This window comes from Drosophila sulfurigaster, chromosome 3 (genome assembly GCF_023558435.1).
Source record: "Drosophila sulfurigaster albostrigata strain 15112-1811.04 chromosome 3, ASM2355843v2, whole genome shotgun sequence".
In the NCBI taxonomy this organism is placed as follows: domain Eukaryota; kingdom Metazoa; phylum Arthropoda; class Insecta; order Diptera; family Drosophilidae; genus Drosophila; species Drosophila sulfurigaster.
Window position 1 is genome coordinate 4,507,467 of NC_084883.1, and position 236,629 is coordinate 4,744,095.

Sequence of the window (236,629 nt, forward strand, 5' to 3'; positions counted from 1 at the left end):
AAAAGTTGTTTGGGACAGCGGAACATGATTGGGGTGCAATTGTTTGCGGGTTGCATGACATGTTGCATTCTTAAAACAAAATAAATGCATAATGTGAATTAAACTCACATTAAATCATACACAGCTCACTAAACGACAATTTAAATCACTAATATATTGCAAATATTGTGCGATACAATTAACAATTAATTCTAAAACTATGTCATCAGTTGCTACTTTAAATTGTCGAAAATGAAGTTTAACAATTTGTGAAATTAGACACATAATGAATTTAAAATAGTAATCGATTGATATATTTATTATGCCGCAAATCATTATGTCACGTGGTCGAAGATCCTGAGTTCGAACTCTAGTATAAAAAAAAATTAAGCACTATAATTGTATTGTATTGTATTGTATTAAAAATAAATAAAAGCACACAATCTAATTTTACTTCTTTTATTTTAAACAATAGAAATTGTTTATTTAAGACTTTGGCTTTTTAGTTAAATTTTGAGATTATTCCATTCTTGAATCAAGATTATAATCTTGAATTTCAAGATTGATTTGTAAATTTTTGATCTTGATTTAAGAATAAACCTTGTTGGTTTAATTTTGTCATCAAACAATATTGATTCAAGACTTTATTTTTGATTTTAGCACTTTTTTTCTTTCTGTGTATAAGTCTCCTTCAGACTCATGCCTAATGCAAATTAAATTGTTGGATGGGGCTGAAAAACAGAATATTGCACACAGACATAAGCAATCTGCTCGGAATGGTAAATTCTTTTAAACGAATATTACTATTATATTGTTATTTTTATATTTCGTTCAAATAAAGAAAACGTTATTTCCGTTTAATATTTGCTTGTTGAAATTCCTCTGCATTCCATATACTTTTATTATAGGTATTTCCCTCCGGCAGATATGAACTTTTTGTTAGTGAAACTCATTAGGTTTTATTTATTGTGCTGATTTTTGTTCAATTCATTGTTGAAACTTGCCATTTCACCGATAGCGAAACATTTGCCTGTTTAACAAACTAATTCCGAAGCATTCCCCTGGCTGCGTTGCCCGTTGCCTGACATTATTCGTCCTGGCTATTGTCACTCGCAAATTATGCAAGGACTATTCAGTAGACAAAGCAAAGCAGACGTGCTATAACTTCACTTCCTTGCCAGGAGGCTGGCAACTTTTGCATTTGGTCTCGCCATTGCCATTGCCGACGCCTTTGTATTTTATTCAATTTGCTTTTGGCGCAAAAATGAAAAAACAGCGAATAAAAAAAAAGAGGCGAAAAGGAAAATTGTGTTTTCCATAAATTTGCTGGCACTTCAATCTTTGCTTTCCCTGCCTTTGTCCCAGTTTCTCGTACTTCACACCGCGTCACTTGTAAAATTTTGCATTCCGTTCGCATTTTTTTGCTTCGGGTTTTCTCTACGTTTATTATTTTTTGCAGTGCCAAGTTTTTTTGCGGCTTCATTGTCAGCTCTTCTACGTTGTCCTCCCCTCCTAGTCACTAACCGAATCTTTTCTATTCTCTTTTTTTTATATTTTTAATAATGCATAATTCGTTTTATAACTAGGTCCCTTTATCTGCACATAGCACAATATTACAATTTATGCACAATATATAAGAATTTTTAATCAAAATGAAAACAATGGAGCGCTATTGTTACAAGGCTATTATAAAATACTTTGCTCAGTTGCCTTCATTTTTTTGTTGGTATCTTCTTCTCAATTGGAATTCTGTTCATTTTCTAAAGTGCTCGTCGAGAAGCAAACTTGTTGTGGCTGCTTCTGCTGCTGTTGCTGGACATCTATTGTCTAAGCGTGCATAAATATATTCTAATATTAGATTGCTGGGAAGTATGCGAGGCAGAGATTTTCACTTTCAAAATAAATTAATAGTAAATATGGTATAAAGAGTGAAAGTAAAACAAGTTCAAAATTGTATTTTAAGTAATATTATACATTTTTTTAATTTTTTGGAACTTTATATTTATCACATACCAGTTGACCCGGTAAACTCGGTTTCGCCTTAAAGGTAATAGTTCGAAATAATTAATTTTATTCTTAGAAAAAAAGGAAGTACATTATTCATTTATTACTTAACGTTATTACTTAACGTTGTCTTGAACGTTTTAGAAATAAGTGGCAAATATGAAACAATCCAACATTTGTTGATAAAGAATCCCATTCTTTTCACTTTTGTTGTGACATCTGATGATCGAGGCCGATACAACGGATAACCATCGGGATTAATGGCGCCACACGGTCCATAAATCATATTTGTAATAACAACATCATGTAGGACTGGATTGGCTTCATGATCAGGAATCTCGGCACATAATATATTCCATTTGATCAGGTTGAATTCTTTCCAAATAAGAATATGTGCGTGCAGCATTCGATTGAATACATCTACCATCGAGTATCTCCAAAGTCGCGTTGTTTAACAATGAAATTCATCACGGCCCTAATTTTCTGTGATGTCATGTCTATCACTTGATGTTTGTCCGGGAAGCAGCAATTGAATAATTTCTATCTATTTTGGATTACACATAAAAGTAATAAATAAATCTGGCTGACGGTAATGGCGAACATTTGTTATCGCATCTTGGACTACCAACTCACGTCACCGGCAAAATAGTTAATCAAGCAATATTAGCTGCATTTCCTTCAGTACTTACTGCATCACGTAAATGGATATATTCCTCCGAACGAAGTTTGCCTTGGTTCAACCTAGTGAAAGTTAAACGTTCCCATTTCTATTTTGACATACATTTCGTTGCAATACTGCTAAAACATTCGACGAAACCGCAACAAATAGTTGTCAGCATTTTGACGAATCATCAAACGAACTTATTCAATTAACATTCTTTGTAGTTTCTTCACCTGAAATTAAAACAGTAGATTTAATAATTCACATGTGAATTTTATGCGTAATTAATTACCGGTTACAGGTTATTTTAACATGAATAAAATAAATTATGATATTGATACTAACCATTCAATAGATTTATCATTTTGATATTAAAATAATATCCATCTTCTCCTTGCAAAAAATTTGAATTTATCATTTTGATATAAAAATAATATCTAGCTTCTCCTTGCCAAAACATCAGCGGGAATTGTAAGGCTTCATATGATCGATGTGTTTCAGATACTTTTTGCAGTTGCCCAATATCTCGACGTGTAATCACAATATCACGTGTTTCTAATTGTTCGCAAACAATCACAATGGCAACTTCATCTATTGTTGAAGCGTTATATGTGCGTTCATGTGTTCCAGATGGTCATTTATCTGCTTTGATGACAACTGTCTAGTCATCATTTCGCATACGCTCTAAAGCACTCATAAACAACCTGACAAACGCATGATGTTCATGAACCAGTTGCTGCAAGTCTTGAAGAATTGCTCGTTTCATTCCTGCATTGATCTCTCCACGTCGGTCAAGTTGTTCTTCCATGTTGCCCATGAAATATATTTGTAAAAATTTATGCTGCGCATTTTCGAGTCGTATTAAAGATCTAATTTGATGATGAATACGTATCTTTGTATCTTGTATCTATAAAATGAAAGTCAGTCAGTATTAACTGAGTTATACACACTTTTTTCGGTATTAATAAATACCTTAAAAGTTAGATCAAATCATCGCTCGTTGATAATATCTGCTCCAAATGACGACATTTGGAAACAACCATTATATTTTTGATTGTTTGCAAGAAAGCGGCGTTATTCTGGTGTATCGCCACAAAGAAACGTATACAATGGCTCAGGTGGTGGGGTCAACAACGGCAATTTCACTTTACCACTAAGGCAGCATAATCTTGGCGTTTCTCCGGGAAACTTTAATGCAGCACTTTAGATGCAAACAACCTCTACTTGCCCAATACAAAAGCTGCAATCAGTGATGCAATCGTATCGAAACGCTGTTCGATTCAAATCTGCGCTTGATAAATTTCTTGTTCTGCGCCGCAAATTATGCATTTTCAGCATCCACCGCCTAGACGATCTAGCCATGTCCGTCTATTTGTCTGTCTGTCTATCTGTCTGTCCGTTTGTACGTATGAACACCTAGATCTCAGAGACTATAAGAGATAGAGCTATAATTTGACAGCATTTGTTATATTTGCACGCAGATCAAGTTTGTTTCAAAATTTTGCCACGCCCACTTCCGCCCCCGTAAATCGCCAAAAATCTAATACCAATAAGCTAGAGTCGAGTTTTGGCATATACAATACTAAATATAGTCTTTGTGATTCCTGAAAATTTAGTTGCGATCAGATAAAAATTGTCGAAGTTATTAAAGAAATAATCGGGTGACGGGTATCTCACAGTCGAGCACACTCGAATGTAGCTTTTTCCATGTTATTCTTCTGTTCTTGCAGTTCTTCGTATCCCTCTTTCATTACGTTGGGAAAGATTTGATCGTCTTGGTCGCGGCATTAGTTATTAAAATTCCTAAACTATATAACACGTCAGTTTGGCTTGGTTCAACCTAATGAAAGTTAAACGTTCCGTTTCTATTTTGACATACATGTCGACGCAATACTGTCGAAACAATCGAAACAATCAGCTCTGTAAGACGATTTTAAGCACCCCTGTTTTAATAGTTATCTACGTAAGACGATTTTGGTAGGTATGTTAAGAAAAGCAGGGGTTGTCTTATAAGATGGTACGGTGCCACACCCTGGTCTATACCCACCCAACCATGATCATAAATATTTTGTTATGACCCAAAACTGTCCCACAACTCCCTTTTAATTCAATGTAGAACTTCATTGTAAAGTGCAACGACTCAAATTCGACATAAGTATTTAGTAATTGTAGAAAATAAAAACAAAACCATTTGTTAATAATAATAAGAATTATAAATGTTTTATTATTTCAATTTTTTTTCATAATATATACAATATATTCATTTTTTTATTAACTTCTAATAATCAACAACAATAAAAAATAAGAAGAAGAGAATGCAAAAAAAAAAAATAATAATTAATAAAAAACTTTGGCACCTATTCTTTTATGCGCACTACTAGAAAAAAACAATATGCGTGGTTCTTTTATATATTATATGTCTAGGTGTATCTACATTTTATTTTTTTATTTTATTTTTTTATTTTATTTATTTGTAACAAAGAAGTTTTTTTGAAATATATATTTTTTTTAACATTTTGTGTATTATTTATTATTTTTTATATTTTTTAATCATGTTTTAACCACCGTGCTGTAACGAAACGCATTAATAACAATAAAATATGTCGAGGTACAAATTAAATTACAAAAAATATTGGATTGACCCAAAAGTTAGGGTATCATCCCACAGTTCATATGCTGTTTGAGAAGGTGGACAAAAATACAGTACAAGCAAAACTGTGGGCAGCTGCTGCGTGGCCGAACAGGCATACATGTACATATGTATGTATATATGTAAATACATACATACGAATCTTTCTGTTATCAGAACTTCTTTTATTCGGACGACTCGGACTGATTATCACTTACCAGAACAGAACTCCACAACGAAGGCCTTCACAATGTTGTTGCTGTTGGTTGATGATGATGATGATGATGATGGTGTTTTGTTGCTTTCAGTTTATATAGTATACCTTAGGGGTACATATAAATTTCGTTTTGTTTGACGCACACACTTTATTGTAATTATTATCGTTTTGCAGCACAGTGTTGTTTTGTGGTTGGTTATTGTTTTATAATATTTTTTTATTATTTTCAATATTTATTTCATTATTTATTAACAAAAATGTTTCGAGTTGGACATACCCTTTAAGGCCTAGGGCACAATGGGAAACAGGAACAAGTAAGAAAGCTATAGTCGAGTGTACTCGACTGTGAGATACCCGCTACCCATTTTGAAAAAAAAGAAATATATTGTGCGGTATTTTTATCAAAATATACCGAATATACTGTAAAAAAAAGCTAAAAATATACCAAATAGTATATTTAGTATATTGATATAATACCGCATTCAAAATATACCATAGACGGGTCAATATACCAGATTGTCAGCCAAAGCAACTAAGACACCTAGTAAGTAGGCGTTTTTGCCCATACAAAAGTATTTCTTTAATAACTTCGACAATTTTTATCTGATTGCAACCAAATTTTCAGGAATCATAACTACTATAGTAATTATTGTATATACCAAAATTCAACTCTAGCTTTAAAATTAGGCTTGTTATTCGAATTTTTTTATTTGCGGGGGTGGAAGTGGGCGTGGCAAAAATTTAAAAACAAACTTGATCTGCGTGCAAACATAACAAATGCTGTCGAAAAAAGAATTATAGCTCTATCTCTTATAGTCTCTGAGATCTAGGTGTTCATACGGACAGACGGACAGACGAAAAGACACACAGACGGACAGACGGACATGGCTATATCATCTCGGCTGTTGACGCTGATCAAGAATATATATACTTTATAGGGTCGGAGATGCCTCCTTCTACCTGTTACATACATTTCCTGCCGGCACAAAGTTATAATACCCTTCTACCCTATGGGTAGCGGGTATAAAAAGCAAAGAAAAAAATGATAGCGCAAAAAAAGAAATGTGCCGAATCACAATTTGATATTTTCAAGAGTCTTCTTATAAATATACGCCTCGACTACTTTTTTTAATATCATCTCGTAACAATGCTAATTGAACACCTCTTTTTAAATGTGGAGACTCCTTCAGCAAGGACAATTTCTTTAATAGTCTGAATCAGTCTAAATCATATTCACTCCAAATAACACTTTGTAAGGGGAACAACCTATGGATTGATGAAAGGAAGGACGCAAGGTGGATGAGATACTTGGCAACTACATATCATATATTCCATTCGGTTTGATCAGACTTAAGATAAGCTCCAATAGCGGGAAGTAATGATCGATTCACTCGCTCAGCTGCGAATATTACGCAGTAAAAACATCTCGAATACCAAACTTGGCCACAAATACTTAAAATTTGTTTGTTTTAAATTGCGATGCATTATCTTATACTATAATTTCAGGAACTTCAAATTCGGCAAATATCCTTTGTGACAAAAACTCAGTTAATAATGACGTAGGGAACTTTTTTAATGGACATAGCGAATGGTATCGACTAAAATGGTAAAGAAAGATTAATATCCCAATATGTCCTTTGCGACTTCGTGGGTAAGGACCCAATATATCTATATAAAGCTTTTGGAATGGTCGACTAGAGACACTTTGCCCTCCCATAGGCGGACGTAGTGTCATACTTAGGGTTTTAGCTTACATACACATATCACATTGCCTAATCTAGGCTTTAATGTCTTTCGATAAACCAGGCCAAAATAAATTACGACGCACTCTTTCAATCGTCTTGAGCATTGTACCATGTGAAGAGCTTAGACTATCATGTGCTTGAGAAATCACAGCTTTCCGCAATCTTTCCGGTACCCAAAGCCTCCAACAATGAGAATCTTGTCTCTCCTGTTGATGGCTCCGTTCGTATATACTCGAATTTGATTCAACTTCAAACATAAGATTCAACTTTCAATTTCAGATCTAGATATTCAGGCTCAAGAAACGCTGATGATTTCAATTCCCACAAGTCCCACAAGCTCTAAACTATCTATAACACCTTCACCTATCATATAAAGGCCTGTAATCTAAAAATCCAACGAGCTAGTCGACCAGATACATTCTGCTGTCTCATGAGACAGACGTATGCGGTAATTGTAGCGATAATCAGTTAGTACGCACCATCTATTCATCTTATGGTAATGATGAAAATGAAGCATATTCTCATGATGACCTGCGACTCTTTTCAACAAGATGAGGATCCAAAGCACACAGTGGAGAATGTTAAGGAATGGATTGAAAAGCAAAATTTTTAATTAATGAAGTTGCGGAGGCCTGAGCGGAGGTCTTGGTAGTAGGTCATAGCATATCATATTCATAACTATGAAGCCCTTTTGTTTTTAAGTGCAAGTATTGATAATTCCAAACCTCGTAAGCTGGCATAAGGGTTAAAATTTTAATAAAACGAAAATTAGTTATAACTTAAACGTTGATGGAATTATGAGTGTTCAGTCATCAGAAATTTTAACAACTATTTGGTGTGATTTTGATGCAGATGAAATTGAAAAAGCTCAAAAACTAGTAGACAATCGTTTACCATTACAAGTAAATAGTATAAGCTCAAAAATGTATACTTATCGGAGCTACAGTCCGTTAAGTGATAATTATACAACATTGAGTCCCATAATAAAACAATGTTGAACCAGAGGATGACGTAACATCAACATACGATTGTGATGCAGAGGATCTCTTAGCATTAATGGATGATGTAGAGGATCTCTTAGCACCACCAGATGATGAAGCAGAGGCTGATGACGTTATCATATCGTCAACAGATGATGAAGCAGGCGATCCATAACGAAAATGTAATAAATGATGAATAATAAAATAAAGAAAAAGTTGAAACATACATTTATAAATTTGGCACTTGAACTTGTATTATGTATAGTTTTTTATTTAGATATAATGTATATATATTTTAAGTTATATAGTATTTATGTAATTCATGACCAATATTAATATTATTATTGTTATCATAAATTCTATTATGTAGGATATAATCTAAAGCACATTTAATAAAAAGATGATATATAAAAAATAAATTCATTTGAATTAATATTGAGAGAAAAAGGTAGTTTGTAATTGGGATGTATTTAGGTAATATTGGAGTTCTTATTAGATCGGGGTAGTTTTCCATCATCTCATTGGTGTTATTGTTCTTTGTAGTTGGTGTTACATCATCTGTTCTCTCTATCGTTGTTGTTGATGTTAATGTTGTTGTTAATGTTGTTGTTGTTGTTTAACAACGTATTCTAGGTTATAATTTTTTCTTCCTTATATATTGTCAAGCTACTAGCTTGATAAAAATACACACAAACAATAAAATATACATATAAATTTCATATTTTTAAAATGTTGTTTTTTTTAACTTGTGTGGTTTGTCTTTAACTTGCGGTTGTGAATATCTACAAAGCTGTAAGTGAACTATTCAATTGAATTCGCGCAAACATATAATGGATTGAATGGGTTGAATCATCATCTACTCCGTATTTTGTTGTTTCATTTTGATTAAAAGTTATATTAAAATTTTCAATATTTTCGAGACGCATATGAATATTTAAAAGTTTTTCTTTATCCTTAGTTGTTAGAACATTTAAATATTTTTTAATAAAATTAATAATTTTTGATGCAAGTGTTATCTTTTTGTTTTTATTTATTAGTCAATATCCATATGCAAAACTTGAATATAATCATTGATGTCAGACGTTCCAATGTTTTCTCTTGACTGAACTAATTGTTGGGCGTGTGCTCTGTTTTCATTAAAGTCTCGTTCATATATATAACTTTTCTGTTTTTTTGGATTAGGTTCATTATAATGAGAGCATATGATTCTCAATTTTTTATTTGCATAATCACACTAATAAGTGCATCGAATATCAACATCACTTTTTTAATTTAAAACATCTGTGAATCTCATGAGGTGATTCAATTATACCACCAATATTGTGTTCTTTTCTAATTAAATGTTGTCGAAAATTTTCAACGGCATCATCGACCGTTGGAAAAGAATCTGACATTCTTTCATACGTATATCGGTTAATTCGATTATTATTATTTTGTTGTATACCACTTTCAATATTTATATATTCAGTATTAAGTTCAAAAATTAATTAAATTAATTACTTTGATTGTAAATGTTTCGTTTAGAATGAGATTAAATTTGGAGTATTTAATATTAGTTTTATATACACAAATAATAACGCATTTATTTTCTTCTTTTTTTTTTGTATAATATATATGATAATATATATTATATTATTATTCTTTCTTCTTCTGCGTTTGTTTAACAACTGATTTCACAAACTCTATATTAAAATTATTGTGGGTGTTTGCTCTCTCTGATATTAAATTATCGCCAGTGTTTCCTCTCACTTTCAAGTGATAGTCATTTGATAAGTTTGTGTGTAGTTGTTGATGTCTTTGTTGAGAATGATTTGTTGGAGAGTGTGAGGATCTTTTTCCACAATTTTTCTCTCAATCTCTCCATTTGCCATTAACCGTTCAATTACCGCAGTCTCAAAATATTCCATACAATTAATGTTTATCGTTTTATTCTCATAATTGCTTGTATATACACAACGAACTGTTATAGTTGTAGATTTATATTTTAGATTAAAGTGTATGTAAAATGGTCCCGTTGCATTCAATATTCCACCGATATTTCTCTCTTTTTCTATAAGATTTGTTTGAAACAATTTGATTGCCTCATCCACCATCATCGTCATCATCATTATTGTTGTTAACAGAAGGACTTGTTGTTGTTGTTGAAGTTTATGTTGTTGATGTTGTTATATTTGGTTGATGTTTAAATTTCAATCAATTCAATTTTAGGAGTTTGTTGTTTTATAAACTCAAACGAAAAGTTGACTTTTATCAAATCATTGTTTGATAATGTAATGTTAAACTCTATACTTTTTTTTATTTGTATTGATATTATGATTATTAATGTTCAATGGATTACAGTTTCCATAATTGAATAACAAAATAAACGAAAAGATTGTTTGCAGCATTTCGTTTTTTTTATTTTTTCCTGTTTGTTATAGTGTCTCAGTTGAGGTCTCATTTACTACAACTATTGATGATTGAAAATATTGTCTCTTTTATAATATTTTTCGAACCACGTTTGTCAATGGTAATAAGTAGGGAGAATATGAGGCTTTTGGTGCACTTTTTCTGCTCAAGGTCATGACTCAGCAAAAAAAAAGCAGCCCCTCAAACCATGACTAATTTGATATCAGTTCAAGGTCATTACGCCGGTCAATATCATGAGTAATACTATGGTAATACTACATTTAAATGAGTAATATAGTACTATAGTAATACTACTTTTAATCAGCTCACTTTCTCTCTTTGTAGGCTGTTGTGGAGGGGTGGGTGGAGGGTTGGGCGTAGGTCTGGACTTGACCGGAGGCCTGAGCGGAGGTCTGGATCTGAGCGGAGGTAAGTTTCTCCATATTATTTTTTTTTTTTTGTTAGAGGGTTCTATTCTTGTTTTTGCATATTTTTCTCTTACGGCCCTCAACTTTACATTTATTAAGTTTTCATAATAATCATTTCTACACTTTCTACATACTCGATATTCATATCGACAATTATATTTATTTTCATACATATCCCTTGCATGCAATGGAGTACACAAATGAGTCCTATCTACAGGTATAATCCGTGGTGGTTTGTTCGTTGGAACAACCATTTTGCGACCCTTCACCATTCATTTCCACGTCTTCGTGGTCCATAACAACATATTGTGAATTTTGGTAAAAGTAATAGTCGTCCATTATATTCACTGTTTGATTTCACTTTTACTTTTTCAACTGTCAAATGTCAACTGTTTAACTAAACTTTTTGCCCTGACTTCTACAACTGAATGTGGTGTAGTATTTATAAGCCGCAAACAAGCAGTATTATGGAGCTTTATCACTCTAACAGAACGCTAGCCTCTGTTCGGGATCGTCGTCGTCGTTGTATGCATATATATTCCATATAAGCTTACATCCAATTTAAAAACAATAATGGAAAACATTTTGAACGAACTCAACTCTACGGTGCTCTCTTATCCAAGAACCATTTTGAGCGTTCGAGACATAGCCTATGATGTGGATATCGCTATCAACACCGCCGAGTTGAAGAGGACCGTTTATGGAGTTCGCATGATGTTAACTTGCGACACCAACATAATTTTCCTGCCAGAACGCTATAGTCGTTTGACCAGTTCAACTATCGCGGAGCTTCAAACTGGAAGATATAATTTCCGAAAAAAAATAATGATAGTGATGGTAATTGTGTATCTTTCAATCGTTCAATTGAATTTAAATAGCTATAGGGAAATACACCCTTACGTTTTATTAAATTAAATTCTTCAGTTATTTGGAAAAATGATTTAATAGTGCATAAATTTGAATCTGTTAAATAACTTGCTAAGTTATCTAGACTTGATGGCATAAATCTAAATGAATCCAAAAATCGAAGTTCTATAATTTCATTTTTTCCTATAGCAATTTTCTTAGATATAGATATATAAAATTCTTTGTTTAACGGTATTATATTAATTTCACCTTCAACATTTGATAATTCTTTAACAAATAAATGGCAATCGTACGCTGAGAGATTATGAAAAAAAATATTGGGAAAAATTTTGGTAATTTAAAATTTATATTACATTCATTATGTGCAGCACCTCTATATTCTCCTGTTAAATGGCAATGATCTACAACTTTATCATTTTCACTGAGTAAATTTCCACATATATGGCAATTTTGTTCTAAATTAAAGGAATTTAATTGCTCAATTGTCTCATCGTTATCACACATTGTTGAATGCAATGTATTCATTTTAGTTTGGTGTGATTTAAGTTCAATTTTACAATTGTCTTCACTTTCTTTAATTAAAACGTAGTTGCAAAATAGTTCAACATTAAATTTTATATTAACATGTTTTTGCAATGCATCTTTTAATAATTGTTTCACCTGTTCATCAATTGATTGAAAAAATAATGTAATGTTTAAACTACTTTTGCTCATATTTTGAATTATATATGTTTCAATTCGATTATACACTTTTCACACATCTTAAGTTAGCTACACGCTAGATAATTGTTTATGCAAGTTTGTACGTAAATGATGTGACCAGTTAACATTCGCAACATTTTGTTCACATACATCGCAGTATCGTGCTTCGCTAGATGTTGTGTTGACTGTATTATGTTTCATTCTTAAGGATGGATTGAGCTGAAAACTTTTCCCACAATATTCACAAATAAATAAGTAAATTTTTTTGTAGTTTTTTTAGTTTTTTTATTAGCTTTCTTGTTGAACCGACGAAAAATGAAATGTATAATGTGTTCCGATTTTTATTTTACGGAAATTATATCTTCCAGTTTGAAGCTCCGCGATAGTTGAACTGGTCAAACGACTATAGCGTTCTGGCAGGAAAATTATGTTGGTGTCGCAAGTTAACATCATGCGAACTCCATAAACGGTCCTCTTCAACTCGGCGGTGTTGATAGCGATATCCACATCATAGGCTATGTCTCGAACGCTCAAAATGGTTCTTGGATAAGAGAGCACCGTAGAGTTGAGTTCGTCCAAAACGTTTTCCATTATTGTTTTTTTTTAAATTGGATGTAAGTATATGGAAATCTTACTTGTTAGTGAGCTTTTAATGAGTTCTCCCTCATCTTTTATAGCAAAATTCTTGTAAATAATGTTCTTTGTTTGCAGTTGATAAAAGTTGTTATATATTTTATTTATATATATATAATGAGCGTAGGGATGCACTTAATTTCCGGGGGCTTATATAACGATCATGGGATTGTTTTCCGTTTTTCCCTCTCTTATCGAACAAAGAAGACGTTTGAACGATCCCCGAACAGAGGCTAGCGTTCTGTTAGAGTGATAAACTCCATACTAATGCTTATAAATACTGCATCACATTCAGTTGTAGAAGCCATTGCAAAAAGTTTTGTCAAACAGTTGCCCCATAATACTGCTTGCTTGCGGCTTATAAATACTATACTACATTCAGTTGTAGAAGCCAGAACAAAAAAAAAGTTTAGTCAAACAGTTGACATTTGACAGTTGAAAAAGTAAAAGTGAAATCAAACAGTGAATATAATGGACGACTATTACTTTTACCAAAATTCCCAATATGTTGTTCTTGATGATGATAATGATGATGTAGAAATGAATGCTGACGGATCTCAAAATGGTTGTTCTAACGAACAACCACCACCACCACCACAACAACCGCAAAATGGGAGTGAACAACTGTCACCACCACCACCACAACCATCAGCACAACAACAACAACCACCACCAACGTCACGTGAGAATGAAGAACAACAACAACCACCAACACCACGTGGGAATGATCAACCACTAACATTGCAACAACCATTAGCACCACAACAACAAAATGCTAAATCCTTTCAACTTGATCAACCTGAGGCTAAAAATGGTTAATAATATCATCGATGTATTAGAAAAATTGATGATTGTTATTATTGTAAATATCAAATCAATGATAATTACTGCCATTTTTTTTGTAATAGTTGTAAAAAAAAAATTAAAAGAGAGGGGTGGATTTTACCTCTAGCTAGTAATGAATTCTGTACTCCATTGCATGCAAATAAATATAATTGTCAATATGAATATCGAGTATGTAGAAAGTGTAGAGGTGATTATTATGAAACCATAATAAATTTAAAGTTAAGGGACATAAGAGAAAAATACCCAAAAACAACAATAGAACCCTTAAAAAAAAAAAATATGAAGAAACTTAACAATTTTTTTTTTTCTTCTCTTGGTTAGTGCGTCTTCCAGATCTCCCGAAGCTGTGAAATCATCGGGGGTCCCTTGTAGCACACATACATACATATACATATATATAATATTGTAATACTACACAAATACATAAAAAATATTGTTATACTACACATGAGATATTAATATTTAGATATTTTAAATATGTATATGTATTTGTGAGTATGATACAATTATACTAGGCACTAATCAGCGAGAATTAGTGCTTTTGTCACTGTGGCTTCGTTTTCCAAACGCAAGAAGCTCTTGTGTTTGGAATCGAACCCACACTATCCAGACCTCCGCTCAGGCCTCCACCCAGACCTCCGCTCAGATCCAGACCTCCGCTCAGGCCTCCGGTCAAATCCAGACCTAAAAAAATGTTGACTATCTGATGGTAAAATTATATAGAGTAGAGCTAATGAATAAGATTATAGATAACTGGACATTCAAAAACTTTTAGAATATCCTGCAATGTGTTTGTGTATGAACAAACAACAACAATATCTCCATGAACAACAACGATAGAGAGAACAGATGATGTAACACCAAATACAAAGAAAAATAACCCCAATGAAATGATGGAAAACTACCCCGATCTAATAAGAACCCCAATACTACCTAAATACATAGCAATTACCTTTTTCTCTCAATGTTAATTCGAATGAATTTATTTTTTATATAACATCTTTTTTTTAAATGTGCTCTAGATTATATCCTACATAATAGAATTTATGATAACAATAATAATATTAGTATTGGTCATGAATTACATAAATACTATATAACTGAAAATATATATAAATTATATACATTATATCTAAATAAAAAACTATACAAAATACAAGTTTAAGGGTCGAATGATTTAAATACTCTTAGTTGAACATTAAAAGCGCTAGAGAAATGTTGTCTTTGGATTGTTTAATGGAAAGAATGAACGGAATACTTCCTGATGTCGAAGTAAATCCTGACTGCTGCTGGGAAGGAATGTTTCGACCGGAAAAACTCAACACAAAAAATCATCAAATCATCGATGAAGTTGACTATCTGATGGTAAAATTATATAGAGTATTGCTAATGAATAAGATTATAGATTACTGGACATTCAATAATGAAACTTTTACAATATCCTGCAATGTGTTTGTGTATGAACAAACCAGTAACTAAATTTAATTTTAATGCAAGCAAAGATGGCCTGACTGCTTATAAATTAGATATCATTAAAATACCATGTGATTAAATAAACAAATTTATAAATGTATGTTTCAACTTTTTCTTTATTTTACTATTCATCATTTATTCATCTGCATCAAAATCACACCAAATAGTTGTTGAAATTTTTGATGACTGAACACTCATAATTCCATCAACGTTTAAGCCATAACTAATTTTCGTTTTGTTAAAATTTTAACCGTTATTAGAATGCCAGCTTATGAAAACAGGAAAAAATGGTCACATCACTTACGCACAAACTTAGATAAACAATTATCTAGCGTGCAAATAAATGCTAACTTAAGATGTGTACAAAGTGTATTTAATAATCGTATTGAAACGTATCTAATTCAAAATCTGAATAAAAATAGTTTAAATATTACATTATTTTTTCAATCAATCGATGAAGAAGTAAAAATATTATTAAAAGACGCATTACAAAAACATACTAATATAAATTTTAATTTCAAACTATTTTTCAATTATGTTTTAATTAAAGAAAGTGAAGGTAATTGTAAAATTGACTTTAAATCACATTAAATGAAAATGAATACTTTGCATTCAACAATGTACGATAACGATGATATAAAAAAGGAAGTGAGTGAATTTCAAGAACGAGACAGCGGTTGGTCATTAAATGAAATAATGCATTTGGAAGTAAATATAAATAAATATCAACCTCTAAGCGGTACAAATTACATTTGTTAACCGAAGCAAATATTCAAGAAAAAAGCGTGTGTCAATGTGAAACATAATGACGTTCACAAAGAAAGACTTTCTCTATAGTATCTCATAGTACCAGTTATAGTGAATTGAATCCTATCACAAACGTGTTATAAATTTTAATTTCAAATTAATAACACATCCAAACAACAGCAAATAATGAAAGAATCAATCGGAAGAAGGTAATTAAGTAAAAAAAAAATAAATTAGATTAAAGTAAATTTATTTTTTGAACTTAATCCTGAATATATAAATATTGAAAGTAGTGTACAACAAAATAATAATAATCGAATTAACCGATATACGTATGAAAGAATGTCAGATTCTTTTCCAACGGTCGATGATGCCGTTGAAAATTTTCGACAACATTTAATTAGAAAAGAACACAATAATGGTGGTATAATTGAATCACCTCATGAGATTCACAGATATTTTAAATTAAAATACTTGACAAGTGATGTTGATATTCAATGTACTTATCAGAGTGATTATGCAAATTAAAAATTAAGAATCATATGCTCTCATTATAATGAACCTGATCCAAAAAAACAGAAAAGTTATTTATATGAACGAGACTTTAATAAATACAGAGCACACGCCCAACAATTAGTTCAGTCAAGAGAAAACATTGGAACGTCTGACATCAATGATTATATTCAAGTTTTGCATATGGATATTGACTAATAAATAAATAAATAAAAACAAAAAAATAACACTTGCATCAAAAATTATTAATTTTATTCAAAAATATTTAAATATTCTAACACCTGAGGATAAAGAAAAACTTTTATATATTCATATGCGTCTCGAAAATATTGAAAATTTAAATATAACTTTTAATCAAAATGAAACAATAAAAGACGAAGTAGAAAAGATAAAGAAAAGAATAAAGAAAAACTTTTAAATATTCATATGCCAGTAGAACATATTGAAAATTTAAATATAGCTTTTAATCAAAATGAAACATTAAAAAACGAAGTATGTAGATTATTGTATACAACAACAACAACAAAAATTGCTTTACGAACATGTGGCATTACAAATTATGACTTCTTATCACATTTTGTAAGAATTTATATATATATGAACACAAAGCTTTAAAATAAAACTTATTTTATTTCCGATTCAACTCCAACGCCATCTATATAATTACTGTACTCATATAGTAGTCTTATGTACATATTATATATACTTTGATAAAAAATAAAGAGGGTGCTTTTAGTATAGTATCAGCCATTTATAGCTATAATATCAGCTATAGCTATAAGCTATTCACAACCACAAATCAAAGAAAACAAATTTGAAAGCCATGAGAATTATATTTTTTTTGTTTGTCTTTATCAAGCTAATAGCTTGACTATTTACACAAATAAGAGGTAAACTATTGTTCTTCATCACTTGTAATTTTATCAAACCAAGAAAACAAAGTTGATGAAATTTCTGACAACTGAACATTCATAGCTCACCACTTCCCATTTTCTATATATTTCTATCTACGACTCTTCGTTGTCCAAAACGCTTGATGATGAAAAGGATTGTTTACAATATTTACAACTTCACGAACTACAAAAGACCTGCCGTAAAAGAAAAAATGACTTTCATTAACTACTTCGATGTAGATGACAATGGAACAACCAGTGCATTCGTTAAAGAAATATAATCAAAATAATAATTGTGACCCTCGTAGCATTTGTTATCGCATTGAGAGTGGCACAAGAGAAGCATTAAAAATATAATGCAACATTATCACAATTTAAATGAGAGAATGACTAACAACAGAAAAAAACAGTAACAGTGTCTATATATTTTGCTGTAATAAAACAACAATAATAGAAAAACACTTCCAGATAAGCTTCGAAATTCGCCTACACTTTCCGCTTTTGCGATTGTGGTTTTTCTAGTTCCAGTTTGCGGTTAATCAAATTATGTTGCATTAATTCGAAAACTTAAAACTTAAAGGTTCCCTTTTGATTCTAAGAAAAAACAAATACATGAGTCAATCCTCTTGTCCATAATCTTAACCTGACTGAATTAATCAGACTCGAATCTGCAAATATGTCTCGATCTGAATAATTACATTATCTAATCAACTAAAAAAAAAAGAAAAATACATGCACACTGTTGAATCCGGATAAAATTAAGAAATGAAGGGGTTGTCTTATAAGATGGTACGGTGCCACACCCTGGTCTATACTAACCCAACCATTATCAAAAATAAAATTGGTTTTTATTATTACCCATTACAATTCTGTTTTCTTCGGTAAGTTTGTTTGAACTATATTCAATATATGAATTTTTTTATTAACTTCTAATAATCAACAACAACAAAAAATAAGAAGAAGAGAATACAAAAAAATAATAACAATTAATAAAAAACTTTGGCACCTATTCTTTTATGCGCACTACCAGAAAAAAACAATATGCATGGTTCTTTTACATATGTCAAGGTGTATCTACATTTTATTTTATTATTTTATTTATTTATTTTATTTTTTTTTAACAAAAAAGTGTTTTTTAAATATATATATATTTTTTAATACTTTGTGTATTATTTATTATATTTTATATTTTTTAATCAAGTTTTAACCACTGTGCTGTAACAAAACGCAATAATAACAAAAAAATATGGCGAAGTACAAATTAAATTACAAAAAGTATAAGAATGACCCAAAAGTTTGGGTATCATCCCACAGTTCATATGCTGTTTGAGAAGGTGGACAAAAATACAGTACAAGCAAAACTGTGAGCAGCTGCTGCGTGGCCGAACAGGCATACATATATGAATGTATGTACATATGTATGTATATATGTAAATACATACATACGAATCTTTCTGTTATCAGAACTTCTTTTATTCGGACGACTCAGAGTTATCACTTACCAGAACAGAACTCCATAACGAAGGCCTTCACAATGTTGTTGCTGTTGGTTGATGATGATGATGATGATGGTGTTTTGTTGCTTTCAGTTTATATACCTTAGGGGTACATATAAATTTCGTTTTGTTTGACGCACAGTGTTATTTTGCAGCACAGTGTTATTTTGTTTCACTATTTATTTCACTATTTATTTAATTATTTATTAGCAATAATGTTTCCAGTTGGACATACCCTTTAAGAAAGCAAAGAAAAAAAATGATAGCGCAAAAAAAAATAAGTGCCAAATCACAATTTGATATTTTCAAGTATCTTCTTATAAATATACGTCCACTAAAATTATTTTATATTTATCTTTAAATTTTATTTAAAAAAAATGTTTTTCCTAAATTGTTTTTTTTTTTGGCTTTTACTACTTCACTGTTGCGCCTGTACACTACACAACGATTGTATGACCTTTTATTGTTAACTTATTATTTTTTTTTGTGGTCATAATGTATTTTAGACAGTTTTTTAGACACTACACTGGTACACACTGGAGAAGATGAGGCTGCTGCGATGAAGAGGAGACGGCGGAAAGATGGGCGTGGCTCGGCACAGTGGTACAAAAGTGCTTAGGCCAGAGATGCACTGCAATCCAATGGTGTCGCCTTCATGGTTCTTGTTCTGCAGGCAACAGACTCAGAGATGCCAGTCCACGACACGAAATAGTCTGCCTCCGCTGGCCAAAATATGACGGATTCGTGGAATCAAAATCCACTACAAGAGTTAGGATTCTATCCGTCTATTCGTATTATTTTTGTATGACTAATGACGGCTTAGACGAATTTTTATAAGCTACATACAGAGAAAAAATTCGACAAAATAATATAAAAATTTGATTATCTCACAGATTCGAAAAAATAATATAAAAATTTGATTATCTCACAGAAATAATTACCTTTTATCAAGCTTATCAAGCGGAACGAGCTGTGTTAATTATTTTGCTCAATAGCAAAAAGCACCAATGGATGGATGCAATAGTTGTTGGCAGATTATATTTTCTGCAGATGTGTGTTTTCTTCACACATCATCATGCAGAATTTCGGCCACCCAGATGTCAACCGTCTCGGATCGTAGTTCAATTAGAAATGAATGAGAGCTGTCGTTGCCCAAGCGACAAAGGCAAAGCTCGTCTCATACGATCGTGCGATCGTTCGCTCGATAGACTCGCTAAACTCACCACGGAGGGGGAAATTGCATTTGCAGAGGTGCATGTCCCTTTATCGTGCACTGGTTTGTGTCTACGCTAACTTTGAGCGGTAAAGTTCAAATCCCAAGGGCTTAAGAGATTTTACGAAAGTTGGTGTCATTTGCGATCATTTCATAAGTAATATAAACCCAAATTGTTTAATGGTTTTACTTTTACACATAAAAAAAGCATTTCAAATCAAGATTTTGTCCCAACCAACTAAGAATTTTAGTCTAACAAGCAGTGTTGCCAGAGTCGCTTTTTTCCCGTCAAAACTGGCTTTTTTCAAATGCCATTTGCTTGAAAAAATTGCAAACAGCGGGTAGCGGGAATTCTGGCTTTTTTTTTACTTAAATGCTTTTTTTAGATTTTTTTTTTTCTATTTGCCCAAAATTATGGAACAATATTTACTATAGCTGTTCTGTCGATGCTTGCCATCATTTTTAGTGACAAATCGATTGTATAGTGTTGTAAAGCAATCTTAAAGAACACGCCAATTTAAGAATTGGCGATAAGTCGTAGCGTCTCTAAAGACAAAAGTGAATTGATCTTCAGTTCACTGTGTTTTGATTGTTTTAAACAAAATGTCAAAAGACTTTAAACAAAAATATCGGGACGACACGGGTGACAGTTACTGCAAATCTACAATCACCGCAAAACTCTCTGATTTGCGCGCCCATGCTTTGACCAAAAAGCATAAAAGTCCTAGGAGCGGGTTTATGCAAACAAACCAAATAAATTTTGTAGCTTTGACGGTCAAGACAATGGAGCAAGAAGCAGTGCTATGTCTTTTTGTGGCCGAGCATACATTGTTGGCTCATTTGGATCATTTAGGAAACCTAGTCGTTAAATACTTTGAACCGACAGCGCTATTCGTTTTTCTACTCGTTGTTTTCTACTTAAAATGAAAATACATTTTATTCTAAATCATGCATTTACAGTTATGGTTTGCGCAGACTTGAGAAATGCTGCTATAGATATAACCTTCCTAATAAATTCCTAAAAATGATGGGAACTGGATGAACATATGACAATAAAAATGAGGAGAATCAGGATAGTTTTAATAAAATTCTCCAAATATTGTACAGCTGCTGTACAAATTCTATACATATGCTTCAATATAACTGATTTCTTGCGCTCACCTTGTGACTATCAGAAAAATATAGAGAATCCAATTAATTGAAAAATCAGCTTTTTGTACAGCTTTTTTTTTCTAATTTTTCAGCTTTTTTGCATCGTTTTTCCCGTCAAAAACAGCTTTTTTTCTCAACAAACTTTGGCAACACTGCTACAAGTAAGAAAGCTACAGTCGAGTGTGGTCGACTGTGAGATACCCGCTACCCACTTTGAATCAAAGCAAAATATAGCGGTATTATTCTCAAAATATACCGAAAATACTAAAAATATACATAAAAATAAAAGTACAATACACTAGATTGTCAGCCAAAGCAACTAAGACATCTAGTAAGTGGGCGTTTTGCCTATACAAAAGTATTTATTTAATAACTTCGACAGGAATCACAATTACTATAGTTAGTATTGTATATACCAACAAATAACAAATAAATAACAAATGCTGTCGAAAATTATAGCTCTATCTCTTATAGTATCTGAGATCCAGTGTTTCATACGGACAGACGGACAGATAGACAGACGGACATGGCTAGATCCTCTCGGCTGTTGACGCTGATCAAGAATATATGTACTTTATAGGGTAGGAGATGCCTCCTTCTACTTGTTACATACATTTCCTGGCGGCACAAAGTTATAATACCCTTATACCCTATGGGTAGCGGGTATAAAAAGTGCATCAAGAACATAAAAATCTTAAAGTTTTTAATTTCTACAACATTGGAAATCATCATAATGTTCTTGATTTTAGAAAAAAAAAAATTTTTATTTTTGAATACTTTACTTTTTATGATGCATAAGTTGGATAATAATACTTACAATTATTAAAAGCATATGTTTTGAAAAAATCTTTGTACTTTTAACAACTACATTAAACTATAAAAATAATCCCTTTTTTTCTCTGTGAATAGCTTCAATTGACTATTTTATTTCTTGCTCTTTTCCAGTTGATAAGGAAAATGTTTCTCCCCCCAGCGTGAGGCCCACTTAAAAATTCATTGGTTGGAGGGGGATGTGGAGGAGACTGGGTATATGGCACTCGTAAAATTCCCAAGTGAGACATAATAATAAAGCAACAAAGACAATTCAGCTCGTAAAAATACAAATAAATGTTATAAATGTTGCCATAAAATTACAACAAAAGTGGCAACGCTACGCTCTTCTTCTTCTTCGTATTTTTCGTAACTGATTGATACACACAGACATCTGCGTGTGAGTGTGCTTTTGAGTATAGGTGTGTGTTTGTGTGTGTGTGTATCGCGGTGTCGCCTTGCGTGCCAAAAACAATGTAACATTTTCAGCCACACACATATACACAAGTGTATATACAGCATGCGTGTGTGAAGTGACATGCAATGAGGGCGAGAGCATACGTATGTGGATGAGGGGGGGGAATGGCGTAAAGGGGGAGGGGAGATGAGAGGACGAGTCAGTGACGAGTGACGCCGAAAAAGAGGCAAACACACAGGAAACAAATGACAAAAAAATATGTTACAAAGTGTCGCACATGACAGGAGCCACACTCACTCACGCACACTAACACTTTGGCACACCGCATCACACACACACTCACTTACACATACAAGAGCAGATAGTGAAGCATCTACAGCAAGCAGCAGCTCTTCATGTGCTCGCTGGCAACCAACTTCACAATGTTCGCTGCGAGCGTTGTGCCATTTTACTTTGTCGTTGGCTTTGGCTTTGGCTCGACTCTCAGTCCCTCAGTCCCTGTGTGCGTAAAGGAGACAGGTAACTGTGTGAAAGAGAGACAAAGAGAGAAGTAGTGAGGCTCCCACCTCTACAAAGGAGGTGGTGGCCCTTTTGTGTCATCGTCGCATTCGTGTCAAATTTATTTTTGTATTTTAGTGTAATTTTGTTGATTACAGCGTTGTTGCCTTTGTTTGCCGCTGCTTTTGTGTGTGGCAGCATGTGTGTTTGTGTGTGTGTGTGTCTGTGTGTGTTGTTGAATGTGCAATTTATTTGGAGTGATCCTAAATTATATACGAGCACGTCTACATACAGACATAACACACACACACACACACATACATATGTGAGTAAATTACATTGAAAGTGATTCGCGAATAAAATCGGTAAAGGCAGGAAATCCTTTTAATGTAATTAAGTTTTTTTTTTTGTACGACTTGTGAAAATGTCTCTGAAATTATGTATATTAAATAAATAGCTAACTAATTAAATCAAGAGTATACATTATGTTAATGGCAGCAAATATAACAATTTATTAACTATACAGCCATTTATTTATAACATTGATATATCATTAAAAAAAAACATGTATTAAAATACATCAAATTAAAATACTAAAAAAAAAACATCAAATGCTAAATTTGGTATATCGGTATACATTACATTTTTACTATACCATAGAATAAAAAATATGCCAACTTGTCACATTTTCTAGAGGCATACAATTATAACACCCGTCTATCTTATGGGTAGATGGTGTAAAAAGTGAAAGCAAAAATAAATATGTAATGCAGTGGATTATTTGTTATGCGAGTTTCAGGTGGCTATGTTGGATCCAAGTTCTGGTAGAATGAAGCCGCCATTTGAGAACTAAGGCTTTGTGTGGCTTCTTATGCGTTGCTTGGTCTGGTCACTCTTCTTGCTCTCTCTCACTCTCTTTATTTAAGTATGGCGTGAAACAGGCACGTGTGCTCAATAAAAGAAAAGTAATAATTATGAGCAACAAATCGCTGCATCCACCAAAAATAAATAACTTAACCGGCTTTCTTGAGGATGACACTGGTTTTACAACAAGTATATAAACGATAAGCACAATAAATAAATAAAGCAAATTACATCAATAATTTTAGATAAACAAATAACAAGAATAGTACAAAAAATTATTAGATACAAAAATTAAATTAATTATAATTATATATATAATATTATAGTAAGATGAATATGAAAAATTAATAAATAATTTAGCGAATGCATTTCTTAGTAATGAAACTTCTGCTTTTACTAATAGTTTTTGTGCAATATAGAAAATCCAAACATAGGAAAAAATGCTTCAGAATAAGTAATTTAGGACTCTTGGAAAAACTCTCGTTAAATAACTTTATGTTTTCATTAAGAAGAAATTAAATCGAAGTAAAATAATAATTGTACTCTTTAATTTAATTTGTTTAGTAAAAGGTTTCTGAGTGTCATTGTTTCATTATTTTTTATTTGTTTAAATAACAAATTAAATTCAAGTCAAATAATAATTCTACTTCTATGAAGAACAAGTAAAATAATAATTGTACTTTTTACTTCTCTAATTTAATTTGTTCGGCTCAACATTTTCTACTTCATAATAAATATCAGAAATGTTTATTGTATGAACTCATTGCTTCCATTAAATGATTTTATGCTTCTCGACGAATAAATTAAATACAAGAAGTATGTATGCGTTTTGATTCTCTAATTTAATTTGTTTAGTTAATCAGTTGTATATAATAAATAACTTAAAGCTGACAGAGTTTAATTCATCACTAACCTTAGGCTACATTGCATTGTTTCCCATCAAGCGCGCTCACGTAATGATGTCATTTTGAGCCCAGAAAAGGTAAAACTAATTTAACTTGACGTTAAAGCTAACAAGGAGAACCCACGCACAAATACACACGCACTACAAATACACACACACACACACAGTACAGCACGATGCGGAATACTGACTGCGCTACAAAGTATGCAACGCTTTTTGTTCCTGCCCCTTGGCCGCCATTTTACGGCCACATTATTACTTTTTATGGGAGATGGGAATGGGAACGAACCCAACGTCGACGCTTCCTGCTATCGCCATGTTTTGCGCTTGTTAATGTAAAAAATGCTGCAGCAACTCGCTGTTGTTTGTTGTTGTTTCAGCAGTGGCCAACATCGCCTTCGATGCCTCGTTTCGCGTCGCAGAACTCGGCACCAAACCGTCTAATGAAATCTAATAAATTAAAGAGATTTATAAAAGCGTTGCCGTTGGCTTACTTGCCTCATTCCCTCTTATCCCCCCCTCGCTGACTTATTCCCTTCGCCTACTTCCAGGACACTACGCCAGCGGCTTAATTCCGGGACGCATAACTTATTATGGCCATGTAGCTGTGTAAAACAGTGGCCCAATCATTGGCTTTCATTCAAGGCACATCAGCAGGCCGTAAATTCCAACAAGTGAATCAAGGAGGCGAGGGGGGAGACAAAGGAAATGGAAATATCTTTAAACTTTTGTCGTTAGTTGTCACACTCTTTTGTGTGAACGTCTTTGTTTTGGAGATCAAAGATGCCCGATAAGATTGCGACAAACAATGGAGTCGAGCTGTGATGCTTGAGTAAGCTCTCAACTCAAACCCAATCTGTAATCTCTGAAACTGAAACTTAAATAAAACGTAGCCAGGCACAAATAGCAGGCGCTAACTTTAATCAATTAAAAAACGCTATGTGAATATTTTCAGAATGGAATTTAATTGAACATTTTTGCTAGTAACTGTATAAAACTTAATTGCTTTTCAATATGCGCTTAGATTGAAAAAATAAAGTGACCGAAAAAGGTCTGATATTCAAAAACAAAATATGATAACCAAAGTGGTCATAAATATCGAAGCAAATGGAAACAAATAACAAACAGAAGCACGTGCTTACAGTTTTAAAGGAACTGTGAAAATTTAATCAACCCCACAACAGGAAGAAGCAGCACAGGCAACAACAACAACAACAACAACGACGAAGGGAAAGTGCTGGCTGGCTGGCTGGGTGGCTGGCAGTGTAAATCTTTTAAGCAAGTATGCTATAAATCTTATCCACATATAAGGTGCAAAATTGTAAGCATACTGAAAATACTTCTCATACTTCTCTTACGCACTCGGTTAGGGTAATGTTTTTAAAATGATTTATGTGCCCGGAAAGCGGGAGGAAGAAGCTTGGGCATGTGTGAAGTGAAGACTTGAATGCATGATACTGAACAAGAGAAAGAGAGAGAGAGTGAGTGAGAAGAGTACGGCACCTTCAAGTGCTCGGCCAGCCATGCAATTACATATATCAGGCGAGCCTTTGAGCACAGTGCCCGAGCGACGACAAGGACACGGAGTCTGGTCGGTAAGTGGAAACTGTTTCCAGCCACCCGCTGAGCTGGCTATACCCTCTACTCAAAGCACCATCTTAGATAGGGTATCTTGGCACACAAAGGTACTTAAAAGCATGAGGAAAGTAACCCTTAACATTAGAGATGCGAGTCAGCTTATCTATCTACCGAACTCTTTGAATATTTAAACAACTTATTTATATGAGTGGAAGGCAAATCATGAAATGAAAAACATGCGTCGTAAAATGTATTTTTGTTTCATTTAACTCTTCGATCGATCGCACTGCTCTAAACTATTCTTTCTCAAAAGAGTCGAGAGAGCAACAATGAGAGCATAACTAACATCAGACGAGAGTTGTCGGAATGTAGAAGAAAGCTAAAAGTCAATAAGTTTGTGTAGCACTCATTCTACATACTACATAAGCATTGATCTTACTTAGCTAATACAGTGGAAATTAATGAAATTAATAAACGAATCAAATCAAATGTAAACGAAAATGGATAATTGTAGCTTTCATTTTATATAGCATAAATAATAGTAATAGGTTGAAATATCTTAAAAACGTATAAATAATAAATAAATAAATAATAATTTTCTTCAATTTACCTAACATTGCTTATTTAACTTTTCTAACATATTTCTAGCACGTTCAAATAATAAATACTATAATAAAAGTGTTATTCAATTTTCTTCATTTTACTTACAGAACTTTTCCTATCTCTCACCTGTATTTACACCCCAAACTATATATTTTATTGATTTATCACATTGCACAGGGTATCCGGCAGTCAAATACAATCGTTCTTGAGTTATTTTTGTGCATGTCCCAAAAGGCGAATGCATAAATTATGTTAAATTACCCACCCAGATAGCACTCTCACTTCCTCAAGCTACCGCACCTCGATTCCCAATCGCATTCCCCAACATTCAGTGTGTAAAATTGCCCCAATACAGTTAAATGCATTTAACTTTTCACCATAAATACATTCATTTTTCAATAAATATCAAGTTTATTCGTTTGCAATAATAACTTATTTATATTTAGAATTGGGGCATCCAATTCATTCTTAATGTCTCGATGCCCATTTGTTGACCAAATCAAGTTTGTTTGTACGTTTTCAAAAACCATTCACATCTCAGCAGTCACAATGGCTCAGTTGACTTCCTGGTAACACAATGAAAACCAAAGAGGGGCGACCAAAGGATCAAACTTGTTGCCAACTTTGATTTATTAGATCAAACATACTTCAAACAGTTCAAAGCAGTAGCAAAGGTATTGAGTATCGATAGAAGCACCTGCTCGCTGTAATTATTCTGTTCCAGCAACACCGATGACTACCTTTAATATAGTTGATACATGAAATGTGAAACAAGTGAAGCCAGTGGAAGATGTTTCCCCAAAAATAACAAACAACATGAGCAACAAAAGCATCTTTAGTGATTACAAGCCTTTCGAAAGCTTGTTAGCTTTGCTTATCAGATATATTTATGAACCATAATGCATATTATTGTGACGTTCTGATAGGTGATCGACCTAAGCAATCGGTTCTTTTTCATATTCGCTACCAATAGAGTAGAAGGGTGTTATAACTTTGTTTCTACAGGAAATTTATGTAAGAGGCAGAGGGAAGCATATTCGATAGTACGTTGATATACCAAATATAGCATTTGGTATATTTTAGCATTTTTATAGTATATTAATTAAGTACATTTTAAGAATATTACTGCATTCTTTGGCATTTATTAAAAATGGGTAGCCGGTATCTCACAGTAAATCAATTATAATTCCGATAAAGTTTAATGAAGTTTACCTTTATTTCACAATATTACATTATATAAACTTTTCAATTTCCTTCTTGTAGTAATCTTTTACCGTTACCAATTGGGTAGAAGGGTATTATAACTTTGTGCCTCAGTGAAATTTATGTAACAGGAGAAAGGAGGCATCTCGGACCCTTTAAAGTATTATATTCTTGATCAGCCTCAATAACCGATACGATATAGCCATGTCCGTTTGTCTGTCCGTCCGTCTGTGTGAACACCTAGATCTCAGAGACTAAGAGATAAAGACACATTTTTTTCGGCAGTCCTAATTGTGTTTGCACGAAGATCAAATTTGTTTCGAATATTTCAACGCCCACTTCCGCCTCCGCAAATCGACAAAAACCTAAAACCAAGAGTAATTTTGAAGCTAGCGATTTTTAGTACATACAATAACAAATATAGTTGTTATGATTCCTAAAAATTTGGTTGCGATCAGATATAAGCAAAAAAACCAAAAAGCGCCTACTTACTACAGGTATTAGTTGCTTTGCCTGACAATCTGGTATATTTTGCACTCTAAGGTATATTTTGAATGGAGTAATGTATAAAATACCTTTGGTATATTTTTTAAATAACACCACACTACACCAAGTATCTCACAGTCGAACTGTGGCTCTCTTCCTTGTTAAGCTTCAATTTTATAAACTCATAACTCTTATTTGCAGTATTTGCATTATTTTGTTTAAGAAAGCTTTTAACCAAGTTTGTTCCTTACAAAAATGTTACCTTTTCATCAGTAAAAGAGATCAGCATCTAGTTGCAGACATCCTACAAATTTTAAATTTAAAAATCTGAAACTTCCATGGAGTTGAGTCGTTTTAACTAAAAGTATTTTTAACTTCGATCGATGTGCATTTTCTTTGTAGTGTTTTTTCTTTCTTATAATAAAGTAAGTAAATAAATTAAGAGAACCTGGCGAAACTTGTTCATAAAATGTTTGCGAGTCTTTTGCAAGTTTTGCCACAATTTACAGTCTTATGCATTTAAAATGTAATTTGTTGCGAAAAGTGTGAATCAAGTTGTTGGCTATGCATAATTTGCATAAAGTATTTCGTAAACAAGTCGAAAAGGAGATGAGGTAATTAAAAAGTTCACAAAAAAGGATGACATGCCAGCGCAGCATCGTCCACTCTAAATTGAGAACTGAGGGCGGAGGGAAAAGAAAAAAACTTGCCGATTGAGACAAGTCCGAGTAGAATACGGACATAAACTGTTTACAGGCTGGCGCTGCAAATAAATTAAAAAATTGCAACTCGTTGCCAACTTTGTCACCACGAAAAGAAAAATACATAGTAAAACAACAACAACAAAATATTATATGTATACTAGATGCATAAAACATTGGAAAGCTTGGCAACCGCAGACACCAACAAACTGCGGTTAGGTTGTGGCCAGCGACTCTAGAGGATTGAACTCGTTGTGGTTGTTGTTGTTGTTGTTGCTATAACTGTGACTGATGTTGATGCTGGGTCGGGTCGTGGTAATCTTGCTAGTCATTATTGCCGCCACTGGCGACAAGAAGCTGCTGCCCACGAAGCGGAAATTGGAAAAGTTCGTTGCCACCTTTTTTTTGCTTTTTAAAAAAAAAATCAGGTTTGTTTGCATTAAATGCAAGTGGATGTGACTGAGGAGCGGAATTACACACCTGTGAGCTGATCTAGATAGAGTTTATTGGTTTCGCACCTCGATGGCATCAAGATATTCACATGACCGTTCAAAATTGCAACATTACATACTCGTAAAAACTAACTTACATGGGTAAGGGGCTGTCCATATATTACGTAATCACGTTTTCTGCGATTTTTGACGCCCTCCCCCCCTGGTAATCAAAAGTAATCATTTGATGAACACCCTCCCCCCCCTAACAATGATTACGTAATCACAAAAAAAGAAAAATACTTAAAAAAGAAAATCTTTAATATTTATTATTATTGGAAGTTGGCTTGTCAAAATCTCTTTATAACCGCAGGTATCATCTTCGTCTTCGTCGTCTACATAGTCCTCGTCAAGCCATTCGAGGTCTTCACATCCTTCGTATTACTGAATTACTAGGCATTCTCCCTATCGCCGTCCAGCCACACGGTAAAGGCGTTTCTTTGATTTCCAATCGAAGCTTACAGCTACATTAATATGAATTATTGCATTCGGTACATATCGACAGAGTAATCGGCGCTAAACCAATTTTTGAATAAATACTTTTAACAACAAAATTTTTATAAAATGATTACGTAATCATTGTCCAAGACCCCTCCCTCCCCATGTAATCAAACATAATCATTTCCTTAACCCCCCTCCCACCCCCTAAGTGATTACGTAATATACGGACAGTCCCTAAATAGAAAATTTAAAAAATTGCAAATATAGAAATGCAAAAAAAATACCAAGAAAAATAGAAAATCAAAAATGCAAAATTCCAATTGCAAATAGAAATAAGTAGGAAAGCTACAGTCGAGAGTGCTCGACTGCGAGATACCCGGTAGCCATTTCAATAAAAGCAAAATAGTGCGGTATTTTTAAAATATACTAAAATAATATACTGAAAAATTATTAAAATATAGAGCGCAAAATATTACCGAAGTCTATATTATATACATTCAAAATATTCCACAGAGTACAAAATATAGTATTGTAGATTGTCAGCTAAAGAAAATATATATGACCCTTTATTGCCATATAAAATTATTTTTTTAAATAGTTTTTATAATTTTTATCTGAATACAACCTAAAAAGAAGATTCCAAAAGCGAGTAGTATACCAGAACAAGAAATAGAAAATATAGAAAAACAAATGGTTTCTACTTAATAATTTAAAAATATAAACAATTTCAATAAAATTGAAAATATCAAATAAATTCACAATTCAAGCATTAAAATGGTTATAGAATATTTGTACAATTTTGACCTTGATTTAAGAATAAACCTTCTTGGTTCAATTTCGACAACTTATAATCTTAAATCAAGATTTTATTCTTGATTTTAGCAATTGTAAGACATAACTTGGATTAAATAAGTAATACATAAAAAACAGTACCAAAATATATTGTATAACATTTGAATTTATATTTAAACGTGACAAACATGAAATCGAAATAATTATATAAACATAATTTTAATAATATGTAAATACAATTATATACTAAAGAATTACTAAAAGTTTAAGATAATCATTTTCACATTTACAAACTTGATATTAACATCGCTTTTAATAAAATTTCAAACAAATATATAGCACGTTACAGATGCCGCAAAGCGTTAACAGCTGTTATTAACAGCCGGAGATAACAGTGGGAGCTGCCTAACCGATTCGATGTTAACCGCTGCAAGCTTTGCTTGGGACAACTGCTGTTGGGGTAAAGGCAACCGGTTAAACGGATAAACGTTAAGGGGCGAAAGCAGGTGCAATGTTTTGCCTAAAGCGAACTAAAAACAAATGTTGATTGCGCACACAAACCAATTTGAGTAACTTTAATTCACGAATAAAAGCTTTAGCAAACATTGATTGAACTTAACCGCTTTCAGCGATATCGCTTCGCAACCAATCCAGAAGCGCATCCCTGGCGCATTCGACCTCAGCATCGAGACAGACAAGCTCACGAATCTCCGGCAGCCAATTACCAATAATATAACGCTTGGTGCACGGCATCACGCCCAGTTCACGCAGCGCCTTCAGGCAATACAGCTGCAGGCGAGGATTCGAATCGCTGGCCATGCGACGACCCAGATGGCAAGGCAACTCAATGAACTCTCGACTCCGCCACAGGGCACGCTTGCTGTGAAGCCCGTTCAACAGCATCAACACCACATACTCATAGTTATCCACCTTCTCTGACTTCGCAAACATAGAGTTGATCATACGGAGTCCATCAACATTATCAAAGCGACGTTGTCCTTCCTCGCAGCGCAGCAGCAGAGCAAACGCCTTGCAGGCCATATCCCAGAACCTGGCCAAGCGGTTGTGGATACGTGAATGGATCAGCTCGAAGAAGCCCAGTTCTATGCCCCGTTCTGGAGCAACGTCCAGCATGTCACACAGATGATGCCACAGATGAGGCGGATAGAGGGGCTGGCAAGGATCCTGCTTAAAGATCCCAGCCACGGACTCGAAGTTCTCCGGATCCCCCAGCACAATGCCAAGAACTACGGTGAGGTAAATAGAAAATATTAATACGATTAGGAAATTAAAAATATTGAAAAGAAAAAAAGGTAAGACAAGGAAACTTCTAAATGCAAATATAAAATAAAAGAAATACGAAGTGAAAAAATAGTAAAATCTAATATTAAGGAAATATGAATTGGAAAATACTAAAAAAAGCAGATTGCATCAGATGCAAACAAAATATGGAAAAGCATAATGTAAAGAAGACAAATAGCGATAAAAAAATATTATTTAGAAATAAGAAAATTAAAAAATTAAAACCCTTCAGAAAAATTAAAGACAAAAACTCAAATACTCTATCAAAAAACCAAATTGGAAAGAAAAGAAGCAATACAAAATAAAAATTAAAAAATAAATAACAAATAACAGAAAAATAGCCAAAAGCAAATAATAAAATATAAAAAGCAAATACATCAAAATGCATAAAGTGGAAAATACATAAAAAAAAATATTTAGGAAAAAAACGACATGCGACAAGTATCAAAAAGAAAAAGGAAATCAATCCCCCAGCACAATGCCAAGAACTAAAAAATAACAAAATAACAAATGTTACTATCTAAGAAAATAAAGAAAAGGAAATCATTTGGTGTCAACTGTGTTTTCACTTGCCCTTTGGCTTTCCAGTTAAATTACGCAGTATCTCGGCAGCCAAATCCTCCTTTCCAGCTTCCTTGTCCTTAATAATCTTGTAAAATTCAACCATTAGGCACTTGCAATTAGCAATGCGATCGGCGCCATGCAAACAACGAGAGAGAATATCTGAGTATTAAATCATATTAATGTAATTGAAAGAGTTTAAAGAAATTATCTGGCTACTCACTTAAAATCTTCAGATACGTTTCCACCTCTTTGTAATGCTGCGCATGAAACTTTAAGCGCATGCGCATAAACGCATTTTTAACTCTGTAAAAGATTAGAATTGAATTGAATCAAAATGGACAACGTGGAAAGCAACTCACTTTCTAACTATGTCGAACTCTAGAATGGCTCGCTGGGCATGCTGCGGGTTCAGCAGGAACTCCGATAGCGAAACAATTGCACGCCAATGTGTCAAATTCACCCCACTGTCCATTTCCTTCAGTAGCTTGGGCAATGCAAACCAGCCATAAGCCAGCTGAGCACGATCTTCGAAATAGGTTGAGTACTCTGCGCATCGTTTCTTAATACGTTGACAGCCATCGCGCTGCTCCCTAAATTTGTGCCACTCTTAAAAAATAATTCAGTAAATTGCTGTAATTAAAAAAGTTTTGCACGACTTACCTGTGTTTTGTAGGCAATTAATTGAACTCGGTTTCATAACATCTTTGATTTCGTATTGTAGAAAATGATTGCGATATTTCTCCAACTCCTCCCACATTTTAGTAATATAAATACATTGATAACAGTGACTAGACTCTATAAAATATTTATGTTAATGAAATAAAGAATTTCAGCTAATTTTGAATTCGATTTCAACAACCGCCTTCTAGATGGCGCTGTTTCGCTCAGTGTTGCCAGAATGTCGTATGATGATTGTTTACAGTGACAAAATTATACTAAAATAAAGAGGTGAATATAAAAAGATCTAAGCTGTATTAATTTCTTAAATTTGGAATTTTATCTTTCATTGCTATTCCCAACATAATTCGCTGTATTTATTTTTTTTAAATTAGCGATTTGTTTCAAAAATTTCCCCAACCAACCACACAATTTATTGCGGTAGATCTGGTATATTTTTTGCCTGTGAAGAAGTCTTTTTTGAAATCTTACTTGAGGTCACTTTGGTTGCCGTTGTTGCGAGTTTGTTTTTATCCAATCTTTGCCGGGCGGCAGACTCACAGCTCTGCTTTTGACGGACGTTTAAAAATCGACTGAAGTTATTGTGTGCGCGCGCAATTTTTGTTTTCGTCGTTCTTATTTTTGATACTTTATTCATTTCGTGCAAGCCGTCGTACACTACTGCATGCCTGCTGCAGTTATTCGCGAACGTGTGTGTGTGTTGTGCTCAGCTTGTGTGTATGTGTATGTCGCCTACCTACTGCAGCGCAGACAACAAAAGAAATTTTGCCGGTCCACCTTCGTTGCTTCCTTGCCCTTGCCCAATGCCGTTATTCGCACTGCCAAAATAACAAATCGAATTTTTCGCATACTCGTAGAAGATAGAAGAAGTTGAACATTTTACAACTCAACTCTCGCTCAACCACACAATTTTTGGACCAATAAATTCAACACAATGGCCTTAATAAGACTGGCAAGGTAAGTTGTACCCAACGGATCAATGAATATAATTGCATTTGGATAATTATTGTTTACATCATAACATAAGTATGTTAGCCCTATGTAATTGTGCATGGCTGTTAAGCTGGAATGAATGAATGTTATAGAAATCAATAGTCTGAATAAATTGTTCTGCGATTAACTACAGAAATAAATGAATGTACTTAGTATGTGAAATATACATATTGGCAAATACAATTTGCACTTAAGCAGAACAATAGCCCTTACATTTGGCGTCAGGTCTCATGTCTCTCATTATCTCTTAGATCACTTGATTCTTATCAGAATGCAGGGCATATAGTATAAACCACCCACTGTCAAAAGGTGAGAAGCATAACTCAAGCAGTGTAAAGAGCGTAATATTCAAGATGTCGTCGACGTCACTCTCGCTGTTGCCGTCTCTCTTTGCCTTGGTCGTGAAATATTTGCCTTAACATTTGTTGTTATTATTGTTGTTTCTTTTGTTGAAACGCAATTCGCCAGCTACGGTATTCGCAACTAGGTGTTGTTATTGTTGTTCTTATTCTTGTTTACACTTGTGCAATTGGTCATTGCACTCTCTCTCTGCCTTGGCTATGCAGCAGAGACCCTGAGATAACTCAGCTGTAATTCTATTTACATAAAAATGAATTGCAGCAGCATTGTTGTGATTAACAAAGTAGATACAATTTCATCCCGTTACTGTATTGTGCAATATATGTACAACAGCAAAAGCAATAACAATGCTAATGCAATGCGATACAGGCTTTTGATAGCGTCAGAACTTTTATTGCATTATTTTAATTAGATATTCTGAATGACTGTCACAAAGTAATTGCATGGTACTTCTACTTCATATAATACATATGTTAAGAAAATGAGATGTTTGGCTTTATTATACATCAAAAATTCAATCACGCAACTTCGCATGCTTCAAGAAGTGAGTATAACAAGAAATAATTAAGCTGCAGAAATGTTAACACTTAAAGCGCTGTATAACATTTTTGCTTACATGCTGTTAACACGATCTATTCACGTTCCTATTTCAATGTTATGCCACTGTTACGTAGCTGTCAAGTTACATAACGCTGTTGTCTAAAGGGAGTTCATGGAATACGTAAGGATTTACCTTCTGCTCAATTTAGTCTAGTCTTGTTGTTTATTGTTGCCCTATAAATAAATAGCGACACTTCAATTAGTCTCACTTGGAGTTCTGTCAGACCAAAAATAACTCGACATGCCTCCTTCTTTCTACTCTTGTAAAATGCAACTGTAATTGAATGCAATTGGATGCGAACTATGTCTTTGTTTATTTATTTGTTTGTGTTGCGGATGCTGTGTGGAGTCAACTCTCAAGTGCAATCGCTAAAAGCCAACCACTGACAGTTTCAGGGCAATTGAAGCGAAACTGCAAAAGTGCAGTCTGTATCTGTAAAAATATCTGTATCTACATGTAACCATAGCTATAGCTGTAGCTATATAGATGTAAATGTTGATGTAGAAGCATAGTTGAGCTAGTGTTAGTTGTGTGGCCCCAATAAGTCCTAAGGCCTGGTGCGTGCTTTGTTATTTGTTGTTATACCCTAAGCCCAAAGGGGAAAATAAGGAATAACAGTTATTTACTACTTTAGAGATGAAAAAAAAGTGCTCCAACTTTGAAATTATTCAACTAAAAGTATCGAAATTTTCTCCACTTTATAAATATTACTTTATTTTCTGTTTTATTACTGAGTATCTTGTAGTCGAACTCATAAAATAAGAAAAATAATTTATAACAGTTACTTTACTATATTCACATAAAAGAAAGTTGTTCAACTCTGGAAATATTCAAATAAATATATCGAAATACTCCACTGTATAAATATTGCTTTATTTTCCGCTTTATTAGTGAGTATCTTGTAGTCGAACCCATGAAATAAGGTATAACAGTTATTTGCTACCTATGTCAACTATACAGATAAAAGAAACTCTGAACTCTGAAACTAAAAACTAAAAATATTTTAATCTAACTTACTATATTATATAAACATTTTGCTTTATTTTTTATTTTATTACTGAGTATCTAGTAGTCGAATTCAGTTTTCTGTGGTCTGTTGTTATTTGTGCTACAGTTGTGGCCTCAGTTGTGCCTGAATTTATAGAGCGAATGGAAAACTTTTAAGAGTTTTTTGTAACCATTAAAAATGCAACTGGAAGCTGATAACTTTTGCAATCTATATGGCTGCTTAATCTGTGTCGTCTATATACATATCCGCTGTATTATATTCCTATGCATATGTACATATGTATATTCGTATTCATTCAACAAATAGCAACAAAATCGGGGCAAGTGTATTGCTGATTTTTAATTTAATTATGACTGTTTTATTAATTGAAATGCGTAGTATGCTATAAATGGCCTTAGATTCTTAGCGTTTTATTTTTATTACTTTATACTTTTTAAATTTGTTGTTGTTTTTGTCGTTGTTGCCTAAGGCAAACAATGCCTTGGAGCAACTACATTTTCGCCTTTGACAAATGATCATCATTCAAATCTGATAGCCATTGTTATACTCGTATTCAGTCGAAACTGTCAGCGTGTCACGAAAAGTCGCAATTTATTTTAAACAAACACAATAACACAACTTTGGAATTGATGTAAAAGCAATAAAGAAAGCAGCAGCATACAAAAATGGTGCATCTAATAGATCATTGGGAGACTCTAGCAATGCATTTGTGAGTAACTTCAAAAATTAAGCAAGTATATTTAGAATCTAATAGTATATAATAAAAATATACTTCCGTACTTCTTAGTACTTTTAGTATATTTGGTATGTTTCAAGAAATAGGAGACTATAGCAATGCATTTGTGAGTAACTTTAAAAATTGGCAAGATAAGCTGTTTCACCAAAATATATTTCCTACAAATATTTTCTTATATCGAATCTTAAAAAATGCTATATACAAACTTTATTACAATTTGTCATATTTTATACTCTATGGTATATTTCGAATCTAATAGTACATACCAAAAATATCCTTGCGTACTTTTTAATACTTTAGTATATTTGGTATGTTTCAAGAAATAGAAGACTCTAGCAATGCATTTGTGACTGACTTGAAAATTGACAAGCTTTGTAATTATTTAAATTTTCTATAATTTCTTTTATCGAATCTTAAAAAATATCTATATGGAAGATTTATTACAATCTGTCATATTTTATACTCAATGGTATATTTAGAATCTAAGCAGTTTATCGATATACCAAATATTTGTATTTTCGGTATTTGTTTGTTCTTTTAGTATATATTTTGTATAATTTAATAAAAATACTGCATTTATTTATAATCGGTAGCGGGTAGCAGTTTGTTTTTCTTTTCTTTTCTCCCATTCTAAATCGAATATAATATGATTCTTGAAAGTCTCTTAACTAAATTTATAAACAAAAATATTTCATCTAATAGTTTTCACGAGTTTATAAAAGGTGTGAAAATATCCGATTTACATAAATTCTAAATTAAACAAATGAAACTAGTTTGCAAATTAAAGTAAACCAGCTTTCTGAGCGAGAAATTAAATTACAATAAATTGAAAATATTACAAACAGCAAATTATATAAAAGTCGTGAGAGAACAATTCAGTCGAGTAAAGTAGAGACATCATCTGTTTCTGGTTTCGATGGCTTCTTTCTGGTTGCCGTCACAACCAGAAGCGACAACAACTCATCATCATGCTTAAGTATTGCCTAACACATTTCCAACTGCGTCATCAAATAATGATGTTAAAGGACGACATGGACACTTTTGCTGTATTTCGAATTAAAGCGTGAATTGTGAGGCAGTAATTGAATGAATAAACAGAAGAATATGTTTATAATGTACTAAATTAAATAGATGCTCAGAATACAGTTAGTTTTAGGGCCCTCGAAAGTCGTGAGTACAGCAATTAATCATGGAAGAAAAAAAAAATATTTTGAAATCGATTGTTGCGCTTGCAGCGGCTGCTGTTGGCAAATCCGGCTGAAAGCAGTTTTCACCAAACTTATCCAAAGTCAAGAGCACACAGCAAAGAGCACACGGCAAATGGCAAGCGACAGACAGAGCAGGCAATAAATATACATATATAAATGTATGTAGTATATAGAGAACACACAAGTAAAACTTACATATTACATACATTTGGAAGTTGGTGTGAGTGAGAGATGACTGAAGGGTGAAATATGCTTTGTCAGAAAACCAAACACACACACACACACACACACACAACTGCAATCGAATTTATATTAAAAAGCGTGAGAGAGACAGACAATGCGAGAGAGCGAGATAGATACACTTTAGGTTGGCAGTGGAGCGAACAGTCGGCAAGATGCACTAAACATTCAGTCAGTCTGGCTCATGCACGCGCCTCCATTTCGACCGTTGCACGCGGCGTATGCGCAATATGCATATAAAGTAGTTGTATCATTTATAATAATTATATACTAAACAACTTGTCATCTTAGTGTCTCCATAATTTCAGCCTGCAATTGACTAATTTCTATATCAATTGCAATTCCACTTAATACCCAAGGACACGACCATAATCATCCCAATCATCGACGAGGGCAATTAGCCAAAGGCCCCCCAAAGACCAATTGTGATGGAACACGTGCCGTCGCCGTCACCGTCCAGTCACTGATATCAATTGCTCTGACTCGTTGAAAACCGTATCACACATTGCTCCATTTGCATATTCTCGTCTCCACATCGACAGACATTCAAATAGACTTATTGAAAGCCAAAGTTCATTGATTGGTTTAGTCAATTGCGCTCTATTTTTGGGTCTCTGCTTGCGAAATTCTGCTAAACTATAAACCAAACTTAACTGAACAACACATGCGTGCGAGTGTATGCAAATATTTATTGTTTTTTGCCCTGTTTATTTGCGTTGAACGTGTTTTCTGTGTGTTGCCACTAATTAACTAGCTGTAAATTCGCTCGTTTAAGAGTGCAACGATTTTTATGACACTTGCACTTCCCCAATCGCCATACCCTCGTTTCTGTTATACAGAAGGGTGGGTATATTGTGCTAAATAACTCTTTCATGAAATGACTTCTAGCTGATGTTAAGTAGCAGCTCTGTTAAGATTTCTAGCAATGTGCTTCTAGCCTAGAAGCTAGAAGTTCTAGCTAACATAACAGCTGCTTAACAGCTTTCTTTTAACATGTCCCTGTTATCTGATATTCTCAGAGAACGAAGTCATCAGCAGAAGATATATGTACATATACATATTAATAATTATTATTCTTTAATAATAACAATTTCCAATATTTAATACAATAATTTGTATGATACCATAATATCCGTTATTCAGTATTTTTTTTAGCAAAATCGTTGGAGAAACTTTATATACTGTATATATAAATACTTGAATTATATTTCGCGGATTTACATCTTTTTAAAATACATTATTAATTGACTTAAATTATTATCTCAGTATATAATTATTGCCACAACTCATTGTTTTTGTTTAAATCCCAACTTGTTGCAACTTATTGTTTTCTTGAAAAGTGTGACCATATTTTGAACAAAGTTAGTATTTATTTGTACTAAATGAATAAAATAATAAATGAAAAAATGGAATGAATAGGTTTGCCATTCAGTAGAAACTGATTACTGAGGGATCAACACAACATTCTGATTACTGATCAGTATCACCAGCTGAATGTGCCTATTATGCTACTATTTTAAATGTTGGAGTGTTATACCTTAAGTAACAAGTAACAACTTGAGGAACTTAATGCCACCTTCGCTACTATTCAAATCACAGTTGCCATATATTTAACAATGAACTTAGTTCAACTGCACTTTAGGTATCTAGTAGTTCATCAGAAGAAACGTTGTAGAACTATATTGTATATGAAATGCATTAACACGCTTCTGGCTCATCGTTAAACTGTCGACTACTGTGCCAAAGCTTACAAATTGCAACTAATTGTCACTTTTGTATGTGTGTTTTTTTTGTATCCATTTAATTACAGGTTTGTGTCGCATAATTTAGCCGACCACTTAATATTTAATAGCTAAGGGGTGCTTGTCAACAGTATGTAAAACAACAAACCAATTTTGTTGACATGAATTGACTACAAAACTGTTGCAGTTGATTTGGTATATAAATAGAAATTTTCAAATTGTATAGTTATTTGTTTTTAGTCATAATTATGTGCCAAACTTTGTTTAAAGAACTAAACATTGACCTAAATATGTAGGTAATGCAAAAGCAAAGAACCCACAGTTGTTTATCATTGACTGCTCTCGTTTGTCAGCTTTGTTGTTGGGCTAATTGATAGAGGGTTTCTTCTAAATATAGTTGCATTAACCCATTACTGTCACTTAAAATGCAAAATCTCGTCGGCTCACGCAAGGCAGCGCACTCAATTACGGCGCGTATCTTAGAAAGAGAAAGGAAGCGAGTTCATTCATTCAACTTTTGCCCGTTTCAGTTTGGTTGCTGCTTGCCGCCGTCGACTGTCCAGATATTCGTATTGTGCTTCCGCATTTGCAGTGGACATCGTTAGTGCACATCCACCTCCTCTTCCGCCCCTCTCCCCCTTCCCCATTCGCATAGCCACACTGCACGCCAAACGAAAGTGAGAGTATGTCGCTGGCCTGGCATTGTCATCGTTGTTGTTGTTGTCGCTGTCCATTTAATCATTGCAAATTTTATGCAATCTGACTTTTGAGTCTTTCGCTTGTATGCATGTGTGTTGATCTTTTTATAACGCCTTTGTGTTCCACAAATGTATACGAAATCAGTGCAGATCACGGAGACTATGTGCCATTTGCCTGATGAAAGTGCATTGACTCTGGCGGCTGTTGCATCAGTTCTCTAAAATAAACAAATAGAGTCGCTCTTTAAACAATTTCACTTAAGCTATCGGCAATTTGCATTGTTTGCCCTTGCATTATCCATTATAACTGGACCCGCCTCCTAAATGGCATTGCACGCGATTTGCGAGTTATTAAACGGCATGCGAATGCACTTTGATTTTGGTCAACAGAGAAAACCGGAAAAAGCGACACAGCTGGCTCGAAAGTGTGGACCGACAAGTTAAATGCAATGGTTATGTCAGGGTTAGCTGCAGCCAATGACTGCAATTAGTGAAAGTGAATGATAAAGATGTAACGGGTTGAACGTTTTTGGTTTTTATTATATTTCATTATTGATCAAACAGCATGTGCTAGTTTTGAAGTTCCGCGTTCAAATAGCGCGCCTTGAATAGTGTTGGAAAGCGTTTATTACATACACTCACGCTAGTTGTGATTACCGAACGGGCACACTACCACATGCTGTGTATATTGTACACTTTATTTATTTTATTTTTATTCTCCAGACAATAAACATGCTTCATATTTTTAACAATAGAAAAAACTGCATTCAACAAATTGCCCAATTCAACACGAATAATTATTCGTTCGCTGGCACAAGCAAATTGGTATGTTTTTTGGTATTTTCGCAAAAACTTGTATGTTTCTAATTTCAAATGTGGTCACTCTAATTCCTGAACATATCGAATTTTTGTTGCCGCAACTTGCAGTTTTAATTAAAAAATAATTTAAAATGACAACTGCAACAAGTAAATTAATGCTCAAGAGCATGCCCTGCACCATGAGCGAATTCGGAGACTTAATTCAAGAGCTAAGCCTGATTACACCGCGTTCGCTGAACGCGTTCGGTCGCCGCCGCATGTTAATTGAATATGCAGACGCTGCCGAAGCACAGACGGCGCTTGAACAGCTGTTGGGTCTCAGCGATATACTGGACAAACCGTTGCGCGTCTGCCCCTTTGGACCGCGAGATCAAAGTGAATCTGCGTCCAAGCCCCACACAGCAAACAAATGCACCCAAGCCAAGACAGCTTCCAATGCGAAGAACTCGACACCGGCACTACAGCCAGAAATCAACAAGTATGTGCAAAAGTTATATGCCAGCAACAATGAATGTGACTTTTTGCAGCCACCACCGCCATATCTGCGCTATGCCTATCCGCCCATCAATGCCGATATACTCGCTGCAATCAGTGAAGCTCTGATGAGTGAGAAACGCTTTTACACACAAGTGCTGCATCTGATGAATCGCATGAATTTGCCGGCTCCATTTGCTTCTCGAGCTGCTGGTTTGCATTTACGGACAAAGCAAAGCCAAAGCCAAACTGTGGGCACACAAACCGATGTGCTGGCCAGCGAGAGTGAAAGTGAACTGGAAAGCGATGAGGGACAGAAACACCAGCAGCAGCTGCCACACAAGCTGAAGCGCCCAGCTGGCAAGTTGGTGCCAGAACAGTATCGCAAGCGGGCGCGTCAATTGCTGCAACAGGCAGCTAGTCAACCCAGCATACCAACAGCAACTGTAGAACAAATTGCAATACCTAAAGCTAAGATCGAATTAAAGCTGCCCGCTGTCTTGCCCACTGCGAATGAAGAGCTACCCACAGAACGGATGCCGCTCGAGCAACTGGAAACGCTGCCCATTTATAAGAACTACAAGAGTGGCGAGCCTAGCAACAAGTTGTATATCAAGAATCTAGACAAAAGTGTCACGGAGACACAGTTGAGAGCCATCTATGCACGCTATGCCCCAGCCGAGAGTTTGGAGATCAAAGTGATGCAGCAGGGTCGCATGAAGGGACAGGCATTTGTCACATTTCTACTGGCAGAGTCGGCGGTGGTGGTGGCCCAAGCATTGGTCGAGACCAATGGACTGATCTGGCAAGAGAAGCCCATGATTGTTTGCTATGGCAAGCAACAGCAGCAGCAATGAAAGATTGCATAGAAGGTGCGACCTCAAGTCGAATGAAATCGAATTTGTCTTTGTAGTTAATAATTAAACATTGTTTTCCTCTAGAGCGCAGGTGTTATTCCATTGAATTGTTTGTTTATTAATCCAAATGTCTGTAGACTGTAGTCTGTAATTTGAGATCTCAGTAGCTGCTTTGTTGGCATATTGAAATTTCTGCTCTACATCGTAATGTATTTTGTATTCGATTTGTCAGTATTATAACAACAAGTAGCAAGGGCTATACTAGCATATTACCATATATATATATTTTCTACAAAAAAAAAAGATTAAAAAATAAGACAAAAAATAGTAGAAAAAAGTAGAAAAACAACAAAAAAATCTAAAAAAAAACAATACATAATTTGTACATTAGAATAAGAAACATTAAGAAAAAGCTCAAATTTTTTACCATAATTTTGTATATTTGGTTCTGACTCTTTGGCAGACAACTGGGCCTGATTGACACATTGTATGTGGACGGCGCCCAACCTGATCCTGCCAACGAATTGGACGACTTGCACAACGAGGGTGATATAAGCATCAACGGTGCCACCGAAGCCACAGCCACAGCTCCCGTCAAGACAAAGAAATCGCGCAAATCCAAACAGTTGGCAATGCAGCCCTTCACCTATGTGATTGCCGTTGACTTTGAGGCCACGTGTTGGGAGAAACAGGCGCCACCCCAATGGCGTGAAGCCGAGATCATAGGTAAGTCGTGAATTTTCAAAGAGAATTCTTTAAATTTAAAATTAACATTCGTATTTCAATTATAGAATTCCCAGCTGTGCTGGTTAATCTGAAGACGGGCAAAATTGAGGCCGAGTTCCACAAGTATGTGATGCCAATTGAGTCGCCACGCTTGAGCACATACTGCACCGAGCTGACAGGCATAGAGCAAAAGACTGTTGACACTGGCGTCCCACTGCAGACGGCACTGATGATGTTCCACGAGTGGATGCGCAAAGAGTTGCGGGCTCGCAACCTGTTGCTGCCCAAAATGCACAAATCCAATATACTGGGCAACTGTGCATTCGTCACATGGACCGACTGGGACTTTGGCATCTGTCTGCACAAGGAGTGCACTCGCAAACGGATGCGCAAGGCACCGTATTTCAATCAGTGGATCGATGTGCGTGCCGTGTATCGCGAGTGGTACAAGTATCGGCCGTGCAACTTCAGTGATGCCCTTTCCCATGTGGGTTTGTCATTTGAGGGACGCGCACATTCGGGGATCGATGATGCCAAGAATCTGGGTGCGCTTATGTGCAAAATGGTTAGAGATGGAGCACTCTTCTCCATCACCAAGGATCTGACGCCATATCAGCAGCTGAATCCCAACTGTGTATTGTGAGCCAGCTGAGCGAGCGAGCGAGAACTCCCTCCAAAGCGAAAACAAAACAAAAAAAAGAAAATAATAAAATAAAGGCACTTAGTTACTGACTTTTAATAATATTAATTGTACGAATGCGATGCGATGCGATGTGGCTCTATGGGCGATATATCGACGATAAACGATTTCTATTGTTTTCTGTAACAGCAATTGATAAGACTTGAAAATTGAATTGTTTAAAACACCGCTGCCAAAATCTTATTGAAAAACAACGATGGCAAAAGGCGGCATAAGGAACAAGAGGAATATACTACACATAGTTACCATATAAGATATGGCCTTAGAGCATATTTTTCTACCATTCATACTTGATAATTCTAGTTAATAAACATACCAACATATAGACTATTCGAGTACTGCGTACCACTTACATACATAAAATACAATATGGAATATCGTAACTACTATGTTATATAGCGACTTACACAGCCTACCATTTAAATGTTAAGAGCATTACTAATAAAACCGACAATAGGCCTACTAATATCATATTATAAATATGAAAACAAATGTATTTCTTTCTTTTCAATGGAATTTCAGATTTGATTTCTACTCTATAGTTGAGATATTTCTGATAAAGTATGGAAATATTTTACAGTGAATTGCTACTAATTGATAATACCTTTTTGATCTATGTGTGCTGGGTATTATGTCTGCGATACTCAACATTGTTCATATCAGTCTGCAGGGTTCGAACCCGCTGATAAAATGACCAAAAGTAACAGGCGAACAGAATTAAAAGAAGGTCTCAGCAACAGAGCTGCTCAGCCAAATCCTCAAAAATGGTTTGAGTGATAACATAAACACACGAAGGCACTATGGACACATTTATTGTAGCTACCTGAATGATGGAACAGTGCTACAACTACAATAATGTTAGATAATATAATATAACTATTTATATTGCACTTTTTATTTCATTTCTATTACATTATTATACTTTAAAGAATACTTTTAATTTATCCAATATTCAATATTTAATTAAATATTTCAACTGTGAACTCAAATATTTCCACTCAACATAATCACAAAGTCACTCAAAGGACATTTTTATGAACAGCTGCTCATTCTGTTCGCCAGGTAGTTTAATTGTAATTCCAGGTACCAAAAGGTCGCTTCACACAAACAGAACTCTCGTACAAAACCGAAACAGACACACATTTTACTGATATGATTTATGTACTTAGAGTTCTACCTATATTGTGTGTAATATTTGCCTTGAGCGAATTTACAGGAAAATTGGGAAGCGACCCTCATACAAATTGCATGAGTGACAATTTTTGGAAAATGTTATTGCAACGAAATTGTAATACAGTTTTTGAGTCTTTCTCTCATTTATGTTCTCCTGGTACTTTTTGCGATTTTATCAGTCATGATAGCATGCGACATAGTAAATTTTAGGGCGTCATTTCAATTTAATATTTCAAGCTTTTTTTGTATTATGATTTAAAAACTATATTGGAATAACAATGAAAAGGAAGCATAAAAGATCATACAATTGTCTCTACATTGTCAACAAGCTATTATCACATCCTTATCTACAGCTCTGTAATCAGTTGTAAACAGGCGATAACGATTTAATTTACAATATATGCTTAAAATATATGGAAAATGAGTTGAAATAGTTTTTATATACTTCATGAGCTATATAAATATTCTCCCCATATATATTACTGAGTATTTGGAGCTAATATCTCAACTATATTTTTTATCTCTCTATATCTGCTAAAAATATATTGAAAACAAGTGAGAAAGTTACAGTCGAGTGTGCTCGACTGTGAGATACCCGCTACCCATTTTGAATAAAAGCAAAATATTGCGTTATTTTTTCAAAATATACAAAAAAAAACTAAATATACTAAAAATATATCAAACGGTGTACTTATTATATCGATATAGTACCACATTCAAAATATACCATAGACAGCTTATAACAAATGTTGTCGATTATATAGCTCTATCTCTTATAGTCTCTGAGATCCAGTGTTTCATACGGACGGACGGACAGACACACAGCGACACAGACGGACATGGCTAGATCGTCTCGGCTGTTGATGCTGATCAACAATATATGTATATACTTTGTAGGGTCGGAGATGCCTCCTTCTACCTGTTACATACTACATTTCCTGCCGGCACAAAGTTATAATACCCTTCTACCATATGGGTAGCGGGTATAATGAGTTGACATAGTTTTTTATATTCTACTTACACTATATAAATAACTTACCTCATATTTATTTCTAAGTATTTAGAGCTAACTGTATTGTATCTCCTCTCTTTATATAGAGTCATATCGTAATTTTAATATTTTTAGAGTATTTTATTTTAACAGAAACCATGTGACCTACATATATCCGAGTATATGGCTTAAAATTCACAGAATTCAAGGTCTTGTTTTGACTGCCAGTTGGATGACCGCCTTCTCTCCCCGCATCATCCAGTGAGGATCATCTTCGGTCAACCAATCCACAGTACACAGAGGCATCCCCGAGTAGATATCCGATTTGATAACGCGCAGAGCACAAATGCTGGTGGGCATAAAACCGCCTAAGCAATCCCGGAATGGAGTCGTTGAACTGCGATTGATGTCGTCCAGGAGTTTGCGATAATTCAGGTCTCCTTTGAATATGACAAGAGTGCTGAAGCTGAGTTCAACGTACAAACAGGGAGACAGCTGACGCATGGAACTGAAGCCTGTGGGCTTTGTCCAGAAATCGTTGATGCTGCACAGCTCCAAGCGCTGATCCCGCAGAAGAGATCGCATCTTATGGCCAAAGGAGGAAAGTTCGACCAACTTATTGCGCAGGAAGCTGTTCAGCATCCAGTGGAAGTCAGCTGCCGTGACATCGGACACAAACCAGGGAATGGACTTCGCATGGAAGCGCACCTTGTGGGCCAAACCCGTTTCGAGAATATACTCGGCCAGCAGAAGATCCGTAAACAGCTCAAAGGCAGCATTGTCGAAGACGATGTCGATAACAATAGGCTGGCTGGACGTTTGTTTATTCTCTGTGAGTAGATGCCACACATCCATGGACTGATCTATTATCAAATCCTTGTTGTATTCGTCGATCAATTGCAACATTTCATCACTCGGTGGATCGGCTGTGTTCGACAGATCACAACGATTGCCCCAAAGAGATAGTCTCAGCATTAACTGAAAGTTCATCTGGTTAAGTGGCAGTCCACGAGTGGCAATCACAATTTTATTCATTAGATTAGCTAGTCCTTGTGCTGTATTGAACTTAATCGGAGAAAAGTAATCAAAGTTCCTGAGAGTTTCGGCGCGTCTAAAAGCCGCCCAGATGCGTCGATAGAGATAGCATTCGGCAAAAAGCCAAGTCGAGGTGAACCACTGATTCTTCTCGCGATTAGCCAGCCTCTTGATAGCCACATTCCATTCTTTGGCATCGGGCTCCTGGTCGTAGAACAACTTAAACGGACTGTTCTGCAGTATTTCCGTACGCAAGATGTTCAAGCTCCAAATGACACGCCGCAGATCGAAGCGTGCATAATCACCACAGCGCTTCATGATCCATTCCTCATTGTCTCTCATGCTGTGGATCAGCTCGTGGATCATGTGTGGCGAACGAGTGCGAAATGTTTTGTAGGCGTGGCTGTGATAGAACTTGGCACTCAATGGCTCATTCAAAGCTGGATAAAGAACAAGTATGTTTTGCTTTTCCACAAAATCCTCCAGTTGAGTTTTATCGACAGTTTCCAAGGTGGTCCATGAGGATTCATATGTATTGTTGGAACTGAAACTGGTCCCGGACTCTATAGTTCGTATGGCCACCGACATGGTTTCCGCCTCTACAAATCTCAACTCAACTTAAAAATACGTAACTTGTAATTTTGACAGCATTGTCAACTACTTGTAATGTAATTTTTATACCCGCTACCCAAAGGGTAATTTTGAAGCTAGAGTCGCGAATATACATACAAGACAACAACAATGAATATAGTCTGTATGGTTTCGGAAAATTTGGTTGATATAATTTAAGAAATTCTTACTACATAATATGTAGTACATATCTTAGTAGCTTTGGCTGACAATTTGGTATAATTTTTAATCTGTGGTACATTTTTAATGTAGTACTATATCAATATACCAATTAATGCTTATGGTACATTTTATTACTTAGTAAAACCGCACTGTTTTGCTTTAATTTGAAATGGGTAGCGGGTATCTCACAGCCGAGCATGCTCGACTTTCGTACTTGTTGCAATCTAACTAGAAACTAGCAAGAAATATGTAAACAAGAAATCGCTTTAAAAGCTTAACAAGTTTCATTTAATCCAATTGCACTTAACAAGTGATCAAATTTAACAACAGAGAAAACTAGCACAACAATTGATTTATACATAAAATTGCAAACTATTAATTAGTCTAATGTTTTGGTGAATCTCTATTTGCTGGCAAATTGAATGAGTCCGTATTCTCCAGTGAGCATCCACTCCTTGTTCTTGGCAAACAATTGCTGTGACAATCCCTGCGGCAGTCCGCACACCAAATCCGCTTTAATAGTGCGCAAAGTGCAGAGATTCGAGGGCTTAAAACCTGTATTAGGAATGTATATTAATATATCAAGCTGAATTGCAAGATTGTAGCACAAATAAAACTCACCACGCAAGCAGGTATCAAAGGATTCAGTGTCATTCCAGCTGTAGTCTCCCAACAACTTGCGATAGTTTAGATCTCCCTTGAATATAACCAGCTGAGCTTGTGACAAACGATCATAGAGCGGCGCGTTAACCTCCGCCATGCGATAGAACTCATAAGGACTGGTCCAGAAATTCTCCAAGGGCGCTAATTCAAATTTACCCTCATCCGTGAGACGCTTCAGCTTCTTGCCCAGTTCGCTAAGCAGTGGATCGGCTTGATCGGCAAGAAACTGCAGTGTCCAATGGTAGTCATGGCTCATCACATCCGAGATGAACCAAGGAATGGCCTTAACGTTGAAGCGCACCTTCATCGCCAATCCCTTGTCGATGATGTACTCGGCTAATATGAGATCCGTGTACAGTTCATAGCCGGCGTTGTCGCAAATAATCTCGACGATTCCCTCGCCATTGGCACTGTGAAGTGACTGCCAAATGGCATTTGTATTATCCACCAGCAGATTGTCATCTAGCTCTTTGACCAAATCGAGAGCATCTCCCGTGGGCTTGATCTGTTTGCCCGATGTAATCGACAAATCGCATCGATTGCCCCAAAGATTCAACTTCAACAGCTGCTGGAAAGTGGCTGCATTGCTCTCACTGTTTCGTGTGCCTCGTGCTACAGCTAACATGGCATCCAAACTAAGTTGTGCAGCAGTCTGCTTCTGCTTGCTGAAGTAATCATAGCTGGCCAAATATTTCGATGTCAGGAAGATGGAGGAAACTTTGCGATACATGTAGCACTCAGCATAGAGCCAACAAGCTCGGAAGTAGGTGCGTTGCTGTTGCGGTAACTGTTCCAAGAATGCATTCCACACTGCAGTGTCGCTACCTAAGAAATTGTGGATTTAGTAGATGCCGTAACATGTGCTCCACAATCCCCACACACATTACCATTGTCCGTAAAAGGCAACAAATTTCCATTTTGTAGAATATTCAAACGCAGCTCTCGAATTTCATTTACTGTTTGTTCAATATCGCTGGTAACATCCTGCAAAGTGTAATTGATTGATTGATTCAGTTATTATGCAATGCAAGGCGAATGCAAATAACAAACTTACCGCACCGTGTATCGCTAGCAATTCGTCCTTGTCCTTGGCCAAAGAGTTGGCAATTGTTTCCAATGTTGATGGCAGCCGAACGCGAAACGTGTAATACGCAAAGCTCCTGAGAAGTGAATGGGGTCATGTTAGAGGTCAGGCAATCAAATTGCATCAACAGCACACACACATCATATGAATTGTCCGACACACGTGCGTCTGTCTATATCTATATATAGCCAATACTCACTGCTTATATAGGGCCGCTAACAACGTATGCGGAGGCGTCTCGCTATCAATAATTCCATTCTTGACATCGAAATCCGCGTCATCTTGTGTTAAGCTCATGTTCCTTACTATTCCTTGATGACTTCTGGGTTGTGTTATGTTCAATTTTGCACTTGTTGTTTGTTGACAGAGAAGTAAATGCAGCAACAACGGCAGCAACACCAAACGTTCATTCATCTAGTTATGCACGCAATCAGCTTGGCGCGTCAGAGATGCGCGTATGGAAAGTTACTGGCGGCCAGAGTGACCGCAAGCTCAATTTATAAATATACTAATTTTATTTGAACTGCTCACAAGTACCTTAATATTATAACAATTATAAATTTTAATTTCAATATTTTTAACTGATTAAATATCTTTAGCCCTTGTGAATGTTGATGAGTGACAACTGCATTTGAAAATATTAAAACCATGCTATAAAAGTGATATAAAAGTATCGCACAGAAGACAAAATTATTATCTTTATCGATAGCTTTTTAAAATTATCGAAAGCTCATATAACGTACAAATTAAAATGTAATCAAATTAAACAAATTTGTTTATGACATTTGAATTTTCATTTTTATACTAAATTCCATAATTGACCACATCATATGTGCAAGCGCCATTTCAAATAGTAATTAAATTTGTTTATTATCCAGGTCAACCTACTCTAAAATAAACTTTTGAATTCGAAATTAGTTTAACAGATGTTTATTTTTGGTTTGATTTTTGGTGATATTCATGATATTTCGTATATTAATAGCCATATTCACGAGAGCCATCCACATACTGGATGAGGCCATAGCTACAAGAAGACATCCATTGCGGTTCCTGTTTCAACAAATCATCGCAGACGCCCGCTCGAAGGCCACAAATCACCTCAGATTTTATTATGCGCAGAGCACACAAATTACTGGGAATAAAGCCACCTAAGCACGTCTTAATGTCCTGTGAAGATTCCCAGCACACGTCACTCAACAGCTTGCGATAGTTCAAGTCTCCTTTAAATATTATTAGCTTCGAACGCTGCAGATTTGTGTACAATTCTGGCTCTAATGAGCGCATGCTGCAAGGCAAAAAAACATTCATCAAGATTGGTACGACAATTTAAGTGACAAATCGAACAAACCGGTGAAAGGCATTGGACGACGTCCAAAAATATGAAGTGGCTGCCAATTCGAATTTGCCCTCTTTGTAAAATTCCAAGAACTTTTGTCCCAAAAGACTAATAATGTAATCTGCATGATTGCTCAGATACTCCAGGGTGAAGTGAAAGTCGCGTGCTGTCGCATTGGATACGAAGCCAGGATGTGCCTTGACATGAAAACACACCTTATCCGCCATTCCCTTCTCGATGATGTACTCGGCCAAGAGGAAATCGTTAAACAACTCATATCCAGCACTGTCCAGCACAATATCAACTTGATGTCTATCGCTCTTCTTGTTGCACAAACAATTCCAAATATCTGTTGCATTATTCGCGATTATACAATCATCTAAAGTTGTAAAATCCTCGAGCACCTGCATATTGAAGATATGTGCATCATTGTCCTCAAGATCATTGCGATTGCTCCACAGATTATATTTCAACAATTCACTAAACATATCGAGGTTGTTTTCAGTGCGACGTGTGTATTTGGATAGTGAGAGAATTGCATCCTGGCTCCTGGTAAGTGAATGCTCCTTAATTTTGGCAAAGAAGTCAAACTCTTTCAGAAAGATGCTGTTCTCCACGAAGGAGTAGAGTTTGCGGTACATATAGGACTGAGTATGCATCCAGCAGGCCCTGTAAAATGTGCGGCCGTCCTCTGGCAAGTGTGTTATGAAATTATTCCACTGTTCACGATCGGGTTCTAAAAATAATTTATTTAAGTAAGCATAGATCTTTCACCAATTATATTAAAAGCTCACCATCGCCGTTAAATTGCTGAAATGGTTTGTCCGTTTGAAGCTCATACTTCAGTCTCGATATCAAGCCGATGATAATCTTCAGCTCCTCACGGGAGTTCTGTACAAAATTGTTCGGCGCTATAGACCAAAATTAAGGTTAAAATTGTCATAACTGCTTACGAACCTCACCAAATTGTGTGACTAACTCGTTCTTATCCTTTGTTATGGAATCTATTACTTTTGTGAGCACCACCGGCAATTCATTCTGTAGGGTTGAGTAGGCGTAACTGCGTTTATATTGGCCAGACATGAAGGCATTGAGCGGGGTCTGGATGTCGACAATATTGTATTTCGCATCGAAGTCCGTCTTGAACACCTTTGCCAAATTCTGACCATCATTTTTGTTGCCCGTCGCCTGAACTGGAGCAACTGCCGAGGGATTTTCTTCTCCTTCGGGATCCATCTTCTTGTAATATTGTTAATTTTGAATTATTTGTGCATATTAAATCACTAACAAAAGTATCTTAAACACTTCAGCCGCCTACTTTCTATTTAAAGCCATTTAAAGACGGAATAAACTCAATAGATCTTTTTATTTATATACATTACTTCTTTAAGTGGGCGTAATGTGACCAAAGTCGCAGCTGCATAGTGCATGGTATGCTGTTAATGTACAATTTGGGAGTGGAGTATTTAATAAATTCTATTGCTTCTTCTATTGTATAAATAATAATATACTTTTATTTATTTATTTATTTTTTATTTAAGTTAATAATGTATTGCTCGCAGTGGTTTTGAAAATCCACACCATAGTTAAGTATATTACCAACTAGCTCAAAAATAAAATACCAACAGTACTATTAGCATAATTTGGCATTTTTTGGCCTTTTATAAATATACCATGTTTGCAATTTTTTAGCGCATTTTCACTTCCGCGTTCCCTATTCTTCATTGCAGTTTTTACTTGGACATGGAACGCTACGCGAATTCTTTGAAATGTTTATCACGCGTGAATTGATGAATAATTAGCGAAGAAAACACACACCCGAAACAAAAAAAAAACCTATGACGACATAGTGACAAAGTGTAATAGTCAACAACACCGCGACCAATTGTTGACTGTATTGCGCGCGGGGTATGCTGACTCAATCACAACGAACGAGCGACAAAGGCAGCAGCAGCAGTAGAAGTAGAAGATACGACGGTGACGACGGGGATACGACGAGATAAAGTCCAGCAGAGGCTTTTTCGCAAAATTTTTAATATTGCTGTGCCACTCAACAACAACAAGCGAAGCTGACAACAACAGAAGCAACGACAAATGCATACCAATTAAACCGCAACGACACACACACACACACCTTACACGCACACAAATACGAGCACCCGCAGGGCGCAGACAGCACCCAACACCCACACACACACACACACACACGCCCGCAAAACACAAACGCACACACACTCGCGGAATGTCACATTTACCATTGCCGCTGTATGGCTTCGCAGCATTTTTTATGATTTTCTGGTTCGGCACTTGGTGTGTTCATCTGATCGCGATCTGCTATGGCAAATACAAGCTGCACAAGAAGTCATGCAAGCTGCCCACAGAATCATCCCCACTGCCGGGTGTCTCCATACTGAAGCCATTGATGGGCGTGGATCCCAATTTGCAGCATAATCTGGAGACGTTCTTCACCATGGATTATCCACTGTACGAACTGCTCTTTTGCGTCGAGGATAAACATGATCCGGCCATTAAGCTGGTGGAACAGCTGCTGGACAAATACCCGCTGATCGATGCCAATCTCTTTGTGGGCGGCTCCGATGTGGGTGTGAATCCCAAGATCAATAACATACATCCCGGCTATATGGCGGCCAAGTATGATTTTGTCATGATCTCGGACAGTGGCATCAAGATGAAAGACGACACATTGCTCGACATGGTGCAGAATATGTCGGAGCGACATGCTCTAGTTCACCAGATGCCGTTCACCTGCGATCGCGATGGATTTGCGGCCACCTTCGAGAAGGTCTTCTTCGGCACGGTTCAGTCAAGGATTTATCTCTCGGCCGATGCATTGGGCATTAATTGTCACACGGGCATGTCATGTCTACTCCGCAAAGCGGTCATCGATCAACTGGGAGGATTACGCGCTTTTGGCTGCTACTTGGCCGAGGACTTTTTCATTGCCAAACGCGTCACGGAATTGGGCTGGAAGATGCGCATCTCCAATCAGCCGGCACTGCAGAACAGCGGACTCTGTGACATTGGCAGTTTTCAGGTGAGATTCTAATTCGACGCTTCGTTCAAATTGGAGTCAATGGGACAACATAAAGAGGAATACAAATGACTCCAATTTGCGAATCATGTGAACTGTTTAATTGCCAATTCGACTTGCTGTGCAGGAATTTAACCGGTTCCAATTAAAATTGTGCAAATTATGTGGAATGTGCCTGGATGCAAATTAGGAGAATTTTGAGATATAAACGATTAAAATTTGCAAATTATTCCCATTAGTGCGTATAATATTGTAAAGTAAATTTATGAATCATTAATTTCTATTTGCGCAGCTTTCTTCGCTGTATTAGATTAAACAAATATTAGATTTGAGAAGGTTGAGCTACTTTTCGTTGATATTTAGGGCATAGAAATCTAAATCTAAACAAATTCAAGGAATTTCAAGAATCAAAATTCCCCTTTTTATTAGAATTGACGCCCACTTCCGTATTCAATCGGTCTTTTCTAGCAAATTTGCATTAAAATTTGGCAACTATTGAGCAGAACTTTAACCTTGAACTTTAAACAAATCAAGTTTCGGTTCAGTAATGTTTAAAAGAAAGCGTTCTTCTTATTGTATTCCATTTTAGCGTACTTTAACAAATGTGGGATCTGTTAAAAACGAGTTCCTCATTGAATCAGACTTGAGATCACATCAGATATTATGCATTTGCGTTGTTCACAAAAAGGTTTCCAGTTAACTAAAAGTTAACATCATCGCTGAAAAATAAAACAACAATATTATTTTTAGCTAAAGCGGTTAAAGACGTTTTCTTTTCTTTTCTTTTCTTTAAGTTTTTCATAATGAATTTTCTATGTTTTTCTTTGCAGGCTCGCCTCATCCGATGGGCCAAGCTCAGGGTGGCGATGGTGCCGACAACGATACTCCTAGAACCCCTCTCGGAGTGCCTGGTGCTAGGTGCACTGGCTGCCTGCTCGGCATCGCTGCTGTTCGCCTGGGATCCGTTGGTGTTCTACCTGGTGCACATACTCGGCTGGTTCCTCTCCGACTGGCTGCTGCTGTCTATAGTGCAGCACGGTTCGATGCCGTTCCACAAGTTCGAGTTCGTCATCGGCTGGTTCTTCAGGGAGCTAAGTGGACCATATCTCTTCCTGCACGCCCTGTGGAATCCCGCCATTCGCTGGCGTACGCGCACCTTTAAGCTACACTGGGGCGGCATCGCCTACGAGTTGCCGCTGAACAACACACCCGCCTCGGAGTCGCCGCTCATTGCATCACAGCAACAGCAGCAGCAGCCAGCGCCCACGTTGCTGACCGCAACGGCAGCAGCAGCGACGGCGACGTCAACGTCCACAACGACGCTGGCAACCACAACGTGCTCGGGTTCGGGTTCGGGTTCAGGCTTAGGAACGGGGACGGGTACAGGAAGTAGTACGGGAAGTAGTACGGGTGTGGCTACGACGGGAACACTGCCGATGGCCAAGCATCGTTTGCTGGTGTCGTAGCAGCAGCTAAAGCTAGTTACAATTTGTTTGTTATATGCGTAATTTGTACTTTAACTAGTTTCGATTTGTTTCTTGTTTTGTTTTGTTTTTTTTTTTTCTTTCGAGAGAGCGACACAGCCAACTGCGATTTGTACAACAGTATCAGTAACAGTAACTTCATCTTCATCTGCATCAATCAGATGGAAGTCGTAGTAGTATTATTACTAGCTAACATTAACGTAAAAACCCTTTAGTCACTACATAACTTAAGTTAGGTACGTGTAACAATTAAGAGAAAAGAGAATTGGGCGCACAGACAAATGAAAACAAAAACATTAAACATTAACTGTAAACAGTACACAGTACTAAGATTAAGAAGGGGGGCCACCAGACCTTATTTTGATAAATGGCAATTGTACTTGAGCAGCAAAAGAAGAGAATCTTCCGCTCACAGTTGCTGATAGCGAAGGAAGGAAGGAAGGAAGGAAAGAATGGAAGAAAGGAAGAGCGAAATCTAATTGATAAGTTAGTTTGTAGTTAGGTTTGCAACGTAATGTTTGTCCAACATTTGGCCATGCGATTTAGTTAGTAGTAGCAATCATTTTTGTATATTTATCTGCTGAGATTGATGAACGAGTTACTTAGTTAAGCTTTAGTTTTGTTATTGCTATCATATTTTTGAGTTCGAGTTCGAGTTCGACTCGTTTGATGTAATTAAGTTAAGTTAATTTATTATTTGTTAGCCCTACACAGATACATATACTTAGTTTATTTCGTTTGCTGGAATTAACCTTACACACACATACATATATGCATAACATACATATACTATATTCATTTCCTTGCTTATCGCTCTGTAAATAGGCTTCGCTAATCCGCCATCGAATAAACTTAATTTAATTTAAATAATTCAACCGTGAATAATTTGATTTGATTTATTATGTATTACACGCGATACCAACACACACATAATTATTAGAACTCTATATATATATTTTCTGTTGTACTTATCGTAACGAGTACATTTCGATTATCAGTTATTTCTGGATGATAATAGATCGCACGAGCTATTGTTGTGACTCAGCAGCAGTGTTTGGACTTCACATTTTGTTTGTGCTCTGAGTCACACACAATCCCATCGTAATTGTTATCACACAATGGAGAGGCAGATCAAACGAGAGGCGAGAGGCGAGGCACACATTTAATGAGGGTTCAAAAGTCATGTAAATTAATTCAATTATGTTTGTACGACAAGCGCGCACTTTGCTGTTTAAAAATAAACCGCCAGTCAGGAGCTATAATTAAATTACAAACTTACAGATGTGTTTATGAACTATAGAATGCTTCAAATGAAAACTATTACTGAGTACAATAGAAATTTCTGAGCGTGCATTGCTCTGATCTGAGTCAACCTCAGACCTAGTCTCGACCTCACGTCATCGAGAACGGGAGCAAGAGCGAGACCTTATTAGTCTGCGTGGAAAGATGGAGACGGTTCCAGCTTATCTCTTTTTAACACAGTATTAAACATGCTCGGTAAGACAATACGAGTGCATGCATATGTGTTGGTAATTTGCAATCACAAGCACACACACATACATGCATACGTATAGATTAGAGAGAGGCGCTGCCAAGGCGAAAGAGAGTGAGAGGCGAAGAAGCAAGATGGAAACAGATCAGGCGATGACAGATGCAAGCACTCACACAGGCACCCACACAACATATGTATGTATGTGTGATCAACTATGTTAGCTTAGCATAATTTGCTTTGCTTGCAAAACGAACGAAATGAACCGAACAAATACACTTGCATTCTCATATTTCAAAGTAAATTGATAAAAAAAAATATGTGATCACATATACATAAATACATGCATAGCTGTGCATATATATGTATGTGTGCTTACTATCTTTCAACTTGGAACTCTTATCAATGTGCATTAAAATTTCTATTGTCTGATATGCGAGCTGCTAGCAAATCAACTTATTCTACATACAATACATAAACACATTTAAATAGTACACACACACACACATGTGACAAACATATTCTGTATTAATAACAAGCGCAATTATTTATGTGTATTAAGAGGCATGCATAGAACAACTAAAATACAACTGAGGTTTGCTAAACCGTTAACTAAAAAAAACTAGACGAAAAGTCAGTCAAATTATCTACTGATTGTTTTACCTAATCTACAAAAAAAAAGAAAGAGAAATAGAAATAGAAAAGTAATAATCTAAATACCATTAAGTAATAAGTCTGTTTATTTATATATGTATATTTTTAACAAAAAATTAGTTCAATTACATAACATCCAAAACATTCGATAACGCTGAATTGGGTGTGTGTTCAATGTGTATTTTTCGAATTATTTATGTATGCCTTTATCTGACTTGCAAGCGTAAACTATTGCTTTAAACAAAAGTATATAATTTAAGGTATTTGTATCTATATACATAAATATATAATATATACATATATAGTAATCTATTTGTAACTAGGCCTAAAACTAGTCAATAACAACAATAAACAAGATTGCAACTTGAACAACACACGCGCTTAATATTCTAAAGTATTGCCGGAGCGCCATCTAAATGTTTATTTCCTCGTCGACATCACGTATACGCACATTTGTGCACACGAGTTCGCTATACGAGTATTCACGTAATTTCCATTCACGAGTGTCTCTCCAGCAAATAGTTTGCGAATGTTCTTCTATGTATGCAAGTAATTTTTGTATTTTTTGTTTTATATTTATTTATTAGCCTCTCGCTGATAACGCTTATTGTGACTGTGAGTCACTGCGAGTTTTACATTGTGCAGATCCGTCGTCTGTCAACATTCTGCTCAGGGTCTTTCGATTACGGTTCGGTTGGGGGGAGCAGTGATTAATTGTTCAACAATAGAAATTTATGATTTTTGCGTGCAAACAAGAAACAGCTCATTTGCAATTAACAAATGTACTCAAATTATCGACAAGTGCTCTTAAGGGTATTTATTGATGGTTGCCGCGATGTCTGATATGAGCAAAAGGGTACCAAAAGCAGCCATTGTTAATTAGCGAAATCATCATCAGAAGCATACTCAGCATTTTATGTTCACCTTTTGCGTATATTCTTATCCGTTAAATCACATTCTTATCATAAAATATGAATGGGGGACTCTGCTTTGCTTTTGGGCAAACACAAAAAGGGTCGGCGGGCATTAAAATATTATTGTTATTTAAGATAGCGGAAACATAATTCAAATATTTTATCAAAACGTAATCGCATACGAGTGTGCAAAGTCTACGCAGAATCAGAAGTTGGCAACAAATACTATATGCTCACGCACACAAATATACATATATATCTGGTGTATGCAGATAGAAGACTCACATGAATTTTCTCGAGTGGTTCGATTATAAATAGCCTCGCTATCTCGAAGTGCTCAGCGCACAGAGCAAGTAATCAAAGAACAAGCAATAAATTCATTTCTGCTTAAATTGAAGACTTTCGAGCAAAACGAAACTTTATTAATTAATGCCAGACCTAGGGAAAATGTGAAATTTTGAATAATAATAATTATCACGCAGCATTTATCAATTATTGTTTTATTTTATTGCCAGACATCTTATTGCTCTGTTATCAAATGGCAATTAACAATTATTCCATTCGAATTGTCTTAGAATTGGTGCCGTTTAGTATTCAAGTTGAGTTAACAGAAATATTCTTTGTTAATGGTTCCGTGGCGAAGCATTTGAAAAATGGCGCCCTCTTCGGCAGCGCAATCTAGTTCATTTGAACTAGTTATTTATTTTTGGATTTTGTTTTGGGTATTTTTCGTTGGTATATTTTGCAATTTAACTTTCGTTTTCTATGGATCTAACGCTATTTCAGTACAACACAAAGACAAAGTTCAATAAGAAATAATTCAAAGCAAATATAATAGCCTGATTTATTATAAAATCTGAGAGCAAAAACAAAAATCGATTTTTTTGCACAAAGAAATCGATGTTTGCAAATATTTCAAAAATATCGCGATAGTGCCATGGTTGCTTCTCCACCACTAAACAAATTCCAGTAAATCGTAATCAAATCGTTGAAAAAAGGTATTAATTCTCTGTTTAATGCCAGAATATAGTGATTAATCATAGGCAAGATTACATAAAAAGACCTGGTGTAAAAAGCAGTGAAGTTGTGGTGGGAAATGGACGTATGCAAAATGAAAGCTTTGCATTGTTTTGGCTTGTGAAAAATCTATACAGTTTATCAGTCAACGGCACACACACACACACACAGACAAACATGCAAACTCATGTACATGCCTGTGAGCGTAGATGTGTTTGCATGTGTGTGCACCAGCTGGCGGCGATTGGAACGGGGGCGTATGAAAAAATATTTAAATTCTCGGACATTGCAATTGTTTATTCTACATTATTTTTAATGTTTTTGGCTCTTGGTTCTTAACACATCTCATAAGTGTGTTGTTGATGTGCATACACAGATAGTCTACCATAAAACTGGTCAGAAATATATGTTATAATTTATAACTTATAAAACTGTTCTCTGTTTACTTGCAGATGTTTGGTTGGCCGCTGCTGATGAAACGGCGTTGAAGTGAAATTCTGTTCATATTCTAACGACAGGCAAGAGGCAACAGTAGCAACTTGATCCAGAGCATCTGGAATTCAATTAAAGTTTATTGCAAATTGCAAAATGGCCATGTCCAAGGTGATACGAGTGTTGGAGAAATCCATAGCACCATCGCCGCACAGCGTTTTGCTCGAGCATCGCAACAAGACGGACTGCATCCTCTTTGAATCTCATGTCTGTGCACTGCTGACTCAACAGGAAAACGTCATACGCAAGCAGTACACTAAGGTCTGTATTTCTCTCTCTCTCTCTTTTCTTCTTATTTTCTTAAGAAGCTTGGCTATCACATGTTTATGTTTTTTTCGCAATCACGTAACACGATCTGTTAAAGGAATTTGCTGCAAGTGCAATTTGCAATACAAATTAATGGGAAACCTTTTTAGCACACAATGCTCCAATCCAAGTGGATTTTATTAGGCTTTCCAATTAGGTTTAATATCTTCTGCAGAAATCAAGTTACTATTGGGCTTGCAAATTTAATTAGTATAACTTTGTACAAAAGTGAAATCTAGCAGGGAAGTACAATTTGTCAGCAATATCAGTCATATTAATAATATTAATGCATTTGCTCTCTATCTTTCTCAGAAATAAAATTGTATTTTTGTGCTTACATTTAATTTGTAATGCTGTATAAGAAGCGTATAAGAGATAATGCCTTCCGTAATTATTATTGAAGTAAAGTAAAATATAAGAGTAAACCATATCATACTAATATGATTCCTGTTACTGAGCTTAATGAGGTATAAGAGTTTCATTTGGCAATGTAATTGTGTATAAGAGTACATTTTGTAGTTCAAATTCATGAATTTACTAATATATATGAGTTATACGTAGAATAATATAAATAAGCATTTAAGTATAAGAGTTAAATCCAGTTTAAAATAGACGTATAAGAGTATGATTTGCACTGGAACCACTAATTTAGAAGTTTAGAAGAGTTTCAGAAACCACTTATGATAATTGTCGAGAGCAGCATTATGTATTATAATAATCCAAGATCTGATATATAATCAACTTAATACAATAATTTCGTTCCGTTTGCAGGTCTGCGATGCATATGGCTGCTTGGGTGCACTCCAGCTCAATGCCGGAGAAAGCACTGTGCTCTTCCTGGTGCTCGTCACTGGCTGCGTATCGATGGGGAAAATTGGCGATGTGGAAATCTTTCGGATCACCCAAACGACTTTCGTTTCACTGCAGAACGCGGTGCCCAACGAGGATAAGATTAGCGAAGTGCGCAAACTGCTCAACTCCGGTACTTTCTATTTTGCCCACACGAATCCCTCGGCTGCCGGAGCTGGAGCCGCTGCCTCGTCCCAGAACACCAAATTCGATATAACACTGTGTGCACAGCGTCGCTATCAAACTGGAGAGACGGACAATCGGTTCTTCTGGAACCGCATGATGCACATACACTTGATGCGCTTCGGCATCGATTGCCAGTCGTGGTTGCTCCAAACCATGTGCGGTTCCGTTGAGGTGCGCACCGTCTACATTGGCGCCAAGCAGGCCAGGGCCGCAATTATCTCGCGTCTGAGCTGCGAACGCGCTGGCACGCGTTTCAATGTGCGGGGCACCAACGACGAGGGCTATGTGGCCAACTTTGTGGAGACAGAGCAGGTGATCTATGTGGACGGCGATGTGACCAGCTATGTGCAAACTCGCGGCTCGGTGCCGCTCTTCTGGGAACAGCCGGGAGTCCAGGTCGGTTCGCACAAGGTGAAATTATCGCGTGGCTTCGAGACGTCGGCTGCAGCCTTTGATCGGCACATGAGCATGATGCGACAACGCTATGGCTACCAGACCATTGTCAATTTGCTGGGCAGTTCGCTGATTGGCAGCAAGGAGGGCGAGGCGATGCTGAGCAACGAGTTCCAGCGGCATCACGGCATGTCCGCCCACAAGGATGTGCCGCATGTGGTCTTTGACTATCATCAGGAGTGCCGCGGTGGCAACTTCTCGGCGCTGGCCAAGCTTAAGGAGCGCATGGTCGCTTGCGGTGCACACTATGGCATATTTCATGCCATCAACGGTCAGGTGCTTCGCGAGCAGTTTGGCGTTGTGCGCACTAATTGCTTGGACTGCTTGGATCGCACCAATTGTGTGCAGACCTATCTGGGTCTGGACACGCTTAATTTGCAGCTGGAGGCACTGAAGTTGGGTGGCAAGCAGCAGAATGTGTCGCGCTTCGAGGAAATCTTTCGCCAGATGTGGATCAACAATGGCAACGAGGTGAGCAAAATCTATGCCGGCACTGGGGCCATTCAAGGTGGCTCCAAGCTGATGGACGGAGCCCGATCCGCAGCGCGCACTATACAAAACAATCTCCTAGACAACTCGAAGCAGGTGAGTGTGGCAAAGAATGAAGTATTTCATTCAATCATTACTTGAGCTTTCGACTTATTTTTTTGCAGGAAGCCATCGATGTGCTGTTGGTGGGATCTACGCTCAGCTCGGAGCTGGCGGATCGGGCACGCATCCTGCTGCCCTCGAACATGTTGCATGCCCCAACCACAACGCTGCGAGAGCTCTGCAAACGCTACACGGAGTATGTGCGTCCGCGCATGGCACGCGTTGCCGTCGGCACTTACAATGTGAATGGCGGTAAGCATTTCCGCAGCATTGTGTTCAAGGATTCGCTGGCCGATTGGCTGCTCGATTGTCATGCCTTGGCACGCTCCAAGGCGCTGGTGGATGTGAACAATCCATCGGAGCATGCCGAGCATCCGGTGGACATTTACGCCATTGGCTTTGAAGAGATTGTGGATCTGAATGCCTCGAATATCATGGCTGCCAGCACCGACAATGCCAAGCAGTGGGCCGAGGAGCTGCAGAAGACCATATCACGGGACAATGACTATGTGCTGCTCACCTATCAGCAACTGGTGGGCGTCTGTCTCTACATCTACATACGGCCGGAGCATGCGCCCCACATACGCGACGTTGCCATTGATTGTGTGAAGACTGGACTGGGAGGTGCCACTGGCAATAAGGGAGCTTGTGCTATACGCTTTGTGCTGCACGGCAGCTCCATGTGCTTTGTCTGCGCTCACTTTGCTGCCGGTCAGTCTCAGGTGGCGGAGCGCAATGCTGACTATGCGGAAATCACCCGAAAATTGGCCTTTCCCATGGGGCGCACTTTAAAATCGCATGATTGGGTTTTCTGGTGCGGTGACTTCAACTATCGCATTGACATGGACAAGGATGAGCTAAAGGAGTGCGTGCGCAATGGCGAATTGTCGACGGTGCTGGAGTTTGATCAGCTGCGCAAAGAGCAGGAAGCGGGCAACGTCTTCTCCGAGTTTCTCGAGGGTGAAATTTCCTTTGATCCCACTTACAAATACGATTTGTTTAGCGACGACTACGACACGTCGGAGAAGCAACGTGCTCCCGCCTGGACAGATCGTGTGCTCTGGCGGCGTCGCAAGGCACTGGCCGAAAGTGATTTCGGTGGCGCCGCTGCAGCTGCCTGGAATCCTGGAAAACTCATCCATTACGGCCGCTCCGAGCTAAAGCAGAGCGATCATCGTCCAGTTATTGCCATCATTGATGCCGAGATAATGGAGATAGATCAACAACGTAGACGTGCTGTCTTCGATCAGGTTATACGAGATCTTGGGCCACCTGATTCCACCATTGTTGTGCATGTGCACGAGGCCTCGGCGGATGCCGATGCTGATGAGGATGGCCCTACCATCTATGATGAGCATGTGATGTCCGCGCTGATTGCCGAGCTCTCCAAAATGGGCGAGGTGACACTGGTGCGCTATGTGGAGGACACCATGTGGGTGACGTTCCGCAATGGGGAGTCTGCTCTCAATGCTGCCGCCAAACGGAGCACTCAGGTCTGTGGCTTGGAGCTGGTCTTTGAGCTAAAGACACCCGAGTGGCCGCAGCAGGTGGACGGTGAGATTGAACTGTGCACCTCCAATACGATTCCGCTGTGCGCTAATCCTGCAGAGCAGGCCCAGTTGCTTCAGTTGACTCCTGAGGTGCCGCAACGACCCAAACAGCCACCGACAAGACCGGCTCCAGCACGTCCGCCCATGCCCATGTCGCCAAAGAATTCGCCACGTCACTTGCCGCACGCAGGTGTCATCAGCATTGTGCCCAAGCCGGCCAAGCCCCCGATGCCGCCACAGCCTATGATGCAGGCACCACTGCAGCCGGTTCAGGTGGCGCCACCGCGTCCGCCTGCCATGGGCGATACGACACCCTCATCCAAATCGCAATCGCCGACAGAGTTGGGCTCCCCTTTACACGCCACATCGCTCAGCTCGTCGAGCTCATCGTCTGGCAAGGCTTCACCCACGGGCACTGTGCCCTCGGGTCCGCCAACACCGCCACGCCAAATGCAAAGCAAACAGGCGACGCCAATCTCAACGCCCACGCGTCAATCCAAACAGCCATCGCTGGAGCAGGCATCGCCTTCAGACACCGCCTATGAGACGGCCAGCAATATCTACGAGGAGATTCAAGACGATGTGCCTGCACCGCGTCATCCACCACCAGCTGCGCCACCTCCGGTCATTGCTCCCATCGACAGTCCACGTCGTCAGCCACCATTACCCACAGCAGGAGCACCGCCTGCGGTTCCACCATTGGGTCCGCCACCACCGCTGCCCAATCGCCGGGGACCTCCTCCAATACCAAATCGCAGTGGCAATGCGCCGCCACTGCCAACGCGGCCCACAAACAACTAAGCAGGACATGCCAGAAGGGTGAGTTTAATTTAAAAATCCAAAAAAAATATGAAAAAAAAATTTACTTCCCATACCGGGAATCGAACCCGGGCCTTCTGGGTGAAAGCCAGATATCCTAGCCACTAGACCATATGGGAGGCTGGTAGGTGCTTAGCCAAAGCGCATTAACAAATACGCTGGCTGTTTTTGTAGCAAGCACGAAATGTAATGTTTAAAAGAATCAAGTTTTTAATTGGAAGAAACAAATAATTAACGTACTTTTTTCTATTTCTATGTTTTTCATGTCATGGCCGCAGTACGCTGTCTCAACACCTGGTACAAATGGCAGTAGAGTCGACAGAATTACATTCCGAATTGTTGTATTTATCGTTGGAAATCACAAATTAAATATAAACGCATCTATGTTATATTTTGTTGTCAATTGCCAATTGTATAATAGAATATTAATAATATGCATACTAAAAGTGTTTCCAGGCAATAATTGAAACTGTATAACAAAACACGCTTTAGATTTGAATGATAATCTGCTGTTATACACACAGCTACATACACATATACCTGTATAACAGCTGAGAATATGATTACTTAACCAACACTGGCCAGACGTACTCACTAATGCACCAAATAAACTAAGAAGTATTTATGTTATGTTAACCATAGCGAGCAAACTGAACAAAATGATCAACGGAGAAAGTATTAAAATTATATATGTATATGTATGTTTAAAGTTTAAACATTTATAGCCGTACTAGTCAAATTATGAAATAAATCAAGGTGTTACAAATGAAAAGTATTTGAAGAATACGATAAAAACAACTAAATAAAAACAAATACTATTGTAGTTAACAATTGAACCATGACCATGCTCGCAATACTAAATTATCCTCTCTATATGTAATATTGTACTGTAATATCGTTTGTTATCGAACAGAAAGAAAGAGGATGAAACTTCCTTCCAGAGGCGTTAAGTTGAATTAGAATTTAGTTGGATTGAAAGTTGACCTACGTAATCAATATCAAAGAAAATACAAATTGAAAAAACCATATATTTAAATGTTGAAATTGTAAAATATGTTTAATCACCCAATCAATCGGTTACTCGAACAATAAATATGCCTATTACTCAAATAATATTAAATGAAACTTGGAATATTTTTAAGGGAATATTTTATGGAATTATAATTTTAATGATGAAAATCGAATGTTAAGGGTAGCATCTTTGTACTTTTGAAAAATGGCATGTAAAAGATAGTATTGATTGAATTTGGGAAATGCGGTAAACAGCACAGATACATATTGTTTTTTATCAATATTGTCATGTGGATACTATATGTTGTACGTCGATTGTGATGGAAATATAGGAAAGACATGTTCAAATAGTTGAGAGGATGGGAAGGATAACAAATGAGATAAGAATAAAATTTAAAAAAGTGAAAAGAAAAAAAAGTAAAACAAAAAGTTGTTGAACGATGCCAACAACACGCGGTGTTCCCAAGCGGTCCCCCATCTAAGTACTAACCGCGCCCGACGCTGCTTAATTTCGGTGATCGGACGAGAACCGATGTATTCAGCGTGGTATGGTCGTTGGCGAAAGACGCATGCTTAGCGTAGCATTTTGTATTTCAAATGACAAGTATTTTTGCATCTTTATACTATTGAAAAATGGCATGTAAGGGATAGTATTGATTGAATTTGGGAAATGCGATAAACATATTGTTAGAGCTTTCTGTTTTTTATCAATATTGGATTGAGAATGCTGTCATGTGGAATAGTGGAAAAGCAAGACATATGTACTATATGTTGTACGTGGATTGTGATGGAAATATAGGAAAGACATGTTCAAATAGTTGAGAGGATGGCAAGGATAACAAATGAGATAAGAATAAAATTTAAAAAAGTGAAAAGAAAAAAAAGTAAAACAAAAAGTTGTTGAACGATGCCAACAACACGCGGTGTTCCCAAGCGGTCCCCCATCTAAGTACTAACCGCGCCCGACGCTGCTTAATTTCGGTGATCGGACGAGAACCGATGTATTCAGCGTGGTATGGTCGTTGGCGAAAGACGCATGCTTAGCGTAGCATTTTGTATTTCAAATGACAAGTATTTTTGCATCTTTATACTATTGAAAAATGGCATGTAAGGGATAGTATTGATTGAATTTGGGAAATGCGTTAAACATTGTTAGAGCTTTCTGTATTTTATCAATATTGGATTGAGAATGCTGTCATGTGGATTGGTGGAAAAGCAAGGCATATGTACTATATGTTGTACGTGGATTGTGATGGAAATATAGGAAAGACATGTTCAAATAGTTGAGAGGATGGCAAGGATAACAAATGAGATAAGAATAAAATTTAAAAAAGTGAAAAGAAAAAAAAGTAAAACAAAAAGTTGTTGAACGATGCCAACAACACGCGGTGTTCCCAAGCGGTCCCCCATCTAAGTACTAACCGCGCCCGACGCTGCTTAATTTCGGTGATCGGACGAGAACCGATGTATTCAGCGTGGTATGGTCGTTGGCGAAAGACGCATGCTTAGCGTAGCATTTTGTATTTCAAATGACAAGTATTTTTGCATCTTTATACTATTGAAAAATGGCATGTAAGGAATAGTATTGATTGAATTTGAAAAATGCGTTAAACAGCACAGATACATATTGTTTGAGCTGTCTGTATTTTATCAATATAAAATTGAGAATGCTGTCATGTGGATTGGTGGAAAAGCAAGGCATATGTACTATATGTTGTACGTGGATTGTGATGGAAATATAGGAAAGACATGTTCAAATAGTTGAGAGGATGGCAAGGATAACAAATGAGATAAGAATAAAATTTAAAAAAGTGAAAAGAAAAAAAAGTAAAACAAAAAGTTGTTGAACGATGCCAACAACACGCGGTGTTCCCAAGCGGTCCCCCATCTAAGTACTAACCGCGCCCGACGCTGCTTAATTTCGGTGATCGGACGAGAACCGATGTATTCAGCGTGGTATGGTCGTTGGCGAAAGACGCATGCTTAGCGTAGCATTTTGTATTTCAAATGACAAGTATTTTTGCATCTTTATACTATTAAGAAATGCGTTAAACAGCACAGATACATATTGTTAGAGGTGTCTGTATTTCATCAAAATTGAATTGAGAATGCTGTCATGTGGATTGGTGAAAAGCAAGGCATATGTACTATATGTTGTACGTGGATTGTGATGGAAATATAGGAAAGACATGTTCAAATAGTTGAGAGGATGGCAAGGATAACAAATGAGATAAGAATAAAATTTAAAAAAGTGAAAAGAAAAAAAAGTAAAACAAAAAGTTGTTGAACGATGCCAACAACACGCGGTGTTCCCAAGCGGTCCCCCATCTAAGTACTAACCGCGCCCGACGCTGCTTAATTTCGGTGATCGGACGAGAACCGATGTATTCAGCGTGGTATGGTCGTTGGCGAAAGACGCATGCTTAGCGTAGCATTTTGTATTTCAAATGACAAGTATTTTTGCATCTTTATACTATTGAAAAATGGCATGTAAGGAATAGTATTGATTGAATTTGAAAATGCGTTAAACAGCACAGATACATATTGTTTGAGCTGTCTGTATTTTATCAATATAGAATTGAGAATGCTGTCATGTGGATTGGTGGAAAAGCAAGGCATATGTACTATATGTTGTACGTGGATTGTGATGGAAATATAGGAAAGACATGTTCAAATAGTTGAGAGGATGGCAAGGATAACAAATGAGATAAGAATAAAATTTAAAAAAGTTAAAAGAAAAAAGAGTAAAACAAAAAGTTGTTGAACGATGCCAACAACACGCGGTGTTCCCAAGCGGTCCCCCATCTAAGTACTAACCGCGCCCGACGCTGCTTAATTTCGGTGATCGGACGAGAACCGATGTATTCAGCGTGGTATGGTCGTTGGCGAAAGACGCATGCTTAGCGTAGCATTTTGTATTTCAAATGACAAGTATTTTTGCATCTTTATACTATTGAAAAATGACATGTAAGGGATAGTATTGATTGAATTTGGGAAATGCGTTAAACAGCACAGATACATATTGTTTGAGCTGTCTGTATTTTATCAATATAGAATTGAGAATGCTGTCATGTGGATTGGTGGAAAAGCAAGGCATATGTACTATATGTTGTACGTGGATTGTGATGGAAATATAGGAAAGACATGTTCAAATAGTTGAGAGGATGGCAAGGATAACAAATGAGATAAGAATAAAATTTAAAAAAGTGAAAAGAAAAAAAAGTAAAACAAAAGTTGTTGAACGATGCCAACAACACGCGGTGTTCCCAAGCGGTCCCCCATCTAAGTACTAACCGCGCCCGACGCTGCTTAATTTCGGTGATCGGACGAGAACCGATGTATTCAGCGTGGTATGGTCGTTGGCGAAAGACGCATGCTTAGCGTAGCATTTTGTATTTCAAATGACAAGTATTTTTGCATCTTTATACTATTGAAAAATGGCATGTAAGGAATAGTATTGATTGAATTTGAAAAATGCGTTAAACAGCACAGATACATATTGTTTGAGCTGTCTGTATTTTATCAATATAGAATTGAGAATGCTGTCATGTGGATTGGTGGAAAAGCAAGGCATATGTACTATATGTTGTACGTGGATTGTGATGGAAATATAGGAAAGACATGTTCAAATAGTTGAGAGGATGGCAAGGATAATAAATGAGATAAGAATAAAATTTAAAAAAGTGAAAAGAAAAAAAAGTAAAACAAAAAGTTGTTGAACGATGCCAACAACACGCGGTGTTCCCAAGCGGTCCCCCATCTAAGTACTAACCGCGCCCGACGCTGCTTAATTTCGGTGATCGGACGAGAACCGATGTATTCAGCGTGGTATGGTCGTTGGCGAAAGACGCATGCTTAGCGTAGCATTTTGTATTTCAAATGACAAGTATTTTTGCATCTTTATACTATTGAAAAATGGCATGTAAGGGATAGCATTGATTGAATTTGGGAAATGCGTTAAACATTGTTAGAGCTTTCTGTATTTTATCAATATTGGATTGAGAATGCTGTCATGTGGATTGGTGGAAAAGCAAGGCATATGTACTATATGTTGTACGTGGATTGTGATGGAAATATAGGAAAGACATGTTCAAATAGTTGAGAGGATGGCAAGGATAACAAATGAGATAAGAATAAAATTTAAAAAGTGAAAAGAAAAAAGTAAAACAAAAAGTTGTTGAACGATGCCAACAACACGCGGTGTTCCCAAGCGGTCCCCCATCTAAGTACTAACCGCGCCCGACGCTGCTTAATTTCGGTGATCGGACGAGAACCGATGTATTCAGCGTGGTATGGTCGTTGGCGAAAGACGCATGCTTAGCGTAGCATTTTGTATTTCAAATGACAAGTATTTTTGCATCTTTATACTATTGAAAAATGGCATGTAAGGAATAGTATTGATTGAATTTGAAAAATGCGTTAAACAGCACAGATACATATTGTTTGAGCTGTCTGTATTTTATCAATATAGAATTGAGAATGCTGTCATGTGGATTGGTGGAAAAGCAAGGCATATGTACTATATGTTGTACGTGGATTGTGATGGAAATATAGGAAAGACATGTTCAAATAGTTGAGAGGATGGCAAGGATAACAAATGAGATAAGAATAAAATTTAAAAAAGTGAAAAGAAAAAAAGTAAAACAAAAGTTGTTGAACGATGCCAACAACACGCGGTGTTCCCAAGCGGTCCCCCATCTAAGTACTAACCGCGCCCGACGCTGCTTAATTTCGGTGATCGGACGAGAACCGATGTATTCAGCGTGGTATGGTCGTTGGCGAAAGACGCATGCTTAGCGTAGCATTTTGTATTTCAAATGACAAGTATTTTTGCATCTTTATACTATTGAAAAATGGCATGTAAGGGATAGTATTGATTGAATTTGGGAAATGCGTTAAACATTGTTAGAGCTTTCTGTATTTTATCAATATTGGATTGAGAATGCTGTCATGTGGATTGGTGGAAAAGCAAGGCATATGTACTATATGTTGTACGTGGATTGTGATGGAAATATAGGAAAGACATGTTCAAATAGTTGAGAGGATGGCATGGATAACAAATGAGATAAGAATAAAATTTAAAAAAGTGAAAAGAAAAAAAAGTAAAACAAAAAGTTGTTGAACGATGCCAACAACACGCGGTGTTCCCAAGCGGTCCCCCATCTAAGTACTAACCGCGCCCGACGCTGCTTAATTTCGGTGATCGGACGAGAACCGATGTATTCAGCGTGGTATGGTCGTTGGCGAAAGACGCATGCTTAGCGTAGCATTTTGTATTTCAAATGACAAGTATTTTTGCATCTTTATACTATTGAAAAATGACATGTAAGGAATAGTATTGATTGAATTTGGGAAATGCGTTAAACAGCACAGATACATATTGTTTGAGCTGTCTGTATTTTATCAATATAGAATTGAGAATGCTGTCATGTGGATTGGTGGAAAAGCAAGGCATATGTACTATATGTTGTACGTGGATTGTGATGGAAATATAGGAAAGACATGTTCAAATAGTTGAGAGGATGGCAAGGATAACAAATGAGATAAGAATAAAATTTAAAAAAGTGAAAAGAAAAAAAAGTAAAACAAAAAGTTGTTGAACGATGCCAACAACACGCGGTGTTCCCAAGCGGTCCCCCATCTAAGTACTAACCGCGCCCGACGCTGCTTAATTTCGGTGATCGGACGAGAACCGATGTATTCAGCGTGGTATGGTCGTTGGCGAAAGACGCATGCTTAGCGTAGCATTTTGTATTTCAAATGACAAGTATTTTTGCATCTTTATACTATTGAAAAATGGCATGTAAGGAATAGTATTGATTGAATTTGAAAAATGCGTTAAACAGCACAGATACATATTGTTTGAGCTGTCTGTATTTTATCAATATAGAATTGAGAATGCTGTCATGTGGATTGGTGGAAAAGCAAGGCATATGTACTATATGTTGTACGTGGATTGTGATGGAAATATAGGAAAGACATGTTCAAATAGTTGAGAGGATGGCAAGGATAACAAATGAGATAAGAATAAAATTTAAAAAGTGAAAAGAAAAAAGTAAAACAAAAGTTGTTGAACGATGCCAACAACACGCGGTGTTCCCAAGCGGTCCCCCATCTAAGTACTAACCGCGCCCGACGCTGCTTAATTTCGGTGATCGGACGAGAACCGATGTATTCAGCGTGGTATGGTCGTTGGCGAAAGACGCATGCTTAGCGTAGCATTTTATATTTCAAATGACAAGTATTTTTGCATCTTTATACTATTGAAAAATGGCATGTAAGGAATAGTATTGATTGAATTTGGGAAATGCGTTAAACATATTGTTAGAGCTTTCTGTTTTTATCAATATTGGATTGAGAATGCTGTCATGTGGATTGGTGGAAAAGCAAGGCATATGTACTATATGTTGTACGTGGATTGTGATGGAAATATAGGAAAGACATGTTCAAATAGTTGAGAGGATGGCAAGGATAACAAATGAGATAAGAATAAAATTTAAAAAAGTGAAAAGAAAAAAAAGTAAAACAAAAGTTGTTGAACGATGCCAACAACACGCGGTGTTCCCAAGCGGTCCCCCATCTAAGTACTAACCGCGCCCGACGCTGCTTAATTTCGGTGATCGGACGAGAACCGATGTATTCAGCGTGGTATGGTCGTTGGCGAAAGACGCATGCTTAGCGTAGCATTTTATATTTCAAATGACAAGTATTTTTGCATCTTTATACTATTGAAAAATGGCATGTAAGGAATAGTATTGATTGAATTTGGGAAATGCGTTAAACATATTGTTAGAGCTTTCTGTTTTTTATCAATATAGAATTGAGAATGCTGTCATGTGGATTGGTGGAAAAGCAAGGCATATGTACTATATGTTGTACGTGGATTGTGATGGAAATATAGGAAAGACATGTTCAAATAGTTGAGAGGATGGCAAGGATAACAAATGAGATAAGAATAAAATTTAAAAAAGTGAAAAGAAAAAAAAGTAAAACAAAAAGTTGTTGAACGATGCCAACAACACGCGGTGTTCCCAAGCGGTCCCCCATCTAAGTACTAACCGCGCTCGACGCTGCTTAATTTCGGTGATCGGACGAGAACCGATGTATTCAGCGTGGTATGGTCGTTGGCGAAAGACGCATGCTTAGCGTAGCATTTTATATTTCAAATGACAAGTATTTTTGCATCTTTATACTATTGAAAAATGGCATGTAAGGAATAGTATTGATTGAATTTGGGAAATGCGTTAAACATATTGTTAGAGCTTTCTGTTTTTATCAATATTGGATTGAGAATGCTGTCATGTGGATTGGTGGAAAAGCAAGGCATATGTACTATATGTTGTACGTGGATTGTGATGGATATATAGGAAAGACATGTTCAAATAGTTGAGAGGATGGCAAGGATAACAAATGAGATAAGAATAAAATTTAAAAAAGTGAAAAGAAAAAAAAGTAAAACAAAAAGTTGTTGAACGATGCCAACAACACGCGGTGTTCCCAAGCGGTCCCCCATCTAAGTACTAACCGCGCCCGACGCTGCTTAATTTCGGTGATCGGACGAGAACCGATGTATTCAGCGTGGTATGGTCGTTGGCGAAAGACGCATGCTTAGCGTAGCATTTTATATTTCAAATGACAAGTATTTTTGCATCTTTATACTATTGAAAAATGGCATGTAAGGAATAGTATTGATTGAATTTGGGAAATGCGTTAAACATATTGTTAGAGCTTTCTGTTTTTATCAATATTGGATTGAGAATGCTGTCATGTGGATTGGTGGAAAAGCAAGGCATATGTACTATATGTTGTACGTGGATTGTGATGGAAATATAGGAAAGACATGTTCAAATAGTTGAGAGGATGGCAAGGATAACAAATGAGATAAGAATAAAATTTAAAAAAGTGAAAAGAAAAAAAAGTAAAACAAAAAGTTGTTGAACGATGCCAACAACACGCGGTGTTCCCAAGCGGTCCCCCATCTAAGTACTAACCGCGCCCGACGCTGCTTAATTTCGGTGATCGGACGAGAACCGATGTATTCAGCGTGGTATGGTCGTTGGCGAAAGACGCATGCTTAGCGTAGCATTTTGTATTTCAAATGACAAGTATTTTTGCATCTTTATACCATTGAAAAATGGCATGTAAGGAATAGTATTGATTGAATTTGAAAAATGCGTTAAACAGCACAGATACATATTGTTTGAGCTGTCTGTATTTTATCAATATAGAATTGAGAATGCTGTCATGTGGATTGGTGGAAAAGCAAGGCATATGTACTATATGTTGTACGTGGATTGTGATGGAAATATAGGAAAGACATGTTCAAATAGTTGAGAGGATGGCAAGGATAACAAATGAGATAAGAATAAAATTTAAAAAAGTGAAAAGAAAAAAAAGTAAAACAAAAAGTTGTTGAACGATGCCAACACAACACGCGGTGTTCCCAAGCGGTCCCCCATCTAAGTACTAACCGCGCCCGACGCTGCTTAATTTCGGTGATCGGACGAGAACCGATGTATTCAGCGTGGTATGGTCGTTGGCGAAAGACGCATGCTTAGCGTAGCATTTTGTATTTCAAATGACAAGTATTTTTGCATCTTTATACTATTGAAAAATGGCATGTAAGGAATAGTATTGATTGAATTTGAAAAATGCGTTAAACAGCACAGATACATATTGTTTGAGCTGTCTGTATTTTATCAATATAGAATTGAGAATGCTGTCATGTGGATTGGTGGAAAAGCAAGGCATATGTACTATATGTTGTACGTGGATTGTGATGGAAATATAGGAAAGACATGTTCAAATAGTTGAGAGGATGGCAAGGATAACAAATGAGATAAGAATAAAATTTAAAAAGTGAAAAGAAAAAAGTAAAACAAAAAGTTGTTGAACGATGCCAACAACACGCGGTGTTCCCAAGCGGTCCCCCATCTAAGTACTAACCGCGCCCGACGCTGCTTAATTTCGGTGATCGGACGAGAACCGATGTATTCAGCGTGGTATGGTCGTTGGCGAAAGACGCATGCTTAGCGTAGCATTTTGTATTTCAAATGACAAGTATTTTTGCATCTTTATACTATTGAAAAATGGCATGTAAGGAATAGTATTGATTGAATTTGAAAAATGCGTTAAACAGCACAGATACATATTGTTTGAGCTGTCTGTATTTTATCAATATAGAATTGAGAATGCTGTCATGTGGATTGGTGGAAAAGCAAGGCATATGTACTATATGTTGTACGTGGATTGTGATGGAAATATAGGAAAGACATGTTCAAATAGTTGAGAGGATGGCAAGGATAACAAATGAGATAAGAATAAAATTTAAAAAAGTGAAAAGAAAAAAAAGTAAAACAAAAAGTTGTTGAACGATGCCAACAACACGCGGTGTTCCCAAGCGGTCCCCCATCTAAGTACTAACCGCGCCCGACGCTGCTTAATTTCGGTGATCGGACGAGAACCGATGTATTCAGCGTGGTATGGTCGTTGGCGAAAGACGCATGCTTAGCGTAGCATTTTGTATTTCAAATGACAAGTATTTTTGCATCTTTATACTATTGAAAAATGGCATGTAAGGAATAGTATTGATTGAATTTGAAAAATGCGTTAAACAGCACAGATACATATTGTTTGAGCTGTCTGTATTTTATCAATATAGAATTGAGAATGCTGTCATGTGGATTGGTGGAAAAGCAAGGCATATGTACTATATGTTGTACGTGGATTGTGATGGAAATATAGGAAAGACATGTTCAAATAGTTGAGAGGATGGCAAGGATAACAAATGAGATAAGAATAAAATTTAAAAAGTGAAAAGAAAAAAGTAAAACAAAAAGTTGTTGAACGATGCCAACAACACGCGGTGTTCCCAAGCGGTCCCCCATCTAAGTACTAACCGCGCCCGACGCTGCTTAATTTCGGTGATCGGACGAGAACCGATGTATTCAGCGTGGTATGGTCGTTGGCGAAAGACGCATGCTTAGCGTAGCATTTTATATTTCAAATGACAAGTATTTTTGCATCTTTATACTATTGAAAAATGGCATGTAAGGAATAGTATTGATTGAATTTGGGAAATGCGTTAAACATATTGTTAGAGCTTTCTGTTTTTTATCAATATAGAATTGAGAATGCTGTCATGTGGATTGGTGGAAAAGCAAGGCATATGTACTATATGTTGTACGTGGATTGTGATGGAAATATAGGAAAGACATGTTCAAATAGTTGAGAGGATGGCAAGGATAACAAATGAGATAAGAATAAAATTTAAAAAGTGAAAAGAAAAAAGTAAAACAAAAAGTTGTTGAACGATGCCAACAACACGCGGTGTTCCCAAGCGGTCCCCCATCTAAGTACTAACCGCGCCCGACGCTGCTTAATTTCGGTGATCGGACGAGAACCGATGTATTCAGCGTGGTATGGTCGTTGGCGAAAGACGCATGCTTAGCGTAGCATTTTGTATTTCAAATGACAAGTATTTTTGCATCTTTATACTATTGAAAAATGGCATGTAAGGAATAGTATTGATTGAATTTGAAAATGCGTTAAACAGCACAGATACATATTGTTTGAGCTGTCTGTATTTTATCAATATAAATTGAGAATGCTGTCATGTGGATTGGTGGAAAAGCAAGGCATATGTACTATATGTTGTACGTGGATTGTGATGGAAATATAGGAAAGACATGTTCAAATAGTTGAGAGGATGGCAAGGATAACAAATGAGATAAGAATAAAATTTAAAAAAGTGAAAAGAAAAAAAAGTAAAACAAAAAGTTGTTGAACGATGCCAACAACACGCGGTGTTCCCAAGCGGTCCCCCATCTAAGTACTAACCGCGCCCGACGCTGCTTAATTTCGGTGATCGGACGAGAACCGATGTATTCAGCGTGGTATGGTCGTTGGCGAAAGACGCATGCTTAGCGTAGCATTTTATATTTCAAATGACAAGTATTTTTGCATCTTTATACTATTGAAAAATGGCATGTAAGGAATAGTATTGATTGAATTTGGGAAATGCGTTAAACATATTGTTAGAGCTTTCTGTTTTTTATCAATATTGGATTGAGAATGCTGTCATGTGGATTGGTGGAAAAGCAAGGCATATGTACTATATGTTGTACGTGGATTGTGATGGAAATATAGGAAAGACATGTTCAAATAGTTGAGAGGATGGCAAGGATAACAAATGAGATAAGAATAAAATTTAAAAAAGTGAAAAGAAAAAAAAGTAAAACAAAAGTTGTTGAACGATGCCAACAACACGCGGTGTTCCCAAGCGGTCCCCCATCTAAGTACTAACCGCGCCCGACGCTGCTTAATTTCGGTGATCGGACGAGAACCGATGTATTCAGCGTGGTATGGTCGTTGGCGAAAGACGCATGCTTAGCGTAGCATTTTATATTTCAAATGACAAGTATTTTTGCATCTTTATACTATTGAAAAATGGCATGTAAGGAATAGTATTGATTGAATTTGGGAAATGCGTTAAACATATTGTTAGAGCTTTCTGTTTTTATCAATATTGGATTGAGAATGCTGTCATGTGGATTGGTGGAAAAGCAAGGCATATGTACTATATGTTGTACGTGGATTGTGATGGAAATATAGGAAAGACATGTTCAAATAGTTGAGAGGATGGCAAGGATAACAAATGAGATAAGAATAAAATTTAAAAAGTGAAAAGAAAAAAGTAAAACAAAAAGTTGTTGAACGATGCCAACAACACGCGGTGTTCCCAAGCGGTCCCCCATCTAAGTACTAACCGCGCCCGACGCTGCTTAATTTCGGTGATCGGACGAGAACCGATGTATTCAGCGTGGTATGGTCGTTGGCGAAAGACGCATGCTTAGCGTAGCATTTTATATTTCAAATGACAAGTATTTTTGCATCTTTATACTATTGAAAAATGGCATGTAAGGAATAGTATTGATTGAATTTGGGAAATGCGTTAAACATATTGTTAGAGCTTTCTGTTTTTTATCAATATAGAATTGAGAATGCTGTCATGTGGATTGGTGGAAAAGCAAGGCATATGTACTATATGTTGTACGTGGATTGTGATGGAAATATAGGAAAGACATGTTCAAATAGTTGAGAGGATGGCAAGGATAACAAATGAGATAAGAATAAAATTTAAAAAGTGAAAAGAAAAAAGTAAAACAAAAGTTGTTGAACGATGCCAACAACACGCGGTGTTCCCAAGCGGTCCCCCATCTAAGTACTAACCGCGCCCGACGCTGCTTAATTTCGGTGATCGGACGAGAACCGATGTATTCAGCGTGGTATGGTCGTTGGCGAAAGACGCATGCTTAGCGTAGCATTTTGTATTTCAAATGACAAGTATTTTTGCATCTTTATACTATTGAAAAATGGCATGTAAGGAATAGTATTGATTGAATTTGAAAAATGCGTTAAACAGCACAGATACATATTGTTTGAGCTGTCTGTATTTTATCAATAAAGAATTGAGAATGCTGTCATGTGGATTGGTGGAAAAGCAAGGCATATGTACTATATGTTGTACGTGGATTGTGATGGAAATATAGGAAAGACATGTTCAAATAGTTGAGAGGATGGCAAGGATAACAAATGAGATAAGAATAAAATTTAAAAAAGTGAAAAGAAAAAAAAGTAAAACAAAAAGTTGTTGAACGATGCCAACAACACGCGGTGTTCCCAAGCGGTCCCCCATCTAAGTACTAACCGCGCCCGACGCTGCTTAATTTCGGTGATCGGACGAGAACCGATGTATTCAGCGTGGTATGGTCGTTGGCGAAAGACGCATGCTTAGCGTAGCATTTTGTATTTCAAATGACAAGTATTTTTGCATCTTTATACTATTGAAAAATGGCATGTAAGGAATAGTATTGATTGAATTTGAAAAATGCGTTAAACAGCACAGATACATATTGTTTGAGCTGTCTGTATTTTATCAATATAGAATTGAGAATGCTGTCATGTGGATTGGTGGAAAAGCAAGGCATATGTACTATATGTTGTACGTGGATTGTGATGGAAATATAGGAAAGACATGTTCAAATAGTTGAGAGGATGGCAAGGATAACAAATGAGATAAGAATAAAATTTAAAAAGTGAAAAGAAAAAAGTAAAACAAAAAGTTGTTGAACGATGCCAACAACACGCGGTGTTCCCAAGCGGTCCCCCATCTAAGTACTAACCGCGCCCGACGCTGCTTAATTTCGGTGATCGGACGAGAACCGATGTATTCAGCGTGGTATGGTCGTTGGCGAAAGACGCATGCTTAGCGTAGCATTTTGTATTTCAAATGACAAGTATTTTTGCATCTTTATACTATTGAAAAATGGCATGTAAGGAATAGTATTGATTGAATTTGGGAAATGCGTTAAACATATTGTTAGAGCTTTCTGTTTTTATCAATATTGGATTGAGAATGCTGTCATGTGGATTGGTGGAAAAGCAAGGCATATGTACTATATGTTGTACGTGGATTGTGATGGAAATATAGGAAAGACATGTTCAAATAGTTGAGAGGATGGCAAGGATAACAAATGAGATAAGAATAAAATTTAAAAAAGTGAAAAGAAAAAAAAGTAAAACAAAAAGTTGTTGAACGATGCCAACAACACGCGGTGTTCCCAAGCGGTCCCCCATCTAAGTACTAACCGCGCCCGACGCTGCTTAATTTCGGTGATCGGACGAGAACCGATGTATTCAGCGTGGTATGGTCGTTGGCGAAAGACGCATGCTTAGCGTAGCATTTTATATTTCAAATGACAAGTATTTTTGCATCTTTATACTATTGAAAAATGGCATGTAAGGAATAGTATTGATTGAATTTGGGAAATGCGTTAAACATATTGTTAGAGCTTTCTGTTTTTATCAATATTGGATTGAGAATGCTGTCATGTGGATTGGTGGAAAAGCAAGGCATATGTACTATATGTTGTACGTGGATTGTGATGGAAATATAGGAAAGACATGTTCAAATAGTTGAGAGGATGGCAAGGATAACAAATGAGATAAGAATAAAATTTAAAAAAGTGAAAAGAAAAAAAAGTAAAACAAAAAGTTGTTGAACGATGCCAACAACACGCGGTGTTCCCAAGCGGTCCCCCATCTAAGTACTAACCGCGCCCGACGCTGCTTAATTTCGGTGATCGGACGAGAACCGATGTATTCAGCGTGGTATGGTCGTTGGCGAAAGACGCATGCTTAGCGTAGCATTTTGTATTTCAAATGACAAGTATTTTTGCATCTTTATACTATTGAAAAATGGCATGTAAGGAATAGTATTGATTGAATTTGGGAAATGCGTTAAACATATTGTTAGAGCTTTCTGTTTTTTATCAATATAGAATTGAGAATGCTGTCATGTGGATTGGTGGAAAAGCAAGGCATATGTACTATATGTTGTACGTGGATTGTGATGGAAATATAGGAAAGACATGTTCAAATAGTTGAGAGGATGGCAAGGATAACAAATGAGATAAGAATAAAATTTAAAAAAGTGAAAAGAAAAAAGTAAAACAAAAGTTGTTGAACGATGCCAACAACACGCGGTGTTCCCAAGCGGTCCCCATCTAAGTACTAACCGCGCCCGACGCTGCTTAATTTCGGTGATCGGACGAGAACCGATGTATTCAGCGTGGTATGGTCGTTGGCGAAAGACGCATGCTTAGCGTAGCATTTTGTATTTCAAATGACAAGTATTTTTGCATCTTTATACTATTGAAAAATGGCATGTAAGGAATAGTATTGATTGAATTTGGGAAATGCGTTAAACATATTGTTAGAGCTTTCTGTTTTTATCAATATTGGATTGAGAATGCTGTCATGTGGATTGGTGGAAAAGCAAGGCATATGTACTATATGTTGTACGTGGATTGTGATGGAAATATAGGAAAGACATGTTCAAATAGTTGAGAGGATGGCAAGGATAACAAATGAGATAAGAATAAAATTTAAAAAAGTGAAAAGAAAAAAGTAAAACAAAAAGTTGTTGAACGATGCCAACAACACGCGGTGTTCCCAAGCGGTCCCCCATCTAAGTACTAACCGCGCCCGACGCTGCTTAATTTCGGTGATCGGACGAGAACCGATGTATTCAGCGTGGTATGGTCGTTGGCGAAAGACGCATGCTTAGCGTAGCATTTTATATTTCAAATGACAAGTATTTTTGCATCTTTATACTATTGAAAAATGGCATGTAAGGAATAGTATTGATTGAATTTGGGAAATGCGTTAAACATATTGTTAGAGCTTTCTGTTTTTTATCAATATTGGATTGAGAATGCTGTCATGTGGATTGGTGGAAAAGCAAGGCATATGTACTATATGTTGTACGTGGATTGTGATGGAAATATAGGAAAGACATGTTCAAATAGTTGAGAGGATGGCAAGGATAACAAATGAGATAAGAATAAAATTTAAAAAAGTGAAAAGAAAAAAAAGTAAAACAAAAAGTTGTTGAACGATGCCAACAACACGCGGTGTTCCCAAGCGGTCCCCCATCTAAGTACTAACCGCGCCCGACGCTGCTTAATTTCGGTGATCGGACGAGAACCGATGTATTCAGCGTGGTATGGTCGTTGGCGAAAGACGCATGCTTAGCGTAGCATTTTGTATTTCAAATGACAAGTATTTTTGCATCTTTATACTATTGAAAAATGGCATGTAAGGAATAGTATTGATTGAATTTGAAAAATGCGTTAAACAGCACAGATACATATTGTTTGAGCTGTCTGTATTTTATCAATATAGAATTGAGAATGCTGTCATGTGGATTGGTGGAAAAGCAAGGCATATGTACTATATGTTGTACGTGGATTGTGATGGAAATATAGGAAAGACATGTTCAAATAGTTGAGAGGATGGCAAGGATAACAAATGAGATAAGAATAAAATTTAAAAAGTGAAAAGAAAAAAGTAAAACAAAAAGTTGTTGAACGATGCCAACAACACGCGGTGTTCCCAAGCGGTCCCCCATCTAAGTACTAACCGCGCCCGACGCTGCTTAATTTCGGTGATCGGACGAGAACCGATGTATTCAGCGTGGTATGGTCGTTGGCGAAAGACGCATGCTTAGCGTAGCATTTTATATTTCAAATGACAAGTATTTTTGCATCTTTATACTATTGAAAAATGGCATGTAAGGAATAGTATTGATTGAATTTGGGAAATGCGTTAAACATATTGTTAGAGCTTTCTGTTTTTATCAATATTGGATTGAGAATGCTGTCATGTGGATTGGTGGAAAAGCAAGGCATATGTACTATATGTTGTACGTGGATTGTGATGGAAATATAGGAAAGACATGTTCAAATAGTTGAGAGGATGGCAAGGATAACAAATGAGATAAGAATAAAATTTAAAAAAGTGAAAAGAAAAAAGTAAAACAAAAAGTTGTTGAACGATGCCAACAACACGCGGTGTTCCCAAGCGGTCCCCCATCTAAGTACTAACCGCGCCCGACGCTGCTTAATTTCGGTGATCGGACGAGAACCGATGTATTCAGCGTGGTATGGTCGTTGGCGAAAGACGCATGCTTAGCGTAGCATTTTGTATTTCAAATGACAAGTATTTTTGCATCTTTATACTATTGAAAAATGGCATGTAAGGAATAGTATTGATTGAATTTGAAAAATGCGTTAAACAGCACAGATACATATTGTTTGAGCTGTCTGTATTTTATCAATATAGAATTGAGAATGCTGTCATGTGGATTGGTGGAAAAGCAAGGCATATGTACTATATGTTGTACGTGGATTGTGATGGAAATATAGGAAAGACATGTTCAAATAGTTGAGAGGATGGCAAGGATAACAAATGAGATAAGAATAAAATTTAAAAAGTGAAAAGAAAAAAGTAAAACAAAAAGTTGTTGAACGATGCCAACAACACGCGGTGTTCCCAAGCGGTCCCCCATCTAAGTACTAACCGCGCCCGACGCTGCTTAATTTCGGTGATCGGACGAGAACCGATGTATTCAGCGTGGTATGGTCGTTGGCGAAAGACGCATGCTTAGCGTAGCATTTTGTATTTCAAATGACAAGTATTTTTGCATCTTTATACTATTGAAAAATGGCATGTAAGGAATAGTATTGATTGAATTTGAAAAATGCGTTAAACAGCACAGATACATATTGTTTGAGCTGTCTGTATTTTATCAATATAGAATTGAGAATGCTGTCATGTGGATTGGTGGAAAAGCAAGGCATATGTACTATATGTTGTACGTGGATTGTGATGGAAATATAGGAAAGACATGTTCAAATAGTTGAGAGGATGGCAAGGATAACAAATGAGATAAGAATAAAATTTAAAAAAGTGAAAAGAAAAAAAAGTAAAACAAAAAGTTGTTGAACGATGCCAACAACACGCGGTGTTCCCAAGCGGTCCCCCATCTAAGTACTAACCGCGCCCGACGCTGCTTAATTTCGGTGATCGGACGAGAACCGATGTATTCAGCGTGGTATGGTCGTTGGCGAAAGACGCATGCTTAGCGTAGCATTTTATATTTCAAATGACAAGTATTTTTGCATCTTTATACTATTGAAAAATGGCATGTAAGGAATAGTATTGATTGAATTTGGGAAATGCGTTAAACATATTGTTAGAGCTTTCTGTTTTTATCAATATTGGATTGAGAATGCTGTCATGTGGATTGGTGGAAAAGCAAGGCATATGTACTATATGTTGTACGTGGATTGTGATGGAAATATAGGAAAGACATGTTCAAATAGTTGAGAGGATGGCAAGGATAACAAATGAGATAAGAATAAAATTTAAAAAAGTGAAAAGAAAAAAGTAAAACAAAAAGTTGTTGAACGATGCCAACAACACGCGGTGTTCCCAAGCGGTCCCCCATCTAAGTACTAACCGCGCCCGACGCTGCTTAATTTCGGTGATCGGACGAGAACCGATGTATTCAGCGTGGTATGGTCGTTGGCGAAAGACGCATGCTTAGCGTAGCATTTTATATTTCAAATGACAAGTATTTTTGCATCTTTATACTATTGAAAAATGGCATGTAAGGAATAGTATTGATTGAATTTGGGAAATGCGTTAAACATATTGTTAGAGCTTTCTGTTTTTATCAATATTGGATTGAGAATGCTGTCATGTGGATTGGTGGAAAAGCAAGGCATATGTACTATATGTTGTACGTGGATTGTGATGGAAATATAGGAAAGACATGTTCAAATAGTTGAGAGGATGGCAAGGATAACAAATGAGATAAGAATAAAATTTAAAAAAGTGAAAAGAAAAAAAAGTAAAACAAAAAGTTGTTGAACGATGCCAACAACACGCGGTGTTCCCAAGCGGTCCCCCATCTAAGTACTAACCGCGCCCGACGCTGCTTAATTTCGGTGATCGGACGAGAACCGATGTATTCAGCGTGGTATGGTCGTTGGCGAAAGACGCATGCTTAGCGTAGCATTTTGTATTTCAAATGACAAGTATTTTTGCATCTTTATACTATTGAAAAATGGCATGTAAGGAATAGTATTGATTGAATTTGGGAAATGCGTTAAACATATTGTTAGAGCTTTCTGTTTTTATCAATATTGGATTGAGAATGCTGTCATGTGGATTGGTGGAAAAGCAAGGCATATGTACTATATGTTGTACGTGGATTGTGATGGAAATATAGGAAAGACATGTTCAAATAGTTGAGAGGATGGCAAGGATAACAAATGAGATAAGAATAAAATTTAAAAAAGTGAAAAGAAAAAAAAGTAAAACAAAAAGTTGTTGAACGATGCCAACAACACGCGGTGTTCCCAAGCGGTCCCCCATCTAAGTACTAACCGCGCCCGACGCTGCTTAATTTCGGTGATCGGACGAGAACCGATGTATTCAGCGTGGTATGGTCGTTGGCGAAAGACGCATGCTTAGCGTAGCATTTTGTATTTCAAATGACAAGTATTTTTGCATCTTTATACTATTGAAAAATGGCATGTAAGGAATAGTATTGATTGAATTTGAAAAATGCGTTAAACAGCACAGATACATATTGTTTGAGCTGTCTGTATTTTATCAATATAGAATTGAGAATGCTGTCATGTGGATTGGTGGAAAAGCAAGGCATATGTACTATATGTTGTACGTGGATTGTGATGGAAATATAGGAAAGACATGTTCAAATAGTTGAGAGGATGGCAAGGATAACAAATGAGATAAGAATAAAATTTAAAAAAGTGAAAAGAAAAAAAAGTAAAACAAAAAGTTGTTGAACGATGCCAACAACACGCGGTGTTCCCAAGCGGTCCCCCATCTAAGTACTAACCGCGCCCGACGCTGCTTAATTTCGGTGATCGGACGAGAACCGATGTATTCAGCGTGGTATGGTCGTTGGCGAAAGACGCATGCTTAGCGTAGCATTTTGTATTTCAAATGACAAGTATTTTTGCATCTTTATACTATTGAAAAATGGCATGTAAGGAATAGTATTGATTGAATTTGGGAAATGCGTTAAACATATTGTTAGAGCTTTCTGTTTTTTATCAATATAGAATTGAGAATGCTGTCATGTGGATTGGTGGAAAAGCAAGGCATATGTACTATATGTTGTACGTGGATTGTGATGGAAATATAGGAAAGACATGTTCAAATAGTTGAGAGGATGGCAAGGATAACAAATGAGATAAGAATAAAATTTAAAAAAGTGAAAAGAAAAAAGTAAAACAAAAAGTTGTTGAACGATGCCAACAACACGCGGTGTTCCCAAGCGGTCCCCCATCTAAGTACTAACCGCGCCCGACGCTGCTTAATTTCGGTGATCGGACGAGAACCGATGTATTCAGCGTGGTATGGTCGTTGGCGAAAGACGCATGCTTAGCGTAGCATTTTGTATTTCAAATGACAAGTATTTTTGCATCTTTATACTATTGAAAAATGGCATGTAAGGAATAGTATTGATTGAATTTGGGAAATGCGTTAAACATATTGTTAGAGCTTTCTGTTTTTATCAATATTGGATTGAGAATGCTGTCATGTGGATTGGTGGAAAAGCAAGGCATATGTACTATATGTTGTACGTGGATTGTGATGGAAATATAGGAAAGACATGTTCAAATAGTTGAGAGGATGGCAAGGATAACAAATGAGATAAGAATAAAATTTAAAAAAGTGAAAAGAAAAAAAAGTAAAACAAAAGTTGTTGAACGATGCCAACAACACGCGGTGTTCCCAAGCGGTCCCCCATCTAAGTACTAACCGCGCCCGACGCTGCTTAATTTCGGTGATCGGACGAGAACCGATGTATTCAGCGTGGTATGGTCGTTGGCGAAAGACGCATGCTTAGCGTAGCATTTTGTATTTCAAATGACAAGTATTTTTGCATCTTTATACTATTGAAAAATGGCATGTAAGGAATAGTATTGATTGAATTTGGGAAATGCGTTAAACATATTGTTAGAGCTTTCTGTTTTTATCAATATTGGATTGAGAATGCTGTCATGTGGATTGGTGGAAAAGCAAGGCATATGTACTATATGTTGTACGTGGATTGTGATGGAAATATAGGAAAGACATGTTCAAATAGTTGAGAGGATGGCAAGGATAACAAATGAGATAAGAATAAAATTTAAAAAGTGAAAAGAAAAAAGTAAAACAAAAAGTTGTTGAACGATGCCAACAACACGCGGTGTTCCCAAGCGGTCCCCCATCTAAGTACTAACCGCGCCCGACGCTGCTTAATTTCGGTGATCGGACGAGAACCGATGTATTCAGCGTGGTATGGTCGTTGGCGAAAGACGCATGCTTAGCGTAGCATTTTGTATTTCAAATGACAAGTATTTTTGCATCTTTATACTATTGAAAAATGGCATGTAAGGAATAGTATTGATTGAATTTGAAAAATGCGTTAAACAGCACAGATACATATTGTTTGAGCTGTCTGTATTTTATCAATATAGAATTGAGAATGCTGTCATGTGGATTGGTGGAAAAGCAAGGCATATGTACTATATGTTGTACGTGGATTGTGATGGAAATATAGGAAAGACATGTTCAAATAGTTGAGAGGATGGCAAGGATAACAAATGAGATAAGAATAAAATTTAAAAAGTGAAAAGAAAAAAGTAAAACAAAAAGTTGTTGAACGATGCCAACAACACGCGGTGTTCCCAAGCGGTCCCCCATCTAAGTACTAACCGCGCCCGACGCTGCTTAATTTCGGTGATCGGACGAGAACCGATGTATTCAGCGTGGTATGGTCGTTGGCGAAAGACGCATGCTTAGCGTAGCATTTTGTATTTCAAATGACAAGTATTTTTGCATCTTTATACTATTGAAAAATGGCATGTAAGGAATAGTATTGATTGAATTTGGGAAATGCGTTAAACATATTGTTAGAGCTTTCTGTTTTTTATCAATATAGAATTGAGAATGCTGTCATGTGGATTGGTGGAAAAGCAAGGCATATGTACTATATGTTGTACGTGGATTGTGATGGAAATATAGGAAAGACATGTTCAAATAGTTGAGAGGATGGCAAGGATAACAAATGAGATAAGAATAAAATTTAAAAAAGTGAAAAGAAAAAAAAGTAAAACAAAAAGTTGTTGAACGATGCCAACAACACGCGGTGTTCCCAAGCGGTCCCCCATCTAAGTACTAACCGCGCCCGACGCTGCTTAATTTCGGTGATCGGACGAGAACCGATGTATTCAGCGTGGTATGGTCGTTGGCGAAAGACGCATGCTTAGCGTAGCATTTTGTATTTCAAATGACAAGTATTTTTGCATCTTTATACTATTGAAAAATGGCATGTAAGGAATAGTATTGATTGAATTTGGGAAATGCGTTAAACATATTGTTAGAGCTTTCTGTTTTTATCAATATTGGATTGAGAATGCTGTCATGTGGATTGGTGGAAAAGCAAGGCATATGTACTATATGTTGTACGTGGATTGTGATGGAAATATAGGAAAGACATGTTCAAATAGTTGAGAGGATGGCAAGGATAACAAATGAGATAAGAATAAAATTTAAAAAAGTGAAAAGAAAAAAAAGTAAAACAAAAAGTTGTTGAACGATGCCAACAACACGCGGTGTTCCCAAGCGGTCCCCCATCTAAGTACTAACCGCGCCCGACGCTGCTTAATTTCGGTGATCGGACGAGAACCGATGTATTCAGCGTGGTATGGTCGTTGGCGAAAGACGCATGCTTAGCGTAGCATTTTATATTTCAAATGACAAGTATTTTTGCATCTTTATACTATTGAAAAATGGCATGTAAGGAATAGTATTGATTGAATTTGGGAAATGCGTTAAACATATTGTTAGAGCTTTCTGTTTTTATCAATATTGGATTGAGAATGCTGTCATGTGGATTGGTGGAAAAGCAAGGCATATGTACTATATGTTGTACGTGGATTGTGATGGAAATATAGGAAAGACATGTTCAAATAGTTGAGAGGATGGCAAGGATAACAAATGAGATAAGAATAAAATTTAAAAAAGTGAAAAGAAAAAAGTAAAACAAAAAGTTGTTGAACGATGCCAACAACACGCGGTGTTCCCAAGCGGTCCCCCATCTAAGTACTAACCGCGCCCGACGCTGCTTAATTTCGGTGATCGGACGAGAACCGATGTATTCAGCGTGGTATGGTCGTTGGCGAAAGACGCATGCTTAGCGTAGCATTTTGTATTTCAAATGACAAGTATTTTTGCATCTTTATACTATTGAAAAATGGCATGTAAGGAATAGTATTGATTGAATTTGAAAATGCGTTAAACAGCACAGATACATATTGTTTGAGCTGTCTGTATTTTATCAATATAGAATTGAGAATGCTGTCATGTGGATTGGTGGAAAAGCAAGGCATATGTACTATATGTTGTACGTGGATTGTGATGGAAATATAGGAAAGACATGTTCAAATAGTTGAGAGGATGGCAAGGATAACAAATGAGATAAGAATAAAATTTAAAAAAGTGAAAAGAAAAAAGTAAAACAAAAAGTTGTTGAACGATGCCAACAACACGCGGTGTTCCCAAGCGGTCCCCCATCTAAGTACTAACCGCGCCCGACGCTGCTTAATTTCGGTGATCGGACGAGAACCGATGTATTCAGCGTGGTATGGTCGTTGGCGAAAGACGCATGCTTAGCGTAGCATTTTATATTTCAAATGACAAGTATTTTTGCATCTTTATACTATTGAAAAATGGCATGTAAGGAATAGTATTGATTGAATTTGGGAAATGCGTTAAACATATTGTTAGAGCTTTCTGTTTTTATCAATATTGGATTGAGAATGCTGTCATGTGGATTGGTGGAAAAGCAAGGCATATGTACTATATGTTGTACGTGGATTGTGATGGAAATATAGGAAAGACATGTTCAAATAGTTGAGAGGATGGCAAGGATAACAAATGAGATAAGAATAAAATTTAAAAAAGTGAAAAGAAAAAAAGTAAAACAAAAGTTGTTGAACGATGCCAACAACACGCGGTGTTCCCAAGCGGTCCCCCATCTAAGTACTAACCGCGCCCGACGCTGCTTAATTTCGGTGATCGGACGAGAACCGATGTATTCAGCGTGGTATGGTCGTTGGCGAAAGACGCATGCTTAGCGTAGCATTTTGTATTTCAAATGACAAGTATTTTTGCATCTTTATACTATTGAAAAATGGCATGTAAGGAATAGTATTGATTGAATTTGAAAATGCGTTAAACAGCACAGATACATATTGTTTGAGCTGTCTGTATTTTATCAATATAGAATTGAGAATGCTGTCATGTGGATTGGTGGAAAAGCAAGGCATATGTACTATATGTTGTACGTGGATTGTGATGGAAATATAGGAAAGACATGTTCAAATAGTTGAGAGGATGGCAAGGATAACAAATGAGATAAGAATAAAATTTAAAAAGTGAAAAGAAAAAAGTAAAACAAAAAGTTGTTGAACGATGCCAACAACACGCGGTGTTCCCAAGCGGTCCCCCATCTAAGTACTAACCGCGCCCGACGCTGCTTAATTTCGGTGATCGGACGAGAACCGATGTATTCAGCGTGGTATGGTCGTTGGCGAAAGACGCATGCTTAGCGTAGCATTTTGTATTTCAAATGACAAGTATTTTTGCATCTTTATACTATTGAAAAATGGCATGTAAGGAATAGTATTGATTGAATTTGAAAATGCGTTAAACAGCACAGATACATATTGTTTGAGCTGTCTGTATTTTATCAATATAGAATTGAGAATGCTGTCATGTGGATTGGTGGAAAAGCAAGGCATATGTACTATATGTTGTACGTGGATTGTGATGGAAATATAGGAAAGACATGTTCAAATAGTTGAGAGGATGGCAAGGATAACAAATGAGATAAGAATAAAATTTAAAAAAGTGAAAAGAAAAAAAAGTAAAACAAAAGTTGTTGAACGATGCCAACAACACGCGGTGTTCCCAAGCGGTCCCCCATCTAAGTACTAACCGCGCCCGACGCTGCTTAATTTCGGTGATCGGACGAGAACCGATGTATTCAGCGTGGTATGGTCGTTGGCGAAAGACGCATGCTTAGCGTAGCATTTTGTATTTCAAATGACAAGTATTTTTGCATCTTTATACTATTGAAAAATGGCATGTAAGGAATAGTATTGATTGAATTTGGGAAATGCGTTAAACATATTGTTAGAGCTTTCTGTTTTTATCAATATTGGATTGAGAATGCTGTCATGTGGATTGGTGGAAAAGCAAGGCATATGTACTATATGTTGTACGTGGATTGTGATGGAAATATAGGAAAGACATGTTCAAATAGTTGAGAGGATGGCAAGGATAACAAATGAGATAAGAATAAAATTTAAAAAAGTGAAAAGAAAAAAAAGTAAAACAAAAGTTGTTGAACGATGCCAACAACACGCGGTGTTCCCAAGCGGTCCCCCATCTAAGTACTAACCGCGCCCGACGCTGCTTAATTTCGGTGATCGGACGAGAACCGATGTATTCAGCGTGGTATGGTCGTTGGCGAAAGACGCATGCTTAGCGTAGCATTTTATATTTCAAATGACAAGTATTTTTGCATCTTTATACTATTGAAAAATGGCATGTAAGGAATAGTATTGATTGAATTTGGGAAATGCGTTAAACATATTGTTAGAGCTTTCTGTTTTTATCAATATTGGATTGAGAATGCTGTCATGTGGATTGGTGGAAAAGCAAGGCATATGTACTATATGTTGTACGTGGATTGTGATGGAAATATAGGAAAGACATGTTCAAATAGTTGAGAGGATGGCAAGGATAACAAATGAGATAAGAATAAAATTTAAAAAGTGAAAAGAAAAAAGTAAAACAAAAAGTTGTTGAACGATGCCAACAACACGCGGTGTTCCCAAGCGGTCCCCCATCTAAGTACTAACCGCGCCCGACGCTGCTTAATTTCGGTGATCGGACGAGAACCGATGTATTCAGCGTGGTATGGTCGTTGGCGAAAGACGCATGCTTAGCGTAGCATTTTGTATTTCAAATGACAAGTATTTTTGCATCTTTATACTATTGAAAAATGGCATGTAAGGAATAGTATTGATTGAATTTGAAAATGCGTTAAACAGCACAGATACATATTGTTTGAGCTGTCTGTATTTTATCAATATAGAATTGAGAATGCTGTCATGTGGATTGGTGGAAAAGCAAGGCATATGTACTATATGTTGTACGTGGATTGTGATGGAAATATAGGAAAGACATGTTCAAATAGTTGAGAGGATGGCAAGGATAACAAATGAGATAAGAATAAAATTTAAAAAGTGAAAAGAAAAAAGTAAAACAAAAAGTTGTTGAACGATGCCAACAACACGCGGTGTTCCCAAGCGGTCCCCCATCTAAGTACTAACCGCGCCCGACGCTGCTTAATTTCGGTGATCGGACGAGAACCGATGTATTCAGCGTGGTATGGTCGTTGGCGAAAGACGCATGCTTAGCGTAGCATTTTGTATTTCAAATGACAAGTATTTTTGCATCTTTATACTATTGAAAAATGGCATGTAAGGAATAGTATTGATTGAATTTGAAAATGCGTTAAACAGCACAGATACATATTGTTTGAGCTGTCTGTATTTTATCAATATAGAATTGAGAATGCTGTCATGTGGATTGGTGGAAAAGCAAGGCATATGTACTATATGTTGTACGTGGATTGTGATGGAAATATAGGAAAGACATGTTCAAATAGTTGAGAGGATGGCAAGGATAACAAATGAGATAAGAATAAAATTTAAAAAGTGAAAAGAAAAAAGTAAAACAAAAGTTGTTGAACGATGCCAACAACACGCGGTGTTCCCAAGCGGTCCCCCATCTAAGTACTAACCGCGCCCGACGCTGCTTAATTTCGGTGATCGGACGAGAACCGATGTATTCAGCGTGGTATGGTCGTTGGCGAAAGACGCATGCTTAGCGTAGCATTTTGTATTTCAAATGACAAGTATTTTTGCATCTTTATACTATTGAAAAATGGCATGTAAGGAATAGTATTGATTGAATTTGAAAAATGCGTTAAACAGCACAGATACATATTGTTTGAGCTGTCTGTATTTTATCAATATAGAATTGAGAATGCTGTCATGTGGATTGGTGGAAAAGCAAGGCATATGTACTATATGTTGTACGTGGATTGTGATGGAAATATAGGAAAGACATGTTCAAATAGTTGAGAGGATGGCAAGGATAACAAATGAGATAAGAATAAAATTTAAAAAAGTGAAAAGAAAAAAGTAAAACAAAAAGTTGTTGAACGATGCCAACAACACGCGGTGTTCCCAAGCGGTCCCCCATCTAAGTACTAACCGCGCCCGACGCTGCTTAATTTCGGTGATCGGACGAGAACCGATGTATTCAGCGTGGTATGGTCGTTGGCGAAAGACGCATGCTTAGCGTAGCATTTTGTATTTCAAATGACAAGTATTTTTGCATCTTTATACTATTGAAAAATGGCATGTAAGGAATAGTATTGATTGAATTTGAAAATGCGTTAAACAGCACAGATACATATTGTTTGAGCTGTCTGTATTTTATCAATATAGAATTGAGAATGCTGTCATGTGGATTGGTGGAAAAGCAAGGCATATGTACTATATGTTGTACGTGGATTGTGATGGAAATATAGGAAAGACATGTTCAAATAGTTGAGAGGATGGCAAGGATAACAAATGAGATAAGAATAAAATTTAAAAAGTGAAAAGAAAAAAGTAAAACAAAAGTTGTTGAACGATGCCAACAACACGCGGTGTTCCCAAGCGGTCCCCCATCTAAGTACTAACCGCGCCCGACGCTGCTTAATTTCGGTGATCGGACGAGAACCGATGTATTCAGCGTGGTATGGTCGTTGGCGAAAGACGCATGCTTAGCGTAGCATTTTGTATTTCAAATGACAAGTATTTTTGCATCTTTATACTATTGAAAAATGGCATGTAAGGAATAGTATTGATTGAATTTGAAAATGCGTTAAACAGCACAGATACATATTGTTTGAGCTGTCTGTATTTTATCAATATAGAATTGAGAATGCTGTCATGTGGATTGGTGGAAAAGCAAGGCATATGTACTATATGTTGTACGTGGATTGTGATGGAAATATAGGAAAGACATGTTCAAATAGTTGAGAGGATGGCAAGGATAACAAATGAGATAAGAATAAAATTTAAAAAGTGAAAAGAAAAAAGTAAAACAAAAGTTGTTGAACGATGCCAACAACACGCGGTGTTCCCAAGCGGTCCCCCATCTAAGTACTAACCGCGCCCGACGCTGCTTAATTTCGGTGATCGGACGAGAACCGATGTATTCAGCGTGGTATGGTCGTTGGCGAAAGACGCATGCTTAGCGTAGCATTTTGTATTTCAAATGACAAGTATTTTTGCATCTTTATACTATTGAAAAATGGCATGTAAGGAATAGTATTGATTGAATTTGGGAAATGCGTTAAACATATTGTTAGAGCTTTCTGTTTTTATCAATATTGGATTGAGAATGCTGTCATGTGGATTGGTGGAAAAGCAAGGCATATGTACTATATGTTGTACGTGGATTGTGATGGAAATATAGGAAAGACATGTTCAAATAGTTGAGAGGATGGCAAGGATAACAAATGAGATAAGAATAAAATTTAAAAAAGTGAAAAGAAAAAAAAGTAAAACAAAAAGTTGTTGAACGATGCCAACAACACGCGGTGTTCCCAAGCGGTCCCCCATCTAAGTACTAACCGCGCCCGACGCTGCTTAATTTCGGTGATCGGACGAGAACCGATGTATTCAGCGTGGTATGGTCGTTGGCGAAAGACGCATGCTTAGCGTAGCATTTTGTATTTCAAATGACAAGTATTTTTGCATCTTTATACTATTGAAAAATGGCATGTAAGGAATAGTATTGATTGAATTTGAAAATGCGTTAAACAGCACAGATACATATTGTTTGAGCTGTCTGTATTTTATCAATATAGAATTGAGAATGCTGTCATGTGGATTGGTGGAAAAGCAAGGCATATGTACTATATGTTGTACGTGGATTGTGATGGAAATATAGGAAAGACATGTTCAAATAGTTGAGAGGATGGCAAGGATAACAAATGAGATAAGAATAAAATTTAAAAAAGTGAAAAGAAAAAAAGTAAAACAAAAGTTGTTGAACGATGCCAACAACACGCGGTGTTCCCAAGCGGTCCCCCATCTAAGTACTAACCGCGCCCGACGCTGCTTAATTTCGGTGATCGGACGAGAACCGATGTATTCAGCGTGGTATGGTCGTTGGCGAAAGACGCATGCTTAGCGTAGCATTTTGTATTTCAAATGACAAGTATTTTTGCATCTTTATACTATTGAAAAATGGCATGTAAGGAATAGTATTGATTGAATTTGGGAAATGCGTTAAACATATTGTTAGAGCTTTCTGTTTTTATCAATATTGGATTGAGAATGCTGTCATGTGGATTGGTGGAAAAGCAAGGCATATGTACTATATGTTGTACGTGGATTGTGATGGAAATATAGGAAAGACATGTTCAAATAGTTGAGAGGATGGCAAGGATAACAAATGAGATAAGAATAAAATTTAAAAAGTGAAAAGAAAAAAGTAAAACAAAAGTTGTTGAACGATGCCAACAACACGCGGTGTTCCCAAGCGGTCCCCCATCTAAGTACTAACCGCGCCCGACGCTGCTTAATTTCGGTGATCGGACGAGAACCGATGTATTCAGCGTGGTATGGTCGTTGGCGAAAGACGCATGCTTAGCGTAGCATTTTGTATTTCAAATGACAAGTATTTTTGCATCTTTATACTATTGAAAAATGGCATGTAAGGAATAGTATTGATTGAATTTGGGAAATGCGTTAAACATATTGTTAGAGCTTTCTGTTTTTATCAATATTGGATTGAGAATGCTGTCATGTGGATTGGTGGAAAAGCAAGGCATATGTACTATATGTTGTACGTGGATTGTGATGGAAATATAGGAAAGACATGTTCAAATAGTTGAGAGGATGGCAAGGATAACAAATGAGATAAGAATAAAATTTAAAAAGTGAAAAGAAAAAAGTAAAACAAAAGTTGTTGAACGATGCCAACAACACGCGGTGTTCCCAAGCGGTCCCCCATCTAAGTACTAACCGCGCCCGACGCTGCTTAATTTCGGTGATCGGACGAGAACCGATGTATTCAGCGTGGTATGGTCGTTGGCGAAAGACGCATGCTTAGCGTAGCATTTTGTATTTCAAATGACAAGTATTTTTGCATCTTTATACTATTGAAAAATGGCATGTAAGGAATAGTATTGATTGAATTTGAAAATGCGTTAAACAGCACAGATACATATTGTTTGAGCTGTCTGTATTTTATCAATATAGAATTGAGAATGCTGTCATGTGGATTGGTGGAAAAGCAAGGCATATGTACTATATGTTGTACGTGGATTGTGATGGAAATATAGGAAAGACATGTTCAAATAGTTGAGAGGATGGCAAGGATAACAAATGAGATAAGAATAAAATTTAAAAAGTGAAAAGAAAAAAGTAAAACAAAAGTTGTTGAACGATGCCAACAACACGCGGTGTTCCCAAGCGGTCCCCCATCTAAGTACTAACCGCGCCCGACGCTGCTTAATTTCGGTGATCGGACGAGAACCGATGTATTCAGCGTGGTATGGTCGTTGGCGAAAGACGCATGCTTAGCGTAGCATTTTGTATTTCAAATGACAAGTATTTTTGCATCTTTATACTATTGAAAAATGGCATGTAAGGAATAGTATTGATTGAATTTGAAAATGCGTTAAACAGCACAGATACATATTGTTTGAGCTGTCTGTATTTTATCAATATAGAATTGAGAATGCTGTCATGTGGATTGGTGGAAAAGCAAGGCATATGTACTATATGTTGTACGTGGATTGTGATGGAAATATAGGAAAGACATGTTCAAATAGTTGAGAGGATGGCAAGGATAACAAATGAGATAAGAATAAAATTTAAAAAAGTGAAAAGAAAAAAAAGTAAAACAAAAAGTTGTTGAACGATGCCAACAACACGCGGTGTTCCCAAGCGGTCCCCCATCTAAGTACTAACCGCGCCCGACGCTGCTTAATTTCGGTGATCGGACGAGAACCGATGTATTCAGCGTGGTATGGTCGTTGGCGAAAGACGCATGCTTAGCGTAGCATTTTGTATTTCAAATGACAAGTATTTTTGCATCTTTATACTATTGAAAAATGGCATGTAAGGAATAGTATTGATTGAATTTGGGAAATGCGTTAAACATATTGTTAGAGCTTTCTGTTTTTATCAATATTGGATTGAGAATGCTGTCATGTGGATTGGTGGAAAAGCAAGGCATATGTACTATATGTTGTACGTGGATTGTGATGGAAATATAGGAAAGACATGTTCAAATAGTTGAGAGGATGGCAAGGATAACAAATGAGATAAGAATAAAATTTAAAAAGTGAAAAGAAAAAAGTAAAACAAAAGTTGTTGAACGATGCCAACAACACGCGGTGTTCCCAAGCGGTCCCCCATCTAAGTACTAACCGCGCCCGACGCTGCTTAATTTCGGTGATCGGACGAGAACCGATGTATTCAGCGTGGTATGGTCGTTGGCGAAAGACGCATGCTTAGCGTAGCATTTTGTATTTCAAATGACAAGTATTTTTGCATCTTTATACTATTGAAAAATGGCATGTAAGGAATAGTATTGATTGAATTTGAAAATGCGTTAAACAGCACAGATACATATTGTTTGAGCTGTCTGTATTTTATCAATATAGAATTGAGAATGCTGTCATGTGGATTGGTGGAAAAGCAAGGCATATGTACTATATGTTGTACGTGGATTGTGATGGAAATATAGGAAAGACATGTTCAAATAGTTGAGAGGATGGCAAGGATAACAAATGAGATAAGAATAAAATTTAAAAAGTGAAAAGAAAAAAGTAAAACAAAAGTTGTTGAACGATGCCAACAACACGCGGTGTTCCCAAGCGGTCCCCCATCTAAGTACTAACCGCGCCCGACGCTGCTTAATTTCGGTGATCGGACGAGAACCGATGTATTCAGCGTGGTATGGTCGTTGGCGAAAGACGCATGCTTAGCGTAGCATTTTGTATTTCAAATGACAAGTATTTTTGCATCTTTATACTATTGAAAAATGGCATGTAAGGAATAGTATTGATTGAATTTGGGAAATGCGTTAAACATATTGTTAGAGCTTTCTGTTTTTATCAATATTGGATTGAGAATGCTGTCATGTGGATTGGTGGAAAAGCAAGGCATATGTACTATATGTTGTACGTGGATTGTGATGGAAATATAGGAAAGACATGTTCAAATAGTTGAGAGGATGGCAAGGATAACAAATGAGATAAGAATAAAATTTAAAAAGTGAAAAGAAAAAAGTAAAACAAAAGTTGTTGAACGATGCCAACAACACGCGGTGTTCCCAAGCGGTCCCCCATCTAAGTACTAACCGCGCCCGACGCTGCTTAATTTCGGTGATCGGACGAGAACCGATGTATTCAGCGTGGTATGGTCGTTGGCGAAAGACGCATGCTTAGCGTAGCATTTTGTATTTCAAATGACAAGTATTTTTGCATCTTTATACTATTGAAAAATGGCATGTAAGGAATAGTATTGATTGAATTTGAAAATGCGTTAAACAGCACAGATACATATTGTTTGAGCTGTCTGTATTTTATCAATATAGAATTGAGAATGCTGTCATGTGGATTGGTGGAAAAGCAAGGCATATGTACTATATGTTGTACGTGGATTGTGATGGAAATATAGGAAAGACATGTTCAAATAGTTGAGAGGATGGCAAGGATAACAAATGAGATAAGAATAAAATTTAAAAAGTGAAAAGAAAAAAGTAAAACAAAAGTTGTTGAACGATGCCAACAACACGCGGTGTTCCCAAGCGGTCCCCATCTAAGTACTAACCGCGCCCGACGCTGCTTAATTTCGGTGATCGGACGAGAACCGATGTATTCAGCGTGGTATGGTCGTTGGCGAAAGACGCATGCTTAGCGTAGCATTTTGTATTTCAAATGACAAGTATTTTTGCATCTTTATACTATTGAAAAATGGCATGTAAGGAATAGTATTGATTGAATTTGAAAATGCGTTAAACAGCACAGATACATATTGTTTGAGCTGTCTGTATTTTATCAATATAGAATTGAGAATGCTGTCATGTGGATTGGTGGAAAAGCAAGGCATATGTACTATATGTTGTACGTGGATTGTGATGGAAATATAGGAAAGACATGTTCAAATAGTTGAGAGGATGGCAAGGATAACAAATGAGATAAGAATAAAATTTAAAAAGTGAAAAGAAAAAAGTAAAACAAAAGTTGTTGAACGATGCCAACAACACGCGGTGTTCCCAAGCGGTCCCCCATCTAAGTACTAACCGCGCCCGACGCTGCTTAATTTCGGTGATCGGACGAGAACCGATGTATTCAGCGTGGTATGGTCGTTGGCGAAAGACGCATGCTTAGCGTAGCATTTTGTATTTCAAATGACAAGTATTTTTGCATCTTTATACTATTGAAAAATGGCATGTAAGGAATAGTATTGATTGAATTTGAAAATGCGTTAAACAGCACAGATACATATTGTTTGAGCTGTCTGTATTTTATCAATATAGAATTGAGAATGCTGTCATGTGGATTGGTGGAAAAGCAAGGCATATGTACTATATGTTGTACGTGGATTGTGATGGAAATATAGGAAAGACATGTTCAAATAGTTGAGAGGATGGCAAGGATAACAAATGAGATAAGAATAAAATTTAAAAAAGTGAAAAGAAAAAAAAGTAAAACAAAAGTTGTTGAACGATGCCAACAACACGCGGTGTTCCCAAGCGGTCCCCCATCTAAGTACTAACCGCGCCCGACGCTGCTTAATTTCGGTGATCGGACGAGAACCGATGTATTCAGCGTGGTATGGTCGTTGGCGAAAGACGCATGCTTAGCGTAGCATTTTGTATTTCAAATGACAAGTATTTTTGCATCTTTATACTATTGAAAAATGGCATGTAAGGAATAGTATTGATTGAATTTGAAAATGCGTTAAACAGCACAGATACATATTGTTTGAGCTGTCTGTATTTTATCAATATAGAATTGAGAATGCTGTCATGTGGATTGGTGGAAAAGCAAGGCATATGTACTATATGTTGTACGTGGATTGTGATGGAAATATAGGAAAGACATGTTCAAATAGTTGAGAGGATGGCAAGGATAACAAATGAGATAAGAATAAAATTTAAAAAAGTGAAAAGAAAAAAAAGTAAAACAAAAAGTTGTTGAACGATGCCAACAACACGCGGTGTTCCCAAGCGGTCCCCCATCTAAGTACTAACCGCGCCCGACGCTGCTTAATTTCGGTGATCGGACGAGAACCGATGTATTCAGCGTGGTATGGTCGTTGGCGAAAGACGCATGCTTAGCGTAGCATTTTGTATTTCAAATGACAAGTATTTTTGCATCTTTATACTATTGAAAAATGGCATGTAAGGAATAGTATTGATTGAATTTGGGAAATGCGTTAAACATATTGTTAGAGCTTTCTGTTTTTATCAATATTGGATTGAGAATGCTGTCATGTGGATTGGTGGAAAAGCAAGGCATATGTACTATATGTTGTACGTGGATTGTGATGGAAATATAGGAAAGACATGTTCAAATAGTTGAGAGGATGGCAAGGATAACAAATGAGATAAGAATAAAATTTAAAAAAGTGAAAAGAAAAAAAAGTAAAACAAAAGTTGTTGAACGATGCCAACAACACGCGGTGTTCCCAAGCGGTCCCCCATCTAAGTACTAACCGCGCCCGACGCTGCTTAATTTCGGTGATCGGACGAGAACCGATGTATTCAGCGTGGTATGGTCGTTGGCGAAAGACGCATGCTTAGCGTAGCATTTTGTATTTCAAATGACAAGTATTTTTGCATCTTTATACTATTGAAAAATGGCATGTAAGGAATAGTATTGATTGAATTTGGGAAATGCGTTAAACATATTGTTAGAGCTTTCTGTTTTTATCAATATTGGATTGAGAATGCTGTCATGTGGATTGGTGGAAAAGCAAGGCATATGTACTATATGTTGTACGTGGATTGTGATGGAAATATAGGAAAGACATGTTCAAATAGTTGAGAGGATGGCAAGGATAACAAATGAGATAAGAATAAAATTTAAAAAAGTGAAAAGAAAAAAAGTAAAACAAAAGTTGTTGAACGATGCCAACAACACGCGGTGTTCCCAAGCGGTCCCCCATCTAAGTACTAACCGCGCCCGACGCTGCTTAATTTCGGTGATCGGACGAGAACCGATGTATTCAGCGTGGTATGGTCGTTGGCGAAAGACGCATGCTTAGCGTAGCATTTTGTATTTCAAATGACAAGTATTTTTGCATCTTTATACTATTGAAAAATGGCATGTAAGGAATAGTATTGATTGAATTTGAAAAATGCGTTAAACAGCACAGATACATATTGTTTGAGCTGTCTGTATTTTATCAATATAGAATTGAGAATGCTGTCATGTGGATTGGTGGAAAAGCAAGGCATATGTACTATATGTTGTACGTGGATTGTGATGGAAATATAGGAAAGACATGTTCAAATAGTTGAGAGGATGGCAAGGATAACAAATGAGATAAGAATAAAATTTAAAAAGTGAAAAGAAAAAAGTAAAACAAAAAGTTGTTGAACGATGCCAACAACACGCGGTGTTCCCAAGCGGTCCCCCATCTAAGTACTAACCGCGCCCGACGCTGCTTAATTTCGGTGATCGGACGAGAACCGATGTATTCAGCGTGGTATGGTCGTTGGCGAAAGACGCATGCTTAGCGTAGCATTTTGTATTTCAAATGACAAGTATTTTTGCATCTTTATACTATTGAAAAATGGCATGTAAGGAATAGTATTGATTGAATTTGAAAATGCGTTAAACAGCACAGATACATATTGTTTGAGCTGTCTGTATTTTATCAATATAGAATTGAGAATGCTGTCATGTGGATTGGTGGAAAAGCAAGGCATATGTACTATATGTTGTACGTGGATTGTGATGGAAATATAGGAAAGACATGTTCAAATAGTTGAGAGGATGGCAAGGATAACAAATGAGATAAGAATAAAATTTAAAAAGTGAAAAGAAAAAAGTAAAACAAAAGTTGTTGAACGATGCCAACAACACGCGGTGTTCCCAAGCGGTCCCCCATCTAAGTACTAACCGCGCCCGACGCTGCTTAATTTCGGTGATCGGACGAGAACCGATGTATTCAGCGTGGTATGGTCGTTGGCGAAAGACGCATGCTTAGCGTAGCATTTTGTATTTCAAATGACAAGTATTTTTGCATCTTTATACTATTGAAAAATGGCATGTAAGGAATAGTATTGATTGAATTTGGGAAATGCGTTAAACATATTGTTAGAGCTTTCTGTTTTTATCAATATTGGATTGAGAATGCTGTCATGTGGATTGGTGGAAAAGCAAGGCATATGTACTATATGTTGTACGTGGATTGTGATGGAAATATAGGAAAGACATGTTCAAATAGTTGAGAGGATGGCAAGGATAACAAATGAGATAAGAATAAAATTTAAAAAGTGAAAAGAAAAAAGTAAAACAAAAGTTGTTGAACGATGCCAACAACACGCGGTGTTCCCAAGCGGTCCCCCATCTAAGTACTAACCGCGCCCGACGCTGCTTAATTTCGGTGATCGGACGAGAACCGATGTATTCAGCGTGGTATGGTCGTTGGCGAAAGACGCATGCTTAGCGTAGCATTTTATATTTCAAATGACAAGTATTTTTGCATCTTTATACTATTGAAAAATGGCATGTAAGGAATAGTATTGATTGAATTTGGGAAATGCGTTAAACATATTGTTAGAGCTTTCTGTTTTTATCAATATTGGATTGAGAATGCTGTCATGTGGATTGGTGGAAAAGCAAGGCATATGTACTATATGTTGTACGTGGATTGTGATGGAAATATAGGAAAGACATGTTCAAATAGTTGAGAGGATGGCAAGGATAACAAATGAGATAAGAATAAAATTTAAAAAGTGAAAAGAAAAAAGTAAAACAAAAAGTTGTTGAACGATGCCAACAACACGCGGTGTTCCCAAGCGGTCCCCCATCTAAGTACTAACCGCGCCCGACGCTGCTTAATTTCGGTGATCGGACGAGAACCGATGTATTCAGCGTGGTATGGTCGTTGGCGAAAGACGCATGCTTAGCGTAGCATTTTGTATTTCAAATGACAAGTATTTTTGCATCTTTATACTATTGAAAAATGGCATGTAAGGAATAGTATTGATTGAATTTGAAAAATGCGTTAAACAGCACAGATACATATTGTTTGAGCTGTCTGTATTTTATCAATATAGAATTGAGAATGCTGTCATGTGGATTGGTGGAAAAGCAAGGCATATGTACTATATGTTGTACGTGGATTGTGATGGAAATATAGGAAAGACATGTTCAAATAGTTGAGAGGATGGCAAGGATAACAAATGAGATAAGAATAAAATTTAAAAAGTGAAAAGAAAAAAGTAAAACAAAAGTTGTTGAACGATGCCAACAACACGCGGTGTTCCCAAGCGGTCCCCCATCTAAGTACTAACCGCGCCCGACGCTGCTTAATTTCGGTGATCGGACGAGAACCGATGTATTCAGCGTGGTATGGTCGTTGGCGAAAGACGCATGCTTAGCGTAGCATTTTGTATTTCAAATGACAAGTATTTTTGCATCTTTATACTATTGAAAAATGGCATGTAAGGAATAGTATTGATTGAATTTGAAAAATGCGTTAAACAGCACAGATACATATTGTTTGAGCTGTCTGTATTTTATCAATATAGAATTGAGAATGCTGTCATGTGGATTGGTGGAAAAGCAAGGCATATGTACTATATGTTGTACGTGGATTGTGATGGAAATATAGGAAAGACATGTTCAAATAGTTGAGAGGATGGCAAGGATAACAAATGAGATAAGAATAAAATTTAAAAAGTGAAAAGAAAAAAGTAAAACAAAAGTTGTTGAACGATGCCAACAACACGCGGTGTTCCCAAGCGGTCCCCCATCTAAGTACTAACCGCGCCCGACGCTGCTTAATTTCGGTGATCGGACGAGAACCGATGTATTCAGCGTGGTATGGTCGTTGGCGAAAGACGCATGCTTAGCGTAGCATTTTGTATTTCAAATGACAAGTATTTTTGCATCTTTATACTATTGAAAAATGGCATGTAAGGAATAGTATTGATTGAATTTGAAAAATGCGTTAAACAGCACAGATACATATTGTTTGAGCTGTCTGTATTTTATCAATATAGAATTGAGAATGCTGTCATGTGGATTGGTGGAAAAGCAAGGCATATGTACTATATGTTGTACGTGGATTGTGATGGAAATATAGGAAAGACATGTTCAAATAGTTGAGAGGATGGCAAGGATAACAAATGAGATAAGAATAAAATTTAAAAAGTGAAAAGAAAAAAGTAAAACAAAAAGTTGTTGAACGATGCCAACAACACGCGGTGTTCCCAAGCGGTCCCCCATCTAAGTACTAACCGCGCCCGACGCTGCTTAATTTCGGTGATCGGACGAGAACCGATGTATTCAGCGTGGTATGGTCGTTGGCGAAAGACGCATGCTTAGCGTAGCATTTTGTATTTCAAATGACAAGTATTTTTGCATCTTTATACTATTGAAAAATGGCATGTAAGGAATAGTATTGATTGAATTTGAAAAATGCGTTAAACAGCACAGATACATATTGTTTGAGCTGTCTGTATTTTATCAATATAGAATTGAGAATGCTGTCATGTGGATTGGTGGAAAAGCAAGGCATATGTACTATATGTTGTACGTGGATTGTGATGGAAATATAGGAAAGACATGTTCAAATAGTTGAGAGGATGGCAAGGATAACAAATGAGATAAGAATAAAATTTAAAAAAGTGAAAAGAAAAAAAAGTAAAACAAAAAGTTGTTGAACGATGCCAACAACACGCGGTGTTCCCAAGCGGTCCCCCATCTAAGTACTAACCGCGCCCGACGCTGCTTAATTTCGGTGATCGGACGAGAACCGATGTATTCAGCGTGGTATGGTCGTTGGCGAAAGACGCATGCTTAGCGTAGCATTTTGTATTTCAAATGACAAGTATTTTTGCATCTTTATACTATTGAAAAATGGCATGTAAGGAATAGTATTGATTGAATTTGGGAAATGCGTTAAACATATTGTTAGAGCTTTCTGTTTTTATCAATATTGGATTGAGAATGCTGTCATGTGGATTGGTGGAAAAGCAAGGCATATGTACTATATGTTGTACGTGGATTGTGATGGAAATATAGGAAAGACATGTTCAAATAGTTGAGAGGATGGCAAGGATAACAAATGAGATAAGAATAAAATTTAAAAAGTGAAAAGAAAAAAGTAAAACAAAAAGTTGTTGAACGATGCCAACAACACGCGGTGTTCCCAAGCGGTCCCCCATCTAAGTACTAACCGCGCCCGACGCTGCTTAATTTCGGTGATCGGACGAGAACCGATGTATTCAGCGTGGTATGGTCGTTGGCGAAAGACGCATGCTTAGCGTAGCATTTTGTATTTCAAATGACAAGTATTTTTGCATCTTTATACTATTGAAAAATGGCATGTAAGGAATAGTATTGATTGAATTTGGGAAATGCGTTAAACATATTGTTAGAGCTTTCTGTTTTTATCAATATTGGATTGAGAATGCTGTCATGTGGATTGGTGGAAAAGCAAGGCATATGTACTATATGTTGTACGTGGATTGTGATGGAAATATAGGAAAGACATGTTCAAATAGTTGAGAGGATGGCAAGGATAACAAATGAGATAAGAATAAAATTTAAAAAAGTGAAAAGAAAAAAAAGTAAAACAAAAGTTGTTGAACGATGCCAACAACACGCGGTGTTCCCAAGCGGTCCCCCATCTAAGTACTAACCGCGCCCGACGCTGCTTAATTTCGGTGATCGGACGAGAACCGATGTATTCAGCGTGGTATGGTCGTTGGCGAAAGACGCATGCTTAGCGTAGCATTTTGTATTTCAAATGACAAGTATTTTTGCATCTTTATACTATTGAAAAATGGCATGTAAGGAATAGTATTGATTGAATTTGAAAATGCGTTAAACAGCACAGATACATATTGTTTGAGCTGTCTGTATTTTATCAATATAGAATTGAGAATGCTGTCATGTGGATTGGTGGAAAAGCAAGGCATATGTACTATATGTTGTACGTGGATTGTGATGGAAATATAGGAAAGACATGTTCAAATAGTTGAGAGGATGGCAAGGATAACAAATGAGATAAGAATAAAATTTAAAAAAGTGAAAAGAAAAAAAAGTAAAACAAAAAGTTGTTGAACGATGCCAACAACACGCGGTGTTCCCAAGCGGTCCCCCATCTAAGTACTAACCGCGCCCGACGCTGCTTAATTTCGGTGATCGGACGAGAACCGATGTATTCAGCGTGGTATGGTCGTTGGCGAAAGACGCATGCTTAGCGTAGCATTTTATATTTCAAATGACAAGTATTTTTGCATCTTTATACTATTGAAAAATGGCATGTAAGGAATAGTATTGATTGAATTTGGGAAATGCGTTAAACATATTGTTAGAGCTTTCTGTTTTTATCAATATTGGATTGAGAATGCTGTCATGTGGATTGGTGGAAAAGCAAGGCATATGTACTATATGTTGTACGTGGATTGTGATGGAAATATAGGAAAGACATGTTCAAATAGTTGAGAGGATGGCAAGGATAACAAATGAGATAAGAATAAAATTTAAAAAAGTGAAAAGAAAAAAAAGTAAAACAAAAAGTTGTTGAACGATGCCAACAACACGCGGTGTTCCCAAGCGGTCCCCCATCTAAGTACTAACCGCGCCCGACGCTGCTTAATTTCGGTGATCGGACGAGAACCGATGTATTCAGCGTGGTATGGTCGTTGGCGAAAGACGCATGCTTAGCGTAGCATTTTGTATTTCAAATGACAAGTATTTTTGCATCTTTATACTATTGAAAAATGGCATGTAAGGAATAGTATTGATTGAATTTGAAAAATGCGTTAAACAGCACAGATACATATTGTTTGAGCTGTCTGTATTTTATCAATATAGAATTGAGAATGCTGTCATGTGGATTGGTGGAAAAGCAAGGCATATGTACTATATGTTGTACGTGGATTGTGATGGAAATATAGGAAAGACATGTTCAAATAGTTGAGAGGATGGCAAGGATAACAAATGAGATAAGAATAAAATTTAAAAAGTGAAAAGAAAAAAGTAAAACAAAAAGTTGTTGAACGATGCCAACAACACGCGGTGTTCCCAAGCGGTCCCCCATCTAAGTACTAACCGCGCCCGACGCTGCTTAATTTCGGTGATCGGACGAGAACCGATGTATTCAGCGTGGTATGGTCGTTGGCGAAAGACGCATGCTTAGCGTAGCATTTTGTATTTCAAATGACAAGTATTTTTGCATCTTTATACTATTGAAAAATGGCATGTAAGGAATAGTATTGATTGAATTTGGGAAATGCGTTAAACATATTGTTAGAGCTTTCTGTTTTTATCAATATTGGATTGAGAATGCTGTCATGTGGATTGGTGGAAAAGCAAGGCATATGTACTATATGTTGTACGTGGATTGTGATGGAAATATAGGAAAGACATGTTCAAATAGTTGAGAGGATGGCAAGGATAACAAATGAGATAAGAATAAAATTTAAAAAGTGAAAAGAAAAAAGTAAAACAAAAAGTTGTTGAACGATGCCAACAACACGCGGTGTTCCCAAGCGGTCCCCCATCTAAGTACTAACCGCGCCCGACGCTGCTTAATTTCGGTGATCGGACGAGAACCGATGTATTCAGCGTGGTATGGTCGTTGGCGAAAGACGCATGCTTAGCGTAGCATTTTATATTTCAAATGACAAGTATTTTTGCATCTTTATACTATTGAAAAATGGCATGTAAGGAATAGTATTGATTGAATTTGGGAAATGCGTTAAACATATTGTTAGAGCTTTCTGTTTTTATCAATATTGGATTGAGAATGCTGTCATGTGGATTGGTGGAAAAGCAAGGCATATGTACTATATGTTGTACGTGGATTGTGATGGAAATATAGGAAAGACATGTTCAAATAGTTGAGAGGATGGCAAGGATAACAAATGAGATAAGAATAAAATTTAAAAAAGTGAAAAGAAAAAAAAGTAAAACAAAAGTTGTTGAACGATGCCAACAACACGCGGTGTTCCCAAGCGGTCCCCCATCTAAGTACTAACCGCGCCCGACGCTGCTTAATTTCGGTGATCGGACGAGAACCGATGTATTCAGCGTGGTATGGTCGTTGGCGAAAGACGCATGCTTAGCGTAGCATTTTGTATTTCAAATGACAAGTATTTTTGCATCTTTATACTATTGAAAAATGGCATGTAAGGAATAGTATTGATTGAATTTGAAAATGCGTTAAACAGCACAGATACATATTGTTTGAGCTGTCTGTATTTTATCAATATAGAATTGAGAATGCTGTCATGTGGATTGGTGGAAAAGCAAGGCATATGTACTATATGTTGTACGTGGATTGTGATGGAAATATAGGAAAGACATGTTCAAATAGTTGAGAGGATGGCAAGGATAACAAATGAGATAAGAATAAAATTTAAAAAAGTGAAAAGAAAAAAAAGTAAAACAAAAAGTTGTTGAACGATGCCAACAACACGCGGTGTTCCCAAGCGGTCCCCCCATCTAAGTACTAACCGCGCCCGACGCTGCTTAATTTCGGTGATCGGACGAGAACCGATGTATTCAGCGTGGTATGGTCGTTGGCGAAAGACGCATGCTTAGCGTAGCATTTTATATTTCAAATGACAAGTATTTTTGCATCTTTATACTATTGAAAAATGGCATGTAAGGAATAGTATTGATTGAATTTGGGAAATGCGTTAAACATATTGTTAGAGCTTTCTGTTTTTATCAATATTGGATTGAGAATGCTGTCATGTGGATTGGTGGAAAAGCAAGGCATATGTACTATATGTTGTACGTGGATTGTGATGGAAATATAGGAAAGACATGTTCAAATAGTTGAGAGGATGGCAAGGATAACAAATGAGATAAGAATAAAATTTAAAAAGTGAAAAGAAAAAAGTAAAACAAAAAGTTGTTGAACGATGCCAACAACACGCGGTGTTCCCAAGCGGTCCCCCATCTAAGTACTAACCGCGCCCGACGCTGCTTAATTTCGGTGATCGGACGAGAACCGATGTATTCAGCGTGGTATGGTCGTTGGCGAAAGACGCATGCTTAGCGTAGCATTTTATATTTCAAATGACAAGTATTTTTGCATCTTTATACTATTGAAAAATGGCATGTAAGGAATAGTATTGATTGAATTTGGGAAATGCGTTAAACATATTGTTAGAGCTTTCTGTTTTTATCAATATTGGATTGAGAATGCTGTCATGTGGATTGGTGGAAAAGCAAGGCATATGTACTATATGTTGTACGTGGATTGTGATGGAAATATAGGAAAGACATGTTCAAATAGTTGAGAGGATGGCAAGGATAACAAATGAGATAAGAATAAAATTTAAAAAAGTGAAAAGAAAAAAAAGTAAAACAAAAAGTTGTTGAACGATGCCAACAACACGCGGTGTTCCCAAGCGGTCCCCCATCTAAGTACTAACCGCGCCCGACGCTGCTTAATTTCGGTGATCGGACGAGAACCGATGTATTCAGCGTGGTATGGTCGTTGGCGAAAGACGCATGCTTAGCGTAGCATTTTGTATTTCAAATGACAAGTATTTTTGCATCTTTATACTATTGAAAAATGGCATGTAAGGAATAGTATTGATTGAATTTGAAAATGCGTTAAACAGCACAGATACATATTGTTTGAGCTGTCTGTATTTTATCAATATAGAATTGAGAATGCTGTCATGTGGATTGGTGGAAAAGCAAGGCATATGTACTATATGTTGTACGTGGATTGTGATGGAAATATAGGAAAGACATGTTCAAATAGTTGAGAGGATGGCAAGGATAACAAATGAGATAAGAATAAAATTTAAAAAGTGAAAAGAAAAAAGTAAAACAAAAAGTTGTTGAACGATGCCAACAACACGCGGTGTTCCCAAGCGGTCCCCCATCTAAGTACTAACCGCGCCCGACGCTGCTTAATTTCGGTGATCGGACGAGAACCGATGTATTCAGCGTGGTATGGTCGTTGGCGAAAGACGCATGCTTAGCGTAGCATTTTGTATTTCAAATGACAAGTATTTTTGCATCTTTATACTATTGAAAAATGGCATGTAAGGAATAGTATTGATTGAATTTGAAAAATGCGTTAAACAGCACAGATACATATTGTTTGAGCTGTCTGTATTTTATCAATATAGAATTGAGAATGCTGTCATGTGGATTGGTGGAAAAGCAAGGCATATGTACTATATGTTGTACGTGGATTGTGATGGAAATATAGGAAAGACATGTTCAAATAGTTGAGAGGATGGCAAGGATAACAAATGAGATAAGAATAAAATTTAAAAAAGTGAAAAGAAAAAAAAGTAAAACAAAAAGTTGTTGAACGATGCCAACAACACGCGGTGTTCCCAAGCGGTCCCCCATCTAAGTACTAACCGCGCCCGACGCTGCTTAATTTCGGTGATCGGACGAGAACCGATGTATTCAGCGTGGTATGGTCGTTGGCGAAAGACGCATGCTTAGCGTAGCATTTTGTATTTCAAATGACAAGTATTTTTGCATCTTTATACTATTGAAAAATGGCATGTAAGGAATAGTATTGATTGAATTTGGGAAATGCGTTAAACATATTGTTAGAGCTTTCTGTTTTTATCAATATTGGATTGAGAATGCTGTCATGTGGATTGGTGGAAAAGCAAGGCATATGTACTATATGTTGTACGTGGATTGTGATGGAAATATAGGAAAGACATGTTCAAATAGTTGAGAGGATGGCAAGGATAACAAATGAGATAAGAATAAAATTTAAAAAAGTGAAAAGAAAAAAGTAAAACAAAAAGTTGTTGAACGATGCCAACAACACGCGGTGTTCCCAAGCGGTCCCCCATCTAAGTACTAACCGCGCCCGACGCTGCTTAATTTCGGTGATCGGACGAGAACCGATGTATTCAGCGTGGTATGGTCGTTGGCGAAAGACGCATGCTTAGCGTAGCATTTTGTATTTCAAATGACAAGTATTTTTGCATCTTTATACTATTGAAAAATGGCATGTAAGGAATAGTATTGATTGAATTTGGGAAATGCGTTAAACATATTGTTAGAGCTTTCTGTTTTTATCAATATTGGATTGAGAATGCTGTCATGTGGATTGGTGGAAAAGCAAGGCATATGTACTATATGTTGTACGTGGATTGTGATGGAAATATAGGAAAGACATGTTCAAATAGTTGAGAGGATGGCAAGGATAACAAATGAGATAAGAATAAAATTTAAAAAAGTGAAAAGAAAAAAGTAAAACAAAAAGTTGTTGAACGATGCCAACAACACGCGGTGTTCCCAAGCGGTCCCCCATCTAAGTACTAACCGCGCCCGACGCTGCTTAATTTCGGTGATCGGACGAGAACCGATGTATTCAGCGTGGTATGGTCGTTGGCGAAAGACGCATGCTTAGCGTAGCATTTTGTATTTCAAATGACAAGTATTTTTGCATCTTTATACTATTGAAAAATGGCATGTAAGGAATAGTATTGATTGAATTTGAAAAATGCGTTAAACAGCACAGATACATATTGTTTGAGCTGTCTGTATTTTATCAATATAGAATTGAGAATGCTGTCATGTGGATTGGTGGAAAAGCAAGGCATATGTACTATATGTTGTACGTGGATTGTGATGGAAATATAGGAAGGACATGTTCAAATAGTTGAGAGGATGGCAAGGATAACAAATGAGATAAGAATAAAATTTAAAAAGTGAAAAGAAAAAAGTAAAACAAAAAGTTGTTGAACGATGCCAACAACACGCGGTGTTCCCAAGCGGTCCCCCATCTAAGTACTAACCGCGCCCGACGCTGCTTAATTTCGGTGATCGGACGAGAACCGATGTATTCAGCGTGGTATGGTCGTTGGCGAAAGACGCATGCTTAGCGTAGCATTTTATATTTCAAATGACAAGTATTTTTGCATCTTTATACTATTGAAAAATGGCATGTAAGGAATAGTATTGATTGAATTTGGGAAATGCGTTAAACATATTGTTAGAGCTTTCTGTTTTTATCAATATTGGATTGAGAATGCTGTCATGTGGATTGGTGGAAAAGCAAGGCATATGTACTATATGTTGTACGTGGATTGTGATGGAAATATAGGAAAGACATGTTCAAATAGTTGAGAGGATGGCAAGGATAACAAATGAGATAAGAATAAAATTTAAAAAGTGAAAAGAAAAAAGTAAAACAAAAAGTTGTTGAACGATGCCAACAACACGCGGTGTTCCCAAGCGGTCCCCCATCTAAGTACTAACCGCGCCCGACGCTGCTTAATTTCGGTGATCGGACGAGAACCGATGTATTCAGCGTGGTATGGTCGTTGGCGAAAGACGCATGCTTAGCGTAGCATTTTGTATTTCAAATGACAAGTATTTTTGCATCTTTATACTATTGAAAAATGGCATGTAAGGAATAGTATTGATTGAATTTGAAAAATGCGTTAAACAGCACAGATACATATTGTTTGAGCTGTCTGTATTTTATCAATATAGAATTGAGAATGCTGTCATGTGGATTGGTGGAAAAGCAAGGCATATGTACTATATGTTGTACGTGGATTGTGATGGAAATATAGGAAAGACATGTTCAAATAGTTGAGAGGATGGCAAGGATAACAAATGAGATAAGAATAAAATTTAAAAAAGTGAAAAGAAAAAAAAGTAAAACAAAAGTTGTTGAACGATGCCAACAACACGCGGTGTTCCCAAGCGGTCCCCCATCTAAGTACTAACCGCGCCCGACGCTGCTTAATTTCGGTGATCGGACGAGAACCGATGTATTCAGCGTGGTATGGTCGTTGGCGAAAGACGCATGCTTAGCGTAGCATTTTGTATTTCAAATGACAAGTATTTTTGCATCTTTATACTATTGAAAAATGGCATGTAAGGAATAGTATTGATTGAATTTGGGAAATGCGTTAAACATATTGTTAGAGCTTTCTGTTTTTATCAATATTGGATTGAGAATGCTGTCATGTGGATTGGTGGAAAAGCAAGGCATATGTACTATATGTTGTACGTGGATTGTGATGGAAATATAGGAAAGACATGTTCAAATAGTTGAGAGGATGGCAAGGATAACAAATGAGATAAGAATAAAATTTAAAAAAGTGAAAAGAAAAAAAAGTAAAACAAAAAGTTGTTGAACGATGCCAACAACACGCGGTGTTCCCAAGCGGTCCCCCATCTAAGTACTAACCGCGCCCGACGCTGCTTAATTTCGGTGATCGGACGAGAACCGATGTATTCAGCGTGGTATGGTCGTTGGCGAAAGACGCATGCTTAGCGTAGCATTTTATATTTCAAATGACAAGTATTTTTGCATCTTTATACTATTGAAAAATGGCATGTAAGGAATAGTATTAATTGAATTTGGGAAATGCGTTAAACATATTGTTAGAGCTTTCTGTTTTTTATCAATATTGGATTGAGAATGCTGTCATGTGGATTGGTGGAAAAGCAAGGCATATGTACTATATGTTGTACGTGGATTGTGATGGAAATATAGGAAAGACATGTTCAAATAGTTGAGAGGATGGCAAGGATAACAAATGAGATAAGAATAAAATTTAAAAAAGTGAAAAGAAAAAAAAGTAAAACAAAAAGTTGTTGAACGATGCCAACAACACGCGGTGTTCCCAAGCGGTCCCCCATCTAAGTACTAACCGCGCCCGACGCTGCTTAATTTCGGTGATCGGACGAGAACCGATGTATTCAGCGTGGTATGGTCGTTGGCGAAAGACGCATGCTTAGCGTAGCATTTTGTATTTCAAATGACAAATATTTTTGCATCTTTATACTATTGAAAAATGGCATGTAAGGAATAGTATTGATTGAATTTGAAAATGCGTTAAACAGCACAGATACATATTGTTTGAGCTGTCTGTATTTTATCAATATAGAATTGAGAATGCTGTCATGTGGATTGGTGGAAAAGCAAGGCATATGTACTATATGTTGTACGTGGATTGTGATGGAAATATAGGAAAGACATGTTCAAATAGTTGAGAGGATGGCAAGGATAACAAATGAGATAAGAATAAAATTTAAAAAAGTGAAAAGAAAAAAAAGTAAAACAAAAAGTTGTTGAACGATGCCAACAACACGCGGTGTTCCCAAGCGGTCCCCCATCTAAGTACTAACCGCGCCCGACGCTGCTTAATTTCGGTGATCGGACGAGAACCGATGTATTCAGCGTGGTATGGTCGTTGGCGAAAGACGCATGCTTAGCGTAGCATTTTGTATTTCAAATGACAAGTATTTTTGCATCTTTATACTATTGAAAAATGGCATGTAAGGAATAGTATTGATTGAATTTGGGAAATGCGTTAAACATATTGTTAGAGCTTTCTGTTTTTATCAATATTGGATTGAGAATGCTGTCATGTGGATTGGTGGAAAAGCAAGGCATATGTACTATATGTTGTACGTGGATTGTGATGGAAATATAGGAAAGACATGTTCAAATAGTTGAGAGGATGGCAAGGATAACAAATGAGATAAGAATAAAATTTAAAAAAGTGAAAAGAAAAAAAAGTAAAACAAAAAGTTGTTGAACGATGCCCAACAACACGCGGTGGTGTTCCCAAGCGGTCCCCCATCTAAGTACTAACCGCGCCCGACGCTGCTTAATTTCGGTGATCGGACGAGAACCGATGTATTCAGCGTGGTATGGTCGTTGGCGAAAGACGCATGCTTAGCGTAGCATTTTGTATTTCAAATGACAAGTATTTTTGCATCTTTATACTATTGAAAAATGGCATGTAAGGAATAGTATTGATTGAATTTGAAAAATGCGTTAAACAGCACAGATACATATTGTTTGAGCTGTCTGTATTTTATCAATATAGAATTGAGAATGCTGTCATGTGGATTGGTGGAAAAGCAAGGCATATGTACTATATGTTGTACGTGGATTGTGATGGAAATATAGGAAGGACATGTTCAAATAGTTGAGAGGATCGCAAGGATAACAAATGAGATAAGAATAAAATTTAAAAAAGTGAAAAGAAAAAAAAGTAAAACAAAAGTTGTTGAACGATGCCAACAACACGCGGTGTTCCCAAGCGGTCCCCCATCTAAGTACTAACCGCGCCCGACGCTGCTTAATTTCGGTGATCGGACGAGAACCGATGTATTCAGCGTGGTATGGTCGTTGGCGAAAGACGCATGCTTAGCGTAGCATTTTATATTTCAAATGACAAGTATTTTTGCATCTTTATACTATTGAAAAATGGCATGTAAGGAATAGTATTAATTGAATTTGGGAAATGCGTTAAACATATTGTTAGAGCTTTCTGTTTTTTATCAATATTGGATTGAGAATGCTGTCATGTGGATTGGTGGAAAAGCAAGGCATATGTACTATATGTTGTACGTGGATTGTGATGGAAATATAGGAAAGACATGTTCAAATAGTTGAGAGGATGGCAAGGATAACAAATGAGATAAGAATAAAATTTAAAAAAGTGAAAAGAAAAAAAAGTAAAACAAAAGTTGTTGAACGATGCCAACAACACGCGGTGTTCCCAAGCGGTCCCCCATCTAAGTACTAACCGCGCCCGACGCTGCTTAATTTCGGTGATCGGACGAGAACCGATGTATTCAGCGTGGTATGGTCGTTGGCGAAAGACGCATGCTTAGCGTAGCATTTTATATTTCAAATGACAAGTATTTTTGCATCTTTATACTATTGAAAAATGGCATGTAAGGAATAGTATTAATTGAATTTGGGAAATGCGTTAAACATATTGTTAGAGCTTTCTGTTTTTATCAATATTGGATTGAGAATGCTGTCATGTGGATTGGTGGAAAAGCAAGGCATATGTACTATATGTTGTACGTGGATTGTGATGGAAATATAGGAAAGACATGTTCAAATAGTTGAGAGGATGGCAAGGATAACAAATGAGATAAGAATAAAATTTAAAAAAGTGAAAAGAAAAAAAAGTAAAACAAAAAGTTGTTGAACGATGCCAACAACACGCGGTGTTCCCAAGCGGTCCCCCATCTAAGTACTAACCGCGCCCGACGCTGCTTAATTTCGGTGATCGGACGAGAACCGATGTATTCAGCGTGGTATGGTCGTTGGCGAAAGACGCATGCTTAGCGTAGCATTTTGTATTTCAAATGACAAATATTTTTGCATCTTTATACTATTGAAAAATGGCATGTAAGGAATAGTATTGATTGAATTTGAAAAATGCGTTAAACAGCACAGATACATATTGTTTGAGCTGTCTGTATTTTATCAATATAGAATTGAGAATGCTGTCATGTGGATTGGTGGAAAAGCAAGGCATATGTACTATATGTTGTACGTGGATTGTGATGGAAATATAGGAAAGACATGTTCAAATAGTTGAGAGGATGGCAAGGATAACAAATGAGATAAGAATAAAATTTAAAAAAGTGAAAAGAAAAAAAAGTAAAACAAAAAGTTGTTGAACGATGCCAACAACACGCGGTGTTCCCAAGCGGTCCCCCATCTAAGTACTAACCGCGCCCGACGCTGCTTAATTTCGGTGATCGGACGAGAACCGATGTATTCAGCGTGGTATGGTCGTTGGCGAAAGACGCATGCTTAGCGTAGCATTTTGTATTTCAAATGACAAGTATTTTTGCATCTTTATACTATTGAAAAATGGCATGTAAGGAATAGTATTGATTGAATTTGGGAAATGCGTTAAACATATTGTTAGAGCTTTCTGTTTTTATCAATATTGGATTGAGAATGCTGTCATGTGGATTGGTGGAAAAGCAAGGCATATGTACTATATGTTGTACGTGGATTGTGATGGAAATATAGGAAAGACATGTTCAAATAGTTGAGAGGATGGCAAGGATAACAAATGAGATAAGAATAAAATTTAAAAAAGTGAAAAGAAAAAAAAGTAAAACAAAAAGTTGTTGAACGATGCCAACAACACGCGGTGTTCCCAAGCGGTCCCCCATCTAAGTACTAACCGCGCCCGACGCTGCTTAATTTCGGTGATCGGACGAGAACCGATGTATTCAGCGTGGTATGGTCGTTGGCGAAAGACGCATGCTTAGCGTAGCATTTTGTATTTCAAATGACAAGTATTTTTGCATCTTTATACTATTGAAAAATGGCATGTAAGGAATAGTATTGATTGAATTTGGGAAATGCGTTAAACATATTGTTAGAGCTTTCTGTTTTTATCAATATTGGATTGAGAATGCTGTCATGTGGATTGGTGGAAAAGCAAGGCATATGTACTATATGTTGTACGTGGATTGTGATGGAAATATAGGAAAGACATGTTCAAATAGTTGAGAGGATGGCAAGGATAACAAATGAGATAAGAATAAAATTTAAAAAAGTGAAAAGAAAAAAAAGTAAAACAAAAAGTTGTTGAACGATGCCAACAACACGCGGTGTTCCCAAGCGGTCCCCCATCTAAGTACTAACCGCGCCCGACGCTGCTTAATTTCGGTGATCGGACGAGAACCGATGTATTCAGCGTGGTATGGTCGTTGGCGAAAGACGCATGCTTAGCGTAGCATTTTGTATTTCAAATGACAAGTATTTTTGCATCTTTATACTATTGAAAAATGGCATGTAAGGAATAGTATTGATTGAATTTGAAAAATGCGTTAAACAGCACAGATACATATTGTTTGAGCTGTCTGTATTTTATCAATATAGAATTGAGAATGCTGTCATGTGGATTGGTGGAAAAGCAAGGCATATGTACTATATGTTGTACGTGGATTGTGATGGAAATATAGGAAGGACATGTTCAAATAGTTGAGAGGATCGCAAGGATAACAAATGAGATAAGAATAAAATTTAAAAAAGTGAAAAGAAAAAAGTAAAACAAAAGTTGTTGAACGATGCCAACAACACGCGGTGTTCCCAAGCGGTCCCCCATCTAAGTACTAACCGCGCCCGACGCTGCTTAATTTCGGTGATCGGACGAGAACCGATGTATTCAGCGTGGTATGGTCGTTGGCGAAAGACGCATGCTTAGCGTAGCATTTTGTATTTCAAATGACAAGTATTTTTGCATCTTTATACTATTGAAAAATGGCATGTAAGGAATAGTATTAATTGAATTTGGGAAATGCGTTAAACATATTGTTAGAGCTTTCTGTTTTTTATCAATATTGGATTGAGAATGCTGTCATGTGGATTGGTGGAAAAGCAAGGCATATGTACTATATGTTGTACGTGGATTGTGATGGAAATATAGGAAAGACATGTTCAAATAGTTGAGAGGATGGCAAGGATAACAAATGAGATAAGAATAAAATTTAAAAAAGTGAAAAGAAAAAAAAGTAAAACAAAAAGTTGTTGAACGATGCCAACAACACGCGGTGTTCCCAAGCGGTCCCCCATCTAAGTACTAACCGCGCCCGACGCTGCTTAATTTCGGTGATCGGACGAGAACCGATGTATTCAGCGTGGTATGGTCGTTGGCGAAAGACGCATGCTTAGCGTAGCATTTTGTATTTCAAATGACAAGTATTTTTGCATCTTTATACTATTGAAAAATGGCATGTAAGGAATAGTATTGATTGAATTTGAAAATGCGTTAAACAGCACAGATACATATTGTTTGAGCTGTCTGTATTTTATCAATATAGAATTGAGAATGCTGTCATGTGGATTGGTGGAAAAGCAAGGCATATGTACTATATGTTGTACGTGGATTGTGATGGAAATATAGGAAAGACATGTTCAAATAGTTGAGAGGATGGCAAGGAGAACAAATGAGATAAGAATAAAATTTAAAAAAGTGAAAAGAAAAAAAAGTAAAACAAAAAGTTGTTGAACGATGCCAACAACACGCGGTGTTCCCAAGCGGTCCCCCATCTAAGTACTAACCGCGCCCGACGCTGCTTAATTTCGGTGATCGGACGAGAACCGATGTATTCAGCGTGGTATGGTCGTTGGCGAAAGACGCATGCTTAGCGTAGCATTTTGTATTTCAAATGACAAGTATTTTTGCATCTTTATACTATTGAAAAATGGCATGTAAGGAATAGTATTGATTGAATTTGGGAAATGCGTTAAACATATTGTTAGAGCTTTCTGTTTTTTATCAATATTGGATTGAGAATGCTGTCATGTGGATTGGTGGAAAAGCAAGGCATATGTACTATATGTTGTACGTGGATTGTGATGGAAATATAGGAAAGACATGTTCAAATAGTTGAGAGGATGGCAAGGATAACAAATGAGATAAGAATAAAATTTAAAAAAGTGAAAAGAAAAAAAAGTAAAACAAAAAGTTGTTGAACGATGCCAACAACACGCGGTGTTCCCAAGCGGTCCCCCATCTAAGTACTAACCGCGCCCGACGCTGCTTAATTTCGGTGATCGGACGAGAACCGATGTATTCAGCGTGGTATGGTCGTTGGCGAAAGACGCATGCTTAGCGTAGCATTTTGTATTTCAAATGACAAGTATTTTTGCATCTTTATACTATTGAAAAATGGCATGTAAGGAATAGTATTGATTGAATTTGAAAATGCGTTAAACAGCACAGATACATATTGTTTGAGCTGTCTGTATTTTATCAATATAGAATTGAGAATGCTGTCATGTGGATTGGTGGAAAAGCAAGGCATATGTACTATATGTTGTACGTGGATTGTGATGGAAATATAGGAAGGACATGTTCAAATAGTTGAGAGGATCGCAAGGAGAACAAATGAGATAAGAATAAAATTTAAAAAAGTGAAAAGAAAAAAGTAAAACAAAAAGTTGTTGAACGATGCCAACAACACGCGGTGTTCCCAAGCGGTCCCCCATCTAAGTACTAACCGCGCCCGACGCTGCTTAATTTCGGTGATCGGACGAGAACCGATGTATTCAGCGTGGTATGGTCGTTGGCGAAAGACGCATGCTTAGCGTAGCATTTTGTATTTCAAATGACAAGTATTTTTGCATCTTTATACTATTGAAAAATGGCATGTAAGGAATAGTATTGATTGAATTTGGGAAATGCGTTAAACATATTGTTAGAGCTTTCTGTTTTTATCAATATTGGATTGAGAATGCTGTCATGTGGATTGGTGGAAAAGCAAGGCATATGTACTATATGTTGTACGTGGATTGTGATGGAAATATAGGAAAGACATGTTCAAATAGTTGAGAGGATGGCAAGGATAACAAATGAGATAAGAATAAAATTTAAAAAAGTGAAAAGAAAAAAAAGTAAAACAAAAAGTTGTTGAACGATGCCAACAACACGCGGTGTTCCCAAGCGGTCCCCCATCTAAGTACTAACCGCGCCCGACGCTGCTTAATTTCGGTGATCGGACGAGAACCGATGTATTCAGCGTGGTATGGTCGTTGGCGAAAGACGCATGCTTAGCGTAGCATTTTGTATTTCAAATGACAAGTATTTTTGCATCTTTATACTATTGAAAAATGGCATGTAAGGAATAGTATTGATTGAATTTGAAAAATGCGTTAAACAGCACAGATACATATTGTTTGAGCTGTCTGTATTTTATCAATATAGAATTGAGAATGCTGTCATGTGGATTGGTGGAAAAGCAAGGCATATGTACTATATGTTGTACGTGGATTGTGATGGAAATATAGGAAGGACATGTTCAAATAGTTGAGAGGATCGCAAGGATAACAAATGAGATAAGAATAAAATTTAAAAAAGTGAAAAGAAAAAAAAGTAAAACAAAAAGTTGTTGAACGATGCCAACAACACGCGGTGTTCCCAAGCGGTCCCCCATCTAAGTACTAACCGCGCCCGACGCTGCTTAATTTCGGTGATCGGACGAGAACCGATGTATTCAGCGTGGTATGGTCGTTGGCGAAAGACGCATGCTTAGCGTAGCATTTTGTATTTCAAATGACAAGTATTTTTGCATCTTTATACCATTGAAAAATGGCATGTATGGGCAGCATTTTACCCATAAATATTGTCAAGGAAAAAGAATTAAATTTAAAGAAACTTATTTTTGTATTTTTAGGGAACATTGTGAGGATTCATAGTGCTACACCCAGAACACGTAAGCAACTTGACGAAGCGTAAGCGTGACTGAATGGTGGATCAGACACAAAGGCAGTTGGATGGATGCAGGGGTTGGGTCAATGTCTTGGCTGTTGATTTACCTCACGACTTGAAGTGACTAATTGGCAAGTTGTGTGGATACAATAAAAGTATACTGAATGCTCAGAAGTATTATAAATATTTACTATATAGAGATAATCATGAAGTTACATTTCATTTGGCCTGTGACTTGATGGTGGCAAGGTTATCACGTCTCACTTACAACAGTTGTGAGTCAGTCTGAAGAGCACTCCCTCGCTTTCTCTCTCGCTCTCTATCTCTTTTCCTCTGTCTGCGCTATTTGTTTTTGTTTAAGTCGCTAACCCAACGAATCGCTGACCTACGCCCGGCGTCTGCGATTTCCCGGTGTTAAATCTAAGTTAATTGGATTAACACTTTTTTGTGACTGAAGTCGAGTCAAGTCCATAATTATGACATATCTCGTTGTTGTGGTCATTTTGTAATTGAAGCAAATGCTTTTCATAATCAAAATTGCCTTTACTGACCGTATCTGTTGTTGTGCCTTCTCTCTCGATGCTGTCCCATGAGATGTGTTTACGGTCAGACAGACGGGCACTTGCTTTGATTAAAGACGTTGATAGCATGTTCCGTGTGTTCGTAAAACAAATACTGAGAACTATAACTACATATATATGTGTATATTGGTCTGGCACATGCGTTATTAGGGATGCCCTATAAAATCATCCATTTCTTGGTTATTTTCCGAGCTGATAATGTTTATGTCTTCTTCGGACTTTAAGTGGACAACTGGGGAATTTTATAGAAATATTGTTTTCCTATTGCTCAAGATAGTTTGCAAGGCGTTACATATGTACAAATCTTATTTTATTTTCTTGTTTTTCTATGAGGAGTCATGCCTCATTCCTCAACAATTTCCAGCAATGGGTATGCAATGAAATTATAATGGAATGTGCTAGAAAGCAAAATTACTTGCGCTTTTTCAACGTTCTCTCTCTCTCTCTTTCTTTTATGGTGTTGTTTTTGTTGTTGCTGCTGTTGTTGCTGTTGCGCTGCTATAGTGAATATATACTTTTAATTTTTAATAATTAACGTATACATCTCATTGCTGTATAAGATAGATCCAAGCGCACCGTGTACATATTCTTCATTGTATGTATAAATATAAACGTATATAATACGATGCGATAAGCAATGTTTCATAAGAATATTAGCGTGAAGCTCTACAAAAATGCTAAATATGTAGTTGCCTTTGTATTAAACTCTCGTTTCAAGGTCTACAGAAATATATAAATGGGGGGTTTCAAATAAAATAAAATAAAATAAAATACATTTTAAATATATATAAAAGAAGGTATAAGATATTATACCTTACATTATAATATCTATAAGATATTATCACCTAGATTTTGATAATTTCTTTAAAGTATCTTATTGAAGAAAAACCAATTGGATATTTTGGATTCATCTTTTTCCCTAACAATAGCATAATTAAAATAAAAAGTGGTATTTAGAAGTAAGAAAGCTGCAGACGATAAACAAAGGAAATAAACATAAAAAAGACAGTATTATTGTTAAAATATACAAAATAAATATAATAAAATATATACCAAATGCTATAGTTGCTATTTTGATATACCTTTACCTTTAAACAGGCCACAGAGTAGAAAATATACCAGATTATCAAGAAAAACAACTAGAACTAGACTGCTGCAGATATTTGTTACCATATAACATAATTTTCTTAAAACCTTGTTCATCTTATTGCGAAGAATATGTCACAAACAAACTATATATAATGAATTAAGAGCACTTAAGATGTGAAATTTTCCATTTTATGCTCCAGTCGAGTCGCAATTTGGTCTTTGTTCTTAAATCCAGAATTCTTTATTCACTGTCAACTAATAGTTCGGTGCGAGAATTATCAAAGAATTAAAAATAATACAGAAGTTCAAGGCTTTATTTTGCGTACGTTTAATGCATGTTTATAAATATTCTCATTCACATTTAGATTTAATATTATTTGATTACTTTCACTTTGCACCTATTTATTCTCTTTCAGAGTATTTGAAATTATTTTGCCTTGGCTTTTACGAGTATTTCATGTTGTCACACACATTTCCAGATGAGCGCTGATAGCTTGCAAAGTTTTTGTTTGTTTTATATACATACTATATACATTTATTTTTGGGGGTTATGCAATGGTTCAGCTTTAATAATACTTGCAGCTCATCTCACATACACTCAAGGAAAATCTAGCAATTCATTTAAATTGTTTAGTTTTGTTTTTGAGTTTTGATTAAAATGTTTTCTGAATAAAGCCACAAATTTCACAGTTTTCTGAGTGCACTTAATACAAGGTTGTATTCTAGTTGTTAAAGTCAATCGATGTGGCTGAGTTCAAAGTTCCCGCTGCTCCTCCAGGTCACTCGAGTGCTGTCGGGCCATATGATTGTTGAGATTGCCCACACTTTGATAGGACTTTTCACAGTATGTGCAGGCATAGGGCTTCTCCCCCGTGTGGACCAAATGATGCGAACTGAGATGACCCCGCGTGTAAAACGCCTTCTCGCATTTGTCGCACTTAAAGGGTCGTTTGGACATATCCGGGTCATGGCTGCGCATATGAGTGCGCAGATCCGACTTCGTTGGCCACGTCTTAGCGCATATGTTGCACTCAAAGATGCGCGGCTTCGTCTCTCCCGTATGCATCCGGGCGTGTGAGTTCAACTGAGTGCGGAGCACAAACCGGCGATCGCATTGCTCACAGGCAAAGGGACGTTCGGTGGAGTGCAGCGATGTGACATGATAGCGCAGACTGTGACGCGAGGCAAAGCTCTTGGAGCACACTTCGCACGGATAGCGGAGTCCGTTGCCCAGACCATGCACCGAGATCATGTGCAACTTCAGCTGAAAGGTGCGTGTGAACTTCTTCTCGCACTCCGTGCAGGGTCGCAGCGATTTTGGGGTGCGGGAACGTGAGGTTTCTACTCGCGTACGCTTAAGTTTGGAAGCTTGTGGTGGCTCCAATGTCTCCAGTGTTGCGGGCAAATGCAGAGGTGTGTTCAATGTGCCTCTATCGTTGCAATGCAACGAGGAAGTTGGCAATGATGGCTCATAGCTGGGCTCAAAGGCATCGAACAGATCCAGATTACCTGCGTTAAGCTAACGATATTAGTACAAAACATAAACCCGAATCCAGTTCAATCAATCACTTACCAAAATCCACCGGCTCCACATAAGTTAAGATTGGCAACGTTTCGGTCTCGCCCACCTCGCGCTTCAGTAACTCGACCGCATCGTCCAGCGCCTGTTCGTGACGGTCACGGAGAATTCGTTCGGATTCCTCGCAGCTTTGCCGGAACTCAAGAGCATCGCGTAGACGTTGCAGACACGGATCGCATATGACATCGTTGGATTGAATTTTCAGGTTGGGTGCCAGCGACAGCAGATCGACATTGAGTTGATCATTCTCGCTGAAGTTGTGACTGAGCGGCGGCTGCTCCTCCAAGCAGCAGCGGCAGACTATGAATACGGGTTGAGGAAGCAGCGGGAACATTTTAATAATACTTGAGAGGAGCGTCCACTCAGCTGAACCGATGCTGGGCGCCCGAGATGTGAACGTATAATGACAGCCGCTTCTATCAGAGTTACACTGCTTCACTGCTGCTTCTACTGCTGCTGCTGCGACGACGACAACGACGACGACGACGACGACGGCAACAGAGATTTGAATGCCGGCTCAGGGCATAGAGATAGCCCTTGACATAAGCCCGGGTATAGGCAATGGGCCTGGGGTGATGATAACGAGAGCCCGAGAATGTCTGTCAACGTTTGCTAATTTATAGCCGAATACTTACTAATTGATTTCCATTGCAATATATCTGCATTCTCCCCCTTTTATCGCCACGATCTCTTATCACAGCACCCCCAAGTGCAACGCAACTCAACGATTATCTACATCTATAAGTTTGGCACGTTTTCGTCGCTTTAGGTGGTCGGGGGTTTGAGGTCGCCACCTAAGACCTCAGCTCAAATATACTTTTAGTACTTTTAGATTGTGGCCGTCCTTATCTCTCTTATTCTCTCTAGCTATTGTTGATCTTTGGACTAGACGGAATTCCCAGCCGAATCTTGTGGGTGACACAATGTAATTGTTGTATTCAAAATTAACTTTTCGCTGTGAAAAGTCGCCTTAGGGACCAATAAACTACTCCTATTTTACTCTGAAGATACTCAGTTTTTTGAGCTCTATCAGATGCAATTTATTTCGAAGCGATTGCTGCGTAAATTAATGCGCATATAACCAAAATCAAAATACACAGCACTAGGAAATCCCTTGTACTCTGTTATCTTTCGGTGCTGAACTACTAATATTAATAGTTTTGTTTAGTTGAGTGAATACTCTATAATATGAAGTACACTTGTTAATATTCAATGCTGTACAGACAAAAAGAACTTTCTAGAACCAATAATTAAGATCTTAAGTTTGGGAACTTCTGAATTTACAAACTTAAATAATTAATTAAATAATTTCATATTGAAAACTTATGAAAGATGATTTCAATCTTAATTCAACATTGAAAAAATTTTATTTTAAGATTTTCCTTCAAGAAATTATTCTTGAATTTAATATATTTCCAGATTATTTAACACATCTTCAGTCAGTTGATTGCATCTTAATAAGGTATTAAATATTCGACAAGGTTTCAAATATTTGATGAACAATCAAAGTATGCAATACATTTTTAATAAAATATTTACAATTTTCTGAACTGAAAGTGAGACAAAATGACTAATACAACCACATATTTATTAAATTCTTATATTAGCTTCGTTTTATGGCACTTGATGAGCAGTAAGTTAGAAACATATTTATATAAATCTATATAAAACTTACCTTTAATTTATAATTCCACTATTCAGACGTATTTTGCGAAACGCTCAATGAATGCATCAATTGTACTTTGTATAATGGAGACTGTCAAATGGTTAAGACTGGTTGGAGTGTCTTTAAAATGTCTCGTTACGATCAATTTTCGGTTGTTAAGATACCCGAATTTCCTGGCCAATCCGAAGTAGAGTATGTATATGATGAAAATCTGGCCAACTGCGTCTCCGATGGCTATACAATTACTGGTACGTAATCATACATTTCATAATTCCGAATCTCTTTCAGTTCATTGACTTTGTCACAGATAGATTAGAGACATTTGTTTGCTTTTGGTCCCCTTTGTTGGGTTGTCAGGCTGTGGCGAGTAAAGATGTTGTCAACAAGAGACTTATGCATCGTACCGCCTGCAAGATTTGTGCCAGATATTGTAATTGCAGTGTACGCAGTGGAGCCTCGGATGGAATTGATACAATTTGGATTCTAAGATCGACTTGGGTGTGGTTATTATATTATTGCAAGGGGAATCAAGTATTTATTTATTAAAAGACGACTATGAGCTGTGGAGAGTAAGAAAACTACAGTCGAGATAGTCACTACTCAATTTCAATAAAAACAAAACAATACGAACGCGCTACATTCCTTGAAAATACAATATGTCGATATACTACTACTTTCAAAACATACCAACGAGAATAAAATATTTGAGACTGTAAATCAAAGAAATTAAAACCCGATAGCTAAGTTTTTTTTTCAATAAGATTTTATCGGATCGTAGCCAAATGCTCAGGAATCATAAAATTTATAATTATTATTTTTGGTATCAAAAAGCGATTCAATCTTTGAAATTGCGCTTGCTATTCGAAAAAAATATGAGATATACTTAAGAAATACTAAAATATACTAACGGTATATTTTGAGAAAATTTTTTCTTCAATATCTTCGAAGATTTCTATCGGATCATAGCAAAGTATCAGGGATCATAAAGTTTATAATTTCTATTTTTGGTATGAAATTATGCTTGCTATTTGGAAATTGGCTGGCTTCTTGAATTTAGTTTTAGATAGTATTCAAATCTTTAAAGAATCCTTTAATTTAGAATATAAATTAAAAGAGTGTAAATCTTTAAAAAAAATAAATATCTATTTGATTAAAAAACACTTATTATATATCTAAATACTGTTTCAAATTGGGTATTTTTGGCACTGAGTTGTACAAAGTGTTTGTTGTTATTTTTAATTTTCATTCGTTTAGAGTGTCAAATTTAAAAAAAAAGTCAAGTAAATTTCCAAGTTTTATAAAAATTATTGTTGTTTTATTCCTTTTATGATGAACATTTTTACAACTGTATTATTATTTTTACCCGTGTCTGTAAACTCAATTAACAGTAAGCCAGTAAACGCTGGGATAAATTATTTCATATCTCAAAACAAATAACATAATCATAGGAACGAATGGCGAATCGCTCAACTTTTGCCCTGCTTGTGCACAATGGATTATCTCTGATTGCAAGGTGAATAAAAAGAGCGTATCGATTGATAAAGACGAAGATGCGTACAAGCTTCGATATCTTCAGCAGGGTGAAACTGTTGATCCAAAACTAGAGAAATGCTTGGACGACAATCTTAAAGTAGTTGGTAAATATTTGTATTCCTGAAATAATTTGTATTATCTACAATCTATGCACGAATATACTTAGGGGAACTGACGAGCTTTATTTGTATGAAGTCGATGAGGAAAGGATGCTTGGTGGTTGGGAATAAAAAGCAATTCGCTATTCAGAATTCATTAAGTTACGTCTGCAGATATTGCGCCTTTTATTGCGAATGTGAGAAGCTCATTGATAGCAGCAGCATCCTTAACTCCTATTTGAGTGTCTCATGTGTTAGTTGTGTGGTTTTTATTATGTTGTATCACATATTTATTTTTATTAATTGAATTTATTGGAACAAGTGTTTGTTAAAATCTTCTTCCTTTTAACTTCAAGGAATATTTTAGGTACTAAAACACTAAAAATTTTTGTATGTTCTATCACATATATTATTTTTATTATAAGAAGACATACATAAGTTAAAGTTATCGCAACTAAAACATGTTTGTTAAATCTTTTTTCATTATATTAAATTTTTGGGACATTTTTACCAAGACTATAAATGAATTGCATTCGGGAACAAGTCAAAAATATTTATACCCGCTACCCATAGGGTATCTCCGGCATCTCCGACCCTATAAAGTATAAATATTCTTAATGAGCGTCAACAGCCGAGACAATGTAGCCATGTCCGTCTGTCCGTATGAAACACTGAATCTCAGAGAGAATAATTTTTTTTTGACAGTATTTTTTATGTCGAAGTTACTTTGTATGGGCAAAAACGCCTACTTACTGGGGGTCCTAGTTGCTTTGACTGACAATCTGGTATATTGTGCTGTCTATGGTATATCGATATACCAAATATACAATTTGGTATAATTTTAGTCTTTTTTTTGTTATTTCGGTATATTTTGAGGAAATACCGCAATATTTTGCTTTTATTTAAAATGGGTCGCGGGTATCTCACTTATCTCACTTGTTTTTTATACCCGCTACCCATAGGGTAGAAGGGTATTATAACTTTGTGCCAACAGGAAATGTATGTAACAGGTAGAAGGAGGCATCTCCGACCCTATAAAGTATATATATTCTTGATCAGCGTTAACAGCCGAGACGATCTAGCCATGTCCGTCTGTCCGTCTGTGTGTCTGTCCGTCTGTCCGTATGAACACCTAGATCTCAGTGCTATAAGAGATAGAGCTATATTTTTTTTTTCGACAGCATTTGTTATGTTTGCACGCATATCAAGTTTGTTTCAAATTTTTGCCACGCCCACTTCCGCCCCCGCAAATCAAAAAAATCGAGCGCAATTTTAAAGCTAGAGTTACGAATTTTGGTATATATAATAATAATTATAGTAGTTATGATTCCTGAAAATTTGGTTGCGATCAGATAACAATTTTCGAAGTTATTAAAGAAATACTTTTGAATGGGCAAAAACGCCTACTTACTAGGGGTCTGAGTTGCTTTGGCCGACAATCTGGTATATTGAGCCGTCTATGGTATATTTTGAATGCGGTACTATATCGATATACCACATATATCATTTGGTATATTTTTAGTATATTTGCAGTATATTCGGTATATTTTGAGAATTATACCACAAAATATATTGCTTTTGGAATGGGGTAATTGGGAAATGGGAAATTGGGTAGCGGGTATCTCAGTCGAGTACACTCGACTGTAGCTTTCTTACTTGTTTTTTTGTTATTTCGGTATATTTTGACAAAATACCGCAATATTTTGCTTTTATTTAAAATGGGTCGCGGGTAACTCACTTATCTCACTTACTTGTTTTTATTTAAATTGCTAAATAAAATTCATTAAACATATTTTACAGTTTAAGCTAGTTTCAAAATTATTTTATAAATATGTAAACTAATGTCATAAAATATATTTTATGTTTTATCACATATATTATTTAAATTAATTGAAGGCATTATCTAAAATTCACTAATAAAAAGAGTTAAATCCCTCTTCCTCTTAATTTTAAGGAAAGTTTTGCCAAGTTAGTATATAAATTGCAATTGGATCATAGCTTTGCTAATATTTCTAATTTATATTGATAAATAAATTTCATTTAACTTATTTTACAATTTAAGCTACTTAAAAGATTAACCCTCTAAGCCCCAAGAGTGCCTTGAGGCACTCATTTACATTGCGTTACTGTGGAAAGTGGCATTAGAGGGTTAAGGCATTGCATTCAAATATTATGTCACAACAATAAACTCTGGATTTTATATTAATAACCACTATCTCATCAATTAAGTAAATTCCTTTAAAAATATATTTTAGTTGCTTTTTATGTCATTGAAGTAATATGTGAATAAAAATATTGAAAATTTGAGTGGCACATACATTTTTTAATTTTATCCAAATTATGAAATTTTATGGATTATTGTTGAAGTGTTTGCTTCTAATAGCGTACATAAACTGTAAGTATTCATGGGTTATTTTCCTTATCCACATTATAAACATATCCTAAAAAGTGGCGATAAGTCAAAATGTATGCGTTGACTGTAGCTCACACATTGACAAGGACTGTGAAGTCAACAATACAGGAATGGGGTATTTAGCTCAAGCTCCCAGGGATAAGTTACTACTTCAAAAACTTGGAGCCGGTGAGAAACCCGACTCAGACTTGGAAGAGTGCATGAATCCAGGCTATAAATTTACGGGTGAGTTATCACAATTTAATACTTGGAAATAATTTAATATTAGTTGATATTGCGTTTCAGGCGACTTGTCAACTTTCTATTGTTTTTGGTCTCCTACGTTAAAATGCAAGGCAGTTGGAGAGAAGAATTTTTTAAAAGTACCAACATCAAAACAAAAGAAAGCTATAGTATGTCACACATGTGCATCATATTGTGGGTGCAAATATTCCAAAGGATTTTCCCCTCGCACTTTTCGTATGCATGTATTTGCTTGCTTATTGAGTCTACTTCTATTATGTTAAAATTATGAAACGTTATTGACATATATTTTAAATTCCGAAGTACCTCATTTAACAATAATTATAAACTTGAAAGTATTTACAGTATCTGATGATGCTTACTTAATAGGTCTCGTTGGGAGATCTATCGGATCATAATTTTAAAAATAAAGATTATTAATTTGCAAAATGGTCATATTTAACTTTAAAGTATATTTATTTTTTTTATTTTTATTTATTTATTTTTTTTTATATTTTAGCTTGAGCTCCTATTACGCAACGTTATATTAATCGATGATTTTCTAAGTTACATATTTCCTTCGCGTTGTGATGCTTCTTCATTTTAGGTGTTGTGTATCATGTAATAATAACTTATTTGAAGTGTTGACTAATGATTTAAGTGCTGATTGGTGCGGAACTATAACATATGTTAGTGGCTGTGGACGGATAACAAAATAAATATAAAAAGTTAGCAAGCTACAGCCGAGTGTGCTCGACTGTGAGATACCCGCTACCCATTTTGAATAAAAGCAAAATATTTCGGTAATTTTCTTAAATTATAATAAAATAATATACCACACAAATACTAAAAATATGTCATTCGCTATATTATAGAGGGGAAAATATACCAGATTGTCAGCCAAAGCAACTAAGACCTCTATTAAGTAGGCGTTTTTGCCCATACAGAAGTATTTCTTTAATAACGCAACCAAATTTTCAGAAAATTTCAAAGACAGTAGTTATTAATGTATATACCAAAATTTGGGCATTACAATTACGCTTGTTATTCGATTTTCGTCTATTTTCGGGGGTGGAAGAGGGCAAGGCAATCATTTTAAATAAACTTGATCTGCGTGTAAGCAATATAAGTGCTATAATGATATACATTTCTATCTCTTATAGTCTCTGAAATCTAGGTGTTCATGTATTTAATTTGTATTCAAAACATACAAAAAAAGATTTATTGCGCTTAGCGAACTGAACTAAAAAATAATATACTGAAATTATTTCTTTACGAATTCATTCACTCTTGAGAGATCCCTGCTTAAAAGTCGAGGCAACCAAGCACATTGACGGGGGCAATATACACTTTGTCACGTGGTATTTGAACTTGAACTAAAATTTGTGACGATTAACGAAATTATCAAATTTTCTACAGCTAATAATACGGCGCAGCGTCCCGTTGTCCTAGTGACAATAAATGTTAATTGAATAAATTAAATGTTGAGAACACTGAAAGAAAAAAATAGGTTCTTTTATTCGTGCGGTTATTTTAAAAGTTGGTAATTGAGAAGAGTTGATATGGCTATGGAAATGAACAAAAAGTAAACACAACAGATTAGTAAAGGATGCAAAATTAGCATAGCTAGTATTTTTGTTCGTTGGGTTGATTTTGGAGCAGTGTAGAGAGACGATTATGCTGCTGATGTGTGACAATCGCAGTCTCATTCAAAATCCAATCAACGCCTTGTTAATGCTCTGCGATGTTTACCCATGTACCACAGTATATTGTATATATAGAATGTCGTTAAACGCCGCTGATTGCACAGAATTGAATTCAACTATACGATTCGCATCGTATAGCATCGCATCGCATCGCAGAACGAGTACGAGTACGAGATACAGATACAGATACAATTGCAGATACATGTTGTACAGCTACACCTACATCTACACCTACTCAATTGGATGGGCCGTCAATCCTCGGCCGAGTTGAACGTGCTCATCTGACATTCTGAATACGCTATCAACATCTCGCCAAGCCGACCGCTGTCTCTATATAGTCCCATATACATCGTGTGTATGTATTTTCTCTGTTTGAAATAAATTGTATATAATTTTTATTAAAATTTCCGCTTAAACATTTCTCTCTATGTGTTTATTTACGTGTGTGTGTGCTTGTGTCTTCGTGTGTGTGTGGGAGTGTGGGTGTGTGATTTTGAATCGCGTTTGCCTCTTTCTCTAAGCAACTAGAATTTACAGTTTTTAATTTTCTTTAGCACTTTTCTCACACACATCTGTCAAATATTTGCTTTCTAGAACGTGCATTCAATTCCTGACATTTGAAAATTGTTCTATTTTAGGCAATGATCAATGAGGAACTAATCTACTAGGGTACCACAATTTCATGGACCTGGCAACATACTATTAACTCATTTTAATCTTAAGTGGCGTCGCCATTTAAATCAGAATTTTTGTGTCTAAGAATTTTTATACACTTTTTCAATTACAACATTATAAAAAGTAATGTATGACGAAGGTTAAATGGCTTTTGATTGTCCTTTCCCATAAAATTATTAATTCTCTTTCGAGAAGAAGAAGGAATTATTTAAATCTCTATAAATAGAATCTATTAAATGTAAATTAAAATCATTTTCACCTAGCGTAAAACCTCCATTTCCTTTAGAATTTTTAACAATTCCTCCAATTAAACATTTTCAAAACTAACTTAATTGTATCTTGTTTCCGTTCTCTCAAGAAAGTATTTTATAGAACCTAGAAAAATAAAAACCGTTTATTTTCCTATGTAAATAAAGAATAACAATAAATTAATAATTATTTTTTCATCGCCTATAGAATACAATCTTAAAATATTAAAACTTCTTCATCGTGTTACATGTTATGTTTAAACTTTATACAAATTTAAGAATTTTTTTGTTTAGAAATACACTTTTGTAAATTAATATACCGAATTGTTGGTGGTATTTTTGTTTTTCGTATTTTGTTAATGATTAAAAAAGAAATAATAATGTTATTTCAATCAAAATTTAGAGCTCCAGCTGGAGGATTATTTGAATTATTATATGAAGTTTACCCAAAATTTGAGTAAAATTAATCTTAAACAAAAAACGAAAATTAATGGTGTAAGTATAAAAAATTTACAACACTTACATTATATGAATATAATATAAGATATATGTATATAAGTATTGTAAACTTGAAATCGTTCCACTTAAAATGCAGTGTCCTATTTTATGACCGTAAACAAAACTCGATTTGAATATATTATCAAGTAAAGGATTATTTGCATACAAGGAATGCTCAGGTGGTATTCCCTATAGAGAGAGGTGTGCTGGTTCATTCCAGAGAACTGCATACAATAATTATTTATGGTCACTTGGACCCAATTTCGCTTGAAACTCTCAGAAAGGTAAACACAGATATATTCATATAGCACTCACACACACACAGACGCACACATATAAATTCCCACATGACACCGTTAATCTGGAAGAGAGCGCAAGCGCAGCATTTTGCCGCTGAAGAAAGTGGCGAAGTGGCGATTAATGAGCGAAACTGCGACCTTCAGACTCGACTCGAGCAACAATAACAGAAGCAAGATCACCTGTGGATGAAAAACAGGTATAGGAAAATGATATTTCCCAAAAAATTGTAAACCGGCGCAAACCGGTGCGCAAATGCAACAGCTGAGAAGCCAAGAAGAGAGCGAACTTCGGAGTGGCAGAATGAGAGAGAAAGCATTGGTGCAACAGGTGAGCGCATTGAGCGGCAAAGAGAGCAATACCTCAACAGCGAGCACATGTTAAAGTTGTGGAGAGCGGGAGAGCGAGAGAGCGCTCAAAATTCAATGCGTATTTGCTGAGACGGAGACTGCGGCCGCGGCTGCGACTGCGACAGAGGCTGAGGTTGTAAAAGGCTGAGGCACAAAACATCGGCTGCGTTCAGTTAGTCCGCGAGACGGTCTCAAAGCCAACGGTCGCAACAATCGCTCCGTCAACGTCGAGTGTTTCGATTACGAGTCCGCCTTTTTTTAACGGTTATTTTAAGTGCGAAAAGGAAATACATATTTCTATATATAACATACATCTGTTTAAAATGACGGTCAAGGCAGCGCGTGTGCGTGGTGTGCTTTTATAAGGAATATAGTTTCCATCGCATAGATAATAAAAATATATCATACGAATTAAGTGCAATTCAAATTTGATCAGAGAGAATTAAAGGCTGATAGCAAATTTTGCAAACGAAAAACTTTAAATTTTTTTTTTCTGAAAAAAAAAAATATAATCATTGAATATATATTTAATTTTGGATATTAAACGAACGAATTCCGCAACACTATCAAGGTAAGTTTCGCACAATTTTCAAATGCGCAATAATCCTTCATTGAGGGTGTCTCCCATTTAGGGGTGAAATTGTTTACTACGAATCGGAATTTGTTGGCGCAACACATTGTATAGGTCGGAAAATGCGTATGAGAGAAAATTAAGAAAATTACGTCAAATTACTTAAAGTCAAGAGTCAAATTAGAGTTCATTAAGCACTTTTGGCTTAACTCTTTTTTTAGCCAAACTACTTCCCTTAAACTGCTGTAAAGCCAAAGCCAGTCATATTTAATTTTTATTGCATGTACAAATTACTATGTATAATATTTCATAGAACTGTAGACATTAGCTCGAGTCTTGAGTAATTTACAATAATTTTATGCACAATTTAGAGAGCAATTATTGCTAATTTGTTGATTGCATTTTTGGTGCTCATCACTCTAAGATTTGCTGTGAAATAAGTAAAAAAAAAAAACTTGCACCTTGGCAAATAATTAAATGTGTTTGCAGTCAAATGAGTAACTGAAGCTGAAACTAGTTTAATTAAAAACAGAAATACTTTAAATTGTCGTGCAAGTGGAGCAAAGGCAACTCTTTCAGCTCGTTTCACTGGCGACTCAAAATAGTTTGACAGTTAAATGAATGCAATCAAACTGGAGCAGAGATCCAATTACGCACAGAGACAGACAGACAGACTGATGTTTGAATATTGCCAAAGCCAAAGCCAACACCTGAGACTCAAAGCTGAAACAAATTGGCATTAAAAATGAAGCGGAAAAAGTTTTGACACAAATGCAACAATAATAATAACGATACAAGCAGCAGCGGCAACAAGTCCAAATATCAATAGCAAACATTGGCCAATAGGCAAACACATCAACATTTTTCATAAGTTTGCATTTTGAACATACGACCCGCAATGATTACATAAAGTCCAAAAAGCAAATCGACCCCAAACCCAAAACCCAATCAGTTATCGGTCCACACCAATGGACGTCATTAACTGCACACACACACACACATACGCACACACACTCACACACACATATGGCAAAAGTTTTGCTCGACAAAAAAATCATTCATTGTGATCCGGTTTGCTTATTCGACTATGTAATGTGAAAACGTTTGTGACACCCCCCAGTCTGAATGTCCCCTTCCCATCTTCACATGATGAAGACATAACCGACAAAAAGGAGTTGCAAGTTTAGTCAAAGTTAATGAAAGTTCAAGTGAAATTGCCGAAACCGGTTCGATTGGGTCAAGTTTTTAAATCAATTTTTTTTTTCTCAGTTTTTGGGGTAACCAATTATGTTCAAGGCCGAAAGCAATTTTGAAATCGAAATGAGAAAGGCCACGCGTACATTTAGTTAACGTTTAATGTAATTAAACAAGTACAGTTGTGCTGAAAGTCAATGTGAATTACAGGAGAGCATTTGGATAGATAAGTAATTCGAAATTATGAATTTAAGGTGACTATTTTATGATAATATGCTAAAAAAGAACATTTTACAGTAAATACCTATTTATTATATTCTGATCTTGTCATATAAATATTTCCTGAAAATCTTCTTGAAAAATATTACAAAATTTGCAATATAATTAGATTATTATTATATTCAAATATTAACTTTAAAATAATCATTGTTATATGTGTCTGTCGTCGTCTGTAAATTAAAATACAAAATTTAAATAAATTTTTTTTTTAAATTTCTTGTAGACTTTGGAATTTATGGTGAATTTAAAATATGAATGTTTTTGATAATTTTTTAAAATAAAAAACTTATAGATTGTTATTAAAAAAAAAACTTTCAATAGAACACCAAATAAATATTTAAATATTGTTGGGTTTTTTTTTACAAATTTCTTTGGCTTCACTTAAGACTTTTTCTGTGAGCAGCAGCTGTAATTATTTAGCTTATGTCTGCTTTTAGTGGTATGTCAAGCATATTAATCTTCATCTGGGTGGCACCACAAACTATCACTATCGCTAGACACAGCAGCACAGTGGCAAGCAACTTGCACTTTCTTTGGACATGTGGAGCTAATGCTAATTAGACTTATCACATGACTTTTACTCTTTTAAGTTCACTTTCCGTTGAAAATGAGCAATTATGACGGCGTTTTCCAGGCATTTCAGTCATTTCAGCAGCATCGACTTAATAAATCTTCCAATTGACAGACCAATAGAAAAAGCGAGACAGCGACTGATAGAGTGAGAGAGAGAGAGAGAGAGAGGGAGAGGCACGTATTGTATATGTTTACGTACCAGGCGAATGCTAAAAAGCAAAAAGAAAGAAAGAAATAAAGCAAACCGAAAGCCAAGTTGAAGGCAAGGCAAGGCAAGAAACCGCCGAGAAATGTTGTAGAAAAAAAGAAAGTGCAATGCTGAGGTATAAAGCACACTCACACACACACACACATACTCGTGCAAGCATGTGTGTTGTATTGAATACTTTTTTGTTGTGGTATAATAACTGAGAGTTAACGGCACTTCAGAGCGAACTCTGCTTTATGGCTATAAAGATTTTCTGGAACATGAAGCATGGCCACTTTTCCATTCAAATTGCATATCATGCAGCACTTGGCAACACACTTGCCACAGACACTTGAGGGATGCGAACACCTTGAAGACACTTTTGTCATTGCACAAAGTGTCATTTACTTTAGTCTCCCCATCTGGAATTGGAATTGGAACTGGAACTGAAGCTGAAATTGAAACTGGACGCGACTAATTTGCGGCTTTCGTGTTAATAGCTTAAGCAAACAGTATTTGTTGCTATTTGTTCGACACTTTGCTGTGTTGTTAACTTCTATGGCAATTTGTTAAGTTTAGCAAATTATTTGAACGCTTAAAAGTCGCGTGCCGAAAGTTGTTAATTGATTATCGTGACTTTGGGGATGCCTTCTAGTAAAAGTGAATCTTCAGCATTCCAAGCATTTTCTCAGCTGAAACCAGTTTGCAGTAGTTTTACCTGCTTGAGGATGTTTTCAAAAGAAAAATCTGGAAAATGCATCTATGTACATCAACAGGGTTGGAAATCAAAGATCAAAGCAATTAAATAGGAATTTCGACTACCTGCTAAGATCAAAGAAGCATTGAACACAACTGTACAAAAAGAAAATGCCAGATAACGCTTGTTCTCTGGTAATTACTTTTCCCTTTTCTGTTAGCTGACTTCCTTAGCAAGCAAAAACCATTTGAATTTATATTGACAACAATTAATGCATCATTCAGTTTAAGCGCTACAACTTTATTGAAGCCAAACGCTAAAACTCAAGCAATGCCTCAAAAGCTGCCAAATTATTTAGGTAAAGTAATTATTTTGATAAACTATCAGCAATGCAATTACCGGAAATGTTTGCGTTTCTTCTGAAGCACAAAGCTAAAGCGACTGTTAAATAGCCTTTAATCATCTAATCAGATCAACATCAACATCAACATCGACCACTGTTCCACTGACCCAAAGCGCACAAAAGACCTGAAATCGAATGCAAATACAAGAAGAAGAAGCAGACAAAGGGGAAGGAAAGAGGGAAAAAATGCGTCTTATAAAACCGTTTTTAAAACGAGCTCGTAAATTGCTAATTAATGCAAAGTCAACGAAACAAAAAAAAACAAATCAAAAATCGAACAGATAAAAGCTAAATTCAAATTGAAAGCATTTACAAACAGCGAACTACCGCAGTGTGTGTGCATGTGTGTGTGTGTGTGTGACCGAATGTGTATAAACTAGTGTGTGTGACCCAGTTGCAGCCACACTTGAAGTTTGAAGTCGCAGAAAAAGTAGAAAGTGATTTCGGTATTTTTGTTTAGTTTTTTTTTTGTTTTGTGTTTTGGTTATTTTTAAGGACAGAACCCCAAACAAGTGCCGGCTAACGATAAACGATAAACGATGATCGATTGTTGTTTTAAGTGCTGCTCAATGTTAATGCGTCATCAACCTCGAAGCAAACTAATTAAAATTCATTGCGAACAAATGTGTGGCAACAATTGTAAGAAATACGCAAAGGTTGTTTGCCTGTCTTTCTGTCTGTTTGTCTTTTGCCAAAAAAACAAAACAGAAAATCCGCTTTGCGGGGTTGACAATCACAAATCACCAATCACAATAATACAAAAATTAAAACAAAATTTATTTTCTGTTTTTGTCTTTTGAGACAGGCCACGCCCCCAAACGCTAAGGTCAATAAAATGATTGCTCGTGTTCTACTTCAATGACTTGACCCAAATTTAAAGCCACCCACAAGGCAAATGGCAAAGAGTTGTTAGTATTTTTTTCCATGTCTTGTTTTTTTCTTGGTGGTTTATGATGATTTTGTTTTTCGAAATGAATTTTTCGTTTGTGCAAAAAAATATATTTAAATATTAATTAATATAAATTTTCGTAATTTCTTGGTATTTATGCTTTGTGCGTCAGTTTGTCTTCGGGCCACACACAAACACACACACAAAAAAGTGAAAGTTGTTGATTTTATGATTTGGCAAAAGAAAAACTTGTTGAATTCGGTATTTGTGGTTTCGGCGATGCAATCAATTTGCTCGCGCCGCATTTCGTTGCTTTTGTGTATATTAATAAATTACTTATATAAAAATAAATTGATCAAGAAGCAAAAGAAAAAAAGAAAACGAGGCTGCGCATACAAAATAAAGGCGTGCAAAATGCCGAGGATTATGCAATCCATGCAATACGACAACAGATTGATGATGAAAAACAATTTGCAGAAAGTCCCAGCAGCAGCAGCTGAAACAACCTGTATGCAAGTGCTGGTAAAGTCCAGACTTAACTGGATATGCTGTTTAATACAACTTAAACAAGCATTCAGACATGTTTATATTATGCTGTCTGAATGTTGCTCAAGCTGCTTTATAAGCCAGAGCTTTAGGTGCGAATGCAAAATTATTACTAGAAGTAAAAGTGAAAAGTAGCATCGTATTTCAATTCATTGGATTGCCAGAAATGAAATCTGAATGTGTGTTGTACACTTGAACAGTTAACAAGAAACTCAAAATTAGCAAAAACACTCAAGTTGAGTTGTGTCCGAATGTGATCTGCAGTGACCCAAAAAACAGCAACGAAAAAGATATGAAAAAGCGAGAACAGAGATACACCAAATAATACTCTGCAAAATTTACAATTAACTTATACTTTAGTGAAGCTTTGAAATATTGCTGAATGTTTATATTTCTGCTCATTACTTCAGGGTATAATCTGATTATCTGCCATTTGATTTGTTGCCCAAAATAAACGCTTGGTGTGGCAAAAAATTTGAGACATTCTTTCATAGAAATCAATATGCATATGAAAGACAACAAATAGCAGGAAAGGCAAAAGTAACAACAACAATCATAATAATATGACACACACACACATTCACATATTCAGTCATAACAATATAATGCTAAATTGCTACGGCGTTGACCAAAAAGCAACAGCAAAACAAAAGACTTAAGCGACAAACTCTTTTTGGGCAGACGGCAACTTTCTCAGCTATATTTCATTTTTGTTTTTTTTGTTTTATATAGAATTTCTAATGTGTTTCTGAAAAATGTGCGTAAATTTGTTTGTAATTTGCATTTGGCATCGGCTTAGAAATGTTTTTATAGAAGAATTTGCCATTAATCCGAGCTGTCACAGCTGTCTTTTGACCCAGTTAACCAAATGAGAGAAGACCCAGATTTTATGCAGCAGTCACTGTTGATGGTCTCAATATTTAAATGCGAGTATATGTATATAATTTGTTAAATATTTCGATTTGTTAGTTTTCTTGGCACGCAATCATGCTAAGGAGAAGTGCGGGAAATTCTCAAGGTGTTGATTCGGTTCACTTTGCTTTGCTTTTGATGCGAACGTGTGATCGCTGCAAATGGAAAACATAAATTGTATTTATTTTGGTTACAATTTCATAAGCTAACAAATCGCCTTAGTCACAGGCAGCAAACTGAAACAACCTAAAAAGTCTGTTATTTGGACATCTAATGTCATTTGCCGGCTGATTATGAAAACCAAATTTGAAGCTGCGTCTGCGGCTTGCGCCACAATTGTAAGGTTCATTAATGAACTTTGATGCTCCTCAGTAGGGGGGAGGGTAACCAGCTTGTTTTATACATATGTTGTAAAAACGAAATGTATTTTTACATAATAATACAAGTTTCAGATAGCTATTTTTAGTGGTGTGGGATTTGGAAGACGTTAACAACTTTTTTTGCTTTCCGTTCTGAGAAGTGCAATAGAAATGTGCAAAAGTCATGAGTGAAAGTTCCATGATCAAAATTTGAGTGCACTCAAATGAAGAAATGATAAGCATAATTAAAGCAGACAGAGAGAAACTCTATGATAAATTATGAGAAAGAGAAAAATCTGCAATGACAGATCGAAGAGTGTGCCGTCTCTTGACTTAAAATCTCGTCAAAGCTTTTTAGATTGATGCATTAATAGTTTTAAGACGGTTTTTATGACTTGAGAAATGTTAACAGCATTTAATACAGCATTAAAATAATAACAAGTAAGAAAGCTGCAGTCGAGTGTACTCAACTGTGAGATACCCACTACCCATTTTTAATAAAACCAATACAATTCGGTATTATTTTTAAGTAATACCAAATGCATATACCGAAGTAGTACTAAAATACTAAATGTTACATTTGGTATATCGATTACATTTTAAATATACATATGGGCAGCGGGTATAACAATTTTCAATCATTTTTTAATGATACCAAAGAAATATACTAGAAAAATACTAAAATATTCCGAAGAATATATTTGGTATATCGATATACTATTACATTTTCAATGTACATACGCACATGACGTCTCGGCTGTGTACTGGAAAAAATACCAAGGACTATATCGATATACTTAATGTCGATATTACTATATATTTATAATTTATTGGGTCGGAGATTACTCCTTCTGCCTGTTACATACACACATATATCATGCGTAGCGGGTATTAAGAAGTGAACGTTTCGTGCATTTATTAAGACATTTGTTCCCTAATTTCAATAGACGTCAGTCTAAATCTTCTTTGTAAACACACATATATTATGGATAGAATGTGGACTAATAAATTAATAATAGATGTGACGACAGAGAGGTGGAAAATTGGGCTTAGTCATGTAGACACAGCTATTTATCAAGTATGCTTTGTGAGATTGGGAACAACTTCATGCTGTTCGGTGCAACTGCATTCAAATAATTATTTCACGCTGTCAAATTCTACAAACTAGTAACTAGATAAAGCCTCTACAAATTGGTGAAGTAACTGTCAGTCCGTGCCTCTTATTTGCATAACTCTTTACCGCTCGATTCTCCGAATGTTTGCATTATGCCACAAAAGTGACAACTTGGACTTGAGGTGTTTGGCCCTGCTCTGAACTGAGAGTAGACGAGTTTATGCAGATAAAAAATACAAAAAAAAAAAACTCATTTGGCCTTTTTAACACAAACATATGAATATTGCCGGGCAGACTCAACACTCACAACACTGAACACTCGACAACAGCAAAACAATGTGGACTCAACTCAACTGTTGGCAACTTTGTTGCCACAATACTCCTGTTGGTGTTGGGGCGAATGGCTTGTTCATTAAATCACTTTGACATAATGAACCGTTATGCCAACAAAATGTCTCGCTACCAAATATAAAAACAAAACAACAACATCAAAGATCCAGAGTTGAGCCGTAACCTTGACTGAAGCGACTTCCAAAAGCCTTCTCTGTGGACTATGGACGTTCATGTTGTAATTTTGGTTTTTTTTTGTGTGTTACAATTTGGTAAAAGTGCAGTGTCAGTTGTCGTTGAACCCCAGGAAAAAAAATGGAAAGTTGCCCGCATGTAAAATAATGATACAGATGCTTATGCTCGATATACTGTAAACTCATTAAATTAACGTCTATTTGGCGTTTAGCATGCAAATGCCAAGACCAAAAGCAAACAAAACGCGAGCGTCAATACATTTTACAGCTTAATCATTGTTAAACATTTTTAACAGATGCCGATACACTCAGCAGTTTTGAATTAGGCAGCTGCCTTCAGCTGACTTCACAACTTTTTAGTAGCTGGTTTTGCATTTCATCAGCCTAGGACTTAGCTATTGCGTTAAGATAAACACTTTTTGTACCAATATTTTAGAGAAGACTGTACAAACAATAAAAATATACAAATTAAGCTGCACCCAGTCTTAATTACAATTAAAGCTTTATTTAATTGTATATTATAATGTAATTCTTACAAAAATAAATATGAAATGAAATATGACATCGTGCCAGGAATAATAGCTGTTAACAGGCCACTGAACTTTAACAGCTACTCTTAAGTAGCCAGAGGTGAATTTATACTTTAATAATTAACCGAAGAACGTTGCCCTTTGTGTATTAATCGCAAAAGCTTTTACATCTTCTAATTCTAGTGAAAACAAAGTTTAGTAAACTTAGTTTTGAAATTACAAAAATATCGATACAAGTGACAAACGTGATGATTATAGCAGACGGTTAACAGCTTGATGCCCACATTGTCCATTCAATGTACATTCTGTAATTTAGCAGACACTCAGTCACTTAGTGTATTGTTGTTGTTTATGTCTTCCTTCTTATTGTTATTTCGTTTTCATTTTTTGTCATTAGCCTCAGTCTTGTGCAATTATAATGCTAATGTTCTATTCATGTAGAGTACATAAAAGCATTTTGTTTAACAAATTCATAATGCCGAATGCCTATGCCAAATTCTGTGTTTGGCATGAATAATTGCTTAAACAAATGGCGCATCTACAAATAAGTCTTAGTAAGAATAATATTCATGTATCACGTATGTACGTTTAGGTTTCCTATGTGTTTAAATCAGAAAAAGGTGATGCTTTAGAGCTTTAAGTAAATACAAAAGAAATTCGCACAAAGCTTTATCCGAAAGACAAAATTGTTATTTTGAACTTCTTAATATTTCACACAGTACATGCTCTTAAGAGAAGTCTTAATGCGTTCTAAATTAGTTAAAGTACACCAATTATCTAAAATTATGATGACAATTACTTCAGGCTATATTTCATACACGTACATTTGTACTTACACACGTGCCTAGCTAACTATTTAAAATTCTTTGAAAATTAATGTGCCTAGCTAGTTGATGAAACTGTTAATAAAAAGTTAAATTTTCTAAAATTTAATGTTGCAAAAAGTTATTGCCGCCCCCGGGTGGACTCGAACCACCAACCTTTCGGTTAACAGCCGAACGCGCTAACCGATTGCGCCACGGAGGCCATGTTTGTCTCGAGAATTATAACCTTGATGAAACTAAGAACGAAATAGGACAAAACAAAAAATCAAAATTCTAACATGAACTTGGCACCCTCAGTACGAAAATGAAATTTGACACGAAGACACCAACAGCCTCCGTGGCGCAATCGGTTAGCGCGTTCGGCTGTTAACCGAAAGGTTGGTGGTTCGAGTCCACCCGGGGGCGGCAACAGCTTTTTTGTTGTTGATAGTTTTTATTTTCGTATAAAAATAAATTGTAATAATTATTTATTTTATTTAAATAGAATAATTACCTGTCCATACATGTCTACAACATTTTGTGTGTTTAGCTAATAGCACCGAATGATAAATACGCATGCTTTTATTATTACCGCCGTACTTGACTTCTATAATCATGCTAATAGTGCACATTAGCTTATATTTTCGTCGTTATTTATTTTATTGCTGGGTTTTGTTAGTTGAACAAGGGCATTTTTGTTTCTCAAATTCATTCAGACAAAACAACATTCAGAAAACAGCTCTAATGCTGAGTGTTGAGCGTTGAGACAGCGGAGGCTGAAAATGTGTGCGTGTGTTAAGTTGAAGTTGAAGGTGTCGATGAACAAAGCCAAACAGACACGAAACCTCATACTATAGATGTAGGCAATTGTCGACGAGTACTTATTGCCTATAATAATAATAGCACCAATCTACCTTTGCCTTATGTCTTTCACCTTCACTAGACAGCTCACATGTGAATTCGACATGCACGCAGTTTAAAGCAGCACAGATTTAATGTTTTTAGATCTTATGATTAGTTGTTTGTTCGTCAATTACTCTGTTAATTAAGAACGGTTTCCATTAGTTTTTTTATTTAGTGTACTTTATAATAATATCTGGTGTATTCTTTATGTTTTTGCAGATGACTTGCGGCATATCTTGTGTCGATAAGACACTAAATAAATCATTCTACCATCTCGGCATTTGCATCGCCAAACATCCGGGCTATTTTGTCATTATACCTGTGATGATAACTTTGTTGTGTATGACGGGGTAAGTTGATGATTATGAAATGATGTCTTTGAATATGCATATTAAATGCGAATATTTGGCCTCATTTTTGTTAAATTATCTTTTGCAGCTATCAACAATTAAAATATCAAATCGATCCTGAATATCTATTTTCGCCCATTAATGGCGAGGGAAAGGCCGAGCGTGCTGTTGTTGAGCAATATTTTAAGGTGAATTATACGCATCGCTTCAATGTGGGACGCATTACGAGGCCCGGTAAGTCAACAACGTCAGCAAAAGCGACAAACACAAACAAATATACAAATATGTTTATGGCAATAATAACTGCTAGCATTGGGCAAGTGAAATGGCTCGACGACACCCCTTTAGTCATCCAATTAAAAATTGCAAAATATTTTGCAACTCGCCGCATCCGTGACGTCGCAACGTCAGTTCGCCGAAATATATCTAGGTATCGCTAGGAGAAGCAAAACAACAAAAAACAAAAAACCCATTACAAAATTACCTCTGATTTAAACATTTTTCCGCGCTGACTTTGAGTTCAAGACTACCTTAAAATATGCAACGGGGAGATGAAAGTGGGCATCATTTATTATTGAGGTCTTGAACTGAGTAGCGTATATATCTTTACACGCTATTAACTCTGTTTAATGGTTTATTAGCGAGAGGCAGCAACAATGCCTTACAAATAACACTAAATTGCTTTATGATATTGTGACATATAAAACAAAAACTATGGCAACACATATTGATCAAATTACATGAAAATTGTTTAAAATTCAGAAAAAAAAACGAAAAAATATATTTTAATAAATTAAAAAAATTACTTCCCATACCGGGAATCGAACCCGGGCCTTCTGGGTGAAAGCCAGATATCCTAGCCACTAGACCATATGGGAGGCGGTGATTCTATTAGCAAAATATTCAAATATTAGACACAGCTGCTAATCGAGCAAAACTAGTTTAAGATTGTAGACAAAAATAGATAACTGGAAATTATTTTTAGTTGATTATAAATAGTCGAACCATTCGTGTTAAGACTGCAGTAAGCGTGAAAATTTATTGTTAGTGCAAAATTAAAAATTATTGACCCATAAAAATCGCAATATTTTAGCAACAAAAAAGTACGCGCCCACATGAAACTCTTACACACAAATGGAGAAATATTATGTAGTAAGTGTTTGGAATTGGTAAAAGTTTTGTTTTTTGCGAAAATAATTAAATAATGGCACGTAGCAAAAAATAAAAATAAATGTTGCACAAAATTAAAAAACGTGCGCACTATGCACAGTTGAGTGTTCGAAACGAAACGAAACGATTAAAAGTAACCGCAGCAAACTCGTAAAAAATCATCAAAAATAATGAGCACAGTCAAGTTGAACAACTTACTGAATTTACCACACAAATTTTTAAGCTGGACCATAAAAAATAAGAAGAAGAAGAAGAAAACAAGCACACAACTATGTATGCATTGAGAGATATGCGCAAATTAACAAATGATTCTTGCGAAATGAAATTTGCTGGCCTCATTCTGAACGGTGCTGCTGCACTCGATGTGCGAATGTGCATCGAGGCCTTAACTTAACTGCTTAGATGATCAAAGAGCTGGTTGCTTTTTTCTAGAGTTTCAGCTCACCCAACCACACTCATCTAACCACTCATTTATTCATTCAACATTCGAGCTTGATTTATGATATAAGTGCGCTTAAGATGTGCGTGTGTGTGTTTTGTTGTGGCAGCATCATTGAACTTTGTTTTGACAATCGCTAATGCTGAAGATGAACAAGTCGAACAAGTCGAATGGCAATGGCGTTGTCTTCTTGCTGCACACAATAAGCAATTTGTGGTGCATTTTAACTAACTGTATATGGGCATTATCTAGACCGCATTTAGTCGGTTACGACCAGTTGACTGCGCTTCGCTTCGCTTGCACTTTATTCCCAGACACGGAGGCGATTTCAAATGCTTTTCAAACCAAAAAACCGCAACGTCTGTCCGCGCCCGCTTTGTTGCATGTGATGTGTGTTGTGTGGCAAACAAACCTCTAATGCAACTTTCACCCCGTCCAAACGGACTCTGATACATTTTTGTAGTATGTAGCGCAAGAAATTGTTGCTTCATTTTTTTTTCTGCTTTTTTTTTATCGCCTTGGATGTTATATAAATTGATTGGGGCCATAAAATAAACTATTTTTTTTTTGTGCGAATACAATATAATAAATGTATTAAATAAATTGCAAAACGTTAAGGAGTCTCGTTGCATGCTATTCAACTATCACTTTGTCGCTGCTGTCAAATACATCCCATATTGTCTAGTGGTTAGGATATCCGGCTCTCACCCGGAAGGCCCGGGTTCAATTCCCGGTATGGGAAGCACAATTTGTGGAATACTTTTTTGTTTATTTTTAACTTTTTTTTGAAGTTATATGAATTTAGGAAAATTAATTGATCTTAGTTATGCTGATTTATTTTTGAGTTTGACCAGAGATGGCTAGCATATTGATTATGTTCATCGTCTGTACTATGGTAGAACGCAAATGGGTAGACAATGTAATTTTCAATATTGATTGATTGTCTTAAAGAATATTTTTTGATTGACAAAGAATTCTTTTTGTCCAAGCCGCCTTCAGTCCATCAAAATTTGCGCACTTATAATGCCATTTAAATTCACATCACACTTTGATAATCGAAATTTATGAACAGCAAACTGAAACCAATTAAATTGATAAGCAGCTGCCAAAAGCATTTCTGCATTTGAAGTGTAATATTATCAGCAGCACTTTGCTTGATTATCAGAAATCACTTGAAATGTATCTCAAGTGTCTTCATTTGTATCTATTATCGCGACAACGTGCAAAGTATTCTTATGTCAAAACTCTGGTCGGCCTTTACAAGTTCATTCACAAAATGCCAAGGCAACGTGTGGACTGGCACGTTCTGTCCAGATGATCAGCCAAACATTTCTTATAATCAATTGGTATCCAATGTACGTAGATATATTTGTACGCATATCAAAAAAATGTATGTACAGTGGGTCTGGTATGTGGCAAACACTGACGCAAGTTGGATGGAGCTGCATTTGTTATGGCGCATTAAACACACAAACGATTTGTACAATATCAAAGTGGAAGTGAATTATACGGCGAACTAAACGGCGCACACACGAAATAAGTAATAAAATATAAAATAGCAGCAACTTAAATGAAACTCATTCGAATTATTGTCACGTCGCCACATACAATGAAGGCGCTGCTTGCTGGCTTGGCACTCAAGGAGGAGGCCTAGCTAGTGCACACTGGCACCAAATAGGGTCAGCTTTTGATTAAAATTGCGACAAATACAAGTTGAAGACTTAGTCACTAAGTCACTGGACAATAAACTCGTTTATGCATTTCATAATTTCATAAACAAATTATTTAATGAAAGTTTAAATATCTATCGAATTGACAAAGAAATCGAAAACATAAAAATAAACGTTCAATGTACTGTTACCTTGACTCGATTGGGGCAACCTTCACGCATGTGCCTCGAGGCGGCAGTAGGAAGTTAACCGTATCGAAACATAACTCTAATCGATTCAATTCTTCTGTCAACTGCAGGTCGCTTTGGTCGAGTCATTGTCATACCCAAAGATGGCGATGACAATATGCTGCGACGCGAGATCTTTATGGAACTGCGGCAATTGGACAATCTCATACAGAATGCGACGACCACATTCGATGGCGATACATTCACCTACAAGGACAACTGTGCACGCTGGGAGAACGAATGCTTCGAGAATGACATTCTCAACCTGGATGCACTCATGGATGATGTAAGCAAGGCAGACTTCAACTTCAATTACAGCTGAATTAAATTACTTTTTAAAATCTTTTAGATCGAATCCGGTCAGCTGAATCTCACATTTCCCATTATGTTTAATCCCGTGACGTGGGATGCTCACGCTTTTCCTGTGTTCTTTGGAGGAACAAAACTAACCGAGGATAACTATATCATAAGTGTGCCGGCCATACAGTTGGTCTACTTTGTCACAGCCGATAATAAACGACAAGATGCCAAGTAAGTGGAAAGAGCTTATGAACAAGTTTGAAAAGTTTTTAATGTGTGAACTTTCTTCCTTAGGGGCGCTGAATGGGAAGAAACCTTCCTTCGGGTTGTGGGCAAGGCTGAGAACTCAGGCATGTTTAAGCACATTTCGGTTTCATACTTTGCCTCTCGCACTCTCGATCATGAGCTGGAGAAGAATACGAAAACAGTTGTGCCCTATTTCAGTTCCACTTTTCTGTTAATGGGTCTGTTCAGGTAAGTGGCAAAGATCCATGAAACATTTAAACAGCAATTATAATTATTATTGATCTCATTAGCATCATAACCTGCATGATGGGTGATGCGGTCCGCTCGAAACCTTGGCTGGGTCTAATGGGCAATATTTCGGCCATTATGGCCACACTGGCTGCCTTCGGCTTGGCCATGTATTGTGGCATTGAGTTCATTGGCATCAATCTGGCTGCACCTTTTCTCATGATTGGTAAGACATTTGCTGCTTTCGTAGTTGAACTTTACTTAATCTTTGGTATCTTTCTCTTCAACTAGGCATTGGCATCGATGATACGTTTGTCATGTTAGCTGGTTGGCGTCGAACTCCCGCCAAGATGCCAGTTCATGAGCGCATGGCTCACATGATGTCGGAGGCTGCTGTTTCAATCACCATCACATCGGTCACAGATTTCATATCCTTTTTGATTGGCATCATCAGTCCGTTCCGTTCGGTGAAAATCTTCTGCACCTACTCAGTGTTTGCCGTCTGCTTCACGTTCATTTGGCACATCACTTTCTTCGCCGCCTGCATGGCCATCTCGGGCTACAGGGAACGCAAGAATCTCCACGCCATCTTCGGTTGCAAAGTCAAGCCCATGTCTGTGGCTATTAAAGGTGAGTGAGAAATTTAATTCTATTACTTATTAAAATTTAGTCAGAGTTTTTGCCTAGTTTAAAAATCCACTTTTCTTGCTTTCAAATAAAATGAAATTGAATAATTTATATAAAATATATATGCTTCACCATTTAGACAAATAAAATCTAACAATTAAAAAATTTACTAATATGTTAAAGCTCAATGAATGTTTCGTATAGTCTTCATATTACTCAGATACAGTTTAATAAAAAAAAACAACAATTTTTTAGAATTGCTCATTAAATTATGCCCGAAGTTGACAGTACTAATATTCAACAATTTTTTCCCACAGCTTCAGCTTTTTTTTTAGAAGTTGTAAATAAAATCAAATACATTTTTATTACCTTTTGTAAAGAAAATTAGGTAAAAACAAGTAAGAAAGATACAGTCGACTGTGAGATACCCGCTTCCCATTTTCAAGTATACCGAATTAATATACCACATTATTTTGTATATATGTATGTATACTTCTCTCAAAGTATACCGTAAAGTAAACAAATATACCAAATTATTAGCCGAAACAGCTAAGACCCGTATTATATCAAGAATATATATACTTTTTACGATCTATTTCTGCCTGTTACGTATTTTTCCTATAGGCAGAAAGTTATAATACCCTTCTACCCTAAAAGTAGCGGATATACTCAATAAATCTTCGCTTGTTAGTTTAACAAATTAGCTTAAATCTGTTTTTAGAGCCCACTTTGTAATTAAAATAAATAATTCAAAGTCTGTAAAATGATTTAACCAATTAACTGAAGAACCTTTAAAACGGTGTACCTGTCAATCACTCTTAAAGAAGGTGGATGACCACTATTGTTTAACTAGTTGGCTCTTTTGTCTTTTGTCAAGCATAAAATGAAGCAATTTTCAACGATTGAGTGCGCTTTATTGATGACGAAACATGGTTTAAACTTTGGTCGTTGGCCGTTGGATTGGCTCACTTTGGCTATGCTTTTTGCACAGTTTATGACAAGGTCCACTTTGTGGCAGTTGTCTGGCCAGAACAACCGGCTTACGAGACAAGCTTATTAGTTAGTTCAAGTATTAGTATTTTTAATTCACTTAGACGCGCTGTGACCAGCAGCTGCAACATGAACTTGATCATGAGGCAAACGAAACAAAAACTAGACTAGTCGAGAAAGACAGAGAGAGAGAGAGAGAGAGAGAGAGAGAGAGAGAGACGCTGATGAACGGCGATAGCCAACCCAAGAATTGGGGTCATTGGCAACTGGACTAACATACTCACTACTATACTATTATTATATTGATATGTGTGAATTTTTGCAACAACTCATTGCAGAGAAACGCAACTTCCTCTACAAGGCGATCATGGCTGGCGGCATTGATCACAACGATCCGGATAATCCCATCGATAATAAGGATCACATGTTCATGGCCTTCTTCAAAGACAAACTCGCTGCTGTGATTAACAACAAATGGTGCAAGATCTTGATCATTCTGGCCTTTGCAACCTATCTGGCTGGTGCTTGCTATGGCGTCACACAGATCAAGGAGGGATTGGAGCGTCGCAAACTGTCACGCGAGGACTCCTATTCGGTGGAGTTTTTCGATCGTGAAGATGACTATTATCGCGAGTTTCCTTATAGAATGCAGGTGAGTTGACTACTAAGAACAAAAAATTAATATTGAATCGTATTAAATCGTTAAAATTTTAAAGATCGATATCAAAATTCTACATCAGGAATCTTTAAAATCAAGGTTAAATGTTTTTGAAATGCAAGACTGTATTCTTATTTAAAAAAAGTCATACTAAAAAAGTAGAAATTAAATCCAGAAGAAATTCTTATATCAAGATCCAAAATTCCTAATTCTTTCTTATTTTGATGTGATTATTTTGATATTTGAATACATAAAATTTTCAAAGTAAGAGTATTAAATTGTTTTGCTTTTGAAAGGGGATAAAAACAAGAATAAAAATCTTGAATTTGTTTCTTTTTAATAGAAAAATATTTGAAAATAAATAAAAATCTTGAATTTGTTTCTTTTTAATAGAAAAATATTTGAAAATTTTAATTTTATTTCAATAACTTTTTGGATTGAAATTCTTAAATTCTTTTCAAGATAGAAAAGTTCTCTCAAAACCAAGAAAAAAACGTTCCTAATAACGCTATAAATCTCTTGACAGGTTATCATTTCGAGTCCACACAACTACTCGGATCCCTGGGTGCAGGAGCAAATGGAGAACTTGACCAGAACATTGGAGCACACTTCGTATGTCACCTCATCACTGTATACCGAATCCTGGCTACGTTCCTTCCTCTCGTTCATGGATCGCAACAATGACTATCTGAACATAACCATCGATGATGAGCCCTCTTTCATCGAAGCAGTCAAGGAGCATTGGCTCTTCCCTGGCAATCCTTTCTCACTGGACGTGCGTCTAAATGAGGACGAGACACAGATTATCGCCTCGAGATTCCTCATTCAAGCGGTCAATATTACAGACACGAATCACGAGAAGGAAATGGTTCGAGATCTGCGTAAAATCTGCAAAGACTCCCCGTTGAATGCCTCCATCTTCCATCCCTACTTTGTGTTCTTCGATCAGTTTGAATTGGTGCGTCCTGTTTCCCTCCAAGCCATGGTTATTGGTGCCATCATCATGATGATCATTTCGTTCATCTTCATACCCAACATTCTGTGTTCACTTTGGGTCGCCTTCTCGGTCATTTCCATTGAGCTGGGCGTGGCTGGCTACATGGCACTGTGGGATGTCAATCTGGATTCTATTTCGATGATCAACCTGATCATGTGCATTGGCTTCTCGGTGGATTTCACCGCACACATTTGCTACACTTACATGTCCTCCAAGAAGCGCAGTCCTAAGGCGCGAGTCCGCGAAGCACTTCACTCCCTGGGTCTGCCCATTGTGCAGGGCTCCAGCTCCACGATCTTGGGCATCATAGCGCTGCTGTTGGCCCAGAGCTACATCTTCTTGGTGTTCTTCAAGATGGTCTTCCTGGTCATCTTCTTTGGTGCCATGCACGGACTTTTCCTGCTGCCCGTGTTACTGTCGCTCTTCGGTCCCGGCTCGTGGCTGACGTGGACGGGACGTGACGATGGTTCCGATGCGGAAGTGGATGACAGCGTAGATGATGACATGAAGCTGGGCCACGTAATGGAGAAACCCTTCGCGCAATCCTATTACATGCAGTATCCCAGCATGGGTCTGAATGGTCCCTATGCCTATGGCTCCAAGGGTTTCCTCGGAGCACCCTACAAAGCCTACGGTGTGGACGAGAAGGATCAGGGACTAGGCACGTCTGGTGAGGATTCGTCGGAGAGCAGCTCGAGTCGCTCGCAGCGTCGCCAGCAGCTAGCGGCCAATGCCGCAGCGTCCCCCGAAGATGCCACACAGATGCGACGTCGCTATGAGGATGGCTGGCGTCGGTCCAGCTACCAGAACATCTATGGCAATGGCAATGTGAATAACGGAGCACAGTTTCAGGCCCAGCCCGATCTCTATGGCCAGCAGGTGTCGGCCGCCGAGTGGCGCCAGCGCCTCGATGCCCACGAGCAGCAGCATCGCAATAGCAAGCAGCGACGCAATGAGAGCTACGACAACTACGATCGCGACATGCAGCGGGCGCGTCGCAATTCCCACGGCGATGTCATCGATGTGCACACACCGACGCCCACCTCGTCCTTAGACGAGCGCATGCGGCGACAGTATCAGCTAGCGATAAGTGCCTCGGCGGGCAGCGGCGACGACAGCAGCTATCATCATCGCGAGCAGCCCGAGTCGAGTCCAGGCGCCGGGCCACTGGCGAACAGCTCAGCGAAACGCTATCATCGCCGTCGTTCGTCGGAGGACTCGACGCGCTATCATCAACGCTGGCCGGCGAACATCGAAGAGCGTCGTGCCCGGAGAGCACATTCGCCCAGCGCCCAGCGACACTCGCAGGCGCATTCGTACTCAGAGACTGCCGCAATTGCCGCTAGCTTTGCCCGTCGCTCGTCCTCGCATCACAATCTCTATCAGCCGTCAGGTGGCAAGGCGACAACGCATCATCCGCCCACTTATCAGTATGGAGATTACTAACTCGCTGACCACTTGAAGTCATCAACATAACCGGGACAGCTGTCCTGTCAAAATACTAAACAAAAAAAGAGAAAAATGAAAAACAACAATGATTACACTTAAGTATAGTTTAAAACATTTTCTATTTGCCGTGGCGATCATACTCGTAATTTGCTGTGTTTATGCTTATTCTCTTTTTTCTCTTCAAGTGCATTCAAGTCGCCTACAACAGCTTTCGGATCCGTCCAACAGTTTCTTCTCTCAGTTCAGTTTAAGCGATCTGGCAACGCTGCAGCATGTTAAGTTGGCTGCGTCTGACTTAAACTTGTTTATGTTGTTCAGTGCTGTCAATTTAAAGCATTAAAAGAGGACAGATTTGAATTAGTTAAATTATATTATGAAAAAATATATATTCAGAAACGTTTTGTGTATCCAAAAAGGCATTCTTTCTCATCATCTTGGGATTTATAGTATAAATTTCGGCATAAAGAAAAAGTTTCTTCTACGGAAATTTTTAATATTCTATAAAACACAAAGTGATATTATGTTAATTTGGAAAAGGTTTCTTTATGTAATTTCTTAAATTATATAATACAACAAATTCAAATTTGACATTTTTATCGCAATAAATTGGCAACCCTGATGTTGTTGATTCAACAATGATTTCGCAAACTGGCGCCACGGCGTAAACACAGCAATTAACTCAATTGCCTGCACTTTTGCCTTGCCCTCCCCCCATTTAAGAAATTTTTTATATATTTGTTGAGGCAACTAAAGTCACACAGCAATTGGCGAATATTCCATTCAATTATGTTTATACACCGCTCTATTTAAGCTAATTTCATTTCGAATTCTGCCCACTCTTTTCAATGCTGACTAATTCATTCCACATATTTGATCCTATTTATAAAGCAAACTGTTTTCGAGAAGCCTTTAACTCGAATACAATGTATGCATTTCATGAAAAAAAAAGGCACACGCAAGTCACATAACACTTAACTTAAGTTTTCACTGTTAGTTCATATCAATTTCAGTCAGACTTTAATCAGTGTTTATTTAAATTAAATTTAGCTGTAACTGTAACTGTGCGACCTTTCGATGCGGTCCATTCGATGATATTTTGTATAGAGCTAGCAACAAAAATAGCTATAGATTAACTGAATAAATATTTAAACTACTAAATGTCAAGAGCTGCACTAGTATCTAGCCTAATGTGCAGTCTTAGCATTTTTTACACATAAGTTATAAGGGACACAAGTTTGTAGAGTGTTAACGATTTTTGCTATTGAATAAATATTTTATATTTTCCTAGAAACAATGTTCTATTCATTTTTATCTCTACGCTCTCAACTAATTGCTTTTTAAATGACTCTTGATGCGATTTTTATCATCCCCATATAAATAGCGACTAAATGGGAAAGAAAGATTTAATTACCTACCGACTTTCCAGCCAAAATGTTGTTTCGTCTGTTCCTGATTCTCGGACTGCTTCAGATGAGCTATTGTCAGAAACCGAAATATATCACAGTGACTTATACAAAGGTGAGTCATAATATCTCGCAGTTAAGACATAACTTTGCAAATAACTGATTTTATTCCCAGGTTAATTGGTTCAGGGCGCAACTTATTTGCAATCGCTCCAACATGACTTTGGCTTCGGTTCCCAATATTCAGAGTCATTTCAAAGTGATAAGCAGCATAAGTGAGATCGGTATGAAAATATCTTAAATTTATCAAGTTGCTTATAAAAAAAACTCTTATTTTAGCTTATTTATTGGGTCGAGAAAAATTCTGGTTAGGAGGAAATAACCTCGGCGATATAAGCACATGGAATTGGCCAGGTGCAGGATTACCTTTTGGCTACAAGAGGTGGGCAGAAAATGAACCCACATCCGCTTTGACTGGAGAGGAAGCCTGCCTCGTTATGGCTGAGAATAATGAGTGGTACAGCGAAGACTGTAACCATAAATACTTTTTTGTATGCGAATCAAAGTGCGACTCTAATGCAGCTGTGGAACCTATATTTATTTAAATGAACTAAAAATAATTTTGATATATGTAAGAAAACTTACAAGTTTGGAATAATGAAAATTATTAAAAATAACCGAAAGCCTTAAATAAGTTTTTATTTATTTTTAAAATCATTTATATTAATGCATTTACGTCAGTAGACAAAGAACCTAAAATAATATAGTTAAATTTTTGACTTTTTAAATATTTTCGACCTGTCTAATCATTTGCGACGTCATAATTTGTAAATATTTTAAGCAATATTAACAATATTTAATATAATATATCTTAGCAAATTCATTTTTATTTTTCCTATACTTAATTGAATGCCTACATATTATTTTAAAAGTTGTTAATTTCAAAAGGCAAATAACGTTCTTAAAGACCACATTCATAAAATAAAACAATCATGCCATTTACTTCTGATTGCAAATGTCTTTTAATAAGATATAGTTTTAATACGATATATAGTATTCCGTCATCAAAACTATTAGCAATTGATAAGTTTTACCCCATTTGACTAACATGTTGCCGTTGTAAATTGTTTGCAGATGAAATAACGTTCATCCCGACAATAATGATGGTGCCAATAATTAGTTGTGACATTATAGCCAATGCAAAATGGATGGTCTGTAGGTGGGTTTTCAAGGAAATTATTATAGGTAATGCGTTGTCCAGTAGATTGCCAAACATAATGACTAGATCCTAGATTTGTGCCTGAGGTCCAAATTGATTGGAAACTTAAATCAAGACCACTCTTAAGCAAAATTGTTTTTATGTCGTCTTGAATGGTGTCGTTTGGAATATCCAGTAGAGTGTAACCAGCTCCTCTGCAAATGAGCTCAGCCTGAAACCAGCTCACCTAAATCATTAATTAGTTAACGTAAATACATTATAAGCATTTGGAAGTAACTTTCAAATTTACTTTGTCGTATAGTGAGATTCCATAAGAATCGTCATCGATGGTGAAGATGCTTAGAGCGATAGGTAGAGGAGCTTCCTCATCCTGAAGTTCTTCATCCTCAGCCCAGGAGACAGTGCAGAGCAGAAAGAGAATAGTTAACCCTAAATACTTCATTTTGTGAAGAATACAATGAGTTTCATGGCTTTTTATATAGTTGTCCCAAATAAAAGGTAATTTCCAAGGGCATTAATCACTGTCATTTGAAGAAGTGATAAGTATTTTGAAAGTATTATCAAGACAAATAATTTAAACTGAATATAATTAATGTTGGTTAATAAACGGCATGTTCAAATAAATTGACAAAATTATCGAAAAAAATTTCATCTTTCATACATTATTAAGTAAGAAAGCACACTCTACTGTTAGATACCCTCTACACAATTTGAATAAAAACAAAATATCAAGGTATTTTTTTTTAAATATACCAAAAAATATATAGAAAAATGATAAAAAAAAAATATTGCAAATGGTATATAGATATGGTACTACACACAATATATAATTGTATACCAGATTGTTAACCAAAGCAACTAGGACCCCTAGTAAGTAGGCGTTTTTGTCCATCCAAAAGTATTTCTTTACTAACTTCGACAATTTTTATCTGATCGCAACCAAATTTTCAGGAATTAAAATTACTATAGATATTATTGTATTATTGTATATTTTGTAAAATTCGACTCTAGCTTTAAAATAACGCTTGTTATTCGAGTTTTGTCAATTTACGGGGGCGAAAGTGGACGTGGTAAAAATTTGAAACAAACTTGGTCTGCGTGCAAACATCACAAATTCTGTCAAAGAAAAAGTATAGCTCTATCTTTTATAGCCTCTGAGATCTAGGTGTTCATATGGACAGACGGACATATGGAGTTGGCTGGATCGTCTCGAATGTTGACGCTGATCAAGAATATATATTCTTTATAGGGACGGAGATGCCTCCTTATGCCTGTTAGATACATTTCCTGGCGGCACAAGGTTATAATACCTTTCTACCCTATGGGTATCGGGTATACAAATGGTATTTTGCTTTGATTCTGGTCTCAAGAATTTCGGTGTCGAGTATTAAAGTATTCTTCTATTTTGGTTAACAAAATCCCGGTAAAAAGTAAAAAAGTAAAAATTTGGTTGCGATCAGATGAAAATTTGAGAAGTTATTTAAGAAATAATTTAATATGGCTATAACGACTGTGTCAAATCATTTATTGTAATGCCAAATATAGTCTTTGATATATTTTAGTTTTTTTTTTTTTTGGTATTTGGTATATTTATAGAGTAATACCACGCCGTTTGCTTTTATTGTTGGTGGATAACGGGTACCCCAAAGTCGAGCACACTCGAATGTAGCAATTGCAATTCAGATTTTAAAATGTTAGTTGTGCTTTAAATTCATATTTATTTTATTTGCAATCAGAAAATTCATTTTGTATTCGTAAACTAAATATTCATATTTTAGGCACACTCGCAAATGAAATAACGTTTGGCAGTGCAAAGTTCGGCGGTCCAACGACCGCTGAGTGTGTTATAAGCCATGCAACGATCTTCAGCATAAACATTCTGATCCTGGAAATTGCGGTAGGTGAAAAATCTTCCAGTTGAATACCAGCTCCACACGGCATGATTTGCCAAATTGGATCCTGAAGTCCAGACTGGCTCGTTCATTTGATACTGAAGACCAGATTTAATAATAGTGTTATACAGCAGTCTCTGCTTGCTTAAACTTCCAATGGAGACTAAGGAGAAGTCTCTCGCAGCACAGGCTGCGGTCGCCTCAAACCAATTGAGCTGAGATTAATAATGAATATATTATTACGGACTACTTATTCTATTTTTAATTGATGCTCACCTTTCTAGTGATTGATAGTACAAATGGATCTTCAACGTAGAAAAACGATACTGGCCATGGCTGTGAATGATCGATGAATTCAGTCCCGGAAATCTCGTCTTCATCGTCAATCTCATCTTCATCGTCAATCTCATCTCCATCAACCTCATCTGATGGGTCCTCAGGATCATCTGCCAATGCGACAGCCCAGAGCAAATAAAGTAGACCGAGAACTATTAATTTCATTTTGTAAGAATAGTGAGGAATAAAAACCCCTTTTTATACCGTAATCCAAAGCTACAACTTTTGCTAATCGACTGGTAAATCCATCATTGTCATTCAATTTGGTTTACATTTAACTAAATGACAATATTTTTTAGATGATTATTGTCTTTACTTAACATTTTTATACCCGCTACCCATAGGTTAGAGGGGTATTTTAACGTTGTGCTGTCAAGAATTGTATGTTACTGACAGAAGGAGGCATTAATGATACTATAAAGTATATATTCTTGATCAGCGTCAACAGCCGAGACGATAAAGGCATGCCCGTCTGTCTGCCTGTCCGTCTGTCCGTGTGGATATCGAGATCTCAGAGACTATGAAAGATAGAGATATAATTTTTACCATTTTTTTAATGTAGTACTATGTCAATATACCAAATACAACCTTTGGTATATTTTCAGAATTTTTGGGTATACCAATTTAGTATATATTTTAAAATGAATACTGCACTATTTTGTTTTTATTCAAAATGAGTAGTGGATATTTCACAGTCGAGCACACTAGACTGTAGCTTTCTTACTTGTACCCATAGAGTAGAAGGCTTGGCTCCAACAGTAAACAACTTCTGAAAATTATGAGTTCTACCCTATAAAGTCTGGATTCAACGACGTTTTAAATTAATACTTTATAGAATTTGTATTATCCTTTCCTTTTCATTCATTTTGTTTGATGCAATTCGAAAGAACGTGAAAAGTAACTAAACAACAGAATATCAAATTAAACTCATTGCAATGCAATGATTTCTTAAATAGTATATAAGAGAAGAATATAAAAAAAGCAACATTCCATTGTAAGAACGGGGCTCCGAAATTGGTTTTCAAATACAGCCATAAGCCCGTGACAATGCGTGAGTTTAGAAGAATGTAACAACACATTACTACATTAAAAATAAAAATTCAAGGATATCCCAAAGAAAAAGTGTAGGATTCGGTGTTCAATTGAGCATATTGTATAAATATATGAATATGGTGCTAAATGTACTAATTGAAAAAATAAAATATATATTTACACATTTGATAAGCAAAAACAAAATGTATTTTGTCAAGTTCATGAATATAATAAATAATATAAATGTTGTTCTTGCATTTAGAAACAGTAAAAAACTTCAAAATAAAAAACTTAAGTCTTACCTAAGTAACTTAGTAACGTTAGTAACCTTAAGTTTATATCATCTGAAAATATGAAGACTTGAATTAAATTAATCATATAGTATTAAAACAAAATATTTAACTTCTGATTGCAAATATGAAGTTTTAATGTGATATATAGTATAATATTCCGTCAGATAAATGTTACTCCATTTGTGTTATTTAACTAATCAACATGTTGCCTTTGTAAATAGTTTGCAGATGAAATAACGTTCATCCCGACAATAATAATGGTTCCAATAGCCAGTTGCGATATTATAGCCAATGCAAAATGGATGGTCTGTAGGTGGGTTTACAAGAAACTCATTATAGGTAATGCGTTGTCCAGTAGATTGCCAAACATAATGACCCCACGATCCTAGATTTGTCCCTGAGGTCCAAAGTGAGTCGTCGGAATATGAACTTAAATCAAGACCACTCCCAAGCAAAAGTGTTTTAATGCTGTCTTGATCGGTGTCGGTTGGAATATCCGCTAGAGTGTAACCAGCTCCTCTGCAAATGAGCTCAGCCTGAAACCAGCTCACCTAAATAAAAAATTAGTTAACGTAAATACATTTTAAGCATTTGGAAGTAACTTTCAAATTTACTTTGTCGTATAGAGAGATTCCATAAGTAGTGTCTTCGATGGTGAAGATGTCTAGAGCTATAGGCAAAGGAGCTTCCTCATCCTGAAGCTCTTCATCCTCAGCCCAGGACACAGTGCAGAGCAGAAAGAGAATAGTAAACCCTAAATACTTCATTTTGTGAAGAATACAATGAGTGCATTCGGCTTTTATATAGTTGTCACAAATTAAGGCTAATTCTCAGGTACATTTATCAATGTCATTCAAAGATTTAGAAAGAATTCCTAATGCCCAACTAAAAGTTTATCATCAATCATGTAACCTAAAGGCTTTTAAATGCAAATATATTTAAAAATATATCTTCATCATGCATTTTACATTTAGAGGAACACTTTCAATGCGAAATTTAATGTTTCTTATATACCTTTAAGTGTTTGAACGCATTTTGTGTAATTTCTTACAAAGGACAATTAGAAATTTTTTTTTATTTCGAACAAAACAATAAAAGAAAGAAAAAATATTTTCTCTGCTAAAATATAATGATTGGGCATGAGTTTTGTTAATCCACTTAATATTAATCGTTATATATTCAAAATCAAGTAAAAAAGTTACAGTCGAGAGGAAGATACCCTCTATACATTTTGAATAAAAGTATTATTCTTAAGCCATAAATAAATAATATACCGCAAAAATACTAAAAATGTGCCAAATCGTATAATTTTATATTGATTTGTACTACATATAAGAAATACTATACTATAGAGTGCAAAATTTAACGGACTTTCAGGCAAAGCAACTAAGACCCGTAGATAATACTGCCCGCAGATCAAATTTGTTTCAAAATTTTGCCACGCCCCCTTCTCCCAATAAATTGACAAAATATACCAGACCCTACTATAACATCTAATCTAACTAAAAATATTTGTAAATTTTGAAAAATGTAGAAAAAGGATCTAAAAATAATGCCATCTTCAACTTTATTTGCAATCAGAAAGTTTTATTATATTTTTCGATACCAACACCAAATGAATATATTATATGTATTATTTTCAAAACATTATGCACATTCGCAAATGAAGTAACGCTTGGAGCTGCAAATTTCAGGTGTCCAACGACCATTGATCGCATTATAAGCCAAGCAACGATAATCACTTTCCACATATTGATTCCGGAAATTGCGATAGGTCAAAGGATAACCGGTTGAATACCAACTCCAGACGGCACCGTTTGCCAAATTCGAGCCCGAAGTCCAAACAGGTTCGTACATCTGATTTTGGATACCCGATCCAGCGATAGTTTTGTACAGTGCTTGTTGTTTGGTTAAACTTTCAATCGAGACCAAGGTAAAGCCTCTTGCAGCACATGCTGCGGTGGCTTCAAACCAATTGAGCTGAAAATAGTAGAAAATACATTTGGAATAACTTATTTTATTTATAACTAATTCTCACCTTTTTTAGTGATTGATAATACATAGGGATCACTAAGATAGAGAAAGGGGGTTGATATCGACAATGGATCTGAATCATTGTTGGCACCAAAAATATCAAATTCTTCGTCCACGTATTCAAAGGGCTCAAGAGCCCAGGCCACCGCACTGAGCAAATAAAGTATACAAAGAGCTATGAACTTCATTTTGTGAGGATTTGAACGAGTCGAATTCTCTTTTATACTATTAGAGGTAATATTGAACATTTAGGTAATTACATGGGACATTCATCAATGTCATATGATAAGCTGGTAATTAAATAAATTAGGGACTAAAACGTAAGTAACATAACATTCCAAAGATTCTAAGTTAAAATTATGTAACTCACCTTTATTTCAAATTTTTTTAATACCTTATAAATATAATAATTTTAGATACCGTTTTGGTAGTAGAAATTTTAACAAAATCACTTTATTATCGCGATCACTACAGCTCGGGATATATCTTGCGTTGTGACTGGCATCGTTTAAAAATATTGCGTTTTTATACCAGAAAGCCATAGTGTACTAAAGAAATTAAAAACTTAATAACGCATTTCTAACCAAATGAAGAATATGTGATCTTTATTTTTATCCGTGCCTGAATATCAATCAACCCCTATAAGTAGTGATGAATATATATAATATTAAGGTCACTTGTTATTTTTACTCGCAGATCAAAATCGTTTTAGAAATCATTCAAATAAAGTTTAGAGCTACAGTAATATTAATTTCTGAAAATTTGATAACGATATTATGATAAATATGCTTATAAGTTAAGTATACAAATTATATATATTCTTGATCAGGGTCAATAGCCGGGTCGATATAGCCATGTTCGTCTGTCCGTATGAACACCTAGATCTCAAATGACAGAGATATAATTTTTTTTCGACAGCACTTGTTTTGGCACGCATACTTCCGGTCCCGCTGATCGACAAAAATCGAATAACAAGTTCAATTTTAAAGCTAGAGTCGCATTTTGATATATACAAAATGTAGAGGTACCATATATAAGAAATTCTTTTGTATGGGAAAAACGCCTTCTTATTACGGATCTTAGTTGCTTTGGCTCACAATCTGTACTATATCTCACAATGTAGTATTACATCAATATACGAAATACATCTTTTGGCGTATTTTAGTATTTTTGAGGTATATAAATGTAGTATATGCTATGAATAACACCGCTCTGGTTTTCTTTTATTCAAAATGGGTAGCGGGTATCTCATAGTCGAGCAAACTCGACTGTAGCTTTCTTACTTTTTTTTCTCGTTTATTGTGTTCTACTGACTATTACAGATATTTTTTTGCTTATCGTTTCATTTTATTTGATCCCTATTAGTAATTACCGAATTATTTAAATAGGATCGCAATTGGGATTATTATTATTATTATTATTTAAAATGCCGAAATTTTACTCATTTGACGACAGTCTAAATGATTTCTTATAATTTTTGTGTTGTTAGCATATTTGCTTTGAATATTTTTGACACATGAAATAATGCGATTCTCTACATTCAAGCTCAGTCCAGTAGCCAGTCACAGCATTGAATCCAATACAACCTGATTGAGAATACGATTTATTCCTGAAATTGTTGTAATAAACGGGTCTTCCAGTTCCCTGCCAATAATACAGGGGAGTCGTCTGCCAAATTGCTTCCAGAAGTCCAAATGGACTCTTCAGCAATTGTGGGCAAATCGTCATTGGCCATAGATCGAATCCATTCTAGTATCCCATTGTAAAGAATTTCTGACGTAAGGCTAACTAATGTAGAGCTCTGGGATGCACAAAGGAGTTCGGCCTGATGCCAGTTCACCTAAAAAAATATGTAAATAGTAAATCATATTCTTCGAGATTATTTAAGCTTTTACCTTTTCGTATAGGCCTATTCCATAGGTGTCGTCTTCATAGGTAAATATTTTTATAGACACAACTTCTGGGTCCGCGTCTTTCTCATTGGCCGATGTAACATCACCTTCAGCCCAGACAACCGTGCAAAGTAGACAGAAAATACCAACCACAAAAAAACTTCATATTGTCAAGAATATTATGGATTGCATTCCTTTTATATAGGTTTAGGCAATTAAAGCTAATTACTCAGAACATTTATCAATGTCATTTAAGTAGGGAATATGCCTACGGCTATATACGATTTAAAGAAATTATATTAGTTAAAAGATTGAAGAATATTTTAATGTAAGTGAACAGCAAGCAATTTTGTTATCTTGCAACTTTTGTCGAAAGAGAATTAGAAACTAATATATCTCTAAACAACGTATATTTTATTAAATATATTGTTATACTTAAAGGCTATTATTTAAATTAGAATAAATTAAATATTTGTTCTTATATCACCAAATTCTTAAAGAGTTGTTTACCTTAAAGTGAAATTTACAAGAAAAACCAAAAAGAAAATTAAATGATAGATGACAGAAATGGTTTTAAAATTTAATTTATATTATTTATTATAAGTTTACATTATACGTAATGTACCTATATCACACTCTGATAAATTAAATTTCTATATATGTAAGCATAATCTATATATTTCAGAATATTGTAGAATTAAAAATCTGTAAATTAGAATCATCCTAAACGTTACATTTAATATTCTACAATTAACTGCACATAGCATGAACTCAATAATTATATAATATTTATCTAATTTTGGTGAAACGAATATTACATAAATACATATTTATATTAATTGTTATTCATTTACAAAAACGTTATATAAATAATTTTTCTAAGGTCACAATATTTTAAAACGTATAAACAAAGTAATCTGTACATTAAAATCTTTCTATTCGATTAATTATTCTGGAAAATAAAGTGTGGATCAAATTTCAAACCATTTATTTGAAAAGAGTATTTCCTATTCGGTCATGCTCTACAACAAATTTTTTTATCAATGGAAATCTCGCTGGTTGACAACAGCTACCTCATTCTATTTTTGTTAAACAGCTTTGAAAGCTCACTGAAAGCTTTACTTGGTCGCGTGCAAAAGCTGGCAGCTATGGAAAAACACTTAAGCTCCTAACCGTTGAATTTAAAATACACACGAACGATTTCATTGATTATTTTGATAAGTGAATTAAGTGTACTCTTTATGCACATCGTTTTTCGCAAACAAAGTAACGTTTTTCCGTGCAGTTTATATCACTCCACAATCCGGAAACTGCATCCAAAGCCAGGCAATTATACACATATGAATATGGTGCCTCAGCAAAGTTACGGTAAGTAATTGTATTACCAGTTGAAGACCAACTCCATTGAACGCCATTGGCCTGATTCGAGCCAGAAGTCCAGACTGGTTCGGTCAGTATTTTTTGAAAACCCGAACTGAGAATCGCGTAATATATTCGAGTCTGAGCCCTTTGGCTGGGAATCGATGCCAAGGAGTAACCATATCTGGCACAAGCTGCCGTTGCTTCATACCAATTCAACTGAAATGATAAGAAAAGAGTTGGATGAACGACCTAATTAACTGCAAATAATGATTGTGTGTTACCTTATTAACAACGGATAGTAAATAGTTTCCATATTGATACGTTAAGGTTGGAAAAGGTTCCAAATCAGCCCATGCTGGAGCACCGAGTAAACAAAGTAGTCCGAGACCTAGAAATTTCATTTTGTAAATATATCGAGCGAGTCATTTCCTTTTTATACCATTAAGCACAAAAGCTAATTGCCTGGTGCATCCATCAATGTCATTCGATAAGCTCGAAATCTAAGTTATTCTTTTGCTTTCATTAGTTTTTTGGCGTTTGCCATAAATTTTGCTTACAGTAAATCTCAATTTTAAGCGTTGGGTAAATCCGTTTGCTATTTTTATGGCAAACTTTTGCGCTAATAATGTTATCCAGTGCTCCGTACTGAGTGCAGGGGTGCCACGAAATTTATCGAAAAAATGTAAAAGCATATCTCATTTAACTGTGCTGTCAGAACACACCAGCAGCAGCAGCAGCAACGAAGGAGACGTTATGACGGGTCAAGGATTGGCAATTGCCACTGCTGTGCTGTTTCCTAGCTAGGATATTAGGGGTTGTGCCTGGGCACCCTCATCGACTTGCATTGCAAGTTTTGCTCAGCTTCGCAATTTTTTCCTTCTTTGGCCAAACTGTTTACGAGTCCCATTGGGATTGGACAACAAGAATGAAATGGGCAAGCACATCGTACAGATCGCTGCGTTTTTGTTCGGGAGGGTTGTGTCGGATATAAAATCAAAAATTGCTGCCACTACTGTGTATGTGAATGTGAATGCGTGCGGCGAACGGGACGTATGGATAATATGATTTCTGTTTGTTTGAATGGCATGCCATTTGCATTTGCCACTGCAGCATAAAACTAACTTGTTCCTTTTGTTGAGAAGGTCATGCTAGTGGCAAACGTTTCAACTAAATTGCTGTTATCTCGAATCTTTCATTTCGATAGCTCAAAGTTATCACTGCGTAATTAAAAGCTACTTTACAACTTCAAAATCACGACCTTGTTAAAGTCTAAAAATAAATTTACAAATGTATTTTTAGACAAACACATATGTATGTATGTATGTTTGGATACAATACGATATGTATGTAAGAAGTTTTAACTAATTTGCTGACTAATGATAGTTGGCTTGAGTTTCGTGGGTCCTGTGGCGCAATGGATAACGCGTCTGACTACGGATCAGAAGATTCCAGGTTCGACTCCTGGCAGGATCGATCTTTTTTATTTGTTATGTTGATGTCACTGTTTCGATATGGAAATATTTTGCCTTTTTATTATTTTATTACAGATTAAGATTCCCTTTTTGTGTTGTGATACAAAATTGTAATATTCCGTGTAGGTTAAAACAATTGAATTTTTTTCATGACTGTCATCGATTCAGAAAAAATTTGAAGAAATTCTCAATAATCGTGAGCGAAATTATTGTACTAAAACGGAAAACGCAATCGATCATATATTTTACACTGTTTTATTAATTTAAATTCTTTAATTTAATACATTATTTTTAATATTACTATTGTTTTGATATTACCGAAAAATTCAATAAAAAGTTGTGTTGCGCCCAACGTGGGGCTCGAACCCACGACCCTGAGATTAAGAGTCTCATGCTCTACCGACTGAGCTAGCCGGGCAGTTGAACCAAAATTTTCTACAACTCTTGAAGCATTTTTAGTAGCGATCGCAGAACAAATGATCTATTTTTAAGACTACGAAGAGTTTCTGAAAATAATTATAGAATTATGTATAATTAAAACAGGTAAAATAAATACAGTTGTTGTTCCCGTTTTTAATAGCAAATAAATTGTGTGATCTTCAGACAATCTTTTTTTTTATCGATCATTTCTTCAGAGTTTTTAAGTTCGAAATACATAATTACTTTTTTATTTTTAATTAAATTTATATTTACAAATATAAGTTTAAGTTTTTAACATATGCGACTTGTCGAAGCTTAATTTGCTTTTACAGAGTTTACATAATTTAATAATAATTGATACCTTTTTTTAGTACAACTTATTTCGATAAATTTTATTAAATTAACGTTATTACAACTTGGTCACTTAAGTTACTTCGAAAAGTTATTCTAGTATTAAAGATAAATAATGCAACAAAGGCATCGCCATAGAATAAATAAAGTTCTCTGTTTGACGCACAAATTGAGATGCTCTTGTTGAATGTGCGCAATTAGATTGTAAAACTTGTTGACAAGATGACATGATCTATTAGCTTTGGTTATTTGTCTTTGACGTTGGCTGCAGGAAAAATTGCAATTAAATTGGCCACTGCTGCAGGAAGTTGAGTGCAAAGGACGAGGACAACAACGACGACGACAACAACGGCAAGGACAATAACACCAGACGGAGAGAAGAGGGCAAAACTGACAACAAAAGTCACGCAGAATAAATGCACCATGCGACAGGGCTAAGGCTAAGGGCCAATGGCTGCTCCTTTTACTTATTTTGCTTCTTTTGCTACTGATGCTGCTGCTGCTTCCACTTAATTTATGCGTCAGGGAAAGGAGCAGGAAACTGGATGAGCTCGGAGAGGGGGAAAGGGGAGGAGCTGCCTGTTGGCCATTTTCACAGCACGTTTAACGAAGGTCGTCAATGGCTAAGCCAACGCTTAGCTTTCGTTTTATAGCGTGGAAATTCATCTTACGCTCACAATTTTTATCTCCCTTAACAATACAATTTTGCAACTTTTAAATTTCCCTCTTCCCCCTGGTTAGCCTTGATTAACAAGTAAGATAACAGAGATTGCAAAAGGTTATTCCACAAGGTGATCTGCAATGAAAATTAGTTCAATATTTATTCGCGTAAGGGTAAGAATAATTTTGAATTGATTTGCTATGTGATTGAATTCAAATTAGATGACTGAATGAATGTATGTCAAGTAAATTGAATTATAATATCTATAAATCATAATAAAGTCATTTCAAAAATAGTTTAAAAATAATTAAATAAATATAATGATGAGTCATGAATTCATAGCTACGAAATTAAAAATGTAAACACACTTTATTTAATTAGAAGATACCACATTCTTAATAAATAATACATTTTTTAATAGTTTTTGCAAGGACGATTAATGACCCATAAAAGTAATAAATATTAGCTCAATTTTTAGTTTAGAAAATAATTTAAGTATAAATTGTAAACTAAAGTCCGTTTGGCTTATTAATATTTTGCAAATGCTTCGAATATAAATTGCAAGTTTACTCATTTAAACACATTTTTAAAAAGTCGAAAGTATTAAAATCAAATAATACTAATAAATAAAAGTAATTTAAATGGCTTGCAAATGCAGTACAATTTAGAAAATATGTTGGGAAAAACAAATAAAACTTAATATTTATTAACCAATGGTGAAATAAAAATAAAAAATTGTTGATTGCGATAGAAATGTAATAAGGACATGTTAAAATAGTTGAGATGATGGCAAGGATAACAAATGAGATAAGAATAAAATTTAAAAAAGTGAAAAGACAAAAAAGTAAAACAAAAAGTTGTTGAACGATGCCAACAACACGCGGTGTTCCCAAGCGGTCCCCCATCTAAGTACTAACCGCGCCCGACGCTGCTTAATTTCGGTGATCGGACGAGAACCGATGTATTCAGCGTGGTATGGTCGTTGGCGAAAGACGCATGCTTAGCGTAGCATTTTGTGGTTGAAATAACAAGTATTTTTGTATTGTAGAAAAATGAAACGAAATATAAAACAGCATTTACATATTTGTGTATTGATTGAATTGCTGTGTTTAATGTTTGTAGCTACCATATTGTAAGCATAAATGCGTCAAAAAAAAAGCAGTTAATAGAAAACGAATTTACGATGCTACGATTTTAAATTTTTGGCATACCTTTGTATATCAATCTATGTGAATGTTTTATCTTATTTTTTTTCTCTCTGATTACAGTTTTATTTACAGTAAATAACACTCTCGAAAATTATAAAAGCACCCCCTTTTTATATTTGTTTATTTAATTACTAACATGTAAGGAAGGTTTCAAAGGTAAGTTTTTAACAAGCAGAAGTTGTCTCCTAATGCAAATTGGGTTGGTATATTTAGCCGATGATATAATAATATACATATATCAATGTATATATTTTACATATAGCAGATAGAGTAAATATGTAAATAGGTTCATAGACAGGTAACTTGTTGTCTCACAAACAAATAATCTTTTTTATAAAATATTATTCACAACTAAGATTAAAAAAACGTAACTTTAAATTTTCTGTTGCTGAAAAATAAAGCACACTCACTCACTTCACGAGTGTAGCGAATACATATTGGGAATTGAGGGATTGGCAAAATCATGAGAATCGAATACGGTCTTCAGGGCAATCACAGTGAGGATGAAGGCAGTCATATGTATGAAAGCGTGGATGAGTTTCAGCGTCTTCTTGCGCAGGGTGTAAAAGGCGCGATAGATAAGAATAGAATTCCCATACAAGTAGATAAATCCAATAGTCATAAAGAACGGATGCCAGTTAAACTCGATCTTCGGATTCGATGAAAAGTGCTAGAAAATCCAGATGCCAACCAACACAATCATCGCCAGGCCACACAGCTGAGCCAGGCCTCACATAGAGAAGCTTAAAGACGATCATTGCGGGATCCGAAGCGGACTTGTTGTCTGTGATTTTTATTGTTGTTCTGTTATTTTTATTGCTACAGCTGCTGTCATTGCTTGCGGATACAAATCATTTGAGATGGTTTGCACTTTTAGATTACACCTCACAGGCAATAGAAGTGCCGCTTGTTGGACCAAATTCAAAATAATACGCAGCGAAATGCAATGCAGCCAAACGAGCGGCTCAAAGTGCAATACACGAAGAGTAAATAAATGTGACGGATATTCTAACTGTTCTGTGAAATCAATGCAGCATCGCTATATTAAGCAATGCAGCACCACATGCAAACATAAACTTTTTTTTACTAGAATTTATTGATTATGAAGTTAAAATCACAGTGTCTGACTCAAACATTTTATCAGCATTTTTAACAAGTAAGAAATCAACAGATGAGTCTGTTCGAATAAAGGTAAAACAGTGCTTTATTTGCTATATTCATATACAATTACATTCAAAATATACAAAATATACCAGATTTTAAAACAAAGCATTGAATGTGCTCGACTACGACTTACCCAATACTCATTTTGAATAAAGTCAAAACAGTGCAACAATTTTCTTAAAGTATACCAAACTAATATACCAAAATATACCAACATCTTTATTTGCTATATTAATGCATATACTCTTACATTCAAAACATATCGTAGAGTTTAAAAAGTACCAGATTGTAAAACTATGCAACTAAGATCCAACTATTTTAGTTTAGTGTGGTCGATTGTTACCCATATAAAATAAAATAGACAAAACTATTACACAAGAAAATCTAGAATAGAGCATTATTGATTTATTGATATATTATACTATTACATTCTAAACAAGCCGTATACAAAATTTTAAAACTTAGCAACTTAGCGACTATTTTAAGTGAGTTCGTGTGAGATACCCGTTAATGTACGGAATTATTCTTAAAATTTACGAAACTATTATACAAAAATTAGTAAAATATACCGAAAAACCTTTATTTGGTCTATCGATATACCATACAGTAAAAAATAGTCTATATTGTCAACCAAAGCAGCTAACACTCCACACATACTTTAGTTTTTACATATAAAACCATTTCTTGTTACATATGTATGTGCATTTGATGTAGGCACAAAGTTATAAAATGCAGTGTCTTTGCTCTACTTACTTTTCATTTATTTATTGTGTCTTGACTTGTCACTAAAAATGCTAAAATATCATCTTAAAATTCCAAACTTTTTTTTAGAATTTATCAAAGTATCTATTGATTATGAATTTAATATCAGAGTTTCTGAGTCAAACGTTTTATATCATTTTAAATTATAGTATGTGCATAGTTCCTCAGCCAAAGCTTGCTCTACTTGACATTCATTTATTTTTATTACATTAGCCACTGACTGTCAAACCCTAATTTTCCTCTGCTTGCTAAAAGTTTCTGGCCAAATCACTGCAAGAAAATCCAATGTTTCATTAAGATTTTATCGCTCTTTTGTGCTGCTATTATTAGTTCCTTTTTTGTGTGTTCTAGTCAATGTCCTGTCAAAGAAAGGGACATTAGCGAGGGTCGCTTCGTTTAATTAACAAATTCTTTGATGTAGCACAAGGTTCTCTGGGGTAAAGTTTCCAGCTAATTAGAAGTATAGTTTGTCCCCCTTTTCTCTCTGTATCCAAATGATGCAATTTGCGTGTTTATTAATTTTATGTCAATTTGCATGCAATTTTGCGCTCAAGGCGAAGCTTTATCTGCTCAGTCGCAGTTTTAGCCTTTATGATGGCTAATCTAGCGGAATGAAATGCATTGCACACTGCCTTAATTAAAACTAATGACCAACCCAGTTATGCTCTTGGTGGAGCAGCCAGCAGGTGGAACTGCATCTCGCTTCCTGCTTCTCGCCATCAAAGCAACTTCCCAACAAATCCCCAACGTTGCGCCAAAAACTTCAAATTGTCTTCAGCTGAGTGGATTTTGTTGTTCGATGGCTTTGAAACTGCAATTCAATAAAAATAAATACGTCGAAAGACACTCGAAGGTAGAACAAAACATATATGTAGCTTATTTTAATAAATATGATGACTAGCGCATACCCTAAGATGTGATGGCAAAAGCAACTTTTAATTTTCGAATGAGTACAAACAACATAAAAACTATTTTCAAATATAACTGTTATTCACAAGTATCTTGCAGTCATCAATCTTTTCTTTGAAATTACTTTTATCTCTCGAGTTCCCCTTTTTGTAATAGCTAATATGCACGTATGCATTTAATAATAAGTAATAATATATGCAACTTTTGAATATAGTGTAAAATTAATCTATTAAATATAATGTTTGTTAATAATTTAAAAATTAAAATATTTTTAATTTCAAAAAATATAGTAAAAATTAAAATAATCATATGTGTAACAATAAATAACTTCAAGTACTAAATTAGAATCAGTATAATACGAACTTTCGTTAGTTAAAATACTTTTATAATTTCAAATTAATATTTTCGGATGTTATGAATAAGCAAACATATTTATAAGTCTCTTGGATTTTTATACAGAAAGAAAAGTTTTTCCAGAATTAAGAATAAAATCATTAATCAAAACTATATGATGTCGAAATGGAACCAAGAAGGTTTATGATTTTTGATGATTGAAACATTCTTAAAGCCAGATATTAATCTGAAAAAAAAGATGTTTTTAATCTTAAAATTCAAATTTAGCTTAAAAATTTTCATTTAAGATTTTCCAACCTAATAGTTTTATTTTAACATCTTTTCTAAGAACGAACAAATCTAAAATTAAGATTTGTCATCTACTTTTCAATCTAGATTTTTTTCTGTTTGTGTACCAATTCCACCTTTATGAATCGATTTAATAGACTTAAACATATATGAATATTAAAGAAACTATATCTTATGTTTATTATATTTGATATTAGCCAAAGCTATCCATAAACTTAATAAGCTCAATGCCACTCGCCCTATAGCAACAGGGTAAAAATAAAAGTCGCGTGCGACTTACGCGCGATTTTCAATAGCACATGGGGAGAATAAGTGGAATCGAGAATGAATTTTGTATTTTGTGTTTTGTATTTGGTATTTCGTATTCGGGATTTGCTGTTGTGGCCTTTTCGCCCACAAGGTCATTGCAAAGTCATCGTAAGTTGTTGCGTGCGCGCTGCTGTTGCTGTGGCTGTTGCATCCCCCTAAACCAAGTCAACTGTAAATTGGCTTAAATGCAGTATATCATTTAATTTTATGTCATTTAACATTTTTGCACGTTGATTTTGATGTCGTAGTGAAATCTTTGCCAGCGTTAGAAATGCGTAAAATAACACTTCCCTTAGGAAATGAGCAAAGAAAAGCATTTAAAAGCTAAACAAGTTATCTCATGGTTATTGCAGCGCATATAAATGATTAGTTTAAATAGTTTCAATATATTCATTACTTTTTCAAATATAATATTTTAAATTATACTATTAATTTGGGTGTCGCTGAGATCACTAACTAAAGACTATGATGTAAAAACCAATTTCTGTTTGTGTCGTATTCATTTTTGTGATTTACTATTATCAATTCCTAAAATCTATCTAATCTAAAAATTGCCCAGAATGAAACTTAGTACCAAATGTTTTGTATGTATCAGAGAACGGCACGGGTATACACACTCAACGGGTGCACCCGTTACTCATGTGCCTTTTCGGTAGCCTTACACTCGCGAGTGCGAGTGGCCAAAAATACACACACTCGCGAGCCTTATACTCATGAGCAATAAGTGTATCGCGAGCCTTACACTCGCGAGTGCGAGTGCCGAGGCATACTCGCCACTCGCGAGCCTCACACTCGCGAGTGCGAGTGCCGAGGCATACTCGCCACTCGCGAGCCTTACACTCGCAAGTGCGAGTGCCGAGGCATACTCGGCAATTTGCGATCGGTGATTCTATGCACTCGGGTAAAGCCGGTGCCGGTGGTTATGGGTAAAAAATTATGAGTGGACCGGCACGATTGTATGTATGTACATACATATGTACGTTTGTGTGTATGTATATTGAGATGCAAGAAATGCCGTCGGCTTTTTGTATTGTTCTTGTTATTGCTGGTGCGCTGTTCTTGCACTCATTTTATTTCTTGAAAATTTACCAACCATTCATACCTAATTAATATTATAATTCAATAGGAAATGTGGAAAATCCGGGGTTTGTAAAGTGAAATTTTACCTGTTTTATGAGTTTTTGGGTTTTTTATATTCATCAATAACCGGAAAATCAGAAATTTTATTACCTGTTTATAACACTATTGTAAATGCCTATATAATTACAAAAGGGTATTTTGCAAATTTGTGCAATTTCCATAAATTTCAGGAAAAACCACCTGATATTTTATTTGACCATTTGTCAAAGTAAAAAAACACCCAAAAATCATTCAAAGAAGTCAAAAGTCATAAAATCTACCCGAGAGCCGCGACACACAAGCATCAATAGGGTGGGGAAAACACCCGAGTATTTGCTCAGACACTCGCGAGTGTCTGATCAAACACTCGCGAGTGTCTGAGCAAAACACTCGCGAGTGTCAGAGCATTTCGTCAAGAGTGTCTAAAATGATCGGTTGCACGAAGAACAACCACCCGCGAGACACGAGTGTGTACGAGCCGAGTGCAAGAAAGGCTCGAGTATGACAATGACTCATACTCGCAGCACTCGCATGATTTTGAATAAGTGTGTATCTCTCACTCGTTTTGCGAGTGCACGAGTAGCACTCGCACTCTTAAAAGTACGGGTGTGAGTCGAGTGTCGAAATTTGCCACCCGTGACGATGTCTGGTATGTATATGCTTTTTCACTTTAAATGGATACAATTTTATACAATTTCCACCAATCGATAATATTCTCAGTTTAATATTGATACCTTATACAGTTTTCTAACAAAATGTGTTCTAACAATCGTTTTCATATGATTACTCGCAGTACAAAAATACTTTGCATTTCAACCACAAAATGCTACGCTAAGTATGCGTCTTTCGCCAACGACCATACCACGCTGAATACATCGGTTCTCGTCCGATCACCGAAATTAAGCAGCGTCGGGCGCGGTTAGTACTTAGATGGGGGACCGCTTGGGAACACCGCGTGTTGTTGGCATCGTTCAACAACTTTTTGTTTTACTTTTTTCTTTTCACTTTTTTAAATTTTATTCTTATCTCATTTGTTATCCTTGCCATCCTCTCAACTATTTGAACATGTCTTTCCTATATTTCCATCACAATCCACGTACAACATATAGTATATATGCCTTGCTTTTCCACCAATCCACATGACAGCATTCTCAATTCAATATTGATAAAATACGCAAAGCTAAAACAATATGACTCTTTGATGATTAAAGAAATTTCTAAATTCAATCAACCCAATCATTTTCATGTGTTCTGTTCTACTTTATTTTTAATTTAATCACCTTCCTTTTTTTTAATTTACTTACATTTTTTAAATTTAAATTCACCTAATTTTTGTCGTATTTCGTTACTCGACTTTCACAGCAAATAATTCCGTTTTCACAAAGGCGAATCTTATTGATTCTTGCTTAGCACTTGGTGAAAAGGTTGTTTAGGCAATTGTTTTAAAAAGATATAAAAATAAGTGGTGTATCTTAATAACGGATCTAACTTATTGATTTAAAAATAGTAAGAAAAACTATTACATTTTATTATTAAAGTGGAAAACAATAGCAAATTTTATTTAAATGTTTCTTTTCAGAAATATACATTTATTAGTAAATATTACATATTGTTAAATTGAGAGAAAACATAATAATGTAAAAACAACGCTCATTAATGTAAATTTGTATTTTTAGAATGGTTTAGTACAAGAGGATGCATAGAGATATATTACATTAGAAAACAATGAGAATTTAAAACAAACTAAATTGAGAAGGCTTAACTTTAAAAAAGCCAGAAAAATTCACTATCTAACACCAATAACTCTTTTATAATGTGCATGATATTATACTATAAATTTTACTATAAATACAAACAAAACACAAATTTCATTTATTATTTTAGTTGCGGTTGACATATTCCGAGACAAGCCCACATCGCGTTTGAAAAGATAATTAGTAAGTGAATGAAGTCGAGCTGTTGTTGTGCTGAATTGTAGTATTTTCAATAAAGCGACACATAGATTGTGCTTATTAGTCTGTCAATTTGTCTATGCAAATAATAGGTGCCCTTTGCTCTGTTATTGTTATACCCGTTACCCATAAGGTAGAAGGGTATTAAAACATTGTGCCTACAGCAAACACATGCAACTGAAAGCAGAAGGACGCACCTTTGACCCATAAAGTATTTATATTCTTGATCAGCGTCAACTGCCGAGACTATGTAGCTAAGTCCGTATGTCTGTCTGTCTGTCCGTCTGTATGAAAACCGAGATCTCAGAGACTATAAGAGATAAAAATATCCTTTTTTCGATAGCAAATCAAGTTTGTCTTAAGTCTTTACCTCTTTACCAACTTCTCTTTATGATTCCTGCAAATTTAATAAAAGTTGTGAAAGCTATTTAAGCAATATTTTCTATGGGAACAAATACCTACTTACTATGGGCCTAAGTTGCTTTGGCTAACAATCTAGTATGTTTCGCACTCTATGGTATATTTTGAATGAAGTACATTGACATACATTATACCACCCATAGCATTTGGTATATTTTTAGTATTTTCGTAGTATATTCTTTTGATATATTTTAAAATGAATACCGCTCTGTTTTAATATTATTCAAAATGGGTAGCGGGTATCTCGCAGTCGAGCAAACTTGAATGTATCTTTCTTACTTGTTTTTATTTAAATCGAGACATGTAAACTGATTCCCCAATACAAAGTAGTGAATACACGTATTCCCAGTCGAGCAGTCAACGCATCTATAATTAGTGGCGTTATGTGAGCATTACGTGGTTAAGCTAACTAACAGCTAAGTGAGTAAAGTCAGCTCCCTTCCCTTCCCTTCCCTTCCCTTCCCTTCCCATCTCGGATGCATTTAAAACTCTCGTTCATGCGACATTGCGCTGAGTAAATTGACAATTGTATTAAGTGCGTTAAGTGCACACACAGCTTCAGCATCAGCATCAGCTTCAACTGCTGAGTGTGTGTGCAGTAATAAAGCAACAACAACAAGCAGAGTACATGGGATATTACAAGGACTCGCAGTTGTTGCCGGAAAGCGAAGCTTTTTATCCGTCAAAACTTTTTGCTGTTACAACAATTGTTGCAAGCGATGTTTGCGGCAACAGCTGCCGCTGCCGCAGTTGCAGTTGCGGCTTCCCCATTATGACACATTTGCTTCGAGGTTGCACCCCACACACACTCTGCAGCCTGCAGTTACCCTGAAGGATAATTGTCCACGGGACATCCTTCGCGTGTCACGCAGCAGCTACTTAGGGCAAGGTTAAACGTTGTTGCGATATTGCGATTGCAACACATTTTCTTAAACAACTTTTACGCTGTCATTGAATTTGTATTTGATTGATTAACTAATCTGCCATTAATACCTTCAGTCGTTGTAATACCTTGTGCAAGGTTGCAGCTTACCCGGCGTATACGTAATATATTCATTCAAGCAACAATTTATTAGATTTGAAATTGCGATTGCAGTACACTTAATCAAGCTATCACTCTCGTCTGTAAATATAGTTATGACTTGACTTTATAAATAGTTTTTACTTTTTACAATATTTCGTATTTTTATATAGCGAAGTGACCCAAGAAAAATGAATTAATTTGATAAAGCTTCTGAATAAATAAAGAGATTAAAAAATAAAAACCAATTTTGCGCATATTTATGATTTCCATTTGATATTCTATTTTCACTTATTGTAATGTTGTCAAAAGCTTATATAAATAGATTGCTTATAAATTTATGAGTGAAAATACAAATTGAATCGGAAGAAATTTTCTATTGGAATTTAGATAATCAATTTTAATATATAAAGTCCAAGTACTTAATGACGAATAAAAAATCTTTCCACATTGTCACCTCTTGAATTCAATAAATGGTCTCTCCCAAAATTGAAGTGTTGTTTATGATAAACATAGGTTCTTGAAGATAAGATTATAAAACAATCAAAGTTGCTCATTAACTTTTCGAAATCACATCAGAGATAAATACACTTTATGGCCACTCAGCTTATCATGATTTTAATTTCATACTCGTTGAAATCCTTTCTAAAGAATGCTTTCTAATTAACTTTAAGTGTACTTTATACCCCTCAAATTATTTCGTAATTACTATTCAGTAAATATTTGAAGTTTTGCAATGCCTTTTTAGATATGAAGAAAGTTTATGAAATGTTTTTATAAAGTAATATTTTTAATATAATCATTTTAAATAATAATTTTCGTAAGTAAATTAACCTGCAAAATTTGCGTCTTCAATATAAAATATTTAAAGCTTTTTGTTTTCGATGTTCTATTTTAAGTAACTTTTTAGTTGTGAAGAATGTCTTTTGAAGGTTCTTAAAAAGCACATATTTTTAATGTAATCATTTTCATGAATAATTCTAAGTATTATTATATTTTTCTTTACTTTTTAGTTATGATGGAAGCGTAATGAAGTTGATGCTAAGTAAACTAATTCCTTCTTTAATGTTCTACTAAAATGTTCAGTAATTAGTTTAAGCCTTTTTTTTGCAATGTTCTATTTTAAGTAGCTTTTAAGTATTTTTGTTTTTGTTTTTGATACAAAATAATAATAGTTTTCACTCTGAGGCAATCTCAACAAGCTTTCAAGCACTCTCTAGGCTCTTTCCAGTTTTAGAAACACTTCATCTTTGGGAATGAGCACAGCAGCCATGGGCGCAAACTCGATAGTTTTTTTGGTCTTTTCACAGGCGAGAACACGATGATTGCGCAACAAATGGACCAGACCCAACTTGGTTTGCAACAAACCCAAACGCATGCCAATGCAATTGCGAGGACCAATGCCAAAGGGCATGTAAGCATCCTGGTTCAGATTGTGACGATTCTCCGGAGCAAAACGTTCCGGATCGAAAATGTCAGGTTGTGGCCAGTACTGCAAAATATGAAATAATTAAAAAGAGGAATATATTTTGAGCATAATAAATAACTTACGCGCTTATCACGATGTATGGCAATGGTAGAAATATAGACCGGAGTCCCAGTTGGCAGCTCAACATCGTAGTAAGGCGCCAAAGTGAAGCGTTCACCGCTGCTGGGCTGAGCACATTCACGTTCCGCATAACCAACAATGGGATACTTGCGGAGGGTTTCGTTCACCACCTGAGTGAGGTAAGGCATCTCCTGGATGCGCTCGTAATCAATGTGATTGCCGTCTCCAAAGTATTCGTTGATCTCCAAACGCAAACGCTCCTGGATCTCAGCGTTGTGCGACAGCTCAAACAGCGCCATTGTCATCGTGGATGAGCTCGTCTCGAAACCAGCCGTCTGGAAGATGGCTGCCTGGGCAACCAAATAATCTAGCTGATTGGCCTTGCTATCAGCCTGATTCACAGCCTCACGTTTCATGGCCAGCAGAGTGTCGACGAGATCGCGACGCAATAAACCAGTTCTCGCTCGCTCCTCCAGAACATAACTCAAGCTGCGACGCATGAACTCGGAGGTTTTATTCGAGAAGACTTTGACACGTGCCAACGTAGCCAACGCTGGCAGCATAAAAATGATGGCAAAGTCAAAGCCTCGACTCCAGTTGACATCGAAGATCGCCTTGTTGTACGAAAAGAATTCGCTCTTCATGTCACTCAGCGAATTGGCTTTGACTCCAAACGCAATTGTGGCAATTAAATCGGTTGTAAAACGAGCGCAGACATTTTTAATTGCCAGTGTCGAGTTCTCAGGCAGCTTTGCCAAATAAGTTTCCAAATCATGGCCTATCTGCAATTTAGGTAAATAATAAGTATTTTTGGTACACATGTTAACTCTATAATCCACAATTTACCTCCACCATCAGTGGATACATTTGCTTGATTTTGCCACTGGTAAAAACTGGTGAGATCTTGGTGCGCAGATCTTTCCATTCAGGATTGCGCACAAAGAACAAATTGTTGTAGCCAAGGGGATCGCGATGAGGATCAGTTTGGAGCGCACGATTGGTAAAGTAATTGAACTTCTTGATCATCACCGTCTTAATGAGCTCCAGATCCTTGATAATCAAAGCAGGACGATGCATTAAATAAACGCCTATCAGAGGCTCCTTTTCGAAACCGGGCGTATTATGTAGAACATTAATTTGGTCGAAGAACGCCACTTTGGCAGTTAGAAATTTACGCGTATTACCAAAAATTGGCGACGCTGTAATGCTCTTGACTCCCAAGCGTTGCCAATAGTTGTAAGTACGCTTCTGCCATATGTAGAAAACGATCGCCAATGTGGCGATCAACAATAAAATCTCAGTAGACATGTTCACTGTCGCAACTGTAGTGATCGACTCTGGGTGGTATCGCTAGAACGAGCTCTTTTAATCATCACAAGTTGGGACTTTCGGTCAGGGCAGCAACATGATAAGCAAAAGTTGCACAGCTCATTGAGACTAAGCGAATAACCAGATTTTGCTTTTTGCCTATACTGAATGACTTGACAAAACACAATCAGCGTTTGGTTTGCCAGTAGAAATGCTAGACTGAATGACTTCTAGCAATCGAAACGTGTCTTCATACAATTGTAAACAAACACACACACATTTAATCACAATGTTTTACTTTTTATACCCGCTACCCATAGGGTAGAAGGGTATTATAACTTTGTGCCGGCAGGAAATGTATGTAACAGGTAGAAGGAGGCATCTCCGACCCTATAAAGAATATATATTCTTGATCAGCGTCAACAGCCGAGACGATCTAGCCATGTCCGTCTGTCCGTCTGTGTGTCTGTCCGTCTGCCCGTATGAAACACTGGATCTCAGAGACTATAAGAGATAGAGCTATAATTTTTTTTCGACAGCATTTGTTATGTTTGCGCGCAGATCAAGTTTGTTTCAAATTTTTGCCACGCCCACTTCCGCCCCCGCAAATCAAAAAAATCGAATAACAAGCGTAATTTTAAAGGTAGAGTTGCGAATTGGTATATACAATAATTACTACAGTAGTTATGATTCCTAATTGCGATCAGATAAAAATTGTGAAATTGGGCAAAAACGCCTACTTACTAGGGCTCTTAGTTGCTTTGGCCGACATTCTGGTCCATTGCCGTCTATGGTATATTTTGAATGGTGTACTATATCGATATACCAAACATACCATTTAGCATATTTTTAGTAATGTTTTTAGCAATTTTTTGCCTTTACTAAAAATGGGTAGCTGGTATCTCACAGTCGAGCACACTCGACTGTAACTTTCTAACTTGTTTAATAAACAAAACTTTCTTACTTGTTTAATAAACAAAACAAAACTAGACAGAATAGATAACGTAATTATTTGCCAAAAATATAAAAACAAAAATAACTGTTATTTAACAATTTTCCCATACCGGGAATTGAACCCGGGCCTTCCGGGTGAGAGCCGGATATCCTAACCACTAGACAATATGGGATATGACGACTGAGCGGAAAATAACCGAACTAAAACATACTACATAAATGTTATTTACGCACATAGGCACATAACATAGCTAACAATATTGAATATTTAAATAGTAAGTTCATAACATGCATGGCTAGTTTATAAATGTTGTTGGTATGAACAACATTGTTAAAAAGCCATTCCGTAAAGCAGTTATGAACAATTTGCTTGTCATATTTTGACACTGCTTGCTAAAGTCGGTAATACAGTTGCGGCATTAAGAATCAGTATCAAGCAATTAATGTGCTTGCGACGCTGTTAGCCGCATGGTCCTGTGGCGCAATGGATAACGCGTCTGACTACGGATCAGAAGATTCCAGGTTCGACTCCTGGCAGGATCGAAGTTAAGTTTTTTAAATTTTTTTTATCTAAATGCAAAATATATATATATATATATATATCCTATATAGAATGGATAAGATGTAGACTTTTTAGATGATGAAAACTGATTTGTAGCAGACTTGTGAAGAGCGGACAAAATTCCCAACTTTAAATTCGAATTTTGACTAAATTAAAAATAAAGACTTTTAATTCTGAATATTATAAGAAACCTAAAAATATTTGCTATATATAATATTATGAAATAATTTTTACCCAAAGGTTAGTTGAACAATGACAACTACAATGGTGTCATGGCAAGCTAAAATAAATTGCTTGTACAATTATTTTGTTTATCTTCATTGGTTGCTCAATATTTAACTCATTTTTTTAAGTAGATTGAACATTGTTATGTAAACTTTAAATATTATATAAAATATAACTTATTGAATATATTATGGGAAACCTTATTATGTCATCACGCTAGAATTATTTTCAATATTCTCATGGTGTTTTTTAAAGTCTATCATATGTATGTATATAGAAGCGCAGAACACATTTGTACGTTATCAAAGAGAAGAAAATATATATAAAAAATGTTGTTTGCCTGGACTAAAGCGAAAATTATGACTCTTGATTAACTATACTATAATTAAGGTAAATTTGAATTCTGTGCAATTCTTAAATTCTATGATATTATCAAAAAAGAAGTCAATTTGATTCGAACAGATGAAACATTGATTTCAAAAAACCTTATAAAATGGTAAGCACAAATGTACCTTTAGAATGCATTTTATTTGACTGAACAGTCGGTTATTTATAATTTCATGTAAGCTCTGCCGCCTGAGACATGTCAAACATGACAATTATTTCCATCATCTTATTTTTACTATTTTGTATTTTTTCACAAGCCTTTCTCAAAGGTTTACACCCCAATAAAAAAATAAAACAATATACATACATATATACTAAATTGAGTAAATCAAGCCTTAAACAGAAAAAAAATGTAAAATCTAACTACTTTAGTCAAAAAGGTATACACTTGAATTACAAAACTAAATTGTTTATTTTTATAATGAAGTTACACAATATTTGTACAATTAAATATACCTTGCTTTCAGGAATCAACTTACTACATGATTTGGTCGTTTGATATCAATAAGCCAAGCCATGACAGAAATACGAGCAGTATTCTATTCTACTTAACATTAAAAATCAATAACTTGTTGCCAAACCGGTTGTGTCACAAAACAAGCATTTGACAATATGTTCTCAACCGGTCCTGTGGCGCAATGGATAACGCGTCTGACTACGGATCAGAAGATTCCAGGTTCGACTCCTGGCAGGATCGAATTTTTTTTATTTTAAATTTATTAGTATGTAAAAACCAAAAACTTTGTCAACTATATAACTACATTTCATGCTCTATTAAAACAGACAGCTCATAAAAAAATAAAACCAAAATAACCTGAAAGAAGTGTTTTTCCAATTGAGCTTGTCGGATTACACGTGATGCACTTGCACAGGGAGTGGCCAGCAGGAGGGCACTTTAGCCTGTGGCTCAATGGCAAAGTTGAGCTGCGGTGGCTAAGAGCAAATAAAGTGGCGTCATGTGGAGTTGTGTGGATTATGTGTAGCTGTCGCTTTATGCTAAATAGCACAAACGTTAAGAGATTGTAGCTAAGGGCGACTACCAAATCAGTTCGCGTCAGCTGCGTATGCAATTGCACGCCAAGGACATTTAAGGTGACATCCGAATGCTGATTCCATTTGAAGGACTGCAAGTAGTTTTGTGCGTGTGTGTTCAGAATGCTCTTTTTTCCCACCGTGATTTGCATAATAGCAAAAACTTGTAATCGAAGAATATGCAAAAAGTTTACTCCATTCGTTGAGGGACTCAAAGTAAAAAATACAAAGACAAGTCTCGTTCGGAAATATATAATTATATAACAAACGTTCACCAAATAATTTACGTATTTACAAGCAGAGTAGTGGTACAATTTTTTTGATTTATAAAGCCCGTGTTTCTAACAACAGAATGTCCAAATTAACTGTAAATTTAAGATATAGTTTCACATTTTGCAATGTTTCTAACAAATAAATATAAAAAATAAACAAAATAGAAAAAAAAAGTTGGTTTCCCATACCGGGAATCGAACCCGGGCCTTCTGGGTGAAAGCCAGATATCCTAGCCACTAGACCATATGGGAGGCTTGCATGCAGTTAGAAAAGACACCATCAAAAATACAACATAATTTTAAAATCAATAATTGTTTGAATTTATTTATAATTCCGTCACAACGCATTAAAAAAAATTCAATTAGGTTAAAAAATACTTAATCAACGAAAAAATATAAATTAGTACAAAAAACTACTTTTCCGATCCTGCCAGGAGTCGAACCTGGAATCTTCTGATCCGTAGTCAGACGCGTTATCCATTGCGCCACAGGACCGATAATCTCCGCGGCTTCAAAAACATACTTTGGCAGACAGACCGCTTCAATGACAATTTAAATAAAACCGTATTTTAAATAAAAAATTTTAATAATAGTGAAAAATTAACACAGAGGAATTAATTGAGTCGATCTTGCAAATTAATCTAATTCTTGTGAAAGGTAAAAAATTCGATCCTGCCAGGAGTCGAACCTGGAATCTTCTGATCCGTAGTCAGACGCGTTATCCATTGCGCCACAGGACCGATGGTTCACCTCATGGCTGATACGAAATATACAATTCAAGCAGTTCAGAACTAGAAAAACAATTCATGGAAGCCCTACAAGCAGTTCAACAAGCAGTGCTACACAGCTGTGTTTATCGAACACCATTGAAATCAAACAATTAATAAATAAAAGCTTCAATTATAAAATAATGTGAGCTGAGAATCAGTATTATTTATGTACATTTATCCATTAATTTATGGTCTTATGGTTTTAAATTAATATTATAGCATTGCTACGGCTTTACTCTCTCGTACTACGCCGATGCAAAGTCATAATGTTGTCTGCAACAGCGCCACTTCACGGTTGGCGTCAACAACAAAAATTTTGTTTAGTCTCTCTTTGGCACTCAAAGCGTGCAGTTCAGTGACGACGCAAAAACACGACCGACAAGCCATTGGACGCTGAAAAGTTTACGTGCGCGCGACGTAAGCAAAAGCAAAAGCATACAACAAAATAGAAAGAAGAATCTCTGAGCAACAAAAAAATATATAATTAATACATACATACATACGCCAAATTGTTTATAACAAGTAATAATAATAAAAGAGAGTATATTCTACCAGTGTTTGTCGTGAGTGATTGTGAGTGCTTGTGCAATAAATACATAAATACATATAGAAATAATTATGTATATTAAATAAGAATTAATGCAAATATGTACAAATAATAAACGAAGTGCTTTAACTGTCGTTTGTTTTGGTAAGTGTAGCCGACACTCCCCATTTCCCGCCTCCCTTCGAATTCTTGATGCTGATGTATCTCTTATTCTTCTTCGGCTTCTATGTGTTTTTTTATGAGTTGCCTATTCTGTTTTTTCACATACTTTTTTGTTTTCATCGTCTGCTTCTGCTCCCCATAACGAAACGAAACGAAATGAAACGAAATGTACAAGAACAACATGAAGAAGAACGAGAAACAGCACAAGGCAAAGCGTAAAAGCGAAAAGCTCAAAGATTGGGGCTAGGGCTAAACAGAGACGCCGTTCGTTGTTTTCATCGTTGTTGTTTTTGCTGTTTGTTTAGCTGTCGTTTCTCCATTTACATATACGTACGTGTGTATGTGGCGCGTACGTGTGTACTTGTTCAGTTTATATGTGTAGGATATGATATGTTGATTTCTACACGTGTGTGTCTGCGACTGTGTGTGGATCTCTCTTGCGTTCGCCTCTGCCTACAACTTTAATGCCTTGATTGCACGTACCAAGAGACAGTGCTTGGTTCGTCAAATAGCGAGTTTTAAAGCGAATATGTTTGCGAAAAATTCGCGTTAGTTTTAAAGCGTAATTTTACTATATATTCGACAATTTATAATTCATTCAACAACTAATAAAATCATTTGATTTTGTTATTACTATGCTATTACTCGCTTTTACCAATGTATTCTCCACACTCTATTCTTACTGCGTTTATATTCCACTTGCTACGTGTAATCAAGGCATAAGACACATTGTCACATTGTTGTTGCTTTGGCGCTAGCTCTGTTTCGGTGCGAAGCGCTTGTGTGTGTGCATTTGAGTTGAGTTCGTATGTGTGTATTTATGTTTGTAGGCCTCCATACACACTGGCAGCGAAAAGCGCCAAGCGAGCGACCTGCTGATGCTGCCTCTGTCCTCCCTCTTGTCTCTTGCCTTCACACCATCAGCATTACCATCTCTCTCTCTCTCTCCACTTCTCTTTCTCTGTCCGTTGAGTCTATCTCGCTTTTTCGTCGGCATCTCCATCTTTTGGTTCTCCAGCCTGCCGCTAACTCGTTTGGCGACTTGTTTTGCCTGCTTTGCCATAGTACAATAAAACGCCGTAGCACATAAAAATAGTCTGGTAGAATTGTTGACTTCCCTTTTGACAAACGTACCGAGCCGTGCCGTGCCGGCCCACAAATGTTGGCGTCAGTGTGTACATATCAAAATGATGTAGACAAATATGTACTACATACAACGTACTATATATGTACATACATACATATATTCCCTACATTACCAACACAACATCCAAATTGGCATAGTTTGAATGATTACTTTGTCAGCTTCCCTAATGCTAGCAATAATAAGTGAGAAAGCCACAGCAAAGTGAGCTCGACTGTAAGATACCCGCTAATATAGAATGCAAAAGCTTTAGTGTCCATAGGTACGATCAGCCTTGCTGTTAAAATGTGTAAATGTTGTAAAGTAATATTGAAATGCTATAAAACCATAAATAATTAAAATAAAATATTATATATAATTATCGTAAAGTATTTAAAAAACGACAAGCAGTCTATTTAACGGTGCCCAATTGTTAGTTGAATTTCACCTGATTTGAATTAATTGGTTTCTTAAATAATTTGCACTTATTTTCAAATTGTGACCAAATTATAGATATTATTAGTGTTTTCATATAGATGTTATTATTGTTGAACTCTCTAGCTATATGGGCTCGACTTCAATCCGCAACAAATACATATGAATACCCTTCATGTCGATGGATTTCGAGTATAAGATATAAGATTAAAAGAAAACTTCTTGAACTTTGTTTGGACTCTCTCTCACACAGAACTTTCCCAAAAGTGAATTACTTACTCACATATTTTCATATGTACAACGATAGAAAATAAAATTGCGACTCGATTGTTTGTAATGTTCATAACCGGGCTATAACAATACAAATTTATTTGTAAAATAATAAAATATAATGTTTTCTGTCAATCACGAATAATAACTTGTAGACATTGAATGTAAATTATGTGACATTAAAAAACATATATTTCGCCACCCAATTAGAAAGTTTTCAGTAGACGTTGCCTAATTTTAAAAAACCAAAAAAGTTCGTTAAATATCGATAAAAGTGAATATAAAAGTTGCAAGAATATATAAAAGAAATCATGTAAATGACGTACATATTGAATTGTCATAAAATTTAATTGGTTATTTGGAATATAAGGTTTACAAAACAACTATTTATTTTGCTTAATAGTTAAAATGATGTATAACCTATTATGACATTAGCAAAATTTTTAACATTTGAGCTGTTTTAAATTTCAAGTTAAATACATTTTTATTGCGATAAATTGAATTATTAACTATTTAGTTGAAGTTTTCAGTAAAATTTCAAAATTCATTACAAGTTTGCTAAAAGAAAAGCTTTCCAATTTTATAGATAATAGAAGTGATAATGTTTAAGAATATACAATAAGAAAGAATTGCAGAAAGAAAACATAAAATAATTTTGTGTTTTAAAATTAAATTGTTAAAATGTACATATTGAATTGTCATAAAATTTAATTGGTTATTTGGAATATAAGGTTTACAAAACAACTATTTATTTTGCTTAATAGTTAAAATGATGTATAACCTATTATGACATTAGCAAAATTTTTAACATTTGAGCTGTTTTAAATTTCAAGTTAAATACATTTTTATTGCGATAAATTGAATTATTAACTATTTAGTTGAAGTTTTCAGTAAAATTTCAAAATTCATTACAAGTTTGCTAAAAGAAAAGCTTTCCAATTTTATAGATAAGCTAAATGATGACGGAAGTAGAAGCTGCCCTAGGACGCATGTGCAATTTCAACTTTTACAATTGTTTTAGAGACAAATAAATTACTGAAATGTAGTTTGAGCAAATAACTTTGGTGTTCACTTTAAAGTTTCAGAGGAAACTAGTATAGTTCTTGAGTAGTTAACTTTTTACACACATGTATTGCTTGTTTTGTCTTTCTCTAGATGCAAGATTGTTGGTAACTATGTCGATAAACTTTGCAAAATCTTGATCTCAAAGGCGCTTAAATCTCTAGGCTTGTTTATGGCGATTTTGTAGATAAATGCTGAGGCGGAATTCTCTTTTATTCATAGCCCATAGCCCCATTAACCTGCTCAATCGAAAACTTGTCTGGAGCATTAATAGCGTCGACCATTTTAGGTTGCAGCTTCGTTGAAAGCGAAAATAGCGCAGAAAATCAAGTAAAGAAAAGAAAAGAAAAGAATGAAAGAAAAAATTGTGTTGGTTGTTGGTTTGCTTGGTTCTGGTGCTTGGGCCAGGCTGCGAATGTATCTTGCAGATACATATCTAAAATTGCTACATAGCATGCAGTATAAGAACCAGACACAAGTAACTAAATATAACACACTCTCACACGCAAACACACACACAGAGACCAGATGACTGCAGATACATACTAACTCTATGTCTGTCCTCTCCAATCCTCCTCCCCAGTTCCCCCATCACTTTTGCAACGTTGCGCGCCGCTTGCAATTTCATTTTCATTGCAACTTCATGCCCCTGACATCGGACCATGCGATGCCTTGCTCGACAGTCAGCCTTTGCCTGTGCCCGTGTCTGTATTGTCGGTCGTCCCTACCTCAATGCTCCCCGCAACCCGCTTCTTTATCCTCAGCACTTAGTCGCCAGCACGCCTCCATCGACCCTTTTTTTACTCTATCTGCGTCTCTGCACGTTTCTACGCTCATTCTTGTAAAATTGCAAGTTGCTGCGGCCTATTGAAGCTCTCTGTCTCTGCCTCAGTCGCTGCTAGTGCACTCGGCCATGCAGCTGTCTGTGTGCCTCTCCTCTGCTCCACCTCGCGCACTCTGTATGTCTGAGTGTGTGTGAGCACGAATGCGCGAGTGCGAGCGAGCGAGCGAGAGGACACTGCCTTGCCCTAACCTACACCACAGAAAATGTATTGCGTCGGTTCTTCTACTTCCACACACACACACACACACAGCCAGACACACACACATCACTTGATTTCTCGCATTATCTACGTACGAGGCATACATTTTTCAGTCTACACGATATTCTTTTTTTATTGTTATTTTTTGTTTGTAGTTGTTGTATTTCGTGTTATTTGTATTTCTTCATTAGTTTTTCGTTTTGGTTTCATTGATGCAATTCACTACATCATAGACTCCCGCTCCCATTCTGCTTGCTCTCGTTTTGCCCTGCCAATCATTCTCGTTCATTAGAAACTAATTTTCATTCCTTTTTCATTGCAGTTCGCGTTGTGCAAATTATAATCAATCGATCCGGTCAATTAATTATACGATTTAAACATTATTTATAACACGTTGCGACGGGCAATCGTGCAATAATTCAATATAAAATACTTCAGACCCCTTTAGATTAACCGGGCCAACAAGTATTTATAGAACATAATGGTAAGTTGACTATTTTATCAACAGACATTTCAACCGGAAAGACCAGCAAGGCATCTGTTTAGAGAGCGATCGCCAGGCCCATTAGCTCAGCTGGTTAGAGCGTCGTGCTAATAACGCGAAGGCCGCGGGTTCGATCCCCCCATGGGCCAGAAAGTGATTTTTTGCTTAGTTTTTTTTTTTATTCGATGTTAGTTTACTAATAGTTGCAACGTTACATCAAAATTATTTATAAACAAAAAGTAAGTGAAACACATTTTTTTTTAAATTTTTTTTTCTGACTTTCGGTTGAATAAAAATATTTCTGCTCTGATAGGCCTTTACAAAAATTGCGACCGAAGGGCCCATTAGCTCAGCTGGTTAGAGCGTCGTGCTAATAACGCGAAGGCCGCGGGTTCGATCCCCCCATGGGCCAGGTAGTTATCCTTTTTGCTCAAAATTTGTTTACCAATTTTAGCAAAACATTGAAAATTTGTAATTTATTTAATAGATAAATATTATTTTTAGGTTTATTTTTCAATTTTTATTTATACAATTATTTCGTTGTGTGATTAAATAGTATTGCAATTATCGACATTATGCTCTCCATTCCTCTCCAAGGACCTTGAAGTCAAAATGTCGTCACATGGCCCATTAGCTCAGCTGGTTAGAGCGTCGTGCTAATAACGCGAAGGCCGCGGGTTCGATCCCCCCATGGGCCAGACTTTATTTTTTATGATTGTTTCTTTATTATTGTCGACTCCTGAACGATTCCAAGACATTTTGAATTTTGTAGTTAACAAGATATCGATAGTTTTGGACGAGAAAACCTAGTAAAAAAGCTTAGTCGAGTGTGCTCGACCCATTTTGAATTAAGGCAAAATATTGCGGTATTCATTTTAAAAATTTACCAAATTAATAAGCATTATATATACTTTTTAAATAAATATATAAGGCTTTTTTAGGTATTAAAAATATACCATACCATAAAGTGAAAAATATACCAGATTGTGTAAACGATTTCTTTGATATCTTTGACAGTTTTAGGTGATCGCAACTAAACTTCCAGCAATAAGGAAGACTATAGATATTATTGTATATATCAAAATTCGCGAGTATAACTATAAATTTGTTGTTCGATTTTGGTCAACTTGCGGGGCGGAAGTGCGCCAAAAAAATTGAAACAAACTTGATCAGCCTGCAAACATAATAAGTGGTGTCGAAAAATATTTATATCTCTATCTCTAATAGTCTTTGAGATCTATGTAGGTGTTCATGCGGACAGACGGACTGACGGAAATCCCTCTTCTGCCTATCATATACATTTCCTGCCGGCACAAAGTTATAATACCCTTCTACCTTTGCGGGTATATAGTATATACATAAATATTTTGTACAGGTTCTTAAATTGGCTTCTAATCCATCCTAATTCAACAGGGCCCATTAGCTCAGCTGGTTAGAGCGTCGTGCTAATAACGCGAAGGCCGCGGGTTCGATCCCCCCATGGGCCATTGTCACTTTTTTTTATACGTTTTATACATATCTCCTGCAACAGATTCTTATTTTTTTATTTAAAGAACAAAATTAAAAATAATTTCCAATAATTTTGCACACATATACTATTAAGTTATTTGTAATTTTGAGAACAAAATTATTTATTATTTTCGAAAAATATGTTGTAAAAAAAATTCAACTTTTAACTTGGCCCATGGGGGGATCGAACCCGCGGCCTTCGCGTTATTAGCACGACGCTCTAACCAGCTGAGCTAATGGGCCAGTTGTGTTAGGGTTGTTCAGTATGTGTCATGAAGACTTTGAATATATATAGCCGATAAAATAGAAGTGAGAATTATAAGCATTTCTCAAAACAAAAAATCTATTCTCGCCCAACGTGGGGCTCGAACCCACGACCCTGAGATTAAGAGTCTCATGCTCTACCGACTGAGCTAGCCGGGCTTGGTGGCAGCTCGTGTCCAATACGGTATGCCCCTATACAGCGAGAGGTTCTAGACGCAGTGCACACACATTTCGATGTGATGGGATATTATTTATAACCGGCATACAGCTTGTAGTCCTCAGTTCTCCACTCCAATTTTCTTTTTACTTGTGCTATTCTATTTTACCCTTTATACTGGCTTTGTAATTGTTTTCATGATGATAGGTGTCCATTGTGTAGAACATTGTGCTGCTTCCTAATGGAAATGATGTATAAAATTACGCGCCTACCTCAATGAAGAATCGAAAGCAATGGAAAGGGGTGCAGTGCAGACGCTTCTGACAGTCAGACAGTCGGACAGAGGGACAACCGCCCCCGACATCCAAGTAATTTGCTATAAAATATTAAAACGAAACAATGTGCGAAAGGAAACAAAACAAAATACATGCATATGGAAACAGGGACAGACTCAGACATTGGGGCGGAGAGTGAGTGTGAGAGAGAACGACCGAGGGAGAGAAATAGAGAGTTATTGGAGGAACAACAAGAGACGGCAGTATTCAGACAGAAGGACGGATATGAAGACAGCAGGCAGATAATCAGCCTGCCAGACGGCTTTTGATTGCGCTACGTTCAAAACATTGCGGCATATTTGTTTCGAAATAAAAACAAAGTTGAAATTATAGCTTAGCAATATTATTTTTTAAATATAGAAAAGAAATAATTAAAGATTTGTTGAAGTAAAATTCTTATTCAAACGCTAAAATAATTTTAAAACTTTTCGTCGTTTATTTATTTAGTTTTTTATTAAAGCTCACTTCAATATATCTTCATTCATTTTGATATATTTCATTGACTGCGACATTTTAAAAGTTAAGATTGTAGGAGAAACGCGACACAACTCTTATTTGTGAGCAGACAAATTGTTTGTTGTTTATTGTCTATGTTGGGCACTCAGTGAGCACCGCCTCCCTCAAAGCATACCATTAAGTATGTACACACGTGCACAAGTCAGACGCATTTCCATTGCCAGAGGCAACTCGAGCGTCTGTGGCAGACAAGGTTAAATAAGTTAGGGTAGGCTCGCAATATAAGATAAACAAAAACGTTATTTGATAAACAACAAGCAACAAATCCAGTCTTCAATTTGCAGAACAAAAACAAAAAAGCATTTTGCGCCCAACGTGGGGCTCGAACCCACGACCCTGAGATTAAGAGTCTCATGCTCTACCGACTGAGCTAGCCGGGCATATAATTCGGCTAGAAAATAATCAATTATTGTAATCAACTATGTAATTTTAGAATAGATAATACAGTAAAACTTCTATTAACGAACAACTATATTAACAACTTTATATTTAAGCGCATAAACAGTAGATAGTTAAATTGAGCTTTATATTAGTAAGGTAACTTAAATAAATTATTCATTGTTATTGAAAGCCTTTTTTGTATGTGGATTATAGTTACCTGATCGTAACTTGAATTAAAATCTTATAAATTAAAGGTGCAATAATATTTATTAGATTGATTTCTTTACTTCCTGGTTTTAAGAATATTTCTACACTTTCTTATTAAAGGATATGTTGTTTACTTATTTTATGCATTTCATCTGTCTTAAAGTTTAGTTGTTTAACTCTATGATTTTTAAACTATAAAAAGTGATCGTTCGAAAGTATTTTTTGTATCCATATACCTAAAAAAAATACAAAATAATTGTACACTTGTACACACTCACACCTCTTTCACATTATAAAATCAGTTCAATAAAACAAAAGTTAAACTTCCAAATAATGCCACAAATCTAACCATATAGAAAGTACATGCACAAAATAAGTATTTATCTGAGCAATTAAGTAAATTGTGTCAATCTATTTATGTTCATTAAATTGTTTAGCACCTTGTTTATATACAATATGAAATTTTTCAAAAATATAAATGTAGGGTCTTGATTACAAAGATTGCTTATAATCTTGTAAGATTTTAAAATTAGAAACGATACTAAACACAAGGACAGCTATATTTCCCCGTCCTCCATGACGCCCGGCTAGCTCAGTCGGTAGAGCATGAGACTCTTAATCTCAGGGTCGTGGGTTCGAGCCCCACGTTGGGCGAAAGGTAATTTTTTACTTATCAATTACTTTTCTGATAATATTCGTCAATAAAGAAATTGGTATTAAGCAAAAACAAAGTACTGAAAATAATGAAAATATTTGCATTTCCCATTTCGAATAAATATAGAAAAGAAAAAATTAATAAACAGCGAAACTTTGACATAAAATTCGAATCATCTTTCCTTATATAATTATTTCAAAAACCTTGAAAAATCTGAAAGTCTTTCAGAAACCAACATTTCGTTTTAATATATAACAATCAATGTGCACAATGAGGCAAGATTATTAAATTGACGCAAAAGCTAAATTCCTATTTTGTGAAGCTTAAGAAAACACAAAAAAAAACATATTTTATTGAATTCAGTTTGGTTTTTTAATGCTAGAAATCCATTACTCTAATTAAACTTGTACATGTCAAATTTAACTTTAAAAGTACACATGTGAAAAGATGTTTTCAAATTTATCGTATCTTAGCCAAAGAATTGTAATATGAACTTGCGATCTATTATTTTTTTGATCTTTTTTTTATATTAGAATGATCTTAAATTGGATCCTTCTTGATACGCAATGCTATTTTTTTCTTCCTATCACAACGCCCGGCTAGCTCAGTCGGTAGAGCATGAGACTCTTAATCTCAGGGTCGTGGGTTCGAGCCCCACGTTGGGCGAGATTGACTTTTTTTAAATTAAGGCATTTTAAATGAGAAAAAAGGGTTTGATAGGTTCGTGAACACATATGTAACAATCGAAACTTTTTTCTGGGCACTTAATTAAAGTGTATACATATTCAACGACCTATGTTTTGGCAGTAATAAGTCTTGTATAGCAATAGGCTTTAAATGCTATATATATATATATCATAATCTGACCATCATATTCTTCAGAACTTAACGTAATTGAAAATGTTAGAGGCTAGCTAAAACGAAGCTGTACAAAAGCGGAAAGCAATACAAAAATAAGGAAATTATTAAAGGTACTTTGAAAAAGATTCCTTGAACTTCGTCGATTCCTTACGTCTATTACTATGAACGACATAGGAAGTTATTACTAACAAAGAAGGCAGTACTGAAATTATTATTTTCTATTTCTAATAAATTAAGTAAATCAAGTAGTAAACGGTCGCCGACGCAGAAAGTCGTTTATGTGTAGGAGCACTACATCCAGCTAGTTTTTGCAAGTTCAATCTTGATTGCTTTGCAAATATGTATTATAATTCCGTTAAATAAAACTTACTTTTAGTATAAATATTGTAAATTAAAACGATCTTTTATCATAGGCTCATACGGTTACAGACGCTTTTTTTTTCCCCTCCCTTTCTCCACAGTGCCCGGCTAGCTCAGTCGGTAGAGCATGAGACTCTTAATCTCAGGGTCGTGGGTTCGAGCCCCACGTTGGGCGGCAATAATAATTTTTTGCCATTATCATGGATATTTTTCTATATATATAATTGTAAATGGCATCTCCGATACTATATATTTAGTATGTGTTTTACAATGATCTGCATTATATCGAATATATTGTTGGTATAAATCTGATTTCTATAGAAAAGTATTTTAAATGTGTACGTTAAAAGAATTTATACTACTTTAACGTGATTAAAATATTATAATTTCTCTTATAAGAAAATAAATGAACTAAAATTAGCAGATATAATTTATTATTAAATTAATATTAATTTTTACAATATTAGTTAATTAGCAATTCGTTTAAGTTATTATGTGGTAGAAATATCTTGGCAATAATTTAATTTTATCCTAACTTTTTTTGCGAACTGTCTTCTAACAGTTTAAAACGCATACGTAGTAGATTCTCATTAGAAGAACATCCATTTTTTTTCGGTTATAACAGCGCCCGGCTAGCTCAGTCGGTAGAGCATGAGACTCTTAATCTCAGGGTCGTGGGTTCGAGCCCCACGTTGGGCGAGAAATACTTTTTTTCTTACGATCTCTTCTTTTTTTATTAGGTTTCTGAATTTTTATTGCTTTTAAAAAGATATGAAACTTGAGTGCAGTTACAACGTCGATGCATTGTTAGATGATACAAAAAGGTTGTCTATGGACCCTCAATAAGAAACTATTGACGTGACGTTGCTAATAATCAGCACAGAAAGCAAATGGAAATAAAAGCACGTTTAGAAAATGCAAAACATTGATCTATACAACGTTATAAATACACACACACAGAGTAGAGAGCCAAGCCAGTTCAGCAGAGACGTAAAAATATTAAAAACGTTTCTGTTTGTCATGCAAATAAAACGAAACGAGGCGAATGACTGAACTTAACCTTAAAACACAACACACATACATACTCACACGCAAATAATATAGCACACAAATATAAATATAAAAACGTATACGAATACGTAATTCCGTAATGCACCGCACAACCAAAACCAAAAACAAAAACTGTATGATTTCAACATACAAATTGCAAATATTGCAAAATATTAATGAATGCTGAACTTGTGTAAAACAGTGAGACTTCCATATAAGAAACCCTTATCAAATTGATGAAATTTTATTGCAGTGCCTTAAAATACGAAAAAATTCTATTTATTGAAAATGTGTTTTTTAATTTATAGATTCATTTTTGAGTAGATACCCAAGTAATTATTTTTATCGTACAAAGATTTTTAAAATTTTAAATAATTAAAAAATTTGATGAGCATATTTATATATCCCATATTGTCTAGTGGTTAGGATATCCGGCTCTCACCCGGAAGGCCCGGGTTCAATTCCCGGTATGGGAAAGATGATTAATTCTGTATATTTTTATTTTGATAGGTAGATTCTTGAATCCCACTGCATCTATTTTTATTTGTTATCTGTATATTTTTCACACACTATCTTTATGTATTCTCCGTCGCTGCATTTAATTTGAGTTCCCATGTATTTCACGCGTGACGAAACGCTTTTTAGTAATGGTAAGAAGTGCCTTTTCCCAACTGATGTCCGAGAGCGATAATGTCTGGAGCCAGTTTCTGCTCGACACCGGAGAAAAAAAAACTTGCTCTACCGCACGTAAGATTCAATTGAGTCGAAAGAGCCGCCCAACAAGTTTTTATGAAAATGACCTTGACGAGTTCACTGCAACTTGGACAAAAAACCCTTTTGCCGTTACGGAACAAAAGATCGATATGATCATACGAATTTTAAATTAAGGTGAAACAAAAATCGAAGAAAAAGTTTAGTCGCCCCCGGGTGGACTCGAACCACCAACCTTTCGGTTAACAGCCGAACGCGCTAACCGATTGCGCCACGGAGGCTCTTGAAGGTTATGGAAATATATTCCTAAGAAACCCAAAACATTACATTATTTCTTTAAAATAAATTAATTTTCACAATTATAATTAATTGGTTTAACCTTTTTGTTTTTTTTTTCTATATATTAGGCATATTTAAAATGAAAAGAAAAAAAAGAAAGCATACTCGATCCTGCCAGGAGTCGAACCTGGAATCTTCTGATCCGTAGTCAGACGCGTTATCCATTGCGCCACAGGACCCGCTGATTTCAATCGAAATTAATTCGCTACCCTAAATTAAATAGAAAAATACTTTTAGCAAAGTTCTCAATTAGGTTACTCAAGCATAAGCATTCCTATTATTTATTGTTTGGCATTTTTATATTGGTATTTATTGACTCTTTGATGACGATCATCGGAGCTACTTTTTTAACCGTATGTTAATTTATGCAAGTTCATTGAATTTAGCACGTTGCTAATATCATTAACATATTTGCATAAAAGTAAAAACTAAACATGTTTTGGTCGAAGTAGCTTGACTTATAAAAGAATATATAATACTTTATACTATTTATTCATTCTTTTATTATTTATTTGCAGTGGCGATCAACAAAGACAAGGCAACTATAGTTTTTGGGTGAGTAAGAGAAGAAGTTGGAATGCTTTAATTTTTTTTAAAACTATTTTAATAGATTCTTTTTTATAAATTGTTTACTCAGCTTGACTAAGACACACCATTGAAAAATATGAAAAAGAATACAAGTATTGAATGGTGTTTCCTAATTTATAAAGAAAAAAGATAAAAAGATTTGTAAGAAAAAGCTTCAAAGTCTCGGCGTAATAAATACCATAAATTCAACCAATTTCTCTTCTCTCTAAAAAAAACGGAGACATCCTAATAAAGTGATGTTAATATAAAACAAATACTTACCCTTTGGATTGAAAGCATGCTCGGTACAAAGAAAAAACTGCTGAAAATGAAATTTATTGATTTTTTTGCGGCAGCACTTTTTTCTTTTCAATTTCCATTTCCATTTAATGCCGCGCCGAGACGTGTCCTTGCCTCAGATATCGTCGCCATGGCGGCTGCCAGGTGGTAGACCTTTCCATTTCACATTTTCCTCTGTGTCTGTCGCTGGGTGTGTTTTTGGTTCTGTTTCCGATTCTGATTCCAATTCTCATTCTGGCTCTAGTGCTGCTGGTCATTGTCAACGCCCAGCCTGCCAGCACTAAGTATTTTTGATACCCTTTCAAAAGATGCATTGCTTTCTGTTTATAAAAGCAACAGAAAAAGAAAATTTTTAATAACATCTTTTTTATTCCCTTTTGGATAAAACGTTTCAGAGCATATTCAACAATTTTATATTAAAAAGAAAGCTATTCTATCAATACTTCACTTTATTTTAAAAAATGGATAAAGTTATTCATAACTTGCAACAGTCTTAATATATTGTACATTTTACATTGGAATCAGTTCTGATTCTTTTTAATTGTATCTTTTTATTCCATTTTGGATAATACATATTCAAAAATTTTATATAGAAAAGGAAATTATTCTATAAATACATTATTTTAAAAACTTGTATAAAGCTAACAAATTGAGGTTAAATTTATAAAAACTGAACTTTATGAAAATACGTATTTTCACTTCAGATCAATCCTCTGAGTAAGGGCATCGAGTCTTCGGAAATTTTGCAGGTTTCCGGCCATTCCGGTTTGTTCTTGCTGTACTTGTTCTTTCCTTTGCGCTTCCACTTAACTTTTTGCATCGTTAGGTTCTCCCATTCGCTCATGTGCGCCCAGTGGCCCACAAATTGGCGCATTGTTTGGGTCAAGGATGCAGCAATGGAACTTTATTCTGTACCACCGGGAAACGAGATGAAGGTGGAGGGGAATGCAGCGACGTTTGCCTTGTGCATTTTGGCGGCACTTGACTTGATAGCTTTGAACTTTTAACAGGCGTTAACTTTGTGGCCCCTTTTCGAACAGACCCCTCCTCACGACCCCTCCTAACATTTTGAAGGGGTCAGTTTGAGTTCACACTTTGAATGCTCATCAAAAATGTGCGCCAAGTGGAGGAATTTCAATGTTCGGTGCAAATTGAGTGCAGTATGCATAAAACATGAAGAAGTGTCTGGGACAAAACCGAAGAATGTCAATAAACGGAGAATTTTGTTGATAGTAATAAGGCAAGGATAATAGAGAAGAATAGGATAAATGTAAGATAAAAAAAACTGAAGAATAAAAGCGACAGGTATTTATCTCAAGCGTTGTGATTCTATTTGCTTTAAAATTGGCATTTTGAATTAAGTTTATTATAAATAAGTTTTTTTTTTATAATACTTCTAAGTCTTCAGGAATGTACACTTTTTTAGTCAGTGTATCTTAGTATTACGATTAATTATAAAATAACGATGATTATATTTGAAAGTAATTTCAGTATTTATACATAATATTATAAGGAATTCTATGTTTAGAATAATTACATATTTTTATAAACCCCTTACCATTAAACCAATTAGAGCCGATTTTACATTTATCTAGGATAAGGAAAGAAAGTAGGTAATTTCAGGCTTTTTTAGTTAAATCGGTCAAATTTTTATCGTTCATCAAATTTGCAATTTAAATGTGCTTAGGTCAAATACTAAACCACCAAGATTTTCCCACACACTTCCAAGGACTCATTAAATCACTCATTACAATTACAATTTCTACACCTCTTAACTCATCTCAATTATAACTTCGCAATTTCAACCAGCTATTTTTGAACTAGTTCTATTACGTTGCATTTACCTCTTGGCCGGTGTATAGAGAGCTCCTATCGATCTAATTACATGCACATTATTTGGCAAACTTCTTTGACGTTTTGTGGTTTTGGCCCCATCCCCTATGCCGGATCCTAACGTGGCCAACAGCTGTTAAGGCATCAAACCAAAACCATTGCCAGCTAAATTTGACCTACCTGTGTCATTTACACAGGTGTAAATGGCATGCACGACACATTCCACATGCCACACATACTATATAGTACATACTCAGTTCTGTGTTTGTGTGCCCCTTGCAACGCTTCTCGTCGCCCCGCAATTGCTTTAAAACTGCCACTCGTCGTCACATGATGCATCCGCTGACATGGCAAAATGCTGCTGCTGCTGCCGTTTATACCGGCCCCTCCCCTCGAGCCCATCCCCTTCTGCCTAGTGCTTCCGTCATTGCAACGTTTGTACAACGCCCTAAAACAAAAACTGAAACGAGAGTGAATGCAGTTTTACCGCTGCCGCTGTCGCTGCTTCTGCTGCCTGAGCCGAAAATAAACATGCAACGTTAAATAGGCCGCTCCAACTACTCACTAGCTGCTTATTGTAGTTGTAATTGCAGTTGTAGTCGTAGTTGCAGTTGTAGTTGTTGTTGTATGCGCTCTCAGCCTCAGCCTCTGCCTGTGCCTCTGCCAAGGCAGGCGCACACATTGTAGGCTCTCTGGCGAGCCAAGTGCAAGAGCACGACTTAGCTTTTGCGTTGCTGTAATTTACGTCATGCACTGCAAAGCTTTCAGCTCCCTCTCTCTATATATGTATCTCTCTCGTTCACACAGCCTAGACTCTCTGTGGCTTTTGCACATGCACATTGGGGCGAACTATGCGAGTGTGTGTTTTTTGTTGGCTTGCAACACTATTTTTCGCCATGCTTGATTGCTTTGGCTCTCTTTCGCTCTTTCTCTATGTCTCAGTGTTTAAGGCTGAAATCCATTGTAAATGGTGTAAGTTGCATGCGCCGCTCACCTCTCTCCGCATACATTTGCATGCATGCAAGTGTTTGTGTGTGTTTTGTTTCGAGTGTAAAATTATTCATTTTTTCTAAGGTTCAGTCGCAGAGTTGAAGGTCAGTTGATGTTTTATGTCATTCAACTTGCCGTTGTCGTTGTCGTCGCTGTTTTCGTGGCTATTTTCATTGTTATTGTTGTTGTTGGCGCTTTTACATTTTCGTCACTGCTGCGCTTTGCGCTTTTTATTGCTGCTGTTGTAGTTGCTGCCGTTTATAAATGTTTGCCGCAATTCGCTTGCGTGTTGAGCCATTCAACTGGGGCGTGGGGCCCGTCATCTAATCTCATTCCCATTCCCAGTCGCATTCCCTAATATAAGCCCAAGTGCATTTCACACATACTATGTATAAATAAATGTACATTCTTTATGTACATAAATATCTATAATTGACATCAAGAAATAATACTTTATTAATACACAATCAAATTGTAAAATAAAAAATAAAATAAATACAATTATTAAAGTGATTAATACAGTAGAAGTTCGTTAATTATTCACCAGTCTTTGACAGAACAAATTATTTATTTATCCGTAATGTACAATAAAAATAAAAATATATTTAGGTTTTTTTTTAATAATTTATCTAAATTGTAAAATGTAATTGAAATCGTGCAAATCTCGAAAATTGATATCCGAAAATATGAATGAATTTAAGTTTAGGGGCAAAACTGTTATTAATCATTCTAAATTATGCTTTAAACAAAATGTGCGATGTTTTATAATTGTTAAAGAAATTGAACCAAATTTTAATAAATAAAATATAGAAATTACTGATCACTCTTAAGAAAGTTGAAATAAATGAATGTTCACACTGTACGCCGTGCACTGTAATGGTTATAGTTATTGGTTTTTACTGCTTTTTTCATTGCACAGGGCCACGCTGTTGTGAGAGGTTCTTTATTGGATTCCCCTTGACAACTAGGTTCAATACTCGATTATTGCAAATTAGTTGAGGATGTGTGAGAGTGAGGTTATGTGCTTCGCATCGAAATGTTAAATTAGCAAGCAGTTAAAATCAACAATATTTACATACATACATCCATACATACATACATCCATACATCCATACATACCTACATTCATAGATTTGAAGCTAACAACATCTATGTATGTATGTATGAATGTAGATGGTTAAAGTTAATCAAGATTTATTCATTGCTACATTTGTATAACTTGCAATCCAACACCTGACCTTTTCACTTGGATATAAACAATATAAATTGCCAAATTCCCACGAAATGAAGAAAACAACAACACGTGTGCGTCTCACATTGTCAGTCTCAATGCACTCAGAGAGACTCAGTAAGAGAGGGAGAGTAGAAGACAACCAAAAACGGGCAGAAAACATAAATTCCATTAAAGAAAAAAAGCATTAAAATCAAAAGTCACATAGCCAGCGACGTCGACGTCGAAGCGTCGCGACGCTTCGGCAGCGAAATCAACACAAAAAGTGTGTTACAAAGTCAAAAGCACAACAACAACAAGTAGAGCTTAAAAACCACAACGTTAAAGAAACCAAGAATACCAACAACAACAACTAGTACAACCAAAAGTAGCAACAGCAGCAGCAGCGGCAATAAGCAGCAAGTCAGGCACACACAATGAGCCCATGTTGAAAACCAGTTTTTGAAAAGTTCCGCACACTGGCCTCAAAGTTTACATAGTGTGGGTGCACAGTGGGGCGGATAGATTAGTAACAAGCATTAAATTCACTATTTATAGAAAAAGTAAAAAATAATGTTTAAATTTGTATGCACATAATATTAAGAGATGCATTTAGTGCATTTATTAGGCTCACTTTATGCATTATTCACACCACGGTGCAGTCAAGTCCCGCTGCCGCTTTGGCTACTGCACATCTTCGTCTTTTATTGTTGTTGTACGCGCGAAAGTTGAGCGCAGCTTAGCAAAGCAGAATCAAGCATTGCCAAAGTAGAAAAATTGAGAAGCACGCATGCGCTCACAGCAATAACAATTGCAAGCGCTTCACACCCCATTCCTGACCCCCGCCCCCGTAATAGCAAAAGCAAAAATTTAAGACAAGACAAGAAGCAGAGAAAGAGCGCCATTGAGAGCAAGCTCCAACAACCAGCGAGAGAGAGAGAGCGCGCGTGAGAGAACAAGAGCTGCTCTCTGTCCATAGTAGCTTTGACAGCAGCAGCAGCAGCGACGGGCTAACGGCAACGGCGGCCTTTTAGTTTTAGTTTTTATGTGCGGCTCTCGTGTAATAAAAATTACATTGCGCGTCGTTTTTGTGGCTGAAAAAGTGCAGAAAATATTAAGAAATAGAAACAACAAATTTGTGCTAGAAATACGAGCACATTCGAAACGTAAATTTACAATAAAATAGTGTGTTTTTTGTATGTTTAATTGTAAGGCTCTCGCATGCCCTGCATCTGTGTGTGTGCCTCTCAATTGTGTGCCTACGCGACACGCGTGCATATAAATTGTTTTTGTTGTGTGCGTTATATTCGCTTTAGAAAAGTTCGAGAAGAGTAGACGAAGAAAAACAACAATAAGAATGATAACGTTTTAAATAAATATAACTTAAAATCGACTCCACACAAATATGTATATATTTAACTACACATATATACATACACATATGCTTCGTACATACATTTGTGAATTTAGATGCATTTCTAAACAATTACAAAAACTGTGCCGTGCCAAGTGTTATTGTTGTTGCTGCGACTGACGAGTGACGTTTGCCCTCCCTTTCCCACCCACAAAACAATTCCATGCACTTCGTAGAGCTTGTTTACTCGGAGAACACTCTCTGCCAACTAGTAACATCAACGAGTGCAGCGAATGTGCGTGTTCTTGTCTTCTCTTTTTGGTGTGTGTTTCATGCGATGCTGCTGCTGCGAGTGACGTTAGCTCACTCCCTTCGCCACCCACACCACACGCGTCACTCACTCGCATGCATGCAATCGTTTCTGCTCTCTGAGAGAGCTTTGTGCTTGCCGCTCTCTCTATCTCTCTCTCAATCTGAGAACGGAAGCTATGGAAACTGTGAGAATGGATGCGAGTGCAATGTGTACGTTTTGTTGTTGTTCTTATTGAATGGCTAGCTTTCGTATTAAAACGTGTACAATGTTTATTAAATCAAAGCATAAAAATGGCATTTTAATGCAAAAATTGAAGAACTACATTGAACAATTTTCATTCAACGTTTTTGCTGCGTTGTGTTTTCTTCTTCTTTGTCACATGCCAATAAAATTTGCTGAAATGCACGTGTCTGCTAAGCGGGTGAGCGGGGTGTGTAGGCGGGCAATTGGCTGCGGCGCGGCGTTGCCAGTCTGCCATCTGACTGAGACCCAATTGCATAGCCAGCTCATCCAAATGTGCTCTCTTCTTCGCTCTCCGACACATCACAATACGAATCGAACTTATGCTCTCCCGCTCTTTAGACAAAGTGCAATGGCGCACAGTGTGTCAAACGTCATTTATATGATGATTAAATTTCAAATTGACAAGAATATTAAAGTATTCACTATGATTGATTGATTAAGCGAATATTGTCGTGTGTTTATTTACAGATCTGGTGATTGTTTTTAAAGAGAACATTGACAATTAAGAAACGTCTATACAAAGTGAAACAAAACAGAACACTGCTAACAATTTTTGGATTTTATAATTAATGAGACTATGCAAAATTGGTAAGTAAATGGGTATTAAGTTGTATGACCTCATTTTCCATGCTTATAAATAATTTCTATACACTTAACAAGTTAACTTAGCAACTATGCTACTCAATTCTAGTTAACACTAGCCAAAAACAAAGAGCAGGAAAACAAAAATTAAAATAAGAAAAAGGAGAGGAAAACTGAAACTCTTTCGCTAATTGTAATGCACATAAATTGCAGCTGTTTTGTGGCGCGCCAATTGGCAATGCAGATGAGTTTTGAGTTGCATGACAGCAGTCGCTTTTCCTGCGCGTTCTCTTTTCTTCTTGTTTCCCCTTGTTTTTTCCTTTTTTCAAAAATAAAACTGAAACAATTTTTCGCAGCGGAAATGCATCGTTTACAGCGTCGGTCCATCGGTCAATCAGGCAGTCAGTCAGTTTGAGACTATTTGTTTAGTCATACGATAGACAGAGTGACAGACAACCACAACAATAACAACAACAACCATCACAATAATAATAGCAACAGCTAGTAGTAGCCCCTCCCTCTTTACTATTTAGCGTTCAAAATTGAGTGCAAGTGCAAAGAAAGGCGAATAAACTTTGCCAAATGCAAAAGGCTAAAAAAAAAGAATTGGAAAATAAAATCTATTTTAGACTCTGTGCTGAATAAATAGAATTTAATCTGCCAATTTTTTGTGCTTTTTCTAGGGAAATTAGTGTCAAATTGGGTATGATGCGCTTATTAAAGTAATTAATTTTACAATTATTCAAAAATAGGATTCCGAAAAAACATACAAACGTTGATCAACTTAGTTTTGATTTGTTAGAACAAAAAATACATGTCGAAATGTTATTATTAATTGACGTTCCTGTATTAATTTATGTAGCTCCCGACTTTTAACAAATTATTCACACTTTTTATCTATTTTTGGAATGAGTGAGTTTGTAAATCGATTGAATTTTGCGTAGCTACAAGTGTAATAATAATCATATTGCTGCCACTTTCTCTCGATGCCCCAGGGGGCTATTCTTACATAAGCAATACTGAAATTGGGTCAACGTCGGCGCAAGCGACCTTATCAAGGATTCTGGGTCAATATGCTTACGCCACACACATCTCTAAGCGAGAGAATGGTTTGTGGCTGTGTGTACACATAATACTAATTGTATGCGTGCGGAGGCGTGTAAAAGGGGAGGTGTGGCTATGTATATTCTCTTGAGAATTCAATTTGCACTGGTGGTCAGCACTGAAAACAAAGACACGACCCTTTTAGGCGGGAGATGCGGTGTAATGTAATAGTATAAGTAGGCGGATGGTGCATGCAGTGTGTATGGTTATAACGAACGTTTAAGGTGCATTAAACTACTGCATTGACCTCGTTGAGCGTCAGGCAATTGACATTTAGACACGCAAACTGGGAACAATATAAAAACAAACTAAAACTTCAAGCGATAGTCAGTAAATATTAGCTTAATTAATTACTATTTTAAGTAATGGTCGAGGATAATTAAGTTTCAGAACACAATTTGGAATATTTATTTATTAAATTAAAAATAATTTAATAAAAAAAAAGTTATTGCCGCCCCCGGGTGGACTCGAACCACCAACCTTTCGGTTAACAGCCGAACGCGCTAACCGATTGCGCCACGGAGGCTGTTGTTCTGACGGCGGCCAAAGTTGCTTTTGTCAAGCAGTGCAGTCACATTTTGAATAAAGCAGTCCAATTGCAAAAGCTCTTATTGGCATTTGTTATTGGTTGGTCCATCAAAAACTGTTGTTCAGCTTTAAAGTGTTTCAAGTGTGTTAAAATTTTGCGCTGCTAACACAGCCTCCGTGGCGCAATCGGTTAGCGCGTTCGGCTGTTAACCGAAAGGTTGGTGGTTCGAGTCCACCCGGGGGCGACTCAACTTTTTTATTAAAAATATATTTTGCAATTAAAATAATGTAAACTTCTTTGGATTTATTGCAGCTCTACGGCACTTGACAAATTATGTAAAATAAAATGTTTGTAGGCAACATGAAGGCGTGGCAATGTTGTCAAACGCCACTGCAACAACTACAACAATATACTGCTTTTAATAGTTTCATGCATTCAAAATGTACCGTTTGAATGCTTCACAACAGCAGCAGCAACAACAGCACCAGCAACAGCAACAAAGTGGACAACAAGTCAAACAACATAAACAATCAGCAATTCCCAGTCACATTTTGTTGCAACAACAATTAGCTGCGGCCGCTGCTGCCGCAACTGGAGCTGGCAATAACAGCAATAACAATGCCGCCGCCGTCGCCTTGACCTTTCAAGGGGCCAATGCAAATGGCGGCGCAACTGCAACAACAGCGACAGCAACAACAACAACAACTACAACTGTTGAGGATAAATTAAAGCTATTGACAACTGCCACGGCGACGACGTCACCGTCACCGACATCAGCATCAGCACCAGTAACAGTACCGGCACCCGCTATAATAAAAACCGAACCCATGCCTGACGTCATCGCCTTGACCACCAACTCCACATCCACCTCGAATAACAGCAACAGCTCTGTTGCATCTGCAGCCAACAGCAGCAGCGGCATTGCATCAACATCTGCGGCGGCGGCTGCTGCTGCAGCGGCTGCAGCCTCTTCCAATGGGCATTTGGTATTTGTGCCCAATAAACGGGCGCGTTTAGATGCGTAAGTTTTTTGCACAAGCTTTCGCTTTTCATTTCTAAAGCTTTTGCATTTTGTATTGCAGTCCCGAGGATTGGATGTCGACGCCAAGTCCAGGCAGTGTGCCCAGCTCGGCGCCGCCGTTGTCGCCATCGCCAGGGTCACAGAACCACAGCTACAACATGTCCAATGGTTATGCATCGCCCATGTCCGCCGGCAGCTACGATCCATACAGTCCCAATGGCAAAACAGGTGAGTGTGCTATGCGATGAACACAAGCGAAACGAATAAAACCGATAGGCAGATACGAGCACGTCAAACAATACGTGCAAGAAAGCTTTCGTGCAAACTCCAGACAGCGCCATCTAGTGTTCGACTGTTTATATTTTGCTGCCTTTAGTTGTCAGTGGTTGTTCATAGATGGCGCTGATTGCAATTTTTTTTGTAATGATTCATATTGACGTTTCATCGTAAATTGTATTAAAGTAGGCGGGAACATTTGTTAATAAATATCAATACAGAAAAATGAAAAAATCTCTCTCATTTAAAATAAAAAAATATATTGCGGATACAACTTGTTACTTTTAAAAAGTACGTTTGTTCGCTTTAAGTATGTACATATATGTGTATATAAATACATATTTCTCAAAATACTGTAACTTTTAAATTGAGCTTATTTAAATATTTATATAAAATCTGTCTTGTGTAAGCGTGAACTAAATTATACATAAACTTGGCTTTTAGAAAATAAAGAAAGAAAGAAAACGGAAAGAGCAGTTAAAATGTATAAAATCATTTGAGCCGAAGGATTTAATTTGATGTTTGTTTTTTTTTTTTATATTTCATTATATTCAAAAATTGCATTTAAAATCAAATCCATATAAGGGGATTTAGTTAAAGAATTTAATTCAGAAAAGGAATTATAACGGCTTAAATACAAACAAATAAGTGTGTATTTAATGATAATTTGAGCTACATAATCCTGTTGTTGGCATTGTTCAACAACTTTTTTATTTGAAATAAGAAATTTTTATCTTTTTGTTGAATATTTTATAGTATTATTAATATTTATTCTCAATTTTGCTCACTCATTTTTCTTTAATTAATTTTTAAACACAATAAATACGATATGGCTAAGAGTTTTCTCATTAATTTTGTTTATGCGAGTCAAGTCTTTAAGTGAGAGCTGTCAGTGTCTGTTTATTCTGTTAGGCAGATTAAATGCTCAGCCGACTCGCGATGTGAGCCCAGAAAATGCTTGTTATTAAAAGGCAGTTTGTTAACCTGTCGCCGGAATATGTGGCTGTGGCAAATATGCCTTAAAATCCAGGATGAGGAAAAGCTTCAGCGTAGACCTAAAAGAGAATTAGGCACAAAGAACTCAAGCAAATACACACACATATATATAGGTATATATACTTAGAACGTGCCTTTCACCTTTCACGTGAAAACGTGGCCATTTTCAAGGTCGCGCATGCCAGACAGCAAATTGAATGCCTCCAAGCCGCGTCGCCTCCTCCAGCTCTCCTATGCTCAAATGTAAGCCTCGAAATTACTAAAACGCGCACAGACAACACAGACAGACACGACAGATGTGTGCTTGTAGCGAGGGGGTGGGGTGAGTGTGGGGGTGGTTATGGGGCGCGTCTGACTGACAATGCCAATAAAGTTGAAAGTTGAAGGTCACCAGACGGCGTCGTCGTTGGCGTCGGTTTTTGGCATCGGCGACAAGTTGAAGGCTGAACGCAGACAATCAACTTTGAGGTAGCCAGACAGCCCCTCTCCTCCGCCTTCCACCTCCTTCGCAACACGCACAATTCCTTGCAACGCCAACGCCCTTGCGCAGCTTCTATTCCAGTTCCCAATTTCCCTTTACAGTTGTTGCCTTCCACTTCCAGAGCCAGACCCTAGTTCTCTTGGCCCTGGCCGTGAAAGTGGTTTATGGCTCGCTCGAGGGTCTGGCTTTCTTTTATGTGGCCAACTAAAATAAAATGGCCAAAAGCGTTGACGTCGACGTCGTCGTCGTCGTCAACGGCCCGCAAATAATCGATTGTTTCCCTGGCTGTTGTCTCCTACGTGCAACCCCCAAACAAGCAAGAAAGCTGCAGACTATTAGATACCAGGTACTCATTTATCGGGGAATAAATAAAAATTTAGTATTTTAAATATACTAAAATATTTAGTATATTAAATATACTAAATATTCAAATATAATATGAATAGCTGAATATATTCATTAGAAAACTTTAGTAGAGTTTAGTATTCGAAATATACTATTATTATACCAAGTATATTAAATATTTTCAGTATATTAAATATACATAGCATACTATGTACTAAATATATATATATAAATAACTGCATATATTTATTAAAAAACTTTTGTACTAAAGATTAGTATTCGAAATATGCTAATATACTTAGTATATTCAATATATGTATGTATATATATAGTACTCTAAATATTCATGTATGAATGTCTGAATATATTTATTAGAAAACTTTTGTTTTAAAGTTTTGTACTATATACTATATAGTATATTAAATATTCATACATGAATAGCTAAATATTTTGTCAGGAAACATTTGTACTAAAGTTGAATTCCTTTCAATAGAATACCGATTCTAAATATTATCAGTATTATTAAGAACTACAGATTTATGAAGAAATGTAACAAATTTCCTTAAATTTTGGACTGCCTGTAAAAAGGTTTTTTTTTCGTTTTGGATAATTTTTTTCTTCGGTAACTGGTTCTCAAACGAAATCCGTTGTCGATTAAATATTACCAACAACCATTACAGTCATGTATATTGGAATCATTGAAAATATTGTTTAAGACAAATACCCAGAAATATAGAGAATTTTTCAAAGCCAAAAATGAGTGATTTATTGTGAAATCCATTTCAAATTTTTGACTTTAAAATTTAAGTCAATTTAGTATTTTTTTTAGTCTTGTTTACATTTTTAAATTTATTCTTATTGTTATTTAACAACTAGTTTAGAAATGCTGTCTTTAGTCAGTCGCATATTTCTTCGATTACCAGCAAATAGTAATGCCCTTCTACGCACAACGGATACGGGTATGAAGAGAAGCTACCTTTAAAATTTGAAATTTAAGTCAATTTAGTATTTTATTTTAATAATTTTAAAGATTTTGCAATTTTTGTTTACATTTTTAAATGTATTCGTATTGTTATTTAACAACTAGTTGCTTTAGAAATGCTTTCTCCAGTCTGTCGCATATTTCTGCGATTACCAGCAACTAATAATGCCCTTCTACGCACAACGGATAACGGGTATGAAGAGGAGCTACCTCAGCTCCTGTCTCGGCTGCATATTGTGCGTGTGCTTTTGAACCCAAAATCGTCTCGCTTTCACTTTGTGGATGTGTCTGGCGGTGCGCGGCGCATGTAACGAAGCCAAGCAAACGACCCACAAAAGCCCAAAAAAGGGCAATGGAAGTGAAGTTGACGGAGAGCAGAGACAGGGGGAAGCAGAGAGAGAGAGAGAGAGAGAGAGAGAGAGATGGAATTGTAGCAGCTGAGTGAGGAAAGCGCGTAATGTAATGAAATCATGCCAAGGCTGTTGAGGCAGACGTAAAATGGCAAGGACGAGAGAGAGAGAGAGAGAGAGAGAGTAAAAGAAAGAGCAGCAAGAAAAGCAGAGAAAAAGGAAAGCTAGAAGGAGGCTGCCTTAGGGACGATGACGTTGTGGGCGAAACACACAACCCAAATACATGTTATCAAGTTGTTTGTGTTGTTGTTGTTGTTATTTTCGCAATTTCACTGGCAATTGGGCAACGCATTTGTGTGTTGCTTGCGTGCCCAATGTGGCGTATGCGCAATGTCTGTAAACCCATGAAAATGCTCCCTAGAAACGACAGCTGCTAGAGTTGCTGTTGTTGTTTTATCGCTTCTGCTTGATTTTACGCATATTTTGCGTACATTTTCTTGACATTTTCATTCGATTGCGTTTTGCAGATTTTCGTATTTTCACATTTTCGTATTTTCACATTTTCCCACTGAGCTATGGCCTGACAAGGCATCGGTAATTGGTTATTTATATGTATGGTCGGTCCAGTTCAGTCTCGAGTGCACTTTATGGCATGTCTCATTAATCTTATGCTAATGACAGCCACAAGGTCGTCACAGTTCACAACAGCTCAAGAGAGAAGCCCTTCTCACTTCTTGCGAGAGTTAGATGCCATTGCCATTGCCAAAGTTACAAAAGTCTGCACAAACTTAGAAAGCAAGCTGTGTGTATCGACCAAAAATTGCGGAATGAATGCGAAGAACAAACTGAAAGATAAGCAGAATGTTGGCTAATGAAAAGGCGAAACTTTGTAGACAGCAAATTGAGAGAAAACATGCAGATGCATAAATATAATCATAAATTGACACAGAAAACCAGACAAAAGTACTTGATATTTGCCATTTGAGACTTTAAAGATTAAATGGAACTGAAATTTCCATACTTTAAAATATATTTAAATACTTTATTATTATCTTGCAATAAGTTTACACAAAACCTCTTAAGATTTAAGATGCAAGACATAATGAATTAAGGGTTATTCTAATGAGATACTTTCTATTAAGACAGAGCAGGGAAATATCTCAATAAGAGATTATTCTATTGAGGGACTTTCTTTGAATACAAAGCCGGGAAATATCTCACTTATATATATATCTTCTCAGAATTCAAGCTCAAGTTACTTTAGGATATATTATTTTACTACATAATATTTTACATTTTACGTATTTCATATATCAAGCACATTATCAAAGAATCATATTTTAGTCAAAAATACTTAATATTTGAGATACAAAACTTTAAGGATAACGCAATATTTGGATGAAACCCTTTCAATCCACTGACTTTTAAAAAAAAAGATTATTGTTAACTTCAATTAATTATCAAATTATTATATATTTACATCAACTAAGATATTAATTCACGAATATAATATTTAGATCATAATTTATTGTATATCAATTGGTTTTTTTGACGTTCCACATGTTTTTTACAACTTTTAAAATTCTAAAACGTCAACTTTCTTGACTCAACTTTATTCTCTTTGCTATGGATGTTTTTTCTGCATCAGTCCGCTTCACTATAAAAAAGAGAATTCATTGATTTTATTGTTATTCTGGCACTAGAAATTTTAAAACATAGAGAGAGATATTTCTAGATACAAAAAAAATAGAGAGAGATAAATGAAAAATACCATTAATTTTGAAAAATACCATACATTTCTAAAAATACCATACATTGAGAAAACTACCATAAATTTGACAATAGAAGTTTAAAGATATTGAATGAAAGTCTCATGAATATGAAGAAAAATAGAAAGAAATAGGAAAAAATATCAAAAATGTCGAAAAATACCATAAATTTGTAAAATTAAACCTGACTAACAAAATAACGTGCTACTAAATGGCATATTATATTAAATCGTATTTCAAATCTTTTTATTTGCAGGTAAGTCAACGCTTTTGCAAGTTTCATCAAGTTGAAACTACGTATTGAGGGTAAGCACCGAAAACGTTAACTGTTAATTGCATAAGCGTAAACCGAATCCTTTGTCGTTGCCTCAGATTTCAGAGAGCACCTTAAATTAGCATAAGGTTGCCGCTGGAGGCGCTTTCCAGAGAAACCCAATCGAAATGCTCTTCCCCCCGTTCCATCTTTTTGGGAATCGATGGCATCGATTGAGCAATGCTCTGCAATTAGGTGCGTACCAAATGTCTAGACGGGCCAAGCCCTGGGCTTGAGCAACAAGAACCGAGAACCCAGAACCGAAAACCCAGAACCGAGAATCGAGAACCAGACTCAATGTAGAAGGCGCAGTCTGAGCTTAATCTGTGCAGGACACGCAAATGCTTCTGCCGAAAAAAAAGTAACTTAAAATGTTCAAGGTTTCAAGGCAGCGATGAATTTCAATTTCAATCATGTGCCTGAAACATGATAACCGTTTTGCTTAGCTAGCTGCCTCTCGCTCTCGGTCTGTCTGTCTGGGTTGAGGCTATAAAAAAAATAAAAAATAATAAAAAAAAGCACATACTATAAACTACACATAAGCAGAAGAAGGATTGAATGTAGGTAGAACTGGTTTTTTGGCTTGCATTTCCTGATCTTTGCCTTAGAATTTGTTGCTTGACCAAAAACAAAAAAAAAAAAAAGCAATCTCCCGTCTTGAAATTTGTCGCTGCTGCGGTTGCTCTTCTTCTTCTTCATCGACGCTCTCTTCTTCTTCGTGTTGTTATTGTCTGGCTTTGCTTTTTCAAGGTCTACCGACAACGTCTTCGACAGCAGCTGCCTCTTAATTTTTTTTCCTCTTAGCAGGTACACTTGTCTGCCCATTGTCCAGGCTCAAAAACTTCATCATCATCAGACCACGATCATCATCATCATCGTCATCATTGCGGCTGCCTTAGTGTGTCAAATGGTCTGCAAGGGGTTGTTGTTCAACCAAAAAAAAAACAAACTAAAAATAAAAACAAGTAAGAAAGCTACAGTCGAGTGTACTCGACTGTGAGATACCCGCTACCCATTTTGAATAAAAGCAATATATTTTGCGGTATTATTCTCAAAATATACCAAATATACTGCAAAAATACTTAAAATATACCAAATGGTATATGTGGTATATTGATATAGTACCGCATTCAAAATATACCATAGACGGCACAATATACCAGATTGTCAGCCAAAGCAACTCAGACCCCTAGTAAGTAGGCGTTTTTGCCCATACAAAACTATTTCTTTAATAACTTCCACAATTTTTTTTTTTGATCGCAACCAAATTTTCAGGGATCATAACTACTATAGTTATTACTGTATATACTAAAATTCGTATCTCTAGCTTTAAAATTACGATTGTTATTCGATTTTTTTGATTTGCAGGGGCGGAAGTGGGCGTGGCAAAAATTTGAAACAAACTTGATCTGCGTGCAAGCATAACAAATGCTGTCGAAAAAAAAAATTATAGCTCTATCTCTTATAGTCTCTGAGATCTAGGTGTTCATACGGACAGACGGACGGACGGACAGACGGACAGACGGACAGACGGACATGGCTATATCGTCTCGGCTGTTGACGCTGATCAAGAATATATATACTTTATAGGGTCGGAGATGCCTCCTTCTACTTGTTACATACATTTCCTGCCGGCACAAAGTTATAATACCCTATGGGTAGCGGGTATAAAAAAGAAACCTCAAACCTCGAAGCAGAGAGTCCAGAGTTCCATTGTTTATGCCATCGGCACATGTTTGCGATTCTCTTCTTCTCTTCTGCTGCTGCTTTTTTTTTTGTCGCTGCGCTCTTGTACATAAAAAGTTTCGGTATATGGCTTGACCTTGATCTTGAAAACATACATACAAATCGCCGCATATATGTATGTATGTATGTGCTCAGCCTTACATAGAATGCATATGTGCGATTAAGTGGGGAGAAATAAGCTCAGAACGCGTGCAAAACAAGTTCGAGGGTATTGCAATACAGGGTGTCTATTAAGTTGATAAGTTGAGGAAGTTCATTAGATGACATTCCGAAACTATTACAAATTTAATTATAAATCAAATGTGTTCTGTAATGAGATTAAATTTGAGAAAACAATTATTATAGAGCACTAAAACATTGTTCAAAGAATTGTAAATATGGAATTAAAGACAAGAAAACCTACATAGCTGAAGAAGTTCATTAAATTTGGGAAAGTATACTGAAAAAAGACCAAGTTATAAAATCAAAAACCTTTGTTTTAAAAATTGTGTTCTTGTAATAAGACCACCTTAAGAACAAGTTCCTAAAACTAAAAGCAATAGTCTAAAAAATGTCAAAACCTATAGGAAACGTTGTTCAATGATATTAAAATTGATAAACGAATTGATCATTCAAGAACTTCTATGATATTAAAGGTATTGAGATGGAATTTAGGGATGCCTTGTTAAGCAAAGTGGATAATTTTCAAGACTTTCATAAGGTTGCTAAAAATTACAGAACTATGTCAAGTAGGGAAGCAACATTTGAATATTAATTTGTGTTTTTAAGTTGGAGCGGTCTTAAAACTAAAAAAATCGGTTAATAGGTTTGAGTAAATAAGAAATTACAGTTGCGAAGTTAAAACTTTACCTCTTTTTCGTGTGTTTTTGTTGTTGATAAATAAATATTTCAAAAATTTTTGTAGGTAGTTACATTTAGTTCTTTTCTAATAGTTTGCTAGTTTATACTAAGGGAGGCTGTAAAAATATCACAAGAATACTTAAATTAAAATAATTCTTTTTAAAAGCATTACAAAAATAAGAGCTAAAACAAAAAAAAATAAATATATTAAATTAGATTTAATTATAGACGAAATACTTAAAATAAAGAAAAGTACTGTAGCACCTCAAACCCATTTACACGCATAGCTTTGCACAAAGTGAGACACCCTGTTAACCCACTGCGCTTGTAACCCAATTAACTTGCAACTGCATAAAATCAACTACAACAAAATCAAGAAGAGGAAGAAGAACGTCGACAGTCAACTCGAAAAGCTTGAAAAAAAAATTGAAAAGTTACCCCGCGCCAGTTGAAGGGTTAAATGAAAGCAACAACAGAAAAAAATGAAGTAAAAATTTGAAACCCCGGAGCGAAAATGAAGGCACAAAACGTTACCTAATATGTCAATCTATCGATGTGTGCGTGTGTATGTGTGTGTGTGTGTGTGTGTGGCGAATACGTGGAAGCATAAATAGGCCAAATGCCATTAGCACACAACAACAACAACAACAGCAAGAAGAAGAAGAGAGCAAAACTGACGTTGTGGCGGGTTTCGCTTTCCTGTTTGCCTTTCATTTTAGAATCGTGCATATAGGGCGCAGCAATATATATTATATATATGTACATATATACGTATATATGCTGTGTATATAATAGCGCACAATAAGTGCAACGCTTGTGCAGAGAACCCGCACAATTAATTCCCTGCAAATGAAAAACAACGAAGAAAAAAAATCGAAGAGAAACCTTCCCAAATGTTGTTGTTGTTGTTCTTGTTGTGTTTGCAGAGTTTGAGTTTCGAGTTTGTCCTTGAAATTCATGTGAATTTTTGAATATCAACAACAGCAATTTGAACACGATTATGAAGTTTCCTAATGATGTTGTCGCCGTTTGTTCGGTTCGCTTTCGGTTCCCAAAAATATGCGAACGGAGCAACGCCTACTCTCTCTGCCTTTTGGGGGGCAGCCCCAAAGCTTGCCACATAGATAGTTGCGGGTAGAACGTGGCATTAGCCGAACCAAATACGTGAGCAACGTGCCACAAATGGACTTAGCACGTTGCCGCTCCTGTTTTCACTCCCTGTTGTTTCTATTGAGAATTATGTGACAGTTCAATTTGCATTTGCATTTGGGTACAAATTTGCCCTAAGCTTCGTTGCTCAAGGCTCAAAATTGTGTCCGGTTGATTGGCACTTTTCACAGGCACTTTGATTGGCATTAATGAAAGGAGACGTTTTTATCAGCCTCGTTGCAAATAGAAATGATAAGGATTTGACGCTATTAGTTGATTGAATAGATATAAAACCCAATATAGTTGCTAGCTTTATTTTCTGCATTAAACTGAACAGATTGCAATCACTGACGGTTTAATCAACTTAAAGAACACTTTCAGTTAACTGAAAATGGAAAAAGCTATTAAAGATTTCTGCTATAGTGTTAACTTTTCATTGTATGTGAACTAAAGTAAACTTTTCACTAAACAATCATTTTGCAATTGAATTTCTGAATAATAATAATACATACGAATGTATGTGTTTCATTGAAATATAATTAATTTTTAATGATTATGAATGTAATTCTCTTGTATTTAAATGTTGGATATTTAAATTTCTAACTTATTTCTTCTGAATCTGAGAGATTTTAAGATAAGTTATATCAATAACAATAACAAGAGTATTTTCGAGGCTATAATAAAAAGTAGAGTTATTGAAGAAATACTTTTCAACTGAAATCTAGTATTAGAAAGCTACAGTCGAGTGTGAGATATTGCAATATTATTTTTAAAATATACCAAAACAATATACCGAAAGTTGCCCGACAATCTGGTATATTTTTACTCTTTATTTAAAGTTTAGTTATATATCGATATATCAAATACATCGGTTTAGTACTTACTTGTTCTTACTTGTTTTAATTTGTAACTGTTTTTAGCAAAAATTCTAAGAAATACTCATATTTAGTATGATTAAATCTTAAATATTACTCATATTAAACTCATTGAATAGGATAGTTTGAGGTCATTAACTCTTCACAATATTCAAGGGCATTAAATGAATCACAAATATTATATGCACTTAATATGTATAATTATTTGTGTTGCATTTTATATTAATATGGAGAAAAGAGGTTTTTGGAAATGGGTTTATACTTTTACTAGATAGCCTCATTCCTAATGTTTATACTTGATATAAAAGATTAACTAAGATCTACATATTTTTAAGGATATGATGTGTTTTCACATGTAAATCCATAATTATGTTGATTTACTTCTAATACATAATTAGTTTTAAAATTATGTATATGTTTAATATACTTATTTGCATTTTACATATAAAATAAATCAGTCAATTGATATTTATAACATACATAGATCCTTTTACCTAATACTTCGTCTTTAACAGTTGTGCAATAAGTTTCCATTTCCAATAGCTGATTTTATTAAGATTTTTTTTTTAAAGGCTTATAATTATATTAAATTTATATAATAATAATGTATCATAATTATTATATTAATTATGAATAATAAACTTTATGACTTGTGAAAAAGCATCTAAGACTCGACAACACCAGCCAAAATATGTATACAAAAAATTTACCATAAGCTATATTTGGTATATAAATATACTAAAAATATAGCATATGTCCTAAAATATTGTCAAATAAAGCAGCTAGGACTCGACAACATTAACCAAAATATTCTAAAATATACCATAAAACGTGTTTGGTATATTAATATAGTAAAAATATACCATATAGTCTAAAATGTTGGCAAAAGAAGTTTTTGATTTGAAGGTTTTAATATAAAATAATATCAAAAATAATAACTTTGTTTAAATAGATTTTTTGTGTATTAGGAATCGACAAAAAGTTAAGAATATAATAAAGAGTTTTTATTTTGAAGTTTTCACTATAAAATCTAGTCAAAGCTTAGCTAGCTGCTAATTAGAGGGCATCTGGTAGTCTAAAGCTTTCAGCTTGTTTAACTCACTCTCTTTCTCTCTCTGTCTGCTCGCTCACTCTTTTTCTCTGTCTGATTGCACATTTGCTGTTATTAGATGTATTGCGTGTCTGTGTGTGTGTGTATTTTTTTGTTCATACATATCGCACATATGTTTGCACATTTATTTATTTATTTTTTGTTGTTGCTTTTGCTGCTGCTTTTGCTCGCAGTTGTTGTTGTACTTATTTCAGTTGCGCTTTCTCTGTTTGCGCTGTATTTTTGTTCTGTGCACTCGTTGCTGTTTTTGTCTGTATGTGTGTACGTGTGCATGTGTGTGTGTACGTATATCTTTTTGCACTTGGCCTTGAATTAATACAGCGAACTTTGGCTTTTTATATGGCGCACAAGTTTATCGTGCATCTCTGTAAAAAGATAATTAATTTCATGGCAGCAGCGTTTCATCGCTGACGCGTCGCCGTCGTCGTCGTCGACTGCGAACTGTGATAATTACGGAGCGCATTTCAATTTCGAGCTGCTTGCATTTTGTCAACTTTCATTTCATCAATAACCACAGAGATGGGCCGAGCGAGGCAGAACGATCCAAAAGGAGAGAAAGGGACGCACAATTTCTCTCCCCTCTCTCTCTCTCTTTCTTTCTCTCGCATACACACAAGCGAAACACGCGCGATAATTTCCAAAATGTGCCAACAACAAAGCAACCGTTTTCAAGGTCACGCACACAGACGCACACATCAGTTGCACCAACACACACACACATAAATTCGCACGCACACACCCTCACATACACACACACACACACACACATTCACTCAATTGGACACTAAAATAAAAACATACGCTTGTTGATAATATTTTGTTTTCGTTTCGATTCTTTTTCTTTTTTTTTTCTTTTCCTCACGAAATTCTCGTTGGGTATATTGAACTGCAGGCAGGGAGAGGCTTGGGTGGCAGCAAATGGGCGTGACTTTTGCTTAATTGGTCAAAGAAATGTGAAAGAATATTAAGAAAAATAAAATAAATGAATAGAAATAAAAAATAAAAATAAATAATAAAAGTAAATTGAATTAGAATTTAAATTTTGTATAATAACGAAAAGCTAAAAATAAATACTGTAGGAAATGTCCAGCCAAAACAAAAATTTCTATGAAATTATATGGTATATTTTAAATACTATGGTATGAATAAAAATAGTGTCGATAATTTTCTTATTCACGCTAATTTTTTACCATAGTTATTAATATTCTTGGAAACTATAGTTCGTTTAAAAAAATTAGCTAATTTTGTATAATAGTATTTTAATTTAAAAAATGTGAAAACAATATTTTACAAAAAAAATCGTAATCTTTTATAGAATGAAAATATCTAGAAAGCTTTTTCTAGAAAGTATTTTCAGCTTATAGGTATTTTAATTAGTTGGTTAGTTTCTTTTTAATACTAAAAGTAATTTTTGTTATTTTAAATTTCAATCTATGGAGCATAAATTAGTCGTGCAATATTTGTGACTTGACAAGTGTTCAATGCTATTCATATATATTCCTTTTTTTATAATTTTCGGTTGTCTTCTTTTATTTTTTGTTTATTATGTGATAAGACATTTGGCACAGTGTTGTTGACTTTATTGTGCTTTTTCTTAAAATCGTTGAGCATTTTAACTTTCTAGATTATTCTAATAAATAAATGCGGTTGTGGAAATGCTAAAAAAAAGTGCATAAAATTCAGAAAAATAATATGAAATGAAAAAGATTGACTGCAGCTCACGTTGATTGCAAATTCAAGTGTCAAAAATGTATATAAACATTTCTTTTATTTATATGCCCCATATATATGTATTGCTCATTCTGCCTCACACCAGAAATCATGCACACGAATACGAATACGAATACGAATACAGTCATGACATGATATTTATTATTATTAAATCAGGTCAGAGACCCATTAACACATATATGTATGTATGTATACGTCCGAATATAATATAAATTTCGGGGGGCTCCGATACAAACATTGTCGGGGCATTTAATTTCATCAGCAATCGCAACACACACACGAGCACACGTGTGTATCTGTGTATCTGTATCTGTGTATCTGTATCTGCAGTTTGTATCTCTGTGTGTCGCACAATTGTCTGACTGTTTGTCATTTAGTCTCGCTGCGCGTCATCAAAAATGGCCGCCCAGCAATCCGAAAAAAACACACAGCAAAAACCAAAAACAATTTGAAATGCGAAAACACTAAAAATAAAACGAGCATTTTTGTTTTTCTCGTTGGTTTTTTGTGCTCTTTGATTTACTTTTAGCAGCTCAACTAATTGCCGCCTAGCTGCGGATATTTATCAATGAATGTAGCTGTAGCTACACCATTAATAACTCACAATGCTTCGACTATCAATGAGCTCATCTTACAGATCATGACATACCTATTGACTGGGTCATTGAAAGGAGCAAAAACCGAAAAAGACATACAGTGGGTGTGAGGGAAGAGTGTGCCAATAGTGAATAGTTGTAGTTTTCGATAGTTTGTGGTCACACGTTATATTGCCTACTTTTAGTTGCTTGCCATTTGCTGGAAATGTTATTAAATATATTTAATATATTTTATAAATATGTAAGAGATTTTGTATTATTTAGTGTGACTTTTAAAAGAAATTACAACTTTATATAAAATAAAAGAAATGTAAAGATAAAGATATAAGAAAGCTACAATAATGGAGTGTGACATATTATCGTTGGTATATACGAAAATATACCATAAGTTATATTTGGTATATTAATATTCTAAAAATATACCATATAATATAAAATATTGCCTACCAAAGCATATAAGACTCGACAACACCAACCAAAATATACAAAAATTTACCATAAGCTACATTTGGTATATCAATATACTAAAAATATAGCATAAATTCTAAAATATTGTCAACCAAGGCAGTTGGGACTCGACAACATTAACCAATATATACTAAAATTTACCGTAAGTTTTATTTGGTATATTAAAATACTAAACATATACCGTAGTCTAAAATATTGTCTGCCAAATCAACTACCATAAGGCTCGTCAACATCTGCGATTGTTTGTTATGTACCGTTATTTATTTAACTACTATATAATTATAAGTCTTACGTCAATTTCAGTTGACATTCATTTATAATACCCCTTTACCCTATGGGTGCCAGTCATCAAAACACTTTCTTAGTTGAAAGGAAATCATTATCATTGTGCACATTATTGCATATCCATCTGTCAGTCTATAAGTACAAGAACAGCTTTTTTAGCTTTTTAGTCCTGCCTTTTCTTTTAATATTCTTTCAACAAATATCGATAATTCTTAAATTATTTTTGTTCTTTAGACATATTTTGCTACATTTTCAAAATTGATTAGAAACGAAAGTGATCAAATATCAAATATATATATTTTTTAAATTATTAATAATGCATTAATATTCATGCATTTTTTTATGTACTTGTAAGTTTCTTGTATTGATTAGACATCCAATAATATACTCTCATATATATAAATCGAATTTGGACATTCATGCAAAAGAATAAAGTTGTTCTGTAAGAAATTTACACTACATTTAATATTATTATTTCGTTGTTATTTGTTTAATAAACAAAATTTCAAGATTCAATCTAGATGTTATATTTCTGCCTGCAATTCTTCTAAGGTTAACATACAAATATCAAAACTGTATCTAAAACTTCGCACTTAGCACATCTCGCTACGGTTGAGGGCAATGTCTGATAAGTCATGAGTCAACTAATATGATTTACTGGATAAGTCAGGAGGCAATTAGAATGCTTCGTAATGCAATGTGACTAATAAGTGCAAAAATATTTCAACTAGAACCGAACTGTTCGCAGTAAATACGAACCTATACGAGATATTGCAGATCGAAAAGGTGCCCATACACTCGTATAATTCAGATATATACTATATAGATGAGGTGTCTGTGTGTATGTGTGCTGTACAAGTTGGTAAACACACTCTCGCTTTCAATTTGAAATGCTATGAATTCAACAACAGCTCGTCGTCGCTTATCTCAAACAGCAGAGTGCCGCAGTCGAGTGCAACGAATATATATGCGAATATATTCATGAATACACACACACTCAAATACGAAAGTATATACACATAAGAAATGTGTAGATATAGTAAAAGTTTTAGCAGCTCAAAACAAACAGTAAATTCGCAAAACAAAGGCCATTAATTAAAAGTAATCTAAGAAACTGTTCGGGTCGGAGAGAGAAATAGAGAGAGGGGCGAATGGTGTTGCCAAGGGAAGCAGCAGGTACATATTTGTTTGTTTTGCTTCTGTTCAATATTTGATTGATGTTTTATAACCATCGCAATACGTTTAGACGGCTATGTTGATGATTAATGTCTAATTAATGCGAGGCAATGCACTCGTAAAGTGTTTAGAGCGTGTGAGCATGACAAACAATAGCGAACGAAATATATAAAAATGCGGAAAAGGTAACAAAGATTATTATTAGATGTTTTCCGAAAAATGTTCTAGCATTTTTAGCGAGCCTGACTTAATATGTAATTACAATAAACGAATGTGCAATCCTTATCGTTAAAATATACCGAAAAATACAAAGTTATACCGCAAGCTATATTTTGGTAGATGCTATTACACTTAAAATATACCAAGAGTGAAAAACATACCTAAACTCTTAAATGAAACGACTTGCGGTTAAATAAAATAACATCCGAAAATGCAAAGATATACTATACGCTATATTTTGGTATAAGTATATACTCCTACGATCAAAATATACCAATAATAAAAAATATACACAAAATTGTAAGTGAAACGAAATGCAAATATATGCCGTAAGCTATATTTTGGTATATGTATATACTCCTACAATCAAAATATACCATTGACTACGAAATATAACTCAAATTTTAAGAGAACCCTTTTGTGGTTAAATACAATTTTCGAGTGCATTGCAAATAAAATTTAGGCTAAACAATGAACTTAACGACGCAGTAAATTCTGTTAATATGTACCTGAAATTTTGCACAAAAAAAAAGCAAAAAAGAAAAGAAAGTACAACAAATTAAAAAAAAACTCATCACAAAAGCAACCGAAAAACAACACAAAATGAATAAAACGCAAACTGCATGTGTACCTAAAATATATATATATATACATATTTGTATATTGTAGATACTGATACACACATAACCAGATACAGATACGGAGACGTGAAACACGAACAAAGCATTTCAAATCACAGCACACACAAATAAGTGCGAGAACAAAGGCTGAGCAAAAAATGTATACTTCTTATATATGGCATATATGAAAATAACAAACGAAATTCGAAATGAATAATCAGGGGCACAAGGAGCACCAGAAAGCCAACCAAATCAAATTGTTTATAGGCAAACAAAAGACACACATATGTGTGTATGGACTAAGTATAAATTACTTTGAAAGATGTGCGTATATTAATGAAGCGATTGGCAGCTAAAGGAAGCAAGTGGGTGGCTTAAAAGGCTTGAATTAAATTTGACGAAATTTAATTTAAACATGTAAGATATATATATTCTAAAAATGTACCAAATAAATATACTTAAGGCTTTATTTAGTATATCGATATGTGACATTCAAACTATTTTGTTATATTAAATTAAAAATATACCGAAAAATACTACAATATACCGAAGGATTTTTTTTAGCATTTGTTATATTGAATTAAAAATATACCAAATAAATATACCGAAGACTTTTTTTTAGTATATCTATGTAGTACTATATTCAAAATATACTATAATAATATACTATTATAACAATTGTTAGATAAAAATTTAATGAATTGAATATGAATCCATATAATTTAAAAAAAATATATAAGAGTAACTGATGAGCATTTATTAAGAAACTGAATATGATATAATTAATTTAAATAAATTAAGATTTTATTTAAAATAGTATATAAATCATATATGCCTCGGTTTGCTAAGAAATAAAATTCTCGAATTTTAAATTTGCAAAATGCTCTTCATTCTAAAATATTTTGATGCATTTATTTTCGCGTTTTCATATAATTGAAAGTGACAAACGAAGTGTCATTTATTTTTTGCGTATGCCTTGTTTTCTAACAAATCGCCTGTCTAAAGTATTCCCCCATTTTAGCTAACCTAAAGCGCATTGCGTTAGTCACATTAATTGACTCTATTAGGAATGTGCGTCGCAGACAACGCGGCGTATGCGTCATAAACACGCGTCATACGCACCGTGTACACGCACACATTCACACACACACAATCACACGCTGTCTGCATGAAATTTCGCACTTGCCAAACTTTTTGTCACCACAACGATTGTGGTTTTTATTGTTGTTGTTTCGTTGTGTTTCTAGTGTGCGTAAAAAAGTGCGTGGCGCGAGCGGCGTCGCTTTATCGCAACTGAAACTCAATGAACCGTCGCAGACAGAAATAAAATACACATGGAAAAAGAACAAAATAAAACTATAATTATTATACAGACACAGCGACGTCTGGATACACTTTAAATAATAAATTTTAAATTAGAAAAATGAAGCAAATTATTCAGAAAATAAATCACTTAAAAGGAGAGATAAATAATAATACTAACTTAGTAAAAAGAGAAATTATAAATAAAAAGAGAGACAATAATACTTCTGTAATGAAAAGAGAAATTGTAGATAAGAAAAGTACATAATTAGTATAACATTAAATATATTTTAATTATATTAAATGATAAAATGTTCCATTAACGAATATTTTATAGTGTCCATAAAAATCAAAGGCATTTCTAAACACATGCTTCAGTTTTGTCTTTATCAATTTACCACTCAATTTTTGTTTCATAAATACCCTATTAAAAGAGCATAAAATAGAAGCCAAGCCATAAAAAAAATAAACTAAATCAAGAGCAACAACAAATACAAATAGAAAACCAAATACAAGAAAGAAAGCGTCGGAATAAAATTCGCCATAAATAGTTGGCATTGTTGTTCTTTCAGCTGCAGTCGCCGGCGACGTCGACGTCGCTGTCGCTGTCGCTGTCGCAGTTGGCGGAGCTGGCAGCAAAAGGGGTACACATGAAAACTATTGCGGTGGGTCAGGGTGAAATGAAATAGAAATCTATGAATAGTGTTGATAGAGCGCACTCTGAGTGTGTGAGTATATAGTAGTAAATGTGTGTGAGAGGTAAACACAATAAGTGCGATTGAGTGAGCGAATAAATGAATGAAATGCAAAAGTGAATTATAAACCAGACTGAAACTGATTAAAGCACATAGCACATGCAATTAAAATGCAACTACAACTACTATAATAAACGACGAGCACTCGAAGTGGGTGTCGAAGAGAGATACACACAGTGAGATAGAGTGAGATAGAGAGGGAAGCAAGTCGTGATTACTTGCACTTGTAGATAAGTTCACAATGGGGTCGTTACGCTAATCAAGCGCACGCCTCAGGTAATCAGTAGACATCGAATCAATTGTTTAGCCGCTAATGAGTTTGACCCAAATTCCAATAGAAAAGCCAAAGAAAATTCCCATCAAATAACAACAAAATATAAAACTAAATTGCGTATACGCGACGTGGCCTCATTTGAGGCACACCGCCGCCCTTAACTCGCTTATATACGATTCTTAGGCGTAGGCGTTATTATTTATGCTTTTGCCGTGTTTATCTAACGCATCTATTACAGAACTATTTTTATAACACCAGTGTTGTAAATAGTTCTTGGCGTGCCTAGAAGCTGAATATTGGCCAGAAGGCAACCAAGTGCCCGGCTAGCTCAGTCGGTAGAGCATGAGACTCTTAATCTCAGGGTCGTGGGTTCGAGCCCCACGTTGGGCGAAATCAACTTTTTGGTTTTTTCTAATTTAATTTGCTTTTTCGTTTTAAAATTAATAAAATTTATCAAATATTTATTAAAAAGTTATTATTTAAAAGTTTTTATGCATTCCGTTAACGAAGAAATCCATTTGGCAGATGTTTATCCCAACGGATACTTTTACCTATGCCGTTTGGTATACTTTTTAGAGTAATTTCGCCTCTTTCGGCCGAATACTTCGATTCAACTGACAAAAGTTGCTCTAGTAAGAATATCTGGCAAACATTTAAATAAAACATCTAGAAGCAGCTCAAATTCTGTTCTAGAGTTTTCTTTTGAATCGAAATATATTAAGAGAAATATGTAAATAAAAAAAAATTCTCGATCCTGCCAGGAGTCGAACCTGGAATCTTCTGATCCGTAGTCAGACGCGTTATCCATTGCGCCACAGGACCGCTGCGAGGGCTAATAGAAAATAGATAATATTTGGAAAAAAAGAACTCGCAACGCTTTCTTTAAATATTACAAAATTCTTGCCCAAATCAAAACAGAATTATTTTTAAAATTTTTCCACAGAAAATGTAATTAAAAATTATAAACATTCAAGTAGCTAATAAATAATTGAAGGTAGACAGACAAAGCGAGAGAATGTGAAAAATGTGCGCAAACAGAACATGAAGACCAAAGAGAACAGAACAAAAATGCAAAATTATAATAAACATAACAAAAAAAAAGCTCAAAAAATGACAACGACACGTTTTTGCGCTTCGGCGAACAACAAAAAACAACAACGACAACAACAACAACAACAATATAGCGACGACGACGAAGGCGACTTTGGTCTGTGTGAAAGGCGTTGGCGGGGTGTGTGCGAAAGGGGGGCGCGACAGCTTGCAATGTGGGCGTCAAAGTGAAGGCGGCGCGGCAGCAGACAGCACGTCAACAGCAGCAGCAAAGCAGCAACAACAACAACAGCAACAACAACAAGTCAGCAGAACAATGGCAAAAAACAAAAATGAAATTGCCGAAAAGAAAAAAGACTACAAAACGAAACGAAATAAAACAGTAAAACCAAAATGGCCGGCGGGCTGCAATATTTTGAGAGTTTCGGGTGTTTTGGCGAGTACATACAGATGTATGTATGTATGTATGTAGATGTCTATGGTAAATGTTCGTCTGGCAGAGAGAGAGAGAGCGAGCTAGAAAGAGATAGAGACTGAAGTGAGTGAGACGTAACGAACGACTGACTGAGCTTGAAGCAACATTTAAATGAAATTAGAATGAGAGTCATGAACAACAATTTTTTCGTTTTTTTTTCGGCTGCATTCACTTGCTGTCTGGCTAGTTGAGGTGGCCCACGACAGTTGAATATCTCAAATTGTATACAGTATATTTTCGCTTTCGCATGACACAGATAGGAGACACACACACACACACACACACACATACGTACACTCAACTGCTATGTACTCACACAGACAATAGCAAAAGCCCAGACTGAGGGGGATAAGCGAGAGCAAAGACGTCGTCTGTCTGCTGTCGTCATATTGCCTCTAGCCCTGACCCTAATTTTTGGGTAAACAAACATTTCGTTCAGTCTCAATTTTTCTTGATTTTTGTTGTTGTTGTTGTTCCTTTTTTCACTTTTGTTCTGTCATTGCGACACCGACACCCAACACCGAAAGCGTTTCTCAACAATCGAGAAAGACAGAGACAGAAAGAGAGAGAAGCAGGCATATCTTTGAAGCCCTTATCTGCCTAATCGCTATTCCACAATGCCCAACATCGTCTGACTCTTCACACTGTGAATGAACTGCGTTGCGGTTGCGGTTGCGGTGTATGAATTGTTTAGAATCGGAATCTGATTCAGAATCTTTGCTGAAATAAGGTGTCAACGCTCGACGGTCAACCAGATTTTTTTCTTCTTTTTGCTGCTGCTTTTTTGTATTGTGGCTAAATACTCAGTCAGCCTCAAACTAGCACATTGACCCATTAATACAAATTTTGCTTGGTGTATTTTTTTTATACTCTATGTTTAGCTAGAGTTGAAAAGGTATTCAAGAAGGAATGTAACATATTTCACTGCTAACATATATGAGACTATAATATACATATTATCTATGTATTGGAAAATATTTTATATGGCATTTAAAATTAAACTCACTAATTACCAAAATTGAATACAACTGAATAAATACATTTTGGGGAGGTTTAAAATAAAATATATCAAACTTTGTTGGAAGAGATAATGAAACAAATTTCTAAATATTAATTTAAAATTCTTCTTATTATTACAAAAGTCTACATTAAATTTAATAAATTTTAAACTTATATATTTTGCTAATATATGCTTTGAGAAATATATAGTATAGATAAGAAAATTTCTGTTATTTGCATTGCAAATTAAGCTAGGGAACTTAAAAAATTGATTGAAATAACGAACTTTAAAAATCAAATTCGAATTTTAAACTCAATTTTCCAAAATAAATTAAATATATATTCATGTATATTAATTTATAGGTACATACATTCAAACTATTAAAAATAAAGGAAAACGTTTAAAAAGTGTAGAGTATTTGCTAGTCTTTGTAAAGTTTTGGCACTGCAATTGTTTCCCTATTTTATACATTTGCATTGTTTTTATTTGTTGGTGTTGTATTTGTTCTAAGCAACTTTTGGTTTCTTTTTATGGTCGATGGCATAATTTAATTATATTTGTATTTTTGTGATCTTTCCGTATTATGACTTTTTCCCATTTCTATGCCAAAATGTTGAGAGTTCATTGTGCAGCGCATTTTATTTATTTCACTTTTGTCATGTGACGCACATGAAGCAGACAGCTGTTTAGATATTCCATGAAATTTAGCAGTGCGATGTTATTGAACTTGCTGCAACTGAATTCGAGTCTCTCGCTTTTTGTAAATGTAGATGTAGATGTAGCTGTATCTGTAGCGGTATCTGACTGTCTGTGTATCTGTGAAATACGCATTTTGAACCTCTTATATGGTTGATTGAATTTTTATGATGCCGTTTGTCAATGCTGATTTATTTGCTCAATTCGTATTGCAAATTTTTTATTGAAAATTGAAAACTTGTTGCCAACAGAATTTGATTATCGCTCTCCCTCTCTCTCTCTCTATCTATACTTCTTTTTCCAAGTCTCTGACATTTACACAAGTGTGAAGTGAAGTCTTGCCCCTGCCCAACCCACCTAATGATTAAATAAATATTTTATGAACTTCGGTCTGCGATAAACTTTAAAAGTTATTTTCAGTCGTCAAAAGTCAATTTCAATAAATTTGAAAAACTAGCGAAAATAAACTTTGAATTTAAAATAAGTCTAAAGTTTTTAAATGTGAAATAAAATAAGTTAAAGTATACTAAATGAATATATTGCGAAAAATACGAAAATATACCATAACCTTTATTTGGTATATCGCTACTACATTCTAAATTTATTTTTTTCTACGATAATTTTTTTGCTTCCTCGTCTGGACAATCAAATTTCTAGCACAACTTGGATTTGGCTTGATTATTATAATCATATTTACTTTTTCTTTTGTATTTCTTTTGAGTGAAAGAGTGAGAGAAAGTGAAAGTGAGTGTGAGAGAAAGAGAGCTCGAGAGCTTTTGTGCTGTTGCCCTATGCTTTTGTTATTGTTCAATTTGGCACATTGTAAACATTTTAATAGCTAATTCCATTTGTTGTGCTCATTATTTGTTGGCCTGGTTCCTGGATCATTTTTTTTGCAGCTAAGCAAACGGATAGCTAAAGAATTTCAGCAAATACTCGCACAGCCAACGAAATATCTGCATAAATGAGGCCATTATCTCAAGGTCGTTTTCAATTACTTTCGGTTAGGTTCGGTGCGTTTTTTTTTTTGTTTTGTATTATTTTCGTTGTTGTGTCGTTGTAGTACTTTATTGAGGCACCCACATGCTTTCGAAATCGCTTTCGCTTTTTTCTGTTTCTGTTTGTGTTTGTGTTTTTGTTGCTATTGCGATTTTTTGCGAATAACCTTGATAAACTATTTTTATCAGTCAGACAAATGGGGCCAATGGCAAACGCCAGCCTGTTGCCCATTTGTTTGGGGTTAGTGTGCCAATTAACGATTAGATTTCTCTGTTCTCTGTTCTCCGTTCTCTGCTCTCTTGTGTACTTTTCCATATAGCTATCTATGTATACACGTTAGTGGGTTATTGGAATGGAACCAACAATTTTGAGATGCTTCTGATGGAAGCGGTAAACAAATTATCTATGCAAATCGTATGCAAAGCGTTCCACGAAATGTGCAAAATGCGTAATAAAATTGTGTAAAAAATGTGGGTAGTGCTGAAGTAGTTGAAGAAGCAGCGGATCGAATGTTGACCAGACTTTGTTCTATCTATAAATAATATGAATTTTTCGCATGCAATTGATATTTGCGTAGTGGATGACGACGATACTGAGAGAACAATGCAAGAGACTACGTCACATAGTTTTCATGTAAAAACATTTCTCTAGGCGGGGGAGTGAGATTCGAATTGTCAACAGTGACAACAATTAAAACACTTGACAATCATTCGAGGATGCGGGTAATCGAATGACGTTGTTCAAACAGTTAGCCCTGACCCAGTAATTGTGTGCTGTAGAAACTGTGGGCTAAAAATGAAAGGCTAAACTTGAAACTGCAGAACACAAAGCTTGTTGTGGTATAAATATCAGCTTATAATTAGTTAAGGACGAGAAAATAACTAAAAGGATATGATGTGGCAATAAATAGTATAAGAAAAGAATGGAATGTATTAGAAGATGAAGAAAAGAAAACAAGTCTAATGTGCACAACTGTGAGAAGCCCGACAGTGATTGACATTTTGCTAAATATACTGTACACAGACACTGAACATATACTACAAATATTTTTAGTATATATATACTACACAGACTTACCGAAAGTAGAACCGAATAAATATACTTATACCAAAATGACGATATATACTGAATAAGGATTATGTTCAAAACGTACCAGTGAGACAGAATTTCGTAGACCTCTGTCTTCAGGAAATTATATAATTTATTTCGTATATGTTATATACTACATACATACATTTGATATATCTTCTTCCTTCTGCCTATAATTGCAGAATAATATTAGCACAATTTTATAGTATTTTTCTATGAGTATTTGTTCTATAATACTTCAGTAATGGATTACAAAACACGTTAGAATACAATGAATATAATCAAACTGACATTAAATTTACTATGTCAGAGAATATTTGGACTTCTTGATGTCTAACACAAGTTAAGCTTGACTTTACAGTGGGTAATACTATAATACTACATATAATATATATACTACATATATATGTACATATGTACTTATCTGATTGCCATTTGATAAAAGTTTTAATAGTCACAACAGACAATTCAAAATATTTTGGTATTTTCATTCGATATGATATTCTATCTACTTCTTCCTTCAATCTTAAGAAAAATATTCAAAAATATTTCTTAAATGAATCATTTTGAGAATTGTAAGTCTAAACTTTAATGTTCTTTTTTATATATTAAGCTTATATTTTTCGCTTTGTTATCTCTTGTTTCGGACTTCTTATGTGCATTATTGCTTAATGTATTGAAGTCTACGGACCTCATTAGGTTGACTTGGGGCACAATCAGCGCTAATCGTGAAGCCCCGAAAAAATGCCAACTGTCGTACAGTAAATACAATGGAAGTGCATTTAAATGGCAATAAATCTAAATTAACAAAGTGACAATAAAAAACAAAATACGAAATACAAAATACAAAATAAAACCGCTTTCCAGACGGGCAAATGACCCAAAAAATATAACGACAACAACAACCAAAAAGAAGGCGACATAAAATATAAAAAAAATAAAATGAAATGAAATGAAATGGAATCAAATAAAAAAGTGAAATACAGTTGAAAGCGCAGTTCGCGCACACAAACGCAAACACAAACACAAATACAAATACAAATACAAATGCAAACACAAATGCAAAACAAACATGGCGTCTGTCAATATGTGCAAATAAAATGCAAAAAGAGCGTAACAGAAGATGGTGAAAGAGTGCGAGAACAAGAGTGTGGGGAAGGGTACGAAGAGGAGGAGGAAGAGAAAGGGGGAGGCGCAGCTAGCAGTTAACCTTGAGCCGGCGACTGATTACAAAATTGCACCGATAACTGCCAGTGACCCCTGCGCCCAATGAATGGGCGCAGAACGCAGAAAGCAAAAGCAGAACTCAGCTCCACTCAACTGGAGTGAAGTGTGAGCAATGAATGCAGAAAGAGAGAGAGTGAGAGTGAGAGAGAGTGGTGGTGGGAGAGTAGAAGAGTGGGAGGATTCACACTAAGAACGACAACACAAAAAATAACTGCGACTCTGACTCTGCTGGCTGTGTTGATAAGTCATCGTCATCGCTTCGTTTCCTGACCAACATCGCCAGATGTTTGCACTCTGTCTTGGAGCGCAGTAAATGGAAACTGTTTGATTTGGATTTGATTGGGATTTTAAGGCTAATTGATCGACAGGCACGAATACTCTAGATGTCAGACCAACTGATAGCAGTATTCTTACACATTGAAAACTCATTTTAAAATAAAATTACACGGAATGTATTGCATTTTAAGTAGAAAATACAGCAAATATGTCACAAAAGAAACTATTGTATCAAATGAACTGTAATTACAATTGTTAAATTCGTCAAATAATTTAATAACTAGAATTAAAAGATTCTAGTTTTCAATTTGAAAAATATCTAAAGAAAAGGGAAGCCTTCAATCATCGTTTTGAGATTCTTTAAAGTCAACTTCAAGTATTTTAGTATTATTTTTAGTATGTATTTTAGTCAAAGTAAATATAAAAACAAGTAGACTTTATACGACTTGATAAAAAATGTTTAATTTTAGAAATACTTTGGTATAATTTGTACTCTTTGGTATATTTTGAATATACCTAAAATATAGTCTTTAGTATGTTTCAGTTTTTTTCTGTTTTTTTTATTACTCGAATTTACTTTTCTTACTTGTTTCTCTGTGTAGCAATGAAATTTTAGTCAGTTCGAAATATGAAAACTTTCATATAATATAGTTACTTTTGTTATTTCTTTATCTTACAAAATTGGACTTCATGGAACCTAGAAGGTAATTCAGTATTTTTAACCACTTGTAAGCAACTTCTGTAAGTTATAATCTCTTGCAGCTTTTACTAAGAATACCGACGAATTTTATTGATGAGAAGCATTTAGTTTTGAAATTGAAATATGTTGATTTATTATTGCAATTCAACGGAGACAAATTGCAGCAAATTGCCAAGTTTGCTGCATAAATATACATATAAATAATTGTTACAAATTTACGCTGTACAGTCCATTTATTTTGAATAATTCTATTTGGAAGGGAAAATGTGTTAATTAAGAATCTTTATAATCTTTAAAGCTTACCAAATAAAATCCCTTTTGTGCAGTAATTTTTATGGAATCTTCAACATGCATATTTTTGGGACATGAATATTTCCAGCAATATTGTCTTGTGGAATTAGATCATGCCTAAAGTGTGTATAGCATAATAGTAAAGAAATATATATTTTATATAAAGCTTTGAAGATACCCTGTAATTTGGCCAATTGCTCTGTAGTCATCACAATTGGTGGAAATCGATCCGGATCGCCATTAAAGACCAATTTTGGATCAGCTATGGGTCCCATATAACACTTGCGCATCTTAAGATATTGAACCCAAACGTTCAAGGATTTATCTGACGTTTCAAAATCCTGTCCTCCGGCTGTTCGTGAACCAATATCGATATCAAGATCTCCCTCGTTCACAAATACCTGACGTGTCAGGTGGATGTGACGATTGGTGATGTATATGTTCGATGGCTGCTGATCCTGGACACGTTGTGCGAGTCCCTGAATCTGTTGATCCTGCAGCACAGTTCGCATAAAATTCTCACTGATCAAATGCAGATTGCAATCCCGTAAATCCTGCATCGATTGCTCCAATCCGCAGTTTTTTTCGCGCAATGCTTTTAATTCAGAATCCAATTGCATTTTATCCTGTTCGTAGAGTTTAAGAGTCTTCTCCCACTCTTCGTTGAGAACACGAATATCCGAGTTGCGCTCCTTGAATGCGATTTTGGCGCTTAGATAACGTTCAGATAGTTCAGTAAACTTGGATAATGCATATATGCATGCAAAGATCCAGAAGAAGTGCAAATAAACATCAATAGAACTTGTTTTGCAGCTCTCCGAAAGCGTTTCCTGAAGTTCGTTGTCTAGCGTTGAATTATCCATGGCCAGCGGAATCATTGTGGATATGTTTCAATATGTCGATAAGGATGTGCTCGTATTAATGTGGGAAATTGTATATGAGTTTAATAATCTTAATAGTATTAGGTGTACATATTGTGTCTCATAGCCTGCTTGATGTTGCTCTTTAACACTTACCAGATTTGGGTTCATTTTGTGCCCCAATGAAATGATAATAATGAAAGACCAGCCATACAACTATGGTCAATCCCAAGCATATTATCCAATTGGCAGTGCCCCGCATCTTAGCGGAAGGCTAAAACAGTTAAGATGTGAGTGACTTGTAAGAATTTTGTGTTTAGCTCAAAGTATTGTGATTCTATTTTTTTGAATTTTGTACAGTAATTCAAGAGCAAAGCTTACTCAATATTTGTTACTGATATTTCAGAACAAAACGATTTGGGAAGCCATCGCTAAAATATACCAGATTTATAGAACCAAACAAAATACTGACATGTACCACGAGCTTTATTTGGTATAATAACATACTACTCAAACAAACACTATATAATTATATAACAATTTTAAATCAATTGTTTTATTTTATTTTTTTATAGTGATAGAAAATTCAACACAAATTTTAATAATGTATAAAAATTATATTTTAAGTAAAACAAATTTATTTAAATTAGTAATCATATTAAAATTGCCTATTAATATTAATTTAAGTTCAGTCATGGCCAATAATAATTTTATTTATTTTGCATAATAATTTTGCATAATAAAAAATAATATTGAATTAAGATTGTTTGTATGTCAAGAATGTTTACTTTTAAATCATGATCGAAAATCTACAACAAAATTAGATTGCCCAATCTTGAAATTCGAGATTATAATCTTGTTCTAAGAATATTTTTTTTAAGATCGAAAAGATCGTAAATCAAGATTTGCAAACTTCTTTTAAATCTAGAATAAAACAATCTGTAATCAAGATTTTAATCTTAAAATAAGATGTTTTTAATCTTCAAATGCAAACTTAGCAATAAAATCTTGATTAAAGATTTTTCCAATGGAAAAAGTCAAAAACCAATATTTTTCCAATCTATTTTTTTTCTCTCTGTGTTCCATTTTATTCTAATGCAGTATGGGACATTATTATATCTTAGATATAAAGCTCTCAATATTTGTTTCCATCAGCCAAAAGTTAATTAATGACCTGACTGTGTAATTTACTCTTTCCCTCTTAAACGATACTATCAAGTAGTATTAAAATACAAAGAAGCAAAAGCAATACTTTGCAGTCAGACTATCCCCAAAGTGCTTG

The 236,629-nt window shown here is 35.8% G+C and overlaps 20 protein-coding genes, 3 long non-coding RNA genes, 147 other non-coding genes and 2 pseudogenes across 173 annotated transcripts; 27 read left to right on the plus strand and 145 right to left on the minus strand.

Moving 5' to 3' along the window:
* Positions 1-19,377: 19,377 nt before the first annotated feature.
* Positions 19,378-20,353, minus strand: LOC133842831 (uncharacterized). Its single transcript, XR_009894442.1, has 2 exons — positions 20,143-20,353; positions 19,378-20,039 (listed from the first exon to the last, which is right to left on the minus strand). It is a non-coding gene; the product is annotated as an uncharacterized LOC133842831 (long non-coding RNA).
* An 11,549-nt stretch (positions 20,354-31,902) lies between these two features.
* LOC133844003 (uncharacterized) lies at positions 31,903-34,090 on the minus strand. The gene is made up of 5 exons (XM_062277784.1): positions 33,882-34,090; positions 33,581-33,827; positions 33,442-33,524; positions 33,231-33,380; positions 31,903-32,602 (listed from the first exon to the last, which is right to left on the minus strand). The coding sequence occupies exons 1-5, from the start codon at positions 33,976-33,978 to the stop codon at positions 31,971-31,973; spliced, it is 1,209 nt and encodes a 402-aa protein (XP_062133768.1). The 5' UTR covers positions 33,979-34,090; the 3' UTR covers positions 31,903-31,970.
* A 357-nt stretch (positions 34,091-34,447) lies between these two features.
* On the plus strand, positions 34,448-45,104 carry LOC133841663 (3'-5' exonuclease Snipper-like). 2 transcript variants are annotated; one of them, XM_062274295.1, is made up of 3 exons: positions 34,448-34,856; positions 44,100-44,362; positions 44,428-45,104. In XM_062274295.1, exons 1-3 carry the CDS (start codon positions 34,834-34,836, stop codon positions 45,003-45,005), a joined length of 864 nt encoding a protein of 287 aa, XP_062130279.1. In that variant the 5' UTR covers positions 34,448-34,833; the 3' UTR covers positions 45,006-45,104. The 2 variants fall into 2 exon arrangements, with proteins under 2 accessions (XP_062130279.1, XP_062130278.1); XM_062274294.1 differs by lacking the exon at positions 34,448-34,856 and adding an exon at positions 42,422-42,783.
* A 2,242-nt stretch (positions 45,105-47,346) lies between these two features.
* Positions 47,347-48,963, minus strand: LOC133843717 (damage-control phosphatase ARMT1). Its single transcript, XM_062277371.1, has one exon. The coding sequence runs from the start codon at positions 48,847-48,849 to the stop codon at positions 47,431-47,433; it is 1,419 nt and encodes a 472-aa protein (XP_062133355.1). The 5' UTR covers positions 48,850-48,963; the 3' UTR covers positions 47,347-47,430.
* Positions 48,964-49,318: 355 nt separating this feature from the next.
* Positions 49,319-51,373, minus strand: LOC133840320 (damage-control phosphatase ARMT1). The gene is made up of 5 exons (XM_062272087.1): positions 51,000-51,373; positions 50,771-50,876; positions 50,604-50,700; positions 49,675-50,541; positions 49,319-49,608 (listed from the first exon to the last, which is right to left on the minus strand). The coding sequence occupies exons 1-5, from the start codon at positions 51,212-51,214 to the stop codon at positions 49,457-49,459; spliced, it is 1,437 nt and encodes a 478-aa protein (XP_062128071.1). The 5' UTR covers positions 51,215-51,373; the 3' UTR covers positions 49,319-49,456.
* Positions 51,374-51,714: 341 nt separating this feature from the next.
* On the minus strand, positions 51,715-53,525 carry LOC133840321 (damage-control phosphatase ARMT1). Of its 2 annotated transcripts, none has more exons than XM_062272088.1 (4): positions 53,099-53,525; positions 52,931-53,047; positions 52,149-52,872; positions 51,715-52,085 (listed from the first exon to the last, which is right to left on the minus strand). In XM_062272088.1, exons 1-4 carry the CDS (start codon positions 53,370-53,372, stop codon positions 51,776-51,778), a joined length of 1,425 nt encoding a protein of 474 aa, XP_062128072.1. In that variant the 5' UTR covers positions 53,373-53,525; the 3' UTR covers positions 51,715-51,775. The 2 variants fall into 2 exon arrangements, with proteins under 2 accessions (XP_062128072.1, XP_062128073.1); XM_062272089.1 differs by having other exon boundaries at positions 52,931-53,027; positions 53,094-53,523.
* A 321-nt stretch (positions 53,526-53,846) lies between these two features.
* Positions 53,847-57,542, plus strand: LOC133840319 (ceramide glucosyltransferase). Its single transcript, XM_062272086.1, has 2 exons — positions 53,847-55,191; positions 56,019-57,542. Exons 1-2 carry the CDS (start codon positions 54,379-54,381, stop codon positions 56,652-56,654), a joined length of 1,449 nt encoding a protein of 482 aa, XP_062128070.1. The 5' UTR covers positions 53,847-54,378; the 3' UTR covers positions 56,655-57,542.
* Positions 57,543-60,594: 3,052 nt separating this feature from the next.
* On the plus strand, positions 60,595-67,118 carry LOC133840960 (synaptojanin-1). Its single transcript, XM_062273183.1, has 5 exons — positions 60,595-60,727; positions 61,199-61,499; positions 62,316-63,617; positions 63,686-65,992; positions 66,271-67,118. The coding sequence occupies exons 2-4, from the start codon at positions 61,335-61,337 to the stop codon at positions 65,972-65,974; spliced, it is 3,756 nt and encodes a 1,251-aa protein (XP_062129167.1). The 5' UTR covers positions 60,595-60,727; positions 61,199-61,334; the 3' UTR covers positions 65,975-65,992; positions 66,271-67,118.
* Positions 66,040-66,111, minus strand: Trnae-uuc (transfer RNA glutamic acid (anticodon UUC)). The gene has a single exon. It is a non-coding gene; the product is annotated as a tRNA-Glu (tRNA).
* A 326-nt stretch (positions 67,119-67,444) lies between the features above and the next one.
* Positions 67,445-67,563, minus strand: LOC133846533 (5S ribosomal RNA). The gene has a single exon (XR_009894881.1). It is a non-coding gene; the product is annotated as a 5S ribosomal RNA (ribosomal RNA).
* Positions 67,564-67,911: 348 nt separating this feature from the next.
* On the minus strand, positions 67,912-68,030 carry LOC133846648 (5S ribosomal RNA). The gene has a single exon (XR_009894989.1). It is a non-coding gene; the product is annotated as a 5S ribosomal RNA (ribosomal RNA).
* Positions 68,031-68,376: 346 nt separating this feature from the next.
* Positions 68,377-68,495, minus strand: LOC133846676 (5S ribosomal RNA). Its single transcript, XR_009895017.1, has one exon. It is a non-coding gene; the product is annotated as a 5S ribosomal RNA (ribosomal RNA).
* A 359-nt stretch (positions 68,496-68,854) lies between these two features.
* Positions 68,855-68,973, minus strand: LOC133846687 (5S ribosomal RNA). Its single transcript, XR_009895028.1, has one exon. It is a non-coding gene; the product is annotated as a 5S ribosomal RNA (ribosomal RNA).
* Positions 68,974-69,294: 321 nt separating this feature from the next.
* On the minus strand, positions 69,295-69,413 carry LOC133846699 (5S ribosomal RNA). Its single transcript, XR_009895039.1, has one exon. It is a non-coding gene; the product is annotated as a 5S ribosomal RNA (ribosomal RNA).
* A 358-nt stretch (positions 69,414-69,771) lies between these two features.
* Positions 69,772-69,890, minus strand: LOC133846539 (5S ribosomal RNA). The gene has a single exon (XR_009894887.1). It is a non-coding gene; the product is annotated as a 5S ribosomal RNA (ribosomal RNA).
* Positions 69,891-70,248: 358 nt separating this feature from the next.
* LOC133846551 (5S ribosomal RNA) lies at positions 70,249-70,367 on the minus strand. The gene has a single exon (XR_009894898.1). It is a non-coding gene; the product is annotated as a 5S ribosomal RNA (ribosomal RNA).
* A 359-nt stretch (positions 70,368-70,726) lies between these two features.
* LOC133846563 (5S ribosomal RNA) lies at positions 70,727-70,845 on the minus strand. Its single transcript, XR_009894909.1, has one exon. It is a non-coding gene; the product is annotated as a 5S ribosomal RNA (ribosomal RNA).
* Positions 70,846-71,188: 343 nt separating this feature from the next.
* On the minus strand, positions 71,189-71,307 carry LOC133846574 (5S ribosomal RNA). The gene has a single exon (XR_009894920.1). It is a non-coding gene; the product is annotated as a 5S ribosomal RNA (ribosomal RNA).
* A 357-nt stretch (positions 71,308-71,664) lies between these two features.
* Positions 71,665-71,783, minus strand: LOC133846586 (5S ribosomal RNA). Its single transcript, XR_009894931.1, has one exon. It is a non-coding gene; the product is annotated as a 5S ribosomal RNA (ribosomal RNA).
* Positions 71,784-72,129: 346 nt separating this feature from the next.
* On the minus strand, positions 72,130-72,248 carry LOC133846598 (5S ribosomal RNA). Its single transcript, XR_009894942.1, has one exon. It is a non-coding gene; the product is annotated as a 5S ribosomal RNA (ribosomal RNA).
* Positions 72,249-72,607: 359 nt separating this feature from the next.
* Positions 72,608-72,726, minus strand: LOC133846610 (5S ribosomal RNA). Its single transcript, XR_009894953.1, has one exon. It is a non-coding gene; the product is annotated as a 5S ribosomal RNA (ribosomal RNA).
* A 355-nt stretch (positions 72,727-73,081) lies between these two features.
* LOC133846621 (5S ribosomal RNA) lies at positions 73,082-73,200 on the minus strand. Its single transcript, XR_009894962.1, has one exon. It is a non-coding gene; the product is annotated as a 5S ribosomal RNA (ribosomal RNA).
* A 346-nt stretch (positions 73,201-73,546) lies between these two features.
* On the minus strand, positions 73,547-73,665 carry LOC133846631 (5S ribosomal RNA). The gene has a single exon (XR_009894972.1). It is a non-coding gene; the product is annotated as a 5S ribosomal RNA (ribosomal RNA).
* Positions 73,666-74,013: 348 nt separating this feature from the next.
* LOC133846606 (5S ribosomal RNA) lies at positions 74,014-74,132 on the minus strand. The gene has a single exon (XR_009894950.1). It is a non-coding gene; the product is annotated as a 5S ribosomal RNA (ribosomal RNA).
* Positions 74,133-74,479: 347 nt separating this feature from the next.
* Positions 74,480-74,598, minus strand: LOC133846642 (5S ribosomal RNA). The gene has a single exon (XR_009894983.1). It is a non-coding gene; the product is annotated as a 5S ribosomal RNA (ribosomal RNA).
* A 347-nt stretch (positions 74,599-74,945) lies between these two features.
* On the minus strand, positions 74,946-75,064 carry LOC133846654 (5S ribosomal RNA). The gene has a single exon (XR_009894995.1). It is a non-coding gene; the product is annotated as a 5S ribosomal RNA (ribosomal RNA).
* A 359-nt stretch (positions 75,065-75,423) lies between these two features.
* LOC133846612 (5S ribosomal RNA) lies at positions 75,424-75,544 on the minus strand (annotated as a pseudogene).
* A 356-nt stretch (positions 75,545-75,900) lies between these two features.
* LOC133846664 (5S ribosomal RNA) lies at positions 75,901-76,019 on the minus strand. Its single transcript, XR_009895005.1, has one exon. It is a non-coding gene; the product is annotated as a 5S ribosomal RNA (ribosomal RNA).
* Positions 76,020-76,378: 359 nt separating this feature from the next.
* Positions 76,379-76,497, minus strand: LOC133846668 (5S ribosomal RNA). Its single transcript, XR_009895009.1, has one exon. It is a non-coding gene; the product is annotated as a 5S ribosomal RNA (ribosomal RNA).
* A 356-nt stretch (positions 76,498-76,853) lies between these two features.
* Positions 76,854-76,972, minus strand: LOC133846669 (5S ribosomal RNA). The gene has a single exon (XR_009895010.1). It is a non-coding gene; the product is annotated as a 5S ribosomal RNA (ribosomal RNA).
* Positions 76,973-77,317: 345 nt separating this feature from the next.
* LOC133846670 (5S ribosomal RNA) lies at positions 77,318-77,436 on the minus strand. Its single transcript, XR_009895011.1, has one exon. It is a non-coding gene; the product is annotated as a 5S ribosomal RNA (ribosomal RNA).
* A 357-nt stretch (positions 77,437-77,793) lies between these two features.
* Positions 77,794-77,912, minus strand: LOC133846671 (5S ribosomal RNA). Its single transcript, XR_009895012.1, has one exon. It is a non-coding gene; the product is annotated as a 5S ribosomal RNA (ribosomal RNA).
* Positions 77,913-78,259: 347 nt separating this feature from the next.
* Positions 78,260-78,378, minus strand: LOC133846672 (5S ribosomal RNA). The gene has a single exon (XR_009895013.1). It is a non-coding gene; the product is annotated as a 5S ribosomal RNA (ribosomal RNA).
* Positions 78,379-78,722: 344 nt separating this feature from the next.
* Positions 78,723-78,841, minus strand: LOC133846673 (5S ribosomal RNA). Its single transcript, XR_009895014.1, has one exon. It is a non-coding gene; the product is annotated as a 5S ribosomal RNA (ribosomal RNA).
* Positions 78,842-79,185: 344 nt separating this feature from the next.
* Positions 79,186-79,304, minus strand: LOC133846674 (5S ribosomal RNA). Its single transcript, XR_009895015.1, has one exon. It is a non-coding gene; the product is annotated as a 5S ribosomal RNA (ribosomal RNA).
* Positions 79,305-79,663: 359 nt separating this feature from the next.
* LOC133846675 (5S ribosomal RNA) lies at positions 79,664-79,782 on the minus strand. The gene has a single exon (XR_009895016.1). It is a non-coding gene; the product is annotated as a 5S ribosomal RNA (ribosomal RNA).
* Positions 79,783-80,138: 356 nt separating this feature from the next.
* Positions 80,139-80,257, minus strand: LOC133846677 (5S ribosomal RNA). The gene has a single exon (XR_009895018.1). It is a non-coding gene; the product is annotated as a 5S ribosomal RNA (ribosomal RNA).
* Positions 80,258-80,604: 347 nt separating this feature from the next.
* LOC133846678 (5S ribosomal RNA) lies at positions 80,605-80,723 on the minus strand. Its single transcript, XR_009895019.1, has one exon. It is a non-coding gene; the product is annotated as a 5S ribosomal RNA (ribosomal RNA).
* Positions 80,724-81,070: 347 nt separating this feature from the next.
* LOC133846679 (5S ribosomal RNA) lies at positions 81,071-81,189 on the minus strand. Its single transcript, XR_009895020.1, has one exon. It is a non-coding gene; the product is annotated as a 5S ribosomal RNA (ribosomal RNA).
* A 345-nt stretch (positions 81,190-81,534) lies between these two features.
* Positions 81,535-81,652, minus strand: LOC133846608 (5S ribosomal RNA). The gene has a single exon (XR_009894951.1). It is a non-coding gene; the product is annotated as a 5S ribosomal RNA (ribosomal RNA).
* Positions 81,653-81,997: 345 nt separating this feature from the next.
* Positions 81,998-82,116, minus strand: LOC133846680 (5S ribosomal RNA). Its single transcript, XR_009895021.1, has one exon. It is a non-coding gene; the product is annotated as a 5S ribosomal RNA (ribosomal RNA).
* A 348-nt stretch (positions 82,117-82,464) lies between these two features.
* On the minus strand, positions 82,465-82,583 carry LOC133846681 (5S ribosomal RNA). The gene has a single exon (XR_009895022.1). It is a non-coding gene; the product is annotated as a 5S ribosomal RNA (ribosomal RNA).
* Positions 82,584-82,939: 356 nt separating this feature from the next.
* On the minus strand, positions 82,940-83,058 carry LOC133846682 (5S ribosomal RNA). The gene has a single exon (XR_009895023.1). It is a non-coding gene; the product is annotated as a 5S ribosomal RNA (ribosomal RNA).
* Positions 83,059-83,403: 345 nt separating this feature from the next.
* Positions 83,404-83,522, minus strand: LOC133846683 (5S ribosomal RNA). The gene has a single exon (XR_009895024.1). It is a non-coding gene; the product is annotated as a 5S ribosomal RNA (ribosomal RNA).
* Positions 83,523-83,878: 356 nt separating this feature from the next.
* Positions 83,879-83,997, minus strand: LOC133846684 (5S ribosomal RNA). Its single transcript, XR_009895025.1, has one exon. It is a non-coding gene; the product is annotated as a 5S ribosomal RNA (ribosomal RNA).
* A 359-nt stretch (positions 83,998-84,356) lies between these two features.
* LOC133846685 (5S ribosomal RNA) lies at positions 84,357-84,475 on the minus strand. Its single transcript, XR_009895026.1, has one exon. It is a non-coding gene; the product is annotated as a 5S ribosomal RNA (ribosomal RNA).
* Positions 84,476-84,820: 345 nt separating this feature from the next.
* Positions 84,821-84,939, minus strand: LOC133846686 (5S ribosomal RNA). The gene has a single exon (XR_009895027.1). It is a non-coding gene; the product is annotated as a 5S ribosomal RNA (ribosomal RNA).
* A 347-nt stretch (positions 84,940-85,286) lies between these two features.
* On the minus strand, positions 85,287-85,405 carry LOC133846688 (5S ribosomal RNA). Its single transcript, XR_009895029.1, has one exon. It is a non-coding gene; the product is annotated as a 5S ribosomal RNA (ribosomal RNA).
* A 347-nt stretch (positions 85,406-85,752) lies between these two features.
* LOC133846689 (5S ribosomal RNA) lies at positions 85,753-85,871 on the minus strand. Its single transcript, XR_009895030.1, has one exon. It is a non-coding gene; the product is annotated as a 5S ribosomal RNA (ribosomal RNA).
* Positions 85,872-86,230: 359 nt separating this feature from the next.
* On the minus strand, positions 86,231-86,349 carry LOC133846690 (5S ribosomal RNA). Its single transcript, XR_009895031.1, has one exon. It is a non-coding gene; the product is annotated as a 5S ribosomal RNA (ribosomal RNA).
* A 346-nt stretch (positions 86,350-86,695) lies between these two features.
* Positions 86,696-86,814, minus strand: LOC133846691 (5S ribosomal RNA). Its single transcript, XR_009895032.1, has one exon. It is a non-coding gene; the product is annotated as a 5S ribosomal RNA (ribosomal RNA).
* Positions 86,815-87,160: 346 nt separating this feature from the next.
* On the minus strand, positions 87,161-87,279 carry LOC133846692 (5S ribosomal RNA). Its single transcript, XR_009895033.1, has one exon. It is a non-coding gene; the product is annotated as a 5S ribosomal RNA (ribosomal RNA).
* A 344-nt stretch (positions 87,280-87,623) lies between these two features.
* On the minus strand, positions 87,624-87,742 carry LOC133846693 (5S ribosomal RNA). The gene has a single exon (XR_009895034.1). It is a non-coding gene; the product is annotated as a 5S ribosomal RNA (ribosomal RNA).
* Positions 87,743-88,098: 356 nt separating this feature from the next.
* LOC133846694 (5S ribosomal RNA) lies at positions 88,099-88,217 on the minus strand. The gene has a single exon (XR_009895035.1). It is a non-coding gene; the product is annotated as a 5S ribosomal RNA (ribosomal RNA).
* A 348-nt stretch (positions 88,218-88,565) lies between these two features.
* LOC133846695 (5S ribosomal RNA) lies at positions 88,566-88,684 on the minus strand. Its single transcript, XR_009895036.1, has one exon. It is a non-coding gene; the product is annotated as a 5S ribosomal RNA (ribosomal RNA).
* A 347-nt stretch (positions 88,685-89,031) lies between these two features.
* On the minus strand, positions 89,032-89,150 carry LOC133846696 (5S ribosomal RNA). The gene has a single exon (XR_009895037.1). It is a non-coding gene; the product is annotated as a 5S ribosomal RNA (ribosomal RNA).
* A 345-nt stretch (positions 89,151-89,495) lies between these two features.
* LOC133846697 (5S ribosomal RNA) lies at positions 89,496-89,614 on the minus strand. Its single transcript, XR_009895038.1, has one exon. It is a non-coding gene; the product is annotated as a 5S ribosomal RNA (ribosomal RNA).
* A 356-nt stretch (positions 89,615-89,970) lies between these two features.
* On the minus strand, positions 89,971-90,089 carry LOC133846700 (5S ribosomal RNA). The gene has a single exon (XR_009895040.1). It is a non-coding gene; the product is annotated as a 5S ribosomal RNA (ribosomal RNA).
* Positions 90,090-90,434: 345 nt separating this feature from the next.
* On the minus strand, positions 90,435-90,553 carry LOC133846701 (5S ribosomal RNA). Its single transcript, XR_009895041.1, has one exon. It is a non-coding gene; the product is annotated as a 5S ribosomal RNA (ribosomal RNA).
* A 355-nt stretch (positions 90,554-90,908) lies between these two features.
* On the minus strand, positions 90,909-91,027 carry LOC133846702 (5S ribosomal RNA). The gene has a single exon (XR_009895042.1). It is a non-coding gene; the product is annotated as a 5S ribosomal RNA (ribosomal RNA).
* Positions 91,028-91,384: 357 nt separating this feature from the next.
* Positions 91,385-91,503, minus strand: LOC133846703 (5S ribosomal RNA). Its single transcript, XR_009895043.1, has one exon. It is a non-coding gene; the product is annotated as a 5S ribosomal RNA (ribosomal RNA).
* A 346-nt stretch (positions 91,504-91,849) lies between these two features.
* Positions 91,850-91,968, minus strand: LOC133846704 (5S ribosomal RNA). The gene has a single exon (XR_009895044.1). It is a non-coding gene; the product is annotated as a 5S ribosomal RNA (ribosomal RNA).
* Positions 91,969-92,312: 344 nt separating this feature from the next.
* Positions 92,313-92,431, minus strand: LOC133846534 (5S ribosomal RNA). The gene has a single exon (XR_009894882.1). It is a non-coding gene; the product is annotated as a 5S ribosomal RNA (ribosomal RNA).
* A 355-nt stretch (positions 92,432-92,786) lies between these two features.
* On the minus strand, positions 92,787-92,905 carry LOC133846535 (5S ribosomal RNA). The gene has a single exon (XR_009894883.1). It is a non-coding gene; the product is annotated as a 5S ribosomal RNA (ribosomal RNA).
* Positions 92,906-93,259: 354 nt separating this feature from the next.
* LOC133846536 (5S ribosomal RNA) lies at positions 93,260-93,378 on the minus strand. The gene has a single exon (XR_009894884.1). It is a non-coding gene; the product is annotated as a 5S ribosomal RNA (ribosomal RNA).
* A 357-nt stretch (positions 93,379-93,735) lies between these two features.
* LOC133846537 (5S ribosomal RNA) lies at positions 93,736-93,854 on the minus strand. Its single transcript, XR_009894885.1, has one exon. It is a non-coding gene; the product is annotated as a 5S ribosomal RNA (ribosomal RNA).
* Positions 93,855-94,208: 354 nt separating this feature from the next.
* LOC133846538 (5S ribosomal RNA) lies at positions 94,209-94,327 on the minus strand. Its single transcript, XR_009894886.1, has one exon. It is a non-coding gene; the product is annotated as a 5S ribosomal RNA (ribosomal RNA).
* A 354-nt stretch (positions 94,328-94,681) lies between these two features.
* Positions 94,682-94,800, minus strand: LOC133846540 (5S ribosomal RNA). The gene has a single exon (XR_009894888.1). It is a non-coding gene; the product is annotated as a 5S ribosomal RNA (ribosomal RNA).
* Positions 94,801-95,147: 347 nt separating this feature from the next.
* Positions 95,148-95,266, minus strand: LOC133846541 (5S ribosomal RNA). Its single transcript, XR_009894889.1, has one exon. It is a non-coding gene; the product is annotated as a 5S ribosomal RNA (ribosomal RNA).
* A 356-nt stretch (positions 95,267-95,622) lies between these two features.
* Positions 95,623-95,741, minus strand: LOC133846542 (5S ribosomal RNA). Its single transcript, XR_009894890.1, has one exon. It is a non-coding gene; the product is annotated as a 5S ribosomal RNA (ribosomal RNA).
* Positions 95,742-96,084: 343 nt separating this feature from the next.
* LOC133846544 (5S ribosomal RNA) lies at positions 96,085-96,203 on the minus strand. Its single transcript, XR_009894891.1, has one exon. It is a non-coding gene; the product is annotated as a 5S ribosomal RNA (ribosomal RNA).
* Positions 96,204-96,546: 343 nt separating this feature from the next.
* On the minus strand, positions 96,547-96,665 carry LOC133846545 (5S ribosomal RNA). The gene has a single exon (XR_009894892.1). It is a non-coding gene; the product is annotated as a 5S ribosomal RNA (ribosomal RNA).
* Positions 96,666-97,019: 354 nt separating this feature from the next.
* Positions 97,020-97,138, minus strand: LOC133846546 (5S ribosomal RNA). Its single transcript, XR_009894893.1, has one exon. It is a non-coding gene; the product is annotated as a 5S ribosomal RNA (ribosomal RNA).
* Positions 97,139-97,496: 358 nt separating this feature from the next.
* LOC133846547 (5S ribosomal RNA) lies at positions 97,497-97,615 on the minus strand. Its single transcript, XR_009894894.1, has one exon. It is a non-coding gene; the product is annotated as a 5S ribosomal RNA (ribosomal RNA).
* A 343-nt stretch (positions 97,616-97,958) lies between these two features.
* Positions 97,959-98,077, minus strand: LOC133846548 (5S ribosomal RNA). Its single transcript, XR_009894895.1, has one exon. It is a non-coding gene; the product is annotated as a 5S ribosomal RNA (ribosomal RNA).
* Positions 98,078-98,431: 354 nt separating this feature from the next.
* On the minus strand, positions 98,432-98,550 carry LOC133846549 (5S ribosomal RNA). Its single transcript, XR_009894896.1, has one exon. It is a non-coding gene; the product is annotated as a 5S ribosomal RNA (ribosomal RNA).
* A 343-nt stretch (positions 98,551-98,893) lies between these two features.
* On the minus strand, positions 98,894-99,012 carry LOC133846550 (5S ribosomal RNA). Its single transcript, XR_009894897.1, has one exon. It is a non-coding gene; the product is annotated as a 5S ribosomal RNA (ribosomal RNA).
* A 354-nt stretch (positions 99,013-99,366) lies between these two features.
* Positions 99,367-99,484, minus strand: LOC133846609 (5S ribosomal RNA). Its single transcript, XR_009894952.1, has one exon. It is a non-coding gene; the product is annotated as a 5S ribosomal RNA (ribosomal RNA).
* A 354-nt stretch (positions 99,485-99,838) lies between these two features.
* Positions 99,839-99,957, minus strand: LOC133846552 (5S ribosomal RNA). Its single transcript, XR_009894899.1, has one exon. It is a non-coding gene; the product is annotated as a 5S ribosomal RNA (ribosomal RNA).
* Positions 99,958-100,314: 357 nt separating this feature from the next.
* LOC133846553 (5S ribosomal RNA) lies at positions 100,315-100,433 on the minus strand. Its single transcript, XR_009894900.1, has one exon. It is a non-coding gene; the product is annotated as a 5S ribosomal RNA (ribosomal RNA).
* A 358-nt stretch (positions 100,434-100,791) lies between these two features.
* On the minus strand, positions 100,792-100,910 carry LOC133846554 (5S ribosomal RNA). The gene has a single exon (XR_009894901.1). It is a non-coding gene; the product is annotated as a 5S ribosomal RNA (ribosomal RNA).
* A 346-nt stretch (positions 100,911-101,256) lies between these two features.
* On the minus strand, positions 101,257-101,375 carry LOC133846555 (5S ribosomal RNA). The gene has a single exon (XR_009894902.1). It is a non-coding gene; the product is annotated as a 5S ribosomal RNA (ribosomal RNA).
* Positions 101,376-101,720: 345 nt separating this feature from the next.
* On the minus strand, positions 101,721-101,839 carry LOC133846556 (5S ribosomal RNA). Its single transcript, XR_009894903.1, has one exon. It is a non-coding gene; the product is annotated as a 5S ribosomal RNA (ribosomal RNA).
* A 356-nt stretch (positions 101,840-102,195) lies between these two features.
* On the minus strand, positions 102,196-102,314 carry LOC133846557 (5S ribosomal RNA). Its single transcript, XR_009894904.1, has one exon. It is a non-coding gene; the product is annotated as a 5S ribosomal RNA (ribosomal RNA).
* A 354-nt stretch (positions 102,315-102,668) lies between these two features.
* LOC133846558 (5S ribosomal RNA) lies at positions 102,669-102,787 on the minus strand. Its single transcript, XR_009894905.1, has one exon. It is a non-coding gene; the product is annotated as a 5S ribosomal RNA (ribosomal RNA).
* A 343-nt stretch (positions 102,788-103,130) lies between these two features.
* On the minus strand, positions 103,131-103,249 carry LOC133846560 (5S ribosomal RNA). Its single transcript, XR_009894906.1, has one exon. It is a non-coding gene; the product is annotated as a 5S ribosomal RNA (ribosomal RNA).
* Positions 103,250-103,593: 344 nt separating this feature from the next.
* On the minus strand, positions 103,594-103,712 carry LOC133846561 (5S ribosomal RNA). Its single transcript, XR_009894907.1, has one exon. It is a non-coding gene; the product is annotated as a 5S ribosomal RNA (ribosomal RNA).
* Positions 103,713-104,067: 355 nt separating this feature from the next.
* Positions 104,068-104,186, minus strand: LOC133846562 (5S ribosomal RNA). Its single transcript, XR_009894908.1, has one exon. It is a non-coding gene; the product is annotated as a 5S ribosomal RNA (ribosomal RNA).
* Positions 104,187-104,541: 355 nt separating this feature from the next.
* Positions 104,542-104,660, minus strand: LOC133846564 (5S ribosomal RNA). Its single transcript, XR_009894910.1, has one exon. It is a non-coding gene; the product is annotated as a 5S ribosomal RNA (ribosomal RNA).
* Positions 104,661-105,016: 356 nt separating this feature from the next.
* LOC133846565 (5S ribosomal RNA) lies at positions 105,017-105,135 on the minus strand. The gene has a single exon (XR_009894911.1). It is a non-coding gene; the product is annotated as a 5S ribosomal RNA (ribosomal RNA).
* Positions 105,136-105,494: 359 nt separating this feature from the next.
* LOC133846566 (5S ribosomal RNA) lies at positions 105,495-105,613 on the minus strand. Its single transcript, XR_009894912.1, has one exon. It is a non-coding gene; the product is annotated as a 5S ribosomal RNA (ribosomal RNA).
* A 344-nt stretch (positions 105,614-105,957) lies between these two features.
* On the minus strand, positions 105,958-106,076 carry LOC133846567 (5S ribosomal RNA). The gene has a single exon (XR_009894913.1). It is a non-coding gene; the product is annotated as a 5S ribosomal RNA (ribosomal RNA).
* A 346-nt stretch (positions 106,077-106,422) lies between these two features.
* LOC133846568 (5S ribosomal RNA) lies at positions 106,423-106,541 on the minus strand. Its single transcript, XR_009894914.1, has one exon. It is a non-coding gene; the product is annotated as a 5S ribosomal RNA (ribosomal RNA).
* Positions 106,542-106,899: 358 nt separating this feature from the next.
* On the minus strand, positions 106,900-107,018 carry LOC133846569 (5S ribosomal RNA). The gene has a single exon (XR_009894915.1). It is a non-coding gene; the product is annotated as a 5S ribosomal RNA (ribosomal RNA).
* Positions 107,019-107,365: 347 nt separating this feature from the next.
* Positions 107,366-107,484, minus strand: LOC133846570 (5S ribosomal RNA). The gene has a single exon (XR_009894916.1). It is a non-coding gene; the product is annotated as a 5S ribosomal RNA (ribosomal RNA).
* Positions 107,485-107,840: 356 nt separating this feature from the next.
* LOC133846571 (5S ribosomal RNA) lies at positions 107,841-107,959 on the minus strand. Its single transcript, XR_009894917.1, has one exon. It is a non-coding gene; the product is annotated as a 5S ribosomal RNA (ribosomal RNA).
* Positions 107,960-108,303: 344 nt separating this feature from the next.
* LOC133846572 (5S ribosomal RNA) lies at positions 108,304-108,422 on the minus strand. The gene has a single exon (XR_009894918.1). It is a non-coding gene; the product is annotated as a 5S ribosomal RNA (ribosomal RNA).
* Positions 108,423-108,768: 346 nt separating this feature from the next.
* Positions 108,769-108,887, minus strand: LOC133846573 (5S ribosomal RNA). The gene has a single exon (XR_009894919.1). It is a non-coding gene; the product is annotated as a 5S ribosomal RNA (ribosomal RNA).
* Positions 108,888-109,245: 358 nt separating this feature from the next.
* LOC133846611 (5S ribosomal RNA) lies at positions 109,246-109,365 on the minus strand. The gene has a single exon (XR_009894954.1). It is a non-coding gene; the product is annotated as a 5S ribosomal RNA (ribosomal RNA).
* Positions 109,366-109,709: 344 nt separating this feature from the next.
* On the minus strand, positions 109,710-109,828 carry LOC133846576 (5S ribosomal RNA). Its single transcript, XR_009894921.1, has one exon. It is a non-coding gene; the product is annotated as a 5S ribosomal RNA (ribosomal RNA).
* A 347-nt stretch (positions 109,829-110,175) lies between these two features.
* Positions 110,176-110,294, minus strand: LOC133846577 (5S ribosomal RNA). Its single transcript, XR_009894922.1, has one exon. It is a non-coding gene; the product is annotated as a 5S ribosomal RNA (ribosomal RNA).
* Positions 110,295-110,649: 355 nt separating this feature from the next.
* Positions 110,650-110,768, minus strand: LOC133846578 (5S ribosomal RNA). Its single transcript, XR_009894923.1, has one exon. It is a non-coding gene; the product is annotated as a 5S ribosomal RNA (ribosomal RNA).
* Positions 110,769-111,127: 359 nt separating this feature from the next.
* LOC133846579 (5S ribosomal RNA) lies at positions 111,128-111,246 on the minus strand. Its single transcript, XR_009894924.1, has one exon. It is a non-coding gene; the product is annotated as a 5S ribosomal RNA (ribosomal RNA).
* A 345-nt stretch (positions 111,247-111,591) lies between these two features.
* LOC133846580 (5S ribosomal RNA) lies at positions 111,592-111,710 on the minus strand. Its single transcript, XR_009894925.1, has one exon. It is a non-coding gene; the product is annotated as a 5S ribosomal RNA (ribosomal RNA).
* A 345-nt stretch (positions 111,711-112,055) lies between these two features.
* LOC133846581 (5S ribosomal RNA) lies at positions 112,056-112,174 on the minus strand. Its single transcript, XR_009894926.1, has one exon. It is a non-coding gene; the product is annotated as a 5S ribosomal RNA (ribosomal RNA).
* Positions 112,175-112,530: 356 nt separating this feature from the next.
* On the minus strand, positions 112,531-112,649 carry LOC133846582 (5S ribosomal RNA). The gene has a single exon (XR_009894927.1). It is a non-coding gene; the product is annotated as a 5S ribosomal RNA (ribosomal RNA).
* Positions 112,650-112,993: 344 nt separating this feature from the next.
* On the minus strand, positions 112,994-113,112 carry LOC133846583 (5S ribosomal RNA). Its single transcript, XR_009894928.1, has one exon. It is a non-coding gene; the product is annotated as a 5S ribosomal RNA (ribosomal RNA).
* A 358-nt stretch (positions 113,113-113,470) lies between these two features.
* Positions 113,471-113,589, minus strand: LOC133846584 (5S ribosomal RNA). Its single transcript, XR_009894929.1, has one exon. It is a non-coding gene; the product is annotated as a 5S ribosomal RNA (ribosomal RNA).
* Positions 113,590-113,936: 347 nt separating this feature from the next.
* LOC133846585 (5S ribosomal RNA) lies at positions 113,937-114,055 on the minus strand. Its single transcript, XR_009894930.1, has one exon. It is a non-coding gene; the product is annotated as a 5S ribosomal RNA (ribosomal RNA).
* A 348-nt stretch (positions 114,056-114,403) lies between these two features.
* LOC133846587 (5S ribosomal RNA) lies at positions 114,404-114,522 on the minus strand. Its single transcript, XR_009894932.1, has one exon. It is a non-coding gene; the product is annotated as a 5S ribosomal RNA (ribosomal RNA).
* A 358-nt stretch (positions 114,523-114,880) lies between these two features.
* LOC133846588 (5S ribosomal RNA) lies at positions 114,881-114,999 on the minus strand. The gene has a single exon (XR_009894933.1). It is a non-coding gene; the product is annotated as a 5S ribosomal RNA (ribosomal RNA).
* Positions 115,000-115,347: 348 nt separating this feature from the next.
* Positions 115,348-115,469, minus strand: LOC133846613 (5S ribosomal RNA; annotated as a pseudogene).
* Positions 115,470-115,827: 358 nt separating this feature from the next.
* Positions 115,828-115,946, minus strand: LOC133846589 (5S ribosomal RNA). Its single transcript, XR_009894934.1, has one exon. It is a non-coding gene; the product is annotated as a 5S ribosomal RNA (ribosomal RNA).
* A 347-nt stretch (positions 115,947-116,293) lies between these two features.
* Positions 116,294-116,412, minus strand: LOC133846590 (5S ribosomal RNA). Its single transcript, XR_009894935.1, has one exon. It is a non-coding gene; the product is annotated as a 5S ribosomal RNA (ribosomal RNA).
* A 347-nt stretch (positions 116,413-116,759) lies between these two features.
* LOC133846592 (5S ribosomal RNA) lies at positions 116,760-116,878 on the minus strand. The gene has a single exon (XR_009894936.1). It is a non-coding gene; the product is annotated as a 5S ribosomal RNA (ribosomal RNA).
* Positions 116,879-117,237: 359 nt separating this feature from the next.
* On the minus strand, positions 117,238-117,356 carry LOC133846593 (5S ribosomal RNA). Its single transcript, XR_009894937.1, has one exon. It is a non-coding gene; the product is annotated as a 5S ribosomal RNA (ribosomal RNA).
* Positions 117,357-117,703: 347 nt separating this feature from the next.
* LOC133846594 (5S ribosomal RNA) lies at positions 117,704-117,822 on the minus strand. The gene has a single exon (XR_009894938.1). It is a non-coding gene; the product is annotated as a 5S ribosomal RNA (ribosomal RNA).
* A 347-nt stretch (positions 117,823-118,169) lies between these two features.
* Positions 118,170-118,288, minus strand: LOC133846595 (5S ribosomal RNA). The gene has a single exon (XR_009894939.1). It is a non-coding gene; the product is annotated as a 5S ribosomal RNA (ribosomal RNA).
* A 356-nt stretch (positions 118,289-118,644) lies between these two features.
* On the minus strand, positions 118,645-118,763 carry LOC133846596 (5S ribosomal RNA). Its single transcript, XR_009894940.1, has one exon. It is a non-coding gene; the product is annotated as a 5S ribosomal RNA (ribosomal RNA).
* Positions 118,764-119,111: 348 nt separating this feature from the next.
* Positions 119,112-119,230, minus strand: LOC133846597 (5S ribosomal RNA). The gene has a single exon (XR_009894941.1). It is a non-coding gene; the product is annotated as a 5S ribosomal RNA (ribosomal RNA).
* A 358-nt stretch (positions 119,231-119,588) lies between these two features.
* On the minus strand, positions 119,589-119,707 carry LOC133846599 (5S ribosomal RNA). Its single transcript, XR_009894943.1, has one exon. It is a non-coding gene; the product is annotated as a 5S ribosomal RNA (ribosomal RNA).
* A 348-nt stretch (positions 119,708-120,055) lies between these two features.
* Positions 120,056-120,174, minus strand: LOC133846600 (5S ribosomal RNA). Its single transcript, XR_009894944.1, has one exon. It is a non-coding gene; the product is annotated as a 5S ribosomal RNA (ribosomal RNA).
* Positions 120,175-120,530: 356 nt separating this feature from the next.
* Positions 120,531-120,649, minus strand: LOC133846601 (5S ribosomal RNA). Its single transcript, XR_009894945.1, has one exon. It is a non-coding gene; the product is annotated as a 5S ribosomal RNA (ribosomal RNA).
* A 347-nt stretch (positions 120,650-120,996) lies between these two features.
* LOC133846602 (5S ribosomal RNA) lies at positions 120,997-121,115 on the minus strand. The gene has a single exon (XR_009894946.1). It is a non-coding gene; the product is annotated as a 5S ribosomal RNA (ribosomal RNA).
* A 359-nt stretch (positions 121,116-121,474) lies between these two features.
* LOC133846603 (5S ribosomal RNA) lies at positions 121,475-121,593 on the minus strand. The gene has a single exon (XR_009894947.1). It is a non-coding gene; the product is annotated as a 5S ribosomal RNA (ribosomal RNA).
* Positions 121,594-123,742: 2,149 nt separating this feature from the next.
* Positions 123,743-125,458, minus strand: LOC133843677 (gastrula zinc finger protein XlCGF52.1). The gene is made up of 2 exons (XM_062277325.1): positions 125,030-125,458; positions 123,743-124,965 (listed from the first exon to the last, which is right to left on the minus strand). The coding sequence occupies exons 1-2, from the start codon at positions 125,367-125,369 to the stop codon at positions 124,211-124,213; spliced, it is 1,095 nt and encodes a 364-aa protein (XP_062133309.1). The 5' UTR covers positions 125,370-125,458; the 3' UTR covers positions 123,743-124,210.
* A 1,048-nt stretch (positions 125,459-126,506) lies between these two features.
* On the plus strand, positions 126,507-127,432 carry LOC133842438 (uncharacterized). Of its 2 annotated transcripts, none has more exons than XM_062275519.1 (3): positions 126,507-126,668; positions 126,737-126,949; positions 127,009-127,432. In XM_062275519.1, the coding sequence occupies exons 1-3, from the start codon at positions 126,602-126,604 to the stop codon at positions 127,245-127,247; spliced, it is 519 nt and encodes a 172-aa protein (XP_062131503.1). In that variant the 5' UTR covers positions 126,507-126,601; the 3' UTR covers positions 127,248-127,432. The 2 variants fall into 2 exon arrangements, with proteins under 2 accessions (XP_062131503.1, XP_062131505.1); XM_062275521.1 differs by having other exon boundaries at positions 127,013-127,432.
* Positions 127,433-127,930: 498 nt separating this feature from the next.
* On the plus strand, positions 127,931-128,666 carry LOC133842648 (uncharacterized). Its single transcript, XM_062275841.1, has 3 exons — positions 127,931-128,088; positions 128,150-128,338; positions 128,401-128,666. The coding sequence occupies exons 1-3, from the start codon at positions 128,028-128,030 to the stop codon at positions 128,637-128,639; spliced, it is 489 nt and encodes a 162-aa protein (XP_062131825.1). The 5' UTR covers positions 127,931-128,027; the 3' UTR covers positions 128,640-128,666.
* A 1,904-nt stretch (positions 128,667-130,570) lies between these two features.
* Positions 130,571-131,290, plus strand: LOC133842122 (uncharacterized). The gene is made up of 3 exons (XR_009894358.1): positions 130,571-130,727; positions 130,782-130,970; positions 131,031-131,290. It is a non-coding gene; the product is annotated as an uncharacterized LOC133842122 (long non-coding RNA).
* A 3,629-nt stretch (positions 131,291-134,919) lies between these two features.
* LOC133842206 (patched domain-containing protein 3) lies at positions 134,920-154,977 on the plus strand. The gene is made up of 10 exons (XM_062275214.1): positions 134,920-135,312; positions 145,445-145,575; positions 145,664-145,809; positions 149,153-149,367; positions 149,431-149,612; positions 149,676-149,855; positions 149,918-150,081; positions 150,147-150,485; positions 151,811-152,124; positions 152,657-154,977. The coding sequence occupies exons 2-10, from the start codon at positions 145,445-145,447 to the stop codon at positions 154,571-154,573; spliced, it is 3,588 nt and encodes a 1,195-aa protein (XP_062131198.1). The 5' UTR covers positions 134,920-135,312; the 3' UTR covers positions 154,574-154,977.
* On the minus strand, positions 144,472-144,545 carry Trnan-guu (transfer RNA asparagine (anticodon GUU)). The gene has a single exon. It is a non-coding gene; the product is annotated as a tRNA-Asn (tRNA).
* On the plus strand, positions 144,675-144,748 carry Trnan-guu (transfer RNA asparagine (anticodon GUU)). Its single transcript has one exon. It is a non-coding gene; the product is annotated as a tRNA-Asn (tRNA).
* Positions 146,382-146,453, minus strand: Trnae-uuc (transfer RNA glutamic acid (anticodon UUC)). The gene has a single exon. It is a non-coding gene; the product is annotated as a tRNA-Glu (tRNA).
* On the plus strand, positions 147,855-147,926 carry Trnae-cuc (transfer RNA glutamic acid (anticodon CUC)). The gene has a single exon. It is a non-coding gene; the product is annotated as a tRNA-Glu (tRNA).
* A 1,006-nt stretch (positions 154,978-155,983) lies between the features above and the next one.
* Positions 155,984-156,646, plus strand: LOC133842207 (snaclec alboaggregin-D subunit beta). The gene is made up of 3 exons (XM_062275216.1): positions 155,984-156,094; positions 156,155-156,263; positions 156,319-156,646. The coding sequence occupies exons 1-3, from the start codon at positions 156,008-156,010 to the stop codon at positions 156,582-156,584; spliced, it is 462 nt and encodes a 153-aa protein (XP_062131200.1). The 5' UTR covers positions 155,984-156,007; the 3' UTR covers positions 156,585-156,646.
* A 331-nt stretch (positions 156,647-156,977) lies between these two features.
* On the minus strand, positions 156,978-157,659 carry LOC133843588 (uncharacterized). Its single transcript, XM_062277209.1, has 2 exons — positions 157,488-157,659; positions 156,978-157,424 (listed from the first exon to the last, which is right to left on the minus strand). Exons 1-2 carry the CDS (start codon positions 157,638-157,640, stop codon positions 157,083-157,085), a joined length of 495 nt encoding a protein of 164 aa, XP_062133193.1. The 5' UTR covers positions 157,641-157,659; the 3' UTR covers positions 156,978-157,082.
* Positions 157,660-158,942: 1,283 nt separating this feature from the next.
* LOC133842710 (uncharacterized) lies at positions 158,943-159,608 on the minus strand. The gene is made up of 2 exons (XM_062275917.1): positions 159,367-159,608; positions 158,943-159,305 (listed from the first exon to the last, which is right to left on the minus strand). The coding sequence occupies exons 1-2, from the start codon at positions 159,589-159,591 to the stop codon at positions 158,973-158,975; spliced, it is 558 nt and encodes a 185-aa protein (XP_062131901.1). The 5' UTR covers positions 159,592-159,608; the 3' UTR covers positions 158,943-158,972.
* A 1,322-nt stretch (positions 159,609-160,930) lies between these two features.
* Positions 160,931-161,533, minus strand: LOC133843477 (uncharacterized). Its single transcript, XM_062277049.1, has 2 exons — positions 161,366-161,533; positions 160,931-161,302 (listed from the first exon to the last, which is right to left on the minus strand). The coding sequence occupies exons 1-2, from the start codon at positions 161,516-161,518 to the stop codon at positions 160,949-160,951; spliced, it is 507 nt and encodes a 168-aa protein (XP_062133033.1). The 5' UTR covers positions 161,519-161,533; the 3' UTR covers positions 160,931-160,948.
* Positions 161,534-165,630: 4,097 nt separating this feature from the next.
* LOC133843073 (macrophage mannose receptor 1) lies at positions 165,631-166,455 on the minus strand. Its single transcript, XM_062276446.1, has 2 exons — positions 166,321-166,455; positions 165,631-166,255 (listed from the first exon to the last, which is right to left on the minus strand). Exons 1-2 carry the CDS (start codon positions 166,438-166,440, stop codon positions 165,917-165,919), a joined length of 459 nt encoding a protein of 152 aa, XP_062132430.1. The 5' UTR covers positions 166,441-166,455; the 3' UTR covers positions 165,631-165,916.
* A 984-nt stretch (positions 166,456-167,439) lies between these two features.
* Trnar-acg (transfer RNA arginine (anticodon ACG)) lies at positions 167,440-167,512 on the plus strand. The gene has a single exon. It is a non-coding gene; the product is annotated as a tRNA-Arg (tRNA).
* A 344-nt stretch (positions 167,513-167,856) lies between these two features.
* On the minus strand, positions 167,857-167,929 carry Trnak-cuu (transfer RNA lysine (anticodon CUU)). The gene has a single exon. It is a non-coding gene; the product is annotated as a tRNA-Lys (tRNA).
* Positions 167,930-169,811: 1,882 nt separating this feature from the next.
* Positions 169,812-169,930, minus strand: LOC133846604 (5S ribosomal RNA). Its single transcript, XR_009894948.1, has one exon. It is a non-coding gene; the product is annotated as a 5S ribosomal RNA (ribosomal RNA).
* Positions 169,931-170,566: 636 nt separating this feature from the next.
* LOC133845242 (plasma membrane ascorbate-dependent reductase CYBRD1-like) lies at positions 170,567-170,909 on the minus strand. The gene is made up of 2 exons (XM_062279643.1): positions 170,886-170,909; positions 170,567-170,821 (listed from the first exon to the last, which is right to left on the minus strand). The coding sequence occupies exons 1-2, from the start codon at positions 170,907-170,909 to the stop codon at positions 170,567-170,569; spliced, it is 279 nt and encodes a 92-aa protein (XP_062135627.1).
* Positions 170,910-175,904: 4,995 nt separating this feature from the next.
* Positions 175,905-176,023, plus strand: LOC133846605 (5S ribosomal RNA). Its single transcript, XR_009894949.1, has one exon. It is a non-coding gene; the product is annotated as a 5S ribosomal RNA (ribosomal RNA).
* A 3,519-nt stretch (positions 176,024-179,542) lies between these two features.
* LOC133843965 (probable cytochrome P450 6w1) lies at positions 179,543-181,343 on the minus strand. Its single transcript, XM_062277741.1, has 3 exons — positions 180,845-181,343; positions 180,001-180,780; positions 179,543-179,941 (listed from the first exon to the last, which is right to left on the minus strand). Exons 1-3 carry the CDS (start codon positions 181,304-181,306, stop codon positions 179,666-179,668), a joined length of 1,518 nt encoding a protein of 505 aa, XP_062133725.1. The 5' UTR covers positions 181,307-181,343; the 3' UTR covers positions 179,543-179,665.
* Positions 181,344-182,361: 1,018 nt separating this feature from the next.
* On the minus strand, positions 182,362-182,433 carry Trnae-cuc (transfer RNA glutamic acid (anticodon CUC)). The gene has a single exon. It is a non-coding gene; the product is annotated as a tRNA-Glu (tRNA).
* Positions 182,434-182,730: 297 nt separating this feature from the next.
* On the plus strand, positions 182,731-182,803 carry Trnar-acg (transfer RNA arginine (anticodon ACG)). The gene has a single exon. It is a non-coding gene; the product is annotated as a tRNA-Arg (tRNA).
* A 1,255-nt stretch (positions 182,804-184,058) lies between these two features.
* On the plus strand, positions 184,059-184,131 carry Trnar-acg (transfer RNA arginine (anticodon ACG)). The gene has a single exon. It is a non-coding gene; the product is annotated as a tRNA-Arg (tRNA).
* Positions 184,132-184,918: 787 nt separating this feature from the next.
* Trnae-uuc (transfer RNA glutamic acid (anticodon UUC)) lies at positions 184,919-184,990 on the minus strand. The gene has a single exon. It is a non-coding gene; the product is annotated as a tRNA-Glu (tRNA).
* Positions 184,991-185,160: 170 nt separating this feature from the next.
* Positions 185,161-185,233, minus strand: Trnar-acg (transfer RNA arginine (anticodon ACG)). Its single transcript has one exon. It is a non-coding gene; the product is annotated as a tRNA-Arg (tRNA).
* Positions 185,234-185,405: 172 nt separating this feature from the next.
* Trnar-acg (transfer RNA arginine (anticodon ACG)) lies at positions 185,406-185,478 on the minus strand. The gene has a single exon. It is a non-coding gene; the product is annotated as a tRNA-Arg (tRNA).
* A 367-nt stretch (positions 185,479-185,845) lies between these two features.
* On the plus strand, positions 185,846-213,530 carry LOC133842202 (ecdysone receptor-like). The gene is made up of 7 exons (XM_062275212.1): positions 185,846-186,199; positions 190,473-190,634; positions 198,498-198,534; positions 205,258-205,377; positions 207,317-208,025; positions 208,087-208,253; positions 213,481-213,530. Exons 5-7 carry the CDS (start codon positions 207,445-207,447, stop codon positions 213,513-213,515), a joined length of 783 nt encoding a protein of 260 aa, XP_062131196.1. The 5' UTR covers positions 185,846-186,199; positions 190,473-190,634; positions 198,498-198,534; positions 205,258-205,377; positions 207,317-207,444; the 3' UTR covers positions 213,516-213,530.
* Trnai-aau (transfer RNA isoleucine (anticodon AAU)) lies at positions 190,710-190,783 on the plus strand. The gene has a single exon. It is a non-coding gene; the product is annotated as a tRNA-Ile (tRNA).
* Positions 190,973-191,046, plus strand: Trnai-aau (transfer RNA isoleucine (anticodon AAU)). The gene has a single exon. It is a non-coding gene; the product is annotated as a tRNA-Ile (tRNA).
* Trnai-aau (transfer RNA isoleucine (anticodon AAU)) lies at positions 191,259-191,332 on the plus strand. The gene has a single exon. It is a non-coding gene; the product is annotated as a tRNA-Ile (tRNA).
* Trnai-aau (transfer RNA isoleucine (anticodon AAU)) lies at positions 192,048-192,121 on the plus strand. The gene has a single exon. It is a non-coding gene; the product is annotated as a tRNA-Ile (tRNA).
* Positions 192,313-192,386, minus strand: Trnai-aau (transfer RNA isoleucine (anticodon AAU)). Its single transcript has one exon. It is a non-coding gene; the product is annotated as a tRNA-Ile (tRNA).
* Positions 192,494-192,566, minus strand: Trnak-cuu (transfer RNA lysine (anticodon CUU)). Its single transcript has one exon. It is a non-coding gene; the product is annotated as a tRNA-Lys (tRNA).
* On the minus strand, positions 193,723-193,795 carry Trnak-cuu (transfer RNA lysine (anticodon CUU)). Its single transcript has one exon. It is a non-coding gene; the product is annotated as a tRNA-Lys (tRNA).
* Trnak-cuu (transfer RNA lysine (anticodon CUU)) lies at positions 194,585-194,657 on the plus strand. Its single transcript has one exon. It is a non-coding gene; the product is annotated as a tRNA-Lys (tRNA).
* Trnak-cuu (transfer RNA lysine (anticodon CUU)) lies at positions 195,252-195,324 on the plus strand. Its single transcript has one exon. It is a non-coding gene; the product is annotated as a tRNA-Lys (tRNA).
* Trnak-cuu (transfer RNA lysine (anticodon CUU)) lies at positions 195,982-196,054 on the plus strand. Its single transcript has one exon. It is a non-coding gene; the product is annotated as a tRNA-Lys (tRNA).
* On the plus strand, positions 196,506-196,578 carry Trnak-cuu (transfer RNA lysine (anticodon CUU)). Its single transcript has one exon. It is a non-coding gene; the product is annotated as a tRNA-Lys (tRNA).
* Positions 197,334-197,405, plus strand: Trnae-cuc (transfer RNA glutamic acid (anticodon CUC)). Its single transcript has one exon. It is a non-coding gene; the product is annotated as a tRNA-Glu (tRNA).
* Positions 197,848-197,921, minus strand: Trnan-guu (transfer RNA asparagine (anticodon GUU)). The gene has a single exon. It is a non-coding gene; the product is annotated as a tRNA-Asn (tRNA).
* Positions 198,086-198,158, minus strand: Trnar-acg (transfer RNA arginine (anticodon ACG)). The gene has a single exon. It is a non-coding gene; the product is annotated as a tRNA-Arg (tRNA).
* On the minus strand, positions 206,928-207,001 carry Trnan-guu (transfer RNA asparagine (anticodon GUU)). The gene has a single exon. It is a non-coding gene; the product is annotated as a tRNA-Asn (tRNA).
* Positions 207,175-207,248, plus strand: Trnan-guu (transfer RNA asparagine (anticodon GUU)). The gene has a single exon. It is a non-coding gene; the product is annotated as a tRNA-Asn (tRNA).
* Positions 213,531-227,001: 13,471 nt separating the features above from the next.
* Positions 227,002-227,074, plus strand: Trnak-cuu (transfer RNA lysine (anticodon CUU)). Its single transcript has one exon. It is a non-coding gene; the product is annotated as a tRNA-Lys (tRNA).
* Positions 227,075-227,433: 359 nt separating this feature from the next.
* On the minus strand, positions 227,434-227,506 carry Trnar-acg (transfer RNA arginine (anticodon ACG)). Its single transcript has one exon. It is a non-coding gene; the product is annotated as a tRNA-Arg (tRNA).
* Positions 227,507-234,072: 6,566 nt separating this feature from the next.
* LOC133842204 (uncharacterized) lies at positions 234,073-234,445 on the plus strand. The gene is made up of 2 exons (XR_009894370.1): positions 234,073-234,200; positions 234,259-234,445. It is a non-coding gene; the product is annotated as an uncharacterized LOC133842204 (long non-coding RNA).
* Positions 234,399-235,737, minus strand: LOC133842201 (uncharacterized). The gene is made up of 4 exons (XM_062275211.1): positions 235,504-235,737; positions 234,666-235,331; positions 234,500-234,604; positions 234,399-234,444 (listed from the first exon to the last, which is right to left on the minus strand). Exons 1-3 carry the CDS (start codon positions 235,607-235,609, stop codon positions 234,594-234,596), a joined length of 783 nt encoding a protein of 260 aa, XP_062131195.1. The 5' UTR covers positions 235,610-235,737; the 3' UTR covers positions 234,399-234,444; positions 234,500-234,593.
* Between the last annotated feature and the right edge of the window lie 892 nt (positions 235,738-236,629).

Excerpts from the sequence above, each read along its gene's own strand:
- LOC133844003 (XM_062277784.1), bottom strand. The coding sequence starts at position 33,978 with ATGTGGGAGGAGTTGGAGAAATATCGCAATCATTTTCTACAATACGAA. Across the intron at positions 33,828-33,881 it reads TAATTGCCTACAAAACACAG|AGTGGCACAAATTTAGGGAG; the intron begins GTAAGTCGTGCA and ends TTATTTTTTAAG. Across the intron at positions 33,525-33,580 it reads GAGTTCGACATAGTTAGAAA|AGTTAAAAATGCGTTTATGC; the intron begins GTGAGTTGCTTT and ends AATCTTTTACAG.
- LOC133841663 (XM_062274294.1), top strand. The coding sequence starts at position 42,437 with ATGACAACTGCAACAAGTAAATTAATGCTCAAGAGCATGCCCTGCACC. Across the intron at positions 42,784-44,099 it reads CTACAGCCAGAAATCAACAA|ACAACTGGGCCTGATTGACA; the intron begins GTATGTGCAAAA and ends ACTCTTTGGCAG. Across the intron at positions 44,363-44,427 it reads GCGTGAAGCCGAGATCATAG|AATTCCCAGCTGTGCTGGTT; the intron begins GTAAGTCGTGAA and ends TTTCAATTATAG.
- LOC133843717 (XM_062277371.1), bottom strand. The coding sequence starts at position 48,849 with ATGTCGGTGGCCATACGAACTATAGAGTCCGGGACCAGTTTCAGTTCC.
- LOC133840320 (XM_062272087.1), bottom strand. The coding sequence starts at position 51,214 with ATGAATGAACGTTTGGTGTTGCTGCCGTTGTTGCTGCATTTACTTCTC. Across the intron at positions 50,542-50,603 it reads GTTGCCTTTTACGGACAATG|GTAGCGACACTGCAGTGTGG; the intron begins GTAATGTGTGTG and ends ACAATTTCTTAG. Across the intron at positions 49,609-49,674 it reads CTTTGATACCTGCTTGCGTG|GTTTTAAGCCCTCGAATCTC; the intron begins GTGAGTTTTATT and ends TTCCTAATACAG.
- LOC133840321 (XM_062272088.1), bottom strand. The coding sequence starts at position 53,372 with ATGGATCCCGAAGGAGAAGAAAATCCCTCGGCAGTTGCTCCAGTTCAG. Across the intron at positions 53,048-53,098 it reads CGAGTTAGTCACACAATTTG|CGCCGAACAATTTTGTACAG; the intron begins GTGAGGTTCGTA and ends TTTGGTCTATAG. Across the intron at positions 52,873-52,930 it reads TCAGCAATTTAACGGCGATG|AACCCGATCGTGAACAGTGG; the intron begins GTGAGCTTTTAA and ends AATTATTTTTAG.
- LOC133840319 (XM_062272086.1), top strand. The coding sequence starts at position 54,379 with ATGTCACATTTACCATTGCCGCTGTATGGCTTCGCAGCATTTTTTATG. Across the intron at positions 55,192-56,018 it reads GTGACATTGGCAGTTTTCAG|GCTCGCCTCATCCGATGGGC; the intron begins GTGAGATTCTAA and ends TTTTCTTTGCAG.
- LOC133840960 (XM_062273183.1), top strand. The coding sequence starts at position 61,335 with ATGGCCATGTCCAAGGTGATACGAGTGTTGGAGAAATCCATAGCACCA. Across the intron at positions 61,500-62,315 it reads TACGCAAGCAGTACACTAAG|GTCTGCGATGCATATGGCTG; the intron begins GTCTGTATTTCT and ends TTCCGTTTGCAG. Across the intron at positions 63,618-63,685 it reads TCCTAGACAACTCGAAGCAG|GAAGCCATCGATGTGCTGTT; the intron begins GTGAGTGTGGCA and ends ATTTTTTTGCAG.
- LOC133843677 (XM_062277325.1), bottom strand. The coding sequence starts at position 125,369 with ATGTTCCCGCTGCTTCCTCAACCCGTATTCATAGTCTGCCGCTGCTGC. Across the intron at positions 124,966-125,029 it reads TGTGGAGCCGGTGGATTTTG|GTAATCTGGATCTGTTCGAT; the intron begins GTAAGTGATTGA and ends AGCTTAACGCAG.
- LOC133842438 (XM_062275519.1), top strand. The coding sequence starts at position 126,602 with ATGACTAATACAACCACATATTTATTAAATTCTTATATTAGCTTCGTT. Across the intron at positions 126,669-126,736 it reads TTTATGGCACTTGATGAGCA|ACGTATTTTGCGAAACGCTC; the intron begins GTAAGTTAGAAA and ends TCCACTATTCAG. Across the intron at positions 126,950-127,008 it reads CGATGGCTATACAATTACTG|ATAGATTAGAGACATTTGTT; the intron begins GTACGTAATCAT and ends ACTTTGTCACAG.
- LOC133842648 (XM_062275841.1), top strand. The coding sequence starts at position 128,028 with ATGATGAACATTTTTACAACTGTATTATTATTTTTACCCGTGTCTGTA. Across the intron at positions 128,089-128,149 it reads GTCTGTAAACTCAATTAACA|GAACGAATGGCGAATCGCTC; the intron begins GTAAGCCAGTAA and ends ACATAATCATAG. Across the intron at positions 128,339-128,400 it reads CGACAATCTTAAAGTAGTTG|GGGAACTGACGAGCTTTATT; the intron begins GTAAATATTTGT and ends GAATATACTTAG.
- LOC133842206 (XM_062275214.1), top strand. The coding sequence starts at position 145,445 with ATGACTTGCGGCATATCTTGTGTCGATAAGACACTAAATAAATCATTC. Across the intron at positions 145,576-145,663 it reads ACTTTGTTGTGTATGACGGG|CTATCAACAATTAAAATATC; the intron begins GTAAGTTGATGA and ends TATCTTTTGCAG. Across the intron at positions 145,810-149,152 it reads GGGACGCATTACGAGGCCCG|GTCGCTTTGGTCGAGTCATT; the intron begins GTAAGTCAACAA and ends TGTCAACTGCAG.
- LOC133842207 (XM_062275216.1), top strand. The coding sequence starts at position 156,008 with ATGTTGTTTCGTCTGTTCCTGATTCTCGGACTGCTTCAGATGAGCTAT. Across the intron at positions 156,095-156,154 it reads TCACAGTGACTTATACAAAG|GTTAATTGGTTCAGGGCGCA; the intron begins GTGAGTCATAAT and ends TTTTATTCCCAG. Across the intron at positions 156,264-156,318 it reads AAGCAGCATAAGTGAGATCG|CTTATTTATTGGGTCGAGAA; the intron begins GTATGAAAATAT and ends CTCTTATTTTAG.
- LOC133843588 (XM_062277209.1), bottom strand. The coding sequence starts at position 157,640 with ATGAAGTATTTAGGGTTAACTATTCTCTTTCTGCTCTGCACTGTCTCC. Across the intron at positions 157,425-157,487 it reads GAATCTCACTATACGACAAA|GTGAGCTGGTTTCAGGCTGA; the intron begins GTAAATTTGAAA and ends TTAATGATTTAG.
- LOC133842710 (XM_062275917.1), bottom strand. The coding sequence starts at position 159,591 with ATGAAATTAATAGTTCTCGGTCTACTTTATTTGCTCTGGGCTGTCGCA. Across the intron at positions 159,306-159,366 it reads TACTATCAATCACTAGAAAG|CTCAATTGGTTTGAGGCGAC; the intron begins GTGAGCATCAAT and ends TATTAATCTCAG.
- LOC133843477 (XM_062277049.1), bottom strand. The coding sequence starts at position 161,518 with ATGAAGTATTTAGGGTTTACTATTCTCTTTCTGCTCTGCACTGTGTCC. Across the intron at positions 161,303-161,365 it reads GAATCTCTCTATACGACAAA|GTGAGCTGGTTTCAGGCTGA; the intron begins GTAAATTTGAAA and ends TTTTTTATTTAG.
- LOC133843073 (XM_062276446.1), bottom strand. The coding sequence starts at position 166,440 with ATGAAATTTCTAGGTCTCGGACTACTTTGTTTACTCGGTGCTCCAGCA. Across the intron at positions 166,256-166,320 it reads TACTATCCGTTGTTAATAAG|TTGAATTGGTATGAAGCAAC; the intron begins GTAACACACAAT and ends TTATCATTTCAG.
- LOC133845242 (XM_062279643.1), bottom strand. The coding sequence starts at position 170,909 with ATGATCGTCTTTAAGCTTCTCTAT. Across the intron at positions 170,822-170,885 it reads TCGTCTTTAAGCTTCTCTAT|CACTTTTCATCGAATCCGAA; the intron begins GTGAGGCCTGGC and ends TGGATTTTCTAG.
- LOC133843965 (XM_062277741.1), bottom strand. The coding sequence starts at position 181,306 with ATGTCTACTGAGATTTTATTGTTGATCGCCACATTGGCGATCGTTTTC. Across the intron at positions 180,781-180,844 it reads TGTATCCACTGATGGTGGAG|ATAGGCCATGATTTGGAAAC; the intron begins GTAAATTGTGGA and ends CCTAAATTGCAG. Across the intron at positions 179,942-180,000 it reads CCATACATCGTGATAAGCGC|TACTGGCCACAACCTGACAT; the intron begins GTAAGTTATTTA and ends CATATTTTGCAG.
- LOC133842202 (XM_062275212.1), top strand. The coding sequence starts at position 207,445 with ATGTACCGTTTGAATGCTTCACAACAGCAGCAGCAACAACAGCACCAG. Across the intron at positions 208,026-208,086 it reads AAACGGGCGCGTTTAGATGC|TCCCGAGGATTGGATGTCGA; the intron begins GTAAGTTTTTTG and ends TTTGTATTGCAG. Across the intron at positions 208,254-213,480 it reads CAGTCCCAATGGCAAAACAG|GTAAGTCAACGCTTTTGCAA; the intron begins GTGAGTGTGCTA and ends TTTTATTTGCAG.
- LOC133842201 (XM_062275211.1), bottom strand. The coding sequence starts at position 235,609 with ATGCGGGGCACTGCCAATTGGATAATATGCTTGGGATTGACCATAGTT. Across the intron at positions 235,332-235,503 it reads ACAAAATGAACCCAAATCTG|ACAACGAACTTCAGGAAACG; the intron begins GTAAGTGTTAAA and ends ATTCAACGCTAG.